The sequence below is a fragment of the Emys orbicularis genome, chromosome 4, assembly GCF_028017835.1.
Source record: "Emys orbicularis isolate rEmyOrb1 chromosome 4, rEmyOrb1.hap1, whole genome shotgun sequence".
NCBI lineage: Eukaryota > Metazoa > Chordata > Testudines > Emydidae > Emys > Emys orbicularis.
This window is the reverse complement of record NC_088686.1, coordinates 7,908,350-8,196,707: the sequence shown is the minus strand read 5'-3', so window position 1 is coordinate 8,196,707 and position 288,358 is coordinate 7,908,350. Positions and strand designations below refer to the sequence as shown.

Below are 288,358 nucleotides of genomic sequence, written 5' to 3'. Positions count from 1 at the left end.
GTGACAGGTCATTTCTTCTTTCTTGTTAAGAGTTGCACGAACCTGCCATTTGTGTTCGACCAATGGAACTAACCAACCCCACCTTCCACCCAGGAAAGGAGCAGGCCAAGCTGGAATACCCTCATACTTTGCACAAAGTTTTAAAACGGGGAAGGTAACTGAAAACCAGTTTGCCAACAGGGGAAAGTCAGGACAGCAGCTTACATCCAGTCCAGCCTGACCTATTTCACCAAATAAGGCAGGACTTATGGCACATGCCCTTGGGACATGCAACAGGTGCCAGTGAAAAGTGTTTGACTCCCAGCCCATATTTCCAACTTTCTCTCTAGAGCTAGTATCTCCGCCACACCCACCCATTGGGGTGCACATGACCCTGCCTGAAAGTATTCTAAAAGAATCCCATCTCTAAGGCAGTTCGCTGCACTAGGGCCTATTACAAACATTTAGTTGTTAGTAGCTGGCCTGTAGCCAATCACTAAGACGATTCCTAAAAATTCCTTTGGTTGTGGAAGTTTCACAGTCTAATAGTTTAGGCCCCAGTAGAAAAGTCAGAGTCAAACCAGGAGGCCAAACTTCAAGCTTTCCAGCTGTTGAGTCCACCCTGTCTTTCTATACTGAGATCTATACTCATTCCTATACACTCATTATGTAAGCCCTTTCCCATGCACCCTGGGAGGTATCTAGCTACTGCTAAATAATCAGGCCATGTTATATGAAGTAGGGCTCCATATCAGTCATAGAGGATTCCGTGACCTTCTGCAACCTCTGACACTTCTGCAGTGGCCAGTGGGGCTGACCTTAGGGCTGTCCAAGCAGCTGGCCCCGGAGCCAGCCAAAGCGGCGCTGCTGGAGCAGCCCTGGAGCCAGCCACACGGGCCGCTGCTCAGGTAGCCCTGGGGAATCACCTGAGCAGCGGTGAAAGGAGCAGCCTCAGCTGGTGCTGCTGGCCGCTAGAGCCCCCCTCAGATCAGCAACCCTCTCCCCCAGTTAAGATTTAGTCAAGGGTAGTTTTAGTATAAGTCATGGATAGGTTACGGGCCGTTAGTTTTTGTTTATTGCCCGTGACCTGTACTAAAAATATCCCTGACCAGATGGTAGCCTTAACAATAAGATATGGCCTTGTGGATTTTAAAAAGCCACAAGATGTTCACTGCCACTTTAGTTTAAAATGTCATTCAACATTTTTCCTTTAAAAAAAGGAAGACACAGTCAGAACTATTTTATTAATTGTATTGTTACAATGTAAGTGTTATTTTGCATTGACAATGGCTGCTTAGCCTTGCTTTGACACTGGAAAATGGAGCTAACCCAAAATGTGTGTTCAAAATTCACTAAGAAAACAGGAATCAATCCCAAATAGAATGAAAAGGGTAGCCTGGCTTTTATAAAATTGATATTCAAACATTATGAACACAAACAGATATAAAGGACAGGTTCTTGTTCACATACCTTTGTTACATTGCAAACTGAGGCTAGTAAGCCACGATAAACAATCTTGGGAATGCAGTAATTCGGTACAGATGAAAGGAAGAAATGTTCACAGAACAAACCATTGCATTGTGAAGGTATGACAGTAAGATTTACAAAGGTGAGCAAAAGCACATGAGGCTGGCCTCTGATCACTAAACACAGCATTTGCACAAACAACAATAAGCACAAATGCAAGCGCTGCGACACTAAATCAGGATTCACACAACTCAGAATAAATTACCCTTATGTCTGAGAGGCAATTTTTGAACTAGTTCAATCATTTGCCTGTAGAGCAGGAATGTGTTCGGAAAGGTGGGAAAAATCAAAGACAAGTTATGCAAGTGTTACCCTGGCAAGAGAAACACTAGAGCGTGGTCACTTTAACAAGAGAACACACTGATTTTCTTCACTTAAAAGCTGTAACTTGGCAAAAAAAAAAAAGATCAAGAATATGTTTTATATATCATACAAATTTAGTTGTTTAAAACTAACATCTGCATCTGTAAGCAGCAGCTACATTTAGACATACAGAAGGCTATGTTAAACTGTATTTCAAATCTAGAATAAGCACTTTTCCATATTGAGAACATGCAGCTCTATCCACCTCCTTTGCCTTCTCTCAAATCCTCTCCAAAATTAAGTGCAAGTTTCACTGCTGAATGAAGTGTACCACTTATCAAATAAAGTGCTGCTTCTTTCTAGTACATCATACATTATTGCTTTATTTTACTGATAACAGACAGTGATCTAGACTCTATAGCATTTAAGGCAATTCCCACAAAAACATCCTAAGTGTATTATATGGGATATATACTTCATTTCACACACTACACTAATTTTGATATTTTAAAATGTAGGAACAGATTCAACTAAAAAGTTGACCAAAACAGATTGATTTACATTGTTGTAGTTACACTTTTACTAAGGTAACAGCACAAGTGCCAACACAGAATGGAAAATATTTTTGCTTAGGATAAATCAAACCAACAGCACCAAAGATAAACAAAAAAGACTAATAGGAAGTACTAGGACACATTTTATAGCTGATCATTTTCTTGTACATCTGAGAATTTCCCTGGAGGATTTGTTTGACAGCAGAATATATCTGGTGAGTTGACTCATGTTTTCCAATCACAGTATGCAGGTTGATTAAAGATCTGACTAACTGACACACAAATGCATATTTTGTGTTATTTATTGCCAAGAAATCTTCTCAAGACATGACAGACACTTAAGCTGTCCCTCCCTTATGACTTTCAATGTATTAAATCAACAGCAATATTTGCAAATGCTGAGCAAGTTTGTTTTGATGCAACTACTCCACATCCCTTGGACATTCATTAATAGCTACTTGTTCTCTGTTGGTCTCTGCTAGAAGTAATTAGTAATATTGTTAAAACATTTCTGGCTTCAAAGTGCCAATCTGCAGTGAAAAATTAAAAATGGCATCAGTATTTCCATTAGTGGAGCCTCTCCAGACCAAATTCACTGTTTGCAAATGACAAAGATGTTTAATCTATCTGCTAGCACCGCAAATTCACTAAGATGAGGACCAGCAAGAACTGAGTCACATTTGTTTGAAAATGCTGCACCTACTATATACAGCAATCTTTCACTTGTAAACACCACTTCAGAAGTTAGCAACAGAAATCTTCATTTTCTTTGGCTCGCTAATACACAATTCCAGTATTAACATATATATATATATTATATATAAAAACAGAAAAACCCTTAGAAGGATAAGGAGATATATATATTAATTTCAGGGCATAGCATTTAAAATGGCACTCTAAGAAACTGGACTTTTTGTAAATTAGTCAATTTTAAAAAAATTTCAGGGTGACATGGTCCTTGAAGTATACACTAGGCACACAACCATGCTCATAATAAGATGCGGTTGAATCATGACAGCTTTAGTTCCATACAGCAGGATGAACTGATGGAACTGGCACTTAGGCAGAAAACGCTATTTGTAAACTAAGCCAGTTTGAGCTGGAGTCATTGAGACAGACAGGGAATTGCCAGATGCCATTTGAAATCAGTTTTCAGAGTAGAAGAATTACACGTTTAATTGAGAAGCTCAGAACTTGGGTATCTCCTTTGGGGCATTTAAGAGCCTTCTACTCCTGTTAAAAAGAGACAATGCAACTGACAAGAGATTTCTGTGTAATGCGAGAGAGGGATTTCGTATTAGCTTCACAATGCACATGAGGGACCTTCATTTTGCAGTTGAATAATTACAGGTACTGGCCTTTGCTTTTCTCAGCTTTGACTACAGTAGGGTGACTATGCAGTCAGAAGACACTGTAGTCAAGATTACTCGTTTCAACAGATTGATATGGAGCATCACTGTCTTAACTGAAAGCCACAAAAGCTTTAAATAGTCACAGAAAATGCTTAGGACTATTTCTAAGAGTTTTTTTTATAGCATATTATCTTTTAGGTTTTATTAAAAGTTCTGTTTCCATGAGATATCACTAAAGAAACAAACAGTTCCTTAAACTAATATGAAGCAGGCAAACCCTTTACTGGATCAGAGCACAGGGAATGGAGTGTGCATACTACCATGGAAAAGAGATCATTGTTGACCATTCCTATGGAAATCATTTCTTTAACTCCTGAGAACCAGCTTTCCATTTGTTTTAATAAGAAGGTTAGACTTATCCGTGCTGTAATGCAGCAGAAATGAAAATAAATACAGTAGCTTCATTATAGTGGCCCTGGAAGGCAAGCAACCACAAGGCCTGTGGTATTTGAAAAGAAAACTTGTGCCTCTAGGCCGGGATACAGTGCTGAATGTCCTCTGCACAATAAAAACAGCAGAAAATGAGATGCTCTGAACACAAAACTCTGGAAATGTCTCAACTTAGGACTTGGCAAGAGTAACTATTTTACTCGAGGTTTTTCACACTAAATGTTTAACAGGAGAGAGTGTGCTATTTCTGTTTGAGCGTGGAAGATCAGGCAGCCTGCTTTCTTCACCTATAACACATGCTCGTATACTTTAGTTATCTAGGATACATTCAAATAAAAAAAATGAAGCATTTTTTTATTTGACTGTAAGAGTAGAAAAATACCTTTCCACTCAAGAGTTCAGAAGGAGAAAAGCCACCAAGAAATTAAATTTCTTCAAATCATATTTTTAAGTCATATTTGTAGTTTTTCCTCCAGCCTGGGATATATAAGATTTACCTACTGCACAGAGGATGAAAATTGGTTAAAAAGAGAGGGGAAAGAGTAATATGGTCCACATTAGAAGGGAAGACTCAAGTTTCATAACAGGGCAATGCTGAATATCAGGCCAATGCATGACTGGCATTAACAAGCCACTCTTCAGTTTTTAAGACGCCAATGTCCCATATTAGTCTCATCGCCTTACTTTTTATTAGAGGATACCCTTAGTTTGCATTATTGGTGTAAATAATTTTTTTTGCAGCACTCAATGTCATACCCAACAGAACAGTGAACATTTTTACCACAAAAATTGGGCTAAGGTCCCATAACTTGAGGAATTTTTTCCAGCATTTCTTCAGAGTGAAACTGGAAAGATTTACAATGAGAAATCTTTTCAGATGCTCTAGCAGACAAACAGGTTAGTGCATTTTCCTTGCTAATATTCTCTAATACTGCAAATACACCAGTTTTGCATTTTGTACAACTCAACCACAGAATGAGTCATTCAGAAAGCCATACAAACTATTTCTTAGCACCAATCCACACACATATGGTATTGGGTTTCGCCATTTGCAATATCAAGTTTCAGCTTTGAATACCTGATGCCACAGAGACTTTTTTAAAGGTAGCTTTCTCTGAAAGTGATGAGCGAACACTACAGCGATACGAGTTCCACCTCTCTTCAAGCAGAAGGTTCTGGTACATTCCACCCTTTTTGTTTCTCAACCCTCAAGTACATGGAACTATGATTTATCTGTGGCAGCAGCAAGGTTCACAGGACGCTGTCTTACAGCATTTGTTGAAGAGTTTCTGTCTGCTAACTCTTTATCCTCTGCTTCATCATCTGAAAGATCCTCCTCATCTGCTTCTTGTTCTTCATCCAGTTTTTTCAAGAGCCGGGCTGATTCTGGTGCTAATTTTTCTTAAAGAGAAAACAAAGTACTTTCATCTCAAGACCTATTTGTTTGCGCAACACCAAACAGGTCTGTCTAGGAATTCCCATACACATGAACATTAACTGCAGTGGTTTAGACATAGCAATTATATTAACCACAAACCAGCAGAAGTCGGGAATTCCAATATTAAATGTAAAATGCCTAAAGAGATTCATTGCCACCAAAGGAATTATGTCACTTGTGTTCCTGGATTACTGAGTAAATATAACCTGGCATAAGACTCCCTCAGGTTTGGGACGGGGAACCTAAAAGCACCAGTTAGAGGTACACGGGGCTGAGCCTTCTCCTCACATGTCTTTATAACACTGATTAACCAATCCCCATTAGTACCACACCTCATTTTAATAGCTCCCAGTGAAGCATCTTAAACTGAACTGTTGGATTATGTTAACAGATGTAAACCCCTCCTCCTTTTAAGATGAGGCATGTCTTCTTTTGTCCTCAATCTGACTACCAGTTCCAAACTGGAATTGAACTGAAGCGTGTTGAAGCCCAAACTTTTAATTAATTTAATTATTAAATAATTGAGAGGGTGAGGGAGGAAATATCCTCCAAATATCTAAATGTTGCAAAAGCTACTTTCACCATCTGAAGTCTATGGTAAACAATATCCTCTCCTAACCCCAGTCATGATCCTATTATGAAGCCTAGACACTAGATAATCACAGTTAAAGTGCAACATCACTGACCAGCAAAAAGTCAACATTTTAGTGAACGTTTCATGGCCAGCAATCATAAGCCTCATATTATATACCTGTTTTATCAAACGAGGATTTACTCACTGGCTTCCTCGAACAAAATGAAACCCTTAGAAACATATAACATGCTTACTTTGATAGTGATGCTGCTGCGGTCTGTGCCTTTTGGATGGACAGAGACAGTCTGCTAAAAATACCATGATCTGAAAAGAAAAAGTTTTCATTCAATAATTCTGAACTTCTACATTGCATTTATCCACCATGCCGTATAAAAAACAGCTTTTGTTTCTCATAACTGAATTTTTTTCACTTACAAGTCCAAGTATCAGTCCTGAAAACAGAGTTGCCAATGCAAAAATAGCATATGATCCCCAAACTGGCATACCAACTTTTTCTGTAAAATAATTGTGGCAATTCTAAAAAGAAAGACAGACATTAGTCATTTCAAGAATGGCAAAATACCAAGTTTTTCTTTATTCAAGTTAAACAAAAATCAGACTTGCAACACATACCCTGATCCACATGGACAACTGAAACAAAGCAGACATACTGCTCATCCTGAAATAAATCAGAAGAGAGTGAAACTGGAGACTGCAATTTGTTTTTTTTTAAAAGGCAAATCAGAAGCACACAGATCTATGAATCTCCCATTCTGATTGCTATTCATCAGACCTACACTGAGCAACGTTGGTTTTGCAACCATCCCAAAATATCAGGCTGCTTTCCAACCACTTCTCCTTTGCCCTTTACCCTGAAATAGTTAGAGCTCTGCGCGGATACAAAATACGTATCCGCATCTGATCCGTGATCCACAAATATGCCCAGCGGATATCCGCATCCGTGGATACGATGCCGATATCCGCAGATTTGCAGGGCTTTAGATATAAAATTTGGATCCACTTCCATCCTCAAGCTGCAAAAATCCACATCTGCGAATGCAGATATCAACCGGATAGCTGCAGATTTGCAGGGTTCTAGAAATAGTCTCCCTCTCAGGAGATGGGCATTATTTGGTACCTGAATATATTTCTTCTGCAAGCTTCTGAAGGACATCTACAGATTCCACACACCACGTAGAACTTGCACCTGCTGGCCTATGCATTTTAACTCTTTATTTGTTAATGCACTAGACTTTGTTCCTCAGGGCAAACATAGCCTATACAGTACCAATTATGTTTGTATTCAAGTAACTAATACGATCCAAAAAGCATCGTAATGTGACATTGAGACTGCAGAGTTACAATAAAAGTCAGGGTATATAAAAGCTATGGTTCCTATAGCAACGCTAGCTTGGCCACAATGCACGCACAGAAATATAAAATATTGCATATAAGTATCAGAGTTATTGGTGTAGGAATTCTAGGTTTTTGCATTTCCTGATCTTTCATTGTTACCATGCTATCTTTGCACTGCTGTAAGTAGTATTCAATTCAGCCCCAGCGCGTGGTTTTCATTTGTGTTGTTTTGTTTTTTAGGAAAAGCAAAGCTAAAAGGTGACATGTTGAAAAGTTAAGCCACTTTCAGTACTTAAGTGTGCATTTATGAAGAGAGACATGCACAGTGACTAAGGCACAAACATTAAAGATATCGATTGTACACTTGCAGTAGTCATTTTTCTGTTGACCTTAATTTAATTAGGTAGCCTATGTGTGTCATACTTGGTTGTGGACCAATTCTTTCACTAAGATTAGTTGCACACCAAGTTTCCAAAGCTCAGGTATCTTGACTTCTGAACAAAGTGATAGCTTTTAAATGGGAGAAGTATTCTTACACCTTCGTAAAACAGATGTCACAATTTTCCTTGACCTTTCAAAAACAAACACACACACACCACCAGAGGCCAAAGATTTCAGGCCTAAAGGGGACTGCCCAGAAACACTGAGCAGGACTGCAACTGAACCTGACATTATTCTAACTGCAGAAAGGCTATAATATGAACACAGTATTTGTATTTTTGTACAGAAGAGCTCAAATATCATTGTTTAGACTGTGTCACGACTGTCGAACTAGTACAGCGTATAAGAATATGGGATCATCCAAGTCAGATTACAGAACCTTGATTCTGGAATGCCATTTTGCTATGCAATTCCCCATCTACTACCCCATCCCTCCCCCAAAATAACAATATACCTCCAGCATTTACAACATAGGAGCATTGCAGTAGTTAAAAGCAAGCAATCTTCTGAGTTGCTCCTCAAAACCACTGGAAGGCTAGATAGCATTTCAAACAGCATAATTCTTGAGAGATTGGGTGACATCACTCTCCCACTGTTCCCTGCCTGCACTCATCACAGGTTGCATCTGATTTGCCTCCACGTGTTCTTTACACTGCCAGCGCTCTAGCACAATGATATACTTTCCAAATTTTTAGCTGCTCCACTCAAGCGTGCAGAACAAGTACATTAGCCTATGAAAAAAATCTACAAAGTGCAACAAAAATACAGTGTCAGATTCTCAACTCTGCAAAGATTATCCTCACCAACATAACGGACCCTGAGACAGCCTCATTCGAACAGGGGACAGAAAGTTACATTTACTCCTCTAAGGCAGTGGTTCCCAAACTTGGTTCGCGGCTTGTTCAGGGTAAGCCCCTGGCGGGCCACGAGACACTGTTTACCTGAGCGTCCGCAGGTACGGCCGCTCACAGCTCCCAGTGGCCGTGGTTCACTGGGAGCTGCGAGCGGCCGTACCTGCGGATGCTCAGGTAAACAAAGCGTCTCGTGGCCCACCAGGGGCCTACCCTGAACAAGTCGCGAACCAAGTTTGGGAACCACTGCTCTAAGGTGAACCAAGCAGTGCTATGGTGCACCAGATAATTTGTTCCACAGAATCCTCAAATGTGCATGTGTCTGGTAGTGAAAATAATATAGATACTGATAAAATCAGACTGATACTTACAGGACAGAGCAAGGACCAAACCAAGAAGAAACTGGTTCAACAGACTTCCATTCTTGGTCACTGATGAAATTTATGAAGTCGTTTTTAGTTCTTTGGCCCTGGTACCTCCTAAACTCTCCATCTTTACAACTGTTCAAAGAGTAAAAAGTTAGGCGAGTACCTTAGGATGCCCGATATAGTACAACTATCATGTAGCTGTGTAGTACAATCTATTCATGTACCATTCATTTCTGTTCAATGGCATTTTTCTTCTGTATTCTGTAGAATCATTCCTTTTATCCTACTTTAAAGTCAAGAGTCTTAGAAAAAAATTGAAAGCAATTAACATCATTTATCTGGCAGAGTATAGGATCTTTGCTAGACTCATATTGTGTTACTACAGAAAGATGACAATCTTGCCAGTGCTTCACCCAATGGCAGCATTAAACCCAGCTAATAGACACAAGTTTAAAAAATGGAAGCACCCATTACAGAGATAGGTCAAGGTATGGCCTAACTGCAAAAGAATCATTGGATGACATTCCATGGCCCATGCTATGCAGGAGGTCAGGCTAGGTGATTATAAATTTATGATTAATGCTACAAAGAGCTTTGAGACTTCCCCCTCTCTGTCCTAAAAAGCCTATCTCAATAAAGCAAACAAATAATCTACAATCATTTTTCCAAGAAATCCAACATTTAATAAGACGATCACCACATTTCCTCTATTACTGTGGATTTTGAGTACTTACTGATAGATAGTGGGAAGTGCTGTTATGACAAATCGCCCACTCAGACCTGCAGAAGGACACAGTTGTTTTTAAAATGTTAAGAGCATTTTGAACTGGGGGGGAGGTGGGGAGAGAGGAAATAAACAGTGTCGGACAATAAATGTGTTTATCATAGGTATCTTGACAAAAATGTATCTCGGTTGCTCCCCTGTAATTCTGATCAAGCACAAACTGACACAAATACACTGGAAAGAGAGCATAGTCTAATGGATATGACACTCAACAAGGAGACAGAAGTCCTGGGTTCTATTCCCAGCTCTGCACTGATCGGCTATGTGACTTTGGGCAAGTTATTTCACCTGTCTGTGCCTGTTTCATCTTTTATCTATTTAGACTGTAAGGTCTTCAGAGCAAAGACTGTCTCTTTCTGTGTGTTGTACAGCAGCTTGTGCAAAGGGAACCCAATTTTGGTTGGGGTTTCCAGGCACAACAATAATGCAAACAGGGTGGAATTTTCAAGGGCACCTAAATGATTTAGGAGCACAAGTACCATTGACTTTCAGTAGTACTTGTGCTTCTAAGCCACTTAGGCATTTTTGAAAATCTCAACCATAAATATAGTTAAGGAGCTCTCACTACAATTAAGGATATTGTATTGTTCTGATTGTCTCTATTCATTTTATTTAAAACAAGCACGCTCAACATTTCACTTTAGTACAACAACAAAAACCAAAACAAAAAACAGAAGCAACACAGCCTCTGGGTACTGCATAAAGTGTAAACATCTGTATAAAATATTGTTTCTTTTTTCAGATATGTAACAGGGATTACCTGGCTGTTCTGTGACATCCACTTTTGCAATGTTAATTTCAAGATCTTCCCCCCATTCAGCAAACTTTTCCCATTCAGGCTGCAGGTTCTGACAGGCAGGACACCAGGGAGCATAACTGAAAAATAAAGTCGGTCTCAAAAAACACAGTGGGAGGAAACACAATGCTATTTTATTCAACCATGCAGTAATAAGCCAGAATATAAACACTGCACTGCAAGTAATGTGCCTAGTGACTTAATACACACTAAGGCTCCAGTGCTAAAGAGATATTAACAAATGGGCAGCCACACCCCATTTTAACAGATTAAGCGAATTAAAGATCTGATTTACCACAGAGTCAGCTCTCACCATTTCATATTTAAGCCATGCCTTCAGGCCTCATAAACTTGCCACCTTTATTACCTCTTAAGCAACAGCTTCCTAAGAGAACAATTGTTAGCAAAACTCAGTATGGCAGACTGTGAATGTTACAGTTATTGAAAGAAGTCTGCACAAAGGAGAAACTAGCCTCGGTTTTAAAAGCTGCCCAATCCTGCCTGAGACACTGGTGCAGAATCATAGATGAAAAAAATAATCCCAATTAACAGACCTTGCACCAAGGGAGATTTAGGCTAGACATTCACTAAAAAAGGCTTCTAAGGGTAGTTAAGCACTGGAATTGCTTATCTAGGGAGGCTGGGGACTCGCCATCATTGGAGGTTTTTAAGAACAGGTTGGGTAAACACTTGTATCAAGTCTAGATAATGTGTGGCCCTGCCTCAATGCGGGGGCTGGAGGGTCCATGAGGCTGTGGTTCACCTTGGAAATCTCAGCACAGCTGGAGGGGCCAGGATCCCAGCGGCAGGCTGCACACCGGGCCGGGGGGGGGGGGGGGCTGGGCCCCCGGAGCCCCACCCCCACCGCAGCAGCAGGGCGGCCTGAGGGAGGAGGGGCGCCCCCAACACACACCAGGGCCTACTGGGAGCATGGGGTGACGCCCTAGTAGTCCCGAGAACACTCGCCCCCCGGGAGGGACTCGCGGATGGGGGGGGGGGGGGGAGGGAGCGCGGGCCGAGGCCCGGACACCACGTCCCCCCTCCCCCCAGCATGTCCCTGCGGGGCTGGTGGGGGAGGGGAGACACCCTGGGGCGCAGCGGGCCGGGGGGAGGGGCGGTCCCGTCCCTCGCGCGCACTCACAATTCAATCATCCACTCGCCCTGCAGCAGCTGCCGCCACGTCCCGTCCGTCAGCACCGTCACTTCACTCCGCTTCCCCAGCGCCCCCGGGCCGGCCAGCAGCGCCAGCAGCCCCGCGGCGGGGACCAGCCAGGCCACGGCGCAGCGCCTCACGGAGGCCGCCATCTTAGTTACGCGGCCGGCGCTTACTCACTTGAGACTTCCGTGTTCTCTCCAGCCCAGCGCGCTTACTGCGCATGTCAAGGAGAGCTGAACCCGGCCTGCGTCGCCGGTGGACGGGCTAGTTCTGGCGCATGCGCATTCCCGGATAGCGCCGACTAGCCCAGACTGCGCATGCCCGAACCGAGCCCCGCACACAGCGCTGGTGGCAGAGCCGACAGCAACCACTCAGAGCGCATGCGCATTCCGGAGTCGCCCCGATCAGCCCATATTGCGCGTGTTCGGGCTCTGAGCGGCGAGGCGCGCATGTCAGAGATTGGAGCGGTGAGGTCATCCATTGCGCATGATAGAAGTGAGACCTAGATGGGCGGGTCCGGGCTGAGAGAAAAGCAGCTTAAGGCGGGCTTAGAACGTTAGGGAGCCAATAGGGCACTGTGTTCCGGGAGGGTGCGTGTGGGAGCAGCAAGCTCAGGAGGCCTAACTCAAAGGGAGCTCTTGAGGGCAGCAAGTGGCACTCGGGCCCTGCGGGTGCCTGCCATGGGGAGAGAGGCCACTGCTCAGCACTGCCCCTTCCATGGACTAGTGACCCCCGCAGCCACTGCCCCACGCTGTACTAGGGCCCTGGGGTGCTAGAACCGGCAGGTCTCAGACTGTGCTAGAACCCTGGCCCCAGACTGTGCTAGAACCGGCGGGTCTCAGACTGTGCTAGAACCCTGCCCCCAGACTGTGCTAGAACCGGCGGGTCTCAGACTGTGCTAGAACCCTGCCCCCAGACTGTGCTAGAACCGGCGGGTCTCAGACTGTGCTAGAACCCTGCCCCCAGACTGTGCTAGAACCGGCGGGTCTCAGACTGTGCTAGAACCCTGGCCCCAAACTGTACTAGAACCGCGCCCCAGACTGTGCTAGAAGAACCCAGGACCCAAACTGTGCTAGAACTGGCGTGTCTCAGCCTGTGCTAGAACCCCAGGCGGTGCTAGAACTGCAGCCCCAGTGGGTGCTGGAACCGGTGGGTCTCAGACTGTCCTAGAACCGCAGCCCCAGGGGATGCTAGAACCGGCGGGCCCCAGGCGGTGCTAGAACCGCGGCCCCCGATGGTGCTAGAACCAGTGGGTCTCAGACTGTGCTGGAACCGCAGCCCCAGGGGATGCTAGAACCGGCAGGTCTCAGATGATGCTAGTACTGGCACATCTCAGACTGTGCTAAAACGGCGGCCCCAGGCGGTGCTAGAACTGGCGGGTCTTAGACTGTGCTAGAACCACTAAGCTAGACTGGTACTAGAACCAGGGTCCCAGGCTATCCTAGAACCGGGGTCCTAGGCTGAAGTAGAACCAGACATAGGCTGGTATTAGAACTGGGAACCTAGGCTGAACTGGTTCTCTTGCCTGTTCCTAGGCTTAGCAGAATTCAATTTCCATTTTTTAAATAATGTTGACTGATAGTATCAATGTTTATGTTTAAGCTTTTTAAAAATTGTTATCCTTCTAAATTTTCACAGTGTGCAGGATTATGGGATTTAAATATTATTTTTAGATGTTTATCAATTTACATTTTCCCAGTTGTGGGAAACTATGGGAGGGTCAGACAATAATTATTTAATGACAGTAGATGAGATTCAAAAAGTTAAAGGCTTATAAACCCTTGAAAACACAAATTGTCAACATCACATCAAAATATACGGAGTAAATATCTTTTAAGTCAAACTCTAATAAGTTCTCAAGCAGCATTTCTCACTTTGTCTATCTGTAAATTTTGATTATTACCAATAGAAATATTTTTTCATCAGTTTGTGTTGGTATGGTGAAATTAACATTTGTTGACATTTGCCAATAAAGAGGTAATCCTTCCAAGCCTACCCATTGCCGACCCACTGAGTCACTCAGACCCCACTGCACGAGCGCCTGCTTATGCCATTTATCCTTACGCCTCTTATGAGTCCAAGTTCATCAGACCTGGAGAAGTAAAAATCCAAAAGACATATTGCACAACTGGGATATGGGAGCAGACTAGATCTTCCCCCACCTCCAACAGCTGCTGGCAAAAAATAAGAGTTTTCTCAGGGCAAGTCTGAGGCTGGAACGAACTCCCACAGGAACCAAGGATCATCACAAACTTCCCCACTTTCCACTCCCAATGCAAGGAGGACATCTTCGCTCTGTCTTCTCTAACATAACACAGAGCAGCGTGGACATTCAAAACAAAAACAAACTGCTACTAAAACAAAAACACTACACACCAAGTTCTCTCCCTGGGGAGAGGATGAGAGTGAATGACCCACACATGATGGATGTGTGTCAGAAGTGGAAGGCTCACAGTAATGAGGACAGTATAAGAACCTGAATAGAATAGAATGAGGGGATGTCATTTCAGCCCTATGGTTTCCTGTGTTCTACACAGATTTGGAAGCCCCTCACACCTATGGTTGAAAATTAATCAGAAATAGAGAAAGAATCATGAAGCTGAAGTTAGAGAAAGGGTTGTTGCCACTACAGGGATGAATCCCGAAGTATTTTGCTACACTCTGTTTATATTGTAAGTTCTTTGGGGGCAGGGAGGGACCATATCTTCCTTACATGTATGTACAGACTCTAGCACAAGGGAGCCCAGGTTCCTGGTAGTAGGTGCTACCGCAATACAAATAACATTTTTCATTTTCTGCGTGAGTCATTTTCTTTATATCCCTCTGTAAGGGTGTGGACCCACCCCTGCGGCACCTCCTGTTGGTCGTCCTTGGGAATTAGCTCATTTTCCAGCCAGAAGCGCCCTCTGCAGGCCGGTGATTCACCTTATCGCTGGCCCCCCATGTCCCCTCCCCAGGACCCCTTTCCCTGGGACGCTGCCCCCTTGGCAGTAACCCCTCAGTCTCAGGGTCTCCCCACCCAGGGGAACCCCCACCCACTATTCCCACTTCACCTCAGTCTTGGATACTGCCAGTCCTCATCTAGCCCCCATTCACTGGGGCAGACTGCAGTTTATAAGCCACTTATCACAGGCAAAGGGGTTTGGACCTGCCCCCTGCAACTCAGTACCTAATAGGCTTTCCTAGGCTGGAGCTCCCCGGCTCCCTTGGCCTTTCCCCAGCCCTGCTCCACTCCAGATACCTGGTTAAGCTCCCTGCACCCAGGCCCTTCTCTCTCTGAACACAGAGAGAGACTGTCTGCTTGAACTCCTGGCTCAAGCCTTTATAGGGCCAGCTGGGCCCTGATTGGGGCATGGCCCCAGCTGAGCCTGCTTCCTTCCAATCAGCCCAGGCATCTTGCCCTTCCACCGCCCTCCTCCAGGGCTGTTTTAAGCCCTTCCAGGCAGGAGCGGGTGACCACCCTGCTACATCCTCATTTTGGGGTCTTTGTCTTTGCTTTATTTCCCACATGAGGGGCCTTGGCAGGTGGAGTGGTCTGGTCTGGGTGCAGAATGAATTACTAGAGCTGTCCAGGAAAAATAATAGATCAGGTTTTGTGGCTATATTGGCACTTACTGTATCATACAGTGTGTGTGTTTTTAAAATAAGTACAAGTTACTAAGAACTTGCTGACTCGGCTTATTTATTACTTCAATGGTCAATGCTTTCAGCACTGCACACATTGTTGCTTTTTATTTTGGTTTTAACTGGAGTTTTGCAAACTAATTATTGATAATCCAAGAACATATCCCTGTTCCACATCAGTAATGATATGTTAAGACTTTTCTTCTGTTCTTCAGAGCAGCAGTGCTCCTCTTCATAATCTGAAATGCAGTCAAGAATAAGTGGATAAGTAGTAAGCATGTCTCTTATCCTAGTAATGAATCTTATACAATCATGTAAATCTTTTACTTTTTATTAATGATTATTGAACAAGTAGAAACTACTGCACATTAGTGTTAATCTCCATTATCACATAGAGTTTACTTCTAAATATACAAGAAAACAGATAAAGTTTTTTGGAACCTGAGGACAAGGGGACCTTGAACAAGTCTTACACACTCCAGAATATTCAAGAGACACTGCCAGGGACAAGAAGTTTGCTTGGCCTTAAAAATTACAGTAATCTTTCCCAGGGGTTTTAGTTCTTGGTTGATTTTGCTGTAAAATCTCCTGTAGACTTAAGAGAATTAAATTGCAGTGGTTGTGAGTGGCCCACATGGTAAACAAACACCTTCTCTGATTGCAGCCTCGTTCTCCATTGCATTGGTCTGCTCTGTTCTTGTGAAACTAAAGTCTGAAGAACTTTGTCTGAAGCAGGATTGATTCTTGGAAATGTTGCTCTACAGCCTGCATGCAGAAATGTTTTGGGGAAATGTTACGGACCAGCCAACCTGTGTGTAACCCATAACAACTTAACAGGAGGCATTACAATTGTAATCAAGACAATCTACTTGTATGTGAATTTCATAGAGATGTACTAGCAATCATCAACTCATTCATTTGTAGTAATAGAAATCACCGGTAGATGCTAAGTGTATTTGTCTGTGTTTACCTATATCCTGTTAGAAGTTTAACACTGTAGCCAGATTAGTTTATAGATGCTAATTCCCTTTCATGTCTTGATTTCCTTAATTATGTATGCAACTGTGTCCAGTTAACCTTAAAATCAAAGATGTAAAATATTGCAAGAAACTAATAATATTATCTACATTGTCTTCAGTTTAACTATGTTATAATGGAGGACGGTCTAATTGCTTTATGTGAATGAGTGTAACTAGTTTACCTGTGTATGCATAGGAAACAGAGCCGTAACAAGGAATTTTTGCGCCCGAGGCAAGGGCCAGCTCCAGGCTCTTCGGCGGCAGGTCCCTGAGTCCCTCTCGGAGGGAAGTGCCTGCCGCCGCCGCTTCATTCATTCTTCGGCGGCAAGTCCCTCAGTCCCTATCGGAGAGAAGGACCCACCGCTGAATTGCCGCCGAAGAATGAATGAAGCGGCAGCAGGTACTTCCCTCCGAGAGGGACTCGGGGGCCCGCCGCTGAATTGCTGTCGAAGAAGCGGCGGCGGTAGAGCTGCCACCGAAGCGCCGCCGATCGCAGCTTTCCCCCCCCTCCGCCCCGCTTGGGCGGTAGAGCTGCGCCCCTCCGCTTTGCGCGCCCAAGGCAAGTGCCTCACTCGCCTCGCCCTTGTTACGGCACCGATAGGAAATAGAAGATTCGCTTCAAAGCAACGGTCCACAGGCGATCTGCATTGCCTATACTTCCTCAGGATAAGGCCCTGATGTGACAGAATCCGAGGAGGCATGTCAGCCTGCTAGAACAGCTATAAAAAAGAAGCCTTGGGCCTAATCCTGCCACCTCTAGTCTGTGTAAACTTTGAACAGGGAAAGTGTAAGCTATAGAATGGAGATCTTCCAATAAATTATTTGGAATAACCTGGGAAAGGCCTGGAAAGACTCTAACAGACTTTACATATAAGATGCCTTTGGATGCTGACCTGTTGGGATGATTCCAAGGAGACTTTTACAAGCCAGCAGTTTATTTCATCACTGCTGTGATCTTGAACTATGAACACTGGAAGTCACATGTATGTATATTGATATTTTAACCATTTGTAACTCTCTTCTTTTTCCTTTTATTATTAAATCTTTAATTTTTAGTTACTAAAGGATCAGTATCAGCACATAGGTGCTGACTTTGAGTTTTCCCCGGAAGTGCTCCACCCTCAAGGCCCTACCCTCGCTCCGCCTCTTCCCGCCCCCGCTACTTCCCCTCCCCAAAGCCCCCACCTGCCCACCATTCTCTGTCCTCCCCAATACCTTCCCTGAGCTGCTGATCCGGGGTGCTGCCAATCAGCTGTGGCTGGTGGGTGCTGAGCACTCACTTTTTTTTTTTCTGTGGGTGCCCAGGCTCAGAGCACCCACAGAGTTGGTGGTGGATGAAATAAGGCAGCCTTTCCCAGAAACCTTCTGCAAAGGATTGCAAAGTACCTCCATGAAAGCTTCCTAGAGATCTCCATGGAGGATTCCCAGGCCATCCCCAGGCACATAAACAGTCTTTTTTGGAGAGCACCTCCTGCGTAGCTGGAGTGGCCACCGATACCCACTACACCTACTTTTTTGTTCAGATTAAACATAAAAAAAATAATAGCATATAACCCCTACAGTTTGACTGGAAATGTGGACTCACCAGAGGTGCCTTCCCCGGCATCAAGCTCCGCTGCCAACTGGTCCTGTGAAGGGATGGGCTCCGGTGTTAAAAACAGTTCTTGGCTGTTGGGAAGAATGTATCCTCCACTTGCCTGCCTCACATCCTCCTCCTCCTCTTCTTCCTCGTCAACAGTATCCTCCTTGTTGTTGCTCGAGGTCACCCGGGGCTCCTGGGAGGTCTCCACAGAGCGTTTTGGGGGTAGTGGTGGGGTCACCACCGTGAATCGCATACAGCTCCTCATAAAAGCGGCACATCTGTGGGACAGAACCAGAATGACTGTTCGCCTCCCTTGTCTTCTGGTACGCTTGTCGAAGCTCCTTTATTTTCACGCGGTACTGCTGTGTGTTCCTGGTGTAGCCCTTCTCCCTCATACCCCACACAATCTTGGCATAGGTGTCAGCATTTCTTCTGCTGGATCGGAGCTCTGCCTGCACAGAGTCTTCTCCCCACACAGCAATAAAATCCAGCACCTCCTGTGTACTCCATGCTGGAGCGCATTTGCTGCCTTGAGTCTCCATGATCAGCTGTGCTGGCAAGCTCTCCACGCTGATCAAACAGGAAATGAACATTCAAAAGTTCCCAGGGCTTTAACAGGGGAGCAGCTATTTCCTCTGTACCTGGCTGATGAGCAGTGGAGTTGTAAGTGCTCTCCCGAGCGGTCATAGTCAAGCACTGTGGGACACCTCCTGGAGGCCAATTCATTCAAATTACACAACGCAGTGTCTACACTATCCCCATGTCGACCTGTGGATGTTGAATTAAGCGCTACGCCTCTCGAGGAGCTGGAGTACAGAAGTCGACTTTACAGACCACTTAGGTTGGCAGAAGGGACTCGGTAGAGTAGACACACATATTAGGTCAATTTAACGCAGTTTCTGTCGACCTAAGTTTGTAGTGTAGACCAGGCCTGAGACTCAGGCTACATCTACACTACAGGGGGGGGTCGATTTAAGATACGCAAATTCAGCTACGCGAATAGCGTAGCTGAATTCGACGTATCGCAGCCGACTTACCCCGCTGTGAGGACGGCGGCAAAATCGACCTCCGCGGCTTCCCGTCGACGGCTCTTACTCCCACCTTCGCTGGTGGAGTAAGAGCGTCGATTCGGGGATCGATTGTCGCGTCCTGACGGGACGCGATAAATCGATCCCCGAGAGGTCGATTTCTACCCGCCGATTCAGGCGGGTAGTGTAGACCAGGCCTCAGTGGTGGTTGTTTGCTTTCACCAAGGGAAGTATGGGCTTTTAGCAGCACATTCTGCCCCTAAATGGCACTCCATCCCACCACCAGTCTACAATAGGAAATTGGATCCTGACTGAAAACATTTATGCAGTAACTGGTCTCCTGGGACCATTACCAGAATGGTTGAAGGGACAGTCCAGACTACACAAAACCTTTTGCCATACCATTACAGAAAGCACAAAACAGTGCTACAAACTATCAAATACACCCCATGGGGTTGGGTTATGGCTGTGGTGGGAATCGTAAGTGTGAATTTCCTGACATCTGTGCATTTAAAATCTCAAACCACAATGTTGGGTAGTTGTTTTCCGTATGCGATAGTTAGCTGTACTGTGTTGCTGGAGAACGGCTTTTCGTGTTCCTTTTCAATCTGGGCACAAGGTGGCAGAGTTGAAGCTTCTTCTGAGCAGAATGAGAAATGAGTGTTGGGGAGAATTTGTATTTACCTGCTAATGGCATTATATCATAGTTATCAACATATTAAAGACGAGGCAGTGTAACTTTTCCTAGATCACTTTAATCTATATTTCCATTAACAACTCCAGTCCTGTTTCTTTTAATATATGGACGGTTGTACTGTTGTAATGGCTGATTGTATCAGTTCTGGAATTGATTACATGTTCTTAAAGGGAGATGACAAAAGCCCAGTATTTTATCTACGTAATAAAGGAACTGTCCTTTTCTTTATGTCATGCGTAGCCTAGAAAAATGATTCCTGGGGTTTTTGATTTGGTTGGACGGGTTGACCAAAAAAAGGAACAAATTTTGAAAAAATAAACCCTAGCACTTATCTTTTTTCCTCCCATATTCAAAAATGTAGAAATTGGAAATCCAACCACCCGTGTAGCTGGTAAAAAAAAAAATTGAATTGTTCCTAAAATTTCAATTTTTTAATTTCTTTTTGTAAAAATTTCACAATGTGAAATTGTCCGCATTTGGAAATTTGAAAATTTTCAAACAGCTCTATTTGCATGTTCATTTTTTTAAAAACACTTGCATGCTCTGGTGACACAGAGCTAAACAAAATAGTGTCCAGTGAGTAAATCTGAATATACAATGCGAGAACAAAACATGCTCATATCACCTGGCTGTTGAGAGCTGACTTTATTGAACAGAGTTTTGCCATGGTGACTCGCCTGGCCATACAGCCAGCTCAGAAGCCCCACTGCTGTACGTACAAGTCAGGCAACCGCTGGATGAGTCACATTGTCAGCAACCTGACCTTGACCAGCTGGTCCAGGGCAGACATTTGGCAGAATCCCCTGCAGATTACGAGATGCTGTGCGGCTGTCATCTGCACCTAATCATATGAAGTAGTGGACATTAAACAATACAATTCTAGGATCCCAAGTAAAACTGACCCCAAAATCCTAAGCAGGGATTTGGAGCAATCAAATTTTTGAATTGCTCGGCTCCGGCTCCGCTCCAGCTCCGGGCAAAAACCTACTGGTCCGGGCTCCAGCTCCAGGCTCCGCTCCAAAGCCCTGATCCTAAGGCTGAAAAATTGCTCAGAGATTACATTCCCTAGTATCTAGTATTATGCAGGCAGATGAAACGTTACATATAAGCATCCAGCGCATCTAATTTGATAGAACTGTTTTCTAGCACAGGCCTTTTGGAGAAGCTGGCTTTCAGAAACCTACTCAGTGACCGTGTGGGTTTGGCCTTTAGTGGAGCTAGTGCAGGAGGTGATGTTTTTCTGCAACCCAGGTGCTCGTTTCCATAATTGGAAGGAGGGAGGACAAGGCAAACATCACCTGCCCTTCCACAGGGAAGAATCTCGCTGTGATGCAGCTGTCCATGGCTAGTGGGAGTGAATTAATCCCTGCTTGCTTAACTGTGAGCACACCAATAGACCCATTGGCTTCATTGGAAGTTAGATCAGGCCCTGTAATTGCACATGCAGTTTTCGCCTTGCAATGCAATTTGAGAGGATTAGGGACTTTTCATTCTGCTTTATGGAGTGTCGCTGTATTGGCATGTACCCTCTATGCAGGTTCTTGTTCAGTCTTGTATCACATTCCTTAATGCATTTTGAGACCGTTGGGGTGTAAAATGCGACACATACTAAAGTCGCACTATTGTGTGCTATTTAACAATTTTGTCATCTTCTTGGGATGTATAAGCATCACAACATCCTTCTCATAACCACTGTCCGTCGGCATTTTCCTTTGCATGCCAGAGAGATTGCGCCGAATGCTAATTCAATAATTCGATTACTGTCTCACTTAGTAACAGTAAATCTTTCTTATCCCAGAGACTGTTTGCTCTTCAGTTATCTCACTTGTTTTCTTAGTGCAAAAGCTAATTCTGTGGTTTACATTTGAAAGAACTACAAAATCACTTTCAACTGTGTAGAGAGGATTAGGAGAAGGCTGTCTTCCCCTCACGTGCTCCGCAGTAGTTACCATGGGAACCACAGTAGAAAGATTTTTGAAAACCAAAAAGTCAAACAGATTGTGTTTCCGACAACGGGTATTGTCTTATTTATTGATTCATTTGGTTTAACTCTTTCATAGCCGGCAGATATTGTTCTGAAAATAGACTTTAAAAGTAGAGGTGTTTTTCAAAATTTGCACCTTAGTCACCTGATCTGTCTCTTTCCCCCATCACAAGGTCCTCCCTGCCAACCCCCAGCCCTGGCTCACTCCTGACATCCACTTCCCCCACCCCATGCTCTCATGAGGCGGAGTATCTCAAGTGGAAATCCCATGACCAGCCAACTTCTTCCACTACAAATTTGTTCTCTCCTCCTTCAAAAAGCGACAAAGAGTCCTGTGGCACCTTATAGACTAACAGACGTATTGGAGCATAAGCTTTTGTGGGTGAATACCCACTTCGTCAGACGCATGTAGTGGAAATTTCCAGAGGCAGGTATAAATATGCAGGCAAGAATCAGTCTAGAGATAACGAGGTTAGTTCAATCAGGGAGGGTGAGGCCCTCTTCTAGCAGTTGAGGTGTGAACACCAAGGGAGGAGAAACTGATTGAACTAACCTCATTATCTCTAGACTGATTCTTGCCTGCATATTTATACCTGCCTCTGGAAATTTCCACCACATGCGTCTGATGAAGTGGGTATTCACCCATGAAAGCTTATGCTCCAATATGTCTGTTAGTCTATCAGGTGCCACAGGACTCTTTGTCGCTTTTTACAGAGACAGACTAACACGGCTACCCCTCTGATACTCTCCTCCTTTAGTTCTGCCATCTTCCTAGCTGAACATCTCTACTGCTCCAATTTAACTGAATCCCAAGCTCACAATCCCAGTCAGCTTGTTACCGCCTTTGAGTCACTCCTCAAACCCTTCCCCACCCCCTGCCAACTCCCACCTACACTAGTCTCTCTACACAGGATCTCACGGATTTCTTCAAAGAGAAATTTGACAAAAGATGACATGGTCTTCCCCTTTGCTTGCCCTCCCTTCCCCTCCTACAACTCTCTTCTCCTTCTCTGCAGTTACAGATTTCTCATCTGCTCTCCTCCTCTAACCCCTCAACTTGCCCCGTACTCCATCCCATCCCATCTCCCTCACACCCTCTTCCTAGTCTTTCCCCGAGCCTTCTCCTTAACCTCTCACTCACCTCTGGCTCTTTCCCCTCACAATCATCGGTTATGCGCAATGTGCCCAGCCATTTAATGGCGTTCTCAGCCAGGTGGAGAGCTGGTAGCCTGCCGTCACAATAAGTCAGTGGGCACTTGACAATGATATGCGACATAGTCTGACGTTGACCACAGCTGCATCGCGGGTCATTAGAAAAAACCCATTTAAAGAGATGGACCGCACAGTTGTCCTGTCCTGTTCAAAACCGGTTCAGAGATGGCCACAGGTGCTTTCAACCCCTCGCAATACAAGCATAATTTAGTCTCTCACATCTTAGAAAACCCCCACCCTTGATCCCACTTGCTTCTCCAGTTACAGATGAAAGGGGAAGGGATATGGGGAGGTAAACTCATTGAATGCACTGCCTAGGATAGCAATCTGGAGTTTCTTTCCTCCAATTCCACCCTAGACTCTCTCCAGTCCAACTTCCATCCCTCAGGCTCCATTGAAATGGCTGTTGCCAAAGTCTCTAATGATCTGTTTTTGGCCAAAATTCAGAACCAGTCCTCCATCCTCAGTCACCTCTGACATTCTTGACCATGTTCTCCTTGATCTCTTGTTCTCTGCTAGCTTCCATGGCCTGTCCCTTCCTGGTTCTTTTCCTACCTCTCTCATTGTTCCTTTAGTATGTCCTTTAGAGGATCCCTGTCATCCCCCTCCATCTTTCCATGGAGTCTCCACAGGGCTCTATCATTGGCCCCCTTCTCTTCTCTTCTCCCTCTACACCTTATATCTGGGTAATCTCATCCACATACACAAATTCGGCTGCCATCTCTATGCTGATGACTCACAGACCTACCTCTCTACTACACACCTGTCTCCTTCTGTCCAAACTAAAATTTCAGCCTCTCTCCTGATATCTCCTCGTGGATGTCTAAGCCATCAGCTCAAACTCAAATGGCTAAAACTGAACTCCTAATCTCTCCCTCCAAACCCTCCCCCACCTCTCTGTCCCCAGTCAATGGGGACAACACATCATCCTTCCTGTCACTTAAGCCCATAACCGGAACTTCACCCTGGACTCCGACCTCTCTCTAGGTCCTCACATCCAGGCTATGTCTAAACTTTGCAGATTCTCTCTGTATAAGATCCAGCCTTTCTTATCCAAGCTCATAAGATGTCTCAGTTACTGCAACATCCTTTTTTCTAGCCTTGACAAATGCAATCTTGCCCCACTTCTATCCATTCAGAAGGCTGCTGCCCTGTTGCTTTGATCATGTCTCCCCTCTCTTTGCATCCCTCCTCTATCGCATCAAACACAAGCTACTTGTCTTCACTTTCAAGTTCCTTCACAGCCCACCCGCATCAACCTATCATTTCTATCCTGGTGACTCGCCTTCAATTAGCCCAGGGTGCCAGCCTCCATCACCCACTTGTTCCATTTTCAAACAAGCCCTTTCGTGCTTCCTCCTGTGCTGCCCCTCATGGGTAGAAGCTCCCTGTGAACATCTGCAAAGCTACCTCACGATCCTGCTTCAAATCCCTCCTCAGACCTCTCCCTTGCTGTGATGCCCGCAAAATGCTTGACAACAGCCAGGCTGCTGGCATGCTGAGACCACTGCCAATCATGCCAACCAACACTGGCTCATTTGCTTTACATACAACAAGGGATAGCGCAGTGGTTTGAGCATTGGCCTGCTAAACCCAGGGTTGTGAGTTCAATCCTTGAGGGGACCATTTAGGGATCTGGGGCAAAAATCTGTCTGGGGATTAGTCCTGCTTTGAGCGGGGGTTGGACCAGATGACCTCCTGAGGTCCCTTCCAACCCTGATATTCTATGATCTGTCTTTTGTCTTATACATAGAGTGGAAGGTCTCTGGAGCAGGGGCTCTTTTTGTTCTGTACAGCATCTAGCCCTGTGTGGTCTGGTCCATGACTGTGGCTCATAGGTGTTACTGCAAAACAAGTACATGATCACGTACTATTTTTTCCACAGAACTGTGGCTTCACAGAGCACACTGGATGGATGGTGCTTACTGAATGCATAGGTATTCGATATTTCTTTTTATTCTCATTGTTCAACATGTGCCTCCATGCATTTTTGACTGCACACCATCCACACCCTGCACTGAACACACAATTATTCATTTCCTACTGAGCTTTTCTATGGTGCGCTTTTCGTGGTTTCTGAGTTCTTCACAAACATTAATGAATTTATCTTCACAACACCCCTCCAAGGTAGGAGTCCTACACAAACAGTTTCATTTGCTATACAACTCAATTCATTCTCAGAGTACCATCCATCCTCGGTAACTGAAGACTATCATAATGCGGACTTCTATTCTCTCCCATCCCTGGCTCCTGCCTCTCTTCTCCCATCCTTGTTCCTATTTTCAGAGCTTTATAACTTGGGCAAATTTGGGCAGATTTTCACAGAGATGGCAAAAGGCACATCCCTGACTCCAGGGTGACCCAATGGCAAATTTTAAGTCCCTGTTGAAAAGTGTGGAGTTGCTGGAGCTATTCAAGGATGTAGCTATAAGATTTTTTTTTTTTAACCTGGATAAAACATTTTTTCCTAACCTCAATCTCAGAAAAAGAAGAACCATTTTTAGCTGAAACTTTCCACAAAAATTCAGCCTTAGTAGACACCTGGCATGGGACATTTCAGCCTGAGTGGCTTAAGTTTGGCAAAATTAAAAGCAACTGAAAACAGGGTCTTATAAAGGTAAAATGTCAAGCAAGCCTAACTCTAGGTGTCCTTACCTGCGCAGCCGATAAGAGTTTGCCACAAAACTGGTCACATGTATCTACTATGAATTAAGGAGAAAAAAAGCAAAGGAAAGAAATGGGGAGAGGGCATGTACAATCAGTAGCACTGCATTGCCCAGACAATGGGAGATTAAGGGCCAGAATCTCCACTGTCCTACCCCTTGTGTAATCATGTACATCAGCGTAACATGGGCATAAATTCTTACCATTCTCGCTGAGTGGGGTTTTACACCCACTTTGCACTGGTGTAAATGGTGTACGAGCCAATGGAGAACCTGGGCCTCCTGTCCTTAACTAACAATAGAACTAGCACCCCAGGGCAAACTCAGCAACTTGGATCTGTTCTGTATTGGTTCATCACCGCACGCTCTGAGCACCTTCCAATAGTGCATTAAACAATGAGACAAAGATCCGTCACTTGTTTGTTCCCTCATCCTCGCTCAGGTGTGTGCAGTGGTGTGTCTTGTTCGGGGAGGGTTTGGGCTGGGGCGGGTTAAATGTAATGTACATGTTGCTCTGTATTTGTGTTAGAAAAGGCCAAAGAAACGTGCCTTGCACTTGGAGGTGAAAGTGGGGAGCTTTGTGATAGTCCTTAGTTCCTGGGTCGAAGGAGAGAGGAAAACGCTAGTCAAATATTTTTGTTTGAAAAAGCAATTGTTTTTAATTTGAGAGTCTGCACCAATGTTCCGTTACTGATTTGGGATCTTTCCCCACCGGAACAAATTACCAAGGATCATGGTGGATGCTCCATCACTAGCAATTTTTAAATCAAGATTGGTTTTTCTAACAGATCTGCTCCAGGAATTATTTTGTGGAAGTTCTATGGTCTGTGTTATACAGGGGGTCACTACAGCGTTTCTAAAACTCCATTGCATCGCAACCCCCTTCTGACAACAAAAAATTACTACACGACCCCTGGAAGGGGGATTAACAGCTGAGCCCCTCCGCTTTTGGGGCGGGAGGGGCAAAGCCGAAGGTTGAGGGCTTCAGCCCTGGGCAGGGGGGCTGAAGCCTGAGCCCTGCCACCCAGGGTTGAAGCCCTCAGGTATGGCTTGGACTTTGGCTTCAGCCCTCGGTCCCAGCAACTCTAACACCAGCCCTGGCAACTCCATTAAAACAGGGTCATGACCCACTTTGGGGTCCCAACCCACAGTTTGAGAACCACCGGATGATCACAATGGTCCTTTCTGGCCTTGGAATGTATGAACAGATTCCTTTTGCACAAAGCTTTGTATTTCATCGTCCAGAAATAATTGAAAATAATAGGCCGGGTTTAAATACAAGAAACCAAATTTTCCTCCCACTTATACTTATTGAAATCAACAGTGTGGCACTGTTTTTGGCCCTGTCTCTCCCTTAAAGAGGTCGCAAGGTTGGGGAGAAGGGTTGGGGTAGGCATCCGCACTGCAGAACAGGTGTAAAAGCTGTGTGTGTACTGTAAGCCCTCTGCTAGTTTCTGCAGCCCGCTGGCTGACTGACATTCAGGATTTGGGCAGATTAATGTGTCTCATTAAATACGTTATCACTTTAATCATAGGAAGTGGCACCGATGTGACATTTGAAGCTGAAACCAGGCAGACAGAACAGTAATTTATTTATTATGCCCATTGTAGCATGTGGTCATATTCCCATTCGCTAGCCCCTGCATGAGGGCATACGGCCTGTTGTATTGTCATGTAGGCTGTGATGATCAAACAATGTCCACCCTGCACAGTTTCTGAAGTTCAATGGGTTCTCCTGTGCTGTAGCTAAGGTAACAATCCTATCTTCTGAGTCAAGAGATCAGACCAGCCTTCCAGTAAGAGAATCTCACTGATATTGTCATAACGGGAGCAACGCTCTACCACACAGCCCCGACATTTTACTGGTGTCATGCAGTACTGCTTGAAAACAGTTTGCTAAGTGCAGAAAGATCAATGGGATCATATCATCCCACTTATCATTCTCTAGGCCAGTGACGGTTCCCCTTTCCTGAGGGAGTTTATTCCGGTTTGGACTGAACCATGTCGGTCTTTGACTCCGAACTCTCTCTAATCACTTCTCTGCCATCCAGATCAAATCCCGTGCTTTGCCATGCCTTGCCACTACAACATTACAGCAGCTTGCAGACAGGAGGAAACCGTTTTGCTTCCGGTTCTTGGTTCAGTGCCTGAAGTTAGCCAGAACTGGCTGGATATTGGCAGAAACTCCACAGCCAGTTAATCGGAGAATTATTTTTAATCAAACTGGAGATTTTTCTTCAAACTAACCACCTAGAGGGGAACATGCAAACTTGAACTATCAAGCAGAACAGCGAAGAAAGCCTGCCATGGGAGCAGCTGGTTGAGAGCAGGGCTATGTCTGCTGATCCTTCTTCAGCAAGCCAGAAAATTGCCTCTTCCGAAGCACTCTTGTTTGAATACAGGGCAACATTTTTGTTCGTTACGCATATGCCTTCCACCTTGTACTCTTCTGCCATCTAAGGTGGAAGATACAAAATGGTCGTAAATATCAACAGAACAATGTCATTCCATAGGGCCTGATCCATGGTCTATCAAAGTTGATGGGAGTCTCTTCCATTGCCTTCAGTGAGCTCTGGATCAGGCCTATAGTGTGGTACGAATGTCACATTAACATGTTATATTAAAATATCCAAGCTAAAAAAAAATTGCTATCTTCATGAATGACCTGCCTGCTGTCTGGAGCTGGTTCTTGGTTTGATTTCCGGAGTCATGATTATGAGTCTGTATTAGAGGAGCCCAAAGCAAAACTTTCGATCCAAACCCTCTGAATGTTGGGGAAGTTTGAATCCAGTTCTGGATCTTCGCTTCCTAATTTGGGCTCATCTCTAATCAATATAGATCTAAATTGCTGCGTGCCTGGCCTCAAAGCCAAGAGGAGCAATATTTACCTTGACAATATACTCTGTGGCAATGACAACAGTATCGACTCCAGGGACATTAGAACAGGAAAAGCAGAGAAAAGGATTCAGTTGAAAGGTGGGATAGTTCACTTTAGAAAATCATCTGGCTTCAACTGAAAATTAAGATCTAGCAAAAGCTGATGTCTTTTAAGATCATAGTCTTCTGAAAATGTAACCATAAACGTTTGCAACATGGGTCCAAATCGGTGGGCCCTCTGCCACTGACCACAGTGCAGAATTTGGTTCTGTAGCTTTTGCAGCAACTGAGCTCAACCACTTTGAAGTATGTATAGTGGGGGAAAAACACCATGGGATGCAAGATAATTACAGTAAGTAGATTGAATCCACTACAATCAGCAAAACTCAGATCCAGCTCATCTTACAAACACCCAACGTGTTTGGGTACAGCTGTGATCCAAGCTTAGATTTCAACCAACACAGTCCTCAAAGTTAGAATGTGTTTATTAGATCCAGGTCTTTGAGCTGGACCCAGAGGTGAAAGTAAGCCGGTACGCCCCGGTACGGCATACCAGGGCGGATCGGCTTCCCCTGGCAGCAATTTAAAGGGCCTGTGGCTCCCAGCAGCGGCTGGAGCCCTGGGCCCTTTAAATTTCTGCCAGAGCCCTGCTGCCGGAGCCCTGGGGAAGCGGTGGCGGGGCTCCGGCGGCTATCTAAATGCTGCAGTCGCCGCTACGGCCCCGGCCTTTAAAATAGCCGCCGGAGCCCCGCCGCCGCCTCCCCAGGGCTCCGGCAGCAAGGCTCCGGGGATGATTTAAAGGCTCCGGGGCTCCAGTAGCCGCTACTGCCCCAGGCCCTTTAAATCGCCACCCGAGCCCCGCTGCTGGAGCCCTGGGGTAGCGGCGGTGGGGCTTTGGCGGTGATTTAAAGGGCCGGGGCTCCCGGCTGCCGCTACTGCAGCGGAGCCCCGGGCCCTTTAAAGCTCCGCCAGAGGCTTGGAGCCCCCTCTGATGGGGATTTAAAGTGCTCGGGGCTCCACTGCGGTAGCAGCAGCTGGAGCCCCGGGCCCTTTAAATCACCCCTGGGGCTCCCAGCCGCCTCTGCACCTGGTAGCTCCGGGGGTGATTTAAAGGGCCCGGGGCCCCCAGCTGCTGCTACCACAGCCCCAGCCCTGGGCCCTTAAATCCTGATTTAAAGTGCCCGGGGATCTAAAGGCCCAGCCTCTTCCGGTAGAGGCCCCGCCCCCTCCTAAGGACTCCAGAGTACCGGTAAGTCCTTTATGTTACTTTCACCCCTGGCTGGACTCGTGTGGAACTACGAGAGAGCCGGGATCATGGTAAACACCATAGAAAAGGTGCTCTTGAGGAAGAGAGATCCATTCTAGGAAACAGTTGATAAACACTGAAACCCAGAAAAGACAAAACAAATGCACAATCAAACCAGGCTCTGTGTATGTTACACATGCCCCTCTGTGCCTGATCCACAGAGAATGGGAGTCTGTTACATCCCTCATCCATAGTTCCCAGTCTTTTAGTTTAAGATGTAGCCACTCATGATTTTAGCTCTGGAGAGGCCCACTTCAACACCCAGCATCAGCCAAGATGGCACCTGTCACATGTTTCTAGATAACAAAGTCTTGTGAGGTTTTCATTCTATCTTCATCACAGCTGAAGGCTAAGGAAAAATGTAATAACTGTCTGGTCTCAAGAGTAGAAATGGTAAGAAAACACATGGCAATTTGTCTGAAAAAGGCTGATAGAGCTGTGTGGAAAATACACGTTGCCGTTAAAACCAAGGAAAAAGTATTTCCACTATTTGCAAATAGTTGACCATATCATTATTGAACAATGGCAGTATTACAATGGCAGGTACAAACCTCAACCAGTGCTAGGCACTGTACAAACATATAGTGACAGTACCTGGCCCAGAGAATTTATAGTTCGAAAGGCAAGATTCTAACAGGTGGATGAGAAAATAAGTGAGATAGGGAAAGGAGGGTGGGATAGCACAGGTTGTGTTAGCCTAGACCAGGATGTGTACAGTTCTTAGCCAATCCATGTTTTCCACCTTTTTTCTGTGGAAATGAAAGAACATTTTAAGCTGAGAAACTGTCTTTCTACACTGCCCTGGACACTTTATACCAGTGGAACTCCACTGCATGGTAATGCTACACTGCCCAATGACATCAGCGTAATTCCAGAGTATCTCTACTTAAACATGAGTTACTGAGTCCAGAATCTTTCCAACTGAGTATCAGATGGGTTCACTTCTATAACAAGACCACCTCCATTAGACCATTTATGCTAAAAAGAAAACACAGCTTCTATTGGCAAAAAGGGTGAAATTTCACCTTAAGGCATAATGGAAAATTCCTATTAACTTTGACAAAAAGCCCAGGTTTAGCATACAGAGTGGAGACTCGACCATCACCTGTCCCATCTTGTAGCTGCGTTCAGAGCACAACATATGACTCTATCGACATTCCAGAAACAACACCCCCGTTCACCATTCCACTACAAAACAAAGGCCTAGTCTAACTCTTCCACCTTGCCTCTAGAACTGGAAATCCCACTAGACCTTTCAGATCCATCCTAGTGATGTAGGCCAGAGATCTCGGCCTCTAGATCCATATTGACACCACAGACCTCTGAGTACCCCATTCACCACATCAAACAACGTACTACAGAAGAGAGAAGGGAGCAGACATGGCAGTACATTTTGTTCAAAAAAAGTCTGTATCCCCAATCCTGTAATGAATTCTGCACTTGCTCAGGGATCCATCTCCATAGAGCTCATTGCAGGATTGGGGCCAAAAGCTATAATCGTCCAGTAATAATAATAATGAATGACTCTTTTAAGTATTGTAGATGGTGGGTAAAGATATGGGAGCAGATTTAAGGTTCTTTGTGGAACCTTACTTCTAGATTTCCCTACTTTCAGACATTTAGTTCTTGTAATTAGTCTATAGCATTCTAATCATGTTTTGAACAAATGGATATTTATGTATAACCTTAGTTCTGTTGTAACTCCGTTTTTGGTTTGGGAATTTTAAATTGTGAATAAAGGACACACAACAAATCAAAACTCCAAAGAGTTGTGATGTTTGTTTCACAATGGCAATCTATAAACGGTTTCATTGAAGGACCTTATTTTGCCTCCTCTACTTACCTCGAACAGACCCTTTCGCCACAAACAGCCCTGTTGATTTCAGTGGGACGACTCACAAAGTACGCTATTACTCCAGGCGAGCGTTGCATCATGTACTAGTAAATTATAATGAAACTACTTTAAATTGAAGTAAATGGATTTGTTCAACTCCTTTTCTCAAGAAGCATATTAAAATTTTAGTTTTTAAGGGAATAATTGAGTCAGATCTTGTAAGAATAGGTTTGCTCTCGGTTATTCAGAGGGTTTTCTCTCTGGCATACATATCTGAAATTTTGCTGTGAAAAGCTTCGCCCACGCTCCACTTAACCATAGGTGCTGTCGCTGCTGTGGGGGCTGATGCAAAATGTTCTTTCACCCACTTTTGCTTTCCTGCCTCTGCCTTTAAAAATGTCACTGAGAAACCTGTTCAAGAAACCACCCTTATTAGGCAGACTCCTGTCGTAAGAGACCACCCCCAAATGTAATGGGCCAGATTCTGCTTTTCTTTATGCCAGTGTGTATCCAGAGAAACTCCCCTAAAGTCAGAGTTACTCCAGTAGAGAAAGGTGCAAGTTAGAGCAAAATCTGACCCACTGAGTATAACTCTGCTCTACCTTTATTAGCAGACCACTTCAATTATTTTGGGGTGGTCTTTAAGTTGTCATGAGGAAGCTTTCATTGTAATCATCATCATTGCTTTCTCTAGCCAATAACACAGGTTATCATAGCAGATGCAAGCAGAAGTAATCTCTTTGCAATATTCTCTAGTGCACTTTAACGAAGTACTGTTTCAAACACCACTGTTAAAGTGCAATAGGGAACCTTTAGTGCTCACCAGCTGGGTCTACACAGACCAATTAATACGCAACACAAGTGTGCTTTAGAACCTCCATTGTCTGCATTACTCCATGTAGACAAGCTCTTGCATATAAGTAACCATTTCTGGTGTTTATTGGTGTTTATTTTATTTTGGGATGTTTTATCAGTGTTTTAGTTAAAGTCAAAAATTAGAAGGCCTAATCATAGGCCACAAAGAGCAGATGGATCTCAAGATGAGATATAAAGAGTCAGATACAGACATAATTGTTCTGACCACTTCAGTAATCACCTAGCACTGAAGCCAATGATCAGTTTTGCAGCTAAGTTTCATTTACACATGTTTTTTTCCATTAGGAATATTTCCTCACATCTAACAACGGCACGATTGAAAATAAGGATTTTCGGGGTAGGAGCCGTCAATGTCTTTCCAGAATGCTTAGCACAATGGCGTTCTGACCCTGAATGGGACATCTGGGTGCTACTAGAATATAGTTCTTCTGCCCAGAGTCAATCCCGTCAAATGGGGTCTGTTCTACAAGTCCTCTCCTACTAGAATATAGCTATTTAGTCTTAAAACACAAATAATAGATGATACAGGCTTCTCCCATTTTAAAAAAAAGTCTTATTTTCTCAGATACAACTCGGATGCCACAGACATAATATGTCATTGACATTAAGCCCGATTCCCATCTTGGGCAAAGCTTTCCTTCCTGGATCATTGCTCTGTTCAGGAGGCCAACGTGTTGGTCCTTCTATAATACACAGCATCTGAGTTACAGTAACATGGTCTCTCCTAGAGTCTCACTACTAGAGGGAGCTCTTGCACAAACCTACCAGATATCGCTATGTACTACTCATTAATCTCCTTGTGGACAGAGATCTTTCTGCAATTTCTCACTCCTGCACTTTTTGCCGTTCATCTTCCTTTCCAGAGTAGTCCCATTGTCTTAAACTACTGGGATGAGTAAGGGCTGCCTGCGCACGAAAGGGCTTGTGGGGCTGGCCCCAGAGATTGCAATCTCTTTGTGGCAGTCCCCCTGCCTTTATTCATTTCGAGGCTGGGTACATTTACGGTACTAAATAATGAAGCAAAATCTGCCCTCGAACATAGCATGGGTACACCTAAGTCATTGGGGATGATGCCTGTGTATTTAAGAGGCGAACTGAGTCTTTAGGGCCAGATTTTGAAGAGCGCTCAGCCCCTAGGTTGCAGCTGGGAGCTAAGCTCTTTAGAAAACCTGGCCACAGTTGTGGGGGTAGAAATCTTGAACGTCTGGCTCTTAATGTCCTTGCACGGTTGCAATTTATTTTCATGACAGCATGGAGCCAAATTTTCTAATATGATATTTTTCTGTGCCAATTTTCCTCAATCTGTAGGAAAAAGTGTTTTCGTTGCTTGTTTGTTTTTTAAACCACTGGAGGTTGTTGCAATTGTCTTTCCGTAACAATCTATCACTCTGGATTCTGAATTGCAGAATCACAGAAATGAAAGACAGAGGAAATCTATGTGTTCCTCTTGTCCATGGGCCTGCCAGTGCAGGACTGTGTCTTACACTATATTAAATGCTATGGATGCTAAGGGAGTCCGATTCTCATTAGCACTTCATAACTACTCACCAGAGTCCAATAAAGGAAATTAATTTCACAGACGGGCAAACAAAAGCTGGGAATTTCCATGCCGCCGATGGGACCCAGCTTCCCTTCTCCCTTTGCAAGGGAGACATTTCTGAGCTCAGAACCTCTTGCCCTTAGCGTCGCAGCTGATGAAGATGAGACTGAAAATTGTTCTGGGAGAAATGCCAAACAAAAACAAATGGGGAAATACATCTACACAGAAAGCAGAGAGTACATTAGGACCTGATCCAAAGCCTGTGGATGTCAAAGTAGTTCCATTGGCTTCAGTGGGTTTTGGAAGCTCTTAATGAGTCAATGTAGTTCTCTCTGGATGGAATTCACACCTAGCCAGCAGGTAAGCATGAGGCCAGTGCACCACACACATCTTCAAATCGAGCTTAAGTGATGTCTAGTCCTTGGGCTTCCTGCACAGGAGTAAGTTTCATTTGGTCCACTGAGCTCATGGGATTTTCTGTCCGATGGAAACAGCAGGAAGTATATGACTGCTGGGGACAATTCTTCCCCACTCCCAGCTTAGCTCTTGCTACCCATTGACTCCAGGAATCAGATTTGTGCACATAGACTCATAGGACTGGAAGGGACCTCAAGATTTCATCTAGTCCAGTCCTCTGCACTCATGGCAGGACAAGGTATTATCTAGACCAGGGGTTGGCAACATTTGGCACGTGGCTCGCCAGGGTAAGCACCCTGGCGGGCCGGGCCAGTTTATTTACCTGCTGACGCGGCAGGTTCGGCCGATCGTGGCCCCCACTGGCCGCGGTTCGCCGTCCCGGGCCAATGGGGGCGGTGGGAAGCTGCAGCCAGCACATCCCTCGCTCATGCCGCTTCTCGCCGCCCCCATTGGCCCGGGACGGCGAACCGCGGCGAGCGGGGGCCGCGATCGGCCGAACCTGCTGCGTCAGCAGGTAAATAAATTGGCCTGGCCCACCAGGGTGCTTTCCCTGGCGAGCCGCGTGCCAAATGTTGCCGACCCCTGATCTAGACCATCCCTGACAGGTGTTTGTCTAACCTGCTCTTAAAAACCTCCAATGATGGAGATTCCACAACCTCCCTAGGCAATTTATTCCAGTGCTTAACCACCCTGACAGTTAGGAAGTTTTTCCTAACATCCAACCTAAACCTCCCTTGCTGTAGTTTAAGCCCATTGCTTCTTGTCCTACCTCAGACGTTCAGAGAACAATTTTTGTCCTTCTTCGTACCTATGATGTAGCCTATTAACAGCCATATACTGGGCCCCGCAGTCATTATGGTACCACGAGTTTACATGACAATGAATTGGAAAGGTAAAATAGTCCGTTATAGCGAGACATTAAGAACCTGACAAGCTAAAAGGTGAAAGTAGCTTATTTTTCAGAGAGCGGCAACATTTTCTCTCATGGTTGTTCAGAACATGGAAGGAGCAGCTGGCTGTTTCTTCCCCATAGAGGTTGAGACAAACAGGTGGCTCAGTCCTGCTGAGACAGAGATGGTGCAGACGTAGTTTGAAGGTCAAACCTTCCTCGGGCAGGGAATTTCCCATCTCCTCGCTCCCACAGCATGGTGTGGGGAGGCGGGGAGAGGAGAAGGTTTGCATTGAAAGGCAGCGCAGAAGAAACAGCATATTTTCAGGATGGTTTGAATGTGGATGAGAAATTGCTTGTTGGACAAGAAGGGTCTTCCCGCTCCAGAGGGCAGCATCGAAGATGAGATGACAAGAGGAGGAGAAGGGGTAATTGGCAGAGAGGTTTGAGAGGTGCAGAGACCACCAGAGGAGGAATTAAGAGAATGATTAAAGGATTAGAAAACGTGCATTATCAAGGATCAAGGAGTCCAATCGACTGATCTTAACAAAGAGAAGGTTAAGGGGTGACTTGATCACAGTCCAAGTACCTATATGGGGAACAAATATTTAATAATGGGCTCTTCAGTCTAGCAGACAAAGGTCTAACGTGACGCTAGGTAAATTCAGACTGAAAATAAGGCGTAAATTGCTAATGGTGAGAGTAATTAACCACTGGAACAATTTGCCAAGGGTCCTGGTGGAATCTCCATCACTGATCATTTTAAAATCAAGATGGGATGTTTTTCTAAAAGCTCTGCTCTAGGAGTTATTTTGGCGAAGTTCTCTGGCCTGCGTGAACAGGAAATCACACCAGATGATCAAAGTGGTCTCGTCTGGCCTTAGACTCTATCCGAGAAGAGATCCACAGTAATATTTACATGGAGCTGCACGGTGTTGTGTAGAATGGTTGCCTGAAATTCTCTTTAGAGTCAGGAGACATGAACTGAAGCATCTGGATTCGTGCGCCCAGCTCCTGCCGTTACGCGTGCACGTTGGGATATGCACATGCAGATGGAGCTAGTTAGGCACCTTGTGTGCACACGCCGTTATTGTCACGGCGTGTATCAATGCAGGTGGGTGTGCATGGGCACCTGGGCCTCCAACTTCAGAGTCTGTGGTTTTCAATGCACTCATCACTATGCCACACGTCCCTGAAAAAGTGGCAGCCACACAAGGGAAGATCACCCTAAGGAAGCTGCTGATGCTGCAGTCATTGGATTTTCACGGTAAATGAAGTCGTTACGCTGATTGTCTCCCGTGCTTTTGGAGATTAGACAATGGAGCCTAAAATGCCGCTTTGGCTGATGGGCCAATTTATGTGATCTCTCTGCAGGGGCTGGACAAGCAGAGCATTTCCCAGATCTCAAGAGACCAGGGGCCTAAGCCTGAGATGAAAGGCCTGGTAGCCATGTGTCCGTGAATACTCACTGGTGCTGCTCCTGCAACAGGGGTGGGGGATTCTGTGGTTAAGGCAGTTAAATCTTCACTGCATCTCCCAACATCACCCCTAACAACTGCCCGATGGCACACATTTTGGCTACTACAGTATTTTCGGGTGCTCCAGCTGGCCTCCCACTCCTCAGCCAGAACCTCGCCAAGCTGTGAGCCACAGTCATTCTTCCCAGCCTACGGGCTGTGCGTCATGCCTGTGGAGGATGTTCAGCGTATGGTGTCAGTGAAATACAAAGCTCTCCAAATCAGGAACATACCAACTTTCAGACTTGTCTGCTGCAGCATCTCATTAACTTGGCATTTTAGTTTTGCCTTCATTTTTTTTTATTCTGGTTCTTATTTTAATCATCACCCATTTGTGCAATTTATGCAGGCAGCAGCAGCAGCAACGTAGGAATATCATTAACCGGTGTATTAGAAGCCCCAGCATGCCAAGCACTGTACCAACAGTAAGAGACAGCCCCTTCCCCAAAGTGTGTACAGTCCAAATAGACAAAGGATGGAGAGGAAACAGGCCAAGTGACATACTCAAGGTCACACAGCAGCAAAACAGGGACAGAAACCAGCTCTCCTGCCTCCTTGTCCCTAGCCCCACTGACTGTACATTGCCTCAACGGAGCCTGCTGTGTCACACGATGAACCGACTGATTTTGTGCACGGGCCTTTTCCTCAAATGTGCCTCTTATTGTTTTGCAAACACCCCTGGCTTAAATCTTGAACTCGAGCCAGGCTGTGTGACCATTGCCCATCGAAGGATTTAACCACACACCATAACGCTTTCCTCCCCGTTTTGTTTTTCAGCAGTCTTTAAACCTCTTTACTTGTGCATAAAAGTCTCTGACTAAAAATAATCCAGTGCAGTTTTAATTCTTGGCGTTGCAATTAAAGAGATATCGCTCCGACTCGCCGTGAGCTGAAATCCCTTTGTGCATGTATCACGGGAGTCAGAGCTCATGTGGGTATATATGAAAGGGGAGAGTTAAAACTGGAATCTGAGGCTAACAAGCAACTTGGCTTTGTGACGTTTGATTGTACGGTGATCAAGCTTGATTTAAATCAGTGATTTAAATCGTGGGTTCTTGCTTGCTGATTGAAAGTATTGATTTTAATTCTGTTTTGCATTCATATTTTTTATTTTCCTTTTAAAAAAGTTCATTCTCTCCAGTTGGTAACCATTAAAACATGTTGATTTGCAACCAAATATAGCTTTTAAGTATGTTTGGGTGCTTCTTTTTGCTAGCCAGGAGGATACATAATTGTTAAATAAATGCGTATAGATATAGTGTTTCTTAATTTGCATATTTTTTATTTAGAACATGGTGAACGACATTTCTGATTTACCCAATAAGTTTTTACTTGGGATTTGTGTCAAGCTGCATTGGATGGAAACTGGAATTAAATTAAAAGTGTACAGAACGAGCATTTTAAAATTTTAAACTGCCTTGAATGTGCTGGATGCACAAGGGAAAAAGTAAGTTTCTCAAATGTTTTGTATTAAAGCCTAACTGATTTATTAAACAGAGGAAGGGATTTACTAAACTACCATTCACTCTGCTTAGTGAATTGAGAGATTGTTCCTGGTTACCATGGGGGAGATTTTCAAAGGTACGTAGGAGCCTAAAGATGCAGGTAGCTGCCTAGTGGAATTTTGAAAAGTGCATAACTCCCATTGAAATCCACCGGAGCTAGGGAGATCCACGAAACGACTTAGGCACCTAAACATCAGACCCAGGCACCTAAGTCCATGTTTTTGATTCCTCTATGATCCATACAACTCCCGCCGAGCCCTGCAGGTGACTAAATTCACTTGGCTCCTGAGTTTTTCAGGGTAAAAGTTCCCTCTGCACCCATATTACTGCCTCTGAGATGTGCACCACTGCCTCCCTCTAAGCATCTGAACACTGATCTCCCCCTGAACCATTAAGCGTGCTCAGACGGCACCACCTACTGGATCAGTCCCATTCAAAATCCAGTGGGAGAGGGAGGAGGAGGAGCCCACCTTATAACTTTTAGCCCAGTGGTTAGAGCACTCACCGGGGATGTGGGAGAGCCCCGTTCAAATCTTTTCGCCCCCTCTGGCAGAGACGGGGCACTTGAACCTCGGTCTCCCCCATCCCGGATGAGCGAGCTAACCACTGGGCTAGAAGTTCTAAGATGGGCACCTTCACCACAATGTTCTCTGCCGGCTGGATTGTGTGGAGCGAGGCAGCTACCTAACTCATTCCCACAAGATGCAACAAAGAGTCCTGTGGCACCTGATAGACTAACAGATGTATTGGAGCATAAGCTTTCGTGGGTGAATATTCAATACATTTGTTAGTCTATCAGGTGCCACAGGACTCTTTGTTGCTTTTTACAGATCCAGACTAACACGGCTACCCCTCTGATACTTAATTCCCACAAGAAACGCCTCAGGCACCTAAGTCGTCTGACTCCCGGTGGCAGGTGCCTGTTTGCGGATCGCTAAGCAGAGCTAGGCGCCTATCTCAGAGATGGGCGGGACTTAGTGCACCCCCATCTGATTGGCATCTCCTACTGGCTAGCTTAGGCAGTCCACACCCAGCGTGCCCGCTTTTGTGGATCACATTCTTAGGGGGGGGGGTGTCTCTCTCTCTCCCCGCCCCCGGCCCTTCATTGTATAGGGAGCCCAGGTGCCTAACAAGGCTTTGTGGATCACAGTGTTCCTGGGAATTTCTAGGCGCTGTGTTGTAGCACGCAAGTCCCTTCATGAATCCCACCCCATGTTCCCAACCTGCTGAGGTGCTATTGAAAATCCCCCTCGGTGCCCATCTGCATCTTTAGGTGCTTGAAAATCTGGTCCCATGTCTTCAACTAGTAGATCTCATCCTCTCCCCTGTTTTTTATTCATAGATGGGAAGAGGAAAACAAGCTTTCCTGCTTTTTCCATCTCCCAGTCAGCTTCTCAACTCAATTAATTAAACCAAATGAAGAAAGTATTCTCTCTGTGCCTGCTCGGACACCAAAAGTCATGAAGGCAAAAGCTTTGCTGCACCCTAGAACCTGGAAGTACTTCCATGTGGAAAAACAATATCAGCCATGACCCGAGGACCCCACAATGACAACTGACAAGAGGGTTTCCAGTAATATCCTGATATGTCCATTTTGGTTCATCAAAGGTCATGTGAGGTCTTTAATAAAAGCCAGGGTCAGACTGGTCTTTAATATCCTTGTGAAATGTATGTGCAGATACCATGTAAGGAGTTGTGTATATGTTCTAAAATCTGTATCAAGGCAGAGTTGAGAAACAGGTTTTCTGTCAGACAGATGATGTTTCTTCACAGGTCTCATGGTCAACATGTAAATAAGCACTGTAAGCCAACACAATGGAAGCTGTAAGCGTGCGCAGACTCACCCGGTGGCACCTCCTGCTGGTTGTCTCAGGAATTAGCTCACCAGTCATCAGAGCGCCCTCTGCAGGCCAGGTGTCCTGCCTGTCATTGGCCCCCGTGTCTTTCCCGGACCCCAGTGCCCTTGTCTTGGGTGCTGCCCCCCTGGCAGTACCCCACTCTCTCTGGGTCTCCCCACCCAGGGGAACCCCCACCCCTTATCCCAATGTTGCCTCAGTCATGGTTACTGCCAGTCACCATCTAGCCCTCGCGCCCTGGGGCAGACTGCAGTCTATCAGCCAATCATCACAGGCAACAAGGGGTTTGGACTGGCTGCCTTTACCCCCCCCCCCCCCTCAGGCTGCCCCTCTGCAACCCCAATACCTATGTGGGCCTAGGACCAGGCCCTGCAGCCTGGGGAGTTGCTGGCCTTGGGCTTCCCAGCCCCCAAGGCCTTTCCCCAGCCCTGCCTTACTCTAGGTCCCTGGGTGAGTTCCCCAGCAGCCAGGCCTGTCTCTCTCTCCAGTCAGAATGAGACTTCTCAGCTTCTGGCTGCCCTGGCCTTCTTATAAGGCCTAGTTGCTCAGTTTGGGGCATGGCCCCAGCTGCAGCCACTTCCGCCAACCAGCCGGGATTTTGCTCCCTTCCACAGCCCCAGCCCTCTGCAGGGCTTTTCCAACCCCTTCCGGGCTGGAGCCGGTGTTCACCCCGCTACAGAAGCCCTATTTAGATATTAATGTCAACATGGGAAGTAGGAGGTGAAATCAATAGGGAGGCAACACACCGGAGAATAAACCATGAAGGTTATCTTGATGCAGGTACAGACAATGAATTTTGGAGGATATAAGGAGAAGGCAAGAAAATCACTCCTTTAACCTGCCCCTAGGAAGTAATCAGGCAGTGTGATTACATTGATGAAAACAGGATCACAGCCAACCATGGTTGAAATGCTGCAGAGGATATTTGGGGTGAGATAAATTTCTTTAGACTGAATGTTTGCCTGTTAAGTTCAGTCTCTAGCAATCATGTGTTATTTGTGACCCTTTTGTTTCCATTATCCTTACACCCTGTCTCTGGAATCTTAAATCTTTGGTAATAAACTTATATTTATGGTAAAAACAACTCTATCAGTGCTGGGGTATTCTACAAGGAGCTCTCTCAAGCTGATGTGTACACTGTTCCCTTGGGGACAGCAGCGCTGGTATTTCTGTGAGTGTTGGTTGTATAAGGGGACTGGACACAACAAGGGGAACGCTCCAGAAAGAGGCAGCAGAAATAGCTGCACATGGGCGAACCATGGAGCTAGAGGAGTGGGCACATGAGGTGAGGGAGCACACATGCTAGATGCTGGACACTACAGGGGAATGCTTCAAAAGGGGCTCAGGGCCTGTTGTTAACCTGCAAGGCAAAGTAAGGGCTGGCATAGTCAAGAGGAGATTGTTTAGGGGGCTAACAGGCTGGTGGTGTGTGATGGGCCACACCTCTTGTGAGCACCTCTTGTCAGCTGTTGTCCTCGTCAGGCAGGTCTTCAGCGGCTCAGTCCTCCATCCAAGTCACACACGGTCAAATGCATGAAGGAACCCCTTCTGAGGTAACATTGCCAAACAAATGGTTGGCCCTCGTCAAGGTCTTCAGTCCCATCTCTAGGCATGTTAAAATTCTAGCCCCTTTCTCAGGCTTCTAGTACTGAGTCTTATCCCCTCCTTGGGGCTTAAGCCACTTCCCCAGTGGCCAGTGTGGGGATCCAGGTCAGCCCACTGCTATGAGATGGGTCCCAACCCAAGGGCCCTATAGACAGCAGCCATGTACTGCTTCCCTTTTGTGGTCACTGCTGCTTTCCCTGGGCTGCTTCCTACTTAGTCCCTTCCTCTTCACCTTTCCCTCAGAGGTGAAGTTCAACACCTCTTCTTCATCACTGAATGCCAATGCCACCAGATCTCCTCTGCTGGTTCTGCCTTGAACTCCAGTGACCAGCAAGGAACACCCTTTGTAATGATGCTGCCTTTGGTGAAATACTACTGAGAGTATCAATTCAGGACAAATTGCTTAGAGCAGGGCAGTCACAGCCCAAACCAGCCAAATAGAGAGGACTTTGGTTTTACCCCACTGGCTAACCAGAAGTCATACAGGGCACGTCTTCACTACCCGCCGGATCGGCAGGTAGCGATCGATCTACCGGGGATCGATTTATTGCGTCTAGTGTAGACGCGATAAAATCGATCCCCGATGGCTCTGCCGTCGACTCCAGAAATCCACCGCGGCGAGATGCGGAAGCAGAGTTGACGGGGGAGCGGCAGCGGTCGACTCACCGCCGTCCTCACAGCCAGGTAAGTCGACCTAAAATACGCAACTTCAGCTACGCTATGCATGTAGCTGAAGTTGCGTATCTTAGGTCGACACCCCCCCTTCCCCCGTAGTGTAGACCTAGCCACAAGCAATTCCCTCAGACACTCCAGTTCCCTTATATCACCACCAGCACTGCTCCTTATGGGGATGAATGGTTATGAAAACCAATACCCCAGTAAAAGAAAAAAGGTTCTCCTGATCCCAAAGGACCAAACCCCAGACACAAGTCAATATACAAATCAGATCTTACCCACAAATCACGCTATTGCCAGTCCTTTAGAATCTAAAATCTAAAGGTTTATTCATAAAAAGAAAAATGTAGATGAGAGCTAAAACTGGTCAAAGTAATCAATTACCTACAGCAATGGCAAAGTTCTTGGTTCAGGCTTGTAGCAGAGATGGAATAAGCTTCAGGCTCAAATCAAGTCTCTGGAGTACATCCACAGCTTGGATGGGTCATTCAGTCCTTTGTTCAGAGCTTCAGTTTGTAGCAAAGTTCCTCCAGAGGTAAGAAGCAGGATTGAAGACAAAATGGAGGGGTTTCCAGGGCCTTTTATATTCTCTGCCATGTGGAAGGACCCCTTTGTTCTTACTGTGGAAAATCACAGCAGCAAGGTGGAGTTTGGAGTCACATGGGCAAGTCACATGTCCATGCATAACTCAGTTCTTTACAGGTAGAGCAGCCATTGCTCACATACTGCCTTGAACATTCCCAGGGAGGCTCCTCAGATGTGGATTGGAGTCTCCCAAGGTTCATTGTCAGTTAAGTGTTTCTTAATAGGGCACTTAATCTGAAAATTCCTTTCTCAAGAAGCTGACCAAATGCTTCACTAATGTTACCTAGAATCAAACACACTGAGGGTATGTCTACACCCAGCCGCTAGTTCGGCGGCTGGGAATCGAAGTTCTGGGTTCGACTTATCGCGTCTTGTCTGGACGCGATAAGTCGAACCAGGAAGTGATCGCCGTCGACTGCGGTACTCCAGCTAGACGAGAGGAGTACCGCGGCGTCGACGGGGGAACCGCGGCGTCGACGGGGGAGCCTGCCTGCCGCGTGTGGCCGGGGTAAGTTCGAACTAAGGTACTTCGAACTTCAGCTACGTTATTCACGTAGCTGAAGTTGCGTACCTTAGTTCGAATTGGGGGGTAAGTGTAGATCAAGCCTCAGACACAAGTACATAACCAATATTCATAACTTCAAATACAAAAATGATACACACATACAGACAGCATAATCATAACCAGCAAATTACTTGACCTCCTTTGTACAAGATTTGGTGCAACTATAGGACCTTGGGTGCAACAATGATTTATACGGGCACAGTTCATGTCAATAACGTCACACCCTTCCTTGCTCCTCTGGTTCCCACCAGGAACTGACCTGCTCAGTCCCCTCCAGTGCCTTTTAACTGAACCTGCTGGGCTCTGATTGGCTGCTTCCCTGCAGCCTTTCTAGACAGGCCTGGCGGAGCCACCTTCACTGCTCCCTTCCTGGGGTAGGGTGTGATAGGACCACAAGGCCTCCAACAGGGGGCCTCAAAGGGCCTGGTACACCCCATTGCATGGTGTCACAGAGCTGACACCCAGTTGAGCACAAGCAAGAAACCCTCACCCTGGAGGCAGGGGTAACAAGGTGACTCACAGTGAGGGAACCCCCAGAACGGTCACACCAGCAAATCAAAATGGAGATACTTCGTGTAGTGATTTTGTGACATATTTATAAAGTTTGAGTTCAACTCAAAAGTTTAAAATGCTCCCCTCCCCCCAGTTCTACGTGTAATTAAAAAGGGAATATTTAACTCATTCAAATCTGAGAAGGGCTCATTGATGCAGCATTTTAGTATTTTTTTAAATGATTAATAGATTATAATAAGTTTAGGCCTTTCCATAAGGTGTCATAATTTCAAATTTAATTTTGAACAGGTTTATTTTTTAAAAGAAAATTACATTTAATGTAAATTGTAAAAAAAAGAGAGAGAGAGAGAGAGAGAGAGAGAGAAATACCTAGATAAGCACAAAAAGAAACTCGGGGTTTTTTTAAATCAATTTTTTTTTATCTCCTCTGCTTGTGATGATTTGCTCAGGTGGAGCGGTTACCCCGTAACAGAAGGCAGCAGGTAGGGATCTAAAACGCAAAGGAATTACCATCTTTATCTTGTACTGCTTCACCCCTGCAAATCCAGGGCCCAGGGCCGGCTCTAGGCACCAGCAAAACAAGCTGGTGCTTGGGGCGGCACATTTTTAGGGGCGGCATGGCCGGCGCCAGAATGCCGCCCCTAAAAATGTGCCCCGGACGCCCTAGCTCACCTCCGCTGCCACTCGCGCGCCGCTACTCGCCCTCGGAGGGAGGGGGAGAAGCCTGGGAGGGAGGGGGAGAAGCGGCGCCTGCACCGTGGCCACTCGGAGTCTCCCCCTCCGTCCCAGGCTCTCAAACCTGGGAGGGAGGGGGAGATCCTGAGCGGCCGCGGCGCACGAAACAGTTGTTTCGCGCGCTGCTGCTCTCCCTCCCAGGCTTGAGAGCCTGGGGGGAGGAGGCAGGGCTGGGGATTTGGGGAAGGGGCGGAGTTGAGGCGGGGCCGGGGGTGGGGGTAATTAAAAAACGGGGGGGGGGGGGCGGCCAAAATTGTTTTTGCTTTGGGCGGCAAAAATCCTAGAGCCGGCCCTGGCAGGGCCCTGCTAGGAGCATTGTGGCAGGGCATTGGTGCTCGGGGTTCATTGGCTCTCTTTTTTAGGCTAGCTGCTTTGGGTACTTAGATTGAATTGTTATGCTGGGGTTTAATGATTTCACATTCTATAATTAAATAAATGGGGTTGTCTTGGTTGCTTAGTTACTCTGGCTAAGTGATTTGTTTCCTGTTGTCAAGTTATTTTAGTATTAGCTTAGTGGGGTTTTCCCCCCTTCTCCTCTTGAAAAATTGACACCTCTCCCAACTGGAGCATGTAGGCTAGGCTCGGCTGAGGAGGGGACACTGCCAGAGGAGGGACAGAGGCAAGGCCATGTGACTATGCAGGTCCAGCTGCTGAGCCCTTGGGGGTCAGTGCAAATCAGCCACGCAGCACTGACGCTCCAGGAGCTATGGGACAGCTCTGCTAGAGTGGAGGGTTCCTTTCTCCCCTGATCCGAGCAGACAAGCTGGGTTTGGCATGGGGCTGGGAACCTCTCTCTCTATTGGTGGGTGGCTTTGCCTTCCTCCCTCATCCAGCCACACAAAATGGGGAGGGAATCTCGGGGGCGATTTACTCCCTTTCAAACAAAGGGTTAGTCCAAATGTGCTTCCTGGAGTTTGGCTTTATTAGTAACGTCAGTAATGAAAACATAAACCCGAGCCGTCTCCAGAAGCTAAGCTGATTGTAGGGTTCCCTGACAGAGACCACTCTGTCCCAGCCCCTACTTCCTTTTGCCCCCAAAGCCACTCCCACTTCCCAGGGCAGTTTTAACGAGCCACAGTGAGTCAGCAGCAGCTATGAAGAGAGTGCCAATGCCTGCTAATGGGGGCAATATCAGCCAAAGAGCCTTGCCTCCCCCTTTCAGCCATCTACTGCCCAGTGTCCAAGGGAGAGTCATTTGCAGAGACACAAGAACAGCAGGCAGTAGCAAAAATTCAGGCACATGGCCCAGCTGGTAGCTCCCATAAACTTCTTAATCTTAGAGATGCCCTTGGAGGCAGTCAGTGTGTTTCATCTCAGCTCTGAATGACTTCACTTAGCGCTCACTGTAGCGCAAACCCTTCCACACGATGGTTAATACAGGCCCAAATCTTGCTCCCATAGGTGTCCGGGGCAAAACCCCAGTTCACTCCAGTGGCGGCAAGATCAGGCCCATAAAGGAGAAGAAGTTGCTTCAATCGTTATGAGTGTGCAGAGGCAATGGTTGAAAGACACAGCTTGGAACTGCCAACAGCCAATCTACAGCCTGGAGTTTACAGTAGAGTTCACACCCAGCCGAGCGGACAGCCAAATACAGTACCCATATACTGCATGCTTAGGACCTATTCTGTAGCGCTCACTCAGGCCAAACTTGAGGAGTGCAGCAGAATCAGGCCCCCAGAACAGAACTGTAGACATTTCAGGGACCAGTAAACTAAATATACACAGGAGTATCTCATTGCCTGAAGTTACCTACCCAGGGAGGAGAGCTCTGATGCTAAAGGACTCTTTAATCTAGTGGATCAAGTAGAACAAGACCCAATGGCTGAAAGCTGAAGTCAGAAAAATTCAAGCTGGAAATAAGATGCACATTGTTAACGGGGAGGGTGATTAATCATTGGAATGGATTGCCAAGGGATGTGGTAAATTCTCCATCACTTGGGGTCTTTAAATCTAAACGGGATGTCTTTTTAAATGATGTGCTCTTCTTGATCAACCTCAACCGATGGGGCTTCTTGCAGGAATCACTCGGTGAAATTCTACAGCCCATGCTATGAAGGAGGTCACACTAGATGATCATTATGGTCCCTTCTGGATTTAAACTAACATCTGAGTAGTTACATGTCCACAGTATTTATTATATTTGTGGATTTTGATAACTCTGAATCTGTTGTATAATGTACACCCAGGAGAGTAAGTCTCTGTACATGATCCCATATACTATGACTTTTGATAGCAATGGAATTGAAAAAGAAATCAGAATATAAGCCCTGTTTGTGGATCACATGTTCTGGTGTTCTTTCACTTAGCTAGTCAGAGAGATTTCTTTTTGTTTAGTGACCCAGAATGCAAAAGAGTTATCTTTCTAATAATCTAACAGGACTAGGGAATAAACCTCTGAAAACACTGCTGTTTAGTTTATTCGCAACAGACATAAGAATAAATGAACGCATGTCGAGCCCCATCAGCCATTGGACTCTGTGAATATTTTCCGTCTCTGCGTCTGGATGTCTGACAGACAGTTTGTTTGCAGGCTTATTGGGAGGAACAGCCTAAGTTTTTTGGCTTGGCCTCAGGAGCAGCCTCTGTTTTTGCAGCCTGCAGTGCCAGCTTCCAATGAATTTTAATAAGGTTTTAACAATGCCTGGATTTATTGTTGTTGTTAGTGGAAGTGTGTGAAAGGATGGGGAGACAGACACTTATTACGGGATATAAAGGGATTAATAATCTGGTTCCCATACATCCGTGCCAGATGAGCTGTAATGAAGAGGTTCATTCTCATTGGCACTGGACAGAATGCAGCCCCGCCCTCCTCTAGAACGGGCTTCGTCCTCAATCCAGCTGGAGGACACAGTGCCAACTTTCGCTGTGGTTTATGTTCTGCTGCCCTCTCCAGGGTTGCCTTCTGTTACCACTGGGTGATAAATGAAACTACCCATCTGTTAGGAAGATTACGGGAGGGAACTATTGCTCTCTCTCTAATGAAGGTACTTGCCCCTCGTTGGCTCATGCCTTGCCCAGCCCAGGAGTGCTGTTTTCTTACTTTGTAGTTCAGGTGCTCAAGGCACTAGTCATCCATTGCTGATAGTTGAGTAGAGACTCAGGCACCGGAGTCTGATTTTCAATAGTACTGAGTGCCCACAATGCCTAGCAGGAGAGTAGCTCCCTAAACTGAGAGCCTCTTTTGCTGGAACTCCACAGCATCTGGAGGGTTTGCAGTTATCCAGCCTTGCTGGGCAGTGCTTCTGACCATGTGTCACTATGTGCAATGCTGAATAGTCACTGTGGGTTTTCACAAGCTGGAGGAAACCAAGCTAGATTTTCCAAAGGATGCACCCAAGTTGGGCATCATGAAAGGGCATTTGCACAGACACTCCTTGCACAAACAACTACATCTCCCACCAGGAGCACTTAGAGTGCAAGATCTATTGCAAGAGCTAAATGACAATTCAAGGCTGCAGAGGGGTGTCTAGCCATCTCCTGACTGGTATTCTAGCTATCATATTGGAGCTACTGAAATCTACTCTGGGCTGGATTGTGCCCAGGTGCAGGGAGAGGAATGGAGAAAGGACAAGGAACTTTCAGCCATTGGGCACTAAGTCCCTGACCCCCTTTGCACAGGCCAGACTTCCTCCTCCTATGGTCAGTGTGGGGAGCACATGCCGGAGTTGATCAAAGGAGGTTAGGGGGAATGCGCTCCATGGCCCTGCTAAGAGGCCCTGAGCCTGCCTATTTATAAAGGCCCTTCTCTAGCTCTTATCAAATTACTGTGGGCCAGATTCTGCCATCTTTGCTCATCTTGAGTAGTCACACTGGAATCACTTGCAGAGTAAGGTACCACTCAAGGTGGGTGAGAGCATCAGAATGCGTATTTAGATCTGTTTATATCAGCGGTTCTCAAACTGTGGGTAGGGACCCCAAAGTGGGCAGGCTTAGACTTGCTGGGACCCGGGGCGAAAGCCAAAGCCCGAGCCCCAATGCCCAGGGCTTCAGCCCCAGGTGGTGGGGCTCATGTCACAGGACACCTGCCTGGGGCAGAAGCCCTTGTCCTTTGGCATGGGCCACCTGCCCGGAGCAGAGGGGCTCAGGCTTTGGCTTCAGCCTCTATCTAAGGTGGCAGGCTCAGGCGTCAGTCCCTCATCCTGTGGTTGTGTAGTAATTTTTGTTGTCAGAAGGAGGTCGCAGTGCAATAAAGTTTGAGAACCCCTGGTGTGTGTGTGTGTGTGTGTGTGTGTGACTGAGCATTAAAATGATACAAAGTAACAAACAAGCATGACAAAGATACGTGACACAAAACAGAACAATGTAATAAGGGCAAAAGAGCGTAGTCCAATGTAAACAACCCTAAACAAACAGTTATACTGGAAACACTTCATCCTTCTCTGATCCACTGCAAGTATTCATTCAGGCACAAAACAACAACTTAGTCTGAGTGTGTGTGTCAGACTCAAATAAAACCTTACAGTCCAGGTATGTGCGACAAGCTGCCAGAGTCTGTCTATGCAGTACCAACCCCAGCAATCTGACAGTTTTCCTCCTTTGTAAGGAGAAAGAAATGTCAGTTTCACCCTGCCACCAGGGCTCACAAGGAAAGCGTTAGCTTCCAAAAATTATTTGCAGAGCAGCATAGATGGTAAGATCATTTGGGCAGGGGCTGATTTTTGGTCTGTGTTTGTTCGAGACGTTCTGCTGATGTAGTTTATTCCATTTGAAGAACTGGTTTAAACTATGCCAGCAAAAGAACTCTCTTGCCGGTAGAAGCTGTATCTCCAGGAGGGCGCTTAGCTGGTAGAGCTATACCTTTCGAGTGCAGACAAGGCATCAGAGGGAACGCCCACACAGCCTGCAGCAAGGAGCCTCCCAGCCCGACAATCTGTACAGACAGCTCTGTATAGCTCAGGTCTCTGGGGCTGTATAGACCGGGATGGGCAAACTTTTTGGCCCGAGGGCCACATCTGGGTGGGGAAATTGTATTCAGGGCCATGAATGTAGGGCTGGGGCAAGGGGTTGGGGTGCGGGACGGGGTGTGGAGTGCAGGAGGGGGCTCCGGCCCGGCACCGCTTACCTCAAGCTGCTCCGGGGTAGCAGTGGTGCTAAGGCAGGCTCCCTGCCTGCCCTGACCCCGTGCCGCTCCTGGAAGTGGCCGGCACATCCCACAGTGGCTCCTGGGTGTGGGGTGCAGCAGGCAACTCTGCCGCGCGCTGCCCTCGCCTGCCGGTACCATCCCATAGCTCCCATTGGCCGCGGTTCCCCGTTCCCAGCCAATGGGAGCTGTGGGGGGCAATGCCTGCAGGCGAGGGCAGCTCACGGAGCCCTCTGCCCCAGGGGCTGCAGGGACATGGTGCCAGTCGCGGCCAGGGCAGGCAGGGAGCCTGCCTTAGCCCTGCTGTGCCCTGAAGCTGGCAATCCCACGGGCTGGATTGAAAGCCCCGATGGGCCAGATCTGGCCCGTGGGCTGTAGTTTGCCCTCCCCTGGTATAGACAGTGCTTTGAAGTTGGGTCTCCAGTTCTGAAAATCCCCCCAGCCCAAGCCACATCCTCTACACCACTATTTTTAGCATGAGCCCCCTGAGCCCAAGTCGATGGACCCAGGCTGAGAGGCTCACTGGCGGCTGAGGGCTGTGTAGAGATAACCTAGTCACAAGGCCTCCCAGGGCTTATTCTTACCCATGCTCAAGGCTGTGCCTAATGTCACAACCTAGCCCTCACAACACATCTGGGAGGTAGGGGGCTAAATATTATCCTTACTTTACTTATGGGTAAACTGAGGCAGTGGGTCTTGCCTGCGAGTATGCAGCAAGTCAGTAGCAGACCTGGGATTAGAACTCCCAACTTGAAGTTGGTCGAAAAAATTTTCCCCAAGAAATTTTCAAAGAAAATGAAACCAAATTTGTTTTTGTGATTTTTTTTTTTTAACATCCAAAACTTGAAAACCAAAATATTTTGGCCAAAAAAACGGGAGCTGCAATGCTTCTTGGGAGTTATAGTTTGCTTCTCCTGTCCCATTTTTCTCTGTAGGCTGGGATCCCCAGCTGGATCAGATTTCCCCTAACACCTGCCAGTCCCCACTCTTGCTGAGGGGAAATTGTGCAGCCTGGAGTCCCTGGCCAGGGTCATGTTACACCAAAAAAACTCATTTTCTCAAAACCCCAATTTTCTGTTTAATGGTGTTGATGGAATTTTTTGACCCATCCTATTTAGCTAATCAGATTTCCTTAAAAAACTCCAAAGGGCTGGCAGAGTGATCAGGAGGAATGAGTAGAAGGCTGGGAATCAGGAAGTTGGGAGTTCTAATCCCAGGTCTGCTACTGACTTGCTGCATACTCGCAGGCAAGACCCACTGGGATTTTCAGAACTGGAGACCCAACTTCAAAGCACTGTCTATACCAGGGGAGGGCAAACTACAGCCCACGGGCCAGATCTGGCCCATCGGGGCTTTCAATCCAGCCCGTGGGATTGCCAGCTTCAGGGCACAGCAGGGCTAAGGCAGGCTCCCTGCCTGCCCTGGCCCCGCGCCCTCCCAGAAGCGGCTGGCACCATGTCCCTGCAGCCCCTGGGGCAGAGGGCTCCGTGAGCTGTCCTCGCCTACAGGCATTGCCCCCCACAGCTCCCATTGGCTGGGAACGGGGAACCGCGCCCAATGGGAGCTTTGGGATGGTACCGGCAGGCGAGGGCAGCGCGTGGCAGAGTCGCCTGCTGCACCCCACACCCAGGAGCCACTGTGGGATGTGCCGGCCACTTCCAGGAGCGGCACGGGGTCAGGGCAGGCAGGGAGCCTGCCTTAGCCCCGCTGAGCACCACTGCTACCCCGGAGCAGCTTGAGGTAAGCGGTGCCGGGCCGGAGCCCCCTCCTGCACCCCACACGCACCCCGCCCTCCTGCACCACAACCCCCTGCCCCAGCCCTACATTCATGGCCCTGAATACAATTTCCCCACCCAGATGTGGCCCTCGGGCCAAAAAGTTTGCCCACCCCGGTTTATACAGCCCCAGAGACCTGAGCTATACAGAGCTGTCTGTACAGATTGTCGGGCTGGGAGGCTCCTTGCTGCAGGCTGTGTGAGCGTTCCCTCTGATGCCTTGTCTGCACTCGAAAGGTATAGCTCTACCAGCTAAGCGCCCTCCTGGAGATACAGCTTCTACCGGCAAGAGAGTTCTTTTGCTGGCATAGGTTAAACCAATTCTTCAAATGGAATAAACTACATCAGCAGAACGTCTCGAACAAACACAGACCAAAAATCAGCCCCTGCCCAAATGATCTTACCATCTATGCTGCTCTGCAAATAATTTTTGGAAGCTAACGCTTTCCTTGTGAGCCCTGGTGGCAGGGTGAAACTGACATTTCTTTCTCCTTACAAAGGAGGAAAACTGTCAGATTGCTGGGGTTGGTACTGCATAGACAGACTCTGGCAGCTTGTCGCACATACCTGGACTGTAAGGTTTTATTTGAGTCTGACACACACACTCAGACTAAGTTGTTGTTTTGTGCCTGAATGAATACTTGCAGTGGATCAGAGAAGGACGAAGTGTTTCCAGTATAACTGTTTGTTTAGGGTTGTTTACATTGGACTACGCTCTTTTGCCCTTATTACATTGTTCTGTTTTGTGTCACGTATCTTTGTCATGCTTGTTTGTTACTTTGTATCATTTTAATGCTCAGTCACACACACACACACACACACACACACACACACCAGGGGTTCTCAAACTTTATTGCACTGCGACCTCCTTCTGACAACAAAAATTACGACACAACCCCAGGATGGGGGACTGAAGCCTGAGCCCGCCCAAGCCCTGCCACCCTAGATAGAGGGGCTGAAGCCAAAGCCTGAGCCCCTCTGCTCCGTGCAGGTGGCCCACGCCAAAGGACAAGGGCTTCTGCCCCAGGCAGGTGTCCTGTGACATGAGCCCCACCACCTGGGGCTGAAGCCCTGGGCATTGGGGCTCGGGCTTTGGCTTTCGCCCCGGGTCCCAGCAAGTCTAAGCCTGCCCACTTTGGGGTCCCTACCCACAGTTTGAGAACCGCTGATATAAACAGATCTAAATACGCATTCTGATGCTCTCATCCACCTTGAGTGGTACCTTACTCTGCAAGTGATTCCAGTGTGACTACTCAAGATGAGCAAAGATGGCAGAATCTGGCCCACAGTAATTTGATTTTTTTTGTCAAAACCCCAATTTTCTGTTTAATGGTGTTGATGGAATTTTTTGACCCATCCTATTTAGCTAATCAGATTTCCTTAAAAAACTCCAAAGGGCTGGCAGAGTGATCAGGAGGAATGATCAGCAAGAGTGGGGACTGGCAGGTGTTAGGGGAAATCTGATCCAGCTGGGGATCCCAGCCTACAGAGAAAAATGGGACAGGAGAAGCAAACTATAACTCCCAAGAAGCATTGCAGCTCCCGTTTTTTTGGCCAAAATATTTTGGTTTTCAAGTTTTGGATGTTAAAAAAAAAAAATCACAAAAACAAATTTGGTTTCATTTTCTTTGAAAATTTCTTGGGGAAAATTTTTTCGACCAACTCCAGATCCTTAAGAACAATACCAGATTTATTTGCATTGCTGACCTTTAAAAAAGAAATGCTGGCGCCTGTATTGAGCCATAACCAAGAACTGTGCAGTGGATGAGGCATTGCAGAACTAACCTTCCAGTGGGAGACATTTCATTTTACATGCTAACAAAGTTCTGTTACCCAGACTCGTTAGCAAAACAAAAGACAGGTGAATGGAAACTGACACAGCACATTTTTTGTATATTACAAAGATCGGTTAATAGGAGAAGTTTGGATGTTTATCCAGCTGATTCAGAAGGATGATGGGACCTCCTGTGCATTATCACTAAAGCGGAAATTATAACCATCTATATTGGATTTCAAAGAAGTAGGAATCTTAATCACACTCGGGGACAGCTTTATATGGTAAATGCCAGCCTCGTCACACCAGAGATCTGGTAGAATGTAACTGGGCTGAGCTTTAAGCATACACGCAGATTCCTAGATTCCAAGACCAGAAGAGACCATTGATATCCTCCCATCTGACCTCCTGAACAGCACAAGTCAGAAAATGTCCCCAGTATTGTTCCTAGCGCAGATCTTTTAGAAAAACATCCATTCTCTGAGGAGATGTCCCCACCATTACATGTTCAGAAGAGAGCTCCCATTGACGTCAGTTGCATCTGGAAGTGCTCAACACATCTGCAAATCAGACTCCAGTTGGGTACTCAGAAAATGGGGAATGCCCAGTGGCCACCTGTGAAGAGTTTGGTTTGTGTGGCATCACTGGGGGGGGAAAAAGTCTGTGATCATGTAACTAAAGACAGTATCATAACACATATGCGCAAGGGGGACAAATTAAGGTTGCATGGACGATGTTCGTTCTGGCATTGCTTAACATTTGGGTGCTTGACTTTGCAACCTTCATAATGTTCTTTTAACAGGGTTTTTTTGGATGTAATCTCCTAAATTTAAAAATTAAAAAAATTGAAAAACCAAAATCCTGCGGACCTATACATATGCCCCAGATGGGATAATCAGCAGGGCTGGGACCTTTAAATCCACAGCCCAGCCCTCGACCACTTGAGCTGGAGTAAGTGGTAGCTGTAGAAGCTGCCACAATAGGGGAAGGGGAGACACACTTTGCCATTATTTGCTAGAAAAAGGAAGGTTGGGACCCATGTGTCCTATTGCAGGTTCTGCAAGGGAGTGTGCTCTAGTGGTTACAGACCTTGCTGCCATGATCCCCCAACCCTCTCCCTGTCCCCGCTGCTGCTGCTGTCTCCCTCTTGCCCCTGATTCCTGCCAATCCCCCCAACTCATCTGGGTTTCAGTGCAGGCCCAGGAGGGTCAAATACCTGCACCAAACTGCACCACTGGGTAAAAGTCACCCCAGGGGGCAAGTGCACTCTAAGCAGCTGGTTTCTGTGGCAATATGAACCCAGCCACACTGCCAGGTGAGTGCAGGTCAGCAGACAGGAGCTCAGAGCTGGAGTGGTGTGGGGAGGTGGAGCTCAGCTGCTTCCCGGCAGTCAGGGAAACCACGCCTACTCTCCCCAAGCCCACTTCCATAGCGCAGGCAGGAGATGGCTGGGCTTGCCGTCTGCCAGATCACCAGCAAGGGTAGGCAGCTGCAGAGCCCAGCCCGCAACTGCTGGGAATGTCCCATCCTCGTTTTAACACCCCCCTCAGAAGTGCGGGAACCCTTCTGCTACCAGCACAGCGCAGGATCCCTGGTGGGATTGCATCTGCGTTCTGGGCTCCAGTCAGCAAATCTGCCTCCACATCCAAAGGACCCACTCAAGGGCTAGGCACCATTTAAGTCAGACTTCAGAAGGGTCTAAGCCATGCAAAAGGCCAGGTGCAGGGGGTGAATTTCACTCAGGCTGATCTTCTTCACTTGGGGTCTGATCCAAAGCCTGTTAAAGTCAACAGGAATCTTTGCACTTTCTTCAACAGGGTTTGGCTCAGACTGTACGACAGGGCCACCTGGGGCTCCCAGAGAGGTGTGCAACTTTTCTACTGAACAGGACCCCAAAATAGCAGACCATTGCACAAAGGCAGACTGAAGAGGAATTTGGGAAAGGGTAATGTTTCAGGTGACATTAGCCAAGGGGCTGCTTTTGGCTCCCTTCCCTGCTAAGAGAAGCACAGAAGAAAATGAAGTAGAATAGGAAGCAGTAGCTAATAAGGGATTCGCATCATCGTCTATTTTAGCAATGCCTTAGTCACGGAGCCTTGTGTTTCTCAGATATTTTTATCTGCACAGCTTGGAGAGAGCATGCTTTGGGGACCCAGTTATATAATAGCCTAACTCGAGGAGAGCAAATCGTTTATCCTTTTGCAGAGTTCTGCTGACCACACTTGTAAGAACAAACTCTCCTTCCTTATTCTAGGCAGCTTCCCTTTGGCACCACATTTTGCCAACAGTAAGCAAATGTTATCGAGAAAAGCTAGCTTCAGGTTTGCCCTCTTTATTAGGGGAAAGGGAACTGAGCCACATACCTAGGAAACCACAGTAACAGAATAAAGAAGAGGAGTACTTGTGGCACCTTAGGGTATGTCTACACCCAGCCGCTAGTTCGGCGGCTGGGAATCGAAGTTCTGGGTTCGACTTATCGCGTCTTGTCTGGACGCGATAAGTCGAACCAGGAAGTGCTCGCCGTCGACTGCGGTACTCCAGCTAGACGAGAGGAGTACCGCGGAGTCGACGGGGGAGCCTGCCTGCCGCGTGTGGACCGAGGTAAGTTCGAACTAAGGTACTTCGAACTTCAGCTACGTTATTCACGTAGCTGAAGTTGCATACCTTAGTTCGAATTGGGGGGTAAGTGTAGACCAAGCCTTAGAGACTAACAAATTTATTTGAGCATAAGTAACAGAATAGATATGTAAAATCACCACTAGTACACGGGCCATCTAATTCTTTCCCTCTCACCTACAAGAATGTCCTGTAGCTAACCATCTCCCCACTGCACCCATTCCCCCAAACGCCACTCACAGTTTAACTATGAGTATCAGGTGGCTCTACAAGTCAATCTCCAGTCACAAGAGAGCTTTTCCAATGTTATTTAGAAGCCCACTACCCCCACAAAATCCAACTACATGTATAGTAATGGTGACTCCGCAAGTGTCACTAGAGGAATTGTGGGTAGGCAGACTATGCAAATGAAGCTGTCTATGGTCATACTCCTCCCTTTTCACCAAAAGAGGGAGTCGAGAGCACTTTCTCCTCTGTAGCTTCTGGCCATAGGGCTTACACAAAAATGGCAAAATGGGTCACATAGCTAGACCTGAGCTAGGCAGTCAGCACAGTGGTGGAAGAGGGGGCTATGTCTACACTACAATGTCTACACTACAAAGTTGACTTAAGGTACATCAACCTACAGCCACTGCTGTAATTAAACTGCTGTTGCATGTCGACACGATGGCCGCAGGGTGTTTTGGGAAGGGTTTGCAATGCCTCCTGGGGGCAAGTTCAGCATCACATGATGCAGGTTTCTCAATCCAATCATTCCATGGGCATCCTACTAGGTTTCCAGCTGCTTTTCAACTGCTCTGGTAGCCTGTGAGCCAGCCCTCTCTGTGAGAAAGCCTGGATCCTGCCCTGCTCTTCGGTCTAGTGCTGTGCATTACAAACACATGGCTATAAGAGGAGCTGAATGGGGGCAGAGGGCTATTCACCATCACCCTGACCCCAGCCCCTCCTTGTAGAAACGGCATGTCTGCGGCTCTGCCCCAGAGTGACTATTTGCCTCCCTTGCCTTCTGCTATGCTTGCTGCGGCCCGCAGCTCTTTGATTTTTACATGACACAGCCACGTGTCCCTCTCGTAGCCCTTCTTCTCCATGCCCCGAGCAAGTTCTGCAGCAGGAGCCTCCCCACACAGACCCTGGAGATCCACCACCTCCTGCGTACACCAGGCCGGAGTGCGTTTGCTGCCTGGAGCCAGCAGGAGCCGTTGCTATGTGAGCTCTTCACGCTGAGCAAATGGGAAGAGCAAGTTCAAAACTTCCCAGAGCTTCAACAGGGGAGGGGCGTTCACCTGTGTACCTGGCTGCAGGGCAGCGGAGTTCAAAACGGTGATCAGAGCGGTCACGATGAGCACTGAGGGATACCTCCTGGTGGCCACTTAGGGCAACCCAGTGTCTTCACTGACACGGCGTTGCTCTAAATATGTCGCCCTAAGCTCTCTGCCTCTCGTCAAGGTGGTTTTGTTATGTCTGCAGGAGGAGCATTGCAGTATGGACATGTCTATCAGTAGGTCGGCATAAGCTGCCTTATGTCAACTTAACTTTGTCATGTAGACAAGGCCCTAGAGAAACAGAGAGAAAGTCCAAGGAAATTATTGAGCCTGTAAAGGGACTGAGGTGGGAAACGGAGAGAGCAAGAGACTCAGGGCAGGTCTACACTACCCACCAGATCGGCGGGTAATGATCGATCTATCAGGGGTTGATTTATCGCGTCTAGACTAGACACGATAAATCGATCCCCGAGCGCTCTCCCATCGACTCCGGTACTCCACTGCCACGAGAGGCACAAGTGGAGTCGATGGGGGAGTGGCGGCAGTCAACCCCATACCGTGAGGACGCGAGATAAGTCGACCTAAGATACGTCGACTTCAGCTAAGCTATTCTCGTAGCTGAAGTTGCGTAACTTAGGTCAATCCCCACCCCCCCAGGGCTAAGAGGATGTAGTTCTGGAGGACACTTAAATCTGGAAGATCCCTGTCCAGGAAGAGTATTGGCCAGGTAAGGTATGGTTCTGTTGTGCCGTCTGGCTTCAAAGCCTTTGGAAACCTACTTGTTTTCCTCTGCTGTGTGGTTCCAGCGCTACTGCAGCCACTTCTGAGATGAGTTGGCGCCGCTGAGTTGAGATGACGGTGACTAAGCATTGGCAAGCTAAGTATTTTTGCCATTTTCCTTATGCCAATAAAGCGGGGGCCTGGCCGCTGGCTTTTGGCTTTCCTGTCTCTCTGCTCACTTATGCAGGGTGCCATTCATGCAGATTAGGGGTCCACAGGACTGATCACCCTTTTGCACAGAAGGCATTTGGCTCTCCAGGCAGCAGAGGCTGGGTAAATCTTACACACCCTCTTCCAGGAGCTGCTCCTTCGCCACCTTCTGTGATTATGGATGAAAAGGGGGATGTGTTTTCCACTGGAAGGGGACCTCTGCCCACAGGCCTCCTGGAGCATGGTACCAATATACGGAAGGTGGTAATAAAGTTCTCATAGCACGGCACACCTATTAACCAACTAGCCCTCGCAAAGTGCATGCAGATGGCGAGAATTCTGCTCCTTCCTCCTCGGGACTTCTCATGGTGAAACCAGTGTGGTTCCACTGTACAAGGGGCGAGGAGAGAGAGGGGACAGAATTGTGGGGGACTTCACAGGAGGGTCCATGTCCTGGTGCGGGGGTGGGGAGGCAGGATGCATGCAGGAGGATGTGAGGGCAGGGGAAGATCAAGACAGAGGAAAGGCAAAGGTTTCACAATGGGGGACTTAGTGTAACCCACTGGTGAGTGTGTGTTACAAGTCCCCTCTGTGCCAGTCTACAAAGGCTACTAGTCTGTTAGAGCCCCCAGTTACAGAGCTTTGACTCTTTAGCTCAAGAAGTTTATGCTTTTAGCTCTGGCGTCCCTGGTTCAATCCCCAGTGCATTGGCCAAGCCCACGGCTGTCTCATTAGTAAGGCGTAAGTTTTAGGAGTCTCCAGCAGGGGGCCTCCTTCGTGGCCAGATCCAGTCTGTCATTTTCCTACACTACTTGTTTGGCCCCCCATTACCACAGTATCTGAGTCTCACCATCTTTAATGTATTTATCCACAGAGGACGTCGGGAAGTGCCAATAGCCCCATTTTACGGATGAGAAAGAGAGAGGCTAAGTGATTTGCCCAAGGTCGCACAGAAAGTCTGTAGCAGACCAGAGCCCCGTACCCAGGTCTTCTGGGTCACAAGCTAGTGCTATAACCATTGGACCATCCTTCCCCATGCAAACATTTTTGGCTAGTGGGAAGCAGACTGCTGACCCCCAGCCGAGGCTTTTTCTCCAGTCACATCTGCCTCCTCGTTACATCACCTTCCAAGAGCGAATCTCTGACATATCTGTGGAGGAACCACACCTATGACATCACTTTCCATAAACCCAGTCAGAGGAAGTGACATTTCCATGGTATGTAGAACTTCTCCCTCCTCACTTGAGCTTGACACTCATCTCTCTGCCCCCCTCTCCCCCCACTGTCCAAGGAGCCGCTTTTAGCAATGAGACCTGTCTCAGTCACCCAGAGACAGCTGCTCTCTCCCCAGTTCAGGGTGTGTATAAGCATGGCTCTGCTTTTCCTTTGAAATGGCAGGAGTTTGTGTTTCTATAATCCCACTTTGGGTCTGTTTTAACAGACGTTTGTGGCTCCAGGGCCATCTGTCTGCCAGGTTGTTTAGAAGAGGTGACATGCTCAGCTTTTGTTCACCGGTTAATTGCCTGTTTACTTGTATTTCAATTTCAAAAAGGTTTTCAGGCTCCTTATTCCACACGAGGTTCATCTAATCTGTACACCAGAGCTGCTCGAAAGTGGGTGTGGGCGGTGTAGAATGAAGGATTTCATGAAAAAGTCAGTAAATTTTTCCCATTTTCCTCCCCCCCACAACATTTGAAATTTTCAATGAACATTTTCATAATTTCTAAATTCAAAACATTCCACCCAGCTGCGTGGCACAATTTGAACACCTCATATGTTACTAAGAAACCGTTCGTTATTTCTGAATTTAACGGTATTAAGTTGCTCTAGCCCAACGCTTAGATAATTAATTAACTCAACTCTCCTCAAAAATAACTGGAGCTTGATATACTTTGTTTAAGACACATTATCGTTCATCCCTTATGTTAACAGTTTTAACACTCCTACTTTGGGGCCTGTCTCATACATGCCCTGATGCTGGAAAGATAATCTCTATCTGTGCGGTTGAGAAATCAAAGGCTAAAAGGGTGACTTGAGGGCACTTATCACAGAGCCAGCAAGGCTGTGATTAATTCTGCATCCTGTACTAAAGTGGAATTCTAATATTGATTATAGGGTTGTTAATGAGTTGCAGGAGACTTGAGCTAATCCTATTAGATTTGGTTAATTGGTTTGTGGCTTCCTGGAGCAACACCGGCAGATATCCAACTCTTGTGCAGAAACTCATAAGCACATATCAATGCATTACAACATTAGGAATGGGCAAACAAGATCGGGTAAGGTAAGACTAGATCCAAAACTGCCCAGAACTCAAAGCAAACTAAACTTTCTTTGGACTTCAGTTAACTTTGATATATACTGTTACTATATACATTTCACTGTATTGTTTAGGAGATACATTTGTTAGCGCTCATCAAGTATAGGACAATTCTTCCTCTCCCGCCCCCCCCCCCAAATAAATACAAAGTGATATTATATTTCTGTGGGGATGACCGCTTTTCGCCATGACCAGCCTGCAGTTGTTCTGTAATCACCAGTGACAGAAACACAGCGCCGGGGTAGATAATTCAGTGGAATCCCAGTGGATGGTGGTGGGGAGCAGCTAGCGTGACTAATCACTTCACGGTGGGTCTTTTAAAATCAATAATTGTCCCTCGGTGAGGAAAGGGAATGAGAAAGGGCCTCCCTGGGCATTGTTACACCAGTGGCGGGCCTAACAGAGTGGAGCATCATTGGCTGTGGCAGTTTTCTCCTGGAAAATTCCTCTTTGACATCTCAGCTACCCTCCACGCTTCTCTTTCCAGCTGCTCCAGCAACCTGTGCCATGCAATGACATGAGCTGGTCAGCCCCAATCCTCAAGGTATTTCAGCCCCTAACTCCTACTGATTTCAATCGGCGTTAGATACCCAGATACCTGGAAGTGTACGTCTGCGCTGCAAGAAAAGACCCTCATGGCCGCGGCTGGACCAGCTCAGCTGACTCAGGCTTACAGGGCTAAAACCGACAGTGTCGAGGTTCGGGCTGCTGGAGCCCAGGCTCTGAAACCCCCGCGAAGGGGCAGGATCTCAGAGCCTGAGCCCGAACAGCTACATGGTATTTTTAACCCTGCAGCTTGAGCCCCGTGAGCCCAAGTCATTTGACTCAGGTTCTCGGACGCAGTGCTGCAGGTTTTCAGGGCAATGCAGCCATACACTTGAGGGTCTGGCCCACTCTGCTTAGCAATAGTGACATTTCTAGGCCTGGGTTTTAGCACTACTTAGGAGGGTCAGGTAGCAAGCTGTACTACTGTTTTGCTAGCCATACACAGTCTGTTGTTACGGAAATGCACTGAACCTGGGAAGAGCTTGCCCAGTGCCCACAAACTCTCAACCAACCTGCTTGGCCTGCAGTGATCCCCTCTCCATTTGGCTCCAACGCCTGGCTCAGAAGCTGCTGGTGGTTCTGGATAAGTCAGACAGACAGAGGCAGGTTCCTCCTTCCCCAGCTCATGCAGTTTGAAACATTAAATTCAAAATCTGTCACTGTGAAATTCCTCCCACACTTGAGGAACAGATGCTTGGTCCCAGTCACCACCGAATAGGATATTGAATAACTCCCCTCTTTTTATAATACCATTGGGTGTTTGCCTTTCCTCAGAGGCTTCTGCACCATATGTCCTGTAAGTGATGTGGCAAATCAAGAAAACACCCTCATTTAAAATATCAGAAAAACAAATCTGGCATAGTTAGATGAAAATGCTAGCCACCTCAGTCTGCAAAGCACAGCACACAATAGCCTATGCATGAGGGCTGACATTTTCAGCGAGGTTTATGGGATTTAGACACACACCTGCCATCAGGGGCGGCTCCAGGCACCAGCTCAGCCAGCGCGTGCCTGGGGCGGCAAGCCGCGGGGGGCGGCCTGCTGGTCGCCGTGAGGGCGGCAGTCAGGCTGACTTCGACGGCATGGCTGCGGGAGGTCCACCGGTCCCGTGGCTTTGGCGGCAATTCGACGGCGGGGACGCCAATGGCGCAGCACCGGCAGACCTCCCGCACGCATGCCGCTGAATCCACGTGACCAGCGGACTGAGCACAGGCGCACTGCCAAAAGCTGCCTGACTGCCGTGCTTGGGGTGGCAAAAAACATAGAGCCGCCCCTGCCTGCCATTAATAGGAATCAAAGATGCGTCTAAATCCCATAGGCTGTTTTGAAAAGTTCAGCCAAAACCCAGGAATTTGCCCATCACCCATAGCTGGCAGGAATTTTTCGACCATAGGTTGGAAACATTTGAAAAATCGAAAGGCTTTGGATGCATATTTTAAAAGCTTTTAAATTTCAGGCCCAAAAGAAGGTGCTTTTACCCTTTTTAAACTGTGCTAAACTGGATATTGCCAAATGGAAGGGGATAAGTAGATGAAGTCTTCAGAAGCTCTAATCCTATTCTCTCTCCCATCCGTGCTGCTGACACCTTTCCAACCACCCACCTCCAATTTATACTCCAGCTAATCACCACCCACGGGCAGAGATGTAGCTGAAGCCTCAGCCAAGCTGTAAAATGTTAGAAAAAGAAAACCATGAAAACACTTCCCATGGGTTTGGATCTGAGAGAGGCACAGAGCTCTCCGAGGCCCTGATCCTGCCTCGAGGGCCCCTCCACCCACACAGCCACTCACTAACGTCACTGGGGCGCCGCATGAGTGCGGAGCTCCTTGCAGGATCAGGACCTAGAACAGTTGAGTTTCACAGTTCTCCGAGGACCCCTGTGTGGTGTTGCACTCCATATGATTTTATGAAAATATGCTAATGAGTATGAATATTGTCGGAGAAAAACAGAGTTCTCACTCTCTTTTTTGGGTGCAGCAAGTCAGATACTTTATTCTCAAGCAATTGCATAGAGGGAGAGAGTGCGCTAGGACACAGGGTTTCCCCCTCCTAGGCAGGTCTCTCAAAAGATAAACAATTACAGCAAGCATTTATACCTTTTGTTACATACAATAATGGGCAACAGCTGCATTTTGTTTATACATAGATCATCCTGATATCTTATTTTTCACATCTATTTAGACTCTAGTCTACATTCTATACTTATCTACACAAGGTCGCAACAACTTCTCACACAGTTCTTTCCCATTCGCCTCACACAATCCTCGCTTCTACAAATCTCGCGTTATTAGGCTAACAGCTCACAGAAGAGACTGTTTGCATTAATCCCCTTCAAATCCCTGTCAGTTCTTGCTCTACTTCCACAATATAATGTAACTGGAATATGCTTCATGCAAAAGGTCTCTTGTAAGGTATCATTACAAAGTTTATAATCTACTGAGTGTGGTCATCCAATTTGTATCATTCTTGTATCTGAAACGGGGAATATGAAATATAACTCTGAGGTCCTATTGTAGTTATGCAAAGTGTGGTTTAGAATCTTGATGGCTCCCATCAACTAGGACAATTGTCTGTGGATGGCTCTGTTTACTTGCAAGCCTTCCTGTGAGTCAGGCTGGGAAGAATGAAGGCTTGGGGTCTCACAGGACATGTGACCATGTCACCTGGTACTGGAATCCATCTTTAACCTGGTGCTTTTCCTTTTAGAAGGAGGGGTGGGGACCCGGAGAGACAAAAGATTCCCGCTTTGTGCCAAAGCCATATAAGGGGGTGGAACAGAACAAAGGGGGCTGCAGTCATGACAAATCCCCTAGCTACCACCTGAGCTGGAACAAGGACTGTGCTGGGGAAAGGATTGCGCCCAGACTAGGAAGGAGTCCAGTCTGTGAAAGAAGCTGATTGGAACATCTCTGAGGGTGAGATTTATCTGTAATCAGTTTCTTAATGTATTAGGCTTAGACTTGCACGTTTTTGTTTTATTTTGCTTGGTAACTTACTTTGTTTTAAGAACAGGAGTACTTGTGGCACCTTAGAGACTAACAAATTTATTTGGGCATAAACTTTCGTGGGCTAAAACCCACTTCATCGGATTCATGCAGTGGAAAATACAGTTGGAAGATATATATACACAGAGAACATGAAAAAATGGGTGTTGCCATACCAACTATAATGAGACTAATCAATTAAGGTGGGCTATTGTCAGCAGGAGAAAAAAACTTTTGTAGTGCTAATCAGGATGGCCCATTTCCAACAGTTGACAAGAAGGTGTGAATAACAGTAGGGGGGAAAATTAGCATGGGGAAATAGTTTTACTTTGTGTAATGACCCATCCATTGTTCTGTCTGTTATTACTTGGAACCACTTAAATCCTACTTTTTATATTTAATAAAATCACTTTTGTTTATTAATTAACCCAGAGTAAGTGATTAATACCTGGGGAAGCAAACAGCTGTGCATATCTCTCTATCAGTGTTATAGAGGGCGGACAATTTATGAGTTTACCCTGTATAAGCTTTATACAGAGTAAAACAGATTTATTTGGGGTTTGGAAACCATTGGGAACTGGGAAGCTGGGTGCTAGAGACAGGAACACTTTCTAAGCCGTTTTCAGTAAAGTCTGCAGCTTTTTGAGGACGTGGTTCAGACCTGGGTCTGTGTTTGCAGCAGGCTAGCGTGTCTGGCTCAAGAAGACAGGGTACTGAAGTCCCAAGCTGGCAGGGAAAACGGGCTCAGAGGTAGTCTCAGCATACCAGGTGGCAGTCCCAAGGGGGTCTCTGTGACCCAACCCATCACACCCTGGTCTTTCGCATGAATTGCTGTATGGAAAAACTAATTAACAGGGCCGCTGGGTGAACCTGCAAGTCATAACAATGATGATGCTAAGCACTGGAGCAATAGTCTTTAATGTAGCAGTTAGCTGCTCTTAGCAAGTCTTGCAGATGAAATATCCAGTGTGAGACCAAATAGACATTTGCCCATTTCTGTTGTGTAGCTCTGTAAATCTGTTAGTTATCAAAGCAACAAGAGGGGACAGACCTATTTTACAAAAGTTACCAGCATGCAAGGACACCAGCACAATAGAAAGGGCTAGACAGCCGGCCAGGAGAGAGCACCTGCGCCCAGAGTTCATTGGGCAAATAACTTCATTGCTTTCCACTGAGCCCGCTAGCTGTTGTGACAGATGCCAGTCTCACCCCCCTGAGCATTTCCACTCGGAGTCAGGGAGTTATGCCAGTCTTCCGCTGAGGTAGGTGAGATCGGAATTAGGCTTGTTATGGGACACAGTTAGCAAGCTTTGAACCTGGGAGCACCAAGAATAATTGCCTGGCAACAATACTAATTTTGTGATGCCTCCTGGACGGTCGCCATAGTAGGGGACAACCGGCCAGGAGATGGGTGGATGCTGTGCTTGAAGTCAGTGATGGATCGATGATGTCCCTAATATTCAGACATGAATAAATGGATTTACTTCCTTACCTGTCTTCCTTATTCAGAGAGAGTCAGCTTATGACACCTTTACTTGGGTTTCTTATTTGGAGTAGTGCCGCTGACGTCAATGGGACTGCTTGCTGAGTCAGTGCCTATTCACACTGAGTGAGGGGCGCAGAACTAGGCCCGCATAAGGAGTTCTACTGCCGTTAGTCGAGTGACTAGGGCTGCAGGATCGGGCCCCTTTTCATGTCACTGATCCTCTTGTAACACTATCATGCATTAACCCAGCTGGGTCTTGCCTAGGTAGTTGGGTCCACATCCTGTCACTCCCACGCTACGGAGCCATATCTCAGGGCAGGGCACAGTCTCCTGCCACACAATAGGCTCTAAGCACAAACCAATTAGAGTCATGACCATTGAACGGGGGTGGCCCTTCTGGATCACATTTGGGGTTGCCGTTGGGACAGACTGTGGAAACGTAACCAGCAAGTGCTGTCCGATCCGAGGCTGCCAGTCCATTTCAGCACTGCTGGCAGCTGCCTGGGAAGCACAAATGAACACCCAATTACATTAGAGAGACAAGATGAGTAAGGTAATATCTGCTGTTGGGTCAACGTCTGTTGGTGAGAGATAAGCTTCTGAGCTTATAGAGAGCTCTTCTTCAGGTTGTAAGCATTTTAGAAGGGAAGCCTAAGCATTAGAAGAGGCTACGCTGTTCTCACATGCCAGGATCAGTTCAGTTTATCTCATCCTAGACTATAATGAGCAGCCTTATACGAGTAACAAGCTGGAAGATGGATCCTTGGGAATGAAAACAAGGGGGAAATATATACATAATCATTCCATCAATAGCACATAAAGACAAACGCCAGCATAGATGGAAACGAACCAGGGTGACACACATCCCTGACCTTTGACCTCTATATAATGAACCAGTCACAGCGAGCCAGGAACAGTTTGGCTGTAGCCCACACACAGACTGCATTCCTTTTTTAAAACCTAACTTAAAAAAAAGCAGGTGGTATTCGGGGAACATTCATCCTTTATTTACTGCTAGCTGCATGGAAGCCTACAGGAAAGATACAGCACTGAACCGACATTTTGAAGGTTTGAACAAGGACCTTTAACCTGTACTGCTTACTTCATTTCCAAATTACAGTAGGCAACTTTCCCAGGTTTACTGGGTTTCTTCAACTTCTACAAATAATTCACACGATGAAAATACTGTGCTCTGTGCATTTCTGTGTAGTTGAATTAATTACTTGAGCTAGCCAGTTCTAAAGGGATCTTGTTCCATTTCAGATTTGTTCGGGAGTTCAGTAGTCTACTTTCAATAGAATTATTGATTTATGATAGTGGACTGACTCCCACACCCTGGAACGTCAATGAAAGCCTTTCCATTGACACTGGTGGGAGTTGGCTCTGGCCCAGAAAGCGTACTTGTTCTCTTGCTGCCTGGACGAGAAATGCAGCAGTGGGTGATGTTGCATTAATTCAGATGAAATAAATGGGCCCAAGCTGTTAACATAACCCAGTCACAGTCCAACATTAAAAAGTGTTCAACCAGCTTTGGTATACCACCTGAGCTGGAACAAAAGCTGTACCAGGGGAAATAATTGTGCCCAGGCCTGGAAGGTGTCCAGTCTGAGAAAAAACTTACTGAAACATCTCTGAGGGTGAGATTATCTGTATTCAGTTTGATTAGACATAGATTTGCGCATTTTATTTTATTTTGCTTAGTGACTTACTTTGTTCTGTCTGTTACAACTTGAAACCACTTAAATCCTACTGTCTGTATTTAATAAAATCACTTTTTACTTATTAATTAACTCAGAGTATGTATTAATACCTGGGGGAGCAAACAACTGTGCATATCTCTCTATCAGTGTTATAGAGGGCGAACAATTTATGAGTTTACCCTGCATAAACTTTATACAGGGTAAAACGGATTTGTTTGAGTTTAGACCCCATTGGGAGTTGGGCATCTGAGTGCTAAAGACAAGCACACTTCTGTGAGCTGTTTTCAGGTAAACCTGCACCTTTGGGGCAAGTAATTCAGACCCTGGGTCTGTGTTGGAGCAGACGGGAGTGTCTGGCTCAGCAAGACAGGGTGCTGGAGGCCTGAGCTGGCAGGGAAAACAGGAGCAGGGGTAGTCTTGGTACATCAGTTGGCAGCTCCCAGGGGGGTTTCTGTGATTCAACCCGTCACACATTAAAAAACCCGTTAACTTTTGATTAAAGCTACAGAAAAACGAGGGAAGACTTAAAGTCTTTGGAATGTAGAGTACTACGTAACACTTTCATTTTAACAACACTTTTTGTTCCTGTTCACTGGAGAGAGTTTTAGAAGGAAAAGCCCCCTTGTTTGACAGTCTCTTAGGTGGTAGCAATGGTCCTTTTGGGGAAAAGAGAAGAAGTTAGCAGAGATGGGCTGGAGCTGCTGTTAGAATCTGATCCTGTTTCATCTTAGGTGGTGTTTGGGCTTCAGCTGGAGGGATATCATCTGGGTCCTCTCTCTGGCCCAGACATTTCTCAAAATCAGGATGACGAGGGCCCAAGGGCCCAGGAAACAGGGGCAGGGGATGGCAGCCATGATGGTGAAGCTCGCTCCAGTAGCCTCCATCTGTTCTTCCATATTCCCCCAAATTCGCAGGCCCAGTTATCCAAACATGGACCAGGTCATGCACAACCGAGATCTTTTGATAATCTGGGATTCTGAAAGAAACCGAAGGGAGTTAGAATATTCAGTGGGATTTGGATGGTGAACGCTCTCAGACTCCTTCAGAAGTACCAGCCTCTCTCTCATTGCAGCCTAGTCAGTGTAATGCAAAGTGCATTGCCTTATGGGACTAACTAGTAGCGACCATCAGTCACAAATCAGACTGAAGCAGACATGTGACGCGATTCAGATTGTGACAATGGCAAAAGCAAATCATACATTTTAGGTGCTTACGGGGCCCCCATTACATAGTATAAGCACCCTGCAACTTTTTCATGCATTTATCTTACCAGCCCCCTGCTGAGGTAGTGAAGTGCTGTTATGCCCATTTTACAGAAGGGTAATTGAGGCACCGAGGATGTCTGGGGCACAGCAGGAAAATGAACCTTGTTTTCCCAAGTGCTAGGCTAGTACCTGGCCACTCCTGCCTCTCTTTATCAGCCCAGACAACCTTTAAAAGGTGACCTACAATGGAAGAAAAATTGGCTTGTGCTCTTTCCTGGACAAACAAGCCCTGAAAGCGTGGATTCTTTTTGAAAGGGGGTGTTTGTGCATGTGTTTTACACATTACAAATTTGGGTCCTCTCTCCTGCATTTCCTGAAAGACTAGAGAACTAATAAGCAAGGGACAATATTGCAGGATGCATACTGACCTTCCACTCTAAAGCATCCTTTTGGGAAAGTCATTTCCTTGTGTTGTCTTAGCTTACGTATGCAGTGTAGCTGTAGTTGTGTCAGTCCAAGGATGTTAGAGAGACAAGGTGAGGGAGGTAATAGCTTTTATTGGATCAACTTCTGTTGGTGAGAAAAAAATCTTTGGAGCCACACAGAGCTCTTCTTCGGCTCTGGGAAAGGTACTCCGAGCATCACAGCAAAATGCCAGGTGGAACAGATTGTTTAGCATAAGTAGTGAGCACATATTGTAAGGGACAATTCAAGGTAGAGTGGCCTGTTAAAACCTCTGCAGGCATAGGACAAAAACAGGGGGTTAGTGGGTTACAGCTAGTTGTGATAAGCCATAAATCCAGTGTCTCTGTTCAGTCCATGATTTTTAGTGTCTAGCAGAGTAATGAACTTAAGCTCCCAGGCTCATCTTTTGCAAGTGTTGTGCAGGTTTCCTGTGAGGATGAGGACTGAGGTCAGACACAGAGTGACTGCTTTGTGAAAAGTGTTCACCCACAGGAAAATGAGAAAAGCCCAAAAACAAAAACTAAAAAACAACCCCCACACCCTGTGTAAGCTCATTTGAGAGTGTAGTGATTGCCTGGTTTCACCCACAGAGCTGTTACTGGGGCTTTTAATGCACTGGATGAGGTACACCACATGTGGTGATCAGGAGCGCCGGAACCAAGCCAGGGGAGCCATGGCTCCCCCCGCTTTTAAAAGTGGGAGGGCTATGCCCACCCATTTTTTCACCTGGGCTTCGTTTGGGTATCAGGGGGCCATGTTGCCCCCCCAAAGTGCACGCCTCCAGCAGGCGCAGAGTGGCACAGGCAAGGAGCTGATCCGCCGCAAAGCACAGCACCTGGCCGCAGTGCCAGCCTCTTCACAGTGAGGAGGCTGAGGGGGGACTTAGCCCCCCCTTGCCATGAGGCCCGGCCCCTCTCAGGGGCCCCACCCCTGCTCCTCCTCTTCCCCCTGATGCCCCACCCCCTGACCAGGCCGGAAGCCAGAGCTGGGCTGTGGTAAGAGCGGCCCAGGGAGCCCAGCCACTGTGGGGAGCCCTAGACCCTCCACCTGCCCTGGGCAGGGGCCAGGGTGCCCAAAAGCAGCCCCTGGTCCGTATTCCCGCCCCCTGGGGAGCACCACACAATTAAGCTCTTGTATGAAACCAGGTAGCTGAAACAATAGGCACCACCACACAAAACACAGGCACATGCAAATCACATGTGGGCAGTGGGGTTTTGCCTGGTATTGTTTTAACAGAGGTGAAGGGGTGTGTGAGAGAGAGGGAGGGAGACACACATGCAGTGAAAAACCCCACAGAAACAGACCCAGAGAAGGGGCAGAAAGCCCAGGGCAGAGCCTGGAGATGTTCTGGGAACACAGCCCACCCAAAAAAGTAAAGAGAGAGCATTTGGCTCTGAGCACTGGGTTGAAGGGGCTTGGAACTGTGAGCAAAGAAATCATCTCCCATTTGATTCTTACCGTGTTCAGGAAACGACTGTGTACATTCTCTGTAAATAAACAAGCCTGTATCAAAGAAACACCTGATTCCATCATCAATTTCTCCTCCTAATGGAGGCAACCCACACGACCCCAAATTTTGGCTAGCTGCTTGGGTCACAAAGGGGTAACACGTAAGACGTCAAGAATTATAACATTCAAAAACCGGTTGGAGAACACTTCAATCTCCCTGGTCACTCGATTACAGACCTAAAAGTCGCAATATTACAACAAAAAAACTTCAAAAACAGACTCCAATGAGAGACTGCTGAATTGGAATTAATTTGCAAATTGGACACCATCAAATTAGGCTTGAATAAAGACTGGGAGTGGATGGGCCATTACACAAAGTAAAACTATTTCCCCATGCTTATTCCCCCCACCCTACAGTTCCTCACATCTCCTTGTCAATTGCTGGAAATGGGCCATTTTCATTACCACTACAAACAGTTCTTTTTCTCTCCTGCTGATAATAGCTCACCTTAACTGATCACTCTCCTTATAGTGTGTATGGTAATACCCATTGTGTCATGTTCTCTGTGTGTGTATATATACACATATATACACACACACAGAGAACACGAAACAATGGGTGTTACCATACACACTATAAGGAGATATATATATCTATATATCTTCCTAATGTATTTTCCACTACATGCATCCCCTGAAGTGGGCTGTAGCCCACGAAAGCTTATGCTCAAATACATTTGTTAGTCTCTAAGGTGCCACAAGTACTCCTGTTCTTTTTGCGGATACAGACTAACACGGCTGCTACTCTGAAAGGGGTAACAGTATCTACTCATCAGTCTGCTTTGTAGTGACACTTCCATTCAATGCCGTATTGCATTCATGGACCGAATCAGCAACAGAAAAGCATCACCTAGCTCATCAGTCTCTTGCTCATAGAACAAAGCGGAAGTCAAATCATTTCCATCCGTTCAATCATTTCAATTCCTCATTCAATTCTCAACTTTTTTTTTTTTTTAATTTCTCAAAATGGTGAAATGAAATACTGGAGCTGGGCTTCTTCTGAGCCATCCCCACATTAAGGGCCCTCAGCAAAGCCTATTGACGTTAGTGGAAAGATTCCCAGGCCCAAAGTGCAATGCTCAGAATGACATTTGGCAATTAGAACCCCAGACTCAGACATGGCCTAGGTCTCATAACCCATCCATGAGGAACTAGTTCATCCTGGCAGCAAACTCATGCTGAGGAGATACCACCTGGGCTAACTGGGGCCAGCTCAGTGCCACTCAGGGCTTGGCTACACTTGTGAGTTAGTGCGCGTTAAAGCAGCCCCGGGCGCTCTAACTCATGACCCGTCTACACTGGCGAGGCACGTAGAGCGCTCTGACTCCGCGGCTAGAACGCTCCTGGTAATCCACCTCAGCGAGAAGCATAACGCTTGGTGCGCCTCGGCTGGAACGCTTGGGCATCAGTGTGAACGAGGTGTTGCATTACTGCGCTCTGATCGGCCTCCGGAAACGTCCCATAATCCCCTTAAGTCAAGTGACCACTCTTGTCATTGTTTTGGACTCGCTGCAGGAATGTGGATATCAAAGCAAACCATTACTGTGTAATGCTGTGTGTGAGAGAGAGGCGGGGGGGGGAGAGGGAGATCTGCTACTGTCTGAACTTACAAGACAGCATGCTGACATGCTCTCAGCCCCCCCAAAATCCACTCTGTCTCCCCCCACATACACACAACACACTCCCTGTCACACTCCACCCCACCCCCATTTGAAAAGCACGTTGCAGCCACTTGCATGCTGGGATAGCTACCACAATGCACTGCTCTCTGTGGCTGCTGCAAGTGCCACAAATGTGGCCACGCCAGTGCGCTTGCAGCTGTCAGTGTGGATAGACTGCAGCGCTTTCCCTACTGCACTCTACGAAGGCTGGTGTGACGGGTTGGATCACAGAAACCCCCTTGGGAGCTGCCACCTGACGTACCAAGACTACCCCTGCTTCTGTTTTCCCTGCCAGCTCAGGACTCCAGCACCCTGTCTTGCTGAGCCAGACACTCCCATCTGCTCCAACACAGACCCAGGGTCTGAATCACTTGTCCCAGAGCTGCAAGTTTACCTGAAAACAGCTCACAGAAGTGTGCTTGTCTTTAGCACTCAGATGCCCAACTCCCAATGGGGTCTAAACCCAGACAAATCCATTTTACCCCGCATAAGGCTTATGCAGGGCAAACTCATAAATTGTTCGCCCTCTATAACACTGATAGAGAGATATGCACAGATGTTTGCTCCCCCAGGTATTAATACATACTCTGAGTAAATTACTAAATAAAAAGTGATTTTATTAAATACAGACAATAGGATTTAAGTGGTTCCAAGTAGTAACAGACAGAACAAAGTAAGTCACCAAGTAAAATAAAATAAAATGCGCAAATCTATGTCTAATCAAACTAAATACAGATAAGTTCCTCACCAGTTCCAGAATGCTCCCTTTTACAGGCTAATCTCCTTTTAGCCTGGGTCCAGCAATCACTCACACCCCCTGTAGTTACTCTCCTTTGTTCCAGTTCCCTTCAAGTATCCTGGGGGGGTGGAGAGGCTCCTTCCTTAGCCAGCTGAAGACAAAATGGAGGGGTCTCCCATGGGTTTAAATAGACTTTCTCTTGTGGGTGGAGACCCCCCTCCTCACTCCTATGCAAAGTCCAGCTCCAAGATGGCGTTCTGGAGTCACCTGGGCAAGTCACATGTCCCTGCATGACTCAGTCTTTACAGGCCGAAGCCATTGTCCACATGGTATCTTGTATGTCTCCAGGAAGACTTCTTATGTGGATTGGAGCATTCCAAGATGCATTGTTCCCCAAGTGCTTCCTGATCAGGTACTTAACCTTGCAAATTCCTTCCTAAAGAAACTGATCAAATGCCTCCCAAAGCTTACTTAGAAACCAAGCAAGTATACAGCCCATATTCTTAGCCTCAAGTAGAAAATGATATATGTGTACAGATAGGATGAATAGATATAGTAGACCATAACCTTCACGGAGATATATTACATGGCACAGGCAGCACAAAACATATTCCAGTTATGTCATACATACATTTATAAGCACGCCCCCCCCTAAAGCCTTATGGGGTACACTGTCACAGCTGGTTTAACTCAAAGCGCTCTACATTTGCAAGTGTAGCCATGCCCTCAGTGTCTCTGAAGTATTGCAAAGGCTCCATAGGGTGGAGCCTTGACCTCAGAGATCTAGGGAAGGAAGGAAGGACTGCACTTATTCTTGGGGACCACAAACAGGAGGAACCCACTGGTGGGTGTAGCAAATGGAGCGGCAGTCCAGGGAGCATCTCAGCTGGAGCCACATAAGACTCAGACTGATGGAATATTTTTGCCCTGCTGGCTTAAACCAGAAATGTTCAGTGCAAAGTAGCAACTCAAGGCTTTGGCCTCCAGATGAGCCCGGTGTGATGCCACGCCCCCATATTCTTCATAGAGATATTGTTCTGATACGAGTATGGCATAACGATGATGTATTTGATACAAGATAGGTCGTGTGACATTGAAAAGATTATGATTTACTGAATATGACTATCCTATTTGTTGGCATGTACCATTTGGGTATCTGAAGTTAGGAATATTGTCTATGCATCTATTACAAGTGTGTTTACACTTGGAACACCTACAAGACACAATGCAATCAGTCTAGATGGCTAGCTGGGAAGGGCCATTAGGAGAATAATAGAATATCATGGTTGTAAGGGGCCTTAGGAAGTCATCTAGTCCAACCCCCTGCTTAAAGGGGGATGAGTCTCCAATGAAATCATCCAACAGATTTTTGCCCCATATCCCCAAATGGCCCCCTGCAAGGATTGAACTCACAACTCTGGGTTTAGGAGGTCAGGGCTCACACCACTGAGCTATCCCTCCCCCCAACCTTAGAAGATACTAATCACTTATGAGGGAAGCCTTCCTGGGGATGCTGCACACAGCCTCTGAGTCATGGCCGCGGTGGCCCTACAGAGTCATGTGACCAAGTCACCTGGTACTGGACTTCATCATAACACTAGTGTTTTTCCACTGACCGAGCGTGGGAATCAAACTGGGAGACAAAGCTTTCCCACCGTGTGCTAAAACTATTTAAGGCAGGAGAGTGACATCACGATTTGTTCTTCACTGACTCCCCGCCCAAAAAAGAAGACTGCTGGAAACACCTGAGAAAGAAAAAGCCTGAGCTGGGAAGAAGGGTTGAACCCAGGCTAGAGGGTTGTCTGGCCTGTGAAAGGAATATCTGGAGTTTTAAGCGGCAAGCAAGTGCTGCTTGCCTTCAAGACTCTCTGCAATCTGCCTAAAACAACATTTAGGGTGAGAATTTGCCAGACATCTCCAATTTCTTAATATACTAAAGCTTAGATTGTGTGTTTGTTTTATTTGCTAGAAAATCTGCTTTGATCTGTTTGCTGTCCTTTATAATCATCACTTAAAATCTACCTTTTGTAGTAAATAAACTTGTTTTGTTTTGTCTAAAACCAGTGTGTGGCAGAAAGCTGTGTCTATTCCTCTCCACATTGAGGGAGGGGGCGAAGTTCATGAGGTTACGCTGTACAGATCTCTGTGCAGTGCAAGATGGTATAATTTTGGGTTTGCCCTCCGGAAGGAGGTGTGCACTTGAGTACTGGGCACTTCCTTAGCTGTGCCTTCCCATGCAGAGCTGATTTCAGTGTCTTTGTGTTTCTGCAGCTGGGTGTGTCCCTCCCTGTGTGCTGGTGTGAAAGTGTGAGACCGGGAGCATGTCTGCAGCTTGTCACACCCTTACAGGGTGAAAGGGAGCCCAGGCTGGTGGGTCAGGTGGGGTCAATGGTACCCCAGTTCCAGGCGGCACCCCGAAGGGTGGGGAACCCATCACACTGATATGTCACTATAAGGCTGTCTAAGGGTCCATTAGCAGATAATACTTCACCGCTACCACCTTGAAACTTAGAGTCTGGGTTTAGGACTACATTTCCTGGGAGGGAGAGGCACAGAACTGGTCTCTTGGGACACAGTTGCAGGTACATCTATCCCCGTCAGGATCACGCACATCTACTATGCTCAGCTCTGTTTATTAGCTGTGAACTTTAAACCTGAGAAACATGGTCACTGGAAACTGGGATGAGATGGTGACTGCTACCACCAGCTTTCCCTTAGACGATGTGTTCTGCCACAACAGCGCTGTGCAGGCTAGAGAGAGGTGGCCTGCCACCCCCGAATCCTGCCTAGGAGGAAATGTGTCTCATGAGGCGGCCCCAGGGAGCAGTATTTCAAAACAAATGTGTCTAAAGCCTTCATGTTATTTTATCCCAGCGGTACAGGACTGTGTAATTATCTCTGGGCATGTAGGCTTCACACAATGAAGCTCACAGCAGGCTCTGCGTCAGCTAAGACTTATGTAAGTATTCTCTCCAGCAATGAGTATGCTGCACCCACACACAGTTTTGCTTTAGATCCAAAAGTAAAAAAAAAATTCAGGCCAAGCCATAGTGGGAGAATTCTGTCCTTCATTAGCAATTCAGAGCGATCCCTGTTCACAGAGCATGTTCTTGGCTTTATAAATCCCGTGGGATCTCCCTGAGACCCCGTCTGACCTCTGGCCGTGTATCTCCCATTGCTTTGTTGATTGACATTGCTTTAGGTAACGTTTCTATGGTCAGCTGCAGCAGGGGAGGCCAAAGCCGTGACCAGAATCTATAGAGGTTGCCATGACAGCAGAAAAATGCAATTGGTATCCGAGAACAGCTCTCAGACGCCTATAAAGCATCCAAGCTACCAATGCAAAACATGCAGAATGGCAGTCATTGGCATTCAGACCTGTTTTATGTCCCTGTTTGCTCTGTTATGGGTTGTACAGAGCAATAAAACGGGCACTTATGGACAGAGACAGAAAGCTAGAACCGCTCTTCACTCCAAGGTTGCTGAACATGGCTGGATTTTTCCTTCTTTGAGAGTACTGGGCAACTGCCTCTCTATACTCCCGAGCCTGGAGCAGGTTTCAGCAGCAATGGAGAGGACAGGATATACATGAGAGATCATAGAAAGGAATCAGGGATAGGAGTTCACCCCTCCCGTCCCCACCAGATGCTCATTGACAGAGAAAGGCTTGAGGTGAGCTACCAAGTATGATTAGCTTTGAGAGACATGGGTGAATTAACTGTCAATTTTTAATCTTAAGTATATGAATACATTTTTGTGTCATTCAGCCACAACTCTCATCTTCTCACGTCTTGATTATCGAGACTTCCTTCTCTCTGGCCTGGACAAATGCAGTCTTGCCCCCCTGGTATCCCTTTGGAAGGCTGCTGCAAAGATCATTCACCTAGTCCATTGCTTTGACCATGTCACACACCCCCTTTGCATCCCTCCTCTGACTCCCCGTTCTCGGCCATGTCAAACATAAGCTACTTGTCTTCACTTTCAAGGACCTTCACGGCCGAACCCCACTCTACCACCCATCTCTCATTCACCATCGATATGTCAGCTCCCGCCCCCACTCAGCCCATTATCCCAGCCTCCATTGCCCACTTGTTACATTTTCAAATCAGCCCCTTCATGCTTTCTCCCGGGCTGCTTCTCACACTTGGGAAGAGCTTCCTGTAAACATCCACCAAACTCACTCCTTGTCCTCATTCAAATCCCTCCTCAAACCTCTCCTTCGCTGTGATGCCTGCATAAACCTTGATAACAGGCTGCTGTGTGCAGAGCCCACGGCCTGTCAAGGCTGACCAATATTGTCTCATTGTTTCCTTGTATCCCTGGCTGTCTGCATCCAGCTGTTGTCTCTTAGCTTACACTGGGATTGTTCTGTGCACACTGGGGTCATGGTGTATGACTAGGGGGCCTAGGCATTACAATCATCGAAATAATATTTTATAATGCAGAGAATGGCTCCCAAGAAAGCCATTAAGCTCCGGAATAATATTTTCAAAAGCACCCAAGTCCCATTTTCACAAGTGATTTTGGCACCTAAATATCCTGTAAAGCCAATGGGATTTAGGAACCTATGGCCCCAGATCCTCAAAGGTATTTAGGCTCCTAATTGCCATTGAAATGGATCTGGCCTCAAGTGCCCAAGTCCCTTTTGAAAATGTTAGCCCTACACCGCTACACGGCAAATAAAAATCACATTATACAGCTGTTGCTTTAGCAGTCAGTAAGGGTTTAAACACACATTGACACAACAGAAATCAATAACTGTGCCCTTTGCACATATATACGAATAGTTCTTCTTATTGCTATTATCGTATTGCAGGTAGTTAGAGACCAGGACCCCATTGTGTTAGGTGCTGTACAAAAATGGAATGAAAAAAAAAAAAAGACAGTCTGTAAGCTCTTTAGGGCTAAGTATGACAAGAGAAAACAGGTGCATATAGACAGATGGTGGGGGTCACAAAGTGATTATGAGACGGGCCTGGTCAGCATGATCTGGGTTTAAAACGTTACACTGAACTGACCCATTAACTCAAACTTTGAATGCTTCATTTGCAGTCACAATTTTGCACACATCATCACAGGCACCTTCAAAAGACAGCCCACAGAGCAACACCGCACTGCGGCCTTGACTCCGTTCCCGTTGAACTAACTGCCTGGGAGAAAGGCCGTCGTTTTGTCAGGTGGATGCATGATGTTACAGTGGAACCCCTCTGTCCCCCATCTTGCCATTGGGCAGACCCCTGGGCCTCACTGACTTCAGCGTGTGACCATCCACCTGAGCCGCTGCAACGGCAGGGTCAATAATGGCATTAACCATTCTGATTGGCTAAAGGAAGGAAGTGAGCTATTCTGTGGCAGCCAATCACCATTCAGTTGATTTATAAAGCTCACTTTTTAAAGGCTTTGTTGTAGTTCTATGAATACGTGGCTTCAGAACAGTGTTTTAAAAGCACAACAGTAAATCGGAGGCACCCATCTTGCAATGCAATGGTACAGGATTGCTTGATACGGGAAAGTTACCCATTATCTCCCCCTCCCCCCCCCAGGAATAGCAAAAGAGCGCCTCGTTAACAGTGCAGCAAACAGAGGAACTAGTGATAAATTGCCATTTATTGCAAAGTGCTACTTATAGACAAATCCAGTTACAAATTAATTGTCTTTTTAGACAAGGAGCCTCTATTGCAAGTGTCAGATGAGTGAAGCAGGGAGTGGAATTGTGCGTATATTATTTTCTCTGGTAAAACAGGCTTTTAAAACCTTACAGGATTTAAGTGATTGGGGGATACAGCAGCATCTGTGTCTGTCACTTTTTTCTCTCTGTAAGGATGGGCCTGGGAAGCAGTGTTTGGCTCCAGATTGGATTTATACTACGGTTTGGGGTTCAGGCTTGAGGCTAACCCAGGATTAGGATTTAGATTCTGGTTAAGGGCTAGACAGCACTGAGGCCTCACAAGAAGTTTCTGCCATCTTGGGCCCCAACCAAACTGGATTCAGAAAATGGGACCCTTCTAGTTTGGGATCTGACCTGGAGTTAAACTGCAGAAGCAGATTTAGGGCTTTGACCCAATCATCCTCCCCACACATCTCAGAATATTCAGGGGTCTGGATTTGTTTTTCCCAGTTTGGCCCGAATGTTGGTAGTTCAGTAGGTTTCTAGCAATGGTAACGTCGATGCACTGCAGAATTGCTGTCTTCAGTTAACGGGAGAGCTGCATCTTTCAGTGGGAGTCTAAGGGCACATCTATATCGTAATCACTTACAGCTCAAGCAGCTGTAATCTAGCGAGCTCCGGGACCAGTGCAGGGATGCTGCGGCAGCCCGCACTTCTGTACAGGCCAGCCCCGGGAGTAATTACCCACGTTTCTAGGCAGACTTGTACAGCCCACACTGAAATGCATGCTGCCACGGCTTCATTGCTCCAGTACCTGTGCTTGCGAAATTAAAGCTAGATCAGGTATGTCCACACGAGGGGCAATCATAGTATAGACACCCTCAGGGCAGAGACTCTGCTCCAACCCACTCCCTCAGCAGGCTGGGGTAGCTGGGTCCTATGCCCCCATCCCCACCGCCCCCGGCACACAGTGAGCACCAGGGATGGGGAGGAGAAGTGGGCACAGCACGGTGGTTGATGGTGCCAAGGGTGCTCTAACATGGGATGTGCAGAGACTCAAACTCTAGCCAGAGGTCAGCTCATCAGCTTTTTGTCCTCAAGATAAGGCTAAGAATAGTTCTTCTCCCAGCAATGGGAAACCAGCTCAAGTATTACAGGCCTTCGATTCACTGATTATATTCTAAACACAAAAGAAAAATTAATATATGGAGATATACCTATCTCATAGAACTGGAAGGGACCCTGAAAGGTCATGGAGTCCAGCCCCCTGCCTTCACTAGCAGGACCAAGTACTGATTTTGCCCCAGATTCCTAAGTGGCCCCCTCAAGGATTGAATTCATAACCCTGGGTTTAAGCAGGCCAATGCTCAAACCACTGAGCTATCCCCCCTCCCAAAGAGGCATTGCTAGCACGACTGGAGTGCGAAGCTGCAGAAGTGTCCCACGTCAGTGGTTAGGGGACTAGCCAAAGCATTCAGGGTTTGTCTACGGCAAAAAGAGACCCGTGGAAGTGAGTCTCAGAGCCCAGGTCTGCAGCCGGTAGCCTGATTTTATTAATCATATTGATTACTTAAGGATCCCCAGTTATCACTTTGAGGGTTGACAGGTTTTTGCCCCAAGATCAGGCCCAGTTTTATTTAAATTATTATGTAGTTGGGAGTCCTGATGTGCACAGCTGCATCACTTACACGACAGGGACATTTTTATATTTACAAATCTAGTTTATTAATACATTTAGCACAGTTACAAACAGAATGTACATCTACACACCCATATATTTACTTACTCCAGTCCTTGTAGAGCAGGGGTCGGCAACCTTTCAGAAGTGCTGTGCCGAGTCTTCATTTATTCACTCTAAGGTTTCGCGTGCCAGTCATACATTTTAACGTTTTTAGAAGGTCTCTTTCTATAAGTCTATAATATAGAACTAAACTATTGTGGTATGTAAAGTAAATAAGGGTTTTTAAATGTTTAAGAAGCTTCATTTGAAATTAAATTAAAATGCAGATCTTATCAGTTTAGAGCAGTGGTTCTTAACCTGGGTTGCACGCACCCCCTGGGGGTGCGAGATGCCCTTTCTGGGGGTGCGACACATGCAAGATTTTTTTAGAAGGTAAATCATCAAAAACACAAATTAAGCACAGGCACGTAAGTACAACTACTTTGTTTCATCAAACCTATGTATTTATTAACATTATACATGTTTTCACGATTACTGTAATAAACAAAGTTTTTAAGTTTTCAAGTTTTTAAGCTAATTGTAGTGTAGTTTTTGATAAGGGCTGCAGAGCGCTGGGACCAGGCCAGGAGCAGAGCCCTAGGCTGGCAGCCGGAACTCCAGACCATCAGCGGGCTGAGCAGGGCCGGTGGACAGAACCCCAGACCGGCGGTGGGCTGAGCGGCTCAGCCCGCTGCTGGTCTGGGGTTCCGTCTGCTGGGTCCTGCCAGCCGGGGTCCTGGCCGCCGGCCCCACTCAGCCTGCTGCCAGCCCAGGGGTTCCATTCACCCCAAGCTGGCAGTGGGCTGAGCGGGGCCGGTGTCTGGGCCCCCGGCTGGCAGCAGCGCGCCAGTAAAGATCGGCTTGCGTGCCGCCGGTTGCCGACCCCTGTTGTAGAACAACCTGAAATGTTAGCCATCATTTTTCTTATCACCATTACCTTTCCATTATTACCAGTGGCCATATTTTGGCACCTCCCAAGGACTACATCTCTTTGTTTCCACTGCCCCTAGGCTGGGATGCCACTTTTATAATATGTTACACTGACGCCGTTATGTTCGATGCATATTCAGTAGGGGATTTTTTCCTTCTTATTATTTGTATTTCCTCACCTCACTAATGTTGAAGTGTCTTTTTTCCATTGGTTAGCATATTAATTATTTTAACTTATTATATACATCAATTCGTCACCATGGCCCTTTTGTGCTTAGAGATCACATTTGTTATTTTTGTCCTAACTGGTTATTTCAGTTTTTTCCAAGTTCTAAGTTGTGGTGTACCTGTTAAATTGAAAAGGGTATGAACTTAGGAAAGCCCTTATGCCAACCTGCTTTAACGCATCCTCTATGTTAAAGGTCACAGTCATACATGGACCTTATGCTTTAGCTCCATTTATCTAGGTGAAAGGTTCTCGACATACGTATGCTAACTTTGCCTTAGCTCACTTTACAGACTGTGGCCTGCAGGTCCCTTGCGTTACAGCCAAAATATACCCTAATACAGGGATCGGCAAACTTTGGCACGCAGCTTGCCAGGGTAAGGATCCTGGTGGGCCAGGCCGGTTTGTTTACCTGCTGCATCCGCAGGTTCGGCCGATCGTGGCTCCCACTGGCCACAGTTCGCCACTCCAGGCCAATGGGGGCTGCGGGAAGTGGCGTGGGCCGAGGGTTGCTGATCCCTGCCCTAATATAAACCTCTTTTAATAAAACAAATAATTAAACCTAAAAGAAAATAAGACGCTTATAAGAAAAGATATCTATAGATATATATATATACACATTTAAGCAGGCTAGCCTTAAATGTATCTCGTGTACCTGTTATATACATTAGTTCATTGCCAGGACACTTCTGTGGTTGAATTATTTACCTGTGGTCAGAATGTCCCCTTAAACTCTATTTTCAGCTCCCCAAATACTTGCGTTTTTTCCATTGGGCCATTTATCTGTTCAAAGATCGTAGGTCTTAAACCTTATCCTAACTTGCTGAAGCTAGTGTCTTCCAGGATAGAGGCCGGTAGGTTTCTTGAATTACTGCTGAATATATGCAAAGCAGTAAATATAATAAAAGTGAACTAGCCCACGAGGCTACAAGCCAGGCTGGCTCTATGGTGCTGAAGAATAGCCATGGAGACGCTTGGGCTCTGAAACCTGGGGAGAGGTTTCAGAGCCTTGATGTTTTTAGCACCGTAGCCTGAGTCTGGATAGACAGGCTCTGAGACTTGCTGACATGGGGTGTTTTGTTTTTGCCATGGAGACATACCCTCAGATACTATGGTAAAGGGGAACCAGAGAAGTACTAAGATAGCTAGTGCTTCACTGAATACACAATGGAAGGGGTTTGTAATTAATGGTGCACTGCAACTGACAATCATAGAATATCAGGGTTGGAAGGGACCTCAAGAGGTTATCTAGCCCAACCCCCTGCTCAAAGCAGGACCAATCCCCAGAGAGATTTTTACCCCAGTTCCCTAAATGGCCCCCTCAAGGATTGAGCTCACAACCCTGGGTTTAGCAGGCCAATGCTCAAACTACTGAGCTATCCCTCCCCCCAATAATAAGCTGCTTGGAAACAAGAGAGCTGGACACAGCTCAGACATCCCCTCTGTAAAGTGGCCAGCCATCAGAACAGTGCTTAGAAAGCTGTTGGAGATTCTCCCTCTGGAAGGAGAGATACCAATCACACACGCTTTTAGGAGGCTGATCACAGCATTTTCCTGCAACTCAACCATCTCAAGGAGTAAAGGAGGTTCAAGTGGAGACCAGTTTTCCAATAGTCTCAGTGGAGGTTTTCCAGACATACCAGAGCTGCTCTGAAAGGAACAGTCAGCATTCATTCGCATTGTTCACAGCACTCATCCCTGGGCATTAAGGCAGAGGGAGATAACGCCACACTTTCAGCATCAGGGAATGAACTAGTAAATTTAGGAGGAAGGTTCTTTTTCTAAACTAGTTGCCACTTGTTGTGCTATCTAAGGATGGTCTGGCTGTATGAGGCCGTGAATTAGAAGTCTAGCCATGTTCATATCAACTCCTGAGAACCTGACAACAGATCTATAATAATTAGCTGAAAAATCTCCCATTTGGACATCTAACTGAGGATAATGTGCCTTCCCACTCATTAGTTTTCTCCACAGAACTCCTTCCAGATGATTAGGTCAGCAACCTCTGCACATGTACGTCATTCACAGCCCAGATCTGTTCTGGAGAAGGCTATCTGTAATCAGTTGGTGGCACAAAAGGTGGTGTGACACCCTGACACCCCAATATTCACCATGGTCATGTAATTAGGATATGCCTTATACAAAGTAGGCCTTGTGAGGTGTCATTCTCAAGGAGCTTACTGAGGAGATATCTGAGCCATTAGCGATTATCTTTGAAAAGTCATGGAAGATGGGAGAGATTCCAGAAGACTGGAAAATGTCAAATATAGTGCCCATCTATAAAAAGGGAAACAAGGACAACCCGGGGAATTACAGACCAGTCAGCTTAACTCCTGTACCCTGAAAGATAATGGAGGAAATAATTAAGCAATCAATTTGCAAACATCTACAAGATAATAAGGTGATAAGGAACAGCCAGCATGGATTTGTCAAGAACAAATCATGTCAAACCAACCTGATAGCTTTCTCTGACAGGGTAACAAGCCTTGTTGATAGGGAGGAAGCAGTAGACGTGGTGTATCTTGACTTTAGTAAAGCTTTTGATACTGTCTCACATGACCTCATAAACAAACTAGGGAAATGCAACCTAGCTGGGGGTCATAGTGGACCACAAGCTAAATATGAGTTAACAGTTTAATGCTGTTGCAAAAAAAAGTGAACATCATTCTGGGATGTATTAGCAGGAGTGTTGTAAGCAAGACACGAGAAGTAATTCTTCCTCTCTATTCTAAAATATATAGAGAGAGATATACACCTATCTCATAGAACTGGAAGGGACCCTGACAGGTCATTGAGTCCAGCCCCCTGCTTTCACTAGCAGCACCAAGTAATGATTTTTGCCCCAGATTCCTAAGTGGCCCTCTCAAAGATTGAGCTCACAACTCTGGGTTTAACAGGCCAATCCTTAAACAACTGAGCTACCCCTTCCCCCTTAATGCTATACTAATTAGGCCTCAACTGGAGTATTGTGTCCAGTTCTGGGTGCCACATTTCAAGAAGGAGGTGGACAAATTGGAGAAAATCCAGAGAAGAGCAACAAAAATGATTAAAAGTCTAAAAAACATGACCTATGAGGGAAGATTGAAAAAATTGTGTTTGTTTACTCTGGAAAAGAGAAGACTGAGAGGGGATATTATTACAGTTTTCAAGTATGTAAAAGGTTGTTACAAGGAGAAGGGAGAAAAATTGTTCTTCTTAACTTCTGAGGATAGGACAAGAAGCAATGGGCTTAAATTGCAGCAAGGGAGGTTTAGGTTGGACATTAGGAAAAACTTCTTAACTGTCAGGGTGGTTAAGCACTGGAATAAATTGCCTAGGGAGGTTATGGAGTCACCATCATTGGAGATTTTTAACAGAAGGTTAGACAAACACCTGTCAGGAATGGTCTAGATAATACTTAGTCCTGCCATGAGGCAAGGGACTGGACTAGATGCAGGTTCCAGGGTGGCTGAAGAGGCAGTATGTGCTTCCCAGGTTCATCAGTAATCGTCCTGGACTCCAGCCTACAATAGTAGGTAGATTGGATATGAATTAGCAAGCTCTCATCCTGGCTGATGATACAAGCAGTTCACCAGGTTTCCATACACCGGCTAGAAATCCTTTTAGCTTTGGACCAGGGCCGGTGCTACCATTTAGGCCAACTAGGCGGTTGCCTAGGCCGCCAAGATTTGGGGGCGCCAAAAAGCGGCGCCCCCAATTTTTAATTTTTTTTTATTATTATTATTTTTTTTACAGCGGCCGCTGCGCTGGGAGGGAGAGGGAGTCTGAGCCGCTAGCAGGCAGCCCAGGGGTTCCCCTGGGTCAGACCTGCCACACGGATCCCCGGGCTGGGGGGTGGGGAGCTGCCACGGAGGGGTGCAATTTAAGCCCATTGCTTCTTGTCCTATCCTCAGAGGTTAAGAAAAACATTTTTTCTCCCTCCTCCTTGTAACAACCTTTTATGTACTTGAAAACTGTTATCATGTCCCCTTTCAGTCTTCTCTTCTCCAGACTAAAAAAAACCAATTTTTTCAATATTCCCTCATAGGTCATGTTTTCTAGACCTTTAATCATTTTTGTCGCTCTTCTCTGGATTTTCTCCAATTTGTCCACATCTTTCCTGAAATGTGGCGCCCAGAACTGGACACAATACTCCAGTGAAGTTCCAATCAACGTGGAGTAGAGTGGAAGAATTACTTCTCATGTCTTGCTTACAACAGTCCTGCTAATACATCCCAGAATGACTTTCGCTTTCTTTGCGACAATGTTACACTGTTGACTCATATTTAGCTTGTGATCCACTATGACCCCCAGATCCCTTTCCGCAGTGCTCCTTCCTAGGCAGTCATTTCCCATTTTGTATGTGTGCAACTGATTGTCCCTTCCTAAGTGGAGTACTTTGCATTTGTCCTTATTGAATTTCATTCTATTTACTTCAGACCATTTCTCCAGTTTGTCCAGAGCATTCTGAATTTTAATCCTATCCTCCAAAGCACTTGCACCCCCCCATTAGATTATTAATCATACAACCATGAAGAATATGGGATGCAGTGTCACAACCTGCCCCCTGCTCCTCCATTCCCCCAGGGCCCTGTCCCCTGGTCTGGCCAGAAGCTGGGCTGTGATAAGAGCTGCCCAGGAAGCCTGGGCCACTGTGAGGAGCCCTGGACCCTGCACCTGCCCTGGGTGGTGTACCCTGGGGGGGCAGGGACATGTTCCAGGGGCTGCTCTTGGGCACCCTGGTTCCCTTCCCCCCCCCAAGGGCAGGTGGAGGGCCATGGGCTCCCCACAGCCGCCCTGGCCCCCTTGGTGGCTTTTACCACAGCCTAGGACAGTGGTCCCCAAACTGTGGAGTGCGCCCCCTACAGGGGCACAGAGGAACTTTGGGGGGGCTGGGTCAGCCCCCATAGAGGGGAGGGGAGGGGATGGGGTGACCCCCAGCCCTGCTCTGCCCCCAGCCCTGCCTCCAGCCCTAGCCATGGTTCTGCTCCTGGCTGCCTCCCAGCCGCACCTCCAGTTCCGCTCCTGGCCATGGCCCCACTCCAGACCCCACCGCAGCCCCGGTTCCCATGCCTAGCTCCGGCCCCAGCTCCCGGGGGTGGGGAGGTGCTGACCAGGTAAGGGAGGGCACAACCAAAGAAATTTAGGGACGCCCAACCTAGGATAACCATATGTCCCATTTGGGCCTCAGCTGTCCCAACTTTTTTGTCAAAACTGGGCATTTGTCCCATTTGCTTTGGCCAGCTGATCACCAGTTGGCCAGAGCAAGTGCTGCAAATGCCCTGTTTTGCCAGAAAGGGGTTTGGAGGGGGGTGAGTGGCAGGATTTGAGCCAGCCCGGTGTGGGGAAGGAGGGGGCTTGGGCCAGAGGAGGAGGAGGAGGAGGAGAAGGGAAAGGGGGCTCGGGCCAGCTCCAGGCGGGGAGGGAGAGGGGGCTCGGCCAAGCTCTGTGCAGGGGGAAATACAGTCGCCCAGACGCTGCCCAGGCTCCGTCCATCTTCTGGCCTGGCCGGGAGAGGGGCCTCAGGGAGAAGAGAGGAGCAGGGGGGAGGAGCGGGGCCTGAGGAGCGGGGGGCGGGGCAGAAGGAGCAGCAGGGCCAGAGTGCCGGCACTCCTGCAGGGCCCTCAAATTGGCCAGGGCTCCTAGGCACGGGCCCCGTCGGCCCATATGGTAATCCTAGTCCATGTCCCAGTATTAAGATTTTAGGTGCTCGGCTTCTTCTCTGCGATCAGAGAGAAGACAGACCTCAAGAAAGAGGAGATTTTCTCCTAGGCAGCACTTCTGGCTGTGGCTCTTGAAATAGATGCCCCGCGGGCTATAACCATGCAGCCTAAAACGGCAGGAAATGTTTTGAGAAGAAGGAGTGAAAACAGACTGGCCTGAGGGCTCAGAAAAACAAAAAAAATTACCCCCCCCCAAAACTAGAGCAAGATGATTTGTGCTCATTCTGAGCCAAACCCAAAATGCTGCAACCTCAGATACGAACCTGTGCTCTTGACCTAATGGGTCTATCCAGGCAGCTGAAATGCAGATTTTATAACTTGGGGCGAATACATTTTAAAGGGCTGGTTTCTCCCTGCGGTAAATGTGTCTGAGATTTCCATTAGCACACTCATTTTATCCTTTGACATGTAGCTAGCATAACTCACCCCCAAACCCAGCGATATGCTCGGCCTGTGCGATGCACGTCAATAGCACTATTAACAACATTCCTGCGCTAATGAATGCGAGCTAAGCATGCAGCTAGCAGCAACACTGCCTGATAGACGTTCCCCTGGGAACTGGCCAGAGGCCTCAGACACACAGGGGGTTGGACTAGATGACCTCCTGAGGTCCCTTCCAACCCTGATATTCTATGTCTTACTTATAAAGGCTCTTTCCAATATACTTCCTGGGGTTGTCAGGAAATCTGCCTGCTTAGGACGGTCCCTGTAAATAGGCCAGTGGATTCCCCGTGTAGCCAGGGCCTATGTCCTATATTAAAACAGTGGAGTAACAAACAGCTGATGAGCTGCTTGCCAGCACATGCTCCTGCAAAACAGACCTGTACTATAGCAAAGAGGACAGATGGCCCAGGGGTTAGGATTCATGCATGGGATGGTAGTGAGCGGAGTTCAATCTCCTCATCTGCCACAGACTTCCTGTGTGCAGGGCCGGCTCCAGGCACCAGCTTACCAAGCAGGTGCTTGAGGCGGCACGTTCAGCGGCAATTCAGCGGACGGTCCCTCACTCCCACTCGGAGTGAAGGACCTGCCGCCGGCGATTGTGGCTTTTGTTGGTTTGGTTTTTTTTGTTTGGCTGCTTGGGGCGGCCAAAACCCTGGAGCCGGCCCTGCCTGTGTGACCTTAACTAACTCAAAGTGAGTTGCCTATCTCTGTAACTAGCCCTGCCCTACCTCACAGGGGTGGTGTGACAATAAATACAGAGATTGTGAGGTGCTCAGACACTATGGTAATTGGAGCCATGTCAGTACATAGCTAGATGCACAGGGATAGTTTCTACAGCACCTTTATGTTGCCAGGCAGGCATAAAAAGGTCCTTTGTGTAACTGAGAGTCAGGCCCACATTCTATTTCGTAGACCAGCCTATCCCTGCTGCCTTGCCAGCCGCTCCCCTTTCTTCTTCTGTGGCATCTCTGACTAGAGATTTGCAACTCTGGTCATCCATTTTGTACAGTCATATGCTAACCTTTGTGGCGGAATAGTCCTTTTGATCCACCTAGCATCAAACAACATCCATCCAAGATCTTTTTCTGCCTCGTGTTCTTCTGCCACCAAACTTTCCCTTCCAGTGCCCCTAGACATGCATCACTCTCTGAACCCTGTAAAGTGTGTTCTTCAAATCTCTTTTCATAAGATCCTAACTAGCATTTGCTGAGTTCCCATCATGTCCAATACTTTTTGGTTACCCAGTCTGTCCATGAGATTTTCATAGGTCTTCTGTAACACCAAAATTTAAATATTTTGCCAATAAATAGTTTATTGTTTGAAGGTCCCTGTTTCACAGTTGTAAATTCAGAGACCAAATGTATGTTTTTAAGAGTCAGAACTTAGTATTCAGACTTATGTCCCTTCTCAATCAGGTGGTTATACTTCCAAAATGTCTCTTTTGCTCTTGCTATTCTGGTGCTGACTTCAGCATCTGATCTTCCATCTTCTGTAATCAGGCTTCCTAGGGAGCAATAATTTTTCACTTGGTGTACAGCTGTCCGATTTACTGGCAGCTTGCATGGTTTTCCCTTGCACACCATAATTTTTGAATTGACCACATTCAACTCTGGATCAGATTCATACATGATCTCCACCACTAACTTCATCAGACCTTCTTCTGAAGTCAGCCAACAGGACTGATTCATCTGCTGTTCACCCATTTTCCATTCATCTTAATGCCTTCTTCTGTTTCTTTGATTCATCTCATGCACTCAGTGTGAATAAAGTCAGTGACATTATGCAACCTTGTTTTGCTTTAGGGCCAGATGACGAGAATCAGGGTCTTTGTTTTGTTTGTCCCTCTTTCATCTGGGAAAGAAGGACCCTTCCGGACTCTCATTGCAAAGAGCACAGGGTTGGGCCATGTCCATGGCGGTGAGCTGAGGTCTAATGGAAGCAGCATTTTCCCCCCTCACCAGAATCTGGTGGGTGCGCACACAGGCAGGAGGCGTGGCGCGTTATGGGAGGCCCGTCAGTGGTGAGTGAATACGAGCAATACTGAGAAGGATTTGTAACCATCTTTTCCTCCAAATCTTTGCAGTGTCCCCAGCATGGAAGGGACACTCCAGTTCTTTATGTTCCTACATGGAGTGTTACCCAGCCACTGACTGGAGCTGTGTGGCAGAAGCTCCTACTGAGAGCCGTGACATATAGGCAAGTTTGAGTCTCCTTTTCCAAGTAACCTTCTCCTGGGAGAGAGGAGGTGGGTAGGAATAACAGCTGTTTCATCTCCAGCTCGAGCCCCAGAGAGTCCAAGCTATTTCCTGGCAGCTGTCTGCCACTGGGAGCTGCTGAACTCTGGCTAATCGAAGGCATCAGAGGTGTGGCAATGAGCAGCCCCCTGGCACGAAAGCAGGAGTAATGTGCCGAATGCAAGTCAGCCTCGCAGCAGACGATCAAGCAGGGGTTCCAAGGCAACAGCACGCCGGAGCTTAGACACCAGTAGCAAAAAAAATACATCCACACTTGAGCTACAGAAGGCCTAGTTTTAAGAAGTGCTGAGCACTCTCAGCTCTAAAGTCAGTGGGAGCTGGTGCATGCTCGGCACCTCTGATAGGGCCATAGTTTGGATGTGCCCTGTGCCTTATGGAAATTAGGCCCCACCATTAGAGTGTCTCTTTTGGCGGCCGCATCTTGATCATTCATGCATTTTGCTCCAGCTTCGTCTGTACAAGATGTACTCTGCCCACACATGCACCCATGCTGACGAATAGCAGCCCAGAACAAGTTTCCAGTTTCCTTTGACAAAGCAAAGGAATCAAGATTTTTATCTAGCTACATGGAGCCAAAGGTGCTGCCCTCCCTGCTTCAGCAACGTCTGCTTCAGCAAGTGCCTCCACTTAGCATTTTGGGTAATGTATAGCAAAGGACTTCATTCGTCCTGGTGCAGAAGACAAAGCGGCTCCCTGATTTAGAAGCCACAAAGTCAAGCAAAAGAATAAATCACAAATTGCCTAAGGGACAAGATTTGGTTTCTCTCCATGTTATTACTAAGCCAGACATGCTGGAGGCTGCCAAGATTAGTCACTGGACAGTTCTGAGAATGTACAAACCATAGCATCTGAGCCCACGTTGGATGGCTCATCGCTCTGATATTTGTTCCCTTCCCTCTCAGTGTGCTCTGACCGATCATCCGGACTGGTACCCTCTGATGCAGATCTGTGTGTCCCGAGTATGACCAGGAAACATTGCCATAGCTTCCAGAGCCAATGGCAGCAGGAACATTTGCGGGGGGTATGCGTGTGTGATCTCCTATTAGAGACGCGCTCTCATGGTTAAGTCCCGATCCCTTAGTGAGCTACACATGCCCCACTGAAGCCAATGGGGCACCCCACAGGCATTGAGAGACCTAGGGAGGCACTCCTCCTCCTCCTTTCTAGCACAGCTCTGGCCATAACCCTCCAGGGTCCAGAGGAGTTTTGCCTCAGTAGAGACCATAGAACTTGGCCTTGCCAGTAGTAACACTTTCCTATTTCCCATAATTTGAAGGTGATTGCTAGTCTACTCCACTACCTCCTCTTCCTTGCTGGGGAAAGAGAAGCCACCTGTGACTTTTCCACACAGGTCCTCCCTGCAATCAGCTTTCCCTGCTCAGAGGAGAAAGAATAGAGGCTCAATGCATCACTGGTAACACACCCATTGCCATTTACACTAATGGTAGAGCTTAACCCGTTTCTTTTTGCTCTGGCCTCCACCTCCTCTTCCTGCATGGATTGTGCCGGTCTCAGGGCCGGCCAAGTGAACCTTTCTGGGAGAACACGTCCAAGGAGCTGGTAGCTTAATTTCTTCTTGAACCACCAGGAAGATGCTTCGGATGGTCAAACCTGGATTCCCTGAAGGCATTTTCTATCTGCCTCACACTGCTCCGCTGCGTCAGCACCTGCTATCAGAATGTCTGAATTGACCAGGCTTGCGAGGGCCAGGCTGGGCTGGCAACTCGCTGAGTTTAGAGGGAGTGTCTCAATCATTACCACCACTCTGCAAGTGACGCTGCCAGAGAAGTTCTTCCCACTTCCTTTGAAAAGACCTTTTATTGAAATACCAGGAAATAGCTACAGTATTTCAAACACAAATTGCTCAGCTCCCACCCACTCATGCTGATAACATAGGTCACTTCCTGTCTTTGGGCCCATCTTCCCTCCGACACTGCGTAGCCAGAAGTCCAGGCTGGCTTCTATTACCCCAGCTATTAATCTGAAAAGGAGATCGGTTCCTCTCAAATACCCTTTCCCAATTTGGCTGTGGTCTTCTATCAAGCAGGATGAAAAACAGGGCTTTGTCAGCCAAAGGGGAGAGCCTTAATTAGAAGCGGGCTGTCAGCACTGGAAAAATGTGTGCAGAAAGGTAAGCTATGTGAGCCTCACTTTCATTGCCTCCTCTGCGGGTGTCACTGCATAGCAACGGGCTTGCCCAGCCTTGCGCGCTGAATTAGGCTAGGTCTACACTACCCGCCTGAATCGGCGGGTAGAAATCGATCTCTCGGGGATCGACTTATCGCGTCTCGTCGGGACGCGACAATCGATCCCCGAATCGACGCTCTTACTCCACCAGCGGAGGTGGGAGTAAGCGCCGTCGTCGGGGAGCCACGGAGGTCGATTTTGCCGCCGTCCTCACAGCGGGGTAAGTCGGCTCTGATACGTCGAATTCAGCTACGCTATTCGCGTAGCTGAATTTGCGTATCTTAAATCGACCCCCCCCCCCCCCCCCGTAGTGAAGACCTGCCCTTAGCCTCATTTGCGTCAGGGTTTGCTGAATATTGAAGCTAGTGATTCCAATTCTGACTCCGACCCTGTGCTCAACAGGACCGATTCCACCCCAGTACTGGCCTTTCACCAGGGCCGGTGCAAGGAAGTTTCGCACCCTAGCCAAAACTTCCACCTTGCGCCCCCCCCCCCAGCCCTACGGCAGCTCCCCGCCCCGCCCCTCCACCCTGAGGCACTCCCCCCGTGACAGCTCCCCCCCCTGCCCTGAGGCACACCCCCCCCCCCCGCGGCAGCTCCCCACCCCCCGGCCCGGGGATCCGTGCGGCAGCTCTGACCCAGGAGAACCCCTGGGCTGCCGGCGGTGGCTCAGACTCCCTCTCTCTCCCAGCGCAGCAGCCGCTGTAAAAAAAAATTTTTTTAAATTGGGGGCGCCGCTTTTTGGCGCCCCCAAATCTTGGCGCCCTAGGCAACCGCCTAGTTGGCCTAAATGGTAGCACCGGCCCTGCCTTTTGCAGAACTCTTCACTTTTCCTTCAAACAGACAGCTGCCAAGAGAAATCAAGGCCTGTTCAATACTATTGGACCAGGTCCACCATTCCTGTTTCTTCAATTAGGAAGCTGTTGACTCAATAAACAAGCCCCATATGCTTATGGGCTGTTAAATCAACCAGGCCTGCTATCTCCATCAGCAAAACACCGAATTGCACATTGATGGATAGCTTGTTCAGGAAGGCCCATTTTGCCATGTTCCCAGGCACCATTAGGAAGTACTCCAAGATAGCAGGCAGTAACTCAGCGCTCCCGCTAATGTGTCCAAAGACACATGTGCGAAGATTCAAGCACACGGAGAAGCGCACACAGGTAACATGCAGTTGTTTCCACTGGTGCACATACAGCATGGATAGATCTTGTTACAACTGAGTGGATGTTGCATGCTGACCTACTGTGATGAGGCAGGCACTCCCTGCCTCAGTTTCTCTTCTCTCAGGGCCCCTTAAGAACCCCACACAGTCCAAAAGGGTTTAAAACAAAATTCCCCTGCTGGGGTTCCACAGTATTAAATACAAGTAAACTTGAAATAAAGTCTCTTCCATCAGACTTGGGGGTTGCACAGCCCTGTCTTCGGGGCCTGTGGTTGTCTGGTTGCTCTGCTCCCTTAGGAAAGCTTCTGTCTCTTGGAGCACCACCCAGCAACTGAGCCCTGATGGCCCATGTTAATGGTGCAGATGGGCTTGTTCCCTTTAAATTAGCTTGTCACAGCTAGCCTGGGCCCAGACTCCCCGTAAAGGGGCCAGCAACCCTGTCACAGCAGGGTACAGCATGTAAGCCTTTGATCACGTCACAGCCAATATGTGATCGGACACAATTAGCAGCTTCTGCTCAAATTAGACTGAGTGTGCAAAAGCAAGACTGAGGTGCACTGGTAGATCGGGGGCAGGGGGGCAAGGGAGACGTTTGTGGCACCTGCCCAAAACACACTTTTCTTTAGCTCGGTAGATAATACAGATGATCTAGCTCCAAACAGCAAATGGCGGGAGAGTCCCACGTTAAGTGTAGGATGCTCCATCCTCTCCCCACCTCAGGAGAGTGGACTATTGTAGCGGACAGCCCTCTTGTGAAGGCTCAGAACCGTGCTTGAAGCTGGGCACTCATGGGCCTGATTCAAAGGCTGCTGACATCAATAGACTCCCATTGACTTCAGCTTTGCCTCTGGCTCTATCTAAATTGTGATACATAAGCAAAAAAATAGGGCCCAATCCTGAGATGCATTGTGCTTGGTGGGTATTCATCAGGTGCCCAGCAGCTCTGACCCATCAGTCCCAGTTCAGGGCTGTGCTAGCCCTTAGAACAGTTACAATCCTAGTATTTGGGAAAATCAGGCAGACTTTGCCCTTCATGCTAAACCTCCTGGATTCTCTTCAGGCTAAGACAGCCAACACTGCATTAAAATCACTCACCAGGCAGGGTCTATGACTAGCAATGTATTATTCTGAAATAATGGGAAATGAGATTTTACTGGAAAAAAGTCTGCATTAAACAACATAATTAATCGAAGCAGATGTTAAACAGCCACATTAAGTACGTAATTATCATGTTAATGACATTAATATCAAAAGAATAAAGGCAAGCAGATTGACTATTCAAGTTGTTCAGGACCTCTAGCCTAGAGACAATTACTGTAACATTGAACATTGTTAAATAATTATAGATTTTAGGTCAGTTATGTTGTATGGCAGCGAACGCGTGTTGTGGTTTGACATGGATGGAAAGCTTTTTATTTTTAGTTAATTTGGTTACTATGGTAGCAACAAATATCTGCACTAGAATAGAAGAAGAGTCAGATAAATGGCAAGTTTGGGATTTTTTGCTTTTTACTCAGTTTATCTATAAGCTTTGAAACAGATTTCCAAAAATAAGTCTTTAGCTATGAACTGCTCTATATAATTTTCACCTTAGAATAAACTAATTGGTCCATTTTTCTTTATTCATTATCTACTCTTGAAACCGCTAGCTAATGCGGTTTGTTATGCAAGGTTACCTGTAGGAATTCATTTTCATATAAATTTTTATTAATTAATTTCTGAAAAGGAACCTATTATTCTCTTTTTAAAGACCAAGAACTCTGATTGCACAGTTCATGCAGATAGCATGGTTTTAGGAGTCTATCTCAATGCACGATGTAAGTTTTGCTAGCAATGAGCAGTATCTATAGGCTAATGGATAAATACTTTGCCAATAAAGTCCCTGAGCCAGATCCAGAGCTGGGCTCAGTGCATCTGGGGTGGGTGGGTGGGAATAAGTGACATCAGGGGTGCTCTCACTAGCACGGGCTGGAACAGCCCCAACAAGCGGTTCTAGAAGCCCAGGCTTGCAGCACCATCAGCTGTCCACCTCCAATATGCTCCCTACGCTGGAGGAGGCGATACAGAGTCAGCTACACCACCCAGGCATTCCGGTGCAGAAAGGGAATCCCCAGCTGAGTCAGTAAGGGTCAGATTAGACTCCCATTGACTTTAATGGGAGTTGGATCCAGCTCTTCCAAGGGGAGGGAGTGGCAGCCAGGATCAATGGTTTCTTGTTGCAATGGATTGGCTTAGATGCTGCCTCAAGCAGGGTCTCCTCTCATTTTGCCTTTGCCAGCAGGTGCATTATATCAGAAATGCTTCATCTTCAGAGTGACCTGAGAAGCTGAAAGCAGAATCATTTCACCCTCCCCAATAGCACAAAGAAATGACCTGACGGAGGTTGTGAGTGGCACTAAATGCATTGCTGATGGGTAGCTTTCACCTGGGTGTGCCAGAACCCTTGTCTGATGCCATTCTACCCAAGCCTTAGGTTATCTTCCAGCAATATAGTCATTTACTACCCATGGGCAGAGAAAGGGTGGGGATTTCAAAAGTCTCCTTGAGTTCTCAATAGGACCTGCACCTCTACGTAGGAGCTTTGGGAAATTCCACCAAACATGAGCCAAAATTGTGAAGAGTGGTTGAGCAGAATAGGTGGGGAATTGGTCTTAATTCTCCATAATGCTACTCAAGTCAACCCAAGAGCTAACCCCACACACCTTTCAAAGGAGGCGCTAGTGCACCAATGAGCAGGCAAACACAACAGCCATTATGGACCCCATTCTCCACCTTTGTGTTGAGCAGTGGTGTACTTCCTGAGCAGCCCCTCTGAGGTCAGAGAGTCCACCTGCAGTCAGGTGCTACTCAACATGAGATAAGCTGGCAGAATCCAGCCCTGTGTTCTCAGATGTAGCTCCCGCATCACCTAGGAGATGGAGGATCTATTGTACTAACCCAACATCCCTGTCAGCACACTGGTGCAATGTGTACTAAGGGCCACTACAGGTTGGCTAGTTGGAAGGAAAACCCAATATCTTCATTGAACTGCATGAGTGCTCAGGTCCAACCCAATTCCCACTGGGGTCAGATTTTGCCATTCAGTTCAGTGGGAGCAGGACCAGACCGAATTTTCTCAGGCTCACATTGGGCATGCTCAGAAGCTAAACAAGTCATCCCTACTTGTATAAAGGTGGCTATTCCAGACTCTTTTAGAAGACAGACCCCTTCTCCTAGACAGACCCAACTTGCAGATCACAAAGAGAGGACTTCAAAAGTTATGTTTCTTCCAAAGGAGCACTCCTCTAATACTTCTGCATGGCCTGCTGTGGTGTTATCAGAACTGGGTCCCAGCCCAAACCCTGGTGACAAACCATAGCGTTCTGTGCTACCTTCAGAAACTACCTGAAATAAAGAGAATGAAAGAAATAACCACCATCTAATGTAATGGAAGAAATCCTTATGTACTTTCCCTATTGACTTATTTCAAGCCTAAGGAATCTCTAGTCCAGGGGTCGGCAACCTTTCAGAAGTGGGGTGCCGAGTCTTCATTTATTCACTCTAATTTAAGGTTTCGCGTGCCAGTAATACATTTTAACGTTTTTAGAAGGTCTCTTTCTATAAGTCTATAATATAGAACTAAACTATTGTTGTATATAAAGTAAATAAGGTTTTTTAAATGTTTAAGCAGCTTCATTTAAAAGTAAATTAAAATGCAGAGCCCCCCGGACCAGTGGGCAGGACCCGGGCAGTGTGAGTGCAACTGAAAATCAGCTTGCGTGCCGCCTTCGGCATGCGTGCCATAGGTTGCCTACCCCTGGTTTAGTCATTAGACATGCTCTTCTCTAGGGCTAGGTGAATTTATGTACCCAACATTTTAGATCAACCTCTGAGCTTTGAGTTTCCTGTGAGTGCTCCTTGCATGTTCACACTGCAACCATCTCTCACAGCCAGTATCACTGGCCTCCTGACCTGCCCTCACAAGCTACGGCTGCCCATACATGAGTATTAATACCAGACTGGTGAATTTTATCCACAAGCAGGGCCATCTGTTCGATAGGAAGGAAGATCCTGTGGTCGAGACTCAAGAAGATTTGCAGTAAACTCCTGGCTTTGCCACAGACTTCCTCAGTGATCTTGGGCAAGTCCTTTACGGTAAAGTTGTCACATGTGCTACATTATTGGCTTTTAATGGGACTTATGACTTGGGCTCCTAAGTATGTTAGAGAATTTTATCTTTGACCTCTGTCTCATTTCCCCTATCTGTAAAATGGGGATATTAAAATCTGTCCCTCTTGTCTATCTAGATTGGGAGCTCTTTGGAGCAGAGACTATCTTACATGTTTTTAAAACATGGCCTAGCACAATGGGGCCCTGAGGTTGACTGAGCCTTTGGGCATTATCCATAGATGCTCCCCATGTGGATTACACAAAAACTGAGCAGGAACATCCCCAGTCATCCGTAAGTACAAGCTTTCGAGTTGAACACACGTGTTACTATCATAGCATCGCACTAGAGAAGTTCCAATCTAATGAAATGTCCAGCAATAGAACGGACTCTTGTTTCCAGCTGTAATCTTCTCATTGCACTTGGTCTAACATTCCACCGACATTAGACACAGCTAATGCATGCACAACACACCCTGCTTTAGTTCAGAGGATGCAACAGCAATCGTCACTGGAATGAAACAAGTGCTGGGCCCTGCCATCTGCTGCTTCTCAGCGGAAAATGCTACAGCTAGAAGGAGCTTGGATTGTCTCATTTGAATATAAGACAGCAGAGATGTAAACAACAACAACAACTGGTGCAGTACAGGCTCGTTTCCTTGCAGATTCACGTTGTGAAGGATGGAAACGCCTCTTGCAGCCGTATTTTACCTCCAGCCCCAGCCAATTAAAAAATTACTTTGTAGCTCTTGGACTCTAGGGCACGTTACAACGACATTACACAATGCATTATAGATTGCAGACAACTTTTATCAGACACACCAGCCATGCTAAAGGAAACGCAATGTCTCTAGAGGCCTCTCATTCTCTTTTGGTCCTTTCTTCTACAGACCGTTTCATCCAAAGGCGTGACACACGGTTCGTCTCAGCAGCATGTCGGCAGAGGGAATGGTGATGACATGGATTATTTGGCTGCAGTTTTGCTTAGGGATTCCAAGATCATATCAGTGAAATGTCCCATCCACTCCCACAGTGAGGTTGTTTCCCTACTTAAAGGGTGAATGGATAATTACCCTCCCATTACTAGAATAATGAATGAAAGAAAAACCCACTTCCCTACCCAAATGACAAACAAATACTGCAATATTTTCTGCAGCTGTGAGCACAGACTTGGGTTAGAACAGAACCAGGAGTTAAGACGCATATTTGTTCTTCCCCCAATGATGCATTTAGGGTTGAAATGCAAAGATGAAATGAAAATTGCACTATGCCCATTTATGTGCTGAATTTCTCTATTTACTGGACTGTAGTACAGAAAGACATTGTCCTTACCTTTAATAAATATTTCTCCTTTCGGGCATGCACAGTTATTTTCCCGGACACATCACGGGTCACTGAAGATATCCCAGAATTCATCACTCTTTGACATCACAAGGTATCAAGGGTTGCTAAGAGACTCCTGCTATCTGTGATGTCACAGAATGCTATATTATTGATCATGTTTTGGCACTTGAATCCCAAGACGATAGGTGCCTTATACATACCTAGGACAGATAGAGAGATTGAAGACATTCCAGCATCAAACAAGCTGGAATTGCCAGCACGATTTCAGAGAGGGGAATAAGGCTTTTGTATGAAAGGTAGGTCTTTGCTGAATGACCTGTCCCGCCTGGTTTAGCGCATGCCTGACCCTAACTGAGGCACTGAGCCAGATTCTCATCAGGTGGCAATGGCTAAAATTCCATTGTTTCCAGTAGAGCTATGCCAATCTACACCAGCTGAGGATCCAGCCCATTATTTAAGTAGTAAATATTATGGGCAGAATGTAACTGTCTGGGAAGATTCTTACACCTAACTCCCAGATTCCAGCGGCTTTCTCCCTGCCCAGTCAGGGATGCACTATTTCCCAGAAATCTTCCATATCAGAACAGCATATTCGTAATGTGTGGTTTTGGCTTGGGAAAGAATTTGCAAATCTGCCTCAGAAATACATGGCTAGTGCTCAACCAAGCATTAGAGCCATATCTGGAGCTAGACTCCGTACTACAAAAGTCGTCTGTTTGTTCAAGTGTCTTGTCTTGACTTCAAAGCGCACAACAAGGTTTCTAGCAATTCTCTGATCTGAAAAATTCCGTTGTGGTTCCTACAGCAACTGTCACTCAGCTGCACGGCACATACGCTGCATGCTTTGCCAGCCTCAAGGTGTTTCGCAGAATGACAAGCTATTTAGAACAAGTTCACCCACAGCTGCAACGCAGCCAGCTCTGGGGTAGGATGTGGCAGCCAATAGGATGTGGCCAGCAATACTACATAGTAGTTTTAGGCTATGTGAAGGAGAATGCTGTAGTCTGTCTCCTTCCATCGCAGCTAAATTTTCTAACATCTCCTCATCCCATGTCCAGCCACCAACCTAAGCCTAGCAAGGCCAAAACAGATCTCTTGATCTTTCCTCCCATGTCTTGCCTGTCTGCCATCCTTTCTTCATCACTCTGGACAACACCACCACTCTGCCTGTCACTCAGGCCTGTAACCTTCCCTTTGATTCTGCCCTAGTCAACAGGCAATGTCCAAATCTCGCTACTTCTTCCTGCATAACATCTCCAAGATGCATCCGAAGAAGTGAGGTTTTTACCCACGAAAGCTTATGCCCAAATAAATCTGTTAGTCTTTAAGGTGCCACTAGACTCCTTGTTATCTCCAAGATAGGCTGGCTTTTCCTCCCAGCAGCACAGCCAAGCCCTCAACTTCTCCTTTCCTCCTCTGGCCTTGAGAATCCCATCATGTCCCTCTTACATCCATTCAAAACGCTGCTGCAAAGCTCTTCCTGGCTCGTTGCTCCAACCACGTCACCCCCTTTTTTGCATCCCCTCATTGGCTCTTTGTCTTCACTTTTAAGGCCCTTATATATCATGACGTATTCGGGAACAGGCCATTGCTGGCTGCCTCCTCGCCACTAGCGACGCCAGCCTTTATTAACCATCAGTCTAATTCTCCCTCAAACACCCTTCTGTTCTCTTCCATGTCTTGGCTCTCATGACACCTTGTTCTGCTAGATGGAAGAGCCATCTATGGCCAGAAATCTGTCCCATGAAGGTACCTGTCGATTGTGACCAAGTCACCTGTTAACTTCCTCTAATAAAACTAAATAGATTGAGCTTCTTAAGTCTCACTATAAGGCATGAGTGATGTTATTGACATAAACTGTGACTGTATAGATCATTGTTGCAACCAGGGTCCTATGGTTGCACCAGTTCTTATACAGAGGAGGCCAAGAGGGGTGTCTATGGGAAGGTTGTAATTTGCTGGTTATGATGATGCTATCTGTATGGGTATTCAAAAAATTCATTTTTGAATTTGAAGTTATGAATACAGTACTGGCTATGTATTTGTTTGATTCTAAGTAGCCTCAGCAAAGCATTTGGTCAGCTTCTTGAGAATGGGCACTTACTGAGAATAATAGTCCTATCAAGAAACACTTAACTGACAATGGACTTTGAGAGATGCCAATCCACATCTGAGCTTTCCTGGGAACATCCAAACTAACATGTAAACAATGGTGTCAGCCTGCAAAAAGCTGAATCATTCATAGACATGTGACTTTCCCAGGTGACTGCAAACTCCCTCTTGTTAAGGGTATTTTTCACAGGAGAACAAAGGGGTTTCCACCCACAAGAGAGACTATATAAGGCCCTGGAAACCCCTCCATTTTGTCTTCAGCTGGCTCAAAGAGATGCCTGAAAGAAACTGGAGCAAAGGACAGTAACTATGGGGGTGTAAGTGATTGCTGTACCCAGACTAGGAAGGAGTCTAGTCTGTCAAAGAAGCTTATTGGAACATCTCTGAGGGTGAGATTTACTTGCATTTAGTTTCATACTGTATTAGGCTTAGACTTGTGCGTTTTGTTTTATTTTGCTTGGTAATTTACTTTGTTCTATTATTACTTGGAACCACTTAAATCCTACTTTTTATATTTAATAAAATCACTTTTTGCTTATTAACCCAGAGCACGTAATTAATACCTGGGGGAGCAAACAGCTGTGCATCTCTCTCTCTATCAGTGTTATAGAGAGCGAACAATTTATGAGTTTTACCCTGTATAAACTTTATACAGAGTAAAATGGATTTATTTGGGGTTTGGATCCCATTGGGAGCTGGGTATCTGGGTGCTAGAGACAGGAGTACTTTCCAAGCCATTTTCAATTAAGTCTGCAGCTTTTGGGGGCCGTGGTTCAGACCTGGGTCTGTGTTGCAGCAGGCTAGCGTGTCTGGCTCAACAAGACAGGCTACTGAAGTCCCAAGCTGGCAGGGAAAACAAGCTCAGAGGTAGTCTCAGCACATCAGGTGGCAGTCCCAAGGGGGGATCTCTGTGACCCAACCCATCACAGCATGTAATCTTGAATCATTCTTGTAGATCTTTTCTCAGCCTTTTCCAACACCCTTTTTGAAGTGCTGACACCAGAACTGGACACAGTATTCCAGTAATGGTTTCACTAATGGTGGATTCAGAGGTAATACCACCTTCTCCTGCTACTAGATATTCCCCTGCTTGTACGTCTGAGGATTGGGTTTACCCTCCCTCAGTTACAGCACTGGGAGATCATGTTCATTTGGTTATCCATCATTACCCCCAAGTCCCTTTCAGGGTCACTGCATTCCAGGATTCCCCATCTGTTCCAGCACCTACGTTCTGTTCCTAGATTCATGACTTTGTTCAAACAAGCATCCCTCCCCCTGGTTAACCAAGTGATCCCGGTCAGCCTCTATACCTCACCTGTCCCCACCATTATTCATCACTCCACTAGTTTGTCGTCTCATCCGCAAGTTTTACCAGCAGTGATTTTATATTTTCTTCCAGGTCATTGATAAAGATATTGACTAGTGTTGGGCTCAGAACAGATCCCTGCAGGACCACACTAGAGACACTCATATAGGTCGAGGATTGCTCAGTTGCGATGACTTTTTGCCCTCTAGCCAGTTTTTAATCTATTTAATATGGGCTACAATGATTTTGTATTTGGTCAGAATATCATGCAGGACAAACCTTACAGAAGTCCGAGTATCTATGTCAACATGATTACCTTTATCGACCAAATTTGTAATCTCATCAGAAAACAATATGTCTGACAAGACCTGTTTTCCATAAAACCAAGTTGACTGGCATTAATTATGCTACCAGCCTTTAATTCTTTACTGATTGCCTCCCATATCAGCCTTTCCATGATTTAACCCAGAATCAATGCCAAGCTAAGTTGCCTATAGTGAAATCCCACCTGCGACATCCCATTTACCCTTTTTGAAGATAGTCTAATATCAGACCATTCTCCAGACCCTTGGAACCTCCCCAGTGTCCCAGGATTTATCACAAATCAACACTCGTGGTTCAGAGAGCTCTCGGCCAATTCTCTTAATACTCTTTGGCGCAAGTTATCCAATACTGCAGATTTTAAAATATTTAACTTTTATAGTTGCTGTTTAACATCCTCCCTAGTTATAGATGGAATAGAAAATATTATCATTAATGAATACATCATCTGATTTCTTTTCAAATACAGAACAGAATTATGTGTTGAATACTCCTGCCTTTTCTACATCATGATGGACAATTTTAGCATCCTTGTCCAGTAGAAGGCCTATATCATTGCTAGGATTTTGTTTGCTCCTGATAGAATGAAATAATTCTTTCTTGTTGTCTTTAAATCTGCTGGCCATAGATTTTTTACTGATCCCTTTAGCTTCGATTGTCAATTGCCCGCATTTCCTAACTGCGGATTTGTACTCATCGCTATCGGCTTCCTCATTTGCTGTTATTTTAATGGAGCTTTCTGTAACAGTGTCACACCAACCTCTCACAAGCACATCTCTCTTCTGGTTAGGTGTCTGCACCTTTTAGACAGTCCCAGCCCTGCTATCGGGCCATACCCCCAGACCTTTCTCCCTGGAGACAATAGTTTTGCCCTCTTGGTCTGTTCCAGCCTTAGCTCTCCAGCTGTGCTTCTTAGCAGTTTAGGTCCCCTTCTAGGGGTTTATCACTGTGACTGTAGGCCAGTTCCCCAGTGGCCTATGGGGGGGGGGGGGACCAAGGCCCTCCCACTACTCTGGCTCCCAGCCCAGGGACTCTAAGAATAGCAGCCACATGCCACCATGGTCCTTTAACTACACTGCTTTCAGTTCCCTGGGCCACATGCCCACAGTCCCAGCCCTCACCAAAGCTTCACCCTTACCTCAGGGCTCATCTAAGTTCAGGCCCAGCAGCCATCCAGGAGGTCTTCCTCACTGCCTGTCCCTGTCAGCACTGTGCTGTCCATGGTGCTGCAGTTCCCTTTGACCGGCCAGCCAGGAGTATTACCCACACTCTTCTAGCTTCAGCAAGGAACTGACTGTCTCTGGTGCTGCAGCTCCTTTTATACGGCCCTCCTGGGCCCTGATTGGCTGTTCCCTCCAGCCTCTCTGATTGGCTGCTTCCCCTGCAGCCACTTTAGGCTGTTTGGAGGACTCCTCTACTGCTCCTTTCTTGGGACGGGTATGGCAGGACACTGAGGCCTCCAGCAAGAGGCCTCTGGGTCTAGTCCACCCTGTCACACTTTCACCTCCTCCCTGAACCAGGAGGGTTTTTGTTTGTTTTCAGCTTTGAGAAACTGGCTTGCTTAAAGCATCAAGCATATAAATATTACTGGTCTGACTATATCCTTGCACATCACAAATCCTTGCACATCACAAATCAATTTAGATCATGATCACATGATCACTTAAAAATGGTGGCTGTTTGAAGCTGCTCAGGTGGTTGATATGTTAGAAGTAATCACAGTGGAGATCATTACTGGAACAACCTATCAAGGGTTGTAGGTGGGTTCTCCATCACTGGCAAGATTTAAATCAAGACTGGATGTTTTTGTAAAAGATATAACCGAATTCAAAAAGGAATTTGTTCTGGGACATCCTGTGGCCTGTGTTATACAGGAGGTCAGGCTAGATTATCACAGTGGTCCCTTCTGGCCTTTGAATCTATGAGATAAAGTGGGCAGAGTGCAGGTGAAACGGTCAAAGGAGCATGATACTCTTAATTTAACTCCTCAGATTCATTAGCAAACTGGGGGCCAGATTTAATTCTCTCTTGATTAAAATTAGGAGTCATTCAAAAACACTTGAGAGTAAGAAAATAATTTCACAAGCGCCATCAATTTTTTTTAATTAGCAAGAGTAGAGTTGTTGATCATTGAGTAAGCCTAGCTCTGAAGCATAATGTAAGTGTTTGGATTTTCTGCAGGATGCTTCCCAGCAGCATTCAGCCTGGAGGGAAGGACTTCCCTGGGTACTGCTACACCACCCAGGCCAATTTATGAGTCTCATAAGAGTCTCATAAGAACGGCTATACTGGGTCAGACCAATGGTCCATCTAGCCCAGTATCCTGACTTCAGGTAGAAGCCAGGTGCCCCAGAGGGAATGAACAGAACAGGGCAATTATCAAGAGATCCATCCCCTGTCGTCCAGTCCCCGTTCCTGGCAGTCTCCTGAAGAGCAATTTTGCTATCTACTTTTAGAGTGCACTAAATGGCACATATTTTCAAAGGCATTTCAAAGGGATCACCCACAATCCCCCCAGCAAACACATACACATTATTCCTCCATCCTCACTCAGCAAATTACACAGCCTTCTGGGGACCGTACTCAGGGCTAATGGAGCCTTGAATGACTCCAGGATTTTAATACACAACAGGCTGACGCTTGATTAAATCCTATAGACGAAGATTCTCCTTGTTAATATTCCAATGTTTTCTTCCACTTCCAACAGCAAGAAATGGGAGCTATGGAGATTATTTAATACTATAACAAATGCTTCATGACAACTGAGGGGTGAGTTTTTAACAAGAGCATGTTGCCTCCTAAGGCAGCATTACAGTTATTAAGTGTTTGCCTTTTTAACCATTATATTTCACTACAGGCACACAACTGACAATTTTAATACAGAAAGCATGTGTGTGTTGTGTTTTTAATTACAGACTGTTAAAAAAATCACTAAATATTTCAGATCCTTCTAGTAATAATCTATTCATTGGGGTTTGGATGGCAGGGGTGGTTTCCTTATGCTAAGGAACCAGACCCCTACGAAAGAAAAGAATCGTCTCCACCACTTAGCACAAAAGGGCAAATACTGACCTCACTTGCATTCATGTGCCCCTGTCCATTTCAATTGGTGTGATCACACGGGCATTGATTATTAATAATAATTATTATTTTATTGTATGGATCTGGCACCCAAACTGTGCTCCTGTACATGCTTCACAGATGGAAAGAGACATCGGGCCAGATTTTTAAAGGGATTTAGGCACCTACAAATGCAGACTGGCACCTAGGCCCTAACTCCTACTGAAGGTGATTGGAGCTAGGCATGTAGGGTTCTGGAAAATCCTACCAGGCGCCTACCTGCTTCTTTAGGCACCTAAGTACCTTTAAAAATCTGGCCCAAAAGCTACCGCCCCAGAGTTTACAGTCTCAGGCACCGGGCCTGCCAAAATTCATACATGGGTCACGTCACGTGTGAGAATAGTCAGTGGTACCCTCCCAGGCATAAAAATTATGCCTCTGCAAAATGAATAGTAATCCCAAGCTCCTATATAGCACTGTTCATCAGCAGATCTCAAAGCACTTTGACAACGGCGCTCACGATCATCATTTCTGTTTTGCGGATGGGGAAACTGAGGCACAGAGTAGGCCTGTGTCTTGCCCCAGGTTTCTCAGCTGGCCAGTGGCAGAGCCAGGAATAGAATTCACGTCTCCTGAGTCCCAGCCTCACGTCCGTAAGTATTTGCAGAAATCAGGCCGACGGTCCCTGCTGAGGAATAGCCGTGGTAGCGGAGCAGACCAGCTTAGCTCCACCCCTTCATGCCTGGGAGAAGGACCAACTCCTCTCCTCTCCTGCCCCAAAATGCTCCCTGCCCACCCACCCCATTGCGTCCCTGAATTCCCCCTGCACTGGGAGCTCTGGGATGCAAAGCAGGAGAGTCCTTTGCCTTGAGGTTATTCCTGCAGGTGCACCGGGCAAGTGTAGCATATCGTGCCTGCCTGACACACAATGCCCCACAAAGCTCCACACCACCTCCAGCCCCTGCATATGTGATGCCTCTGATGCTCAGAGCACCCTGAGGCTGTTTGCCAGAGGACTTCTGCCCATCAGCAAGGAGTGCAGCCATTGCTAAGCTCCCCCTCACGTCCTGCCCACTGTCGTGCCATCGCACACCTTAGCCAGCGTTCTTCCTCTGCTTGCTTTGTGGCTGTGCTGGTGCCGTTCCTAGTTGGGAACCAGAACCCACGAAGTCTTCACTGACAATCTCAGTGCAACGGTGCTGGACAAACGCTGTGTGAGCCAGCCAGCCGCGCTCCCTGTATATTAAATGCATAAATCTAGCATGATTGCCAGTCAGTCAGAAAGCCACGAGGCTCGTCAGTGGGACTGAGGCTGAGAAGGAAGAGAGAACATCTTGGCACCTATTTATGTCAGAGTTCAAATAGGGCCTGATCAGGGCCGGCTCCAGGCACCAGCCCACCAAGCTTGTGCTTGGGGCGGCACCTGGAGGGGAGCGGCGCGGCGCTCCGGCTCTGGCCGCCGGGGGGAAAGCGGAGCCGTGGCCGGGCTCGCCGCCCTCCCCCCGGCGCTCTGGCCGCCGGGGAGAGCGGAGCCCCGGCCGGGCACTCCGCCCTCCTCCCAGGGCTCCGGCCGCCCTCCCCCCCGGCGCCCTCCCCCCGGCCGCGCTGGGGGACGGGACGGCCGGAGGCTTTTTTGCCTGGGGCGGCAAAAAAGCCAGAGCCGGCCCTGGGCCTGATCCAAAGCCCACTGAAGTCCGTGGCGAGACACCTCCTAACTTGGGTGGGCTTCGGAGCAGGCCCCGTTTTCACCTTTCAAATTTGCAAATCTTATAATCTACTTAAAGGGGGAGCAAGCTAAATGACACCTCCGCCGGTCCTCTCACACGGCTTTGCAGCTGTAGGTACACCACCTGCCATGAACTGGGACCAGGAATCCGGTTACCCGAGCCAAGAGCCCGGCACCACAGCCGGTAGGGCTGGGGAAGGGGCAGGGTTGGGAACAAGGCAGGCACAGGAGCGGTGGCAGCAGCAGAGAAGCCAGAGATCAGTTATTGCCATTGGGCTTAAGAGCAGGCTTGCTGACTGCCTTGGCCAAATCAGGCTGGTCGATCAGGAGCCAAACTGGGGCTCAGCGGTGCCCACAGGCTGCCTGGAGACTGGGCAGGTGCAGCTGCAAGTCCTAATTGCTGACACCATCTCCTGGCGTTGCTGCGGCCTGAAACGTAACACACGGATGCGTCTCCAGTTCTGTATTCAGTACCTTGGTACTGAGCCAGCGGGATGGGTCACCTCTGTGCTGGGTCTAGCGCTGCTAGCAGCAAGGCATTAGCTCAATATCCCATTCATCTGGGACCCTGCTCATGGTAACCTCTTTCTAGATCATCCTTAATACTAGAACAGGAGTGTTTAATTTAATCTGCCCAGCTGTACATCCCACCCCAGCTCCCATATTACACCTCCCACCAGCTTTAATCATCTTTTGCACACGGCGAGGGAATATCTCGTTGCATTTTCGAAGCTGTCGTCATGTCGTCAGCTCGATGCCTCAGAATGAGCCTCCCCACTCCCTGAGAGGCAGGTGGGTTATCCACCCCTCACAGACAGGGGCGCGTCAGGCACAGAGAGATTAAGGCCGAAATTGACCAGGAATGTTGAGACATGAAAGATTTTCAGCAGCTGTAGTAGGAATGTAACTGAATAGCGAGGCAGAGATACTGACTCTAGTTCCCATGCTGGGGTATAGAATGATCAAGTCTTACCTGTCATAATGTGGTGTAAAGCAGGCAAGATTGTCCCTTTCCCCCCGCACTCAATAGAATATGCACACACCGAAATGGGTCCAGCTAGCCCTCACATCTGTATACACTGGGAGTAACTCCGCTGAAGTCACTGGCATTAAATCAGTATAAAAACCCAGCATACGTGAGAAGAGAAACAGGCCCATTCAAAAATCCAAACTTACTCACAAATGGGTATCTCAGATAATAATAGAACACAAACCTCAGCCTATGCTTCCTCTCCAAACTTTGCTGTTCCTTGCATTTCCCTGAAAGACCTCCTTGTCTTGTTCCTCTACCTGCAAATGAAAGTGTACGAGAGAGAGCCACTCCGGGCTCTTTTAGCCTGGCTGGAGTTAGCAAGGAGTACCTGCCACTCTGACCACGTCCACCCTACACAGCTTTGTTGACAAAAGTCAGCTTTCGTCAACACAACAGTGGAGGTGTACACACTGCAATGCTCCTCCTGCTGCTGTAACGCTCCTGCTACGCCGACATACTAAACCCACCTGGATGAGCGGCATAGAGCTTTTTGCAATGAAGTAAGAGCGACGTAGCGTCAGTGTAGACACGGCGTTGCTTATGTTGCCCTAAGAGGCCTCTAGGAGGTGTCTCAAAACACCCATCGTGACCACTGTGGTCACCAGTTTGAACTCCGCTGCCCCGCAGCCAGGTACACAAGCATGCTCCCCTCCCCCTAAAACATACTGGGTCAGACCAAAGGTCCATCTAGCCCAGAGTATCCTGTTTTCCAACAGTGACCAATGCCAGGTGCCCCAGAGGGAATGAACAGAACAGGTAATCATCAAGTGATCCATCCCCTGCCGCCCTTTCCCAGCTTCTGGCAAACAGAGGCTAGGGACACCATCCCTGCCCATCCTGGCCAACAGCCATTGATGGACCTATCCTCTATGAATGTATCTAGTTCTTTTTTTTATCCCTGTTATAGTCTTGGCCTTCACAACATCCTCTGGCAAAGAGTTCCACAGGTCGACTGTGCGTTATGTGAAAAAATACTTCCTTTTGTTTGTTTTAAACCTGCTGCCAATTAATTTCATTTGGTGACCCCTAGTTCCTGTGTTACGAGAAGGAGTAAATAACACTTCCTTATTTACTTTCTCCACACCTGTCATGATTTTATAGACCTTTATCATATCCCTCCTTAGTCGCCTCTTTTCCAAGCTGAAAAGTCCCAGTTTTATTAATCTCTCCTCATATGGTAGCCATTCCTTACCCCTAATAATTTTTGTTGCCCTGTTCTGAACCTTTTCCAATTCCAGTATATCTTTTTTGAGATGGGGCGACCACATCTGCACACAGTAAGATGTGGGAGTACCATGGATTTATATCGAGGCAGCATGATATTTTCTGTCTTATTATCTAGCCCTTTCTTAATGATTCCCAGCATTCTGTTCGCTTTTTTGACTGCCGCTGCACATTGAGTGGATGTTTGCAGAGAACTATTCACCATGACTCCAAGATCTCTTTCTTGAGTGGTAACAGCTCATTTAGACCCCATCATTTTATATGTATAGTTTTCCAATGTGCATTACTTTGCATTTATCAACACTGAATTTCATCTGCCATTTTGTTGCCCAGTCACCCAGTTTTGAGAGATCCTTTTGTAGCTCTTTGCAGTCTGCCTGGGATTTATCTTGAGTAGTTTTGGATCAGCTGCAATTTTTAAAATTGCTCTTCCTGTTTGCTTGCGGTGGCGCGCTCACATAGCATCTTCCCAGCTGACCACGGCAGCTCCCCGCAGCAAACACGCTCCTGCCTGGAGTACAACAAAGTTGTTGGATCTGCCGGGTCTGCAGGGAGAGGAGGCTGTTCAGTCACAGCTCTGCTCCAGCTGTAGGAACTTGGATACCTATGAGCAGATTGCTCATCTCATGCAGGAGAAGGGGCACAGAAGGGACACACGGCAGTGCCGTGCTACGAGCAAGGAGCTGAGGCAGGCGTATCAGAAGGTAATGGAGGCCAATTGTCGGTCTGGTGTGTTGCCAAAGACATGCCACTTCTACAAGGAGCTGAATGCCATCCTCAGTGGCGACCCCACCTCCATCGCCCAGAGCCCCGTGGATACTATGTGGGGACTGGAGGCAGCAGCCAGTGGAGTGAACCCCAAGGACAAAGTGGTGGATGCAGAAGTGGAGCTGGAGAAGAATGGGGGACAGGCGACAGGGACATCTGGTGGCGTGGTGATCCAGGACCTTTCTTTAAGTCCGGAGGGGTCTAGCCAGTCCCAGCACTCCAGCCCTGGCACGCTTGACCCCGGTAAGTACTCGTTGTGCTTTGATATTGCAGAGAGCTATGAGGCAGAGCTCTGTTTTTGTTGTTGTTGTTGTTCCAGGGTAGAAGAGGGATAGAAATAACCAGCACTAGCACTGTTTGCATCAGCTTCTTATTCCCCTATGCAATGAGGCAGAGGGGACCCGGCAGAAACGTTTGTTGATGCACACCAGGGTGTCCTGGAAATCCTCCATAGAAACGTTCCTGGAGGTACTCTGCAATTCTCTGCTGAAGGTTCCTTCTTGTTTCTTCCCCCATGCCAATCGGCAATCACCTCTGCAGGCATCATAGCGGCACACAGGCAAGCAGCACACGGACCAGATCTGTAGCCACACGCATGCAGAAGCTGCACCCTTGCATCCTTGGTTACCCTAAGGAGCATGATATCAGCTGCTATACCCCCCACCTGTGGGAAACAATGTCAGTATTCAGAATAGTGATCCTGAGTGCTATTATTGATATCCCTGTGAAACTCACCACCACCACCCTTTCTCTCCTTTCTCATGCAAAACCATGCTCTGAAGTGTCCTTAGCTTCTGTTTGCCAGAAGCTGGGAATTGGCAACAGGGGATGGATCACTTGGTGATTACTTGTTCTGTTCATTCCCTCTGAAGCCCCCCCCCCCCCCGGCCATTTTAGGAAGCAGGATATTGGGCTAGATGGATGATTGGTCTGACTCAGTATGGCCGTTCTTGTGTTCTTATCTTGCCCCTCCCCCCCCTTCCCCCAGGCCAAACTCACCATGGCACTGTGTGCCTGCCAAGGGAGCGTGAGAAAGTGATCTACCTAACTTGTCTGTATCAAGGCTAGGAGTGCACTCATAATAGTGCCTCTGTCTATTGTTTCTTTAGCTTCTGCAGATGTGCCCTTGAGGGTTTCTTCCTGCACACCAACTGAGCGGCTCTGAATGATAAGGAGACAAACCAGGAGAAGTAAGGAAGACATGTTCAGGGAGGTGTTACATTCATCAGATGCAGCTGATAGCAAGCAGAGAGCATGGAGAGAGACCATAAATGAAAGACTGAGAATGGATAGCCAGGAGAGGAAATAGGGACAGGAGCGGATGATACAGGGGCAGGAGCAGATGGTACAGCTTCTGGAGGATCAAACAGACATGCTGAGGTCCCTGATTGTGCTTCAGGTGGAACACATGCATGCTTACCTCCCTCTGTAGCCCATACAGAACTGCCTTCCATGCCCTCCCCAATGATTAAAAATGTACTTATAGAAAGAAAATGAATCTTTATTTATCTACAAATCACGGTGGTTGCTGCTGAAATTTATACACAGTGTCAATCAGTGTATTTGCAGAAACAGTGAATAACCACACAGAAATCATTACAAGGGTCAGACTATGGTGCAAGAAAGCAATGCCTGGATCAAAGCATTACAGAAAGGCACATTACTGGGGCTCATTGTCAAAATGCTTCTTAGAAGCCTCCCTAATTCGAATAGCCCCCGGTTGAGTCCCTCTAACAGCCCCGGTATTTGGCTGCTCAAAAGCAGCCACCAGCCGATCCACCTCAACGTTCCATCCCTGCGGAAACTTTTCCCCTTTAGCTTCACAAATGTTATGCAGAGCACAGCAGGCTGCTATGACCATGGGGATATTTTCCTCATTAAAGTCTAACCTGCAAAAAGGCAGCGCCAGCGACCCTTTCATCTGCCAAAGGCACATTCAATGGTCATTCTGCATCCGCTGAGCCTGTGGTTAAAGTGCTCCTTGATGCTGTTAAGGTTTCCAGTGTAAGGCTTCATGAGCCACAGGAACAAGAGGTAGGCTGGATCTCCCAGGATCACAACTGGCATTTCCACATCCCCAATTGTAATCTTCCGGTCTGAAAAGTAAGTCCCTGCTTGCAGCTTTCTATACACGCCAATATTCCTTAAGATTTGTGTGTCATGCACCACCCTGCACTGATATCAGTGAAACGATCCCGGTGATCCACCAGCACCTGCAATACCATTGAGGAGTAGCCCTTTCTATTGATGTACTCTGTCACAAGGTGATCTGGGGCCAAAATGGGGATATGCGTTCCATCTATCACCCCGCCGCAGTTAGGGAATCCCATTGCCACAAAGCCATCCATTATTTCCTGCACATTGTCCAGAGTCACAGTCCTTCGTAGCAGAAGGTGATTAATGGCCCTGCACACTTACATGACTGCAACCTCCATGGTGGACTTCCCACCTCCAAACTGATTTGCGATTGATCTGTAGCAGTCTGAAGTTGCCAGCTTCCACACAGCAATCGCCACTCGCTTCTCCACTGGGAAGGCAGCTCTCAATTTGGTGTCCCTGCACCAGAGGGCAGGGGGCGAGCTCTGCACACAGTTCCAGGAAGGTGGCTTTGCACATCTGAAAGTTAGCAGCCACTGCTCATCATCCCTTACCTGCATCACAATGTGATCCCACCACTCAGGGCTTGTTTCCTGAGCCCAGTACTGATGGTCCACCATGTGTGGCTGCTCCATGAATGCCAACAGCAATCTGGAATTGTTCCTTTCCATGGCACACAGCAGGGCAGACACCACAGTGTCATCATCAGACTTGCAGCTCATGAAATACTGTAGGATCAGTCATGTTGTGTTCATAACACTCATCACAAGGCTGGAGAGCAGTGCAGGATCCATGCTTTCAGGTAGAGATGGCAGGCGCACAGTTTACAAGTGCCGTTGAAAAGCAGCACGAAAGGTAGTCAGAAGCCTATAGACTAATGGAACGCAGAAAACTGCATCATGGGACAGTGAGCCCGCCCCATGAGGCACTGCAGTCCCTTTCCAGAACTCCCAGTGGCAGATGGTGGTGAGTTGCTGAAGGGTTAAAATCCATGTGCATTTTATATAACAACCTAGTATATGGATTGTGCCAGCTCTTTTCCAGACCCAAAGTCCAGAGTTTGGTCAAGAGAAATAGTGATTAGCTAAGAGAAAGCTGGGGTAAACACGATAACATTGCCTTTGCTAAGATCTGCTTGGTCAGTAGAAATGCCAGATGTTGAAGCAATAACTAAATAATTGTGTCTTATTCAGAGTTGCAGATTGAACAAAGGATCCCTGTTCCTATTGTGTCAGTCTCTTCTGTAGGGAACGTTCTTCCCACAGATCCAACCTTGAGTTTATGAAAATTGGCACATGTCAGTATAAAATATGGCATCCTTCCACCTCCCTTCCAAGGGACCAATGCCCTGCCTTAAGACATAAAGAAGACAATCTGTATTGTCATGTACTTTCACTGTTTCTTTGCTTTAACCCCTGGGAATGTACCTGTTGGACAATCAAAGGACTTGCTCCATTCCTATGGACCCCAAATCAGACTTCAACATCTATATTTTATACTAATAACATTTTATCAAAGTATTAATTAAATGTTAACTTGCTAACTTGAGACCATGGGCGGAGACATTATGTAACCTTTTAACCATTGGCTAATGTGCTATCTTGTCTTGCTGCAAAACCTATCCCAGGGTGTGGAACTGCCTACCCCGTCACTTTCCCCCGCCCATGGAAAATCTATATATTCTATTGTAATCAATTGACTGACAGTGTCTCTGAGCCTAATAAGCAAGGTGACACTGCGCCAGCGCTGTGTGTAATGAACTCCTATGCTTGACCTCTACACGGTGTGGATTTATGTCTTTCAGCTGCACAGTGGGATAGCCACCCATAGGACACTGCTCTCTCTGTCAATACAAGAGCACCTACTGTGGACATGCTCCACCGACAGAAGGAGCGTTGTGTGGTCACGCAACAGCGGTTTAATTACATCGACTTCAGTTGATGTAGCTTTGGAGTGTAGACATGGCCTCTGACTCCACAGTCACTGCCCAACATCAGTGTTGAAGTATCTACCATCAGAATGACTTGGCTGGAGTCGGTTGAGAAAAGGGGGAGGAGTGGGGCAAAGGGGTGACTTTTCCCCCATATTTTCTTTCTCAACTTTGGACACTCACGTTTTTGAAATTCAAAATGTCCAACTTTGAAGGACAGTGACCAGCTTCCAAGTCCCCAGAGGAGCCTGGTGTCCCTGTACGATGTCTTAGCGCCTGCCTGGCGTTATGCAAGGCCGCATGCTTTTCCCTTCAGTCGTGATAAAAAGGCTGGCTCCCGGAGAAGCAATACAGCCTCTTGATTCTAGCTGAGCGCCTTTAAGCCTTGCAAAACCCCACATTCTATTTTGGATGTGATTCTCCCTTTAAGGAATTCCTCCCTGATCTTTAAATACACACACCAGGAGATTCATTTTTTAAAACAAATATCTGGGCATTTAAGCAAGATTTTCATCTCACTCCTTAAGAAGGGAATGGGTGCTACAGAGCTGGCTGCTAAATCACTTCCATCACTAGGTAAGGCAGGGGTTCTCAAACTGGGGGTCGGGACCAATCAGGGGGTCGTGAGGTTATTACATGAGGGGTCCTGAGCTGTCAACCTCCACCCCAAACCCCGCTTGCCTCCAGCATTTAAAATGGTGTTAAATATATTAAAAAGTGTGTTTGATTTATTAGGGGGGGTCGCACTCAGAGGCTTGCGATGTGAAAGGGGTCACCAGTAAAAAAGTTTGAGACCCACTGAGGTAAGGGAAAGATGCGCCATTCTGATTTCAAACACGACTAGCAACACTGCCGCCAGTTGATCTATCAACTTCATAAAATCCTGGGGGCGGCTCACCCAGGCTCCGAGTTTTACCTGCTGGGAGATTTTTAAAGGGCTGCATGTCTTCGCGGACGGGCAGAGATTGATTGTCTTACTGCAGATGGAGATGGCAGATGAATTGGCGACAGACAGCCTTCAGCTTCACACTGCTTTTTGCTCCAGTATCAGATGTGAATATCTTACTGATTTCCTGAGGGCTACCACTCCCCACCCCGCCATGCCCTGCCTCTTTCACACTCAACTTGGAAAGCAGGATCAGTAGATCAGAAATCATTCAAAAGAGTGTACCTGTGGGCAATAGAGGCAACCACTTTCCTCTCCTTCCCTTTGTCCAGGAAATTTTGCCGGAGGAATCTCTCAGTCCATTGTGTGTAATTCTGCTATACACAGCCCTCAGTGCCTAGTTATTATTTTAACTCATGGAAAATGCACTAAGTCCCCTTTGCTCTGTGCTTGCTGGACAACTTAAAGATGTCTGAAGTGGGCAGCTGGGGATTCCCCCGGGTTGAAGAAATGCCCAGTTAGCATAGCCAGCTAGCTATACCATCACCTCCTGTCTCCAACCTCCAGCATAGGGGGCATGCTGCAGGAAGAGGCAGGGATGGCTGGACTGCACAGTTCTCCAGTGACCCCTGCCAGCATAAAGCTTCTAGGAGCCCATACCAGCTGGGGCCAGTTACAACAGCCAGCCCCGAGGCTGATTGGAGTTGTGCCAGGTTCCAGACCAGCTCCCAAGGAACGAAAAGATGGTGAGACCACCTCTGTCTCCAGCTTTGAACACCTGAAGACGTGGCCCACAGTCTCTGCCCCACAAGCTCACAAACATGACCTAACAAGGAGGACAAAGCACAAGAGGGAGGGTAGGGGACTGCTGTATAATTGTAACAGGGCAGAGAGGCTACAGAGAGACAGATTCTCATTTACACCCAGGCCTCTTTCCACCATGGAGATAGAGAAGTGGAGAAAGACAGTTCGGGGACTCTGAGACAAACCCCCCCTTGCATTCATTTTATTCATGAGGAAACAGTTTAACGGAAGCAGTTCGCTGCAACCTGCCACTTCCGGCTCCCTCGAGGATGCTCCAGCTCTGACAAGGCCCTGCCACAACATCATGAAATTGATTATGACCCAAGGCCAGTTCTAGGGACGGGCAAGCCAGGTGGTCACCCTGGGAGGTGGCTTCCAGGGAGCGCCAGACCAGCTTTTTTATGTATTTTTTGCTCCACTCTGATTGGACAGCCATTTTTGCTCCGCTCATGGGTCGATTGTGGTGGTTTTCTTTCCTTTTCTTCGGCAGTGGTTTGTGCATTGGCCTGCTAAACCCAGTGTTGTGAGTTCAATCCTTGAGGGGGCCACTTAGGGATCTGGGGCAAAATCAGTACTTGGTTCTGCTAGTGAAGGCAGGGGGCTGGACTCGATGACCTTTCAGGGTCCCTTCCAGTTCTAGGAGATGGGATATCTCCATTAATTCAGGTGGGAGGTGCCAAAAACTTTTTCTGCTCTGGCCAGCGAAATGGCTTAGACTGCTCCTGTTTTGACCAGTACAGTCCCTTAAATATTTGCAGGGAAAGATCACCGATGAAGAGGAACAGGTTTCCCCAGAGCAGATGGAGATTAAGAATCACGGTTTAGCCAGCACTGTGAAGAACGGGCACTCCAGGGGGCATGTTACCTCCCACCAGCCAAACTGTACGTCCGGTTTGAATGAGAGTCTGATTACCAGAGCTTTAGTGAATGTTGAGGCTGCACCAGATGTTCTTTCAGACTGAACATAGACTCAGAGACTCATAGGCTTTAAGGTCAGAAGGGACCATTATGATCGTCTAGTCTGACCTCCTGCACAACGCAGGCCACAGAATCTCAGCCACCCACTCCTGTAACAAACCCCTAACCTATGTCTGAGCTATTGAAGTCCTCAAATCTTGGTTTAAAGACCTCAAGGTGCAGAGAATCCTCCAGCAAGTGACCGGTGCCCCACGCTGCAGAGGAAGGCAAAAAACCTCCAGGGCCTCTGCCAATTTCCCTGGCGGAAAATCCCTTCCCGACCCCAAATATGGCGATCAGCTAAACCCTGAGCATGTGAGCAAGACTCACCAGCCAGCACTCAGGAAAGAATTCTCTGTAGTAACTCAGATCCCACCCCATTTAACATCCCATCACAGGCCATTCGGCATATTTACCTGCTAATGATCAAAGATCAATTAATTGCCAAAATTAGGCTATCCCATCATACTATCCCCTCCATAAACGTATTAAGCTTAGTCTTGAAGCCAGATATGTCTTTTGCCCCCACTACTCCCCTTGGAAGGCTGTTCCAGAACTTCACGCCTCTGATGGTTAGAAACCTTTATCTAATTTCAAGTCTAAACTTTCTAGTGTCCACTTTATATCCATTTGTTCTTGTGTCCACATTGGTACTAAGCTTAAATAATTCCTCTCCCTCCCTGATATTTATCCCTCTGATATATTTATAAAGAGCAATCATATCTCCCCTCAGCCTTTTTTTGGTTAGGCTAAACAAGCCAAGCTCTTTGAGTCCCCTTTCATAAGACAGGTTTTCCATTCCTCGGATCATCCTAGTAGCCCTTCTCTGTACCTGTTCCAGTTTGAATTCATCCTTCTTAAACATGGGAGACCAGAACTGCACACAATATTCCAGATGAGGTCTCACAAGTGCCTTGTATAACGGTACTAACACCTCCTTATCTTTACTGGAAATACCTCGCCTGATGCATCCCAAGACCGCATTAGCTTTTTTAATGGCCATATCACATTGGCGGCTCATAGTCATCCTGTGATCAACCAATACTCTGAGGTCCTTCTCCTCCTCTGTTACTTCCAACTGATGTGTCCCCAATTTATAACCAAAATTCTTGTTATTAATCCCTAAATGCATGACCTTGCACTTTTCACTATTAAATTTCATCCTATTACTATTACTCCAGTTTACAAGGTCATCCAGATCTTCCTGTATGATATCCCGGTCCTTCTCTGTGTTAGCAATATCTCCCAGCTTTGTGTCATCCGCAAACTTTATTAGCACATTCCCACTTTTTGTGCCAAGGTCAGTAATAAAAAGATTAAATAAGATTGGTCCCAAAAGCGATCCCTGAGGAACTCCACTAGTAACCTCCTTCCAGCCTGACAGTTCACCTTTCAGAATGACCTGTTGTAGTCTCCGCTTTAACCAGTTCCTTATCCACCTTTCAATTTTCATATTGATCCCCATCTTTTCCAATTTAACTAATAATTCCCCATGTGGAACCGTATCAAATGCCTTACTGAAATCGAGGTAAATTAGATCCACTGCATTTCCTTTGTCTGATCACCTCATGTTCTGTTTCCCAATTATACTCTTCCTAGATTTGTCCAGGGAAATTGTGCAGAGAATACATAAAATGGGAAAATGGAAAAAGAAAACATTCCAGAAAAGAGGTTGGATTTTATTAACAATGATCAGATCAAATGAGCTCATTGGTTATAACAAGTACAAGGAGATGCACCAACACTCCCCCTGGGAAAATACTCCTATGGGATATTAAATCACAAAGAATAGCCACTATGTAAAATAACTTACTCTGCTATTCATATGGGGCTCAATCCTGCAAGGTGCAGAGCACTTTTGCAAGGGGCTGAGTGCCCTCAATTCCCACTGAAGGCCCCAATTCAGCAAGGAACTTAAGCACATGCTTAACTGTAAGCACATGAGTAGTGTCACTGGCTTCAAGTCAGTCCCACACAGAGTCGAACCCATGATATATGGAATATTGCTCACAGCATATAGAATCTCTTATGCCAAGAGGGATGGCAGAGTTGAAGCCTTGAGTGTTTAGGGCAGACCCCTGAGATTATCTGGCAGAGTTTTGTAGGATGACTCTTCTTTGGGCTTTGTTTTTCTGTCTGTTGATTTAAGAAGCCTCATAGAAATACGGGGTATTTAATACAATAGGCCATGAGAGCACCTTTGGAAAAGGACCTGATTCCAAATTCATCCAGGGTATAACAACTGCGTTGACTTTAGGGGAGGACCTTGGCCAAATGGATGATTAGTAACTCGTTAGGAGCTATTATTGCTCATGTCAATATCTACAAGTGTTGTGCGTGATTTTTAATCTGCATTCGCAGCAGACAATGCAAATGCATCTGTGGACTGGGAGGGTGCATAGGTGCATGCTATGAATGGTTGAGAGCAGTAAGTTGGGATCCATAGTTACAATACTTGTGGAAACTTAACGATATGCTGCAACCCTGACTAATAGCACTTATTCGTAAGAACAGTCCTATTGACTTTAGGTCAGCCAAGTGGTGCTTTCCACACACCCCAAAACACAGCTTTGTTGCAACAGAAATAATAACAGGCTCTTCCTTCCAGCAGCACAAGCCGGAGCCATTTTAATGCTGCGATAAGGTTGCCCCTGTTACTTGTTCAGGAGCACCTGGCAAACAGGACATGATGAAAGCAAAAGCCTGCAAAACAAGACCATTTCCCGATCCTTTCACTTTTAATTGCTGATCACCGTGACATTTTTCTAACAAATTCCGAGGCTGGGGAAAGCAGTTGTTGCAGATTTTAAGCTACACCGTGTACGTCTCGCAGGGTGAGAACAAGCAGGACAAGAGTAAGGAGCAGGCAATCAAAGCACGAGAATATTGCGCTCTTGATGAGAAAAAAGTAGAGAGAGAAGCCGGTGTGTCAAAAAGAAAACAGCAACGTGTTTCTGACTGAGGGAGTCTTCTTAGAGAATCCACCAGAATTGGTGGCTGCATTCGTTTCAATCCTCTTTGCTTCTTTATACCTACCCTATTTACATGCTACACATAGAATTAAAGCAGAAATAGCAGCACCTACCTGCCACAGTGAAAAATGACTGCGAGAAACCACACAGACAGACAAAACAAGGAAGGATGGTTTCATTTAGGCAAAAGGGCAGCTAGAGGAATGCAAGCTGCAAAATAAATGTGCTCGCGGAGGTAACAATGGGCAGATACCAGGTGTCAGTAAATGAGGGACATTCAGCAGAAATATCTATTTTCTTCCCCACGGTTCTCAATATATATATGCCAAAATGAAGAGATTCTGCAAGGAACCCAGAAAAGCACAGCCTGTGTGAATAAAAGTTTAGGAGATCTCGATCCTATCACAATTCTCCCTACCACCGTAAGCTGTGAGCTTGCTCTGTAAAAGCAACGGAGAAAGGAAGGAAGAAATAGAAAGAGGGGGCAAAGAGAAATATATTTTTCTCTCTCTTGATTTAGTCTTCCTTCCTTGGACGACTCAAGGACGATCTTGTATTCCTTGTGTGCCTTAAAGGCATCCCCACTCCTCCCAACGTATTGAATGCAATTTGATGTGCGCTCAAATTTTAGATACACCCGACTGTGGATGGCTCTGCATGGATGCACAAGGGTAGGGACGACATACGGAGCCGTCCCTTTGTTCCACCTCCAGCAAATTGTGCATCTGCACAACCTCAGTAAGCCAGCCCCACTAAAATCCCACTTTAACCGTATCGATATCTACCAAAGCTGCTCGGCCAGCAGAGCTCACACTCTCACAAATGCACACCACCAAATGCACTCACGGACACGCACTACTGGAGGTATTCCATATATCCTGCTAGTCATATTGTCTATCACTCTCCACCTACTATCCAAGTCTTGGGGGGTCTTCTGACTGTCACCACCTATGTCCTATTAGCCAAGACTAATAGTCACTGTCAATATCCGGCCTGTTCCCTATGAGCACACTGTGCGCGTACTGAGATGGGTCTAGCTGGTGTGGAGGGAGACACACAATGATATCTGATTGATGTCTGCGGGACTAAATTTTACGATCCTTGTGATGCTATTTTGTCTTCTGTCTTAGGGCCTTGACGGCCATGTGAAAAGACATGGTGTGTAGTTGATTAGCCACAGACACTTCTTTAGGGACACTAATACTTGTTCTTCTCCATGATACTGCTTCATCCTGAATCCAGCCTGATTGATGTGGAGAGACTGGTGCTCCACAGAGGGTTGGGGACTGTGCAGGTGCTCCGGGGGGGAAGATATTCACTGGCTATACCATGTGGAAGCTCGGGGTGATGCTAACGAGGCCTGAGGCAGTAGTGAAGAGCGTGGGGAGATGTCGCCCAGTAACAATACATGTTTACATGGGTTGGATGGTCACGGTGGGATTTCTGCCTTCTGCCCTGCTGGAATCCATTTGAGGGTTCTGCCGTGTGTAAAGTAGTTCAGTGCAGGTGGGACCATGGCGCACAACTTGAATTTCTGCACTAACGTGGTACTAGTGGTGGGTTCAGTTCCCACCGATCTCCCTTTAATCCACCCAAGATGCAGACTATGCCAAGGCGCAGGTGATTAATCAAAGGTATCTAGAGAGAGTTGTTATATGGCTGTAATATTTAATTTCTCACCAATACTCTGATTTCTCTGGACGTTGAGGATGGATGTTTCTGGGGGTTGTGGGAAGCATTAACAGGCCCGTGGCCATCGCTATTTTGGAATGCTAGGAGTGTGCTGGGATGATCTGAGTGGTGGACTCTGCAGAGCTGTGGACAGTCTGCGGAGAGGCGGTCCCGATGAGCTGAAGTCCTACCACCATGTCTTGGCTCGAGTCACGTGTGTTGTAAGCCATACAAAAGCACTTCTGGAGCCTTAGGTTTGGGCCATAGGGCATTACTTCTGTTTCATCTGGATGACAGCAGCATTTTGGCTAAGATTTGCCAGGTGTCCCTTATCTGGCCAGGTCCATGTGACCCAGGTTTGTTTTATGCACAGCCGTTCCAATCGTCTTTTGCCTCTTGCCCACCAAATGATGCTTTCCGTCCATACGGCTTCTTCAAGCACTGTGGCCATCAAGCTCAACCTAGACCCAAACATTCCAAAAGACCTTGGCAAAGTGGAGAATTGGTCTGAAATCAACAAGATGAAAGGCAATAAAGACGAGTGCAAAGTACTTCACGTAGGAAGAAAAAAATCAAACGCACAACTACAAAATGGGGAATAAAAACTGGCTAGGTGGTCATACTGCTGAAAAGGAGCTGGGGGTTAATGTGGGTCACAAATGGAATCTGAGTCAACAATGGGAGGCCATTGCAAAGAAGGCAAATATCATTCTCAGGTACATTAACAGGAGTGTTGTAGGTAAGATATGGGAGGTAATTGTCCCACTCTGTTTGGCACTTGTGAGGCCTCAGCTGGAAGATTGTGTCCAGTTCTGGGTGCCACAATTTATGAAAGATGTGAACAAATTGGAGAGAGTCCAGAGGAGAGCAACAACAAAGATAAAAGGTTTTGAAAACCTTACCTATGAGGAAAGGTTACAAAAACTGGGCATGTTTAGTCTTGAGAAAAGAAGACTGAGGAGGGACCTGATAACAGCCTTTAAATACATTAAGGGCTGTTATAAAGAAGACAGTGATCAATTGTTCTCCATGTCCACAGTAGGTAGGACATGAAGTAATAGACTTAATCTGCTGCAAGGGAGATTTAGGTTAGATATTAGGAACAACTTTCTACCTCTATGGATAGTTAAGCTCTGGAATAGGCTTCCAAGAGCAGGCTGTGGAATATCCATCATTGGAGATTTTTAAGAACATGGTGGACAAACTCCTATCAGGGACAATCTAGGTTTATTTGGTTCTGCCTCAGCACAGGGGGCTGGACTTGGTGACTTCTTGACATCTCTTCCAGACCTATATTGCTATGATTCTGTGATTATCCACTGGACTAGTACACTTTGTATCACTATATAGTTCTTGTGTAGGACCTACAGTAAATACCACACTGGGGGGGGGGGGGGAGTCTAAAAAATATACATATTCATTGCAAGAATGTAGAACTCTATATGTATCTTACTTTTTTCATCAAACACATTGGCAGTGCCCCAATCAGTAACTGCTTCAAATTATAAAAGTCAGAGCATGCAAAGGTTGCAAGACACTTTTAAAATTAAATTCCACTTTTGTTCTCTGCATTTTGAAACAATTAGTTTCCTCCCGACTCCAGACCCTATGGGTTTCTTCACCCAGTAAATCAATGCAGTTCAAGGCTATTTATAGGGAATCTTACTACACAAGCATTTCAAGGTGCGTGTTTTGCAATAATATCTAGAGGAAATTAACACAGCTCAGTGATAAGATAGAAGGAAAACTGTTAACATTACTTTGCAAATGCTCACCAAGCGAGCTTTCCTGAGAAACTCTAGTAAAGTGTTCTGTTGTGTCTAACACCAGACTACATGTACCCAATAAGGAGAGATTCACACATACACACGTACAGGGATAGACCTGCTCTGTGTGTGCTTCCAGCTAAGATTCAGGCTGAGACCTTTGTAGTCCCTATGTCCACTTTTAACAGGGGAGCCCAAGAGACCTCTTTCCCAGAGACTGTAAGACTTGTACTAAGCTTGTCTCAGCTTCAGTGTCTGAAAACAAGGGGGAGTAATGGAGAGAGACACTCCTGCCCTGGTGGAGTACGTCACCTTCTCTGGATGGTGCTGTAGCATCCCTACCAGAGGGGATTGTTAGGCCTTGCTCATAAAGAGACTTCTGAAGAGCAGATTGTGTTGCCTTGGCAATGCACCAGATTATCACTTTTCCCCCTGCCCAATCAGGGGCACCGTTTCACATTTTGGTAGGGGTGGGGGCATTTTAACTGTGATTCCAGGGGCTACTTAGGCACCTGAAAACTGTAGGGTTGGTTGTTGTTTTTTGTTTGTTTGTTTGTTTTGCAGATAATAACTTATAAATTAGTCCGTAGGAGCACTGTATCTAATTCCTATATATATAAAAAAGAGAATTAAATAAATATTAGACCCACTCAGCTCTAATACTAACACGTCCTTCCATCTTGTGTCAAGTCACTTAAGGAACACTGGTTAGGTTTAAAATTTTAATGTATATTCTTACTTTGTTACTAACTCTTGAATACAACAATTGAAACAACTGTAGAAAAATCTAGATGACTTTTTATCACGTTCTTGCAGTTCACCAAGCTTGGAATAGATCATTTAACTTTGGAAACAGCCTACTAGGGCAAGGCCCCATGAGTTTATACTGCACTTGCCTGGAGCTCTAGGGGGTTACCTCACTACAAATAATAGACTGGAAACTGACCTTAAACATGAGATTATGTAAAAATAACAGATTTGGGGTTCTTTTTATTTGCCTTCTGCTTTTTGCGCCTTTAGGGTGCACTGGGGTCACATTTTGAAGCTTTCTTCACAGCCACGAGGACTAGAAAGTTCATTTTTCTTTAAGAAGGAAGGCTGAAATCACATATCCACTTGACTCCAGGAGCTGGGGCTTTAAGGAAAACAATAATTATCATGAGACTCATGACAAAATAATGAGAGTTGGCAACACTGCTTTCACTTCTGTGTAAAGGCTAGTTACTTTCCAGAAGGCTCTTAAACACAACACTACAGTGATTGAGTTGCAGTTTTCACAGGAAAATATTTAAAACCAAACACCAAGAAAATTCCACATTTTAAAGTTGAGAAAAAAATGGAGGCTTCTGAGGTACATCAGGGCCACTACAGGCAGGAAAAGAAAATAAACAGGCACAGGAGCTCTGGGCAGCTTTTCCACTTGAAAGAAAGTTGGAGGGTCAAATCTTCTAGCCGTTACTCCAGTAAAACTTCTATTGCCATCAGCGCCTCCACTCATAGATATTAACATGTGCTTAATAACGTTACACTTCATACTTAAATATCTGAGCCATCTTATCCCGGGCTACACATTTTATACACATTGGCTCAGGGACTACATTTTCTGGCATATTCTGAACAGTGCTTGTTACCTGAAATTGGGCCAGCTAGTAAGCTTAGGGAGGACTAATGACCCACCAGAGTTTGGCAGAAAGCAGCACATTTATTATACTGATAGCTAAGCTCAAAAGAAGGGGGGGGGGTGTCACACTCATACTCACATACTCACGCTCCCAGGACAGGCACGGCACTGGAGATGTCAGGATTCTTCAAGGTAAGTGTCCCACAGTGCAGCGATGGACGGTGTGATGAAGGTCAGTCTTCCCGAGGCACAATGGAATGCAACGCGGCGAACCACTGGCCAGGCGGTCCGGGCGAAGGGCCTTCACGGGAGGTACAATCTTGTGAGTGTACGCCTGAGCACATGACCCCTTCGCCTTTTAAGGACCTGCTCCCCATGGCCTGAGACTAGAGATGACGTGGCCGCATCTGGTTGGTCACACTACACCTTGGACAGTGTCCATGCATTGGGTGTGTGATCTCTGCCTAATCAGAGTGTCATGGCCTGCGACTAGAAATGACTTGGCCATGTCTGGTTTGTCAAACTCCACTTTGGGCAGTGTCCATGCATTGGGCATGTGATCGCTGCCTAATCAGAGTGCCAGACACCTTGTTTACCTGGGAGCTCTTCTGATCTTCCAGCTGCTCAAGCAGCCCATTCATCCCACAAGCATTCCAGAGGGAGGGGAAGGGGGAAAGCCACTTCACAGGTATTCAAAGAGGGAGAGGAGACAAAAGGGGGGAGGAAGGTGTAACAGACCTTTTGAGCATACAGGTTATACATAGCATACAGATCACTGCTGCTCCTACAACACTCCGCCCCTTGATCTATGATCATTACAATAGTTGTTGTCGTTGTAGGGCATAGGTGATCTGTTGCAAACAAAACAAACTATCATAATCAGGTGAATATAACTAAAACCATCACAATTATAATAATTGAGTACATCGACAAACAAAATGAGGCCCAAGTTTGATGCTGCAATAGCCATCAAACAATAAAAGTCACTGAGGTCAGGACCTCCTTAAGTATACACAACAAATAAGATTTGTAGGAGTACCACAGTTGTCATGCAGGGTTAAACTGATTTGGAAGACACATAGTAACAGAGAACTTGGTGAAATTGCTGATACTTAAACTAACATTTAGTTGCTAAAATGTTGCAGAATTCCCTATTAGTAACAGTTGTTCTCAAGAGGTGGGGCGGGGGGGCAAATCCAAGACCTGAAAGACGGGGCCCTACAATCACAGGACAAGGTCAAAAATCCCACTAGGGGGTGATAATGCATTTTACAGGTTATGGGGGCCCATGAACTACCCTTCAGGGATGGGGAAGTAGAATTGGGGTTCATAGAGGAAAGTGTGGAATTAAAAATACAAGAACCTAACAAAAAATAAACCTGATGCATTGGGGACCAAAGTCTTTTGGACAGAGGTGGATGTGATTGATAACAGGGATTCCTGTTTTACAGGCTAAACTTCCATATCCTTAATTTAATCACCAGCCCTTTCTTATCTTAATCACCCTGCTGTACGAAACTCGGGGGGGGGGGGAGGCTTCTGGGACATATTGCAGCTACTCCATCTCTTCCTTTGTAACAGATAACCTCCGTCCCCTCCACAAACACATCGGTTCTAGACACACCACCTCCTTCCTCCTTCTCCACTCGTTATGGGACTGAACCCCTCCAGCTGTCCCGTGTACCTTGCATCTGCTGTATTCGCTGCAAAATCCACCCCTGGCTACAGAACTAGGCTATGCCATCCAAGTCTTTGTTTCAAAACAAATGTAGGCCGCAGGCACATGCCTACCTCTAAATGCATGGGTCATCCCATTAAAGTCACTGGGCTCTGTTCCAATGGGACTGCATGTGTGCTTAAAGTGAAGCATGTGCTTAAAGTGTTTGCAAAACTGGGGCTTACATTTCTAGCCCTTGTGCCAATGGCGAAAACCTTCCAAATGCGAAACACGTACAAAATGATGCAGTGATGTCTGCCTGAATCTTCAGAGTGCCTGAAACAATCTCTCCCAGAGGTATGAACTGCCCCTCCAGCTCAATGGGGTGTTAGCCATGCACCTAACCAAGTCAGTTTCAGTGTCAACAGTGTTCATTATTTTAGGACTTATCATTTAGACACCAGCTTTTTCCAGAACCCCACACTGCATCCTATACCTCCCCAGCTGCCAACAGCTCCAGCACTTCCCTACCCAGCTGCCAAAACTTCCAGCTTCCCTATGACAATCTCTACAACAGAGTTGTGCATTTTCAAGAGAAAATTCTGCCTCACCATGAAAATTAAAAATGGAGGGCGCCACACAACAAATGGGTTTTTCATCTCCGAGCAGTGCGCCCAGAGGGCATTTCAATGGTAGCCCCACTCCTGGCACTAGTTAATTCAGAAACAACTCTCCATTTGCAAAGGGACCTGAAGCTGTAGCTGCAGAATCTCCAGCCTCTGCCCTCAGCTGCTGCAGAGCACAGGGGGCTGGCTGCCAACTTTAGGTCGCAGAAGGTGCAGGGGGCTGGGCACGGGGGCTTCGGAGCCAATGGGAGGGAGGAAGGGGCAGGCTGAATTTGGGGGCCCTTATTAATCACATTAGTAGATGTGCAGGTGAATGAGTCCCTGATGGTGTGGCTGATGTGGTTGGGTCCTCTGATGGTGTCGCTGGAGTAGATATGGGGACAGAGTAGGCAACGAGGTTTGTTACAGGGATTGGTTCCTGGGTTAGTGTTTCAGTGGTGTGGTGTGTTGTTGCTGGTGAGTATTTGCTTCAGGTTGGGGGGCTGTCTGTAAGCGAGGAGGTGCTCATTCACCTGCACATCTACTAATGTGATATATGACATCATGTGCCAGCAATGCCCCTCTGCCATGTACATGGGCCAAACCGGACAGTCTCTACGTAAAAGAATAAATGGCCACAAATCAGACCTCAGGAATGGTAACATACAAAAGCCAGGAGGAGAACACTTCAATCTTCCTGGATACCCAATAACAGATTTAAAAGTAGCCATACTTGAACAAAAAAACTTCAAAAACAGACTTCAAAGAGAAACTGCAGAACTAAAATTCAATTGCAAATTTAACACCATTAATTTGGGCTTGAATAGGGACTGGGAGTGGCTGGCTCACTACAAAACAGCTTCCCCCCTCCTGGAATTGACACCTCCTCATCAATTATTGGGAGTGGACCACATCCGCCCTGATCGAATTGGCCCTGTCAACCCTGGTTCTCTTGTGAGGTAACTCCCTCCTCTTCATGTGTCAGTATAACATGACAAGGGCACCTGGGGGCCCCAGCTGAGCCAGTGGCCGAATTGTGCAGGGCGCTGCACAGCGAGAGCCAGTCCCTGCCCCCCAGAATCGTACAGTCCCCTTCCAGCGCCGGGAAACTGAGGCCCGGAGTGATCCGGCGCGGAGACAGCTGGGAACGGAGCCACACACTCCCCTGACGCCCAGCGCCCGGTCTCCCCCTACGCCTGCAAGAGGCCCCAGGGGAGCCGCCGCCGCCGCCGCCGCCTCCCCTAGTCCCGCAGCGCCCCCGCGGTCTGCCTGGGCGGAGCCCGGCGGGCGGGCCGAGCCAATGGCACGGGGGGGCGGAGCCTGGCGGGCGGGCTGAGCCAATGGGGCGGCGGGGGCGTGGCGCGCGGGGCGGTGTGCTGGCGGGCGGCGCGGCGCGGCGGGCAGTGAAGCGCGGGGCGGGCAGGCAGGCGGGCGCTCGCTGGCCAGGGTGCTGCTGCCGCCGCCGCTGCCCGCGCCGCGCAAAGACCCCGCGTCCCTCCCGCCCGCCCGCCCATGGACGAGATGGAAGAGGAGCTGAAATGCCCCGTGTGCGGCTCCTTCTACCGGGAGCCGCTCATCCTGCCCTGCTCGCACAACCTCTGCCAGGCCTGCGCCCGCAACATCCTGGTGCAGACGCCCGAGGCCGAGTCCCCGCAGAGCCGCCGGGCCTCGGGCGTCTCCGACTACGACTACCTGGACCTGGACAAGATGAGCCTGTACAGCGAGGCGGACAGCGGCTACGGCTCCTACGGCGGCTTCGCCAGCGCGCCCACCACCCCGTGCCAGAAATCCCCCAACGGGGTGCGGGTCTTCCCCCCCGCCGCGCCGCCGCCGCCCCACCTGCCCCCGGCCGGCCTGGCCCCCGTGCCCCGCAACGCCTGCCTCACCTGCCCGCAGTGCCACCGCAGCCTCATCCTGGACGAGCGGGGGCTGCGCGGCTTCCCCAAGAACCGGGTGCTGGAGGGGGTGATCGACCGCTACCAGCAGAGCAAGGCGGCCGCGCTGCGCTGCCAGTTGTGCGAGAAGGCGCCCAAGGAGGCCACGGTGATGTGCGAGCAGTGCGACGTCTTCTACTGCGAGCCCTGCCGCCTGCGCTGCCACCCGCCCCGGGGCCCGCTGGCCAAACACCGCCTGGTGCCGCCGGCCCAGGGCCGGGTGAGCCGCCGGCTCAGCCCGCGCAAGATCTCCACCTGCACGGACCACGAGCTGGAGAACCACAGCATGTACTGCGTGCAGTGCAAGATGCCCGTGTGCTACCAGTGCCTGGAGGAGGGCAAGCACTCCAGCCACGAGGTCAAGGCCCTGGGCGCCATGTGGAAGCTGCACAAGGTGAGTGCTGATGCCGGAGTTGGCAAAGGGCCGCTCAGAGAGGGAGTGGTTGGGGGGGCAGACCTGGGGGGGTCTGTCTGTCTGTCCGCTGTTCAGTAGTGCCTGTCCCCGGGGTGCCTAGGCACTGCCGTGCTCGCTGTCCCCTCTCCCTTGCTAGCCCAAGCGCTGGGAACTGGGGTCTTTTCCTTTCTGAAATGGGCAGAGCATGGGGGGGGGGGTTCACCCCAGTGCAATTCTTGCACGTCCTCCATAAGCCTCCAGGCTGATGCTGCCTGCAGTCATTCGCCCTTCCCCAGGCTCCCATGCACTTCAGAGAGGATTTTGGCTAAGGAAGGGGTAGGCATGGCGGGAGCTGGCCTAGGGTGTGCGGATGCATCTGCTCAGAGCACAGGCTAGGCAGGTAACAGGGCATGACGGTTTGCAAAGGGCGAGTGGTGCCGGCCTCCTGGGGCACAGAGTGCCAGGGCTTGATGCAGCGTTGCTGATGAAGGGCTGTGTGTGGGCTGAGCACCTCCTCTGTGTACCCTGAGTCATCTGGAGGTGGCGGGAGGTGAGGAGGAAGGTTGGGAGTGGGTGGGCAGCTCCCCGGCTACATGCTTTACTGAATACTGATCAGCTGCTTTCTTGCACTCTCCCACTTTATAATGCACCTTCTTTGCCAAAGGGCGGGTTAGGAGACTCCTGTAATGAAGCAGAATAACGAGAGGGGGCTGCGATTCCCACTCCTCTCTCCATGCTGAGAAATTCATTTTTAATCCAGGACTGAGATGCAGAGTTGGCAATTTCCCGGGGAAAAACTAGTTGAGGCCAGGGAGCTGGTAAATACCGGTTTAAACCCAGAACCTGGGGTTTTATTAGAATACATGAATGAAAATGACTGAAAAATAGCTAGCAATCTGATACTAGATTTGCGATAATCTAGTGTGCTTAGTTCTAATGAAAGGGAATAAAATAAAACAAAAAAAGAGTCTCTACTTAAAGCTGGGTGCTGTCTACTTCAAAGAGAACTTTCTGAATCTGGGACTTCCCCTTCTGTGTGTAGCAGTGAAAATTACCTGTTTGTTTAGTAAACAAAGACGGAGGATTCCCAGATTGAGAAGTTTCTCTCTGAGGTAAACTGCCAAACGTACCGTCCAGTCCAGACCTCTGTCTCTCGACCTGGCTGGCTAAACTCTGCGAGTACCATGACTCACGTTGAAATATTTCAAGATGCGCAAAGGTGGAAGACCGCTTGACCCGATTCATGGTTATTTTGAGAGAGTTCATGAACGTGGCACAGAGAGTCTTAGATGCCGAAATTGCAAAGAAAAAGTGAGTGGGAAGGCGGACCGTATGAGGAAACATTTTGCAAAATGCAGCGAAAAGAACAAAGAGACGCTGGAACCACCGGCTTTGGCTAAACGTGTGCGAGTATTAGAATCAGCTGCTAAGGACGAAAGTACTGACAATTCTGCACTGCCACTGCCAAGCACATTGAAAGAAAGCCAGATCCAGGTCGGCCAAAGACAACGAGGAGGAAGTGCCACGGTTTTTCCACCACGAAGGCATATGTTGGTAACAAAACCAACCCCAGAACTGAAACGAAAGATTGTAGAGTTTTTTTATGAGCATCCAACGTTTCAAGCAATGATCTGCTGCCTAAGGCCAGGCTACAAAGCACCCAGTCGAAAGCAGGTGGCAGGTGAACTGGTAGACACCGTTACTGATGGCTTGAGGGTGGAAGCACACAATGAATTACATGGAAAGGCAGTTACATTAAAACAAGATGGCTGGAGTAATGTGCCCAGTGACCCAGTGATAGCGGACTGGGTGCAGATAGGGAAAACTGTGGTTTATGTATCAATAGTGGAAGCAATAAGAAGACTGGAAAGTACTGTGCTACATTGGCAAAAGAAGCCAAGGAGTTAGCCAATGAACTGTATGGTTGTGTTGTTAAGAGCTACCTGACAGACAATGAGAGAATGATGCAAAGTATGAGAAGTGATTTGGAACTAGATGACGACACATTGGTTACGTACGGATGTGCATCACACTGGCTCAATCTACTTGGACAAGACCTTACCCCAAGTGCTTTGATGACACGTGTTATAGATTTACAAAAGTATTTTCATCATCACCATCAGCCTGCAGCCTGGTTAAAAGAATGCCATGGATCTGTACAACCCCAAATCCCTGGCGACGCACAATGGAACAGTCAAATAACATGCCTGGAAACGTACGTTAAAAATCGGCCGCATTATCTCAGGATTGTGAGTGATCATGAGGCAGACCTTGAAGAGAAAGTGGTCAGTATAATTAATAATCAAGGGATTTACCAAGAAGCAAAGAACTTGATCGGTCAGTTGAAACCAGTTGCTGTGGCACTTGACACACTCCAAAGGGACACATCAGCAATTGCTGTTTCATGCGAAATGGGGTTGGATCTGCTGATAAATGAAGATCTTGCAGCACACAAAGCAAAAGTACAAAAGAGATTTCATGAGGCCATTACTCCTGTACACATGTTGGCCAACCTCCTTCATCCAAAATATGCAGGAAAGAAATTGTCAGCTGAACAAGAAGAAATTGCCAGACAGTGGTTGCTCAGCAAAAATCCCGACTTTCTGCCATATTTACTAGCATTTAAAGTGGAAGAAACTCCATATCCAAAATCAATGTTTTCATCCACTATCAAAGAAAAAGTTCCCCCTGTAACATGGTGGAAGAATTTGAAGAATGCTGATATTCCATCTGACTTCATAGAACTGGTGGTGCAATGGCATCAGTGTCCAGCAAATTCAGTGGGCATAGAACGAATCTTTTCAAACGTTGGATACATCCATTCAAAACGGAGGGTTGGTCTATCCGCTACATCAAAGTTGGTCTGCTACAGAATGCTGTGTGGCCAAAAGGACTTGGAGGGGTAATCTGCAACTCTGTATGTTTCTGATTGCTGCTTCAAGCCCACAACTCTACATTATTGTCATTTTCACGTTTTTGATTATTGTTTATATAATATTGAAAACTGACATCTGAGTCATGACACCTATAACTTCCTTAAGAAAATACCAAACTGAAATGTACACAGACGTGCTGATGCTCAGGATTATAATCATATATATTAATTATGTCCACTGCAGTTTAGCTTTTTCTTTGCACAACCCTAAATTAATCTACAGCCATATGTAACCACAATTAGAATAGGTAACTAAAACTAAGTGTAATGTCGTGTACATTAACAAAACAGTCTTTAAAATAGAAAATGCCTTAAATGGGGACTAACTAGGTTTTCCTGGAGTGATAAAAAACCATGATTTGGCCTGGTAAATCCACCGCTGGTAAATACCATACCATGCCTGCTCAGATGCATGTTGGTGACCTCCCGTCTAAGGTAACTAGGGCAGAAGTGACTGGGATGTAGGCAGACAGGGCTCAGTGAAATGTGTATTCTGATGAAACATGAAAGCCCAGCCTCATTACTTGGGCTAACATTGAAATAATTGCCCCTCTGTAATAAACAGGAGCTGGAGGACAGGGCACATTGGAAGGAGTAGGTGGAAAATCTGTGATGTAAGAGACATTGACATGTGGGCCTGTCTCTCCCAACCCCTAATGAAATAATTTTCCAGGAACATCTTCATTTATTCATGTCGTGTTTTGCCACAACATATGGAGGCAAACAGCCCTGTGGAGAATACACCAGGACTGCCGCGCTGTAATTCTGTCCTCTGTGTAAATTGGGCATGGGGGGCGTTCTCCACACTGACAGGCTGTCACTTCGCTTGACAGCTGTGCTATTCCGAACGGAAAAGGAATTAAAGGCCTGTGCTACACTAGGCAATATTGTACGTGTGCTTGAAAGAGGGTTGTTCTTCTGGTATTTAAAGAGCTGCAGTGTTGCTACAGCTGGGTTGCAATAGCTGCATTGTAAGTACAATATTATTAGGCTTGGAAGGATTAGATTTTGACTGGTAAATGTCAGTAAACGTTGATTTCACTATACACACACAAACCGACCAAAAATATTTCCATCGATAATCAAAATTTACAGATAGGCAGAGTAAGAAAACTACTGCCTGAGAACTATTAGAGTTTGGTTGAAGGATATTTACATTGTTTATTTAGACATATGATGTTGTTTTTATATTTCAATGGTTAGAAAGCTTTAACTTGTTGAATTTCAATATCTACTGTCATTAAATCATTATTGTTTGACCCCTTCATTGCCTGATGTTCCCTCCCTCCCCATAATTTCCTTCAACTGTGGGCATTTAAATCTATAAAACTAGGGGGAAATGTTTAAAAGTAAACATTGATATTATCCTTCAAAATTATAGAAAAATAAATATTTAATAAAAATGGAATATTATTGATAGCAACTAGTAGTTTTCACACTGATCTTTTGATGTCTGTATCATCCTGCTGCTGCATCTCACAGCCTGACTAACATATTGACCTACTAATGAAACTCACGTGCATGTTGTGGTCCATCAGTGTGTTAACATGACATGAACCCTCAACTACTGTGAGTGCTGTGCTATGTTTTACCATGGGTGAGAGAAACAGCTGTTTCCCACTGAGGAGAATGTCAAAAAATTTATCAAGAGCATCCTATTTTCACATGGAGGACCCTTCGGGGCCAGATCTTCAGCTGGGGTAAATCAATACATCTCCTTTGAAGTCAATGGACCTATGCTGATACACAGTAGTGGAGGACCTTACCCGCCAAATCATGCATGTAAATGTCTCCAAAACAATGGAGCATCATGGGTAAGAGGTATTTTCATTATGGTTTGTTTGTGAGCACTGGAATGGGTTACCTGGGGAGGTGGTGGAATCTCCTTCCTTAGAGGTTTTTAAGATCAGGCTTGACAAAGCCCTGGCTGGGATGATTTAGTTGGGGATTGGTCCTGCTTTCAGCAGGGGGTTGGACTAGATGAACTCCTGAGGTCTCTTCCAACCCTGATATTTTATGAGTCTATTCTAGTTAACCCCTTATCTTTTGGTGCTCTTTAGCTCTGATGCAGCAAAGCGCTTAATTATGTGCTTAAGTTTAAGCACATGAGCAGTCCTGGTGACTTTAGAGTTAAGCACACACATACATGCTTTGGGGCTTTTGTTCTCTTGATTAGGCTTGGCTTTGCTAGCGTATCTTCATTTTTACTGTCTTTTTAAAATAAAACTCTAGTGGAGAATTCTTGCTCTGTAAAGTCTTGTCTTGAGTGCCACACGGGCACGCACAGTTAGATTTTAATGCCGTTTGAAGTTATCATTTCTCATTCACATTACCTCTTCTCCTGGAGAATTGAATCCGAATGTTAAATCGTGCTTTCTCCTGAGTCGTGCTAAGTTTCGGCAGGTATTTGAAGGGCTTGCTGAGATGCCTACAGTGACTGAGAGGGGTTTAGTGTTATTTTCCGCTGGGGATATGTTAGGGCAGGAGGGGATCGTCTGTTAGCTGGCATTTGAATGGGGTATGGTTGTGTAATTGAATTTATGACAGAGAAGCCAGAGCATGAGTCGGTGCCTTTGAGATTTCATACATCAAAATCAATAACCCCAACTATTTCCGCATAGGGCACACCTGTGCTGCAGCTGGGAGGTGTAATTCCCAGCGTGGATAGACGTACATGCGCTAGCTCTGGCCCAGCTAGCGTGCTAAAAATAACCGTGTGGCCGTGGCAGCTCGGGGTAGCCCCCTGAGTATGTACCTAGGATTTCAGCTGGGCTTGTACTCAAGTGGCTCACCCGAGCTGCTGCCCACGCCTCCGCAGCCACACTGCTATTTTCAGTGCACCAGAGTTCACATGTGTATGCTTTCCCGAGCTGGGAATTACACCTCCCAGCTGCAGTATAGTCATAGCCTTAGGTCTGATCCTGCAGGGAGGCTGTGTGCCTCTGGGAAGGTACCAAGTGGTCTCTAGATGTCCCTTCCAGGGACCCTCAGAGGATCAGGCCCTTAAATGCAACCAAGCCTGGCTAAAAGAGCTACTTTCAAAGACTGAGAAATATTGTTCCTATTTGCCTAGTCATTCTGCAGTGATAGAGAGGGATTATTGGCTCAAATACCGCTCTGGAGCTTGCAAGAAGGAATGACAAAGATTGTGAACCACCTGCATAATTATAAAATGGTTACATGCAAAATATACTTTGCGCTACATTTGTATCATTAATTTTAATAAAAGATGAACATGATCATTGGTTAAATCTATGATGAACGAAGAATGCCTTGAAAGCAATGTTTATATATTGATACGCGACTGCGCATTCAATTGCTGTTAAATACAGTATGCTTTACTTAGGAATGAGACCATTCAACTCCCTCTATACAGCTCTTTAACAAGTGACCCCGTTTTTCACCATCCAGTGAAAGCGGGCTGAGTGTATCGTTCTCTCAGATGGTTATTTCAAAACATTAGCTGCATTGGGGCACATTTAACCATAGATATTTCAGAGAGCAGTGATTTTGAAAGTGCACCCAGATAAAGAGAGAAATCCTTTTCTTAGCTGTCCTGTTTTCTACAGCAGCTGTTGAAAACGCCTTCATGCGAACATAGAAGAAAATGGCTTTATGGTCTGAAACAGCCTCATTTTAAAAATATACAAAAATTGCTCTCTGGACTTTCTCTGCAGACAAATCTGATTACTTGTTCTGTCAAAGGGAAAACCACAACATGGGTCTAAGTCCTATATTCCTTGCACATCCCAAGCTCCTCTTGATCTCAGTGGGAAATCTGAGAGTATAATGTTTGTTATTAATTATTATTATTATTTTATTTATTATTAGTTGTGTTTATTACATCAGTGCCTGAGAGTCAACCAAGCATGGGGGCCCATTGTGCAAAGTAGTGTTCAGACAGAGGAGTAGGTGGTCCCTGCTCTGAAGAGCTTACAGTCTAAATAGACAAGACAGACACACACTATAAAGGCTATACCACAAGAATGGCAACCCAGACTTTTGCTGAGGATTAAATATGGTTACAGGTTTTCTGAGATAGTCACTGAAAAGGCCGTGGCATGGTTAGTTCTGTCTCTCTAAGAGTTTTAGCCTGCTGCCCATCGCTGTAGTATCAACAGCAATAGTAAAATCCCTAGTGGACTCAATGAGGTCACTGGCACTTATTCCTTTTTTGGGATAAAAACTCTGCTTGGGGTTATGTTTTTGTAATTGCGTTTTTAGATGTACTTGTTTTGTGTTGATTTGTTTCAGTGTTGTTTGGGGGCGTTATTCTGGTTGCTTGGGGTTTATTGGGTAGGAATGTCATTGTCGGGAGTGTAATTTGTCTGGCAGAAAGATCTGTTATGTGTTAGCCCTAGTCCCAAATGCCCCGTCACAACCCACATTAGTGCAACACAGAGATTTGTTTTTCATCTTTTGTACAATTAAGGGATTCAGCTACCCTGACATAGCATGCAGGAAACTGCCACAGGAGATCATTGAAATATTTGATGAGTCACTTGCGGCACAAATTCACTGGCATCCGGATCATATTTTATGGCTTTTTCACAAACACAATCATGTGCAACAAATCAGGATACACACACAACTGGCAGAAAGAAAGATACAAGAAGGAAATTGGAAGAAAAAAGGGGGCTTTTGTGGCAGACCCTTGCTGCATGGCTAGCCACAGTTCTGTTCCTGCTGCTGGAATTAGAAATCTCACTGCTGGCTTGCAGCAGTGATCTTTTGGGGTAGGCTGGGCTGAAATTTCACTCGGCACACTTGGACTTAGCACATGCAGAAGTAGGAGGCCCTTTCAGACTCTAGTGTGTTTCTGGGCTATCACAAAGAGCAGAAAGGAACTAAAACTGAGGTACAGCAGAGCTCAAATGAGATGTCAGGTGTCTCGTCACATCCCCTCCTATGGATCCCACGCACGTTTTTTGTTGATTCGTTTGTTTTTAATAGTGCAAGCTAAGCAGCTTAACAAACACAGCCAATGTATGCTATGAGTTGGGTACCTGAATACACCATGCTACTTCCCCAGCCATTCAGGCACATCAACATGGGCTTATCTTCTTCTTCTCCATCATCTCTTTCTTCCTGATGTGACTTGGCATCAGAGGATCATCCCTGTAAGACCATAAGATCGTAGGATGGGAAGGGATCTCCTGGTCATGCAGTCCAGTCCCAGCTATCACAGGCAACCTCGGCATATCATCCCGTTCATACATTTATCAAGCTCCATCTTAAAACCAGTTAGGGTTTCCTGTCCCCGCTCCTCTTATGGGGAGGCCATTCCAGAACCTCACTCCTCTGCCGGTTAGAAACCTGATTTCCAGCCTAATTTACTCATGGTCTATTTATTCCCATTTGTTCTTCTGCCAACATTGTTCTTTAGCTGAAACAGCTCTTCTCCCTCCCTGATGTATTCTGACGACTGCCTCATTCAGGCGTTCGGTGGAACATCGCTCACAAGTGAGATAGACCTGCTGACGGGAGCCCCCCACCACCCGGATGAACCACATGTTTCCACCCTTACTGATGCTGAGCGGCACCGTGCTCTGCGAGCAGTGTGACTGAGTTTAAACCAGTATTGAGAGTTGGCATTTCTAACCCACTCAGAAATTTCTGCAATGGGCTTTTAGAATCGCATTTTCTCTATGTAGCTGTTTGAACAGTTTTCCCTAGAAAACTAAGCAAGAGCTCTGAATTTAGCTGAAGGCTCAATTTTAATGGAACAAGAGGTAACACCCTTCTTCCCCTGAGGGTGAGGGGCAGAGCATCAGGAAGGATGGGCTGTCATTTTTTCCACATCTATCTCTTTAAAGTTGCTTTTGCATTTTTAGCCAATAGATTTTGAACGGGACCAGTGTCACCCATGACTCTGAAAACAGAGCAGATTAGGAGACCGATCCAATTCCCAGTGGACTCCGTGAAAAGACTCCTACTGATTTCAGTGGAAGTTGGATTGGGCCCTAGATTATAGGTTTCAAGTGGGATTTTAAGTGGTGATGGGCCTTGTATTGGTTGATCTGCCCAGGAGAGAATTTCACCTCCCAAAACATGTCCATGGTAGCCCTCTTGTCTGATGGTGGATCTTTGCCATTGCATCATCTGGGGAATCTCAGGTCACGGCAATTTTAATGGCTCACAGCAGGAAAACAAGGGCTCCACAGGTGGCACTCCAATCTTTAATAGGCTGTCAGTAGGGAGAGGCAAATTGACTAATGTGTGCTCTGGATATCTGTTGATCCAGGATGGTGTTGGAACAGATGAGGCAAGTGATGCAAAGAAGAGAGAATCTTTTCTGAGTCATGAAATGAAAGTTGTTGTGATCTTAATTTTGTGCCTGCTGCTCCGCACATCTGCACAAACAGAAAATGAATAATGCCACCTACACACTAGTATCTGCCTTAGGGACAGTAAGAGTCTGAGCAGGCAGCACAGTCAAGGTACTGAATGGAAGACAGCATTATTCATTAACTTACTTGCCTGGCCCAGTTTTATGTCATCTGCTGGAGAAAGTATGAGTCAACAGTGTGCCCTTGTTGCCAAGAAGGCTAATGGCATTTTGGGCTGTATAAGTAGGGGCATTGCCAGCAGATCGAGGAACGTGATCGTTCCCCTTTATTCGACATTGGTGAGGCCTCATCTGGAGTTCTGTGTCCAGTTTTGGGCCCCACACTACAAGAAGGATGTGGAAATATTGGAAAGAGTCCAGCGGAGGGCAACAAAAATGATTAGGGGTCTGGAGCACATGACTTATGAGGAGAGGCTGAGGGAACTGGGATTGTTTAGTCTCCAAAAGAGAAGAATGAGGGGGGATTTGATAGCTGCTTTCAACTACCTGAGGGGGGGTTCCAAAGAGGATGGAGCTCGGCTGTTCTCAGTGGTGGCAGATGACAGAACAAGGAGCAATGGTCTCAAGTTGCAGTGGGGGAGGTCTAGGTTGGATATTAGGAAACACTATTTCACTAGGAGGGTGGTGAAGCACTGGAATGCTTTACCTAGGGAGGTGGTGGAATCTCCTTCCTTGGAGGTTTTTAAGGCCCTGCTTGACAAAGCCCTGGCTGGGATGTTTTAGTTGGGAATTGGTCCTGCTTTGAGCAGGGGGTTGGACTAGATGACCTCCTGAGGTCTCTTCCAACCCTGATATTCTATGATTCTATGATTTTATGAAAGAAGCTTTTGTAGGTAACCACTTTCTTGTGACATATAGTTGCCCGGCTCTAGAGGGATTCCTTTAACACATGATGCTCATGGGAAAGATCTGAGGAGTCGCTTTGCAGACAAAGCTTTATTTGCATTTGCAAAGTAAAGTATTCGCTGTTAAAACAAGAGTGGCTAGAATCTGCACTTCCCCAAGCCTGAGCATTTTACTAGAATCCCAGTGTTCTTTCTCCACAGCCTTTTCATTCTTGCTTCCCAATGGCTAACTTCATTCCCGATCCCTTCATTTTTCTTTCTGATTCCTGGAGGCAGATGCTCAGCTGATGGAAACGAGCGCAGAGCCTTAGAAATCAAAGTGAGGCCAAAGTTTCATTAAGGTCAATAGAGTTACATCAGTTTACATCAGCAGAGGATAGGATCTGGCCCCTGATGGTCTTTAGTCTTGCTTTGCATAAATGTTTATTTATAGTATGGCTTTCTGTCAAGTGTTGTTTTTTTCCAGCTATGCTGCAGTTAACAGAATAATATGTAATCCGGAATAGCTAATTAATCAAAGCTAATTTAATACATCGTTTTACAGCACATTCTGGAGGACTGCATTGGATGCTAGTATAAGTCCTCTGCTGAGTTACACCAGATGAGTATCTAGGACCAGATTTCTAAAGGTCTTCAGGTGCCTAAAGATGCAGAGAGGTGCCTAGTGGCCAATGGGAGTTAGGTGCCTACACGCTCTGGGAAATCCCACTAGATGCCTATCTGCATCTTTAGGCATCTAGATACCTTGTAAAATCTGACCCACGTTCCTTGTTTTTAATGGAAAATTAATTTCAGCCAATTACATAAATGAGGATCCCCTGGGCCTGATTCGCCTCACACTTACATTGGTGTAAATCAGGAATAACTCAGCTGAAGTCAGTGGAGATAGACTGGTTTAAAACCAGTGTCAATGGGAGGTGAATGAGACGTCTTTCTATTGGAAGCTACAGTAGGTAGCAATGTGTCCTTTGATTCTCTGTATTCCAAGGATGAGAAAGCAGACAATTTAACATGCAGTGTAAACATTGCACAGGGTATTAAGTAAAAGATGTTAAGAATGAAAAAAACGTTGTTTATATTTAAGCTTCACAAGGTGCACAGTAAGACCAAACAAAGAGTACGCTCGCAGCAGCGTTCAGCCAGGAATACAGTCCCAAGGAGATTACACTTCTGTTCCTCCGTGCTCTTTCTTCTCACTCCTCAATAAAAACCAATCCCCCACGGTTAGAGGGTCATATTTTAAATAGACCATCTAGTTTATTAATTTATATTCCCCCATTCTGGAAAGCTCCTGCCCTTTCCATCACTCAAGTTGAAATCTCGGCTGTGCATAACAGAGAAATTGTACCGTATTTCCATGACAATAACTACATGTGGTTAATCTTTTAACCAAATAATGGGATTGTTCAAGAAACAAAAGAAAAGAACTAGTCTTTAGAGGTTGTGAACCTTCTTACAGGGCATATGCTTTCTAGGCATCAGAACAAATCATTCTGAAATATTTTCATCTTCTTTCTTAGAATGTGAAGAAACTTTTGACATAACCCGGTAGCATTCCCATTTAAGTTGGGTTTTTTTAAAAAGTCATTTTCAAACTGGGTAACAGCTGCCTTTGAAGCAAGTGCTTTTTCTTAAAAAAAAAATGCCTTTTTTCTCAAAGAGAATCATTTAAAAATGAGCCTCAGCCGCTTGTCATTACACTGTCACAACACTACACATTGTGAGGTTCTTATTATAAACATAAAATGGACAACAGTTTTGTTCCAATTTGATCATGGCTAAGCCTTCCTCTGTACTTAGGATTTTCATGTTTTCTTTGCTCTGTTCGGGTTGGTAGATTGCCTTACAAACAGGCCAGCTCATCCTTACACTCATGCAAGGTGTCCCCACTCATTCCAAGTGGAAGAATTGTTTGAGAATGTGAAGTAGTTAACCAAACCGGACTAATATAATTAATATCTGACAAACACAATGCAGGTAACACTGAGGCTGACATGTCTGAATTCCAGTTATAGTAAGGGATCTAAACAATTCCTATTATGTAGACATCACGAGGGGAAGATTCTAAACTTCCTGGACAATGGAAAATATAGTTAGGCTTGGAAGAATTCAATTTTTATTCGTAAATGTCGGTAAACGTCGATTTCACAAACTGATGGAAAAAATATTTCCACCCATAATAATTGAAATTTACAGATAGGCAAAGTAAGAAAAATGCTGCTTGAGAATTTATTGGAGTTTCATTTAAGGATATTTATGTTGTATATTTTGACATGCTGTTGACAATTTGTGTTTTAATGGTTATAAAGCTGTAACTTTTTGAAATTCAACATCTACTGTCATTAAATAATTTTTGTTTGACCCCCTCCGTTGTCTGACCTCATCCATACTTTTGCACAACTGGGAAACTTTTATAAATAAAAATAAGGAAAAAATGCTTAAAAATAACTATCAATATTATCCATCTGAATTATACAAAAATACAAATCTAATTCTGCCAAGCCTACATAGAGGCACTGGACCTGATTCTCACTGATGCTAGTAAAACTCCATTGGCTTTACCGGAGTTCTTTCTGTTTTAACTCTGTTGTAAATGAGATCAGAACTAAGCCCATTGCTTCAAAGGGGCTCAGTCACCCTACCTAAATCAACATAGGTTGTCTTCTAGATCACCATGGATGGCACCAGTTGAGCAAGCCACATTACGCCCAATCACTTTACAGGGAAAATCTGTTCAGAATAGGTATCAATTTATTTGACTAATCTAGAATGAATTAGATGTTCTGTTTGGGAGAAATACTGGCTGTTTCTGTTCTTGAAGAATGTACTATCTACCTGTGTTTGAACAAGGAATTAATTGTTGAGATGCTGGTTTGACAATGGACCAGAGAAGAAAAAAGACTGCCCCAATGAAAAGAAAAAACAAATTGAACAGCGTTTGTGCAAGACAGCCTTGCTTCTGCAAGATCTATAGAATTCCCAGTTGTTTAGCTCTCAAGCAAAGCACATGGGGGAATTGGTTGCAATTAGAGCTAGGTGAAATTTTTCATGCAAATTATTTTTACCCTGAAAAATTCCAATGCAGGTGGACCAAAACAATTGATAGATCTGGGTCGATTTCAGCTAATTGTTTCGGTCTAATAAAAAAATTTTTAAAAAGAGAGAAGTCAAAACAAAATGTTTTCACTTTTTGTTTTGGAAAGACTTTTCATTTTGGCATGTTACTCAGTTTTATTTTTTAAAAAAAAATATGTTATGAAACCCACAAAGATGAAATGACGCATTTTGTTTTGGTTCAAACAAAAAGTTTCATTTGATCCAAAACGATTTTTCTTTTTGTTACTTTTCCAGTTTACCAGAAAAACTGAAAAAAGAAATCTGTTCTGGGTTGACCCGAACCAATTCTTTCTTTAACTTCAACCACCACACTGAAAAACCTGTAATCCTCATAGCTCAGGTTGCAACAGCTCTTTATTTTGCACATTTGGGGCCAGATCATTCTGTTAGTGTGTAGCTGAGTATGACCCAGGTGCAACCATGGGCAGGAGCCAGCCCTTATATTTTACAATATACAGTATTCTGGGATTGATTGATAATCCTGGCAGGTGGATGGAGAAATGTAGTATTATAATGTCTTAAACAAGGGAGCAAAACTTGTAGCTAGAAAAAGAAAGTGAACTTTTGTTTTGAACATTCTCTTAAGCCAGCAGTTGGCCCTAACAACAAATTAGATTGTCAAGACTTTAGGCTGTAAGATGTCTTGTTGAACTACACAAAAACACAGTAAACACGATAAATACATCTAATTTCAAAGATACATTTTTGCATCTGATTAGCCATCAAATTGACTGTGTTACAAGACTATAGAAATGCTAATAGATCAGTGCTCTGTTTCCTAAATGGGCATTCGGTGGACCAGAGCTCAGGGGAAGAATCTAACAGTTAAAGGTTTTTAAGATCAGTGTTAATTACGTCTTTCCTATGACTAGCCTTTTATTATCTGAAAAAGTGGGGCAGACGTGAACATTAACGTGGTGTGACTATTGCAGGCTCCCCGGGGTGCACGGGGTTAGCCATCGCCCAAAGATGAGGGCTCAGCTCTTCAGCTGATATAAGTGGCGGAGCTCCATTGAAGCAAATAGAGCATCACTGATGTTCTCGGGTGTAGAATCTGGCTCAAGCTTTTGAATGCCTGCTGTGGAGTTCCCGGTCTGAGTCTTAAATGCTGTAGCTGTTCTCATCTGAGGCTGGCACTTGCATTTTAGAAACAGAATAATCGCGTATGGAAGTCTGATTTGAGCAGTCCTCAAAAATCACAGGTGAGATCTGCAGATGGCGTAAATAGCTGGAACTCCCTAGATGTCAGCGGAACCATGCTGTTTGCACAGCTGCCGCTCCGTCCCTATGATGGAAACCTTTGCATTCAGTTCTATGAGTCCCTTTTTGACATGCTGACCTTGGGGCGTTAGCCTGTCATTCCCCCCCCCCCCCCCTTGTCACAGTTCTCCGCGGCATGGTTGTATAGGGTGTGCAAATGAATGAAGGCTTACGGTTGTTTTGACAATTAGAGGCTGAATAATGCATTTGTGGCATCATTTAAACCATAGCTCTCCGGCTGTAGCTACTTCTGTATTCCACCCCACGCTTAGAGCCTGGATTCTTCCGTGATGGAATCCCTCTGTACCCCTGGTATTAAGCTAATATGATCTTTTGTTGTGGTTCAAAGAGAATTAATAGGAATTTAAATAAGACATTAGATGAAGTGAACACTGCGTGTGTTTAGGGGTATCTCTCTTTGAGACTGGATGTAGCTTTTGAAAGCGCTGCGGGGACATTTGTACATCTCCTTTATGATAATATTGTTCATAGTTGGAGCCAAATGAACTAGTCCATAAACCTGAGCAGATGGCCAGTGAATATTCTGCCTGCCATTCTGCTGTCCTAGCAACATATGCTAGGAGATCAGCTCGGCCAAGGCATTCTTCCGACTTCCCCACTTTCCTTCTCTCCCTTACCTCTTGACCTTTGCACACTGCTCACACACATCAGCTGTAGGCTAATGAGAAGATACTGCTTTTCCCCCACCCCCTCTCTCCAAGCAGCCTGTGTTAGGCAGTCATGGCTCAGTCTACCAGTTGCTGTGGGCATCAGTTCCTCTGAGCCAGTAGGCCCTGCACTTTAGGAGCAGTTTTTATGGACCTGCAGAACACAGATTTGAATCGCATGCTGATTGTTGAAAATAAAAGACCGGGTCACCACTGCATGACTCTTGATTTTATACTGCTATCACTCCATTGAAATGAAAAGCTGGTGGTGAATCAGGCCTTGAAATGGCAAATGTTCCGTGCCGGTATATCAGGGTATCCATCTTGAGAGCATTGATCTGGGACCAGATTCACCGGTACACTTTGTGCTGCTGCGTTGTCTCAAAGCAGCCATGAGTTAGATCGAACCAGAGTGGCACAAAGCAGCTAGAGAATACTGGTGAATGTGGCTCTCAACATCTGTACCTGTGTTAATGTGTGAGAAAGATTTATAAGGCTGCAAGAATGGGAACTGTTACCATTTCTTTGACACCCTTCTGAGGATATTTGAAAGATCAAGGCTGGGTTTGGGATTCAGGAACTATAGAGGGGGATTGACAAGATATGGGTTCAATTCCCTACTCTGCCACAGATTCCCTATGTGACCTTTGGCAAGTCACTTAATCTCTGTGCCTCAGCTCCCACCTGTACAATGCGGGTGTAATACTCCCCCTTGTCTGTTTTGCTAGCAAACACTTAAAGGCAGAGGCCGTCTCCTGCTGTGTGTACCTCCAGCACCTACTGCAATGGACCCAGATTTTATCTGGGGCCTCTATGAGTTAGTGTAACATAAATTAGTATAATAAAGATTATGGTAATGGACCTAACATACTTCTACTGTACATTTTCTGAAAAATTAAGGTATGCTGAAAGCTTCCATGGGACTTGGCAAGGACTTTGTTAATCCAATGTGCTATTTGGAATCCTCTCTCAGAACATACCAGGGCTTTAGCCGGAGAATCTAAACCATGCCCATCCAGGAAAGCACATGAGCACATGCTTAACTATAAGGTGAAGTCACTGGCACTTAGGCACATGCTGAAATGCTTTCCTGAATTTAGGGATCAGAAGAGAGAAATTGGACAGGTTTATGGAAGTGGAAACCATCTTGGGCTTGGTGCCATTCTAATAATTACTAATAATAAATAATCAGAATTGCTACATAGCCCAAAATGTCAGGTATTTCACTGTCCCGTCTCTGCACGTAGTCCTCTTTCCTTGGCAAGAATCAGCAGACCAGGGCTGGGAATGTAAAAACAAAATTGAAGTCTTTTCAGTGTGGATGGCTGTTAAGCTCTAATTTTACATTCTGAGAAAGCCGCTGAAATGCCACTCCATTGTCCCAGAGCCGTGTTTTACTGCTTGCCTGTCGTTTATCCGACTCCCTCTTATTCTTTTCTTAATTTACAGGCGTCTCTGTGTAAAGGCGCCAATTTCTTTTTTCCGGCGAGTGGGAAAAGTTCAAGTTTGCTTCATTGTAGGAAATGAACTCAAAATTCTCCAAAGAAGGCCGCGCTCAACCACATGGACTTCAAAATATCCAGGATTCACATTCCTGCCTTCTGTCCTGTGGAAGCTTTTGTTGTCTCCCTCGTGATCTGGGCTATGTGCTGAATTCTCTGGGAATGCAAACACTGATTGGAGCTTGACATAGATTTATATGCCATGCATCAGCCAGAGCTCCAGCACTAACACCCAGGTGACATTTCTCATCGCTGGTTTTGTTAGTTTGTTTTTTTCCCCATAGTGCAATGTTTAGATATTGTAATCAGCTGGGAGATCCTGTAATAAGGGAGGGTTTTATACCCAGCGTTATCTTAAGTTTCAGCCTTTAGCTACATAATAAAGTAGAGGAGAAATAAGCCCCAAATCCTTTTCCCTTCAGTTTGCTAATGGCAGATGATAGTGTAGATTGAGTGTGAACGGCAAAAAGGTTTTTATTGCATTGATTGTGCAGTGGCTGCTGCTTATTATGCCGCGTTTCTGAAGCTACTAACAGATGACTGATTGGTCTATAAATCTGTGACACAGATTGCTGGCTAGAATCTCTGTCAGTTTCTGTGCACCATGTCACATTACACTGCTCTACAGCCAAAATGCTTCTGAAATAAATGTAGTCAAACTTTACTAATTCTGGGTCACTGAGAACGAAAATGATGCTTAAAATTGTTGATTGGCTCTAGTTTTCAAGATATGCTATTGGGTCAGTATATACGACCCTTGACTTGGGAATGGCGGAGGATAAGTGAGTTATAAAGGGAAGGGATCTCAATTTAAACCAGAAATGACTAAAATACATCTTTGACTGGATCTATGAATAAATCTATGACTGGGTTTGGACAGTACTTGCTTTTTAGGCAAAACAATGAATGATGCAATCTGAAGCTGGTATTACGTCATACATGATATGAATTGCATCATGTTATTCCTAGAAGTCATGGATGATGCAATCATAACGAAGCTTACATCACTCTGCTGAACAAATTGCCCTATATCAGCTCTAGAAATCATACAGTGTCGTGCTCTCTTATTTGTCAGTGTTTGATTTTGCAAAGGGACACATTTCTGTTTAGCCAAAGTGAGCGGAGATGCCTCGTACTTGTGTGAACAGTGCAGATAACTTCTGCTATGTTTGTGGTGAAGTGACTTTTGCATCACAAAAGCACAGTATAACCACTATGGTTAAGAAACCCTATCACCTTTATTTTGGCTGCAAAATTGGAGATCAGGACAAGAGGTGGGCCCCACACATATGCTGCAACACTTGTGCAACAAATCTTTGCCAGTGGTTGAACAGGAAAAGGAAATCTATGCCTTTTGCAGTGCCAATGATTTGGAGAGAGCCAACAGATCATACCAGCAATTGTTACTTCTGCATGGTGCCTCCAGTTGGGAAAGGTGTGTCAAAGAAGAAAAAGTGGACTGTGCATTATCCAAACATTCCATCAGCTATACGCCCAGTACCCCACGGAGAAGGACTGCCGGTTCCTGATGCACCAGAATCATTCTCACTTGAGTCAGATGAGGAAGAGGAAGAGGATGAAACTTCTGGTCCTGAACCATCAATGTCACAGGACCCACATTTTCTCCCATCCTCCTCCTCTGAACCACACCTCATAACACAAGGTGATCTGAATGACCTTGTCAGGGATTTGGAACTACCCAAGAGTAAGGCAGAGCTGTTGGGCTCCAGACTACAGCAGTGGAATCCCCTGGCAGGTGATGTTAGGGTTTTCATGTTCCATGACCGTCAAAAGGATCTTGTCCCATTCTTCTTCATGGAAGGTGATCTTGTAGTCTGCAACAACATCGATGGTGTGATGGCAGCCCTCAACATCGTTCACGATCCAGATGAGTGGAGACTGTTCATTGATTCATCGAAGACGAGTCTTAAAGCTGTTTTACTGCATAATGGCAATGTTTTGCCATCAATTCCAGTTGGTCATGCAGTCCGTATGAAGGAAACCTATGACAACATGAAACAACTTTTGAGGTGCATAAACTATGACCAACATCACTGGCAGCTTTGTGGCGATTTGAAGGTTGTTGCTCTCTTGCTTGGTCTGCAGACTGGATACACGAAGTACTGCTGTTTTCTCTGCGAATGGGATAGTCGTGCAAGAGATTCCCACTACATCAAGAAAGATTGGCCACTCCGACAGTCATTGGAGCCTGGGAGGAAAAGTGTTCAGCATCCACCACTTGTTGAATCAAGGAAGATTTTGTTACCACCTTTACACATCAAGCTGGGTCTGATGAAGAACTTTGTCAAGGCCATTGACAAAACACAAGCAGCTTTCAAGTACCTCCGTGGAAAATTTCCAAGGTTAAGTGAAGCTAAGATAAAGGAAGGTGTCTTTGTTGGTCCTCAGATTCGTGAACTTCTTCGAGATGATGCATTTGACCATGCACTGCGTGGCAAGGAAAAGACGGTATGGAAAGCCTTGCAGTTAGTGGCAATAAATTTTCTCGGAAACAACAAGGCAGACAACTACAGGTTGTTGGTGGAAAACCTCCTCAAGGCATACAAAAGCCTTGGTTGCAACATGTCACTAAAGATACGTTTTTTGCACTCTCATCTAGATTTTTTTCTACCGAACTGCGGAGCAGTGAGCAACGAGCACGGCGAGCGATTTCACCAGGACATTGCAACAATGGAGAAACGCTATCAGGGCAAATGGAGCCCATCAATGCTTGCAGACTATTGCTGGACAGTGACAAGATATGCTCCATTTAATGAATACAAGAGACAAGCCAAGAAGCGCCGAGTAGACACTGAATAGGACTAAACTATGTACAGAATAGTTTTTTGCCTTTTGTTTCATAATAAATTTTATTTATATGACCCTTTTGCTGATTTTTAAAGTGTTACATAAACAGGACAGGTGAAATATTATCATGTAAAGCAACCATAAACACATGAAAAGACCTAGGTTTACAATTTATGATTAAAACTCTACTATCTACACAATATACATAGACATAAAATGTAAAAACTTAAATATCTTAGAAACAGTAGCCAATCAGTTGTTTTAATTGTCATATTTGAATTCAGCACATCAAAATACATAATAAATAGCACATTTTATCTCTGAAGCAGACGACTTCTCAAAAATTGTAGACCAGTGTTATCAAATGGTGATGGATTCTGTCTTTGCAAGATGCTAAAAGACACCGCCTCCCTCTCCCTGTGGTAGCTGTGTGGACTGGCTGGTTGATCCAGTTTTTCTCTCCTCTTCTGTAGGCCCAACACAAGTCAGGGGTTGTGAGGAGGGGAGATTATGAAGAGGTTTATTCCCTTCTAGTCCCTTTCTACAGCACTGGCTGCTTCCTTTTCTCTCTTCCTTATGGCCAGCTCATGTCAGACCATCTCAGAGCTGGAGCTAGAGGCAGTGTAGTCCAGTGGACGGAGGCTGAGTTGGGAGGCTTAGGTTTTATTTGTGGCCAGTAGCTCTCTTTGAGTTTAAGGCAAAACAGCTGGCCCCAAGTTTTCAAAAATGGCCTCTGGTTTTGGATGCATTAAAGAAAAGAATAATTTTAGAATAGAAAAAAATATTTCCCCCCCGAAGAGATAAAAGTTTCATTGTATCTTTCCTGAAAATGGACAAGGGAATTATTCTGTTTAGGAATGGACTGAAACTCCCATACGGTGCTTAGCCAAAAGGAGATGCTTTTTCTGCGGTGCTTCTTCATAATGCATTCAGCGACTAGCAAAGTAATATCGAAGCAGTGTGTCCTGTTTTGTGAGGTTCTGAGATTGTTGATAATAGAGGGTTTTTTTCTTGTAACCTACTACACTAAATGATGATAGATATTAAATGTGACTATTCTTTATCGCCTTAGCTACTATTTAGCTTCTGCTTCAGCTGATTACAATCTCCAGTTATTTGGTATCTGCCCAAGTACTACAGTTACTGTAGCTGTTCAGTAAATACATAGTTACAGGATCTGCAATACAGGGGAACAATATTTATTTATAAGGCACGAGGCTCTGAAAAAAGACAAGGTAGTAGATGTATATTTATATGCAGGTGTTACTTGTATAGCGTATGGGCCAGATCCACAGATGGTGTAAATTGGGATAGCTCCATTAATTTTACATCATCATCTGAGGCTCTGAAACTAAAGCAGGTAGAATTTCTGCAAAGACACATCTTCCTTTGGTGTAAATTGGGGTAGCTCCGTTAGCTTCACCGTTTTGTTTTCATGAGTTACAATGAGATCCACTTCCTGTGACTCATGCAGAAATGAAGTCTGCACGCCGCACTTCGAAGACATTCATTTCATGCATCACACCTTAGTCAGGTAATTCTAAGAGAAGTTTCTTTCACCGTGCTGTTTTGGGGTAGGAAGTGTACAACAGATTTATGGGGCTGTTGTTTTAATTGTTAGGTCCGTTTGCAGCTATATGGAGTTCACGTCAGGAGAATGACACCGCACAAGGTAATTTGTGGCGGTCGGCATCAAAGCGTCTTTCCACAGTAGCAAGTGCAGTGCGCATTTGGCATCTTGTAATGTGTCATCAGGAACCTGGGAAAATAGTGTGTGCCCACTGTAACAGTCTACTCCTAGCAGAAGAAAGGAGACTGCTGCTGTATGCCACGTACAGGTTGAATAATTGCTACAACTGTCATCAGACTCATGGTGTTCATGATATTCTTGGTTTTGAAAAAGCATCTGTGACTTTTGCCCCATTAGGACTTTTGCATGCCAGTGGCTGGGCAATTGGGTGGGCCGGTAGGTTGGGAGCTATGAGTGAGCCCATGTGTGAGTGAATGAACAAATGGATCTGAACGAATCCTGAATCTCGGCAGTGGGTTAGACTGGATGACCCTTGCGGTCCTTTCTAACCCTTTGATTCTAAGTGGTGGGTAAATGTGCAGGCAAACAGTTGTGTGCAATACTTCGAGCCACGAGTCTTGATGAGAAGGCATGATTAAAATCTCACGCAGGTTTTACACCATTATAATGCCAGTGACTTCAGTTACTGATCCTAGAGCTATCCAGTACACACCGCTAATGTCGACAGATGCAAAGCCCATGATCTAAATGAACTCCTTAAACATGAATTTATACACAATGGCAAAGGCAATTCTCTGAGCATTCCTGTGTATTATAGATCTCAAAGTAACTCGTTTCATCTGTGTATAGAAATCTGAATTTAAAAAAGACTCTGGGTCGAGATTTTCAAAACTGACTACTGGTTTTGGGTGTCCAAACTGAAACACCTCGAAGTGGCCCGAATTTCAGAGAGGCACATGCCTTCTGTAAATCTAGGGTGACCAGATGTCCCGATTTTATAGGGACAGTCCCGATTTTGGGTCTTTTTCTTATATAGGCTCTTATTACCCCCCACCCCTGTCCTGATTTTTCACATTTGCTGTCTGGTCACCCTAGGTAAATCTAAAGCATCTCCAGGTGGACATCCAAAAATCAGGGTCACTCAAAAGCACTATTCGTATTTGAGAATGTTGTCCTTAATCTATAGCATTGAGACTACAGGCTATAAATAGCTAATCGCTGTCAAACATAAAATCCCAGTGCCTTATACAGCACATATCTGGACATTTTATCAGTCCCACCGAGGTACGTCAGCTTTTCCCTTTAATTGAACGTAGAAATCCTCTGCCTGTACATACACCTCTACCCCGATATAACATGGTCCTCCGGAGCCAAAAAATCTTACCGCGCTATAGGTGAGACTGCGTTATATTGAACTTGCTTTGGCCCCCCTGCTCCTTGTCCCCTGACCGCCCCCTCCAGAGACCCCCGTCCCTAATCACCCCCAGGACCCTACCCCCTACCTAACCCCCCTGCTCCTTGTCCCCTGACTGCCCCGACCCCTATCCACACACCCCGCCCCCTGACAGGCACTCACCAGCACCGGCGGAAAGCGGAGCAACCCGACCCCAGCCCGCTCCACTCCGCCAGCTCCCAGTCACGGCGCTCCGCTTCCCGCCGTCGGTGAGTGCGGGGAGGTTGGGGAAAGGACGCCCCCCGTACTCACCTGCAGTGGGAAGCGGAGCGACGCGGCCCCGGCCCACTCTGCTTTCCTTGCCCCGGCACCAGCCGTGTCGCTGGCGGGGGGGAAGGTCCCGCACTCACTGGCAGCAGGAAGCGGAGCAGCCCGGTCCCAGCCCGCTCCACTCCGTCAGCTCCCAGCTGCGGCGCGCCGCTTCCCGCCGCCGGTGAGTACAGGGGCGTCCTTTCCCCAACCTCCCCGCACTCACCGGCGGCAGGAAGCAGAGCGCCCCGGCTGGGAGCTGACGCACTGATCCGCCAGAGCACTGCTTTACCGCATTGTATGCAAACCTGTGTTATATCGGGGCACGTTATATCGGGGTAGAGGTGTAGTAATTACTCTGTCATATGAAGGGAAGAGGTGCTGAGCATAAAAATAAATAAGGTGGCTTTATATTTAATAGCAGCAGTAAGACACGTATAATCCGAAATGAAGACACATGAGGAGTACGGTGTATATTTACGCAATTACTGCATGCGGAGCTGTTATACCAATGGCATGTTATACTTCACTTTACCATTACCAATGCCTTCACGCTAAAGTTTCTCTTTCAAACTCAGGAAAGTATGGCAACAATTTAAGTTACATTTGTCGAAGTCTAAGGAAATGTATAGGATCAGATCTTCAGCTGGTGCAAATCCGCATACTTCCATTGACGTCAGTGGAGCTGCGATGATTCACATGAGCTGAGAATCTGGCCTGTAGCATGCAGCTTATTCAGACAGTTGATTACCAAGGACTCTGAGCAGAAATAATCAGGTATCTAAAGGCTGTGCAGGGTTTTTAAACCTCTGCTAAATATTTGGAAAATCAATATTGTTTTGTTTTATTGCAGTCACCATTTTAAAAAATGAATACTTGACATTATTTTGGACCCACAATTTAACTTATTGTAACCCCTTTGGCGGGGGTGCTCCTGCAATACCATGCTGAGCCTCTAGAGGACTTACCCCTGGACTACAGTATTAGGGGCGACAGAGGCTCGGGACTCCATTTCCCAGGTGGCCTAGAGTCCAGGGCGGAGATAGAACAGGCTGGAAGCTACTGTAAGAACTAGTCTTAAGCCAGAACTCAGAGACAAAGGGTACGTCTACACTACCCGCCGGATCGGCGGGTAGTGATCGATCTATCGGGGATTGATTTATTGAGTCTAGTGTAGACGCAATAAAATCGATCCCCGATCGCTCTGCCATCGACTCTGGAACTCCACCACGGTGAGAGGCGGAAGCAGAGTCGACGGGGGAGCGGCAGCGGTTGACTCGCCGCCATCCTCACGGCCAGGTAAATCGACCTAAATCAGCTATTCGCGTAGCTGAAGTTGCGTATCTTAGGTCGACCCCTCTCCCTAGTGTAGACCTAACCAAAGGGTTTGTTTTTACTTTCAGTTTCAGCTGTTTGAGTGAAGCAGGGAGAGACACATCAGTGTCAGGGACTGGGGCGTAGGTGTCACATCTGGGCTGAGGTCTGCCCACTAGGGACCGGAGTCACCAGGCAGGAGCTGGAGGAATCGCAAGGCCAGGTCCCATAAACAAGAGTCGGGGTCAGAGTCAGCCTGGGGTTGAAGACCGGAGATCAGAGGCAGTGATTGGGAGGTAGGAGGCAGGGTCAAAGTCAAGCTGGAGTCAGAGGCAAAAGACAAGACAAAGTCTGGCATTGAAGCAGGCTAAGGTTTGTGTGGTTGGCCAGACAACTTCCTGGGCCAGCCCCTGGGGTAAAGTAGAGGCAATCAGAGTGCTGCAGGGTACTGTCACTCTGCGTTTCTTAGGCGGTACTTCCTGTGGCACCTACTCTCCACACTGTTCCCATCTCATTGACTGAAGGGCTTTGCGCAGATGCCGTGTGTTTAAGAGTTTTGCTGAATTCGCAGCCCTGTTTTTATTTCTTGGAGTTAGGATCAGACATGGCAAATATATTTTTTAAACAACCGTTTGGCCTTTGAGCTCAACTGGATGCAAGTGCCTTCTTGGTGATATTCCACAGCAAAACTGCCTGTGATCGCTCAGTGCCTGCAGTGGTGTTTACTCCTGGAATTCCCACATTTGCAGTAGGTACATTTTGCTGCTCTTTATTTAGAGCCTTAACTCCGCCACCCTGATGAGCAAACAATGTGGTTTCAAAGTGAAAGGACAGGCGTGAGTAAGCTCTGTTAATTAGTTATGGTTTTTTCCCTTATGTATTTGATACTGGCAATAAGTTTAATGAAAGCATAATTAAGACACGGTCAAAATCTTTGAGGATCAAAGCTCCTAACTAATTGCATGCTTGGGGATTTCTTTTATGACTTTAGAAGCTTTGGTAGGCATGTTAATGTCAGAAACCCCCTGTCAGCCCTATCTGGTGATTTACAAGGATCTTCATTTTCATAGAATATCAGGGTTGGAAGGGACCTCAGGAGATCATCTAGTCCAACCCCCTGCTCAGAGCAGGACCAATCTCCAGACAGATTTTTGCCCACCCCAGATCCCTAAATGGCCCCCTCAAGGATTGAACTCACAACCCTGGGTTTAGCAGGCCAATGCTCAAACCACTGCACTATCCCTCCCCCTGGATGTGTGAGAGTCCGCAGATGTATGAGAATGGCTGCAACTTTGCCAGCACCTTTTCATCAGCACATTCACATTAGAGATGCATTTCCCAGCTCCCCAGAATTTTAAGGAGGAACCCTTCAGTTTTTCCTCTATGATTTATCTTCTGACTTTGCTCCATGCTCTTTGAGAGCAAACATGTGAATATATTATTATTACTTCCAAAGTCATTGTTATGCTTGGTGGATTTCTGTGTTCGGCTCTGGAATCCTTGCTTTTATTCTTTTTGGTACCTTTTTATTGCCACTAGTAGCCATAACATTGCGAGAGCATCTCGGAGCGCCCAGTCATGGACCCAAGTCCCCCTTTGTGCTAGGCACTGTACACACATGGGGGAAAAAAGACAGTCCCTGTCCCAAGGAGTTTACAAGCTAAGTATAAGACAAGAGACAACAGATGGATGAAGTCGGATGGGAGAATACCAGGAAACAATGAGACAGTGTTGATCAACATGAGAAGCAGTGACCTCAGCACACCAATAGCCTAACCGTTGTCAAGTTTTTGGTAGGCATCGCGGCAAAGGAGAATTTTAAGGAGGGGATTTGAAAGAAGATAACGGGGTAGCTTTGCAGACAGTTACAGGGAGTTCCTCCCAAGTGTGAGGGGCAGCCCAGGAGAAAGCATGAAGGTGCTTGCTTGAACAATTTAACAAGCAGGCAATGGAGGATGGCATCAAAGAGCTGAGGTGGGAGTCCACATTGCAATTGCATAGGAGAGATGATAGGTAGGGTTGGGCTAGGCCATGAAGTGCCTTGAAACCAAAGACAAGTCGTGTGTGTCTGATGCAATGGAAAAGAGGGAGCCAGTGGAAGACACAGAGAGAGGGGAGAGATGGTCAAAGTGACAAGCTGGGAAAGTGAGCTTTACAGCAGTATCATGACTGGATAGAATTGGGGCAACATGGCAGTCGTCAGGAGGTGACATGAGAGCCTGGACAAGAGGTTTAGCTGTGTGGATGGAGAGGAGAGGCCCAGATCTTAAAGATACCTTGTGCCTGGCTTTATGTGTCTGTTTCAGTGGACATTTGTATTGCAAAGGACTCGCTGAAGTCAATGGGACCATTCATGCGTAGAGTTAAGCACATGAATAAGTCTTTGCAGCCTGGGATTCTTTATAGGGATACAAGGCTTCTCTGTTATTTATTATTTCTATTACCGGTCCTGGACCCCACAGTGCTAGGCGCTGTACAAACACAGGACACAAAGACAGTCCCTGCCCCACGGAGCTGACAATCCAAGTGTAAGACAAGAGACAACAGATGGCTCCATACAGCGGAGCACAAGGAAACAAAGAGACAATACTGGTCAGCGTGACAGGCAGTGGTCTGTTCATTCATTGTTACTGTAAGTGCTTAAACCCTGCTTGGAGGTGCAGGGCAGTTACTGCTGAGTCGTAGCAGCAGGTATCAGGACATAAAAGGGATTAGAGTAATTCTTTCAGAGGCAGAGTAACCTATGGGCTGGACAGACAAGGTCCTGTAGGGTAACCTTAGGGAAAGCCAAGAATGGGGAGAAAGCTTTGGCTGAGATTTAAGTTTCTTACTCTTATTTGAATTACCAAAAAGGTCAAGCCGCAATAAGGGGTAAATTTGGATTGTGCATAGATAGATACTCTCCTTTAGCCTTTGATACAATCCAGCAACCAGCACCTCTTTATTCAAGAATGGACCAGCCCAGAATGCTTGGGATGTTGAAAGTCTGTCTGGAAAATGGGTTATATTTTAGCATGGCAGGGCACAATTTTTAATGGCCACCTTTTACCAGACAGACGAAGAGGCCACTGGGAGAATCTGCGTCAGGAATAAGGTCAGATCCCCCAGGTTGTGCTATTAGGGAGACATGTTCACTGTGGCCTTTAGTTATAGCATTCTGTCCTGTGCCCAGTCACATACCTTTAACCTACACTCAATCTTGTCAACAGCTACTCCTCACCCTGAACAGTTACTCTCTCCCCTCCACTAAACTCCCTGCTGCATTTGTCCATGTGCAAGTAACGGGGGGAGTGAAACCACTCTCTGTTAGTTTCAATTCCCCTGCTGCTTGCCCATGAAACATGGCAAGCAGAATATAGAGCATTTTAGCATGCGTCTCCCATCAGTCCCTTCCAGCACTTCACTGGTTTGTTTGCTTTCTGTGCCAGACAGAGTCTATCCCATTCTCTTTCAACTTTGTTTGCTTTGTGGCGTAGTTGCAGATTGGAATTCAGGGTTTTCTGGCACACAGCGCCTCAGTACACTGTGTATTACACTGCAGATTCGCCCGGGGAGTGTTATGTTTGACGTTGAACTTATGAATGTTACAAAACCACCTATCTCAACAAGGTTTGAAAATCCTCAAAGAGCAGATTCCAAGAGACTTCTCGTTTTCCTTAAGTTAAAGCAGTGGTTTAAAAAAAAACATCTACGAAATAAAAAGCTGGGCAGCTGAACTTTTGCTGATGCAAAGATCCCCTGGTCTCCTACTGAATGAGGATCAGGCCAGGCCTCCAACGACTCTGTTTCTCTATTTTCAGGTTTCCTTTAAAAGAGAGATCACAGACATCATTTTGGGATGGTTTTGTGCTCGCTTTGGCTTAAGTGGCCTTTTCTTCATGTATTGTGTGGAAAGCTAAAAGCCTCTAAGACTTTCTTGAGAGTTGAGATACCATAATATATGGAGATATACCTATCTCATAGAGCCGGAAGGGACCCTGAAAGGTCATCAAGTCCAGCCCCCTGCCTTCACTAGCAGGACCAAGTACTGATTTTGCCCCAGATCCCTAAGCAGCTCCCTCAAGGATTGAGCTCACAACCCCAGGTTTAGCAGGCAAATGCTCAAACCACTGAGCTATCCCTCCCCCTACCAGCTGGTACTGCAGTGCAGAGCTCTTTACAAGGAAGTGTAAAATTCAAAGGGAGCTACATTGTGTCATCTTCATGGCAAAACCTATTCTCACCCCCCCACACACACACACACATTTGAACTAGGAGTGACTACTGCGTCCACATGGGAGAAGGTTAAAATAATGTTTCATTGCCTTTTGTTTTATATTACCTTTTAATAGTTGGCAGCATGAGCAACTCAAGGACTGAGGCTACGGGTCTCGTATTACTGTGACCATCAGGATTAGAAACTACCTTGCAATAGCATTGCTTTCCATACCTTAACCTTGGGAACTGAATCCTGTTTTCCAACCCAGGCAACCAAACCAAATCTCCAAAACCACGTTTGGCTGCTCAAATGGGCATTTAGGTCTCTACAGCTCCATCACTGTAAACAACATCAGCATCTCCCCTCTCATTCAGACCCATAACTTGGTTGTCATCTTCGACTCGGCCCACTCGCTCATCTCCAGGTTGTGTCTGAATCTGGCTGATTCTTTCGGCATAACATCTCTAAGATTGGACCTTTTTTCTCCATCCCCACGGCTACATCTCTCATCCAGGATCTCATCTTGTGTCTCAGCTACTGCAGCATCCTACTCTCTGGTCTTGACAAATCCTAGCCCACTGCTTTGACCATGTCACCCCGCTCTTTGCAACCCTCCACCGGCTGCCCCTTCTCTGTCGCATCAAACACAAACTGCTTCTTGTCTCTTCCAAGGCCCTTCCCAACCTACCCACACCCTGCCTGTTATCTCATACTCTACTGCGATGCCAATCTCCTGCCTTTATTCCATAAGTAATGCCAATCTTGATTGTCCGTGTTTAAAAATGTTCAGTAGCTCCCTGGAAATCCCCACCAACCCACCTCATTGTCCTCCTTCAAAACCCTCCTTAAAACTCTCCATTGTGGTGACAGCTACAAAAAACTTGACTGTGGGAGTGCACCCGGTGTGCTGTGGCCACTGCACTTCATGCTGACTGCTGGCATCTCGTTGTTCCTTGTGCTCTCTCTGTCTGTTCGTTGTATCCACCTGTTGTCTCTGGTCTGACTCGAAGATGGTAAGGTGTTCTGGGCAGGGCTTGCCTCTTTCTCATATGTTTGTACATCACCTAGCACAATGGTCCCTGGCCTCCAGGCCTAATAAAAATAAAGCCCCATTATTGTTATTTATTCATAATCTGGCGAGTGTCTAAAAATGTTACAGGTACTTCACCGTTACGGCTTCAGTTGGACTACTCTGTGTTGTAAGTGAAGCACATGCTTAAATGCTTTACTGACTTAGGGCCTAAAGACACGAGGCTGGATCCTCAGGGGCAGCCTTCTTTCTGCCACCTGTTTGCCCACTCTCCCATCCTACCTACTGCAAAGGCAGCTTCTTTGCTCTTCACTTTCCGCCGAGGTTTTTCCTTGTGTTACTATTTCCCAAGTGTCTCGCTCCCATTGAATGTATCTGGGTCAGATTATTACATACTGTATTTTTTCAGGCTGAGTTTCATTTTTATTGTTTCCTGTCCATATTTCTAGTTCCAGACAGTCCCTTTGGGTTATTTCTCTGCCTGTAGTGACATTTGCAGAACCTCACAATTTAGTATCATCCGCAAAGTCTGAGGCATCCCACTAGACCCCCTCCTCCATACAACACAGTGCATTGCTTTGTATATTACCCGTTGTGGCTGGTCCTTCTGCTGGCTTTCCATTTATTTGCAATGCTCAGATCGTAGCCAAGCCAATATGAATGAATGTTTAAAGTCATATGTCATGAGACACTCTATCCAATGCTTTACTAAAGTCTTGCCATGTTGTATCCACTTATGTAGCATACATAGTTATTTATAAAACCATGCTGTTTGCTGTTCCTGCTTCCATCATCTTCTAGATGGTTTCAGATTTATTCACTTACTGTTGGGTCCATTATTTTATTAAGATTTAAGTTGCCCTTACTGGAGGGTAACTGGTAGACTCACATCTTTTTCTTTCTGAAAGGCTATTACTGTATTGCATTTGATTTTTTCCAATCCCTTGGTACTTCCCTGGTTCTCTCTGCCTTTTCATAAGTAATTGCCTGTGGTTCAGTGAGTTCATTAACTACTTCCCTTAAAACCCCTGAATGCATATAATCCAGATCTGCTGACATGGATATATTCAGGTACTATGTTCACTTGCCTGTTTGTTCTTAATAGATGTGTTGACAATATCTTCATTACTTCCTAATTGTCCATATCTCGTCTATTATTTTTCTTATTAAAGAGTGATTTTTAAAAGAGGCGTTCATTTGCGCAGCCATTTGCAATTATTGTTGATGCAGGGGCCTTTCTTATTTCTCAGTGGAACGACCATCTCTTCTTAATCAATTGCTTAGCATTAGCATTAACTGCATTACCATTTCCCTGACTATATTGCTGTGTGGTTTTGCCTCCTCCTCCTCTTTCCCCAGTGCAATTTATGTTCCCATGAAATCTTCATGAAGATTCTCAAGGGGCATAAAGGGCATGGCTTTTTTCAGTGGAGCTGTGGCTCATTGTGCCTTAATTATGGTGGGTGACATTTTCAAAAGTGCCTCAGTCCCATGTTCAAATGGGATTTGGGTTCCTAAGTGCCTAAGTTATTTTGAAAATGATTTCATCTGGTTCTAGGATCTTTTAGTGTGGCCCAACTTTCTTCCACAGACAGGACAATTTACAAAACCAGCAGGACACAATTTGATACTGAAGAAAGTACCAGCAAACTAAGTAACAATAGAACAATATAAAAATAAGCCAGAGGGTGAGAAGTAGTCATCAGCCACTGAAGACACCCAAAATGTCCTACACTGTGGCCAAAGAACTAGCTCCTGTACTGAGTGTAAGGAGTCAGAGTGTCACAAAGATTAAGGCCAGAAGGGACCACTAGATCATCTCCTCTGACCTCCTGTATAGTACAGGCCACCAACCCAGCACCCGCACACTAAGACCAATAACCAGCACTAGACCAAAGTTTTACAGCCCACATGAGCTTGAAACCAAAACCCCATCAGGACTTCAATAACTCCTCTGGTTGCACCACACTGAGTGTGTTTCTTAATGACCTTGAAGTTGCTTTCTTGACATTTAATAGCTTTGCATTGTCACATGCTATGAGCTCATCCCAGAGTATATGGCATTCAGATAGCTCACAGTCACTACTTCCAGCCTTCCCATACCATCTGGTTCTTAATCATGTTGTCCTCTTAGGTGAGAAATATATCCAGGATGGCTTCACCTCTGGTTGAATTCTCTGCTTTAAGTTGTCCTCTGTGTAACTTTAATAACCCAATAGATTCATGGATAGCTAAAGTCTTTGGTAACTCCAATATCCTGTTGTTTCAAGCTCCTCAAATGTAGTCCAGGAGCTAGAACTAGTTCTTCGGGCACAGTGTAGGGAGTTTGGAGGGGTTTTAATGGATGATGACTACATTTTCTTGATTTTTAGTTTTATATTGTTACTTAAAGCAGTTTGTGGCTACTTTCTTTGTTCTCAAATTGTGTCCCCCTGGTTTTGTAAATATTTCTCGCTATATATCCTACACACTTAGACAGTGACCACCATTGTGGTGTCTAAATTCAGTGGTTTTCTAAGGCCATGTCTACACTACCCGCCGGATTGGCGGGTAGTAATCGATCTATCGGGGATCGATTTATTGCGTCTCGTCTAGACGCGATAAATCGATCCCTGAATTGACGCCCAAACTCCACCTCAGCAGGAGGAGTAAGCGGAGTCGACAGGGGAGCTGCGGCAGTCGACTTGCCGCCATGAGGATGGCCATGTAAGTCGAACTAAGATACTTGGACTTCAGCTACGCAAATAGTGTAGCTGAAGTTGCGTATCTTAGATCGATCCCCCCCAGTGTAGACCAGCTCTAAGTCCCTCCCCTTGGCCCTCCAGAATGGAAAGTAACTTTCAGTAAATTAATGGGTTGGTAGCCTGGTCTTTATATGGAGGAGAGCTATACTGCTCGTTCCTCTAATGGCCGTATCATGCACTCTCTTCCCATTTGAGAAACTCACCTGTTTACTCTCTTCTTCTTTGCTCCCCGCTAGGTTGACATGGCCCCACTCCCGTGTCTGGCTCAGCCCTGCTCTCTCATTCGCAATCACTCACAAACTCATAATCACTTTTAAAAGTATATAAAATGAATCAGTGTGTTCCAGTAATAATAACATGTGTAGCCTGTGGGGAATACATGCTATACAAAGTAAAAGCAGCCTTAAGTAATATGGAGCAAGAAAACTTGCCCTCTTTTATTACCAATCGTCCAATCAGAGAACAGGCACAATCCCTCCCATGTGATTTAGCTGACCAATTATATGGTGCAAATAACGAATAGCAAACACAGCAGGCAATCCAGGAACAAACCCTAGGTTGCACTCTTCCTGCCCAAATTATTTGGCAAACAATTGTGAATAACAGACAGAGTCAGAAAAATCAAAAACCATTACTAGAAAACTCACAAACAGAAATGAGCAGAATTAATTAGCTACATAATTAGCAGTTAATAATTAATCTCAACTTTGCTGTTCACTGCCTGTGGCACTTAGGGATATCCAGACTGTCTCATCGTTCAAAGCAAAGCTAAAGAAATATGTGGTCCCTATAGCTTTAACTGTTCACATGTGCTGATAATTTGTTCTGGTTAATTGCACAGAGCCTTGGGACAGAGCTCTGAAAGACAGTCCAGAAACACAGATTGTGGAGAGGCTGACTTTGAAACCTCTGCTTTCCTCTCTTTGCTTGTATACAATAAACTAGAACAAGAAGCACGTTTACAATAGAAAGATACAGTTTTTCAAGTAGGTTCAATCCAAAATCCTTTGGATTGCGCCCTTCTAGAAGTGAAGGATTTCTAGGAAATTAGTCACTCTGACTTGAGGCAAAAGCAGTTAGGGTCCTGTTGTGCTTTTCAAACAAGTTAAGACATTTTCAGCACCATTGACAGCTCCTTGGTGATAGAAATTCTTTCTAGAAACCCCAGCAGGGTGATAAGAATCTACAAGAGACTTGTGGTCAATTGGAAGCAAGTGCTCTTCAGGAGCGTTGAATCCCAGGGGACAAGTCTTCCATTCTGTTCTACAGAGCAAGGACAGAACGAAGCAGGAAGATAAGCAATACAGACCGATGTGTCTTGATTGAGTTTTACCCTTTACCGTTTGACACAGGTGGGTCCTGTTAAACATAGGAACTAGTGATAAAAAAGGTGGTGGTTTGTTGAAAAACAAGACATTCTATTTGGAAACTAGCCCAGCTGCTATAGAGTTCTAGCTTGCCAGCACCAGTCACTTCTCCCAGTGACACTAGTGTTATTATCTGTTTGTATTATGGCAGAATGCAAAGTCCCGCCCCCCCAGCCAAGTTCGGGGCTGTCTCTGACACTGATGTCCCCGCAGAACCATCAAATCCAAGCACTTCACAATCCTTAATGTGCTTGTCCTCACAAGACCCCAGGGAGGTAGGGCAGCGCTACCATCATTGTCCCCATGAGGATCAGAGAGATTACGTGACTTAGCCAAGGTGACCTGTGGCAGAGCATGGAACTGAGCTTGGGTCTCCTGCAGCTAGAGCCCAAACCGCTGGGCCAGCCTTGCACTCCATCGAGCAGCATCCACACCCAGAGGATAAAGAGACAGCCCTTGCCCCAGAGAGCTGATAAACAACACGGGCCAGGCAGACGGGTTGGTGGGAGAAAGCTGGTATCATCACCCTGTTTTACAGATGGGGAACAGAGGCACGGAGACATTTGAGGTGCCCAGGGTGACAGAGGATCTGCCGCATGTGACATGGGCCCTCCCATTTATTATATTTTTAAATCAGTATTTTCACATTGCTTGAAAATTATTGAACAGTCCAGAAAGAAAAAGTATGTAGGGCCCCATACATAGTCCTTGCTCCCCTTGCACACTCACTATGGACCAGCGCCAGGCCAGGAGCTGCAGCTCCGAGGTGAGTCAGTGGTGTGCCAAAGCTGAGTCTGGCTCATTGACTCTGTCATAAATATAAAAGGAAGGGTAACAACCTTCCTGTGTACAGTACTATAAAATCTCTCCTGGCCAGAGGCACCAAATCCTCTTACCTGTAAAGGGTTAAGAAGCTCAGGTAACCAAGCTGGCACCTGACCAAAAGGACCAATAAGGGGACAAGATACTTTCAGATCTGGGGAGGGGGGGAAAGGCTTTGTCTGTCTGTTCTGGGTGCTTGCCGGAGACAGATCAAGAAAGCAAGCAATCCAACGCCATTAGAATTAGTAAGTACCAGCAAGGGAATGCATTAGCTTACTTTTATTTTGGCTTGTGATTTTCTCTGTGCTGAGAGGGAGGTGTATTCCTGGTTTTCTTTTTGTAACTTTAAAGTTTTGCCCAGAGGGAAATCCTCTGTGTTTTGAATCTGATTGCCCTGTGAGATTATCTTCCATTCTAATTTTACAGAGGTGCTTCTTTTACCTTTTTTCTTTCTAATAAAGTTCTGTTTTTTTAAGAATCTGATTATTTTTTTTAGTGTCCGAACCCCCCCCCCCAAGGTTGGTCTGTGCTCATCTTGTTTATTCTCAGGCCTCCCCAGGAAAGGGGGTGTAGGGCTTGGGGGGATATTAGGGGGGAGTAGGAACTCCAAGTGGTCCTTTCCCTGAGTTTTGTCTAATCACTTGGTGGTGGCAGCATTACCTAATCCAAGGTACAAGGGAGAATTTGTGCCTTGGGGAGTTTTTAACCTAAGCTGGTAGAAATAAGCGTAGGGGGTCTTTCATGTGGGCCCCCACATCTGTACCCTAGAGTTCAGAGTGGGGAGGGAACCCTGACAGACTCCAACAAGTGTTTCACCTTGGCTTATGGGCAACAGGTCACCCTTAGAACGGACCTGAATCAGACTGAATCTCACTTTTTTGTACTCGGTGAGCAATTTTAAACACCTTCCTTCCACACTGAATGCCAGATCTCCAGCTGAGGTACATCAACGGAGCTGCATTGTGGACAAGGCAGCTACACTGGTTTAGAGCTATACCAGCTGAGAAGCTGACCCTTAATTTTTTGTAACAGGTGTCACCATTACAAGGCTAGCCGCATCACCTCTCTCCCTTTCCTGGGTTCTTTGAGTGCACTCTTACAGGGGTCTACCTAGCCCGGAGGGGTAATCTTCAATTCTCCCATTTCTAGACGGCCTGGGCTGCCGTCCTTGTGGATCAATCGTGCTTACCCAGTGGGTCCGACAGAGTTCTGGCACATGTCATTCTTCCCTTTGGGAGCCTGTGACCAATGGTGAATATAGTGACCAACCAGCCTTCTTACGTCAAAGTACTGTTTATTTTAAAACAACAAGCAGTCTGCATGCATGTCTACCTTACCTACAGGCTAACCATCCCTTGATGGTAACCGAGGCAGGCCTGATTTCTTCAGATAACCCAGCAGAGTCCCTGTGTCTCAGCCGGGGTCCTCTGAACAACTCCCCCTACCCCTTCAGAGCCCCTTCTAAACTACTTTCCTCCTTTTGATCTCCCGTGTTCGTGGGCCTTTTCCTGTCCTGGCATTGTCTCTTAACAACCCTCAAGTGTTTTCAGAAAAGTGGCTTATCCTGAACCATTTTCCTTCCTGTTTATTTTCTTGCAGCACCTTATCAAACTAGATCAATATATCCAAACAACCAATATCCCAGTCACCAATATACAGGATTCATAAATCATTAAAGAGCAGCTGCAGCTCCATCACAATGGGTTTGATGCTTTTAGTTTGTAACTATTTGCTGTCTTGTAGCTATATTATTATATTTCCATGACAGCAGCTGTGCAGCTCTTCAAACTCCCATGCATGTTTCATTGGTAACTACCAAAAGCAGCCAAGAATGTCTGTAGGGAATTAACATCACAGTTTTCTACTTGTCATACATTGCCCATTAAATGTGAACTTTAAAGAGCTAGCCAACAGCAACATCAAAAAGCCAAGAACAAAGAACTCACGTCCTGTTAAAGGCTTGTCAGTAAAACATATGGATAAGAACTTTGTTGTGTAGACTACTATTTCATAGAATTTAGGAACATAGGAGTTTCCAGACTAGATCAGACGTGTGGTTTGATGTCCTGTCTCCAACACTGGCCAGCACCAGATTCTTCAGAGGAAGATGCAAGAAGCCTTCTGCAGAAAGCAATTGTGGATTAACCTGCCCATGGGGGAAATTTCTCCTCAAACCCAGCCTGTGCCCTGAAGCATGAGGGCTTCCATTTCCTCCAGAATTCCTGTTATCTTTTCAATCCTCACTATTGTAACTCTGGATACTCTTTGTATCCATATAAATGCCCAGCCCTTTTTTAAAATCCCACTGAACTCTTGACCACAATGATATCTAGTGGCAATGAGTTCCACAGACTAGTTGTGCATTGTGGGAACAGATTTTTCTTGACTGGCCACTGGCTTCACTGAAAGTTGTGCTGCAGGATAAAAGAAAGAAGGTAACAGTACTTTAGTGCTGGAGTAGTGACTGTGGAGTTCTTACAGGGTATTGTTGGACACCACATATTTGGTTTGGATAATTTTGAACATATACAGTTACACAGGATAAAAGTAGAGAGATAAACCTTTCTGTTTCTACACATAAGCCAACCACCTACAGTTGGGGGTGGGAAGGAACTGCCTCAATAGGCAGGTTATTCCATAACTGTCATGACTCCACTTTGAAGAGATTGGTTGCAGAACCATAGATCTCCTCTACAGATAGGCATTTGTTACTAAATGAGATGTGTCTTCCTTTCCACCCCAGGCATAATAAGTAAGGCTGTTATTTGTGGCTATTGCAAAGTTTCTGATTAGTAGTGAATGAACCTACGGCCCTTTCTTCTCACCTAACACAGTACAAGGGGCTGAGTGTCATTTTGGGGGCTGAATCTTCAGTAACAAGGTTGCTTCACTCTAGCACCTTGCAGATTACACAGGGTAAGAGCCCACAGGCCGAGACTTGGGGTCTGGGCGGTTCCAGGCAGGTGCTGCTTCTTCGTTGCCACCAGGGGCCCAGCCACAGCTGCCACTAAGAGGTCCTGAGAGGCTGAGTCCTACAGGAAGTCCCGCCCTAAGGGGCATGAGTGACAGCCCGGTGTGATTCCCTGATTGGCTGACACTCCCCACATAAACCATGAAGCCATTTCTGGGAGGTGTGTGAGCATCCCAGACCTTTGGTGTGCTTCTGCCTTAGAGCCTGCCTTGCTGCTCCTTACTGTGACTTGCCTTGATCCCAGACTCCTGGCTCAGCCTAGGGTCAGCTCCTGACCCTGATCCCAGGTTTACTGTCTTCAGCTTAAGACCACTGCTGATCCCAGTGAAAGATCCTGGCCTGGCCTGGCCCTGGTTCTCACCTCACGCTCTCCATTTGATAACAGGCTCTGATCCTGCAGGAAAATCAGGAAATACCAGAAGTCAGATCACAATGTTCATGTGACCCGCTCTTTGTGTAGGTTGCACAGGGAGACTTTCAAAGGCACAGAAGGGAGGGGTGCCGTATTCTCTTTGAAAGTCCCAACCATTGTCTCTCAATGGGACTTAGACACCGAGCTGTCATCTGAATATCTCCCCGAAGTCGTTAATTCCAGGAACGCTTTGCTATTTGCTCTTCAGGAGCCCTTGATTCAGTTGGGGTCCAGAATGGACAGTGCAAGAGGCAGATGATTGCAAGAAGAGAAAGGATGTTCTCTTGTCTTTAAGGCCCCTGTGACCCAAGAGACCTGAGTTCTGTTCCTAGCTCTGCCACTGACTTCCTGGGTAACAGGGACCACAGGTCTTGATCTCTGCTCCACCCAGCTCGTCATCCCTAGTAAGCACCAACCTGCCACCCAGCGACCAGCTAGTGTCAGAATAGGAGCTGGACTCAGACAGAGGACTCCAGTCCTGGAATCCAGTTGGCAGAATGATGGGGGTCCTGACTGGTACACAGCTCTATATAAGCCCAGCCCAAGAACGGGAAGCTGTCCATGCAACTGGATTTTCCCTGCTTCAGATTGCTTCCCCTGCGATGTCTGCACATACAATCTCCTGGTAGCCTGACCCTGCCTGCCTCCTGACACTCTCAGTTTGCCTTCTGACCTCTTGGTATGGGACCTGGCCTGACACCTGCTCTGACCACTAGGTCAGACTGCCTGTGTCCTGGTTGTGACAGTAACACTGGATAAGACAATTAAAATACAGATGCACCAGGGGCTGAATTAAGATGGCATGGGCATTTCCTGGTGTTTCCTAAATGCTGAGTGCCAGACTCTTTGCCATTAATGGTATTGGAATGTAAGTAATTATTTATCCTATGGCAGCCACTAGAGGCCCCAGCTGAAATCAGGGCCTCATTGTGATGGGCACTGTACAGCCACAGGCCCCTGCCGCAGGCCCCTGCCTTGATGATTTTACAATCTAAACAGATAAGATGGGAACTGAGGCACAGAGCAATTAAGAGATTTGCCCAGGGTCACCCAGGGAGTCGGTGGCAGAATCAGGGCCTCCTGAATGCCAGATCAGTACTTTAACCACTAGACAAGAGGTTCTAGCTGCTCGCCTTGTAGGCCCACTTTTCCTCTCCCACTGGCCAAACATCCGTGGAATTCCACTGACTTCAGTGATGTCACTCCTGATTGATATTGGGGTGAGGCACACCAGAATCAGGCCGAGAGAATGTAAACTGAATCCACTGATGGGATGTGAGCCTTTAAATTACATAAATCAAGGGGGATTGTTCAAGGCCGAGGAGCCTATGAGACAACAAGCAGCTTTTGCAGGCGATTCAATGGCGAAGCGGAGACGTTAGTTAACTGTCATGGCTGTTTATGAGTTGACTGGCGCACAACTCCCAGACCTTTATAGCACATGATGAAAGGGGCACCAGTATGCCATGGTATAGAAAGAAAAAATGCCCCATAAGGCTTTGGACCTGCTACACTGCTGCTTTCTTGGATATTTCTGGGCTTGGGCCAGGACTGGTAAATCTTTGTTTAAACAGTTCATTGGGCTTAAACACAATCCAGATCAGTGTAAACTGGTTGAAACAGTGGAAGGGCAGAGCTACAAAGGGAGTAACTGAGTGGAAGAGAAGTGATTAAGCTGAATGTGGACAGGGACAAAATTTAAAGACAGGAAGCTTGAGATCTTCCTATGCAAAAGTGCACTCACATGACACCCAGTTGCACACCTACCATTCTCTGCATGTGATTTGATGTATAAAGGACTATTTGAGAGGCCAAATGGCCATGTGCATGCACAATCTCCTGATTGCCACATGCAGCTGATGGTTCCCAGGAGTGTCGCTGTACAGTTGCACATGCATTTTTGCATGCAGACCTTAAGCCTCGGATTTTGACAATTTGGCCCAAAGAGCCAGAAAGGAGTTCCGGGTTTGGGAGCAGACAGCGGCTTGCTTGTTCGGAATTGTGATCAGCTAAAATCCTTTCTTTGCCAGAACTGAAGGAATGTTAGAAATCAGTGGGAGTTGGGTGCCTAGCTGCTAGTGGGATTTTCAAAAGCATCTAATCTGCAACCAGGGGTGCCAGAATAGCTTTATAACCCTGGCCCTCAGCAACTTGTTTGTGGTGTGAAATTAACGCACCACGCCTGTCAGGTGATAATGGCTGTGTTCAGATATGGCAGAGAGCCAGTATACCAATAAGATCCTTGTAGCTGTTCCTTTATATGGGAGATGCGGTGAGTGTGGGAATGTAGATTTATTAACCCTCCGGGAAAGGTGTTATCTATAGCAGTGGTATAATGAAAGTTCAGTGCTAATGAAAGTTATCTATTAAATGTAATTTTTAATAAATGAAGTTCAGTTTTATCAAATGCTGGCCGCTCCAATTAATACAATTCAGTGAATTTATTACCTTTTAAAACAATCATAATTAAATTTAAGATGCTGTTATAGATTTAGATGATTGTGCTTTCGGAGCCTCCTCATTCTGACCTGCAGAACATTCCCTAAGAAGCCAATTTATGTGCTGTCCAATACAGATTATAATTAGATCTGGAGCTCCTGTTGAGTTTACAACGATGAATCTTATTACTCTTTATTTGTCCCGTGCTGGAATTGACAATACCTGCATTTTGTATGAACTGATACCTTTACCAGCCTTGACTGGACATTAATTTGGTGCTAATTCTGTGTTTCTACGGACCTCTTTAGCGTTGTTTATTTTATCCATCTGATTGCAAACAGACCAGTATGTCCAGAATCTTGCTTACTCAGGAAGTGCCCTACCGGGACACCACCAGGGGAGTAGCGTCCACGTATGTGGATCTGTTTGCATGATCAGGCTCTCAACTAAACAAAACCACAGAAAATTGGCATACACTTGAATAATAAACACCCCACTTTTCAATCCATAGCTGAACCCAACTTTCTGAAGTTCGCACGTTAGTATAAGCAATAGCTGTATCTTTTTGATACTTTTTCTAAGATCAGCTGTGTCTGTAACGTCTGTCCTTTATCAAGAATTGGGGGGGGATAGATCTGTTGGCGGGGCCAGAGTCTTCCCTCCTTTACACCAGTACCTTTGGTAGGGTCACAGGATAGAGTATGTCCCAGACGGTGGGGAATACTCCAAGGAGCTCTTTGAGAACAGTCAGATGAACCAAACTATACCTCAGTAGGTCCCATCAGAACCTTTACAAGAATTGCAGTAGCTCAGCAAGCCAGGATACCACATATGCAGCCTCCCCTATGTACAGCTCCGTACTAAGCAATGAGTCTATCATGACTCTCAGAGCCTGTGTGGAGCATCTGAAAGGGTAAGGAACGATACTTTGTCTTAAGACGGGGTGGCCAACCGGAGCCTGAGAAGGAGCCAGAATTTACCAATGTACATTGCCAAAGAGCCACAGTAATACATCAGCAGCCCCCCATCAGCTTCCCCCCCCAGTGCCTCCCACCCACCGACACCCCTGCCAATCAGCGCCTCCTCCTCCGTCCCCGCATCTCCTGATCAGCTGTTTCGTGGTGTGCAGGAGGCTCTGGGGGGAGGAGCGAGGGCACGGCGGGCTCCGAAGGGGGTGGGAAGGGGTGGAGAGGGGGTAGGGCCTGTGGCAGAGCCAGGGGCTGAGCAGTGAGCACCCCCCGGCACATTGGAAAGTTGTCGCGTGTAGCTCCAGCTTTGGAGTCGGGGCCTGTACAAGGAGCCGCGTATTAACTTCTGAAGAGCCGCATGTGGCTGTTGGCCACCCCTGTCTAAAGAGAGAATAATTTGGCAAATATGGTCTCAGTCCAAAGAGAAAGGGGTTTGGGATTTTTAAGGTCACGGGAATGAACAAAATAAATGCATGAAATTATTTCCATTTGATTCATTTAGAAATTTAAAAGAGCCAGTTTAGAAATCTAATGTGTGCCCACGCCTCACCAATTACAGAAAAAGTCAGAAATATCTTCCAGAGCCAAGTCCAAGGAGGTGATTCATAAGGATGACAGAGTGATTCTTCTTCTTCTCTGTCACCTGTATTGCAGTGGTGCCTTCAGGACCTGCTCTGGGCCCCATTGTGCTAGGTGCTGTGTGCACACAGAACAAAAATTCTGTCCCTGCTCCAAAATTACCTATAACCTAAGTAAGAGTTTGCCATCCGAGCTAACTCCAAATCCTCCAGTCACAAGGGAGCCTGAGCTACTCCATAACCTAGGAAACTGAAAGTAAAAAATTACCATATTAACTCCCCCTCACAAGCACTTACTTCATTGGAAAGGGGATGTTCTGTCCTTTGAGCGTTAGGGCGCATGGGGCCTCCATCAGCCTTGTCTTGTTGGGGTTTTTTTCACAGTCTCTTTAATGGGATTCTATTCTGCTCGTTTGGATTTCCCCGCCCCTGTTCTAATAGCAGCTGACGTAGAAAAGAAATGGGACCCCGGTGTCAGACCAGAGTTAGCACTTGGTGGAAATATCACTGGGCAGAGTGAATGAGAAGCTGCTTGTTAGACAACATGCTGCTACCAGGGCCAGCTCCTGCAGCTGGTGCAGATTGACATAGCTCAGTGGTGACACCGGACACGGACAGGACACCGGCCGAGGGACTAGTCTGTAACTCTGTCTGTGCTCAGACTGTTTCCTGTCCACGTGACCACATCGCGCCTGCTGACACAGGTCACCTTGTGTGCTGAGACTGGCAGCTGGTTGCGTTTCCGGTCGAGGCACGTACTGGGTAAATGTTCTGACAGCACAGTGGATGGAGGTGCCTGTTGGAGAGACTCGTGTCTGGTAAAGTTCCACAGCGCGGTGCCCATCTGTCCCTAGGCTCCAAGCCCTCAGAGAAAACAGACTTGAGAGAACAAAGGGTCCTGTTTTGTCAGAGAAACTTTTCTCCCCATCCGAGCCCGGAAAATAGGGGCCAGCAGGAAAATGAAAAAGTGGAGAGGGACCAGAATTAAAAACTAACTGGGTGCAAGGCAAGATTATTGATCATCATCTCCAATCCTGCCAACGCAGGGTCATGGCCAGGGAAAAGGGGGCCTGGCCAGGACGACCAATTGCCCCAGCAATCTCTGTCAGCCACTATGGCCCCTGGTGACCAATATTTAGAGCAGCCTTGAGGCTGTTATAATCTACACTGGTATAACGTCCCAGTGCTTGGCCATTGGGAGGATTGGACGGCTGCAGAGGGGGTGTGAAGCCACCTTTCCCTTGCACACTCATAATGCCTTGTAGTGAGCACAGCTCAGCTGGACTGGAGAGTCTAGCCCACTATCCTTTCCTTTTCTCTAGCAACACTTGCATACATGGGCGGAGGAGGAGTCCACTGGCTTTGGGAGGGGAATTTTTTTCAGCTTTTCCAGAGAGGAATTTAGACTGTTTTGTTAGGTACTCTTTCTTCCCGTAAGATCGGTCCTTAATAACGGGCCAAGTCCTCAGCGGGGATAAATCGGCAGCGCTCCATTGACTTCAGGGGCGCCTCGCAGATCTCCACCAGCTGAGAGTCTGTCCCATTACTTGCAGACTGAGTCCCAGAGGGAAACCACCTGCAGTCCGCTGAGCTAAATCACTGTTAGTTGCACGCACCGTTCTCTGCCTTTCCCGCAGCTGCGATCCCATTCATCGCAAAGAACGTAAAAGCGATGACATTCAACAAATGAACCCCCCATTTCCCAGACAATTTGGAAATGCCACCAGACGCGCATTCGCAGCCCTATATCTGCGGGCCCTATGCCCGAGAGCAAACGGCCGCAATCAGCAGTCATTATGCCGACATTCCTTGAGACGTGACTCAGCAAGTCATTACAGCAAATGACACTTTTACAGTTGTTACGTGTATGCCTGCCTTTCGCAGTGATTTATCCGCAGCAGTTTGCACTGCATCCGAGTGAGGCACTGATTCCTCAAGTAGCTTATTTCTTTTATTCCTCTCCTAGCTTCCCGGTACCAGCACGTTATCCTCTGGATGCGCTGACGCTTGCTTATTGTTCGAACGCCAATTGCCGAGATATCTACTTTTGTCAGATCTGCAAGTGTCTTCAAAGCAAAGGTTGAGAAATGGCTGGCAATATACTAGGATGCCCATGGAAGGATGGGATTGAGAAACCTGCGTCATGTGACGCTATTCCTGCCTCATGAGGCATTGAAAACCCTTCCCAAAGCACCCTGCAGCCAGTTGCACAGTGGGATAGCTACCCACAGTGCACTGCTCTCTTTGTCGATGCAAGAGCTGCTAGTGTGGATGCGCTCTGCCGACACAAGGAGCATCGTGTGGACATGCATCAGCGGTTTAATTAAAGCGGCATCGCTTTTGTCGACAAAACTCTGTGGTATAGACAAGGCCTTAGTCACTTTGAATTGTTTTCCCAGTTCCTGGCTGACTTTATGCTTACAGCAGATGGTGATAAAGTTGCAGCAGGCGATTTTCAAAACTCCACCTTTAGAAACAACCTAAGGCTTGATTGGCATTTGTGCTACGATCCCTTTACACCCCCCAGATAGTGCAAACGGGCTTAAAGCGAGTGTCAGTTAGTGCGGGATCCTTGTCAGAGCAGTGGCAGGGGGCGTTAGTGCAAATGAGAATCAGGCCCCAGTAAGGACGGGCTGCTAAAAAACATACCCAGTGCTGCTACTGGAGATTAGAATGTTACCAAGACCGTGCGAAATTAAACATGCCAGGGTTTAAACTTAAATTAAAAGTTGCTAACAGCAACAGTGTAAGAGGCCAGAAGAAGGCTGAGCACTGACTGTCTCTTCCAGGGGTCAAGCTGAGCTCCCAGGGGAAGGGAAATCTCTGAGACGCATGAGAGGGAATGAAAGGATTTCTGAAAGAGCTTCCGGGCTGAAAAGGATTGATCCTCATCTTATTTACAGCCCCGGGCATTTGAATGTATTCTGCCTGCGAAAGGAGATGCACTGTTCTTGTCTCTGTGTGCGCAGGGCCAGTGGGGCGGGCATGTTTGTGTGTAAAAAGAATGACAGTACAGACATACCTTTAACGTCTCCTTTCTAGCCTCCTGTGAGCTTGCCCTGTGCTACTACAGCTCTGCCTGCCTATCCCTGCTGCTTACCCAGGGTTTATACACACAATTACCCATCTCTGGCTCACTTGATTACTGAGCATAGCCTTTGCATTGAGCATGAGCATTTTTGATAGCCCCTGGGTTACACAAATCTAACCTGGCCTGAACAGATAGCAGCCGACCTCGGTCACCCCAACGCTCGATAGACCATCCTGGCCCTTGCTAAGGTGCTTAGAAAGGCATCGCAGTAAACAATACGGTCAGTGGCTTTAACGACGCATTGACGAACTCTTGGGCAGCTCCCATGGGAACGGGGAAATGCTCAGCACAGACAGGACTGGTATATTTCCAGGGATGGGGGCAATAAGGGGACATGGTGGTTTTGGCTGAGATGTGCATTTTGTGTCACAGGCTTTGTCTTCACTACCCGCCGATCCGGCGGGTAGCAATCGGTTTATCGGGGATCGGCTTACCGCGTCTAGTGAAGACGCGGTAAAATCGATCCCTGATCGCTCTGCCGTCGACTCCGGAAATCCACCTCGGCAGGAGGCGGCAGCGGAGTCGGCGGCAGCGCGGCAGCGGTCGACTTTCCCGCGTCCTCACCGCTAGGTAAGCCGACCTAAAATACGCAACTTCAGCTACGGTATTCACGTAGCTGAAGTTGCGTATCTTAGGTCGGACCCCCGCTGTAGTGTAGACCTAGCCACAGTTGCACATGGGAGCTGGCCAGCAGCACCAGGCTGTGTGAACGTGAATGCCCCATGCTGCCTACCACTGAGATGACTTGTGTTCCTGTTGTTGCTGACTAGAGCTTTAGGATTGGCCAGTAGCCGCAGCCTTTGTGAGTGCAGCAGCAGGATTCCTGATGGCTTCTTTCTAGACAGCCGTGACAGCCGCCTTTTTCATAGCGGTCATGCTGAATCTGTTGGCTGGAGATAGTGGCGGGTGTGAGATGGGAGCGGGAGAAGGAGGAAGAAGATTAGCTGCCGGGCCACAGGCAGACCTCCGCTGCCAAAAACAAGCACTCGGCATTTAGCGCCGCCTTGACATTGGCTCAAGCCAGCCAAATACCCCGGAGAATGCTTGTTACGCTGCACACTGCCGGAGGCAGGGCTGCAGGCAGATAACCTCCCTCGCCCAAAGTGGTTACAGGGTTTTATTCTGACAGAGGAACCTGACGGCTCCGTTCTGACATGGACTATCACTGTGCCTGTGACTTGGTAACGGCACGGAGCTCCCGCCTGGCACTCTGGGGCAAACAGAAATGACATCAGCTGGGAGACAGAAGCCCAGGCTTTGCTTTTGGATGCTGGAGGAGGAACACAAGCACTTCGTGCAGTATATATGCTTCCTCTTGTGACGAGCAGAGCATTCTCAATGGAAGCTGACCGAGCAGAATGCCTATTAGAAGCCAGCAGCACTGTTCTGCTTGTACTTAGGACGCACACTTTATGGGTCAGATCCTCAGCTGGTGTCGATCCATGTAGCACCACTGAAATCAACGGAGCTGTGCTGATTTACCCTTGTGGAGGGTCCAGCCCTAGATCTTGGAGCATTCAAGGCACGTCCAAAGGGCTGATGAGAGGTTAAGAGATGGTGGTAGTTCTCAGAAAGGCCTGTATCATCGAGGAGGGAAAGTAAAGCTGCTCAGAATTGTACAGATTTCCCCCCACATACTGTGTGTTGTCACTGTGCGAGGTGCCAGGACCGATCAGAGGTGGTATTAGGACCTCACAGATGTACAGTGCAGAGTGGTCTCTGGTTATCAAACGAACCAGGGTGAATCACAGACATGACAGAATTGTGTCTGCAGTGCTTAGGGGTGTGTGGGGCCTGTTGCGTGGGTTTTGTGTGGGGACAGAGCCAGCAGTTTTTCCTCTCTAGATCTCAATAGGCACTTGAGAAAATTCCAGGGGATAAGATTCCACGGCAGCTTGGCTGGCTGACTGCACAGGCTTGGGCAATATGGACTGTGTCTTAACCTTTGCTTCTCTGTGCTAACCTAAGGACTTCCCGAGGCTCTGTTCCAGTTGACTAATAAACCCTTCTCTGTTTTGAAAGCACTGCCTGGTGTCACTGCAAGGACTTGCTCAGGGGCATGGGTCGCTGAGGAGTGTAAAAGTCTCTGACCCAGGAGTCTGTCTTAGTTGGAATCACTGGGCAAAGTAAATAAATGTGTTAGTCTTTAAGGTGCCACTGGACTCCTCGTTTTTTTGGGCAGAGCTCATGGTGTGAAACAGGAGCGCTGGAGCCCAGAGGCCACGTGGCCTACCCTTAAGGCAGAGTGGGACCCTAGGGGGCTGGCACGCTGAAGAGGTTCCTCCCAAAGGCTGTTTAGAAGCTGGGCATAGCGCAGATCCTGTGGATCCATGACCAGGTGTTCATCCCGACAAGTCTGATGAGAAATATCACAAGAACTCTTTGACTAACAGAGAAGCCATCTTCCATATTGGTCTAAACATCATAGCACAGCACAAGAATTTTATGCAAGATTTTATTACAAAAATAAACTCAAGCGAAAATATTTCATACTGTTATGCTGAGAGGTACTGGAGACTGCATAGCTCACAAACCTCACTGAGACAGAGGGGTGTGAATGTGCCCTTCCATTCACATAACGTAGGGATCAGTTAATTACAAGGCCCCCCTTAAGACAAAAGGGGTATGTGAACCCGCCCAGGAGTTTTGGCCTGTGTGGGTGACCAGCTTTGCTGAGTATTTTGTGTGTGTGTTTTGCCTGTCCACTGAAAATGGGGGAGTGCGCCAGGCAGAAGGAGCAGCTGAATGCAGGGTCTGACCTTGGAAGAAGCCAGAGGAGAGACTTTGGGGTCAGAGGTGCAGGCTGAAAAGAGTATTCTTGGGGTTGTGAGCAAAAGAAGCTGTTTCCTGTTCTTTGATTCCTTCTGTTGTTCAGAGACACGGAACTTTGTAAATAAAACTGCGTCAGAGAAATACCCGACTATCACCAGTTTCTCCTTCTAACTGGAACAAACTATTAGGCCCCAATTTTGGCTAGCTGATCTTGTCAATGGGGGTAATACCAATCCAGTGGTGGTTTTGGCAACTACCCCCATCTCCAGGCTGTTTTCTGAAGTCTCTTTCCTGGAAAGTGCCAGGGAATTACTCTTCTTTCCTCCATGGAATAAGGAGACAAGCTGAAAACTTTACAGGATGTGAGGTGTGGGGGGTTGATGCTGATGTGGATGTTAAGTCTTTTCACCCACCCATCTTTCCTGCTGCACGTGCTCTAAGGTGACAACATCACAGGGTTACGACATCCCAGAAAAAAAATCCATGTTAGGGTTTTGCACTGCTGCCCATCACCATAGTAACGGAACACCTTCCTCATAAAGCATATTGGCAACCGAGAGCCCCAGCCACCCCACAGCGTTTGCACAGGAACTCGATCTGTCCGCCTCCTGTGTATCCAGCGCTTTGTATTAACACAGCTTGCTGCAGGGCAAGAGCTTTCTTCAGACTCTAGAGAATCTTCAAACCCACCTGAGTAAAACCTGATGTTCCCCATTTAGCAGCTGCAAAGATCCTATCCTAAATAGCCAAACATATTTTTAGCAAGCACTCAGTGCAGTACAGAGCTGCCTTTGCACGTTTACAGCATCCAAGACTAGAGGCAAGAAGTGCACCAGAACTACTGTGTGTCTGTTTCTGCCACTCTGGTACTGATGCGCACCAAAACAGTGCAACATCAGGAATTCTGCATGATACCTTCTGTGGACAGTGAAGGTAAATAACTATTAGTCCCATTCCTCTTTGCTAATGGAAGTATCTACTGCCACCCTCAAACCCTGCAGCATGTCATAGAATATCAGGGTGGGAAGGGATCTCAGGAGGTCATCTAGTTCAACCCCCTGCTCAAAGCAGGACCAATCCCCAGACAGATTTTTGTCCCAACTCCCTAAATGGCCCCCTTAAGGATTGAACTCACAACACTGGGTTTAGCAGGCCAATGCTCAAACCACTGAGCTATCCCATCCCATCCCCTGTACGTCTAAACCTATCAAATCTGTGCATAGCCACACATCCAATCATCTGTATCACACACACATCTGTATCTGTGCACACAGTATCAATTCACCCAGCAGCCAGTCTATTTGCCCATCAGTGTCTCCATGTCTGCAGCAGCATGTCTGCGCACTCGGGGTCACTTTGTGCACAGCATCACAGGCATGGCCCATAGCTTTTAGTGTTCTGTGCCGCTACGGTTTCTCCTTGGTAACCTGTATTTCTCTGGGACACTCCTCCCTGGTCTCAGCAGTTATGAAAAAGTGCACCGCAAGGATCGTATCCACACTTCAATGCACTGTCATGACGAAACAGCTGGCACGGAACTGAACAAGACCTTGCGGCATTTAGTGCAGGCCACTTGAGAGACACGGAAGCCAAGTTTCTTTCCCCTTGCCTGCCCTGTGCTGGCAGGCAGCCATGTCTGGGGTGTAAAGCGGCAGGAAGAGTGGCCCTTTCAAGTGTACGCAAGGACCTTAACAAAGCAAAGGCACCAGCTGCAGCAGCTCTGTTTCATGAGTGGCCTGATTTCTGTAGCAATGCTGGCCATGGAGCCGGCAGGTCTTGGCACAGCAGGTTAGTACAGTGCTTCTCAACCAGGGGTACAAGTACCCCTGGGGGTACGCAGAGGTCTTCCAGGGGGCACATCGACTCAGCTAGATATTTGCCTGGTTTTACAACAGGCCACATTAAAAGCCCTAGTGAAGTCAGTACAAACTAAAATTTCATACAGACACTGACTTGTTTATACTTCTCTATAGACTATACCCTGAAATGTAAGTACAATCTTTATATTCCAGTTGATTGATTTTCTCATTTTTACCATATAATTATAAAGTCAGCCATTGTTCAGGAATACGGTGCTGTGACCTTTTGTATTTTTATGTCTGATTTTGTAAGCAAGTAGTTTTTAAGTGAGGTGAAACTTGGGGTCCACAAGACAAATCAGACTCCTGAAAGGGGGACAGTCGTCTGGAAAGGTTGAGAGCTAAGTTCCCTGTAAGCTCACGCGACCACGCAGCCCCCTATTTAGCGCCACGCAGGCGCTCAGGGAACCCGCCCGGGGACCTGCCAGGAGAGGGACACTCCTCCCCCAGCTCCCACCTAGCCCGGCCCCCAACCTGCTGGGCACGGCCCCAAGCACAGCCACAGTGGCCTGGTCCCAGCCGCAGCTGGGGCGGCGCGGCTGGAGCAGCCCGGACCCAGGTGCGGCCGGGGCGCCCCTCCCCCGTCCCCAACCTGCTGGGGCCAGGGACCCAGGTGTGGCCGGGGCGCCCCTCCCCCGTCCCCAACCTGCTGGGGCCAGGGGAGGGGCGCCTATCCTGCAGCCCCAGCCCCAGAGCCCCAGCCCACATATCGGCTGACAAATGCACACCCTCCCGGCTGCTACTGGCTCTTCGCTGCTCTTGGGAGCTTTACCTCAGACGGAGAGTGTCCTAACAGCGAGCTGTGTAAAGCGAAGGTGGGCCTGTGCTAAATACCTGTGACCCGAATATCCCCAGATTTGGGGCGAGGTCTGATGTGTGGGCCCATCTGCCGTGCAAAGAGGGAAGGCCGTAGGACTAGCATGGGGACTGTGGGGCTGTATCAGGCACACAGGCAATAGAGAGCATCATTCCCCCAAGTCTGTTCCTCACTTGAGCACATGGGGCCTGATCCACAGCTCAAAGTCACCGGCAGCCTTTCCACTGACTTCATGTGGCTTTTGGTCAGATCCGTGGAGCCGCGCAGCCCCTCAGCCTGAGGCGTTACAGAGATTCCCAGAGAGCTGCGCAGAGGGCGGGGTGGGCCTGACAGCGAGGGCCGCTTTCCAGGGACACAAAGCGGCCCACTGGGTTTCACAGCAGGGCTTTCTGCATCCACCCACCAGGCTTCCAGAGCGTGAAGGAATTCCAATACTCTTCTTCTTCATCAGCGGCAGTGAAAGCCCCTCTCTTCCGTGACCTTCACGAAGCAAGCCTTTGGAATTAATAGCGTGTCGTCTTTAGAGGGTGTGCTGAATGTAATTAGCCGGCTGCCTTGTGACTGGGTTGCAAATGCTGCGTTGGGGGACCAGGATTAGTGGAGCAGAGCAGAGCAGCTGGGGGATTAATTAAAAGTAGCAACAGGGAAGGCTCCCAGCATCCAATCTTAAATGAAAGGGGAATGTGTAATCAGAGGTTCTGCTGGTGTGGCCTTGAAGCCGTCAGCTGCAAGGGGCAGGGAGGTGCAGTCCAGGAAACTATACTAGCTAGCTGGCGTGAGTTACTCCCCACTTTACAATGGGCCGGATCCTGAGCAGGCACAATTTGATGTGGCACTGCGGCAGTCAGGGGAGCGATGCCGGTTTACACCAGCTCCGGATCTAACCCAGTGTATAGAGGCAGAGCAGGAATGTTTTAAAGTCCCTGGTATGTGTGGGGGCTATCTCCAGCCATCTGAATGGATGAGTGGGGGCACCTCTTGCATTTTTCCAGCCTCATGCATGGAGCTTCTCCTGGTCAGTATCTCAGTGCAGAACGTCGCAGAGACTGGACTGCCTGCTCCTGACACCTGCTCAGAAAGCAAGGCAATCGCCACAAGGTACCGCTTCCCAGGCTAGTGTCAGGGAATATATCTCCTTGGGATCTTGCAGGGCAAGAAGAGAGTATTAGTACTGTGTACTGCAGTAGCATTGCAAGGTCCAGTCTGAGATCTGGGCCCATTGTGCTATGTGCTGTACACACACACACACACAGAGTAAGATACAGTTCCTGTCCCCAAAGAATTCACACTCTAAACAAGACAACAGGCATTTTATTCTTCCCATTTTACAGGTGAGGAGCAGAAAGATTAAGTAACTTGCCCAGGGTTACACAGCAAGTCTGTAGCAGAGTTGAATGCAGATTGCTCAAGTCCCCGTACAGTAACCAAACCACCAGGCCATCCTTCCTGTCTGCCATGAAGTGAAGCTGCGCAGTTATGGCACCCTAAGCAGTCCCATCCATGATCCATTGACAGTTGAATTAAACCAGTCCTTTCCCTATCTGCTTTGCTTATTACTTGCCTCCTCACCAGCCATTCATTCCATAACATTCAGAGGGCTGCATGAGACAGCGCTCAGCATAATATGGGAGTGTAAGGACTTCAGGGGATGCCGAACACTGCTTGCCTGGTGGAGATGTGCAAACGTCTTGTTCTCCGCTCACAGGGGAGTTTGTGGTTGTCCTTTTTTGTTGCTGTTCCGTTACTTGAGGTGCGCAGACACAACCTGCATTTCAGATTTGAATTAATCCAAAAATTGCAGGATAAAAACTCAGTGGAAACTGCCAAGTTTTTTACCTGTCCCAGGTAAGGACCCTGGGAAACCTCTGATTTTTCAAATCGTTTTCACCTGAGAACACAATCGCCTGAAAATGAGTCTCAATTGCACCAAAAGGTTGGCTGAGCTATAAGGGATTGTATGCTGGCTGTCTCAGACAAGAAATGACTCTGTAACCCTCACTAAGAGAATGTGGGTCTCTGTCCCACTCTAACGGCTGGACACAAACTCACAGTTACAGAGCCTTTGGTTTTAGCTCAAGTGGCAGAGGCTCATGTCTTTAGCACTTGAAGGTCCTGGGTGCAAATCCCCTGTCAGCCCAAGCAAGCCAAGTTGCAAAAAGAGTGCACTAAGGTGGAGCTTGCTGGGAAGCTTTTAGTCCTAAACTCAAACCCTCCCTCTCAGAACAGAAAGCCAGTTAACAGCAGGTTAGCTTCATCAACTTCTGCTATTTATTTTTTAATGAAACACCCAATTCTAATTAGCCAGGTGTCTCACACACTAACCTTGCAGCAAGAGCGGAAGGATGTAGATCTCCTGCTCTAAAAAGAAAACAGCACATGACATCAGCCCCAACCTCCATTATAGCTCTTCAGACATTCAAGGGTACTAGCAGAGCTGGTCAAAGATTACGTACTTTTTTGCTCATCTTTTTTTATGAGCTCATTTATGCCACACACTCCACTGGTACAGCACCTGTAACCACGCTGTCTACCTACCTAGGGAGATACTATTGTGGGCCATCACTGTAATACCTGAGTGCCTGTCAACTATTTAGAAATACAGTAACTCCTCACTTAAAGTCATCCCGGTTAACATTGTTTTGTTATTAGGTTGCTGATCTATTCGAGAACATACTCATTTAAAGTCACGCAATATTCCGCTGTAAGGTTGTTTGGCTCGCCCCGCCCAGCATTCCAGCTGGGGAGTGGGCAAGTCTCCGACCCCGCTCCCCAGCTGAAATGCCGGGTGGGCAGAGCAGGGCAAGCCCTCGGCCCTGACCCCGCTCCCCAACTGAAATGCTGTGTGGGCGGAGCGGGGCAAGAAACACCAAAAGCCAAAGGGGAGGTGGCTTTGGCTGGTACACAACCTCACTCTCTACCCCTCCCAGGAGGTACAAAAGAAGTGGGACCAAAGCCCCCGGACTCAAGATGCTCCAAAACTGAATATGACCTTAAATTGTAAGGGGTGGTACCAGGGGTGAGCACTACCGGTATAATTAAGCCTGTTGAGAAGGAGGAACGGGGAAGGAAGCTCTGCTGATGTACAGAGTGGTGATTATGCTTGCTTGTTAACCCCAAGAAACATCGCATTGCCTGCACTTTGGACTCTGGCCTTCTGCTTTCTGTCTGCATGACAAGAACCAAGGGAGGGCAGGGGACCCCTGACAATGAGCTCCAGGATCTAGCTTGCACGTCTGTGGTGGCTCCTAGTGGAAGGGAGCTGCCCTGGGTTGTCATGGTTGCAGAGGAAGGGGTAGCTTCCCAACGCTTTGAATATCAGAATAGAGATCTTGGACTGCTTATTCAATGGAGAGCGAGTACAGAGCACCTGGGTGATGTGTGTAGTGTTGACAAACAGATGTGCTGCTGCATTTTGTACCTGTTGATGCTTTTTCAGGATGTATGGCTCTATTCCTAGGTAACACAGATTGCAGGACTCAGCCCTAGTGACCCAGGATGGTTAGGCAGATCTGAATCCACTCGGATGGGGCACAATCTTCTCTACAATCACAGTCATGAGAGTGGATGATTTTGGCTGCTGTATTTATTTGGGCATCAAGAAGCACTGAGGGGTCTAAAAGGACCCGATGAGTCAATTTAACAATCTGAGGACAGATGCCTGCAGAGCTGAGGGATGTGAAAGAGGAGACAGCATCCCTCCTGCTCTTCATCCAGGTGCTGATATTGAAGGAGCTGAGGGATGGTGCAGGAGGGGTGTTTTGTGTACTCCTAGCACGTCGGCTCGTGTTGTCTCGCCAGTTCTCTCAATAGCTTCTTAGAGATATTGAGTAAAGAGGGGGGAGTGGAAGTTAAAATTCTCCAGGGAACCACCAGGTTCAAAACTATCCATCAATGAGGGTGAGAACATTGCAATATGCATTACAATACAGTTTTTCTATTATTGCCTTCATTACAATAGTGATCGATACATTTAATTTTAAAATGTCAATTGCTAAACTCACAATAAAAAGGACAGTATTACCATCACTAACACAGAGGATGAGCTTGCTTGCAGAATATTAGTCTGTGTTTTGGTGTAATACTCCGATTAACTGTCCAGATTTAAAGGGTTTCTGTGGAATCTACATTGCTAAGAAGAGAACATTACAACAATATGTTGATCCAAATATGTCTCATCGCATGTGTCACGAGATACTTTGGATGTCCTCAGTCAAAGGGGCACACTACCTGATTTCACTGTGCATTCTCTTGACGGTTCAGTTAGCATTGTCAACAGTTTACTTGGCAAATCTTCCAGCTGGCTCATTAAGTGGGCTTTTCACCCAGTCGGACCTTTTTCACGTCTGCAGTCCCCAAGACATTGAGATTTTAATCTTCCAATGTGCTACTGAAAGCCGATAAAGCCTAAAGCGAGGTAATTCTCATCAGGCCTGAAAACCAGACTATCATGCCCGAGGTCCTTCTAGTCCAGGGTCCTATTTCCAACAATAGCCAGTACCAGATGCTTCAGAAGAGGGTGCCCTCCATTTTGGATCTCCCATAATCCCTAGTAGTTAGAGACTGGCAAACCCTGGTGCATGAGGTTTAATACCTCTTCCAAAATGTGTGTTAACATTAAGTGTTGTAACTCTGGATAGTCACATAAATGCCTGATCCCTTTTTGAATCGTGCTACATTCTTGACCTCAACAATTACCTGTGGCAGTGAGTTCCGCAGTCTCAGGGTGCGTTGAGTGAAAACGCATTTCCTTTTATCTGTTTTGAATTTGCCACCTTTCATTTCCAAGGTATGTCCCGTTGTTCTTGTGCTGTGAGACTAAGGGACTCCTGTCTTTTTATCTGTGGGTCCAGATGGTTCCTACCAGTTTGCCTCTCTCTACTGAGCACCATGCCAAGTGCCTTTCCCAAATATTTGCTCATTCCACATTCTCCGACAGGGTGCTGCTGCCATTGCCATAGAGGCCTGGTGCCCTGGAAGTAGTAGACACACCCCCATAAGGACCGGGACACAAGTAACTTCCAGGGCATGTGAAAGTTGCACCCGTTTAACTGAAACTATTCTTTAATCTGAATAAAGCTGACCTGATATAAACCAGTTGGAAACCAATTTAAGAGTCTCCACACAGAGGACAATTGTGCCAATTTGTTTAAGTCGGTTTAAAAACTGATTAGTTAAACCAGCACAATTCAGGTGTGTAAACAAGGCCTCAGGAAAGGCTGCTATTGACCAGAGAAGCAGTTATTTTTCTTTTCTAATGTTTGACATGTTGCCCAGGTAATTTCTGTTACAGCAAGCAACAAAGGAAAGTCCAAATGAACAAAACGTATTCCAGGCTTTCTGCCACATGGAGGCAGAGGGGCTATGGCTACATGCAGATTCGCACAGTAGTTTGCGATGGCCTGGACCCATGTTATTATACACCGGGCTCTTGCACATACTACGTTCTTGGAGTTCTTCCTTGAAAGGAATTCTCTTCCTGTCCTCTCTGCTCTGCTGGTCACTCACCCGTAGCTAGCTGATGGGGTAGCTCGAACATCAGCTGAGATCACTGCCAGGTCTGTTTGTGTTGTCCAGCTCAGGAACCTACGAAGGAATTTCTGGTGCAGTGAGTACCCCGAATAGCTCCATCTTGCTCCTGTCGCTGCAGTGCCAGCTATATCAGTTCCCAACCCTTCCCCTGGCCCCAGCTGGAAACATTACCCATCAGGCTACCACAACTCCTAGTAGAAATGAGACCTTCAGTCATGTTATCATTCCAAGTCTAATGAGACTGAACGGATTTAAGAATAATAGACCTAATTCTCCTCTCAGTTATTCCAGCCTAAATCTGGAGTAACGCCATCCATGTTCACTGGGTTCCCCCAGTGTGAAACTGGAAAAGAGGGAGGAGAACCAGACCTAATCTGAATTTCTGATGAATAAGGAGAAAACACACATCTTCCTGTCTGGAAACCCACAGCCCCATCGCTCTCCCGGAGTCACAGCATGCCAGTCAACCCTTGTAACACAAGCTTTTGCTGTCTCAGTATTGGAGTGCATTCATTCCAGCCCCGGGATGACAGAAAATCAGGGACCGACAAAAATCCCATTGTAAGCCCTCCCTGAAAAGGAGGGTTACAAAGCTATTACAAAGGGCACAGAACGGGGCTATATTCCCATCTTGGTGCAGTGGGAATGGGGATTTAAACGCATAACTCGCATTAACGCTAATGCGAGCTACGCACACCTCTTCTCAGCACATTGAGAGGAGTGTGTCAGGACAAGGGGAGGCTGGCTTGCAAAAAGGAGCCACCGCCATTGGTTTGAAGACCAAAACGAGCAGAGCGTTCCTGCATTTTAATTGTGCTCATTCACACGCTCACCTTAGCTCTGGATTGCAACCTCTGCAGCTGTTCACTGCCTGTTCTTGGGCGGGAGTGGCCCATAGTCACAAAGCGTAACTGAGATCCCACTGCTTCCAAAGGACCAATGTCCACGGCTGTGAACACTCCTAGCTGACCCGTGCAGACAGTCCGTACAAGTGACCTATGCACCACTTATGCCCCACGTCAGAGCCTCCGAGGGGCTGAGCGCACTGCAAAGCACTTAAGCACATGCTTAACTTTAAGCGCCTGAGCAGTCCCGCTGACGCCAGTGGAACTACGCCGATCGACGCCAACTGAGGAACTGGGCCGTAGAGCAAAATCAGCTGAAAAAACAACCTCATCACATAGGACATTTGACAGTCACTAGATTCGCGAGGCAGAGTTAAGGTGAAGTTTGGTCTAAACGTCTTTTCTGCCAGCCTGAGAGGTAAGCAGTGCTCCCACTTCTCCGGCTTCTGCCTTGTTCATGCCTCCCCACCTCAGTCCTCCGGCCTCCCTCCAACTCACGCCTCCCTACCCACCCCCACCCTCACTTGGTCCTTTTAAATCTTTGTCACTTGTTCTGTTTCCTCTGGGATCCTTCCCCCACACACGCACAGAACTGAGACTCACCAGTTGGCGCATCCCCTTGTGGCTGGGCATGGCATTGCAAGCTGTCTTCCTCTGGCGCTCTCGGCCGGCAGCCACTCCTGCCCTACAGTGCTCTGCTGCTTCTCGCGATGCTTCCCTGTGGCCAGGTCACTGAGAGTCCCACCTTCCGGGATAAGCGGGAGTCCCAGCAAACATTCCAACAACCTCACCTCAGGTCTTTGGCCCAACTCTAGGGTCGATGGTCCTCAAGCCCTTTGTATCAGGGGCCTTTCCCACCACATTCCTCGGGGGCTGGTTGAGGAGCCCAGGCCCTCCTGTACCCTGGGTTCCAGTCCTGGGACCCTGTAGTGAAAAGCTAAGGCCTGTTCCCTCAGACTCCTTGCTTCCTCCCTGGGCCACCTCCTATCTCGGCCCATCTCTAGGCCCTTTTCCTCAGTCCTGCCTGGGCTCACTTCTCAGCAGATCCTTCGCCCCTTCCCGGGCTCAGCCGAGTTCTGCTTAGCTCTTGTACCGAGCGACACCTCACAGGGCTTTCTCCCTGGAGACCCAGCTGCTGTTTGCCTCCCTTACGGCTCTTTGTGTGTCCTGCCTCTTTCCTCCAGAACCCCAACCTCCGGGGCTGCCTCACCGGGGTCTGGCCTTTGTCATAGGCCACACAGGACCAATGTGATCATCTGGCCTGACCTCCTGTATAGCGCAGGCCAGAGACCTTCCCCCAGATAACTCCTAGAGCAGAGCTGTCAGAGAAACGTTCCACCTTGGTTTTGGCCAGGCTCACCGCAGGAGCTTGCTCCTCCCCTATAGCTTCCCATTGTCTCCCTGGCCCTTTACCAGAGCTCCCTTCTCAGGAGAGGACCTCAAGGCTGACCCTCTCCCATGGCCTCCTGCCTCTCTTCTACTGCCTCCAAGTTCTATCTTTGTTAGTCGCCCTGCTCCTCACAGCTGGGCCTACTCCTAAACTGGGCCTGGCCCGCCCTTCAGGTGCAACCAGGAGTGCTAATTGCTGTCTGGCACCAGGAAACTCATTCTCTGCCAGTCTGGGGTACGAACCCCATCACAACACCCTCCCCCAGTTCATACCCAGGGCCGGTTCCAGCTTTTTTGCCGCCCCAAGCGGCGAAGCGGGGGGTGGGAAGGGGGGGGGGAGATAAAGCCGCGGTCGGCGGCACTTCGGCGGCAGCTCTACCGCACCGCTTCATTCTTCGCCGGCAATTCGGCAGTGGGTCCTTTGCTCCGAGAGGGACTGAGGGACCCACCGCCGAAGACCCGGACATGCCGCCTCTTTCCATTGGCCGCCCCAAGCACCTGCTTCCTTCGCTGGTGCCTGGAGCTGGCCCTGTTCATATCCATGCTGTCCCTGTTCTGTGGACGCTGCAGCGCTGCACTAAATACACACACACGAGTGTGGCTTGCTGGGTTATTTTCTCATGTAAAATCTGTGTGTCTGTTTCATGCTCCTGACTGTTTAAATCCTCAGATGCAAAAGCCTGTAGTAAAGTTAGGGTCTCTTCCAAGGGCAGAGGTTCTTAGGAAATGTCCTAGCAGGCTATGCTTTACAGACCCGACAGACCAATTAACCGCTACTGCTGCACATTACAAAACCAGTAAGCCATTGTTTCTCTGTGCCCTGTCATTGTGAATTCAGATTGTTTTCCGTGTTGTTGCACTAACCTTAATGAGTATATTTCGCATTCATGCAAGTCCCCCACATGCATTTCCACAGGTGCTGCCTTGTCATTTAGCACTAATTAACATTGCTTAATGGACCAAACATGATGACTTGGCGCTTTTAGACAGTCTCACTGTAAGTTTCTTTGCGATAGCAGGTGTACTAGTCAGACATTGTCTTTGTGGGTGCAGTGCAAAGGGCATTCACAGCTGGGTATCCCGGGATAGCATGCAGGTCGGTGGTAGCTAATTGTTGTGGGTTGTACAGAGATCTGCTGGAGGTCTTCGTGCTGAACGTGTCTCCAGCCCTGCTGGAGTACCACTGTTGTACTCTCAGCCATCTTCTCTCAGCTGATCCTTCCACCCTGCTGGGTTGGAGGCGCACACTCAGATTGTGTGGCCACAGCCGGGCGTGTATCGTAAGCCACCCCGCTGCAGAGCGCTGGCATCCACCAGGGCCCTGTGGCGTCTGGCAGAGGGCCCGTTTGCAGTGGGTTTGGAGGCCAGTGCTGTAAGTTGTCCGGGCCCTGGGCTCTGCAGGCCCTGGCACTCGCACATTGACAGGGATCACAGAGAAGGCTTTGCCCGGGCTCTCAAAATAACGGTGCCAATTCCTTAGGCTCCAAGACTTCATGAAAACCCCAGCCCAGCAGCCCCTGGGGAAGTGCAGGAGGGAGCTATAGAGGGAACAGAGTCTCAGTGCAGTGTCCGGGCCCGCCACATTTTTGCCGTCACGCGTAGGGTTGTCCCCACGCCTCCTGCTTGTGGGCTGCTGCTTTGCGTCCTGTGCTGCCATGCCCTGCATCCAGTCCCACCCTTCAGGCTGCCTGCGATCCACGCTTCTCTCTACAGCAAGCTGTATTGCCTCTGCGGCCTCTCCCACCCCGCACACACCCTCTGGGGCTAGGGAGCCCTCTACTGACAGGGCACTGAACTGGGTGCCACAGCGCCCGCCACTGACTGGGTCCTTTCCCACCACCACAGCCTGGGGTGGGGAAGGTGCCCAGTAGTGGGTCAGCAGGTTCTTTAGCATCTGCTTCTGACAGTCAGGGAGGGCTAGCTGTGTAAAGCCACTGGGGTACAGTGGGAAGAATAAGTGACCGAAGACAGGCTATTGCCAGGCGATGCAGAGCCCCCTGGCCTCCGCAGTGCAGATCGCTTCATGAAAGTGGCTTGGCTTTCATTATGGAAATGACTCTCGCCCACCTCTGGAAGCTAAGGGAGTGATGGGGGCTGGCAGAGCAGAGTCCTGCAGGGAAGGGGACCACCTGGCACTGAAATAACGTCCACGTGCTGACGGGAGGCGAAAGCCAAGTCCTGTATTGACACCCTGAAGCCACTGCATGTTTCATTTCAGCGCTGATGTAAGGACTGACTATGGAAGTAAGATCACGGTGTTGAAGACAAGGCTTTGTGACTGGGTGAAAGTCACTGCAGTGGCAAAGGATCTGGACCGTTACAGGTGAACAGCAAAGCAAACAGAACAGTCGGTTTATTTCCTAGGCTGCTTCTATGCGGTGCATAAAGGCATTTTGTACCCGATTTCCTCCCGGGTTGTTTTCAACATTAGAAGGAGAAGGAATAATAGTAGCAACAATAAACATGACACCAGTCCAAAGCTCCTACTGGGCTCAGTGCTGACCACGCAGAACTACACAGAGTTTCCTTTTCTCCTGGAGAAACTTGGCAACCCCTTTGAGGACTGGGGCCAGTTTTGTTCAATATCTTCAGTAATGATCTGGAGGATGGCGTGGACTGCACCCTCAGCAAGTTTGCAGATGACACTAAACTGGGAGGAGTGGTAGATACAGGGCCGGCGCAACACATTAGGCGACATAGGCGGTCGCCTAGGGCGCTAACATTTGGGGGACGGAGACCGCGGTGGCCGGATCTTCGGCCGCCCCGGTTGTCGGCAGTATTTTGGGGGCGGGACCTTCCACTGCCTGTGTCAGGGGCGGCATTTCGGGGGCGGGACCTTCCGCCGCCTCTGTTGGGGGTGGCATTTCGGGGACGGGACCTTCCACCGCCTAGGGCAGCAAAAAAACTGGCAGCGCTCCTGGGTAGATACACTGGAGGGTAGGGATAGGATACAGAGGGACCTAGACAAATTAGAGGATTGGGCCAAAAGAAATCTGATGAGGTTCAACAAGGACACGTGCAGAGTCCTGCACTTAGGACAGAAGAATCCCATGCACCGCTACAGGCTGGGGACCGAGTGGCTAGGCAGCAGCTCTGCAAAAAAGGACCTGGGGTCACAGTGGACGAGAAGCTGGATATGAGTGGACAGTGTGCCCTTGTTGCCAAGAAGGTTAACGGCATTTTGGACTGTATAAGTAGGGGCATTGCCAGCAAATCGAGGGATGTGATCATTCCCCTCTATTTGGCATTGGTGAGGCCTCATCTGGAGTACTGTGTCCAGTTTTGGGCCCCACACTACAAGAAGGATGTGGAAAAATTGGAAAGAGTCCAGCGGAGGGCAACAAAAATGATTAGGGAGATGGGGCACATGACTTACGAGGAGAGGCGGAGAGTACTGGGATTGTTTAGTCTGCAGAAGAGAAGAATGAGGGGGGATTTGATAGCTGCTCTCAACTACCTGAAAGGGGGTTCCAAAGAGGATGGATCTAGACTGTTCTCAGTGGTACCACATGACAGAACAAGGAGTAATGGTCTCAAATTGCAGTGGGGAGGTTTATGTTGGATATTAGGGAAAACTTTTTCACTAGGAGGGTGGTGAAGCACTGGAATGGGTTATTTAGGGAGGTGGTGGAATCTCCTTCCTTAGAGGTTTTTAAGGTCAGGCTTGACAAAGCCCTGGCTGGGATGATTTAGTTGGGGATTGGCCCTTCTTTGAGCAGGGGGTTGGACTAGATACCTCCTGAGGTCCCTTCCAACCCTGATAGTCTATGATTCTATGACTGGGAATGTGACATGGACCGCACAGGATGCTGGCACATGAGCTGTGCCTCTCCTGGCTCGCAAGTGAGGGGGCGAAGATGTACTGCGTTGATCCAATAGCCCGTTTCTCCGTCTCAGGTTTCAGCTGGCTCCCAGTCACCCAAACATGCCAAAATCCTCCAAGGAAAAGAGGGCAGTCAGGCCCTGATATTCTTATGAGAAAAAAACAGGACCATGCGTCTAACATACCACTGGCCTTATGAAGGAGCAGTGAAAAGCACAAGCAATGTGATTTTTGCTTTGCAGTTCACCTTGAAGGCCCAGTCCTTCTGAGCAGTGTTGGGAGGGATGCCACGCCAGAGCAGCCAGAAACTGCCAAGAAATACTTGACTTTAATTATAAAGTTAAATCGTCCATCTAAGTCAGGGGTGGCCAACCTGTGGCTCCGGAGCCACATGCGGCTCTTCAGAAGTTAATAGGCGGCTCCTTGTACAGGCACCAACTCCAGGGCTGGAGCTACAGGCGCCAACTTTCCAATGTGCCGGGGGGTGCTCACTGCTCAACCCCTGGCTCTGCCACAGGTCCTGCCCCCACTCCACCTCTTCCCACCCCCTTCCGAGCCTGCAGTGCCCTCACTCCTCCCCCTCCCCGCCAGAGCCTCCTGCACTCCATGAAACAGCTGATCAGGAGGTGCGAGGAGGGAGTGGGAGGCGCTGATCGGCAGGGGGTGCCGGTGGGAGGCTGTGACGTATTATTGTGGCTCTTTGGCAATGTACATTGGTAAATTCTGGCTCCTTCGCAGGCTCAGGTTGGCCACCCCTGCTCTAGGTCTTCACTAGCCAGGTAACGTTGTAACCCCATGGAAGCATTGGGCCTGCTTCTCTGCTGCTGACCTGCCTGGGCAGCCATTTCCACCTGAGCAAAGGTGTGGGGCAGTGGGGGAAGAGATTGGCTCCACCAGAAGGGTTTTTAAGGCAGGATCTGAAGGAGCACACCAAAGGTTCGGAGTAGGTGAGCAGTCCCATGCACTTGGAACGGGTGAAAGAAGGCAATGAAGCTGTACAGTACGTGGGAGAGCAGACAAAGGGGTCTCATTCTGATCTCTTTGATACCAGTGTAAACCCAGGGTAATGGCATTGACCTGGAGGGGTTAAATCCAGATTTGATCCTGTCTAGCCGACATCAGAATCTGGGCCATAGAGAGTGATTTGGAGAGAGAGGAACAGGAGGAGATGGAAGCTGTGTCAAAGGCCTGCAGCTTGGGTGAGGATGAGGAGCATAGATTTTATATGGATGCAGAGGGAGCCAATGCAGGGACACCCCCTCCCCCGCCTACCCCCATGGTCCTTATCTCGTCTTGCCAGGGTCTGCTCCTCAGAATGGGTCGTTATTGCGTAGCTAAGTAAAGGCTTTTCTCCACAGTAATCGAATGATGGAATTCCTCAGACCCAGATACTAAAAACTAGTGGGTCACATTCTCTCATCAGTGCCTTCCATGGAGCGGCACCAGTTTACACCAGCAAAGAATTTGGCCCACCACGGTGCTAGCCCAATTACACTAATCTAGCCAGGGGTCAACTCTGTAGGGCCTGATTCTGATCCCACCCCTCTTTTACACCAGTGTAAGGGAGATCCAAATCAGGCCCTGCTGCTCTCTGGGAAATGGGTCTCAGAGAGCAGCATCCTTTTCTCCCATGTATTTTGTGTCTGGTGATGCAGTTGGGGGAGGGGTGCAGGGCTGACTGAGCGAGGCTGTTTTTATTAGAGACGCCTTTACCAATTAGCTCCACGTCCTAATGACTCTGCCACAATAAATTATATAGGAAATGCAGAAATCCTGGCGGTTGTATTAAAGCTTCCTGTGAAAGCAGCAGTAAGGTCATTTTCTGGGCCATTAAACTGTTGCCACTCGTCTAATCTCTTTGATACAATTTTTTTTTTTTTAATTTTAGCCTAGCACAATGTTGCCAGGCACTGCACGCTATGTCCTCGTGTCCCTTCCTGCGCTGTCAGTCAATAGCTCTTCATCCTGTTTCCTTGCCTGCCTGTGGTGAGCAGAGATTTGGAGTAAGACGCCAAGGTGGAAAAATAGTGTCTTGAAATCAGGACCAATGGAGAGAAGCCTGCAAGAGCGTAGTGCAAAAGCACAGGGGGCTGAAATTGGCGGCACACAGAACATGCGGCATGCAGAGGACAGCTTGAGCGTGTCACTGACTCAGTAGCTGCAGCATTTGCCTTTGCATCTCAATTGCATCTTGAGGGACTGCCACACACAAAAAAGAACACAAACCTAAAAACTGCCAGCAGTGAAATTACTTGCAGTGAACTGCAAAGTAAACAGCAAAGAAACTTGACTCATTCCTGTCCAAAAATTCAAGAGGCAGCTGTTTGAATTGTACCTCTGCCCTCTTATACATGCCATATGTGGAGAGCACAAGCTAATGCATTGTGGTGGAGAGAAAGGCATTCCATCTCCCTGGCTCCAGCGGCCTGCTCATGGTTTAACCGGGGGGGGGGGCGGACGATGTGGAGCCTGGATGCAGAAAATCTCCATTACGGTTCAAAGGCAAGAATTAAGTGTGTTGTAAAACTAAAACAACAAGCAATAATCTCTGGGCTGCCTTTCTGCGCAAGGGGAGAAGCTGCTAGCTAGGAGCAAATGCAAACAGAACTACTGGGACCGATTTGTACAGCTACTTTTTTGTGACAAAATGTGGTTCCCAGGGTTTTCACTGCCTTCCAGCTCAATCTCCACAAATAAAAGACGGCCCCCTGCCCTCCCTCCCACCTCCAGCCCCGGCTCTGCAGATCTCTGAGGAATCATTGAATTAGACAAACAGAGACAGTTGTTGGAGCCTGAGAAAGGAAAAAAAGCTACAGCCAATGGATTTCCTATGCCTTACGGTTCCCTCTGCTCCGCTGCTGTCTATTTGCCTATAATTCCCTGGTATAATTCCTCATTTGCTGCCATTCCGCAGCATTGCCTATGCAGATGATGCACAGGCATCAGCCTTGCTGTGCATCATCTTGTCAGCACCCTGTTTGCATAATGCAGGAGCGATTGATTGCAAGGATGGAGTCACGGGAGTGAGCAGTTTTGCCGCCGGAGCTCCATTTTGCTGAGAGCCAGCCTTTCCAGTAATCAAGCTGCAGACCTCCAGCCATGCTGACAAATGAAACTTTGCTCTAATGAGGGCTAAAAGGGAGGAAGGAGCAGACTTGTCGCACACCTGCTGCGCAGTCAACCCCTTTAAAACAGCTCCACTTGTCAGAAGGTTGGGACTTCTAGAGCGTGTGGGGGGGTGGTATTAGACTTTCACGTTAATAAGGTGGGACAATAGCTGCAGCTTGGAACTGGGATTCTATAGACCTGGGCTCTGTTCCCCGCTCTGCCACTGGCTTGCTGGGAGACCCTGGGCAAGTCCCTCCACCATGTCTCCCCTGGTCTGTTCAGACTGTAAACTCTTGGCGCTGGAGATTGGGACTGTACACGTATGCACGTACAGCATAGGGTTGCCAGGTGTCCGGGTTTCGACCAGAAAGTCCGGTCGAAAAGGGAACCTGGTAGTGTCCGGTCGGCACTGCTGATTGGACATTTAACAGTCTGGTTATCTGCAGTAACTGGCCTCCACCACTGGAGGGTGGGAAAAGCAGCAGCTGCTGCTGGAGCCTGGAGGAGCACTCGGCAACGGCTCTGGCAGAGAGAGGTGTGGTCGGCTCCCCCGTCCTGCCCTGAGCACGGCTCCCCCTCCCCCATCTTGCCCCACCCACCCACCCCTGGAGCGCAGCTCCCCCGCCCCGCCCATGTCACCCACCCTCACCCCCTGAGCGTGGATCTCCCTGCCCCACCCTGCTCCCGTCACCCCCCCACACTCAGAGCCCAGCTCTCTCTCCGATGTCCTGCTCCAGCACCAGTCACCCCTAGAGCCCTGCTCAGCTGACAGGGGGAGGGTGGTGGAGAAAGCAGCAAGCAATGGGGGGAAGAGGAGCAGGGGGCAGGGCCTCAACGGAAAGAGGTGGAGCAGAGGGCGGGGGAGGTTCTGGCGCTCAGTGTCCAATTTTCACAAATGAGAAAGTTGGCCACCGTAGTACAGCACCCTGCATGGTGGGGCCTGACTTGGGGCTTCTAGGCACTTCCATAACATGACAGAGAAATATGTTTTACCACTGAAATCGTTTTTCTGCCAATTACATTTTGCAAAACTTTTGGAGACAAGCCCACAGCAAAAGCCCCAAAACGGGCCCCCCGGAACTATGGGCGGGGGGAAGGAGTGCTGAAATCTGGGGCTCAACTACCTATCCCAGGCCTGAAATCATTTTCAAAGGGGGCTGCTGATTTTGAGTGCCTGTCTTGAGACACATCCGGCCTGATTTTCAAGGGTGAGGAGCACCCCACAGCTACCAGAGTCAGTGTGGTGTCTTCAGAGGGGCACCCAAAGTGCACTTTGGATAATAGTGCCATGGATGGGGTTGTTTGCATTGAGCATGAGTCCTGGTGTAGCTGTTTGAACCCGGGACTGACTTCTAATTCCAACTCAGACACTGATCCCACTCCGGGCCGCTCTGCCTCGTTATCCCAGGGGTTGGATGGAAGTGATTAGAGATGGGTTGATATGACAATAGAATTTCTGCAAATATAAGTTGAGATATTTGAGTCAGGGCCCTGCACCCCCACTTCCTGCGATTCACCGTGACTCTCAGCCAGCCAGTAAAATAGAAGGTTTATTAGATGACAGGAACACAGTCAAACCAGAGCTTGTAGATACAGAAAACAGGACCTCTCAGTCAGGTCCATCTTGCGGGGTGGGGAGCCCAGACCCCAGTTCTGGTCCTCCCTCCGTTTCCCCAGCCAGCTCCAAACTGACACTCCCTCCAGCCCCTCCTCTGGCCTTTGTCTCTGTCCCGGGCAAGGAGGCCACCGGATCTCTTTGTTCTCCAACACCTTCAGTTGGCACCTCGCAGGGGAGGGACCCAGGCCATCAGTTGCTAGGAGACAAGGTGTCTGCAACAATCACACACCCTTATCCCACCACCTAGATACTTAAGAAATGCATAGGGGAAACTGAGGCACCCAAACAGCATTCAGAGAAAACATTAAGAACATTCCCACTTCGTCACAATGTCTAAATGAATTTTCATTGGCTGTGTTTGGCAGTCACTTTCCACAAGTATTCTAGCAAATACCTTCACCTGCAGGGATGTTCATAGAAAGAGCAGGGTTGTAGCCAACGTGATGGTGTATTCCAGAAAGCGAATGTTGCATTTGTAATCATGGGAATTCGCACTGGAGACCTAATTCAAAGAGCTGTGCCCATCAATCCGTGAACGGAAACATAGCATGTCACCTCTGCGTCCAGTCAGAATCCCTCTAGTTTAAATAAAGTGGAACTTGCAGGAAACTGCTCTCAAGCACTGTTTGCAGGAATTGTTCCACCAGTGTGTTTCAAACAAAAAATTGCAGTGTGTTTGTTGACCATTTGCAACCGACAAAAGAGGCCAAATCCTTTGAGTAGGTCGTTTGCTGTGGATTAGTTGCCCAGATATAGAGATAATAACACTTATCAAAATCATGGGGGAGATGGGAGGATCCCTTAGTTAACGTTTGGAAAGCCCTATGAAAATGAAAACTGCCAGGTATTTAGTAGTAGTAGCAGCATTGTGTTTTGCTACTCAGCTCTATCAGGCCCTGCTGGAGTACACCAGGTGGGAGGTTGCTGCATTGTAAGTGACCTTAGTGTTGAAAGGGACAGGGTGTCAACCTGGGACCCAAGAGAGCTGTGTTCAGTTCCTTGCTGCACCACAGATTTTCTGTATGACCTTGGGCAAGTCACTTAATCTCTCTGTGCTTCAGTGTCCCTCTGTCAAATGGGTGTAATACCACTACCCTGCCTCTCAGGGGTGTTGTGAGGATAAATATATAAAGATTCTGAGTGGAGCTGGTTGCAGAATGGAATTTCCAGCTCGTGGGAAATTCCAACCTTTTGAAATTTGTTTTCCCCCTGAATCAGGGTGAAAAGTTCCAATTTCAAAATTTCTCACAGGACCGAAGTTCCAAAAATAATTGATTCAGAAACATTGAAACAACCTTATTGAAAGGTTTTGTTTCGATAATGTCGAAACATTAATATAATATAATATAATATAATATAATTAATAAGTAATTATAATTAATTAATTAATGGCAGGCAAGAAGAGGATAGTCACAGTGCGTGTAGAAGAAATTAGGGGGAAGATGAACTTGGGACTCTTAATGGTGGATGGGCTGGGGAGTGTACATTTAGTAATCAACATGAAATGAGAAAGTCCATTTCAATTTCAAATAATTTTTAAATGTTTTCATCAAAATCGCCACATTCCTGCAAAAACATTTCAATTTTGGGAAAATAGCATTTTCTTATGGAAAACTGTTCAGTCGAAAGTTTTCTGAATAGCTCTAATTGAAGCTGCTCATCTTGGGGGGGGGCTCTCTAAATAATCTAGGAAAATCAAAATACCAATGCAGGTAGGTGTCATTATCTGCCCTGGGGATGTAGAAACCACTGCGAGGTAGTTTAAAAGAGATTCACTTTGACATTTTGAGCCAGGAGTGCCACTAATTTGTTCCATTTTCTGTACCAGGCTGATAAACTAGCACAAGGATTTAGATAATCTAAAAGGTGCCGAGCACAATGGGACGGATAGTGCTCATCTCATAAAACTCAGGCCGCTTACGCAGGTGCCTGAATGTGGATTTAGTCGCCTGGCTTTAGGCACCTGAGTTTGAAACTTTCAGCCTTTGTGTCTATTTATTATACAAATTATTGTTCAACTAAAGGGGGCTTGCCACACCCACCCATTCATCTTTGATGTGCCCCGCGGTGAAACAGGAGTAGATTAAAGCACACTAACAAGCTGTTAGTGCGCATCAGCAGGGTGCACATGGACACTTAGTGCGCGGCAGGCTAGTGCGGGCTAGATTCACACCCTAGTTTGCTGCAAACTAAATATTTTTGTAGACAGGCCCTAAGTGACTGGGCCAAGGTCACAAAGGAAAGTCTCAAGGGGAGTTGAATCCAAGGCTCCCAAGCGCCATGGTAGTATCCTAACCACTGGACCATCCTTCCTCTCACTGTTTACATTTGGGGAAACTGAAGTGCAGGGCTAATTCCAGTGATTTGTCCAAGGTCACACAGCTGAAGGGGGTCTGGGCTTGGACCCTGAACTCCAGGCCAATCACTAGACAATGCTTCCTCCACTTAAGGTCTGAGGCCAGAATACATGTTCCTTGGTGTGAATGAATGCCATCCCCTAACCACCTGCTCCTGTATGCTCTGTTTATTGCTAACCTGCTTTGTATTTCTTTCTGCATGCAGAGCCAGCTCTCCCAGGCACTGAATGGATTGTCAGACAGAGCCAAGGAAGCCAAAGAGTTCCTGGTGCAGCTACGAAACATGGTTCAGCAAATCCAGGTACCATACCAACCCGCTAGAGAAACAAACCCCCAACAGGTTAATACGCCATTTGTGACTTCATGCATCACCTCCATGTCTTGTCTTTGCTTGGTGCCCTCCCTACCGCACACACAGCTGGCCCCACACCAAGGGACCCCTTTGCATCTCTCCCCCAGACTCCTGCACTGCTGGGCTAGTTCCACTCGCTCCCTTCTCTCTGGGATTGTCACTAATGCTTCCTTGTGTATCTGCAAGGAGCAGCTGCTTCTAGACAATTATCACAGCCAGTCTTCCACCTCCTTGCCCACAGAGCAACACTGACTCTCAGCCTGTCCTGGCTTTGACAAAGGAATATGGATCTCCAGCAGCAGATACAAAGTCTGCTTCCAACTTGCAATCAGCAGGGCTGTCCATGAACCAGTTGTAGGAGAAGCAATGTAAAAGGCTCCTCTTCCTATCCCCATCCACAGAATGTGGGAGCTTAAACATGCTGGTCTGATTTTTAAGGGAATTTGTTTGAAGGTGTTTTGCTTCAACTCTTTAGCTATTCTTTGGGAATACTGGAGTCACGCTGTTGTGTGTGTAAAATCAGGCCATTTGGGGCCAGATTCTGACGCCTCACACTGAGCAGTACCTTACTCCACTGAAATCAACAGGATCTTCCATACAGCAAAGTGCGATTCAGTGGAAGAGAAGTATCAGGATCCAGCCCTTCCTGAGCAGGACGCAGGCTACAGTCTGGCCGTTTCTGATCCCCAGCTGGAGGGAGAGCTGCATATGTTTCTTCGGTGGAGGCTTAGTGCCAGCTGCCCTGTCCCTCGAGATTTGGGGACGGCATGAATGTGGATTCCTAACCGAAGCCTTCCACATGAGTGCAATGAGCGTGGCACCGCAGTAAAACATGCTTTCGAGGTTAATGTTTAACAAACCTTCAGACAGAAGTGGCTTAGAATCTGACAGTGTAAAGTGCTGCTCTCTGTGGCATGGACAGCTTGTTTTGCTGTTCATTCAGGTCTCCGGAACGGTGACCCACTTTCTATCTTTCCCAAGGCACCAGCGACTGATCCATCAATCAGTCTCTGCTGCTGCCAAATTCAAAGACCCACTTCCCTGCCCCCTCCCAGCCAAAGTGCAGCCTTCCCCTGTGCGCAGCTCCTTCCTCCCAGCGTGGTGGGTTTAGTTCAGATGCCATTTCCAGCAGGATTTCCTGCCCCCGTTTGTACATGGCTGATGTGAACCTATCTCCGGGGGAGCAGTGTGGATGGAAGCACTTGATAGTTCCAAAGCCTAGATGTCCAGGAACTTACTTCATGTAGGCAATTACGGAATTAGCCGTGTTCCTCCCCATTATGATCTTGATCCTCCAGCCCTTACTCAATGAGGGCCCGATTCAGCCACACTTAATCACACTGAGTAGTGTACCTCACTACGAGCAGCCACATAGGTCATATTCAGTGTGAGTGGCAGAGTCTAGGAGGCCCCAGCTAAGCGAAGCACTTAAACAACATGTCCTCAACTCTAAGCACATGAGCACTCCCAGTGAAGATTACAGGGCTACTTTCTGGGGCAGGGGCCATCTTTTTGTTCTGTGTTTGTACAGCTCCTAGCACAATGGATTCCTGGTTCAGGACTGGGGCTCCTGGCTGCTACGGCAATATACATAATCAATAACAAAAATGATAACCTAGCCCGTTGAATTGAGTGAGGTGTCTCACCTGAGCAAGACTCAGACCCTACAAAAGGTAAACTGGAACCTCTGACCTGATGACCCGAAACTGTCACCATAGCACTGCACTGATACTTGTGATTGATTAAAACCAATGCGTTATTGACAAGATTTCATGTTATAGGCTGGGCCAATTGCTAACAACTTGGCCCCATTTTACGCAGCCTTTTGAGAGAACTCTGCTGGATGTAGGGACCAGATTGTGCCTTCGCCGGGTACAGAGGTACAGCTCAGTGTCGTGTGCAGTAACTGTTTGGTTTGATAACCCCCGAAATCAACCACATGAAATGACCAAATGAACATAATAGCCCCAAAACATCAGAGGATTTCCCCGTCCCAACTAACACCCCCAAACGAATAAAAATTCCCACAGCTCAGTGAACTCTTTAGAATTAAGGCATTATTAAAGGCCCAAATTAGCATAACATTGATAACGTGCAGATCAAAACTGAAATCTTTTGGGGATGAGGCACATTAGCCCTGAGGCAGTAAAGCACGTTTACAGCACTGCATAGATGTGTATGATTAATTACTTAAAGGAACTTACCTTCCACGTAGCCTCCCTCCAGCTCTTAGTGGGCTCAGAGAAGTTCGCAGGTGGCTATTCATGCCTTCGCAATCCCATATTATCTCCTTGCTCCTGTCACCCTTACTCTCGAAGTGTTTCTTATTCATGCCACTAGTCCCATTACCTTCGCGTGAGTAAAATTACATCCCTGAGTAGGGCCTTGCAGGATTGGAATCTGAATAAACACTGCAAGATATAGAGCGATCAGAGGGGTCTGGAGCTATTACCCATCGTTAGTGCAGTTAAGGTTTAGTGTATAGCACAAAGTAACTCTTTCACTGGATGGAGGCAGGAAGAACTCAAAGTTGTTTAATTCTTAAAACGCTGGGACAAATATATTCGTCCTCAGTAAATTCCACCTGGTTTCTGCTATTCCAGTTCCTTCTATATTTGCCCCCATCATCTAATCTAACCTCCCAAACACATCCCAGCCTCCTGACTGTTATCCCTCCCCAAGACAACCCCTCAGCAGCCCCTTCAGGCTCCCCCACTCCCAGTTCCCTCATCCCACACACCCGACCTGACCAGCCAGTCCGCTGCTGGAAAACCTCCCACCCTTACCCAGATGTGGACTCCACTCCAACCCACCTCCCGAGAGCTAGTTCCTATCCCAATTGACTGGCCAATGAGAGGCTGAAGGGACATATCTGGAAGGGCAAGGGGCCAATGGGAGCTTCCAGCACCATGGAGTCAGAGTAGTTAACATGGGGGGGTCCCCTCCAGACGAGTGCTCCTCCCCGCTGGATGGGCTGCAGCAGGCGCAGGTGAAATCCCCGGGGCTGTGAGCTGTGCTTTGTTAATGCAGGAGAACAGCGTGGAGTTCGAAGCCTGCCTGGTGGCACAGTGCGATGCCCTCATTGACGCGCTCAACAGAAGGAAAGCCCAGCTGCTGTCCCGAGTCAACAAGGAGCACGAACACAAACTGAAGGTCAGTTCAAAGCTTTTTGGTTTCTGAGCCTCTTGTTTCCCGGTTGTAATTTTAACCCAGCGCTTGAGTGAAATCAGCAGAGCCGTTCTGACTGAAGTGGTTCAGTCGTTCTGTCTCCGCCTCACATCTTTTCTTAATCAGTGTTCTGTCACAGATCGGTGTGGCAATACCCACTTTTCAGCAGTTAGGCTTATGGTTAAAGTTGGCCCTGCTAGGCCGCAGTTATGACAACAGCCCTCAGCTCTGTTGACTTCAGTGGGAGGTGAGGTAGGGTGACCGTACGTCCCGTTCTGGCCAGGACAGTCCCGTTTCTAAGCGCTGTCCCAGCCGTCCTGACTTGCGGAGCTCGGGGGGGAGAGTCAGCCCCAACCACAGGCAGCAGGGGGTTTGGGGGTCAGCCCCAGCCATGGGTGTCATGGGGTACGGAGCTCGGGGGGGAGAGGGGGGGAGTCAGCCCCAGCCTTGGGAGGCGGAGGGGGGGCGGCGGCTAGGGCTCAGACGAGCCCCAGCCATCCCGTTTTTACTTTAGGAAATATGGTCACCCTAAGGTGAGGGCCCCCAGCACCTTGCAAGATCAGCCCCTAAATTAGCGTGGTGCAGAGGGGCAGGTACAGGAATGCAACAGGAAGAAGACAGTGATTGTGTTTGCTCTGCATGGCACGCACCGTTATGTTAAGGGATCAAGTCAGACATGACAGTCGGGCACTCGGGTACTCCAGGGGTGCCATAGGAAACCCCCAGACAGATAGCACAGGAGAGGAGGTGCAAGTAGTGAAGCTGAAAGTGGGACCTGAAGGAGAAGGGAAGGCAGCGTTACCCTTCAGTTCGTCACTCGGCAGTTCCTTGCTGAACAGTGCCTGCTCTTTTCAGCTGGCTCGTATCTGCCAAGGAGAGTCCGGGGCTTGGGCTAAACAGAGACTGTCAGGTGGGCGTGAGTTGACGGGTTGGTGCTAGCATGGTATCCATTGGCTGGTGTAACCGAACATCAGCAAGCCAGCCACGCAGGCCCAGGGCAATCCCACTAAAGTGGGTCACCCAGAGCCTGAGGTACTGAGAAGACACAACCATGTCACGCTGAGTTTTCCAGGGCTGTTATCTGAGCGCGTTTCCGTTACTCGGCTGAAACCTGCTTGCAGAGAAGTTTTCACATCACGTCTCTCTCTCTCCTTGTACATTTGGCGCATAGCACGGCGTTGGGCCATCCGAGTGGCTTTGACTCATTTTGTAGCCCTTTCCCAGGATGGATCTAGCCAGGTTTCCCCCCCTCCCCCGAGAGCTGAGGGAGCCTGAAGGGCATTGTCGTCAATCTCACGTTCACCCTCACAATGAAGAAACCTGATGCTCTAGCTTAGGGCTACTCAAACGTTTTCATCGCATGAGTCACATCTTAGCAAGGAAGCTGCCGTGTGGACCAGCACCCCACCACCCCATTTCACAAGTGCACAGATCGTCACCCCTCTCATTCATGAAAGCATAACGTCTTTGTCCCTGACACTTTTCTTTCTTGTCGTTGTTTAGTCACCAATTAAATTCCCACCTCCAAAGTCAGGGCCTCTGCTTTGCCCTGCAGCGCTGACAGAAGTCAGAGTTTATAATCAAAGCTGCTCTGCTTTGTAGCTGGGCATTCCTTGTGGGGTAATGTGAGGAGTCTGATCGAAGCCAGCCAGCTGTCTGAGCTGGGCCCGGCTAAGTCAGCGAGAGTGGGACAGGGCAGTTTGGCAATCAGTTCTGCGGGGTGGGGAAACTGTTTTCCTGTCAGTGTTTTAGAGCCCCGAACATAGTGGTGATGCTCCGTCACAGAGAAAAATACCCAGCCACAAATGGGACTCCTTTAAACTCTAAACACAGCTCGAATTTTCAGACTTGGTGCCCTAAAGCCAGGCACTTACATTCACACTTAGGCACCCAACTGAAAGCGTTCTCCCTTTCAGACATGCTGTGTCCCCACAGCCCCCAGCAACTTCCCACCGGCCACTTTTATTTAGGGGCCTTACTGTGGGTAGCCATGTTTGAAAATGTTGGCCACGGCTGGTCTGTGAATGCAGCTGCAGCAAAGGCTTCTGGGAAGAGGGAAGGTTGCCTGATGCGACCTGGTTCAAAGAGCCAGCAAGAAGTGTCCGTGCCATATTCCGGGTCCCCCAGTAGCAGTGACGATTGAACACTGATTTTAATTTCTTACTGCCGTGCGGTGGACTCTCCAAAGCAATTGGTCTTTCAAATCCAGCAGCCATCCCCCCCGGTTGGTAACAGTTTCAATGTAGGTCACATTTTTAGACTAAACGACTTGACTGTTCCCTTTAATTCACATGCTAGGGAATAAGTAATAAAGGCAGCAGAACTGGTACTTTGAAGATTATCTGGGAGTGAATAGTACATTACATAACATGGTCTTGTCTTAATTGTGCGACAGAATCCTATGCAGCGCATGTGTATACACGTGTCATGGGGCTTTTGCATTGTTAAGGTGGTATGCTCACCCTTTCCATAAAGCCTGGGTAAATAAAGCCTGGGTCTGGTAGCATCCTTCCCCTGGAGGCCAGGGATGGGGCATGCATGGGGCACCTCTTCAGTTGTGCCATGGCTGCTACCACTAGCCCAGGAGCTGCGTATTGGGCAGTGGGGCTGTGCAGTTCACAGACCCACCAGCCACGCCTCTGCCACTCCCCTAGCGCATGCACATAAATGCCCCTGCTCCAATGGGCTGCCACGTTGGGCTGAGGAATTGCCATTGGCCTCTGTATTTGGCACTGGTGCGACCGCTGCTGGAATACTGTGTCCAGTTCTGGTGCCCACAATTCAAGAAGGATGTTAATAAACTGGAGAGGGTTCAGCGAAGAGCCACACGAGAAGGATTAAAGGATTAGAAAGAATCCTTTCATAGACTCAAGAATCTCAATCTATGTACCATAACAAAGAGAAGGTTAAGGGGTGACTTGATCACAGTCTGCAAGTACCTATATGGGGAACAAATATTTAATAACGGGCTCTTCAGTCTAGCAGAGAAGGGTCTAACATGACTAAATGGCTGGAAGTTAAAGCTAGACAAATTCAGACTGGAAATAGGGCATACGTTTTTAGCAATGAGTAATTAACCCTGGAACAATTTACCAAGTGTTGTGGTGGATTCTCCATCACTGACCATTTAAAAAATCAAGATTGGTTGTCTTTCTAAAAGATCTGCCCTGGGAGTTATTTGGGGGAGGTCCTATGGCTTGTGTTACACAGGAGGTCAGACTAGATGATCACAATGGTCCCTTCTGGCTCGGGAATCTGGGAAGCTATGAATTGTCCTGAGTGGCCATTTTGCAGCCTCACCTCCTCCGTCAGTCCTTCCGTGCTTCAGCCCTTCTTTTCCATGCCCTCTCTGCAGCTCCCTGGTTGCCGAGCTGCACGGTTCTTCCCCAACGCAAAGGACCCGAGGCCTGCCCTCTGCTCTAGCTGTGCCGGCACAGGCATCGCTGTTGGGCTGACACTGCTGGCAGGGCCAAACAGGAACTCAGCCGCCATGGAAAGGGGATGCAAAATGTAAGCAGCGTTGCGCATGAAACTACAGAGCAGCTGTCATTCCAAAGGGGACGGGACCTCAGCTGCCACTGAACCTGAGGGAGCATTGTGATTGGCATGGACTGTGAAATGTAACAAAGCCAGGAGCATTTGCACTCAGACCGTGGAGCATTGGAATTGCTGTACAGAGGGTGGAGATGTTACTGGAATCTGTCAAGAGGGAAGCGATCCAGTATTCAGAACTGCAGCGTAGGACCGGATTCCTCATTCCCCTGCAGTCATTTATCCTGGCACTAAGTGGGCATCAGACATTGCTCAGTCAGAACAGTCGCGCTTGCATTCTGCACCTGGCACTCAGTTTGCACTGCCGCACAGCAGCAGCTCTTGAAAGGATCTTTCTGCTTGCTTGCAGTGGTGTCGTGGCCCTGTTTATAAGTGAGGAAGAGGAGAGAGAGCAGAGCTTTGCTCTGTAGGCTGGGTTGATGCCGCAGATTTGTCCAAATTTCTGTTCCCATGCAGCATTCCGGAATGTGTGTTAACAGGGCTTCCGAGCTGACCTACTTTATCTGACACATATTTCACTGACAGAACGGCACATCGCCACGTTTGCCCAAAGAGCCAACTCATGTGTGTCCCCTGGGTGGAAATATTTGTAAGAAAATTACCTAAAATGGGATGATTTTTCACTCTTCTTCCCTCCCTCCCCTCCTTTTTCCTTATATTACCAAATGCATGTGGCGATCAGAACTTCCAGAGCAAACCCCTCCTTATTCGTGCTCCATGTTAAAGACTTAGTTTTTAGAAACAAAAAATGCTGTCCTTGTGAGAAGCAGTGGTGGGCATCATTTTAAATCACCAGCCAAGAATCCCCCTTCAGCCTTAGCTGTAATAACACCCCCCACCCCCAGCTGCATTTTTCTAATGCTCACTTTGGGTTTTATTTCTAAATTCGAGATGCTGCAGAATGCGATGTTGTCCGAAATCAAGAGACCAATATGGTCCAATGCCCAGTAGTTTGGGCGAGTGACATACAGGCTTCTCTGCACAGTTCTCCGAGGGTGAAATTCATGTAGGGGCAACCCAAAGCATAACCCTACCTAGATCTCACTTAAGCTCTCAATAATAAGGCTTAAGTGGACAATTCTGGCCTTTGGCATATGGATGACTTTTGTCCTCAATGCATTTTAATCTGTAACTACACTAACCTAGCTGCTGGAGCCCTCACCCCTGAACCCCAATTGTCAGATTCCCTGGAGAGACTGATTATGTGGACAGATGTGCGTTAAGGGCTATGCTGTGGTCACAAAACTTGTACCACTCCTGACCTTAGCCAGTGTATGACCCTAGATCTCCAGAGGTGAAAGGCTAATCCGTTCACCTCCTGTACTCACATAATGCTTCTGGATCCAGGGGAGCTGGCTTCAGAAATTAGAGCTGAGAGTTTCAAAAAAAGTTTAAGGCAATTAGGTACCTAACTCCCATGAGGCACCTAACTCCTTTAGGTTCTTTGAAAATCCAAGCCGAAATATTAGAGTTTGGGGAGTTGGGTGGGGGGGAAAGGAAATTCATGGAAGTAACACTGGGAGTATTTTTTCTGCTTGAAGTTACCACTAAGAGTCTCACATGATTAAAATGAGCCTCTTAACTCTGGGCTACACTACAGACTTAAGTCGACTTATGTGGGATCGACTTAGTCACCACGGTAATTACTGTGGCGATTCGTGTCCTCGCTGCCCTTTCTGTCGGGGGCGCACGTCCTTCCACCCACTTAAGGGGCAGTGGGGGGGGGGGGGCTGAGAGCCTGGACTCTCCGCTCCACGCAGCTCCCCACCAGGAGCCTGGCTGCCCACCAGGCTCTCTGCTCCCTGCCGGGAGCCTAGGCGGCTGCTGGGCTTTCAGCAGTGAGCTCGGAGCTTAGGTGCAGCCGGGCTCCCAGCGGGGAAAAGGGGGCTCGGAGCCCAGGCGGCACGCAGATTCCCTGCGGGGAGCTGAGCGCCTGGGGGGGCAGGGTGGAACCGGGACCCCAGGGGGCAGCAGGGTTCCCAGCGGGGAGCCAAGAGCCCGGGGGCAGCCAGGATCCCAGCAGGGAGCTCGGAGCCCACCTCCCACTCCAGGGTGACAGCCCCAGCTGTGAGCAGCTTTCTTGTCAATTTCACGGCTGCAGCACGGAGCCATGAAAATGACAAGAATGACAGCCCACAGCCAGTGTAATAACCCGCAGTGTCTACACCGACACTGTGTCGCCCCAACTACGCCGACATGAGCCCCACGCTTCTCGTGGAGGTGGAGTTATTATGTCGGTGTAGCAGGGCTGTAGTGTGGATACCGACATAATTAGGTTGACGTAAGCTGCCTTACGTCTAACTCTGTAGTGTAGACCAGGCCTCAGCGTGTTACCCTTTGAGCATAGAATCATAGAATATCAGGGTTGGAAGGGACCTCAGGAGGTCATCTAGTCCAACCCCCTGCTCAAAGCAGGACCAACCCCAACTAAATCATCCCAGCCAGGGCTTTGTCAAGCCGGGCCTTAAAAACCTCTAAGGATGGACTCTGCACTTGTCCTTGTTGAACCTTACCAGATTTCTTTTGGCCCAATCCTCTAATTTGTCTAGGTCCCTCTGTATCCTATCCCTACCTTCCAGCGTATCTACCTCTCCCCCCAGCTTAGTGTCAGCAGCTAACATGAGACCTTCCTGTGCTTTCTTTTACAAAAACTCTCCAGTCCCCACATTGTCTCTCAGTCTTTTATACCTTGCTCGTGCCCATGGGAGGTATCAGAGCACCTTGCGGAGGTGTCTTTGCACTGGGGAGTGGACAAGGGAGACTCTATGAAGAGGGGTTAAAGGCTGGACAGTTCATTTTTCTGCTACCTGAGGGAGGATTGATTGTAAAAGGTTTCAGGTGTCTTGGACACAGTCTATTGGTATTCTGCCTGCACATGTAGAGAAGGCACTAACGCCAAGTGCAGAGACTGTAGAGTAAGGATTGGGATTAATAGTAAGAGGCAGTTGAATTTGTGGGCTCCTGGGTATCACAAAACAAAGCCATCTGACTCATTCTTCGTAGAACAGAGAGCTGGCTCATTGATCCTGAGAGGCAGCATAGACTGCAGAAGAAAGAGATGACATTGCAAAATGCATGAGCTTGGGGAGCTGTTAAAGAAGTCAAATGTAAATGGACTTTCTATCAAAATGTATTTTTACCCTGAGTTGTCCCTTAGTAATGAGGTTTTACGCCTCCAGCCTTCTAATACCACTTTGCTTTCTGCTGGTTTTACTAAATTGTTTTATTAGCTTTAACTTCTCTGGGGCTTTTTAGTTTGTTCTCCATTTGTGTACGTTGCACTGGAATCTGGGCTCGGAACTGCACCTTACAAACCCTTTGATGGAAATGATAGAATCATAGGACTGGAAGGGACCTCGAGAGGTCATCTCAATCTCATCTCAACTCAAATGAGATCATTCAAGTTTCCTACATATGGTACCTCCAGCATCGTGATGACCATTAATGCCACTGCAATTCCAGTTACAAACCCCCTCTGATCTCCACTGAAACATGTCCGACTGGAAATACTTTGTACAAATTACACATAGGCATTGTAAGTTAGGCCTGAATGTCAGAATCTTTCCAGTTGTTCTTGCCACCTGCGTTTCAACCACTTCTCCTGTTAGTTCTGTACCACAAAAGGAGCATTCCCACCCTCCTCCTCCCCCCGACTGATAACCCTTTTCTCTGTCTGCATTTGGGAAAACAACCCCGCTTTAGTTTAGGTTGTAGATTTTAAGACCAGAAGGGACCATTACGATGATCTGTTGTGACTTCCTTCATAACACAGGCTAGAAACGTCACCCAGCACATCTGGCCCAACTTGTGGTGGACCTAGAGCACATCTTGTAGAAAGAGACATCCCAGGCTGGTTCAAAGTCTCCAGGTGATAGAGAATTTACCACACCTCTTGCTTATTTGTTCTAATGGTTAATGAGGGCACTGGGTATTTGATGTTTATATCAGCCAGAAATGAACGGCAGTTTTAAACAAGAGAAAGAGACAAGGCAAATGTCAATAATTTAATGGCCTTAACCTTTCAGTCTGGCTGGCTATTAAAATGCCTTGTAATGCCCTACGGGCCCATTGCTTTCGATTTATAGGGTTCCTTGTGAAAAGTTCCAGTTGGGCTATTGGATTTTGAAAATAATCTCATTGGTTAAGTGAAACTACTGTCGTCACAGTGCACTCTGGAACGGCCTCTCTTGGGAGCATCATCAGGCCATAATAATAAGTCAGTGATGTCTGAGCTCAGCTTCTCCACTCTAGGACACAGGCCCTGTTACTAGCAAGAGCAGACAGAGGGGGGCGGTGTATTGTCTTTGCTCTTGCGTCAAACCCCTTTTTGATTTGACACAAGATTTTGGTGTCGCTCAGCTCCGGCTAGTAGATAGCGCTGACTGTCAGACCCACGTCCCCCTTTTCTGTAGGACCAACTGGCTTCAAATCAATCTTTGCCCTTTGCCATTGATGCTACGTACTTCCAGCTGGAAGGGTGGGATATGGGAACTTCCTTAACTCAGTATGTTGGACAGTGTTCAATGAAAGGAGAAGGGGATCTTAAGAGCAGAGAGCAATTTAGGCACCCTTCTCTCAGGGCACCAAGAACATCACCTTAGTAACACAGAGTCTAAGGCGGCTCGAAAATGTTCTGTCAAAATTGGTTTTTGACAGAAAATTGGATTTTGTACAGCGAGAATTTTTTCACAAGTAGTGTCCACTTTCTGTGGAAACTGTCCATTTTTCATCAAAAAATGAATGCCTGAAAACCAAAATACTTTAATTTGGAGTGCCGCTGCAGTGCACTATGGGAGATATAGCTTAGGTACCTCATGTTCCCATTCTTTTGATACGGTCTCCCACAGTATTCTTGCCAGCAAGTTAAAGAATTATGGATTGGATGAATGGACTATAAGGTGGATAGAAAGCTGGCTAAATCGTCAGGCTCAACGGGTAGTGATCAATGGCTTGATGTCTAGTTGGCAGCCGGTATCAAGCAGAGTGCCTCAAGGGTCGGTCCTGGGGCCGGTTTTGTTCAACATCTTCATTAATGATCTGGATGATGGGATGGATTGCACCCTCAGCAAGTTTGCGGATGACACTAAACTGGGGGGGAGAAGTAGATACGCTGGAAGGTAGGGATAGGATCCAGAGTGACCTCGACAAATTGGAGACAAAAGAAATCTGATGAGGTTCAACAAGGACAAGTGCGGAGTCCTGCACTTAGGACGGAAGAATCCCATGCACTGCTACAGGCTGGGGACCGACTGGCTAAGCGGCAGTTCTGCAGAAAAGGACCTAGGGGTTACAGTGGTCGAGAAGCTGGATATGAGTCAGCAGTGTGCCCTTGTTGCCAACAAGGCTAATGGCATATTGGGCTGCATTAGTAGGAGCATTCCCAGCAGATCGAGGGAAGTGATTATTCCCCTCTATTTGGCACTGGTGAGGCCACATCTGGAGTATTGCATACAGTTTTGGGCCCCCCACTACAGAAAGGATGTGGACAAATTGGAGAGAGTCCAGCAGAGGGCAATGGAAATGATTATAGGGTGATTCCTTCCTGACCCTTGCGATAGTCAGCTCAGGAGATTGAGAGCTTGTCTACATGGTGCTTTAGTCCACACCAGAGGGGTGTAAATTTAAGTCTGCATAAGCATATCACACACTAACTGGCCTATGTGGACACGGCTGAGATGCACTAAAAGTTTCTTAATGCACATTAATGTAGTTCTGTTTCAAACAGTACTATGATAACCCATACTAGGGAACTTTTAGTGCACACCAGCAGGATCTACACAAGCCAGTTAGCTCATAACACACTAGTGCAGACTAAAATTTACACCCCTCTGGTGCAGACTAAATGCACTATGGAGACAAGCCCTGAGCGTGATCACGGGTGACATGCAGGATTTGGAGACTCACGGGGTGCCCTAAACTGGAGTCCTCCTGCATGGTAGCTCTGGCCTAGCTCACCCTTTGGACCTCTGAGGAGCCAAGGTTCAGTAGTGAAATCCAGGAATCTAGTGTTGAGCACTGAAAAGGAAAGAAGACCCTTGTGCAGAGATGAGTGCAGATGTTATTGTCTTTTAGGGGCTGTATTAAAATGTAAATTACAGCTAATGTCATCTTACCGGGAAGAAAAGCTTTTGGAATAAATTGCCTACTTTAAGGTTGCAGTGAGCTGCAGTGGCTGACAAAAATGCTTCATGACAGGCAGTAATTAGCAACAGAGGGTTCTAGCGGATGCCCCCCTTTAGCATGTAAAGAAAAAAAAATCCCTTTGCGTTATCAAAGAGATCACCACCGAATCATATGCAGCTGCTCTGAACTCTTTCCCAACCTCCAGCCCAGCACTGCCAAACTCCCCAACGTGACTTACCCATTCAGTTAAATCCCATTAGCCTCCTCCCAGCATGTTCCATAATTCAGCAAGGCTTGGTTTGCATCCTAGCATTGTGGGACTTGCAGGAGAGCTTTGTAACCTATCTACTTCCATGCAAAATTAATGCGATCCCAGTTTTCATCTGTAAGCTGATGAATACTGTATGTTCTTAATCACCCAGAGGCTGCCCTCCGGAGACTTCTTATTTATGCAGGAGTCAAATGCTTGAGGTTCTTCTGAAATCGGCTTTCAACGCTCTCGTTCCAAAGTAATGCATGCAGCAGAGTTTCTGGACTCTTGTGGCCTTTTCCAAATCCCCCTGAAGTCAATGAGAATCTTTCCATTGACCATAGTGGGGTTTGGATCAGGCCCTTATATAATCTGGCAGATGTTTGCAACTATTTTTGGAAAAGCTTTTATTTAAGTTTTCATGCATTTAGGCAGCGTGGTTCAAGGAGTCTCTGCTCCGTCATTTCAGCTCCGCTGCCCCACTCTGGTGTTTGTCCAGTGTGAACGGAGGGCCAGCTGATCAGCTCACATCAATCAGCATTAGGGTGATCAGATGTCCCGATTTTATAGGGACAGTCCCGATTTTTGGGTCTTTTTCTTATATAGGCTCCTGTTACCCCCCCCCACCCTTGTCCCGATTTTTCACACTTGCTGTCTGGTCACCCTACTCAGCATAGCTGCCTTAAAGTCCCTGGAGCATTGCCCATTTACACCAACTGAGGATCAGTCCCTTAGCCCTGAAATGGTTTGTAGGAAAAGTGGATTTTCAGTGTCATTGTTGTTTCAGACTCTACTTCTAATGAAAAGATTCACAGTCAAGAATAAGGCCTGGGGTCTACACTACAAAATTAGGTCAGTTTAACTATGTTGGTCAGGGGTGTGAAAAATCCACACCCGTGAGTGGCGTTGCTAAGCCCACCAAAGTCCCCATGTAGGCAGTCCTAGGTCGACAGAAGAATTCTTCCATCAACCTAGCTACCATTTCTTGGGGAGGTGGGTTACCTACACTGACGGGAGGGGTTCTCCCATCGGCGTAGGTAATGTCTACACTCAACAGCTACAGTGGCGCAGCTGTACTGGTTTGGAGTGTAGACAAGCCCTAAGTAACAAAGAGACGTTGGCTTCTGCAGACCTGCTGCCGCTCCTTTTACTGCTACTCAGCTTCATGCTGACTAGATAATCATGCTTGTCGCTAGCAGATCGGTAAGGAAAATGGAAAGCTCCTAAACTCAAGGAATAAAGACCAATCTAGTAAGCCACACCATAGCTCAGTGGTTTGAGCATTGGCCTACTAAACCTAGGGTTGTGAGTTCAATCCTTGAGGGGGCCATTTAGGGAACTGGGATAAAAAATCTGTCTGGTGATTGGACTAAATGATCTCTTGAGGTCCCTTCCAGCCATATGATTCTATGAGCAAGAGAGGTGTGCTTCACTTGAAAAAAGCAAGCAACAAAATCCAATACCTGAGTTGCATAGAAGTAAAAAGACTCCTAGCAAAGTATCCAATTCTCCCATTATAATGCCCTCCATTTTCAGCACCTGACCAGTATCTGTGCAGCACCGCGACACTGATTTGTGTGTGTATGCGGATTAGATGGATCTAGCAGTTGGGGGGTTCATTGCAAACCCACACTTTACAGAGAACCAATCTCAGGTTACTATCTTGCTTCTGTTTCAGTGATTGCCTGGGAGTTACGGTTACAGTTATATAGGGGGATAGATAACTGCCCTGATCATTACACTTCTCACTTCATCATTAGGAAAAGCCAAAGGAAAACTCCGTGTCACCAAGGGCCAGGTTTATCGGTGATGAGTCCAGCCATTTATGGATGGTACAAGCATAACGCAATTCAGGCCCCTGCAGCTAGAGCTCGTGTAACGCCAAAAAACTCGGTCATCGGGATTGAACCTGGGGCCTTTGGAGCTTAGTGCATGAGCCTCTACAGCATGAGTGAAAAGCCAACAGGCTGTTAGCTAAGGCTGTAGAGCAGATTCATGATCTCTCTCTCAGTGGTCTTGGTGCCACTAGCTGGGACAGAACACCACACCCAGGAGGTGTGTGAGTTACACCAGCTCAATATCTTCAGCCAATCCAAGGTTCTGGAGGGATCTTATGGTTCCAGAGATGTCCATTGCATGACCAGCTACAAATGTGGGCCCACCTTTCAAGGGCAGGCCTTCCCTGTGCTGGCTGCGTGGCCTTTGAAGGGTTACCGAGGCTCTCCGTGAAGTGGGTTTGGAGCTAGACATTGAAAAGGGTAATTGCCCCGAGCTAAGGAGGTGTCGAGCGGGGGAAGGGGGCTCGTTTCATTGAGATTCAGTTTGCCTTCTCTTTAAATCTGATACACCTGCCTTCTTTGGGACCAATGGAGTCTGCTCTCCTCCCAGCACCCTTCCCCGGGTGGCCCCTCTGGCCCAGCTGTGGGCACTGAGTGAGGGGCTCACCAGAGCGCTAGGCATGGGGGCCGTGGCAATTACTGCATCCCAAGGGGGCCTTTTCCCTTCCCCTGGCTGTTAAACACAGTGAAGTACCAGAGCCCACTGAACTAGGGCATAAGGGACATAACGGGGCTGAGGTGTGAGGACGCACAGCTACTAGCGAGGCCGGGCCCACTCCATGTGGCGCTCTGTCCCCCTCTGGTGGTGACTGGGTCACATAGAGACGTTGATGGGCCACTTACAGCCCAGACCTACTGAGTCTTTCAGCTCAAGTAGTTGCCGCTTATGCTTCTTAGAGCCAAAGGTCCCGGGTTCTGCCCCTGCTCCTGATAACCCACCCAGGGGTGTGGTGTGACATCAGCACATGGGATGGCCCTGGCGCTTACTATGGATGAAATCCGCTCCGATTCAGGGGGGTAGCGCCTGCCGTGGCACTACTGGGGAGGTCTCTGGGCCAGCGCAGAGGTGGTGGTATTTCAGGAAGAAGTCACAGGAGTCAGCCCAACAGAGATCCAGGGCCTAATTCCCTGTTCAGAGGCACGGAGGGACAGCAGCTGCTCTCCCAGCCCAGAGACTGGAGTAGCAATGCAAGAGGGTGGCTAGGTCTGGGGCTGGATTTTGCCTCTTCTCCTCACACACCTAAGGCCTGATGGCGTGGGACGCTGCACTGGCCCTGGAGTTCACCTTACCGCTGCTCTCTGCAGGAACAGAGCGAACCCTGCCTAGCGCCAGCTGCTGCTTGCAGCATATGCACAGGGGGCCCTGACCTCACCCTCGGGGCCTGGTGGGCACCTTAACTGGCCACCCCTGCTGGTACGCAGGGACGCACAGGAAATAAGTGCTGCATGGTCGTGCTGAGGACTCCAACGTGGCCTGGTCCCTGGCCAGCACTCCCACACAGCACAGAGCCGGAGTTGGCCTTGTGCTACGGTAGCCAAAGAAAGCTGCACCCCAGAGGAGTGTGTGGCCTTCGCACAGTTATTCAGGAGACTGCTGGGGCTCTGAACTGCCCCCTCCCAGCCAAAGAGCTCCCAGTCTTACCTGCTGTTGCTCCCATGCCCTTTAACAACACAGGCGAGCACTGAGGTTGGGGTGGGGGGGCGATTCTGTCCATTAGAAGTATAAGAGGAAATCTGCGTTGGGATGGGGATATGTCAGTACAAGCAGACGGGGATTTGTTGCTCTATTGCTTGGTACAGTCATGAGGGCAGGGTTTGTTTTCCCATCCTTGGGGTTCGGGGATTCTGAGTGAAAGATGGCCACTCCCAACATGTTCCTAGACACGGGGACTGTTCTTAGCAGTAGGTCTTAGAGCCACGTTCCAGGCAGCCGGACGGCAGTCGGTGCTGTACCATCGAACACATGCATGCAAGTAGGGAAGTGGCATCTGGGGACAAACCCTCAAGTCCGTCCCTGGGCTGGATCGCATCTCCAGACCTGCCAGTGGGGAGTCCCCTATGTGTGTGGTTCATCCCTCCTGGGCTTAATAGGGAGGGGGCAGTCTCCCCTACAGAAGCACCCCCCCCCCAGAAGGGCACTCCATGGGCTCCCTGTCAGCACTCAGGTTTCTCCAGCCAGTGGATGGCCCAGGGACACCCCTTCCATGGGGATCCCACCTCTGAGGAGAGGGACCAGGGAAAGGAATACAGAGGGGGGAACAATGGGGATTTGGCTCTTCCCTTCTCCCAGCCCCTCCTACCTCTCCCCACACACACACAGATCTCCAGGCCCATGGAGTGCCCTTCCGGGGGGAGGGGCATGCTTCTGTAGGGGAGACTGCCCCCTCCCTATTAAGCCTGGGAGGGATGGACCACACACATAGGGGGCTCCACATGCATGGTTCCAACGTGTCATTGCTCAGGCACTAAGCAGCACAGCTTTTGTATGCGTCGCCCCAGCGATGCCGGAAGTGGAACTGAGGAACCCATGTAAAATCGAGGCTCCCCCATAGATGCATGTGCCCAGAGGGGAGCTCAGTCCCACGGATCCTGGCTTGGGGGACACGGAAGGCTGGAATGCTCTCTCTGGGTGCGCCCCACTTTCCCCCCATAATCACAGGCGCCCACCCGTCGGAGCTCCCGGGAGCTCTGCTTTGGAAGGGCAGGATTGGGCCAGCTGTTCACTGCCAGATTCAAAACTCCTAACCTACTGGCAAAACCCGAGGAATCTCTGCTTCCCCCTCTGCCCTGGGAAAATCCTCCCTTCCCTCCGGGGGGGGGGGTGTCCAGGGCAGCTGTGGGACAGGGGAGCCCCTAGCAGCACATCTGTGCACAGAAGCAAGGGGGATGGGCGCCAGAGTAGAGGTCAGGGTGACTGTGTAGACGCTTCAGGGCGCTGGTCAATCCAGTGGGATCTGCAGGTTTGAAGTGGTGGAGCCCCCAGCCTCTTCCCTGGGGATGCAAGCTCCTGCGGTCCCTCCTGCTCGAGCGGATGAATTACAGGGAGGCCCTGCAGCTACAGACTGGGTCCGCCTTTGTGGTGTGAGTGCTGGACCCAAAGTGCAGGACAATTGTGCTCACAGCTGAACGCTCAGCTACACAGCGTCTATTGACATACGTGGGAGTTTCATTAATCCTGCTTCATAAACGTGTTGGACCTGGTCCAGGCCCAGCTAATCACCCTGCTGATGACAATCGTCAATGTTTTGACTTTGCATAATATTGTAGGTTTAAAATTCCCATGTTCAGTCTAGTGCTTCATCCGCACACATCCAGTGCCTGAGCTCTGCAGTGCAATCCGTATATACATTTGCATTGTCTATTGCACGTACGCTTCGGTGTGTTCTGCTTCGCAGCGAGTAACACAGACAGTGCATGAAGCGTGCAAGGCCTATGTGAACCAGCATTGGGCATCTGATCTGCAGTAGGCCCCCGGGTTAGACTGACTTGCCATTGACCTTAGTCTCTCCTTGAAACCATTTTCTTAATTTAACGCTTAGCTAAAATAAAACGGTCTGAGATTTACATGCATTGCCAGGTATAGCAGATGGTGATTCCACTGATGATATTATTAAAGCATTGACTTTGTAGGGAGAAGCACATGAATTCATTATCCGGCGAGAACTGAACCGAGATTTAAGCTGCAAAAAAGATTAGAAGATAAAGATTGTTTTGCCAATCCCATATTTGTTGCCTCCCTAGCAGTAGGCGCATTTCCCAGGGGAGCGTTTTCACAGCAGGATGGGATGAAGGGGAGGCTGCTGCTTTTATGTGCATTTGGCATGGCGTTTACACAGCCCCTCCGTGGTCCGACCGACAGAGAAACATGCAGTCTCTCCAGGTGCGTTGGTGTTTGTGGTCGACGTGCACTTTAGGAACCAGAGCAGGTTCCATGACTGGGCAGTGACTGCTTATCCTGCAGCGCAGCCGTATGGCCCGAATCAGGTCACCTGAATGGTTGCCATTGAGGAGAGAATCTGAGAAGGCCACGGGGTCGACATGGCCGCGGCTGGCCCAAGTCAGCTGACTCAGGCTCGTGGGGCGTGGGTTGCACAGCCACAAATCTGCGGTATAGACGTTTGGGCTTGGGCCGGAGCTCAAGCTCTGAGACTCTCTGTCCTTGCAGGATCCCAAAGCCCGGGTTCCAGTCCAAGCCCAAATGTCTACACTGCAATTCGACAGCTCAGCTGCCTGAGGCCCGCGAGCCTGAATCAGCTGCCCCAGGCCGGCCTCGAGTTGTGTACTGCAGTGTAGACGTCCCCTTACTTACCCCAGAGTACCATCACTGAAGACTGGGGGATTAGAGGGGGTTTAGAACCGAAGCACCTGAGACAAGAATCTGGCCCAAGGAGTCTTTTGCACCCACTTTGCCCGACATAAATGACTAGACCAGGTTACAAGGCAGCAGGGAATCAGCCCCAATGAACCAAGAAGCTAAGGGCTAATGAGAACCCATGCGGGGTCTCGGGACTTGTCATGTGCTCGACACAATGGCGAGAGCAGCAGAGATGGCTTTGGAGTGAGGTGCCAAGTCCCAGAGGAGCAGTGTTAAAGGTATAGACGGGATTAGATTTGTATTGGCCAGTGAGCAAGTTGCTCTCAGCTTATTCAGGTGATGAAACTCTCGGGGCCCAGTCCTACTTCTGTTTCCCCTGGACAGTGCAGGAGCTTGGTTCCCCTGGCCATTGTAAACTAGCCCTAACGATGCTCTGAAGTGGTTTAAAAAGCTGGGCGGCAGAGCAGAGGCAGGCCTAGGGACTGGGGAAGTGACTAGGGAAACCATCCTGACGCCTTTGCTAGCAGGGAATCTGTTTACGCGCCGTTCCCCTGAAAGGTAAAGCAAACTTTAGCCCCCTGAGTTTAGGGCCAGACATTGTGCTGCAAACAGCTGCTGTGCATGGGGCTGTGGTTAAAACTGGTTAATTGAAAATGTCAAAGTACATCAAGCGACCGAAATGAGTGGAAGCAGTGACCTTCACTCGCTGCAATGCGCTCTGGAAAGAACAGCAGCCGAGCCAGGAACGACACTCCCCAGGAGGCACCAGCTTTTTGACAAGAGCCAAAGCCCAGTTCATAAGCCTGGGTACAGAGGAGCTTCTTGAGAAATTGCTGGCGGAAGGAATAGAAGCGTTGTGAGGGGCTGGTTGGTGTTAGAAGACAGTGTATTTATATCTTATCATTTGTATTACACTTGTGCTCAGAGGTTCTATGCTAGGCATGGATCAAACCTATAGTGAGAGACAGTCCCTGCCCCAAAGAGCTCACAATCTAAATAGATAAAGGAGGGAAACTGAGGCACGGAGAAGGGATATGATTTGGGCATGGTCACACAGTTTGTCAATGGCAGAGCCAGGAGTAGAACCCAGGGCTCCAGTCTACTGGCCTGGCCACTAGGTCGTGCTCCTCCCTCTCAGGATAATCATTTCAGCTCATTTGGGTATCCAATTAGCATTGAATTACATCTTCCTCATAATTATAGGGAAATCTTCAATATGTTTAGGGCAAAACTCTGATGTGCCCTTCTAATTGCCATGCCTTGGTGAAGGCAGCCTCTCTGCATTATATCCTGGCCTTGAAAGATAGATAACCCATCGCTAGGATGATTTAGTTGGGGATTGGATGATTTAGTTGGGGATTGGTTCTGCTTTGAGCAGGGGGTTGGACTAGATGACCTCCTGAGGTCCCTTGCAATTGTAATATTCTATGATTCTACTGCATGCTGCCACAAAATTAAAAGCAAACTAGCATTCACCACTTTGGTATGGTGGAACATACCAAAAAACAATGTGTGAGCTCCCCCTGCTGGTTTTACCTCAACAGTGCACTAGTTAACACTGTTTCCGGAGCTGTGAATGCTCTTGTGTTGATATGGTTAGGGTTGCTGGTGCATGGACAGCCTAGACCTGATTCTCTTCTCCGTACATTGGTGCAACTCCTGACTTCAGTGAACTTAGACCTGGTTTGCATCAGTATAAGTGAAAGCAAATTCAGACCCAGAGAATTAAACCAAAGGGGATTACCCTGGCTTCAGTTTCACCGCAATCAAATCGAATGTAATGTTTTCCTGGAAAGAGGGATAAAACCAGCAAAAGGGTTTTTTGCACACAGTGGAGAGTCAATACAAATCAGGCGCTATATAGAAAATTATTTGTTGGCAATTCTTTAACTAATGCATTGCTGCATAAGTGGGCATATCAGCCTGAGTGACATGGAGCTCTGGACAGTTTTCAGTGTGGTAGGTAATTATGTATAGGTGGTTAAATTATACCTGAGAAATACAAGATCTCACTGATTGGCCTGAAAGAGTAATCGCACAGTCACATTGAGTGCAGAAGATTAGAGCGTGCTTCATTTCACCTTACGGTATCTGAGCAATGAGGATGGTTGGGTGATACATTTCACTTGTCATCAGATGAAGCTACCTTGCCAATAGTGCTGTCTATCCAAATACCTGGCTGGTGAATCACAGGTACATAGATACTGAGGTGTAACTACTGTAGCGATGAATGCAAAACTGTGACCTCGGGATTTCTCCAGTTCCATTTACTGCAGGCTTTTCAAATGGTTTGTTGCTGCATATGCTGATGGAACATCCCATCAAAGCCCTGGCTGGGATGATTTAGTTGGGATTGGTCCTGCTTTGAGCAGGGGGTTGGACTAGATGATCTCCTGAGGTCTCTTCCTAATCTTCTATGATTCTATACTTTATTGTCTGTATGACACATTAAATAAATAGGATCTACTGAATCGGTTAGCTTGATTGAGGCCTAAAGGAGAACTTTACAGAGCTTTGAGCTCTTTTTTTTAAAAAGTCTTAGACCTGCCATTGGCACATTCAGCCAAAAGGATAAAATTACTCTCACTGATCTGTGCTACAGATCTCTTATCCTTAGTGAAAAATCTCTATTGCGTATTCTGTGCATAAAACTTCCATTGACATCAGTTGAAGTTCTGTATGCTGAATAAGTGCAGAATATTCAGCAAAAATCCATCATGGCAGGTAAGAGATTGGCAGTAAAGGTTAGAGGGGAGAATTTTGCCCTGAAGTGCTAGCAAGCAGTAAGCACTGTACAATGTAATATATTACATTATATCAGTCACTAAAGCCATCTTCCAGAATTCACTATCAGGAGACCCAAGTGCCAGAGCTGAGAAAGATTGACTCATTCCAGTGACTCACAGTGAAAAAGCACCATAGGCTGTGGGGAAGGGTCAAAGATGGGCATGTTAATGTTCCAGTTACTAGGACTCAACACAGTGATGATCTGTGATTCCTGCCGGTATAGACATCTGGTATAAATTGCTGCTCTTTTTCTGGGCAGATCAGGGTCAGTGCACCCATTTGTATTCCACCACCAGGGTCATGCAGCACTTCCATTTCTAGGAATCCCCTACAATTGAACTGATGCATCTTCATTGAGAACATGGTCTGGAGAGCCACAGGGAAAGTCACATAAAGAAGTAGTGATTTTACAGGGGCTGTAAAGAGAGATGTAGTGATTGTATCTGTGGAGTGCTAGGCGTTCTTGCAGATGGATTCTTGCTGGTCATTTGTAGGTAGCACTAAGTAATTCACCTTGACCTGTCCTCCAGATCTATGGATTAATTTGCATGTGTTTCCACGGTTCTCATTACCCAGTGACACCAGTGATTGCATCCTGCAAACGTAGGGCCGGCTCTGATGTGCCCTGTGCCGCGGACTCAGCACTCAGCACCCTGCAGGACTGAACAGTTGATTATTCGTTGATCGAAAAATATAAACTGCAACATTATCAGATACTAGCTGTAGTACCACCTAGTTCTTATCTAGCACTTCCCACCTGTCGCTCTCAAAGCAGAGGGAGAGCTGAGCTGAGCTGTGCAGAGGTGGAAAGAGTTGATGGAGAAAGACGTCGCCCCTGGAATAAAGGAAGGCGGCATCTGAGGACCCTATTTTTACTGACAGCACTGGCATTCGGGAAGAAGTTACTTTCACTACAGCCCACCACTAAGGGAAGGAGGCAGTGTAGCCTTGTAAGTAAATAGGGCACTGGACTGGGATTTAGGAGACCTTGGGTCTAGGCCTAGCTCTGTTCCTGGATGCCCTTGGGCAAGCCACTTCACCAATCTGTGCCTCAGTTTACCGATCTGTAAAATGGGGATTGTGATACTGACCTCTTTTGAAAAGCACTTTGAGATCTGCTGATGAAACATGCTAGATAAGGACTAGGTCTTATTACTGCTAATAATAATCGATAATGTTGACGTTTATATGTGTTTAGTTTAAAAATACAGGGCCGGATCCTCAGCTGATAAACTGGCACGTCTTCCTTGGAGACAGAGTCACTCCACTGATCGGCACCAGTTGAGGATGATAGGAATTAGGTAGCCCCCTTTTAGAATAATTTGGAAACCCTCTAGTGGATGTCCCTGTCTTCTGCTGCAGAAGCCACTAGAACCCAACCAGCTGTGTCTATCTGTAGCTGGGCCACGTGTGTTGTGTATAGCGAGTAAACAGTTATTTGGAACTCAGCTGTTTCTGTGTTGCTTCCTCGTATTAATGGTGTGCAGAGAGCAGAGCTACATCTAACCCACTAGTTTGAATAATGAATCCAATGCCAGTTGTGTGCTCTTCATGGATTCAGGGCTCTGGAGTCCAATTATTTAGCTCCTGTCTTTGATGTTCTCTTTAGTCTTTTGCTCCCATCCTTTGATAGATTTCTTCTGTCTCATCCTCTCATGGTCTGATCCTGTTCCCAATGGCAAAGCCCCTGTTAACTTTTGGGGGGCAGGCGCATTCCCTTCAACCCTCATTGCTTCCACTTGCACTTGGAAACTCTCTTCTCCTTGTCTTGTTGCAGGTGGTACGAGACCAGATCTCTCACTGCACAGTCAAGCTGCGCCAGACCACAGGCCTGATGGAGTACTGTCTGGAGGTCATCAAAGAGAATGACCCAAGTGGGTTTTTACAGGTGGGTGTGTGGCTGTTCACTTCCACGTGCCGTTGGAAGGAAGAGCTGGGCTGGCTGGGAGAGCGAGCGAATGCAGATCCAGAGGCCACATTCATCCCTGGTGGAACTGGGGTGACGTCAGTGGAGCTACACCACGGAGGTGTACGGCCCCAGGTTGATTGGTCCATATTCATTGTCATTAGAAGAATGTGCCGATCCCATCAGGAATATTTAGGCACTAGATAATACTTTGTCCTGCCTTGAGTGCAGGGGACTGGACTAGGTGACCTCTCGAGGTCCCTTCCAGTTCTGTGATTCTATGATATATGTGTGTGCGTGAGTGTATATATATAAGGTCTAAAAATACTTTGTAAAGGATTAGTAAAGCTCTACATCACCCCCATCCCCTTACTGCCACCAGCATAGGAGCCATGTCAGGGGCCTGGCCAAGGAGAGGAGACATGGCCAGCAGCAGTGTGCTTCTGCTTTCTAGTGTAACAGGCCCCACTGTTACCAGCTAGGGTAAGGTTGCTCTCCCTTGCACCACGGGCTGATGCAGCCCCAGTGATTTGTGGGGTGCGGAAGAGGGCTCCAAGGTGTCATACTGGATTGGGCCCAGTATAGTCATCTAGGCTAGGGAGATTTTCTTCCCGCCATTTTCAGTCTAGAATAGTAACAATGTTAAGAAGATTCCTTAGTAATTTGGGGCCCTGTCCTGTTCCACTGGAACTCAGCAGCTAAACTCCCATCACCTGTAGCATGAGGAGGATCAGACCCTGTATTAGCTGTGTATTTCTAGAGATATTACTTGTCAATGAAGACCGAATAAGGGAGACACATCTCTGTGCTCTAAGAGTGTGTACTGCTGGCTGGTCACGAGAAACGCAGCGGCACTAGCTATGAGACAGGTCCTGATACCCTTAACCCACGTGAGTAGCACCTTTCTCTGCATGATTTCAATGGCACTGTGCAAAATTACTACTCATTGTGAGCAAGGACATCAGAAACTGGCCCTCTGTATGGAGAAAAAATCTTACATGGACGTCAGAGACTGAAACAGGCTGGCGAAGGCTGTGTGTAAGGTCGGAAGCAAAACAGGAATGAATTCGCCCTGTGAGAACACTGGCTTACACAGACATTGGGAGAAAAGTTTGGAGGAAGATTCATATTGTTTCTCTAGAATAAATATTACAATACGCAGCCCTCAATGGGAGACAGACTCAATACATGGCTCACAAGAACAATAATAGTTCATAAGAATCAGCCCCAGCTCCCACTGCAGCCAGTGAAAGCCCTTGCATTGACGTCTCTGGGCATTGGGTCACCCTCATAAGATGGCATTGATTCATTTGGCCTAACTAAGATGCTCGGTAGCTCCAGATACATGATTTGGTTCTGATTGAAGTGATTTACAAATCTGAACCTAAAATGAATGGCCCCGGTAGAGCCCTTGGGTGACACCCTGGCCCCATTGAAGTTAACGGCAAAACTCAAGTCACCGTGAAACTTTAGTGATACCCAAACTCAACGTGGGCCAAGCCTTTGATTTCAAGCCCTGTTGACTTTTACCGTCATAAAGAACCAGCTCTTTCTAGGGCACAAAGCACTTGCCGGAGTGGCGTGTAATAGCTGAGGGTGTGGTCTTTGTTGCCATCAGATTTCCGATGCTCTGATCAGGAGAGTGCACTTGACCGAGGACCAGTGGGGAAAAGGGACGCTGACCCCAAGGATGACCACAGACTTTGATTTGAACCTGGACAGTGCGCCTTTGCTGCAATCCATCCATCAGCTCGACTTTGTGCAGATGAAAGGTAAGAACCTATCTTCAGTACATTTAGCAAATAACACTCACCTGTCATTGGCTTGTGCTCAACACAGTCTCTGGGTTTAATGAAAAATCACCAGATGTACAGGGGCAACACATTGGAGCTAATTTTATCTACTACGGACTTTGTTTTTTAAGATATTTGTTCCGTTACAAATAAAAATTAAGAAGGTGGGTTTAAAACCTCAGAGAAGGTCCTGTGGTTAAGCAACTGTACTGAGCTGGAGTTCCAGATTCAATACTCAGCTCTGCCACAGACTCCCTCCAGGGCCTTAGTTAAGTCACTCCATCGTGCTGGGCCTCAGTTTCCGAGCTGTGAAGTAGGGGTAGTAACCCTTCCTTTCTGCCACCCTTTGTGTGTAGAGGATAAGTTTCTGGAGGCAAGGACTGTCTCTTCCTCAGTGCCATGTACAAACAGTTGACAATGGCGGGGCCGCCCGTGTTTCGCAGGAGGGGCTCAGCAGTGGGATCTGATGTAATACCTTCCCTCCAAAAAGGCCAGTGCACTTCACAAGTAGTAATCACTTTCGCCTCACAACACCCATGGATATCAGGGTTACTAAGCCACGGCCCAAAGAGGCTGAATGACTCGTATGAGGCCACTCAGGAAGTCAGAACTAGCCGTGGTTTTCTTGTTTTCTTTGCCTCCTGGCTCAGTTTTGTCTTAACCACGGGAACATCCAGCTGTCCCTGCATCTCTGGCTCCCCAGGGTGTACTCTTCGAAATGAGAGTCAGGGACAGCACGGCTGCACCTAGCCATGCTTTGGAAATAGTCCCGAACCCATGATGCTGAGGCCGCCTGCTCCCCAATTTGTGCAGATCTCGAAGGAGAAGAGGTTTTTCACACTTGAGCCAAATCCTGCTGGACTGATTGATGCACGCTGTCCCTTTGGCTTTGGTGGGAATTCTCACGTGTTTTGAAGCAGTATAAAGAAATGCCTACATCCCTACACACATGCCCACAGCTCACACACACGCTGCTGAACGGTGGTTTGCATTGCCTAGATAACGGGCTGTCTGTCTCCAGTTTGAATGTCTTGACTGAAAGCACAGCTTTCAAACCAGAATGCAAATTTGCCTGAGCCCGAGAGCGTTATCATCTCAGACATGCCAGAAACATTCTGCATGCTACATTATAGCAAAGAACCTCAACATCCAGATCATTTGGCTTTTTCCTTGGGGTTTTTTTTGTTTGGTTTTGGTTTTTTGGGGGAGGGGGTGTTTTGTTTTGTTGTTTGTTTTTTTAAGCACTTCAGCTTAATTTTAATTTCCTCCTGATTCTATTCTCTCCTCGTGGGCAACTGGTTCTGCTGTGGTCTACCCCTGCGAAGTCTCATTAATTCACAGAGCGCAGAGATCCGGCACAACCGGTGAGCAATTTCTGACTTGTGAAGTCCCTGGCAATTGAAAGAAGATGCTAATTGGCTGTGACACGGCAAACTGTGATTGGGTGGAGCCAAGCTTACACCTATTGTCTGCTTTGGCATACGTTCAACAAAGGGCCAGCTCTCATCTGGTGTCCATTGGTGTAGCTGTATGGACTTCAAGGTCACCAGCTCAGGATCTGGCCCTGTGTATTCATTGTTGTCTCTACTGGATGTTCTGATGTGCAATTAGTTGATACATGACAAACACCTTGACAATTAGGCACAAAAAGCTCGTAACCACGTGCTCCCTCTGCAGTGGTAACGATTTGCAACAATGGGCCCCATCGTTATTAATTCACTGAATGTGTTTAACATAATAGCATTAATCGTGATGGACGCATCTGTCAAAAGCACACCCATGACTCACCATGAGTTAACTGGACCATTGTTTTAAAGCCACGGCAATATTTTTAATAGAGTAGTGAAGACTGAAACTCAGGTCAAACTCAATCAGGGCTGAACTTTCTCTGCAGCTTGCACACAAATCGTGTAGGCCGTGAGAAGTCTCCTTCCTCCCTTGTTTTAATAATTTAGCCTAAGGGTATGTTTTTAATTAGTAAAAGCAAGTCTGCTGCTGGCTTAGCTGTCTTTCCCTTTGCATTAAGATCACACGGAATTCACCGGAATCACGTAACTGGGCAACCACACAACGAATACCATTTCCAGACATGGGCCAGGAACGCCATAGGCCTGAGCAATAGGTGCTGCGCAAACTGCACCAACCTATGGGGAGGCCCTGGGTCTCAGAGGTTCCCCTCAGAGCTACAATCCCGCTGCTGCCCCGTCTTGCGCTGGGCAGGAGTAAATTGCTTCAGTCTTTAAAAGCATGCGGCATGCTCCAGCTCGGCTGGCTGGCATGGGGGAGTGAGGGGTACAGCTCTGCCCCTCCCTGAGTGCTAGCTCAGGGGACAAGCAGCGGGTGCGCACCTGCTGCCCTCTCCCCACTACTTACTCAGTTTGGAGGGGCAGGGCCTTATTCTTCTCCCTTTGCAGCTGTGTTAGAGGTAGCCCCGAATGGCCATATTCTGGAGCTCTGATATTGGATGTGAGATGATTGAGCCCCTCCCCTTCCTTTCGGAGCTAAGTAATAATGGAAGGAAATGGCGGCTCATGCTGGGACCATACCTAGCATGCTCGGCGAGGGAGGGACAGGCCGAGAAAGGGCCCGAAAGGAATGAGGCGAGTGAGTGGGAGTGCGCTTCATCCCTGGAGAGTACAGCAGAGTCTCCTGTATAGACAAGCTATTGGGGGGGTGGAATACATTACCTAGTGCTCAGCCTGCCACGTAGAAAGACCCCACCCCCTGTGGGCACATAGGATATGGACGTAAACGGGCTGGTTTCCAACCTGCTGCTGCTGATGCCACCTTAACGGCTGGCGTATATGCTCCTCCACATAGCCTGCCACCAGCGCAGTTGCACCCTCTGCGGCGGTGGGACCAGGGGCGCATTGCCCACCAGGGAGAGGAAGCGCCATTTCAGTTCTTCAGAACACAAAACTACTGAGGCTAACCCCAGGGAGCAGCTCCTGCCCTAAGGCACAGATGTGGGAGAAGGTCCTGAGCTGAGATACTGGGTAAAGGGGGAACAGATCGGAATTGAAGAATGGAAGGGAACATGCCAGGCATTGGAGCCATAGGGAACAAACTGCTGGGAAAGGACGACGTCTCACTGCTGCTGGAGAAAAGCCTGTTCGCAAAGCGCACCGGAGAAGCCATCCGAGACAAATAGTGATAACCCCGGGGAGGCTGCCACAGACATTAGCCACATGGCTTAATGTCTCCCAGGTATGGTACCTGGCTTGTGATCTGGCCTCTTGGTGCTGCTCCTGTGGTGCTAGGGGGCCATTAACAGGGCAGCTGCAGATTCCTCCAGCGTATTTGAATCCCAGCATCTGGCTTCTCTTTTCCCTTTCTTGTTAGTTCTGTTTCCTCCTCCGGCGTTCATACCTTTTCCTTTGCACACCGTCCCTACTACCTGCCGCCTCCCATTCACCTCCCCTTTGTGCCTTTCCTGTTCCGTTCTTTTAGGACTGAGAAGGCGAGACAATCTGGGGAAGCCGTGAAGCAGACAGACCACACCAGAAAGGCCGCCAAGTTGCTGCTTTGCTGGGATGCACCTTTAAACGGTGCCAGCTGCAGCACAGCTGCCAGCCTGTGGCTTTGGGGATCTTGTGAGATGGGGAAACACAGAGCTGCGCATTTGTTGGTGTGTCAGAAGCTGGAGATCTGGTCTGCCACCAGGCTGTTGGAGAATGAGAGTCATTCTGATATTGAGGGACTTCAGCCACCCGGGCCTGTGGGCCCAGTTTAGACAAAATTTGCCAAGAATCAGTAAAACCCCTGGCACCAAGATTGCCCCAAACGCAAAGCCTCCCTTCACCCTCAGCGGAGCAGGCAATCCCCACTCCCAGTGCTGGAATAGCCGCAGTTTACATGTTCAGGTGTCTGACGTACCCACTGACTTATGCCGAATAAGACACTTAGCAGTTGTCCCTCCTTAAAACCTGCCTGTGCTGTGACGCCTACACATCACTCCCATCTGGCACTAATTCAGCAGGTGACCCGCTGTGACTTCTGCCCAAAAAGTTTTGATGCAGCCGAGCTATACGTGTGGAATCATTAAAAGTAATTCCTTCTCCTCTCCCCCTGGCAGACTGGCTTGTAATACATATCATTGCTCTCCTGTCGTGCAAGCTGGCAAGTGCTATATAGATAGGGAACGGGGCTGACTATGTGAAGTTTGGACTAAGGGAATGTGTGGGGTGTTTCCCCTATGGTAGAGAAAAGGTGGTAGTAAATGTTTCAGTAGAGAGGTTAAGTATCACGGTGGGGTCAGCTGTGTGTGAGGAGAAGAGGGTCCCCTTTCCCTGTGGGGTCTCACCCCACATCTTTTGTAGAGCAGGAACAGACCCTCCTTCCTTTTACTTGTTTATTGCAGATGAGCTAATGCTCCTGCTGGAGCAGAACATACCATGAAATGCCTTTTTGTCTTGGGCAGGAGCACACAAGGAGGTTTGGCTATGGGCTATTTAGCCTTTCTCCTCTCCGTCGCTGGTTCTAACCCAACAAAGACTGGAGATGGAAAGTAGTTACCGGCTGATCCCTGTTTGGCGGCCTCCGTGAAATGAATTTGTTGCTGTGGTTTCAGTACACTTCCTAATGGACATGGGCACCGACAAAACCCACCCCTACAACTGACTCTGGCAATTTGCTTGAGTGAGTCAGCAAAGAAGCCCAGCCATGAATGCCCCCGGGGTACGTCTACACTGGAATAACAGACCCGCCGCTCAGCCGCGGCTGGCCTGGGTCAGCTGACTCAGGCTGCGGGGCTGTAAAACTGCAGTGTAGATGTTTGGATTCAGGCTGGAGGCCAGGCTCTGGGACCTTCCCCCTTGCAGGGTCCTAGAGCTCGTGCTACAGCCCAAACCCGAACATCTACACGGCAATTTTACAGCCAAAGCCCTGTGTGCTTGAGTCGGCTGACCTGGGCCACCTGTGGGTGTTTAGCTGCTGTGTAGACGTATCCATGGAGTCCACACTATGCTCCCCTCTGGAATGGTAACTGTGGGTTGGCTGAGGTACAGTGGCAAGACTTTGTGGTGAGGATCGTTGGCCAACGTTGGTCGACAGCAATGTCCACCCAGAACATTTACTTGCACTAAATTAGCACAATTGAAAACATATTTATCTCTTGTTATATGTGGCTCACCGCACCCATCACAGTGACACCCTCCCCCCCTCCGAATTACTGCTCCTTCATGACCCACCGTGAGGAAGATCAGGTGCACTTCCAGCCACAAGTCATCACAAAGGCCGTGAGCCCAACTCACCACTCCGCTAGTCTATCGATACTGCTGTAACTCTTTTGATTGCAATGAACTTGCATGGCGGAAACCTGGGGTAACAGAGAGGTGAATTAGACCCACTCTTTCCACTGACGCTACAACCAGTGGCAGTGTTCTCATCCGGGAATGATAATGCCTGTCCCTCTGCAGCCAGACTCTCAGAGTACATCGGGGAGGTGCTCCTATGACCTTCCTGGTCTTTGGTTATGGCGTTGTGATGAGTGGATTAGGCATGGGAGCCTTACTCTCATAGGTGGGGGCATGGTGCTATAATTTCACGCTCATCCAAAATTTATTAGAAAGAAAATGTAAGAGAAAATGAAGTAGCCCCAGTAAAATTTCACGTTGACAAGCCGATGAAAACCCAAATTCTGCAAAGCTTCTGATGGTAAGTAAGTTGAGAAAACAGTCCCTTCTTGTTCCTCCATGCCGCAGTCCCATGAGATTTTACTTTTAATCCAGCGTGAAATGCAGGCTGGGTAACAAAGTTATAAACATGGCCTCCATATATCGGAGAAAATGTGCATGCGTTTACGTGCCTCACAGCAATTTGAATGCACTTGCTATGCCTGATGTCCACTGTGGTCGTAGAAGCCAGGGTTACACTAATTTTTGTTTAGCTTCCTCTCCAGTGCCGGCACCCCCGATCCTACAGCTAGAAGAATGTTGCACCCACAACAACAGCGCTACGTTGTCCTGGAAACAGCCCCCTTTGTCGACCGTGCAGGTGGAAGGATATATTCTAGAGCTGGATGATGGGAATGGTGGTCAGTTCAGGGTAGGTATTGAGAGCACCTGTTCCATTGATAAAACATGCCTTAGGTGGAAGACAATGCCAGTGATGAATGAGCCACACCAGGAGCATTGCCGATAAACAGGAAGCAGGCTTCCATTCTGCGGAGATACACCGGGCCGGAGAGCCTGCCACTGCCTTATAGAATCATAGAACTCTTCAGCCTCGTGCACTGTTTTCACTCAGGTTACACAGATGTAAACGATTCCACAAGGCGCAAGACAGTGGGCAATCAGGCCGGTTTTGTCTTGTTTTTAGAAGAGTTCATTTGTTGTTTATTTCTATATAGCAGGGGTAGGCAACCTAGGGCACGCATGTCAAAGGTGGCACACGAGCTGATTTTCAGTGGCACTCACACTGCCCGGGTCCTGGCCACCAGTCCGGGGGGGCTCTGCATTTTAATTTAATTTTAAATGAAGCTTCTTAAACATTTTAAAAACCTTATTTACTTTCCATACATATATATTATAGACTTATAGAAAGAGACCTTCTAAAAACGTTAAAATGTATTACTGGCAGGCGAAACTAGATTGGATTAGAGTGAATAAATGAAGACTCGGCACATCACTTCTGAAAGGTTGCCAACCCCTGCTATACAGTATAAGCTTCCCCCGGATTTGAACTGAATCTTTCACTTTTTGTCAACAGCTTCAGTCCAGTTTTTATTCCAATGAATATTCTTATTGTGATGGACTTGATGCGGGAATCGCTGGCTGATAGTCTGTGGCCTGTGTGACCCAGGAGATCAGACCAGATAGCCAGAATGGTCCTTTCTGGCCTTAAAAGTCTGTGAATCTGGGGATTGACAACACAGCTGCTAACCTGGCATGGGGAAATGGTCTCACAACAATCGACTGTAGACACCAGTTCAGAGATTGTTGAAACTATCAGCCAAAGAGTGCTTGCCATGATGGAAGACACCGTACAGTTGCTCTGTAGCAGTGGCTGGGGATAGATTATTACACAGGGCCTACCAATTCTACATGAGAGCCACTCCTGCAGAGATACAGTGGTGATAGCAGGACCCTGAAGGGAAATGGCTTCCCCTGGTAACTTTCATTGTTAGGCGGTTAAGTTGTTGGAGTCTCTAGCCATAACTGCATCCATCAGGTTCCCTCTTGGAGAAACTCTCTCTCTCTCTCTCTCTCTCTCTCCACTTTTCATTTCAGACATTGTATCTAATTCTCTCCTTCCCTTGGAAGGATCCCTCCTGTGGCTGAACAATTTAAGTTACACGGGGGCTAGGTGACCAATAGCCAGTCATGGGATCAGGGGAGCACAGAGGTGGCTGAACCTAAAGATTGGCCTCCAATTTTTTTTAATAAATTTGTATTCCTGCCTTTTTTATCTGTACGAAAAAATTTCCAAACTCCAGGTGGACTTTTCCCTTGTTTTCAAATCCACTTCCAAATGCACTTGCACTGCAAATACTCACAAAATCCCGCCCCTGGTTATGCTGATCAGTCTGACTCCCTTGCATCTGAAGAAGTGGGTTTTTTACCCACGAAAACTTATGCCCAAATAACTCTGTTAGTCTTTAAGGTGCCACGGGACTCCTTGTTTTTTTTGTGTGGATACAGACTAACACGGCTACCCTCTGATAGTCTGACTCCCTTTATTTCCCATTGTTGTCGAGCGCAGAATTTGGCCCCAGGTGCGTGTGCAGTTTGTTTACTGGGGGCAGATAGGAGAGTGGAAGTTCACTTGAGGCTGAAGGTTGCAGCTCCTACTCATGTAATGGCTGCAGAATCAGGTGATGCTTATGCCTAGGCCTTATAATGAGTGATTGAGACCTGCTCCAAACTCTTCATCCTTTCTTCCTGCTAACTTCAAATAATGGTATTTGGGAGGTCAGCTGAGCTGAGGCTGCAGGTTAGAGCATTTTTTTATTGTTAGATAATATTTGCCTTGATGATCAGCACGCTTTGGAAATGAAAAGAACTCATTTTAAAGCACTTTTTTAATAGCTTAAAGTAGGCTGCCAAACATCTCTTGCAAAGGCTGCTAATTCCCATGGAGGATTGCGGTTTGCTATACTCCTGGCAATCAGAGGCGTTTAAGGCTTGGGGACTTTTAAATTGTTGTAATTATACAATTAAAATGTGATTTTTCTCTGATCTGACATGCTCATAATTATTCTCTAGCATATTCATCACCATTCAGAGCAGCTCACCGTGGAGAGAGCAGCCCACCGTGTTCCCTGAACTCCAGCTGCGCATGACGCAGCCAGGCGAGATCCAGAGCAGAAGCCGGGTAGTTGACAGAGGGGATGTATGGAGTTTAATGAGAGAAAGGTGCAGAGGTCTGAGTTTGCAGGAGACAAGTGCATTGTCTCAGCACAGCCCCCTGGCCTGGCCAAGCAGGGAATAAAGCTTTCTAGCTGGGGCCAGGAAGTAAAAGGAAATCACCTTTTGTTTCAGAATCCCACAGGTGTATTACTTCTGGAGGAATTCTGCGCCACTGCGTGTGTGCAGAATTCATGTCCCCCACAGATTTCTTTGCTTCCCCGCAGAAAAATGCCTTTCTGACAGGGAAGCAAAGGGAAGCTGCAAGAGCAGTAACGCACCACTCCCTAGCAGTGCAGGTACATTGTTTCAGGCACCTGGAGCAGCTGGCATAGAGGTAAATCACCGCGGGGCTGGGGACATCCCAGCCAGTGGCTCCTACCCTGAGCTGGGATCAGCTGCTAGTTCTGGCTGGGCTGGAGGCAGGACAGGATGGGACTTCCTCTTCCCCTGCAAGGAGTGGCTGGGGCTGCGTCAGACCCATCCCAAGAAACCTCCCCCAGCTGCAAGAAGCTCAGCATCCTCCCCTGCTTCCTGCCCCCATTGCTCCTCAGCTGTGGGGAGGGAAGGGTCACTGTATGGGGAGATGCTCCCCCATCCACCCAACCCCCATGCATCTGGACCTCCGATACCCAAACACTCCCGCCAAGCCTCACCCGGTACATCCAGAACCCCCCTAGCCCTCCATACCTGAACCCCAACCCACTGAACCTCAACCCCTGCAACTGGAGCCCCATTGCACCCGGACCCCTATCCCTGCACCCAGACCACCCCCCACTGAGTTCCCTGCACTCAAACCTCCACCCTGATGCACCACCCTCTGCACCACCCTGAGCCCCCACATCCAGACCCCCACACCACTGACCTCCAACTAGCTGCACCCAGACCCCCACCCCACCCCGCCAAGTCCCACTTCCCCCGCACCCAGATCCCCCCACTGAGACCCCCATACCCAGACCCCCTCCGCTGAGCCCCAACAACCTTCACCTGGAAGCCTCTGCAGAGTCCCATTGCCCCTGCACCTAGAACCCCACCCCACACGAGCTTCTGTGCATCCAGATCCCCCCACACCTAGACCCCCCTACTGAGCTGCCTGCACCCAGATTGTCCCACACAGAATCCTCTCACCCCACACCTGGACACCCCCACACCGAGCCCCTTCACACTTGGATCCTGCCTGGTTGAGCCTGCCTGCCCCACACCTGGTGCACATGGTGCAGAGGGGCAGGGCCCCAGGGTATTTCTGGGGCAGGCCCAGGCCCTGCTGTGTCAGGGTCGGGTGCAGCCTCACCGCTGAGTCTGTGTCCTGGGGATGGGCAGACTGCAGGGTGATCTCCCACCTCAATGCAGCCAGTGGCCTGTGCTCCCCACTGCCGTGCTGGAGCCTCTGCATTTATTTATTGACAAATAAAACTTGCAGAATTTTCAAATATTGTGTGCAGAATTGTCAGTGTTTTGGCGCAGAATGCCCTCCGGAGTAAATGTATTCACAATGTGACTGGAGGACAATTAAACTCAGCTAGTCAGTGTTCTCTCTAGAGGACTCTCAAAGGCTAGGTCTACACTGCAGCGGGGGTCCGACCTAAGATACGCAACTTCAGCTACGTGAATACCGTAGCTGAAGTTGCGTATTTTAGGTCGGCTTACCTAGCGGTGAGGACGCGGGAAAGTCGACCGCTGCCGCCGACTCCGCTGCCGCCTCCTGCCGAGGTGGATTTCCGGAGTCGACGGCAGAGCGATCAGGGATCGATTTTACCGCGTCTTCACTAGACACAGTAAGTCGATCCCCGAAAAACCGATTGCTACCCGCCGGATCGGCGGGTAGTGAAGACAAAGACAAAGCCTCAAGACCACCGAGTTTTTCACTTTAGCTGCCTCACTGTCGAAGCCTCCTGTTCCTTGGAGTCAAGCAGGACTGGGCATGGCTGCCTCCGAATCCCTACCACTCCAGAATCAGCCACGCCAAGTTCTCTACCTCCTTTCTCCCAGTGCTGAGAGGGCCGCCTGCATAATGCGCCCGTGATCCCAGGAGCCATGCACCATGCCGGGTCCCAGACTCAGAACATGGCCACATAGCGACCTAATGCTTTAAACTCAGCTCATCTCATCCGATAGGGCTGGAGCTTGCAGGGGGCTGCACTGCTCCAGCGTGGGTGAAGCCACCCGCAATGATACTCGCCAGGCACGGGCGATAGTACATCCCTCAGGTGGCCGTGCCTTGCTCGCCATTGCACAAGGCAAGGAAGGATGAAGACTGGATGATCACTAGCCATGATCCCAGTCGTGCTAAGGGGGTGCTTAGCTACATGTCCCCCACTTAGGCCTTTCTCCTCTCGTCAGGCAGGTGTAACTGGGAGCTGTGCTGTAGCGTTCATTACTGGAGGATCTGGTTTCCCTGAGCGACCTGTCCTGCTCATCCCCCTTTACTTTGTGCTTACGTTGTTATGCTCCACCTCTAGCTATGCAGGATGGAGCCCCTAGTGTTACTGTATATGACTCGGCCCGGCTGAGTCCCCTTTGCGCTGCTCAGTAACAGAACAGGTAACGTAAAACTGCTCTAAAGGGGCAGCACACAAGTCCGCTGTTGTAGCGGAATCCTGAGTAGCTTAAAGCCAGCATACTCGGCTCTGGCCACCCACCTCTCCCTCCACGTAGATAGGTGTCCAGGATAGGAGAGGGCACGGCCACAGCAAGATGTAGTCTGGTGATCTAGGGCTGGCAGAAGGGCTGAAACGTAGGGCTGGAAGGGTCCTCGAGAAGTCATCAAGTCCAGCCCCCTGCACTGTGGAAGGACCAAATAGACCTAGATCATCCCTGACAGGGGTTTGTCCAACTTGTTCTTAAAAGTTTTCAGTGATGGGGACTCCATGACCTCCGTTGGAAGCCTGTTCCAGAGCTTAACAGCCCTGACAGTTAGAAAGCTTTTCTTAATATCTAACCTAGATCTCCCTTGCTGCAGATTAAGTCCATGACTTCTTGTCCTACCTTCAGGGGACGTGGAGAACAATTGATCCCCATCCTCTTTATAACGGTCAGCATATTGGAAGACTGTTCTCAGGTTCCCCCTCAGTCTTCTTTTCTCAGGACTAAACAGGCCCCGTTTTTTTAACCTTTCCTCACGGGGCAGGTTTTCTAAACCTTTATCATTTTTGTTGCTCTCCTCTGGACTCTCTCCTGTTTGTCCACATCCTTCCTCAATGGTGGTGCCCAGAATTGGACACAGTACTGCAGCTGGGGCCTCACCAGTGCCCAGCAGAGTGAGACAGTTCCCGCCCGTGTCTTACATACAACCCTCCTGTTAATACACCTCAGAATGATACTAGCCTTTTTTGCAACTGCATCACATTGTTGATTCATATTCAACTTGTGATCCACTATCACCCCCAGATCCTTTCCAGCAGTACTACCCCCAGCCAGTTGTTCCCCGTTTTGTAGTTGTGCATTTGATTTTTCCTTCCTAAGTGAAGTACTTTGCACTTGACTCTATTGAATTCCATCTTGTTGAATTCAGACCAGTTCTCCATTTTGTCAAGGTCATTTTGAATTTTAAACCTGTCCTTCAAAGTGCTTGCAACCCCTCCCAGCTTGGTGTCATCATGAAAGACTGCTCCAGCTGACAGAGATTAGAGCACTCCCGAGGCTGCTCTAACTTGTGCCGGGGGTTCATTTGACCCAGGATAGTGGGAGGCAGAAAGGTTGTTTAGAGTCAGCTTTGCCTCCCCTGTGGCACAGCTGGTGATTAAATTGTAGGATTTTTCAGATAACAGTGGAGATTATCCAGAAGAAAAGCATCAAGGCCAATCAAATCACTAAGTGGATTCCAAACCCTGGGGTCACGTCTTCAGAAGCCATTTACTATACAAAATTTAAATCTTATCACATAGTTTATTTGACAAATGACTTGGCAATCTGGACTGTCTCAAGCGATTATTACTCCTGCTCAGAGCAATTCTGGATTTTCAACCACAGTTGCAACGATAAAGAATAATGGGTTTGCCTGAGTCCCTAAAGCTTTGCTCCTGACATGCCCGACAAGATCTGTTGTGTTATCCACTTGTGCTCGGAGCTACAACTGCTATTTCTCCTCACGCCAGCATCTCAGCCATTGCCATGTATGCAGAAGTGCAGATCAATGTATAGCCAAGCACTCTGTCTGTGAGGCATGTCAGAGTCTGCCAAAAACTGATCTGACCTGTTTATGTGCTGCAGCGAATAATATTTTGCTTTCCTCTCTGGGGATTTCAAAGCACTTGACACTCACTAATGAGTTAACTCTCATGAACATCTCTGTGATGTGGGAGAGTCACTAGGTGGTGTTATTTTGGAGGTGCCCAGGGGAGGGGAGATGGGAATGGTGAGTTTAGAGATTTTGGCTCCAGTAAAATGAATGAGATTGGCCTTATCCAAACTGAAACCAAAAGCTAGGCACCTCCGGAGTTGTTCTGAGTTGGACCTGGGCCAGAAGGGAAGAGTTTGAATCCAGGGATTTGGCCCTCGGCCCTGGAAGTTCTGGGTGTGGCTTTTCTCTAATTTACCAATCATTAGGTTAGATGGTGATTAAATCCAAACAGCCAGATTCTATGAAATCATTAAAAAAGACCAAGAACAAATTGATGTAAAAGTGAGCTGAAGTGTTTATGTTCGGGGCTGACCCACATGCCGGGGCACTCAAGGTGATTAAACTGTCCAGTGGCAATTCGTTTTATAATAATCAAATAAATGAGTGTCCTGTTGGACAGTGATAGGATGATAAAGTGGGAACCCAGTATGTTAAGTGAGGCAGTAATAAACCCCGTGTTTCTGTAAGAGCTCGTAAGGATGAGAACACAGCTGTGAAGCAGTTTCTGTAAGCCAGTGCCAGGTGTATTTCACTTTTTATCGCGTTTGTTCAGTAAATTGAGTTCACAGCTCAAATTGCACAGCCCACTACTGAGTGCTACAGATAACACGGTACCGGAGGAGAGCTGCAATTGACATAACTACCAGCAATGGTGCCTAATTTAGTTAATCTGCTCAAGATTGAGGGAAAAGATATAGAGCAGAATTCTGTGTTCTTTGTCCATGGAACTTTTCCCATAGGAGTCTCATGGGTCAGTTAGTCTTGCCCCTAAAGGCCTGGAGAAATGTGCAGTATCCTGAATACAAGACGTCTGTATTTAAGCAGAGACTGTTTAAACCAGGGGTCGGCAACCTTTCAGAAGTGGGGTGCCGAGTCTTCATTTATTCACTCTCATTTAAGGTTTCGCATGCCAGTAAAATATTTTAACGTTTTTAGAAGGTCTCTTTCTATAAATCTATAATATATAACTAAACTATTGTTGTATGTAAAGTAAATAAGGTTTTTAAAATGTTTAAGAAGCTTCATTTAAAATTAAATTAAAATGCAGAGCCCCCCGGACCGGTGGCCAGGACCCGGGCAGTGTGAGTGCCACTGAAAATCAGCTCACGTGCCGCCTTTGACACGCGTGCCATAGGTTGCCTACCCCTGGTTTAAACAAATGCACACTACTCCAGTCTGTACTCCCAGCGGAGAGACACAAAGGGTTCCTGGAAGAAAGGAGAGAGTGAAGGATATTTCCCAAGGAAACCAAGAGAAAACCCTTCCCCAGCAACACAAATGAAAGCAACCAGGAGCTTAAATCACGTCCCCTCTAATTAAAAGCAAATACTGTAACTGACGTGTTTGAGGATTTAGTAGTCTGTGGGCCTGATTCATTGCTTGTTGCTCCAGCATTAGGCCATTGTAACTCTGTACAACAGACAGCAAAATAACACATTGGTGAATTGGCCATGGATCTGTGGAATAATACTGTCTTTCAGTAGCTTCTGTTTGCCAGAAGCTGGGAATGGGCGACACGGGATGGATCACTTGATGATTACCTGTTCTGTTCATTCCCTCTAGGGCACCTGGCACTGGCTAGATGGACCTTTGTTCTGACCCAGTATAGCCGTTCTTATGTATGTTCAGTAAAGCGTTGGTCCTGCCATGTGAGCTTACAAGGAAGTAGAGACTAGGTGCAAGTTTCTGATTACAGGACTTCTTTCTTCACTCAGGCAAAACTCCCCTGGACTTCTCTGGGAGTTTTGCTTGAGGAAGGATTTCAGGATTTGGTCCAACATGAACAGCAATGGCCTTATTGTATAGCAACTGGTTTTACCTGGTAGGTTTGTCAGAGCTCCAGTGTCAAGTCATAGGATCATTTTATCTCGACCCAAACTTATGAGTTAGTGCTATCCAGTGCTGGTGAATCTCATCCATCTCCTGCCCTGTGGCAGACAGTGTAGAATGACCAAAAGGAGCATTACTTGCATGTCTGTGTTTGAGCAAGCTGTGGAAACGCTGTACAGCAAACCTTCTTAGGAAGTCTGCACTGCAGAGCCTGTGCTTCAGACCCTAACGCAGCTCTTTGTTTGCTAACTAGGAGGTGTACGTTGGGAAAGAGACGATGTGCACTGTGGACGGTCTGCACTTCAACAGCACGTACAGTGCTCGCGTCAAAGCCTTCAACAAAACAGGAGTCAGCCAGTACAGCAAGACCCTGGTCCTACAGACGTCCGAGGGTAAGACGCTTGAGCAATGTCATTGCGAAATGATACACCAGAGCCAGCACTGCCCACACATAGGGGCCGTAAAATCCACGTCGCTTAGCATTGCGATGCAAGGAGTAACTCCATGGCTCCGAATTTAAAAAGCCAAACATTGCAAAAAAGTGACTGTGACAGGAAGAGTAAAGGTTATAAGTCAGCAGGCCAGAGCAATGTCAGCAATTGTCTTCCAGGCCTTTCCTTCGCTGAATATTTTAGTGAATTACAGCGCTCTCTTGGGAGGAGAGCTGGTGATGTGATGACAGGCACCTCAGAGAAAAGCATTTAGGATTTGAATGATAACAGGTTCGCACCTTGGATGGAGTTGTATTATTCTAAAATGAAGCTCAAATGTCTTTAATTCCCTTTAAAAATAAAAACAATTCCAGAGAACCCAAGGACTGTGCTTGGTTGCATTATGATTGTAATGTATGGTGTTTAGTTACACACTCTGTGGTGTACTGTAAGGATGAGAAAGACTGTGGGACCATCTGGGGTTCTTTCTATATAACAGCAAAGCCGCACCAATTCTATGTACAAAGCTAACTACATCCACCTCCTTCAGCTGCCTCGGTTAGAATATTAAATGCTGCTGTTAAGCATAACCAGAGGGAAACCTTTCTCTTCCTGCCTTTAAATACATCTGTCACACCAGGCAATTTATCCATCTTGGAAGACAGGCTTGATTCTGACATTCAGGTCGGGAGTCAGACGGCTAGTTTAGAAAAATGACTTGGGAGTTAGAAACAGCAGGTAATAATCTCATGATAAAGGCTGTCATCTCAGTGCCAGCACATCAGCAGTCCTTTAAAGTATAGTTATTAGCAGAAAAGTGACCCCTTTTTTTGTAGTTCTCCACACCTACTGGTATTCCCTTTCCATAATTTCCAGACCCACATCGCTCCATTTTTCAAGCCAAATCCAGGTGTCTCTAACCACCAGCACCGCAAGCTTAGCCTGGCTCTAGAAAACCAAGCCGTGCGCCTTCCGCTTCGTGCAGTTATTGTCAGCGCTAGAGATACTGGAACCAGAGCATAACTAGTCGTTCTGTTGATGGTGCATAAGGCAGTTTAAACACAGCTTGTCCATACGCAGAAGCTGCGGCTTTTGAGTGTTGCCAAGAAAAAAGGTGTTGTGATCAGAAACCTCAACACAGACGCGTAGGAGCAGATTCGGATGTAGCCATTTTTACGTCTCTGACTTGTCATGCGTCAGGAGATGACGCCTATTGTTCAGACGGAAGCCATAATGCTTCCCTTTGTTTTGAGTATGTCGGCAATACAGACGGATGAAGTGTAGTGACATGTCTCGGAAGACAGAGCAGAGAGAAGCTGGAGCAAGAGCTGCTCTTCCTCCTTATCTGAGCTGCCGGAGAAGCAAGCCTTTTCATTACAAATCATGGGCCATATTTTGGCCTCTGACACTTACATGCGTCCCCCGCTGGCATCCACGTGAGTTCTGCACGTGTTAGCGTGGACCGATGTGGGGCCCATGAAAAGTGCCGTATTCCCCCAAGAGCTCACAGGATGTACAGAACGACAAACCATCTCCAAAAGAGTCGGAACATTTAGGGCCCTCGACAAAGCTCTTCTGCACCACTCCTGCTGCCAAAGGGAAAGCTGGAGAGCGGCGCTAAGCAGAGATTTTCACGCGTGGAGGGACCCCCAGCTGGCTTAGAGCTGCTGTGGCAATTCAACACCAACCAGTCCCAACCCCCACCAGCACAGGGACAGGCAGGGGTGTGGCCAGAGTACCATAACCTCTTGCACCCCCCAGCTGCGTCACAGACACTGTGGGGTCATCACCAGTCAGTGTAAGTGAGAGCAGCACTGGGGCTGCTTTAATTTACATTAGGGGTCAGATTGGCCCTTGACTGCCCTGAGGATTGTATAAATCCACACCCCTTGGCTCCTACACAAGTGGAGCTCGGCCAACCCCCCAGATCTGGCCCATGGAGCATTTCTTCAGCACTTGTACTAGAAGGTCCTTGATTCCTGTTAACCACAGCAGGATGTGAGTATCTAATTGCCTGTATCCTGAAATGGAGATGTACCCTTCCCTACCTGAATGGCACAACTGGGGCAGTATTCCAGGAGATACCTAATGAGCTGAAGTCGCTGAGCCAGATTGTGATCTCATGGTGCTTTTATAGCCGTACGACTCTATGGACTTCACGAGGGCCACCCCTGATTTATAGCAGACGTAGGGAGATCCAAATCAGGCCGTCCTTTCACAGGGAAATCTTAATTCAGAGAGGCACCTCACTTCCCTCCACCTTGCTAAATCCATATTTATACTGCGTTAAAAAATAGTGCATTTGCACCCAAAGCACTCCCTCTGGTCGGGCAAGGACCATCTCTCGTGGAGTCCAGCTTCAGAACTCAAGTCGTCCAAAGCTCACCAAGAAACCCCAAATCCGCCCGCTGCTGGTTTTCAAAGTCCTCTACCTGTGTGTAAAAGAGAAGCCCAGCATCGAGCAGAAAGGGAGAGAAGGAAAGAGAGAACCCAAACCAGACTGTTCATGGAAGAATAGCTCTATGAAAATTACTGTATGTTGTCTGAGCAAGAACAGTGAATGCTGGGGAGGTCTGGAGAACAGGGAATTTAGGTAGGCAGAACACCTCCTGGAATTTAGCCCAGGTACTGCCACCATAATCCATTTCTGACAGAAGCGTCATGGCTCTTTAATGGCAGTATGTGGTGCGGATGTTGGTTGCACGTCCCACTCACGAGATAGCACCTCCAGCAGCACAGTCCCCTCCAACACGGTTCAGGGACATTGGTTCAGTACTGACTCAGAGGGCAGAGAAACATCTCCTGATACCACCATTAATCTGTGGATCCAGGCTTCAGGTCCCACTCTTCCCTCAGCCCCCTGATCCTGCCCTGCCCATGGTAGAAGTTAGAGCAGCTTTAGGGCTGTTCTAATTTGCACCCAGCTGCCAGCATAGATATAGATTTATTATATATGGTATATACCTGGTTACACCTGGCTCTGCGCCCCATCTAGGGAAGCTATTGCTGGCCAGTGCACAAGGGGGTGGGTTTTGTTTGGAAGTCTCCCCTTTATACAAACTAAAAAGCCAATGCAATGAGAAATGATGAGCCCCTATTGTTACACATCGTACCATCCCAGAGCGCCCCCTCGCAGGGAGAGCTAGTGCTATGGCACTTCCACCTCCATCTCCCCATATCGCACCCCCTATGCCAGAGGCTATGGGAGTGGGGTGTGTCGCTGGCTACGTCTGGTGTGATGGCACGTCCGCTTCAGTTTCCCCACAATGATCGGCAGCCTCCTCTGCCAAGCCACTTGAAAACGTTCGCCCTTCCAGGGGACCAGAGTCCTTCAAAAAAAGCCCCACAAAGCCCTGAAAAAGGGAATATTTGGCACAGGCTCAACACTCAGGTTTCCTCTGGGTGGATATTTGCATTGTGGTATCCAAAGTCCACGCCTGTCCACCTGGCGCAGGCCCCACATAACATAGGAGCCCATCAGAAGGCTTCTGTTGATGGTCCCAGCACAATGGCGTTGTGCTTGGAGCTCTCTTTCCAGCATTTGCCAGGAGACAGGCTTTCAGAAACAGAGCTTTTGTTCACTGGAGTCTTTTTACTGAATGGCTCCTTTTTTCTTATTCCAATGAAAAAGAAAAAGAGCTAAATGTGTCCCAAAGCATTTTCTCCTCTCAGAGGCACTCAGCGCTCTTTGGGCCCAAAACAGAGAAATAAATTGTGCTTGTATTCATCTTAAGGGTATCTGAGTGAGTCATTAAACAGATCCCTGCTGCACTGACAACTGGTTTGGGGTATTATTTCTGGCCTATACCGCAGAATTGGGCTTCTGAGTGCAGATTTGCATGACCTGGGTTTAGCAGAGTGCTTTATCCTTCCAGCTCCGTAAAATACTGTGGAGCGTTTTAGTAGGAGGGGAAATGAGAAGAAAAGAAGAGGAAGGAGCAAAGAGAAGAAGATCATTCGGAACATGGCCGTGCTGTTGTTACCGTTGTTAATCTCTTGTTAGTAACTCGTTACTAACTGCTTAGCTGAAGGCATTTGGAGGTCTGGTTCATTTGTTTAATTACTGATTTCCAGCTCTGGCTTATAGGGCCTGATCCAAAATCCACTGAAGTCAAAGGGAGTCTTTCTGTTGACTTCAGTGCACATTGAAATAGACCCAAGGGAACCATGGGGCTTCGTGTGCCATGCCCCCACCACTACCTGTAGTACAGCCACAGGAGCGGTAAAAAATTTTCTCTCTTAACTAGGGAGACAGTATGAGGAGCAAGTGGGGCAGGAGGCTCAGAGGGGACGATCTGGGGAAACCTCACCGCGGGGGGGAGGAGGTAGCAATGTGCTAGTATCTCTTTGGGCACTTTCACCCTGCATGAAGAATAGGATGGTCCATGCTGCAGGAGTTTGGCAGAGAGTGTTTTGTAAAATAAAAACGTTGAGTTTCAAGGCAGGTTCCTCAGTGATTCGAGTATCTACGAATAGGGCATCTGTAGACAGAGACCTCGATCCAGCTCAGTACTTCAGCCCATGCTGAGCTGTAAGCACATGCATGAGAATGCTCCGCGAAGCCAATGGGACCGTTCCCAGGCAATAGATTCCCAAGGTGGTAGGGACCTCATAAATCTGACAGACAGACAATCCTGATAAACATACTCTCGGCTGTCTTAAAGGGCAATTTTGTTGTCCATTTTAAGAGATGACAATTTGCTCTTTTAAGGGTCATGCTAGATGCCTGCCGTGGGGCCGGATGGACTCCTAGCGATGAGGATGTTAATTGCACAGAGCCATTTTAAGCAGACAGTCCCACAAGATGAGCAAAAACATTCTCCAAGTAGCCTTTTTGTTTCCCAGAGATGAAGAGCCACATACCCCGTATTTAACCCTCCGACCTAAAAATGGCAGCAGTTTGTCTGCTGTTGTTAGCAAGGAACTGAACGCAGTTGCGGCTGCATGATAGCTTGAGATCGTTTCGTCTCCCCAAGTTGGTGGCGGGTTATTGTATGGGTAGCCCTAGAGAGGGGTATCCAAGCAGACGTGTCTCCTGTCTGTTCTCGGAGGACAATTTGTGACCCTCCCTTAGCAGGTTTACAGGGCATTGGTACTGTAAATGTGGACCAGCCCGACTTAATTCTGTCCATGGTTGCTGATGAGATCCTTGGATGAGGTTCAGCCCCCTGATTTATTTTTCGGCCTGTCTTTTCTTAACTTTGTGGTGCCCAGAGTAGGTGATTTCATAGCGGTTTTAGAGCTCCAGTGAAACCGGCTTCCAAGAGAGGTCTTACAGAACGGCCTGGTTCTACTGCACTGCTCTGTAAAACCTTCAGACCTGATTAGGACACAAGCAGACCCTCACACGAACAGCAGTTTTTCATGAGGGCAAAGGACAGGCAGAGCAAGCGGTAACTTGGATTCCCTGAGCAGTGCAGAAGGTGAGGATTAGAACACAACAGGAATGACTGGCAGCCTGCCTTCCCCAGTAGGGAGCAGTATTGCTGGGGATGGAGATCTTAGAGCTGGCTTAAGAGAAGTGTGACAGCGTGACTCTGTGTGAGAGCAGAATTTAATCCAGACACTGAGTGCCAGAGGACTCATTACGGGTGCTGATAGGGAATGTCTCTGACAGCACAGCAGCCTTCTCCAAAGCTTCACATCTGTTACCCTATCGTAGGGTTGGCAGACACAAAAGTTCAAATACCCTTTAAGGCACGTGTACATGCTGCAGACCCTTATGCTTAGATCTCATCTCCTCCTTCCCTCCTGCTATCGCCCAGCGTCCCTCTGCCTTTTCTATCCGCTCGTTATTCTCATTCGACCAAGCGCTTTTGGATTCCAAAGAATTTAGACTAAGCAGGGGCTACATCCAGGGCCCATCGTAAGAACCAATTACCATGTAAGGCTTTGTGCTAGGAGAGGCTGCTGTATGCTGGCTCTGAATGATGGAGCCCATTTGGTGGAGCAGGTTACCGTGAAGTCCCCTGACAGGTAAGCAAACTAGAAGAAGGGTTGGAGCTTAGGTTTCCCATGGGTATCACAAGCCTTCAGAATCACCAGACAAGGGATGCTTACAGCTTCATCAAGAGCTTCTGCTCACAGCTGCCTGCCTATGACGGGTGGAAAGGCTGTCGGGGCAGGCATCAGGATAATGACAGTGCACTTTGGGAGTAGGGTGGTCACAAAGGACCTGGATTGCCATGGTGGGACAATGAAATCTCACCTATACAGCGTGGTAGCCTGCAGTCACTCTGAGACAGATCCGCTGCCCATTGAAGTGAATGGGAGGACTCCCAGCAACTCCAGTGGCCATTGGATCAGGCCCTCAGATCACAGGGATAACTCCTAACAAAACTCCTATTGGGAGGATCAGGTGTGTTTTGATAGATGCAAAGAGTTATCCAGAAACTCTTAACCTGTGGAACTCATTGCCAGGGATTGTTATGAAAACCAAATCTATAGTGGGGTTCAAAAAAGAACTAGATAAGTTCATGGAGGGTAGGTCCAACAATGGCTGTTAGCCAAGATGGGAAGCTGGGAGTGGACAACGGGGGATGGTTCACTCGATGATTGCCTGTTCCATTCATTCCCTCTGAAACACCTGGCATTGGCCCCTGTCGGAAGATGGACCTTTGGGCTAGATGGACCTTTGGGCTAGATGGACCTGGGCTAGATGGACCTTTGGTCTGACCCAGTATGGCCCTTCTGATGTTGTTAAACACACCATCCTGTACCCCCTTTGGGTGAGGTGGGTTTTTGAGGGCACTTTTAGTAACACAGTTTAGATCAGCCTCGCAAAACTGCATTGACAGGTTACCAGCCCAACACAAAACCTCCACAGCCTGCCCTTTCCTCTGATGAGTATAATGGACAAGAGAGTATATGATAGCATGTAAAATACATCTGCTGGGACTTGGGTATGGTAAGATGTGCATCTCCCTCGGTGGGATACGTTACTGTGATGCCTTCCAGAATTTGCTAAAAATAGGATTTAGCCTAAGAAAAGCTGATCAGATTTGTCTTCAGCTCCACAGGGATGTTTTTGAAGACTCAAATATGTTTACTGGTTACAGCGTCAATGATACGGTATTATTGAGTGGTATCTGTGCTCCAGAACTTCCTGTGTCCTCCTGCTCAGCACACGTGCTGCAGCACAGCCTATGCATGTTAAAGTGTCTGCGTTCTGCACCGGGGGCTCGGCTCCGGTAACGGTTTGAAGTCAGCCCGCAGATTTCTGATGTGGGGTTTGCATTGATCTTACGTTTAGACACGGAGTCAGAAGAACAGACCCTCCCTTTTCCAGTGCCTTTGGAAAGATTTCAGCTCCGTAGAATGAGTCCTTTCTCCTCCACACTTAATCTACAACCCAGCTTCTCGGGGAGATCCTACTTTGAGCTAAGATCCTCGTCCCACCCGCTGAGCTTGCATTCTTCTTTACAGTCTCTGAATTCAGCCGGTGAGCTGAGCACGTCTGGCATTTCCTCTTGATCTGTGCTTTTGGGCAGCTCCGAAGTATTTGTTTGTTTTGTTTTGTTTTTTTCCCATGACATTCATATGCCAGGGGGATAAGTTGTTCTGTTTGTCAGTGGCCTGCTCCCGAAGTGAAGGGAATTTGGATGATGTAGCTTTGTGGTGTATATTTCTATGTAACAACAATACCATTGTCGCTGTCATTTAACGGCATTGATTAGCAAGCCCCGGGTCAGTGCACAATTCCTTATACGACAGCTATTATGAGCAAGGGAGGAGCCGTGCTGGAATTACGGGAACAGCACTGGCACACGCCGCTGAGGGAATGCTGGGGAGATACGGGAAGGTTCCAGGAAAGTCAGCTGCTGCCGTAAGATTTGTTCATTGCAACTCTTTCGAAGGCTGTTCGATTAACCCTCGACCCAACAGACCTTTTTAAAAAGAGATGTTAAAAAACACAGAAGCAAGCAGGGCGTTGAGTGGGCCACAACTCTTCTCATCTGAGGACTGTCGAGTCTGATTTTTAAAGGTGCTGAGTATCTGCTTCTCCCACTGACTTAACTTTGAGTGGTGGGTGCTCAACACCTGTCAAAATCAGGCCCTCTGATATGTAAAGCCTCTTTTTCTGCAAAGGGGAGGAAAGAACATGAATAAAATTCTGAGTAGCGTGCAAGGCAGTTGGTTATAAGCACAGCCCCCCAGGTACCCTGCCTGCCTCCATAGTCCTTGCCTTAGTGGTTTGTGACAAGGGTTTAGGCCAGGGGTCTCAAACATGCGGCCCGTGGGCCGCATGCGGCCCGTGGGGTTCTTTCGTGCGGCCCGCCAAGCTCCCCATGCCCCCCCCCCCCCGCCTACCCCGTGCCGCCGCGAGCCCCGTGCCGCTCCCTGAAGTGGCTGAACTACTGTATGTTCCTGCAGCCCCGGGCAGGGGGGTGGGAGGCGAGTAGAGGGCTCCGTGCTCTTGCAGCTCCCATTGGCCGGGAACTGGGAACCGCGGCCAATGGGAGCGTTGGGGGAAGTACCTGGAGGAGTAGCAAGAGCAGCACATGGTGCCGTTTCCCCTTTCCCCCTCCCCCCCAGGGACTCCAGCCGCTTCCCGGAGCAGAGCGGAGTGGGGCCGGGGACAGGGCAGGCAGGGAGCCTGCCCTGGCCGCGGTGCGCGGTGCTGCCACCCCGGATCCGCTCTAGGTAAGCGGCGCCAGGCCGGAACCCGTACCCCGCACCCCTTCTGCACCCCAACCCCCTGCCCAGAGCCCCCTGCCGCATTCCACACCCCTCCTGCACCCCAACTCCACACCCTGCACCCCTCACCCCTCCTGCACCCCAACCCCCTGCCCTGAGCCCCTTGCCACACCCTGCACCCCTCACCCCTCCTCCACCCCAACCCCCTGCCTGGAGCCCCTTGCCACACACTGCACCCCAACCCCCTGCTGCACCCCTCACCCCTCCTGCACCCCAACTCTCTGCCCAGAGCCCCCGCCGTACCCTGCACACCTCCTGCACCTCAACTCCCTGCCCTGAACCCCCGCCACACCCCTCCTGCCCCCCCTGGGGGCAGGGAGGGGGCAGAGTTGGGGTGAGGACTTCAGGGAAGGGGTTGGAATGGGGGCAGGGAAGGGGCGAGATGAGGTGAGGCGGGGCAGGGGCGGGGCCTCATGGAAGGGGTGGAGTGGGGGCGGGGCCAGGGCAGCAAGTGGGGCGTGTCAGTGATGCGGCCCTCGGGCCAATGCACTAGTCCTCATGCGGCCCTCGAGGTCATCTGAGTTTGAGACCCCTGGTTTAGGCTGATTCACGGTGCAAAGTGCAGCCAGAGTCTCCTTTCCCTTGCGGTGAACAGCGACTAGCAAAGGAGCGGCAGGCATAGCCGATCTCTTTGCTGCTTTTTCATAATCATGGAGACCAATTTTTGCACATTTCTTATTTCTAAAGCTCCCAGGGCCTCATTCTCCCGCCGTGCCGGGTTTAAACCAGTGTCACTCCAGTGGCATAACCCCCAACTTACTCTGGCTCAGCAAGGGGAGAGTGGGGTCCCTTTTCTTTTGTTTCCATCTCACAACTCGGAATGAGGAATGCTGCAGCATGACAGTTGCCAGAACATACAGGGGCCCCTACCTCCTGTCAGCAACCCTTTTTTTCTTTGTGCTTTGATGTTGTTCATTGTACTGCTGTGCACTGCTGGCTTGAACTGTTTTGTTATTGGACGTTTTGACTTTGTGTCCAATGTACCGAGATCCAATGTAACGGCTTTGATCAATACCTGTATGTGGAGTGTGTATCTTTGGGATCACAGGCTGAGGTCTGGGAAGCGGGTGGGAGTGGGGGACAGGGGCTGGAATTTTACAAACCCATCTAACCACTTTCTTCTTATTTGTCCTGCTGATGGTTAATTTGTATTACAGTAGAGCCCAGAAACCTTGAAAAAAAAACCTTTGAAAGGGGGCACAGGGCACGATTCATTAAAACTGCCGCAGCCGCCATTGCAGCGTTTTACCCAGCAGGAGTTAAGTGCAGCGGGAGGTTCAATGAGAAATATACAAGATGTACCCTGCCTGGAGGGACCGGGGTGAATGTGCTAGAGGAAAACATTGGCACAGAGAAAACACCTCCATTTTTTGCATGCAAATCGATTGAAACCAGTCACAGACCCATCCGGAGCAGTCCAGCCCTAAAATAGTCGGACAAAATGGGATCGCTTCACTCCCATGCTGGTTCTTCTTTCCCCCAGATGCAAAAATATCCCCTTTTCTCGATAAATCGCTAAGGAGTAATAAGGGAAGAACAGTTTGTATGAAGCTACAATCGCTTCTTTATCAAATTAGATACATTTGGGCCCGATTCTCTGGTGCGGTGCAGCCACTTTGCCCTGCGATGGTGGCAGAACGTGGCTATAGAGTTGGCGTAAATGACCCTAGTCAGATTACCCCAGTGCAAGGAGAATTCTCCGTTCGCACACAGCCAATATGGAGGGTTTTACACCATGTCCTTCCCAGCCATCAGTGAAGCTGGGGAAAAGGGGACATGGGTGGTGAACTCCTACACTATGCAATCCCCTGTGTCAGCCCTTTGGAGCTGTCGACAGCCAGTAGTTAGAGCAGTCTCCTGGCTGCACACAGGAGCTCCAGGATATGTCACGGGAACCATGGAAGGAGGTTGCATAGCACCTGCACACACTCACTCTGGCTCTGCTCAGTGGTCAGCCTCTAATTTTCATGAGTACCAAATGCCATCAGTAAATGCTCAGTGTAATGTCGTATAATGACACTTAGCTCTCACTGCAGCATGATTACTCTTAAAATACGGCAATAGCTAAACTAGAGTTATGTAGCTACCTAAAAGCCACCTACGTTAACATGAAAAGTGATCAAGGACTCGGTCAACCTTAATCCACTTGCTCTTTTTTTGGGGGGTGGATTTCAAACGATTTTTTCAGAATAACTAGATATTCTCCGTCTTACTGGAGAGAGTTCTCTCTAAGTCAGATGCTGTCTACCCATCTTGTTCCGATTTCTTTCCCCAGAGGAAGTCGCGGACAGTATTTTTGAACATGCAGCGTGTAAGGAGATTTACTGAATGGGGAAAACATTTACTTTTTGCTGCTAGAGGCTCTTTTTCAGAGGCCAGTACAATCCCTTGGACTCTAATGAAAATAGAGGCCAGGATCTTCAAAAGTGTCGACTAATTTTGGATACTTTGGGTTTTTAGGTTCCCACCCTGAGACACTTTAAAGGGCCCTGATTGTCAGAGGGTAAGTGTGCAGCTCTTTCTGAAAATCAGACCCCTTCCAGAAGTCTCTTAAGTTGGGTACCTAAAATCACTAGTCACTTTTGAAAATCTTGAACATGGTCTTTGGCTTTTAATGAATCAGGCCTCAAGTGATTGGATCAAATGGATAATTTTGTAAGTGTTTACAAGTATTTTTTGTGAGACTGGTTGTTACATCTTAGCTTTGATGTGTGAAATATAGTATCTCTTTATAGGATGCAATTTTGAGACACAGTCAGCGCCTTACTCTCAATTAGGCAAGTATATTTATTACAATTAAGTGGTTCTTACTTTGTGTTGGTCATTTTTTTATATTTGATTTGTATGTTAAGCCTTTTTTTGACAAAGTAAATAAACAGCTCACTATAATCAAAGTCTGTTTCCTACTTTACATCCTGTTTCTCAAATTCCATCCCAGTGATTTGAATGAGGAATGGTCATTTCGGTTTGGTGTTAAAGGAATTTTAAGTTCTTCCGCTTGTTGGTTTTAAAGAGAAACCTGAAGCTGGGCTGTGGAAATGGACTCCCCATCAAACTCTTATCCTTAAAATAAAATACATTTGGACCCCACCTGACCAAGGTACTTAAGCATGTGTCAGACTTTAAGTACATGATTAGTCCCATTGAAGCTAATTGGACTATTCATGCACTCAAAGTTAGACATTGACCTGGCTGAATCAGGCATTTGGGTCTGATTTTTACAGGTGCTGAAAACTTGCATTTCCTGGTGATTTCTGTTGGAGTAGCAAGTGCTCTGCAGCTTGCAAAATCAGGCCCCTTAATTCTTTTTGGAAAAAGCAAACCCTTTTAAGATGACCCGACTCAGCTAAATTCACCAAATGATTCATGCACCGTGTACTTTAACGCGCCCTTCATTTACAATGCAGGCTCATGGTGAGTCCATGTATACACACATTGCAGGACATGGGGGGGAAAAAGATTCATGCAGTACATGGAAAAGTATGTGAGCAAAAAAAATATTTCTGAATTCTTTATTTTAATAAATGCCAATTTTACTTCCTGTTTCTTTCCTGCATGCCTTTCATTTGGAATGACAACAGTTGACATTAAAAAACTGGTGGCAGGTATGGAACCCTTTATATTGAGTTATAAAACCAGTAAGTGAGCTAGCTTGTGAAAAGACACAGTAAATCAATGAATAAATCTGTTTTATTTTCAAGCAGTGTTTACTTGGGTGAGAATATGTGTCCAGGTGTGAGACTATGTTGTGGATATGTCAGTTTGAACTACATTAAATGCACAAAAGATCACAGGAGAGGAAAAAATCACCTATGAGGCTTGGATAGTGGTTTATGACATTCTGTTACTCTGTGTATTGTCAAAAAGGTGATGTTCTACCTGTCCGGTTTACTGTATCCAAGTCGCAATGTATTTAAATCGGCAATCATGCTGATTCCTAGAGGTTCTCAACATTTTCCAGAGCTCATATGAACTAGATTTTATAAAAATAAGATTGAAGGTTCTCTAGGGAGGTTACTCGCTGTTGTTTAATCTGTCGGTCAATGTAGATTTTTGTGTGTGCTGTTGATTACTAGACCTGCAAGCACTCCCCCCTCACACACACTCACACAGAGTGTCTGCTAAACTTTAATCCCCCTTCCCACACTGAGCCTGAACCTGCAAGGCATTACTCACATGAGTAATCTTTAGTCGTAAGAGTAACTATTATTAATATTTGTATTACACGACTACCTAGAGGCCCAACCAAAGTCAGGTCCCCAGTCTGCTAGGTGCAGTAGAAACATGTAGCGAGAGGCAGTCCCTGCCCCGAAGAGCTTACAGGCTAAATAGATAGGACCAACGACAGATGGGAGGGAATCAATGTGACAGGGAATCAATGTGTCTCACCCAAGGTCACACAGCAAGTCAGTGGCAGAGTCGGGAATAGAAGCAGGCTCTACAGCATCCCAGTCCTGTGCCCTACCCACTAGACCATAACAACCCCCAACCTTTGTGTAAAAGTTTGCAGGATCAGGCTCCATGACTCTGGTGTTGCTGGTCTGCCAGTTACCAGGCCTAGGTATCAATAGCCTCCATCAGTGATTCCATGCCCACAGGGATAATTTTTGAGCAAGGAGACCTTCTCCCATGGGTAAATTCTACTGAGTCAGTCCAGTCTCTCTCTACCTTCCTCTGAGTTTATAGTGAGCCGGTTCCCTGCTGTACTTGGTGATAAGCGCAGCCTAAGTCCACTGCTGAACCTCATGGTTGAGCTTTCTTCCTGCAAGGTGGCGCGTGGTGCTTCTCATCCCATCTGTGTGGCTTTGTTGCTGGAATGGATTGTTTCAGCCGTACTAAACAGCTATCCTTTGTGTATTTCCAGTGGCCTGGTTTTCGTTCGATCCCGGCTCTGCACACTCTGACATCCTCTTTTCCAATGACAACCTGACTGTCACCTGTAACAGCTATGATGACAGGGTTGTGCTGGGGAAAACTGGCTTTTCCAAAGGGCTCCATTATTGGGAGCTGTCGATCGATCGTTACGATAACCACCCAGACCCGGCCTTTGGCGTGGCTCGTGTTGATGTCCTCAAGGATGTCATGCTAGGAAAGGACGACAAAGCCTGGGCAATGTATGTGGACAATAACCGGAGCTGGTTCATGCACAACAATTCACACACCAACAGGTATGCCACAAACCCTGGAATCAGGTCTTCTCTAGACTCTCTTTCTCTCAGAGATCAAGGCCCAAACTCAACCCTGATGTAAGCTACTCCTTCAATGGCAGCTGCACACATGTACACTGGGAATGGATTTGCTCTCTAGAGCCTAAGGTGAAGTCCTTATGCTTAGTATAAACTAAGGGCAGTTCAGACATCCTTGCTGCTGTACCAGCTACAAGAACACTTCACCTACTGTGCTAAGAATGAAATGATCCCGGTCTATCTCTGCTTCCTAGTCCTCTGAACATTCATCCGTCTATCCGTGCAGAACATTTCACCACTCGTGAGTAAGGCACTCATCCCACACTCGTGCTAATAAACCTTTATCGCTTTTATACCATCTGGAGTGCTATACTGAGGTGTAGAAATTCTGTCTCCATTTTTCCGTGCAAGCCAGTTTGTCAGGATAGTACACTTATTTTGTAAGCAATGCGTTCTTCCCACACGCTCTTCCGCCCTTTCACTGGTAGTGTATGGCTAATGACTGAGTGCAGTTGGCCACCACTAGACCAGATGAATAGATGGAAGCACGCTGCTCAGCCAGTCATATGATGTAGGTGGTTGTAGATGGGTGAGACCCACCTGGATGCCAATTAGCATTGAGCTCGGAGGATTATTCTAATTGTGGTTGTGTTTGAGATGAGACTGGCATGTGCAACCATCTTAGAATACACGCTGTGGAGGGGTCTCGTAGCACCTGTGGCTCTGCCGTACTTTTAAAGTGACAGCATGTTACCCTTTTGTGTCTCCTACGTGCTCCCCCCACATAATTCCCTATGACGCTTCCTTACCTGGAGGGAAAGGAACAAGGGAAAATGTCTGCAGGCACCATACAGTGGAGGAACGTGTAATGGTATTAAGTTGTGTCCATTAGGCTGTCCATTGTTACTGTCAATCTTAACACGGAAACAAGAGTTCCCCATACAGGGCAAAGCTATTTTATGGCCCTTGGGACCCACCCATAGGGTTGGGGAGTCTTTGCATTGACTGCAATGGGAGCTGGATCAGGGCCTCAGTTGCTAAGTGAAAAGTGAGACTCAATAGTAATACCGACTAGAATTTTAAAAGGGGTGACAGACTGTGATGTTTGTTATGTGTTGTGGAGCACCAGACTTCGGCGTGTGGCACAGTCTTACAGCACTAGTGTATATGATTCCGGGAGATGCTCTGATTGTGTAATGGTTGCCTTACTTCTTTTGTCATAGGTTCTATAATCCACAAACAGTTTGGGCCAAATTTGGGGATCCATACTCAGTCCTCAGCCTGGCAAACACCCACTGACTTCCCAGGTGGCTCCTTAGGGATGGCTGAGCCGCAGTTTTAAAAGTTCAGAGAAGCCAGTCTTTTCCCAAGTCTCTGCAAACTATGTGATTGTCCTCTGGGGCACAATTCCGCCCTGAGACACACCTCCCTGCAAACGCTTCCATTGAAGATAATGGGAGCCCCGTGTGTGTATCCAAGGGGCAGAATCTGGCCCATCATCACTAGGCTACAATATTGTGCAGTTAGTGTGTACACGTGTATTTGTCCCTTGAAGTGTTTTTAGGCTGCACTGTTTCACTGGAGACTGCCAGGAATCAGGGACAGGGCTGGATTTCCAATTAGGTACAGTAGGCACGTGCCTAGGGGCATTCTAGGGGTGCCGTACCTCTCTAAAACTCTGTGAAACATGAAGGTCAGCTGTAGGTGTGGGGGCGCTGAAGATGCTGTGCCTAGGGGCGTGTAAGGTGTAAATCTGGCTCTGATCAGGGGTGTTGTTTTGTGCGTTTCAGGGAAGCCATTCCGTACAGACGCTGTAGCACGGCATTAAGTGATGCACATCATCTGACTTCCTCTTTCCCCAACAGGACCGAAGGGGGAATAACAAAAGGTGCCACCGTTGGAGTGCTCCTTGACTTAACCAGGAGGACCCTAACCTTTTCCATCAACGAAGATCAGCAAGGTCCTGTGGCTTTTGAGAACATGGAGGGCCTGTTCTTCCCTGCCGTCAGTCTGAACAGGAATGTACAGGTATGTGCTTTGTCAGAGAAAGAGGTTTCACAGCAGCAGCATATAAAAGGTCCGAACCTGATGGTGAGCTCCTGCCTTTGGAGCACTGTCTTTCTGTACATTTAGCACCATTCTTATCCACTAGAGTGTTCTCAACAGTGTAAGAAAAACCTCAGCAGCTGCTAGAAGGGGTGAGAACCTTTGTGGAACAGGGCAGTTTGGAAGAGTAAATATAATGACCCAGATCACTGGTGAGCCACTGACATCAAGATGTGCCTCTGGACAGCACATAGCTTGTTCCTTGCGCTTCTTCTCTCCCATGGATGGCAGGAGAACAGGAGTGCCACTGCCTTTGGCTCAGTAGAACTTGGCCAGGAACATCCTTCTCATCAACATCCTTATCAACCTCCTCCAGGAATCGCACTAGTTATTAAAAGTCTCCCTGTAAAGGCACGGGACTCACCCCTGTGGCACCTCCTGCTGGTCATCTCAGGGAATTCGCTCTTTTCCAGCCTGGGCGCCCTCTGCAGGCTGGTGTCCCGCTTGTAGCTGGCCCCGTGTCCCTCCCGGACCCCGGTGCCCCTTTACCCTGGGGCTGCCCCCAGCAATACCCCCACCAGTCTCTATGGGTCTCCCCTCTCTGGGAACCCCCCCAACCCTCTAATCCCCACCTTGCCTCAGTCTGGGCTACTGCCAGTCATCACCAAGCCCCCGCTCCCTGGGGCACACTGCAGTGTAAAAGCCACTCATCATGGGCAAGGGGGTTCGGACCTGCTGCCTTCCTCTGTCTCCCAGTATCTCTATGGGCCTTGGACCAGACCCTGCAGCCTGGGGAGTTGCCAGCCTGGAGCTCCCCTGCTCCTCTGGCTCTCCCCAGCCCTGCTTCACTCCCAGTCCCCTTTCTGCAGGCAGCCAGGCCCTGCTCTCTCCCAGCCTGGAGAGAGACTCCTCTTGGGCCTCTGGCTCACAGCCTTCTTATAAGGGCCAGCTGGGACCTCATTAAGCCAGCCACAGCTGTGGCTGCTTTCCAATCAGCCCAGCCTTTCCCCTGCCACAGCCCTCTCCCAGGGCTGTTTTCAGCCCTTCAGGGCAGGAGCAGGATAACCACCCCGCTACACTCCCATGTCCCACTGGTGTAATACCAAGGATGTTCTGCAAACTGTTCCACACACAGCAATTTCAGACACAGGCTCTCTTTTGAGCTCTTGACCATTCATGAACTCTATCTCCGCAATGACGACTGGAAGACCGTTTAATGTTTATCTTGCTCTGAACTAATCTGGTATTTTTAGTCTCAATTATTATTTTCTCCTATCCCCCTTATTGTCCTCTTCAAGGCGTTATTGGTTTCATTCACTCAGCAGACACTTTCACTGAGCCTGGTTTTGGTCTGCCCATTTTATCACCCTTTGCTTCTCTAAGCACCGCAGCATTGCCAAAAGCTTGTTAAAATCTTCCTAGAAGATGCCAGGAAGAAATAAGCTTGAATCGGTTAAGTCAGGACGTTTCAGGCAGTTTGGTGAGGTGCCCATGTAGTAGGTTCAGTTATTTATTTTGGGCAATATGGACATCAAAGGTAATCTTCCCTAGGCAGGAGAGAGAGACACAATGCAGCCATGAGCTCTATCCAGCACCCATGAATCCATGGAAAGAGTCCCATTGACTTCAGTGGGATTTGGATCAGGCCCTCGAGCACAAGGGGGAATTGGCTAGAAGTGCAAACATTGTGCCCGAATAAAGGGCATCCCCCATCTCCGTGCCCTCTAAGAACCATAGTCTGGCCCTTTCTTCACAGCTGATCCAGCGTTAACCTGATTTTATGGAAATCTGAGACTCCGGTGATCGATTCGGAGTACCATTATTAAATTGCTAAGCAACGCAGTCCTCAGTAAGATTATGATTTTATAGTGAGCAGTGACAGTGTGTTCAACACTCTGTGGTACTTGTCTGTGTATCTTTGTATGTGTACATGGGTGTGATACACATATACAAGCACCATTGCTCGATGAGTTTAATTCCCATCTCTACATCCATTACTTTGTCCTACGAGAGGAGAATATTTATCAAACCCCATTGCTTCCTGACAGATCAATAGAAGAGATAAAGTTTAAAATACCCAAATAATAGAGAAGCCCAAGGACATGCTGATAAAAATACTGCTAATAAACTCAAGGCATTCATTATCCTTTTCCCCCAAAGCTGTGTGAGTAACTCAAATGGCTTTATTAGGATTCAGAAGACTTTATTTTGGATAAAATCATTTGTAAATTTGACTCTAAAACCCCTACGTTATTCTGTAAGTAAAAGAACGAGTTACGCTTCCTTCCCACTCTGAATATGAGAATTAAACTATGCAGAAAGGAGAATTAATCTGAGAAGGGACAACTCTACACAGTTGTATGCATATCAGTGATGTAGACAACAAAGCAAGCTACAGACTCTGTGACACTGTTCACAAAAACTGGCAATCCTCATAGGTTTTGAGACTGTAGGTCAGCCAGTTACAAGAACAACCTGACGGGATATTTTCCCTAAACAGAATCCAGCAGTGGTTTGGCCGTCTCTCTGGTTGGTTGATGAAGTCTTCTCTTTGTGAATCATTTTCCTGAAAAAGCAAATATCAGTTTCTCTAATATGCGTGTCATAACAGATGAAAGAGAAGTGCTCTTCCATATTCCCTGGTATCTGTAGTGAAATCTGTGCACAGAAAGTTCTCTCCAGTATATTTGCAGAGATTGTCACAGACACAAAGGGGAGTGAGGGAGTTGGGCGCCTGATTCCCTTTTGTACCTTTGAAATCCTCTCCATTGCATACTCCTTGTTCTGCCACAATTGCTGCATCTGTAGCTGCTCAGTTATCAATGAGGGGAAAGTCCCTTCCCATGTCTATATTCCTGCCCAGAGAAAATGCTGCCAGGGGAATCTGCTGCTGCCGCAGACCAGCTGTGACCAGCAATGCCTTGGAACACAACAGAGGCGCTAAGGGCAGGGAGGCAGGCAGAATTCCTGGAGCCCACAGTTGTTCTAGGGACCCAGCATCCCCAGAGAGCCTTTCTCCTGGAGCTCGGTGCACCCAGTCGTGTGATCCCTGCTCCTCTTATTACCGATCACATGTGGGTGATCCTCTTCTGGTGCCACCCGGCCTATCCTGCTCTGTGGCCTTTGCCTTGCGTCCTGCTCTTGGTTCTGCACAGGGATGGACAGATGAGTGTGAATTAAAGGTACCGTGTCAGGACAGGCCTGCCAAAGACGTCAGGAGAGCATCACTGGCGTTCTCGGCGCCACGGGTACAAGGGGGAGGAGGCAGCGAACCCGCTACTGGGCATGAGGCAGCAGCAGGGAATACCACAAGAGGGGACAAGGAGGAGAGGCGTGGAGACGATGAATATTACAAGGGAAGGATGCATGGCTGGGGGGCCAGGGCTCCCAGTAATACATTTGGCTGCCCTCTATCACAGCGGGGCCTTTCCTCGGCACAGATTCTTCTGGGCATTTTGGAAGACTGGTGGTTTTTAAAGATGGGAAACAAAGCTTGAATCATCGTGGGATGAGAACGGTGCAAGTTATACACTATCAGCCAGATCCAGTCAGGGAGCCCCTGTGCCTCCCCAATCACACCAGAGGCGTGTCCTGCCGAGCGCTCTGTGCCCCTCCTCTCGCACTGCTCCTGCTGCTGCTCTGTGTGCTGCTGATGGCAATCCGCCTGCGCCAGGGACTGCGGGTCCACCACAGCCCTGATGCGCCGTGGCCTGCAGCCCGTTTCGCTAGTCAAGCCGAGCAGCCAGGGCACTCTCGTAAGCCAGAGCAGAATGCCAGCTGCCCACTGTGCTTCTTGCACATGGTGTTTAGACCCCTTACTCTCTTAAGCAAAGTCAGGGGTGGAAGAATGCAGATTGCTCTCTGGTAACAGGCCTGTCGTTGCAGGTGACGCTCCACACTGGTTTGCCGGTCCCCGAATTCTATACTTCCAGGGCATCCATGCAGTGATGAGACTACTGAAGCCAGCTGCCTTTTCTCAGGATGAGTCAAGCGAGCTGCTTTACTTTGTCAAGAAGAGACCTCATAGGAGCCGGGGAATCTTTGGTCAGCTGGTAACTGGAGACCAGGGAAAACCAAAAACAAAAGCGAGAAGAGAAGAAACCGGCCTTCTCCAGTCTTCGTACTCCACGACCGCACGGCAAACCCGCTTGGCGTCTCCGGCACCGTACTGTGCGCGTTTGCTTTGCTGTTTAGCTCTTTTGGCTGATAAAGTACCTAGATAGCCTGAGATGTTATTCTGTGTCAGCTTTTCGGTTTGGGTCATTGCTTTGATTTGCTGTTATTTTTAAATGTGGGCTTTTAATTTCCTCATACGAGTGTGGTTGCTGTTGACCAGTTTAGCTGCTGCCATTGCAAGTGAAACCCTTCCAGTAACTTTCGACTGAGTTATACATCAGACAAAAGATGCTGTCTAAAGAAACCAGGGAGAGTCTCGGGGCAGGGGGGGAGCCCTTTGTGGGCAAGCATTTGCTGATGCCAGTCAAATTACCTCCAGTGATGTTTCTTTCCCTGTGGCCTTTCTTGTGGAGTACCCTCAAGCATATTTGTAGACATTGGTCTTGGATTACCAGTTAGTCTATACAGAGCCAGGTGGAATGCATCAAGTATTTGGAGACAGTCATATCCTTTATAGCAGATAGGGCCAAATTCTTCCCTCACGCGTGGGTGTGGCTCACACTGAAGTCAGTGCATCCCTGGGCAGGATTTGGCCCAAAGATTTTACTTTTAAATACCAAGAGGTTTGCCAGGGCTTCATCAGACCACTGTAATTAAGACGGGTAGGTAGCCGGAGAAGATAATTACATTTCTGATGGGATGATCACTTGGTTTCAGCAGAATAATTAGATGTTAATTGAACAGTTCTGGTTCTATAATTTATCATTTTCAAAGGGTTTTCTGTTGAGCTCAGTAGATGGACCGGGTTGTTTACCATCCTCCTGTTCCCAGGCACTGCAAGGCAGTGCGGATTTGCCAGAGGACTTGGGACGAGCACTTGCACCCACTCAGTGGCTTTATAAACTGCGCGCTACATAACGGTGCCAGCTGACACGGTGCTGCCATATCTAACAGGGCCTGCAGTTGGCCCTTTTGATATTAGCATTTATTTTTTTATAGCTACAGCGAAAACCTAGCCTTAAAAAACCACCCGACAGTGTCCTTTTTTTTCGTAGAGAGGATTCATTCTGTTCCGAGGTTAGCATCACTTGGGGAGCAGGAGAGAACAGAGAGAGAAGAGGAAAGAGAGAGTCAGAATCACAGTTCATGGCATTCACATTCTCAGGAATAAACATGCTTGTTGCCATGCCTACCTGTGCCTAACATTCTGCTTCCATTCACAAACTTAACTTTCTGGTAATTCAGACAAATGTCACATGTAAAAACGACAGATTATTACCACTGTGTTTAAATGCCAGAACGTTAACTTTTCCTGTTTCTGTAGTGAAGAGACTGCATGCCGCATGTTATTACACTTTCCTTTGGTTGATGACACTCTCTAGATTAGTTTCAGGGGCTGGAGAAAGACTCCATTTTGTTGCCCACCATTTGCCAAGCAATTGAGTTTGTTGAAAAAACATAGTTAATTGAACTGGGGATAGGGTGGGAGGGGAAGCTAATGGAATAATGTTCCAGCAAAAAGACATATGTAAATAGATAATCATTTCCTTTAGTGCTTACCATTCTATTTAGAATGTTCTTATTTGTTATATTGTTATTCTAGTATTAAGTTTACCTAATTTATTGAATGGGTGCTATCTTGTTCATTTAAACCTATTAGTTTATCTCAGCTACAGAAGAGCTGTGTTGCAGGACAACGCTGATCTGTTATTTGTTTAATTTCTTATGAGACTCAGTTGCCGGGCCACTGTGGACTCGTTTTTCATAGTCATTATATTCCCAGTTCTTGATGATGTTCATGATGCTTATTAGATTTCTAGTGACTTGTAACCCGTAGTTTACGCTGTACTGCAATCATAGCTGCGTACAGCTGCTGTACTAAAGAAAAGTGTTTGCTGTTCTAATAAATGACTTTTATGAGAGAACCGCATGGGTCCCCCGAGTGTCTTTCAGTTTTCCTCGTGCAGTCACTGGGGGTATTTACCGTAGTGACAGAATGTCCTGTGTTTGGAGCAGGAGATACTTAGAAGCCAGCTGGCCACCTCCTGCATTCTCTGTGACCCCGGGAAGGAGGCCTGTGCATCAGTGCCATTGACACAGAGACTAGTGTGTCGGTAAGCAAGTGCGAGGGGCCTGGGAGGATCCTCCCATACACAGAGCACAGGGAGCGAACAAGGCTGGACCTGGTGTGTGGGCTCCACATGGGAGAGGGAAGTGAGCAGGAGCCAGTAGGACTCACTCCTCCACTTCCTTTCCAGAAACTGCCACTGGGAAGCCCACAGGGGCAGCTGTGCAGACATGCCCAGGCAGGTATATTACCCCGTGGCCGACCATCTTTTCAGTGTTGCATTGAAGGATGTCGTGTGGGGTCCCTGCCGAAAGCTAAGAACTAGCTGATCTTCATGGTTATTGCAAGATGTTCGTACGGGAAACAATTTTAGAGTGATGTAACGTAGGCTATTGCGCTCCAAAACTGCTGGAAGTGAAACTTGTCACCTGAGGCGGGGGAGGTCTCAGAACTGACTCAATCAACACTGAGAACACTCAATATCCATGGGGCCAGCGCAAGCCCTGTGTTTACTGTCTGGCCCAGATGCAGGCTGGAGCATTTACAAAGCCAAAATAACCCCAAGAAAAGTCTCTGAACAGAGGACCCCCCTGGGCTACAAGACAATAGTCTGTAACTGTATCAGAGAAGAAGACAGGGCACAAGATATTATCCATTAGGGAGGAGACAACTACTAGCGGGAGGGTCTCCTGAGAGGGGGATCCCAGCTTTCTTTGATAAGCATAGGCTAAAGATTGCCTTTTATGTTCTTCTTTTATCTGTAACCTTATGTTTCCAAACTCCTGTACTTGCTTTTATTTGAATCTACCTCCAACGCTGTTAAATAAACTTCAGTTTGTTTTTACTATAGACACATCTACGTGCCTTGTGCTAAGGGGAGTGTTAAACTGAGGTGACACCGGTGAATTGGGGTTGATAGGGGTTGGGAAACTGCCGTTGCGGGTTTCCAGAAGATAAGGGGCTGGGCATTTGAGTGTAACAAAGTGGGTGTGTAAGTTACTAGCCTGAACTAGGAAAGAGCAGAGCTCATGGAGCCCGGAGCAGAGCGCCTGTGTTGTCAACCGATGGTGGCTGAGGTGTTTTTCCCCTGGTAGACACAGACAGGGCTCCCTCCTGCTGTGAGCAGGTGGTAGTGATACACCACAGACAGCTGGGTTCACCCTGCAACGTGTCACGGTAGCGCTGACAGGATCCCGGCTGTGATACTAGAGGCCGTCAGAACAGTGAGGTAGTGAGGTTGTTATGAACAGCATGCTCATAATCACATACGCAAATAAGGTTATTGCTGCCCAGACAGGCTGAACCCCCCTGCGCCGGGAGTCAAATCCAGCTGTGTTCTCTGGAGCAACCCCAGGGCCTGCAATGCCATTCTCAGGGCTAGACTGGGTGCTCATGCAAGGCCGTAAGAGGGAGACAAAGAACTCTGAACCCCCACCTCTAGTTATAGTTCCCTGATTATCTAATCCAAGGCCACAACATCCTCCCTCCCTTTCCTTTGCCTCCTCCACAGGGGAGCATGGGGGCTTTGCCTGCTCTCGCTCTCCCCCCAGAAGAAAGGAATGGAAAGAAATGGAGCTGCGTGTCCTGTTATAGACCAAGGGGAATGCGTCAGGCAGAGCTTTCCCCTGAGCACAGCCCCAAAAAGGGGTATCCACCAAGGCCAGCGAGTCACTTGGAGATCCTGAATTCCACCTCTCAGTGGGATGCCAGCATGTCTGGTCCTCCCCAAACCTCTGAACAGAGCGGGCGGCCCCAGCGGGGGGATATGAACATAGTGTGCCCACCTCAGAGGTGCCCATGTGTCTGGTTTTCCCCAAACCTAGGGTTACCATACGTCCGGATTTTCCCGGACATGTCCGGCTTTTTGGGCCTCAAATCCCCGTCCGGGGGGAAATCCCAAAAAGCCGAACATGTCCGGGAAAATAGGGAGGGGCCGGCGCCGCTGGGTGCTGGGCCGGGGGCCGGGCCAGGGGTGCTCGGCCGGGGGCTGGCCCGGGGCCCGGAGGTGCGGGGCCAGGGCCGGGGGTGCTGGCCCGGGGGTGCTGGCCCGGGGCCGGGGGCCGGGGGTGCTCGGCCGGGGGCTGGGGCCGGCCCAGGGGCCGGCAGTGCTGGGCCGGGAGCCGGCGGTCCTGGCCTGGGGGTGCTCGGCCGGGGGCTGGCCCGGGGCCGGCACCCCAGGGCCCGAGCCGAGCCAGGCTGGAGACGCTGGGGCCGGGGCCGGCCGCCGGAGGGAGCCGCTCGGTTGGGGGGGCCAGACTGGGCCGCGCCTCCTCCCCCCACCCCCACCCCAGCTTACCTGCTGCCTGCTTCAGGGGGAAGCAGGGGAGGGGGCGGAGTTGGGGCGGGGACTTTGGGGAAGGGGTGGAGTTGGGGCGGGGGGCGTGGGCGGGGCTGGGGGCGGGAGCGGGGCCCTGTGGAGTGTCCTCTTTTTGGACACTCAAAATATGGTAACCCTACCCAAACCTCTGGAAAAAAGGAGTGACTGTCCGCAGTAGGGACACGCAGGGCCCTAGCACCCTGCTTCAGCTTGCAGCTGTATTCCACAGCAACTTCTCGACCTCCACAACGTCCGGGCCCTGGGTCTCCCAGCCAGCCCTCACTCTGGTAAGTTCTGCTTCAGTGGGTAATTCTCCTGCCCCTCCTCATACCTTTCCGGGCCCCGCTACCCCCTCCTCAGACTCTGCTTTCCCCCGCTAGCCCTCCCTCAGTCCCAGCCCCCAGCCCCATACAAACAATGCCTCTCAGTAGCAGCCTCCCCACCCACTCCAGGACCCAAGGGTGCGTAGGCCTGAGTCATAGAATATCAGGGTTGGAAGGGACCTCAGGAGGTCATCTAGTCCAACCCCCTGCTCAAAACAGGACCAATCCCCAGATGGATTTTTACCCCAGTTCCCTAAATGGCCCCCTCAAGGATTGAACTCACAACCCTGGCTTTAGCAGGCCAATGCTCAAACCACTGAGCTATCTTCTCTGCCTTCCTTGGGCCTGGTAAGCCTGCTTTTCTGGGTGGTTCCCTTTCCTATAATGCCACTCCAAAGCCCTGTGCTGGCTGCCAGGCTCCCCCAGGCCCACTCACTACAGCTAGCGCACCTCAAACCTCCATCTTAACCCCTGAAATCGCTGCACCTGGATGTTCAAACCTCAGCCCAGGAAACAAACCGAGCATCGTGCTTTTGCCTGGGGAAGGGGGAAGAATCTTTCAGATGCGATGTAAACTGGGGCCCTGTTTTTATATACATGCTAGTTAAGCCCCTGTTACAAGACTCAGCACCTGAGAGCGCCCCCTCCTGGCAAAACTTGGTATTGCAGCACTTCTGCCTCATTTTCCCCACAACAATCTTCAGCCTACGTCACTGTAGAGGTGTCATGGCCCCCCCAGCCAAGCCACTTTAAAGTATTCAAGCCCTTCCAGGAGCCAGCGAGCTCAAGTCTGAAAACAAGTGTCTTCAGCCCTGCTGGGCTCAGCCTTCCACCCTCCACACACACCCCTGCCAGCAGCAACAGCTCATCTTGCAACCTAACCGCTGGCTCCTGGGCACCAATCACCCCAACTATCCACGCCCGGCCGAGCCGCCTACCAAGAGCCTCTGGCAGCTCAAAGCCCTCAGCCAGTTCTGAGTGCGAGACCAGCTTCTTGCTTCGTATTAGAGCAGCCCGTTTGTCAGGCCTTCCAGCCTCTTTCAGGTTAGCTGAAGCCCAGCTGCTTCTCCCACATCAGCCCCTTCACTCCCTTCCAGCAAGCCCTCATCTGCTGGGCTTGTCTCCTTTTTAAGTTCCACACCCTACACAGGCCTAACTGGCCGAAGGCCTTCTGGCCCGCTGGGGTACGTCTTCCCTGCAGCTGGGACCGAGCCCCCCAGCCTGAGTAGACAGACCTTGGCTAGCTCTACTCCAGCTCTACTCCGCAAAATAGCTGTGTGGACGCTGTTGCACCGCTGGAGGCTGGGGCTAGCCACCTGAGCTCACACCCACACGGGGTCAGGTCGGTCCGAGCTCAGGTGACTAGCCCAAGCCTCCACTGGTGCAGCAATGTCCACACTACTATTTTCAACACACTAGCGCGTGCCCCGCTAGCACGAGTCTGTCTACTAAGGCTGAGGGACTCGCTGCCAGCTGCAGTGTAGACGTACCATAAAGGGGCAAGCTGCCCTGTTACACATCCCTTCTCCTGGGGGCCCCTCCCAAGCCATGCCTTAGATTGAGGGCTCCAAGGTTGGCATGCAGGAACCAGCGCTTCTATGTATCTCTGTCAGGGTTCCCTCCCCTCTCTGAACTCTGGGGTACAGATGTGAGGACCCGAATGAAAGACCCCCTAAGCTTATATTCCACCAGCTTAGGTTAAAACTTCCCCAAGGCACAAATTCCTTTCCTTGTCCTTGGATGGTATTGCTGCCACCACCAAGTGATTAAAACAAACATTCAGGGAGGGGCCACTTGGAGCCCTATCCCCCCCCAAAAAATATCCCCCCAAGCCCCTTCACCCCCTTTCCTGGGGAGGCTTGAGAATAGTATACCAACTGTTAGGTTAACAAAGTGAGCACAGCCCAAATCCCTGATTTTTAGGACACTGAAAATCAAATAGGTTCTTAAAAGAAGAATTTTATTTAAAAAAAAAGATAAAAGAATCACACCTGCAAAACCAGGATGGAAGATAACTTTACAGGGTAAATAAAAAGATTTAAAACCCAGAGGATTCCCCTCTGATTCTGCTTCCCAGTTACAAAACAGAAAGAAAATTACCTCTTAGCCTAGGGGAAATTCACAAGCTAAAACAAAAGATAATCTAATGCATTTCCTAGCTTTACTTAAAATTTTTGTAATCTTAGATGCTTATTTCAGGTAGGGTTTTAGGAGATGGTTTTTCCTGCCCTGGTCCCTCTCCGTCCGAGAGAGAACAACAAAGAGCACAAACAAAAACCTCCCCCCAAAGATTTGAAAGGATCTTCCCTTATTGGTCTTTTTGGTCAGGTGCCAACCAGGTTATTTGAGCTTCTTAACCCCTTACAGGTAAAGGAGGGATTTTATGCTACCCTTAGCTGTATGTTTATGACAATCACAGGGAAAGGTTCCTCTCTGCTGCCCCAGTTTTCAGGGGCAGGTTTTCCCTCCATTTTCTGCTTTGCCCCAGGGGCCCCAAATGTCTCTGGGTAAAACAGAAACACGGTTGTTTTCTCAGGCCTCTGAGCAAGAGTTCATGTCTCTCCTCCCTGCTTTTCTCTGGCAGTTTCTCCCTGTCCCAGGAGAGGGATCTCTGCTGGGCTCCTGCTGGCCGGCCAGCCACCACATGCCTCTCAGCTTTCTATTGCTTTCCTTATTGCGTCACATCTCGGAGCCATTAACTAGTGTCCTTCACTGCTGGCTAATTGCACAAGCCTTCAAGAGAACAGACTGTTCAGACACAGCTGTAGGCTGCACGGAGAGCGCCTCCTACTGTGAGATTGACTGCCTGCTGCACCAGCCTTCAAGACAACAGGTTGTCCAGGTACACTTATGTGTTAGCTTCCCGTGGCTCAGTTCTGTCCAGTTTAGAAGCACCCTGGTCCCTCAGACCCCCCCAAAAGGTGCAGCTTTCCAGGAGGAACACAACCCTCAGGGTCTGAAGGGGGATATGGCCTAGAAGGGCTGAGGATAATTTCTTAGGTCCTATCTGAGCCAGCTCGTATTCAGAACTCGTGAAATCTTCCATCTTCAGGCTGCCGGTCACCTTCAGTATCTGGGGTATACATTTTGGGAGAGCACCTGAACGTGTGTCCCAATAATGCGGTCCACTTGTCAGACATCTGGGTTTCCCTAAGCCTCCCACCTAGTGCTTTTCATGGCAAGTAAAGAGCATTGGGCAGCTGGCTGCGTTTCTCTGTGGCGAACCGTCTGGTAGCTGAGCCAGTGCAGTCATAATGCGGGAGTCATTTACTGCTGCTATAGGCCAGCAGTGACTTTCTAGCACCTCAGGCGCAAGGATGGGGCGGGTGGCGGGAGGGTGAGAGGGCTGTCTCTGAGTCACAATGCCCGCTGGGGCTGCTGCTACCGGGGTGGGGGGGACAACTCGCACACGACCCTTTGCTAAAGCTAGTGTCACCAGCTAGCTCTCATCCATTAGAAACCTGCAAGGTAAAAATAGGCATAAGATGATAAAGGACATGCAGTAGCAATTTTGTGTAATCAAAAAGTAAGTTTAAGTTTAAATCCGTGGGATTTTTGGCTCAATAAAAGCTTCTGGCTAAGTTCCTTGATGTGACATACACAGGCTTAAAGGCCACATTGGAGTCATCTATTATTCAACACCCCTGTGGGCCACCAGCCCAGGGGCAAGGTTTCAGTAAGAAACCCCAGAAGGTCCTTTTGCCTTCTTGCCTCCTTTCCCGGGGACTGGCTGAACGCCTCGGAGATGTTGCCATTTCCACTGCGACTGCCGTGCGCCTTCATTAATAAAACATCAGCTAATATTACATTTGAATTACAAATGAGTGCCGTGAAAAGAGGCATTCTGCAAGCTATGGGATCAAGGAGGAATTTTTTTTATTAAAAAACCCCCCAAGTTTGGTATCTGCAATAGTGAAGTGAAGCAAATGGTCTGGGGGGACGCTGAATGGAGCTATTCCTACTGGAACCTGGCGGGAAGGTGGGGTTATGTTGAAGAAGCCATCAGTAACTGCCTAATTTCAGTAGATGTAATACAGCTGTTTCTGTTAGCATCTCTCACATAGCATAAAAAGATCAGAAGGCAGGCCCAGGTCATTAGAATACAAACAACCAACGCAGATGTTTGCAATGCAAGGCGGGTTATCTATGCTACTGCTTATGGGCCTGTCTAGCTCATAAGAATGTCTGATCCCTAGATTCTGGAGTAGACAAAGACATAACATTGGTTGATTATAATGTTATTTTACTCACATATTAACTGGAGACCATTTAATTACATTATAACAATATATATCAGTGGGCCAAATTCAGCTTATGCAGGTATTAATTCTACAGAAGTGACGAGCTTTCTCTTACAGTATCATGTAATTACTCAGTAATTGTTATTTCCACTTTCTAAATCACAGCCTACATTACATAGTAATTGCTCTTTGGACTCAGTAAGCCTAATTAATTACCAAGCCAAATACAGAAACATGTAATTACTTACAACGTAATTACATTGTGCGGACTGGTTTTTAAGCAGAGCTCTTCAACAAAATTAATAGGGAGTTCTGCTAAACAATTGCTGGTACATTGGTAAGCCAGGCTATTGGTATTTGCTAAGGAATCCATTGTCTGGTAACACAGCATCATCAGCAAAAGTTATTCACATTCAAGGTCCCACAGGACAATGACCCAGGTACGTACTGATTTAATGTCTGCAGGGGAAATTCTGAAGAGACCCAAGGACTTGGATCCTTTCAAACGGGGGCAGATTAAGCACATTGGTTTGTGGATTCAAATCCTGACTACCAGGGTGCTCAGGGCCCCAGAGACCTGAGATCCACAGATCCAACTGTGGGGCGGTGACAGGGTGTACTGGCCCTGCACTGGAGCAGTCATGGTAGGAAGCAGCCCAAGGAGGGACTAGCCAGTGTGCCGGAGGCAGTCGACGTGTTGCAGGTGGATTCCCCACTGACTTAGTGGTGAACCCATTTGCCACTACCAGAGCCCTGGTTTGGGACCTGGTGGAGCAGGAAGGGCCTGGGTCCCCCCTACCCGGCCACCCCTTTTGGGGGGCGGCCTACTGAACTCCCTCCTACTGACTCTGGCCCCGAGGCCACGTTTCCCTGCATCCAAGGGGACTTTCATTAGTGCCAGCCATTGGTCCCCACAGCCCAGAGGTTGAGGACAGCCATTTGGACTTGACCATGGAGCTACCATGCCCTGGCCTCAGCCCAGGGGGACAGGGTGAACTATCCCCACAAAAGGGGCCCATCTTCTGGCAGAGAGTGACCCAGGTGGCACATAAGGTGAGGACTAGTTTGACGATGGGGGTTGGCTCTGCCAGTCCTCTGTTGCCTTCTGTGTTTACATGTACAATGTTATGGGTTAAAAGCAATAGAGAGTCCTGTGGCACCTTTAAGACTAACAGATGTATTGGAGCATAAGCTTTCGTGGGTGAATGCCCACTTCGTCGGATGCAATGTTATGGGTTGTATATCATCTCCAACACACACAAATGCCATGCTAAGTTCAAACATGAGGCAGTAAAAGGCAGGAGGCAGGTGCATGTGTCAAAGCAAGCCCTTAGGCAGCTGGGCGCACCTGTGACCAGGGGCTTGGGATGGGCCACACTGGGAATGCCACACTCAGGGCCGACTCAAGGAATAGGGCAGACAATCCCCAAGGCTGGTGGTTTACGCTCTAGTTAGATTTACCAAGCCAGTAACAAAAGAGCTTCTGCACTACCACACTGGTTAATCAGGAAACAAACACGGTCCCCTTTAGGCATTCTAGTCATTGGCTCCCATCCAGACAACCAAGTCTAATATAGTGAGAGGTTATTGAAAACTCATTTTCACCATATGTGAGGTTCTACTAATCCCAAAGGATCAGACACTTCTCTCCAGGTCAATATGAATCTCAGATCTTACCCAAATATCATGCTGTTAGCCAATCCTTAGTAAACTAACTAAAGATTTATTAAGAAAAGAAAAGAAGAGTTGTAAACGGTTAATAGACCATATACATGCCAATGATTGCAAAGTTCTTATATTGGGTTTGTAGCAGTGAAGGAACAGACTGCTGGCTTGTAAAGTCTCTCTGGAAGGTCCTCAGCCCATAGTTCAAGATGCTTCTGTTAGTTGTAAATCCACAGTTCAGAGAATTAGAGCAGGAAAGAGCAAAAGGGAGATGGCTCAGGGATCTTTTATATCCTTTGCCATGTGCATGGAAATTTACTGTCCCAAGCAAAGCCCACGGACCTGTTGCATGCAGAGTTACTGGACCAAGATGGAGTCCAGGGTCACATGTCTGTATCATATGTCCTTACATGCTTTGCCAGCTCACGGAGGCAGCCATTGCTCATATTCTTTCTGAGGTGTCCACAGGAAAGGCTTACTGGGTGGGATGAATTTCTTCAATGGCCCATTATGAGCTGAGTGTCCTTAATAGGACATCAGTACATAGCTGTCTAGTCCTGCTATAAATCTATCTGGAGGGTGTCACCCAGGAACGAAACTTGTTTAAGATACAAGTACATAGCCAATATTCATAGCTTCAGATTTAAAGATGATACATGGATTTAATCAGGATAATCATACTCCATAGATTGTAAGTTTTCTATTGACACCTTACATGATACACTATGTGCAAGATGTGTTGCAATTATATAAATGGTCATCTTTAATCATACAGCCTCACACCTCCAAAGAACCACAACGTGAAGCAGTGATTCCAAAACCCTTCTCTGAGAGGAGAAGAGATGTTCCTATGGTTATGGTGAATCACTACTGCCATCTTTCCTTATAGATCCTTGCCTCCCCAGTCCAGCACTGGAGTAACCTTATTACTTTAATTGGTTTGCAAAGATTTAGCTGGGGGAAGAATTAGCCCAGTATATTTAGAAGTAGTCCAACAAAATTCCAGGTACTTAGCATCCCAGAAGGTAGAGACTGAGTTCTTGGGCTTCGTGTTATCCCCAGAAGGGATCCAGCTGGACCCATGCAAGGTCCAAGCCATCCAAGATTGGTGACACACCACTCAGTACTTGACTTCCCAGTGTTTGTCAATTTTTATTGATGATTCCGCCCAAATTTTTCAAGACAAATCAAGCACCTCTCTGCTCTCCTCCAGGGAAAACTGCCCAGTTCTAGTGGTCTCCCAAGGCCCAGCATGCATTCAATCAGCTGAAATTTGCCTTCATTATCGCACCCATATTGGCTCATCCAGATATCATGCAAGCCTTCATTGTAGAAGTTGATGCCTCCAGTACAGCAATCAGGGCTCTCCTCTCCCAACAACTTGGTCCCGAACAAGTATTATACCCATGTTCTTATTAATTGAGGAATCTCACCTCTGCAGAGCTAAACTACAATAAAAACCACCTAGTGCATGTCGGCATTACCTGAAAGGAGCTCCCCATCCACTCCAGGTATTCACTGATCATACAAATCCAGAATTCTAGATTCTGTGACAAGTAAATCCAGTCCCTTTTGAACTCCAATTATCCCATTCTTTGAAGATTCACTTGGTGTTTCATGTATTGCTTTCAAAACCCTACACAGAAAATTCTTTCCCTCACAGCCATCTCCTCCACTGGTACAGATATAGGGCCATGAGGAGCACATGGTTCACAAGATCCTGGACTCTAAACGGAAACGTGGCAGGCTCTGGTAATTTATTGACTGTGAGGGTGTTGGAATTATTAATAATATTTGAAATTATTAATATTAAAATGGGAAACTACCAAACACTTATTTAACTATAAATTCGTTTTATTAAATCCAAAGGGCAAATGGTACAAATACAATTGTTCTGAACATGACTAACAAGCCTAAATAATAAGTAGGGCTGTCAATTAATTGCAGTTAATACAAGCGATTAACACAAAACAAATGAACACGTGTTTTTTTAACGAGAATTAATCACACACTTCTGTTTTGACCCTCTTCACTTACTGTACTTCATTGCTTGGCGTACATTGGCCCAGTTCTACTGTGTTCTCGTAATCTGGAGTGATTAAATATCAGAGAAAGTTAATGGAGCAAAGCAGCAAAAGTTCAGGTCCTTTGAATTGGAAGTTTATTTTTAAAAAACTTCTGGATGGTTCTCTGGATAAAAAGATGATTATCTGTAGCTATTGCAAGGCTGAGTTCCAATATCATCGAAGTACTTCACCTCTGCAGTACCACCTATACGCTAACCATGTTTTTGCCTCCAGTTCTTATGCTACTGATAGCCCACTGCCAGCAAGTGAATCCCGCCAGCCAGGAAAAAGTACACTTAGAGTTTCAGGATCGCTACAAGCCCATGGATCAAACAAAGTACAACAGCTTAACCAATGCTATTGCAAAGTGGATAGCTACAGACTGCAGACCACTCAACATTGTAAGCGATAGAGGGCTAAGAGATAGTATTCAAATTACATCTTCCAATCAGTTATACACATTTCCTTCCCGAGGAACCATTGCATCACGAATACATGACCTACTAAAAAATCATAGAATATCAGAGTTGGAAGGGACCTCAGGAGGTCATCTAGTCCAACCCCCTTGCTCAAAGCAGGACCAATCCCCAACTAAATCATCCCAGCCAGGGCTTTGTCAAGCCTGACCTTAAAAACCTCTAAGGAAGGAGATTCCACCACCTCCCTAGGTAACCCATTCCAGTGCTTCACCACCCTCCTAGTGGAAAAGATTTTCCTAATATCCAACCTAAACCTCCCCCACTGCAACTTGAGACCGTTACTCCTTGTTCTGTCATCTGGTACCACTGAGAACAGTCTAGATCCATCCTCTTTGGAACCCCCTTTCAGGTAGTTGAAAGCAGCTATCAAATCCCCCCTCATTCTTCTCTTTTGCCGACTAAATAATCCCTGTTCCCTCAGCCTCTCCTCATAAGTCATGTGCTCCATCTCCCTACTCATTTTTGTTGCCCTCCGCTGGACTCTTTCCAATTTTTCCACATCCTTCTTGTAGTGTGGGGCCCAAAACTGGACACAGTACTCCAGATGAGGCCTCTCCAATGCCGAATAGAGGGGAATGATCACGTCCCTCAGTCTGCTGGCAATGCCCCTACTTATACAGCCCAACAGCCACACTATTGACTCATATCCAGCTTCTTATCCACTCTAGCCCCTAGGTCCTTTTCTGCAGAACTGCTGCCTAGCCACTCGGTCCCTAGTCTGTAGCAGTGCATGGGATTCTTCCGTCCTACGTACAGGACTCTGCACCTGTCCTTGTTGAACCTCATCAGATTTCTTTTGGCCCAATCCTCTAATTTGTCTAGGTCCCTCTGTATCCTAATCCTACCCTCCATATTACAACGAGAAGACTACAAAGTTGGAGCTTCTGAAAAATGCACTAGCTGTTGTTTTGACTTGTGATCACTGGACATCCTCGAGCAGTCACAGCTATCTTGGAGTCACGGCACACCTATTGATGCCGCATGGACACTGCAGTCATTTGCTTTAATGGGAATGCATACTGAACAGAAACATTATGCTGAAACATGTGCAGAGCATTTCTTGGATTTTGCCAAAGAATGGCACATTCAAGAAAAGGTAACAACAGTTAGTACTGACAGTGCACGTAATATGATGGCCGCAGCCAGTCATTTGCTTTTTGAATAAATGACGTGCATCGTGCACAGTCTGCAGCGATCCATTACAGTAGCGCTCAGCGATAGCGGCTTTGAAAACACGCTGGCAAAATGTAGAAAACTTGTGGGCCATTTCAAACACAGTCCAGCTAACAGTACAGAGCTAGAAATACAACTAGCTGCAAACAGAGAGAAACAAGAACCTCTTGTACAAGATATTTCAACCAGATGGAATTCCACATTGGGTATGGTTCAGCGTCTGCTTAGACATAAAGCCACTATCACAGCCACATTAGTTCTTCAAAAGCATAATCTATCAGTGCCTGCAGGTTTGTGACTGAACTCCTTGGGGGACAATGGTATGTCTCCTGCTCTGTGATTATACCCCCATTCTGCCATAGATTTCATTTATGGTGGTCTCAGATGATGACCCAGCTCATGTTGTTCAATTAAAAACACTTTCACTGTAGATTTGACAAAACACAAAGAAGGTACCAATGTGAGATTTCTAAAGATAGCTACAGCGCTCGACCCAAGGTTTAAGAATCTGAAGTGCCGTCCAAAATCTGAGAGGGACGAGGTGTGGAACATGCTTTCAGAAGTCTTGAAAGAGCAACACTCGGATGCAGAAACTACAAAACTTGAACCACCAAAAAAGAAAATCAACCTTCTGCTGGTGGCATCTGATTCAGATGATGGAAACGAAGGTGCATCGGTTCACACTGCTTTAGATCGTTATCAAGCAGAACCCGTCATCAGCATGGAAGCATGTCTTCTGGAATGGTGGTTGAAGCATGAAGGGGCATATGAATATTTAGTATATCTGGCAGGTAAATACCTTGCAACAGCGGCTACAACAGTGCCATGTGAACGCCTGTTCTCACTTTCAGCTGACATTGTAAATAAGAAGCGGGCAGCATTATCTTACATATATGTAAAAAAACTAGCTGAACAAGACATAGTACTGAGTGGACTTGTAGGCTCTAAAGTTTTACATTGTTTTGTTTTTGAGTGCAGTTATGTAAAAAAAAATTCTACATTTGTAAGTGGCACTTGCACAACAAAGAGATTGCACTATGGTACTTGTATGAGGTGAATTGAAAAATACTTTTTCTTTTTTACAGGGCAAATATTTGTATTAAAAAATTATAATATAAAGTGAGCACTGTACACTTTGTATTCTGTGTTGTAACTGAAATCAATGTATTTGAAAATGTAGACAAATATCCAAAAATATTTATAATCAATTTAAATTGGTATTTTATTATTGTTTCGCAGTGCAATTAAAACTGATTAATCACGACTATTTTTTTAATCTTGCAATTAATTGCAATTATTTTTTGTAATCGTTTGATAGCCCTAAAAATAAGCAATTGACTACATCCCAACAATAAAACGTGTATAAGCATTTGATCAAGATACTTACAAATGGGCTAAACCCAGGGGTGCTTATACCCATATTGTTTTGCTCCTATAGGTCAGGAAGGTATTAGCAAAGAACCCATTAAGAGTTTACTTTTCACACTCTTTAACAAACAAGGGTTGTCATTGCCAATTACTGACTTCAGCTAAAACCAGTTGGCGACAGTTCACCCTTATTTCTAGTCTTAACCAGATAAGATTTCAAACCTTTCTCCCCAAGGCCTTTCCTCTCCTCCTCCTTGCTGTCCAGCAGTTTTCCCATTGCACCTGGGTTCACACAGGCTTTTACACTGGTGTGTGGGTTAGGGAAGGGCTATATTGGCTCATTTTAAATCCGATTCTTTGTTTTATTTAAAACCATCTGCAGTCATCCCTGTTGACCAGAGGCCTTTTTAGAGACTTCCCCCTATCTCATTAGCTATTATTTGAACCAGACATATTCCTTCTGGCCTCTTAACTCATTATTTTCAAGACCTTCATTCGACTTGCAAGTCAAGACCTCTCTTTACAACACATATATTTCCTTAAGCTAACTCCAATTCTTTAACTTCCTACTTATCCTACAGAGGGGCGTGGTCCTGGGGAGTGCACCTGGGAGCTGGCGGGAAATGTACATGCCCCCGCACAACCATTCCCTAGGAATCCCCTTGAGAAGCCCAGTCCAGCGTTACCCTGGGGGCACCCCTTGGGGATGGGGTGATGTCAAAGACAACAGGTCTCAAGATCTTATCCTCCGGGCTCTTTGGAGGCACTACGTTCCAACAGTTTGAACAGCCACCAGAACGAGATGCTGAGCTCTGAGAGAGGACTCCAGTCCTGGGATCTGATTGGTGGAACTCTGGGGATCCTGATTGGTTCCCTGCTTGTATTTAAATCAAGCACAGGAGCGGGAAGTTGTCCATGCAGCTGGGTTTCCCTTGCTTAGGACTGCTTCCCTTGTGCTGCCTGTTCCTACTGCCTGACTGACAACGAACACTCCGTTTGCCCTCTGGCCTGTCTTGGACTCTGATCTCCTGGTAGCTGATCTGGCTTGGCTCCCAGCTAGGGTTGCCAACTTTCTAATTGCACAAAACCAAACACATTTGCTCCGCCCCCTTCCCCACCCCTTCCCTGAGGCCCTGCTCCTGCCCCGAGGCCCTACCCCCCCACTCACTCCAGCTCCCCTCCGCCAGAAAATAAATGGACACAAATCTGACATCAAGAATCATAACATTCAAAAACCAGTAGGAGAACACTTCAACCTCTCTGGTCACTCAGTAACAGACTTAAAGGTGGCGATCTTGCAACAGAAAAGCTTCAAAAACAGACTCCAATGAGAAACTGCTGAACTTGAATTAACATGCAAACTAGAGACCATCAATTTAGGCTTGAATAGAGACTGGGAGTGTCTGGGCCATTACACACATTGAATTTGTTTCCCCATGTTAAGTATCCTCACACCGTCTTGTCAAACTGTCTGAAATGGGTCATCTTGATTATCACTACAAAAGATTTTTTTCTCCTGCTGATAATTGCTCATCTTAATTAATTAGCCTCTTAGAGTTGGTATGGCTACTTCCACCTTTTCATGTTCTCTGTATGTGTATATATATCTCCTTACTATATGTTCCAGTCTATGCATCCGATGAAGTGGGCTGTATCCCACAAAAGCTTATGCTCAAATAAATTTCTTAGTCTCTAAGGTGCCACAAGTACTCCTGTTCCCCTCCCTTAGTCGTTCGCTCTCCCGAACCCTCACTAACTTTCACTGGGCTGGGGCAGGTGGTTGGAGTGCAGGAGGGGGTGAGGGCTCCAGCTGGGGGTGTGGGCGCCAGGGTGGGGCCAGAAATGAGGGGTTCAGGGTGCAGGAGGGGGCTCTGGGCTGGGGCAGGGGGTTGGGGTATGGGAGGGGGTGAGGGCTCCAGCTGGTGGTGCAAGTTCTGTGGTGAGGCTGGAGATGAGGGGTTTGGGGTGCAGGAGGGGGCTCAGGACTGGGGCAGGGGGTTGGGATGTGGGACAGGGGGTTCAGGCTCCGGGAGGGAGTTTGGGTGTGGGAGGGGGCTCAGGGCTGGGGCAGAGGATTGGGGTGTCAGAGCAGGTTCAGGGTGTGGGCTTCGGGAAGGGGTTCCAACCTGGGGCAGGTGATTGGACTGCAGGAGGGGGTTAGGGGTGTGGGCTCCGGCTGGGTGACACTTACCTCAGGTGGCTCCCAGTCGGCGGTGCAGCAGGGCTAGGGCAGGCTCCCTGCCTGCCCTGGCTCCACGCAGCTCCCAGAAGCAGCCGGCATTTCTCTGTGGCCCCTAGGTGCAGGGGCAATCAGGGAAGCTCCGTGTGCTGCCCCTGCCCCCAGCCCCGGCTCCGCAGCTCCCATTGGCTGGGAGCCGCGGCCAATGGGAGCTGCGGGGACAGCACCTACGGACGTGGCCAGTGCGCACCATGGAGTGCCAACTGGCCACGCCTCCACCTTGGGGCCAGATGTGCTGGCCGCTTCCAGGAGCGGCACAGAGCCAGGGCAGGCAGGAAGCCTGCCTTAGCCCCACTGCACCGCCGACCGGGAGCTGCCTGAGGTAATTGCCACCCGGCCGGAGCCTGCACCCCCTCCTGCACCCCAACCCCCTGCCCCAACCCTGAGCCCTCTTCCGCACACAAATTCCGTCCTGGAGCCTGCACCCAGAACCTCCTCCTGCACCCCAAACCCCTCATCCCCATCCCAGAACCCACACCCCCAGCCAGAGCCTCACCCACTCCCACACCCCAACCCCCTGCCACAGCCCAGAGCCCCCTCCCACACCCTGAATCCCTCATTTCTGGCCCCACTCCGGACCCTGCACCCCCAGCTGGAGCCCTCACCCCCCCTTCCCCCGCACTCCAACCCCCTGCCCCAGCCCAGTGAAAGTCAGTGAAGGTGGAGGAGGGTGAGCGACTGAGGGAGGGGGGCTAGAGTGATTGGGGGTGGGGCCTCGGGGAAGGGGCGGGGCCTCGGGGAAGGGGCGGGGCAAGGGTGTTCCGTTTTGTGCAATTAGAACGTTGGCAACCCTACTGTAGTGTGCCCTCTGCTTCTCCAAAGTCCCAAAAAACGGAGCCAGCTCCTGAGCTTGTGTAAATCAGTGAGTTCCATTCAAGTCAGTGGAACTCAGACAAGTTACACTGGCTGGGATCTGGCCCTTAGGCTAGGTCCACACGACCCGCCCGATTCGGCGGGTAGAGATCGATCTTCTGGGATCGATTTATCGCGTCTCATCTGGGCGAGCAGGAGTTCCGCAGTCGACGGGGGAGCGCTTCTGGGATCGATCTATCGCGTCCAGATGAGACGCGATAAATCGATCCCAGAAGATCGATCTCTACCCGCCGAATTGGGCGGGTAGTGTGGACCAGCCCTTAGTTCGATCTAGGAAACGTCGACTTCAGCTACGCTATTCTCGTAGCTGAAGTTGCGTTTCCTAGATCGATCCCCCGCCCCAATGTGGACCAGCCCTTAGAGTTCTTGAGTGAAATTCTCCGAGTGCGACGCCGGAAGGAAGGAATGACAGCCTTAGACCCAAATGCTATTTAAAAGGAGCTTTTTGAATGGAAAAGCTGCTGCTAGTGTCTGATCTATTTCCGTGGTTGTAGCACCCTGTCAAACATACAGTTAACGAGCCCATAATGAAGGAGTCATCGTTTGGAAATGAGATTCCTAATTATTTTTGCAGGATGCTGATTGCCAAGTGTGGTGTTTGCATTTTATCTAAATGATACAATACAGTCTCTTAATTGGCTGGTGGATCATGTGGCTGAAGCACAAGGAGATAAATAGCCATCATTAAACACCAGGCAGGCTGGGAAACAGTGGCATTGATAAGAATAGAGCATTAATTTAGCTGTTCAGAAAGTTTGTCTATTAGCACATTTGCCAGTGAAACTTTTGGCTCTTTGCATGGCATGACCCGTGTGTGCGGACAGCAATCACCAACTACTGCCTGCAACACTGGGGAAAAGAGAGGGAAACCGAGAGAGACCATGAGAAGGCCCTTACTTCACAAGTAGTCTTGGTGGAACCAGTGGGACTTTACACAGAGTAAAGGCCTACTCAGCATGAGGCTGTCCTAGGGGACAGAAATATTAGGGAACCCAGGGGAGAAAGAAACAAGAGATACCACCACGAAGGAGAGAGAGAGGGTGGGTGAGAAACTCTAATCCACCCTCAAAACATGAAATGAGGGAAGATGCACACTGAATACAGTATAGTTTGTCTTGTTTGCCGTGGGGCTGATCTTGGCATGGAGCACATAATAGCAATTGCAATGGCCTCTCTTTCCATGTGACAAAGCCTGTAGTGTGATCTTTGTAGCCAGCACCAGCAGAGCTGGGATAGCTTAAAGGGGCTTTTGGGGGTGGTTAGGTTAACAATTTGTGGCGACTATTTTCTATGGGAAGTTGTGTGAAGCATTTTGCCCCCTCTGATTGTCATTCCATAATCACACAGGCCAAAAGAACAACAAACAAACCAAAAACCTTAGTTCTGTGCTAAGGATTTACTCTTGAGACGCTGAAAAATGAAAATGGTGGATTTGTAAATGTGTATTTCATAGATTCATAGACTCTAGGACTGGAAGGGACCTCGAGAGGTCATCGAGTCCAGTCCCCTGCCCTCATGGCAGGACCAAATATATATATGAGTATATATGAGTTTTCTTATCAAGGTCCTGTACAAGCTACAAAAGGACAGACCGGGTCAGACATGAGACAAATTAAACTAATATACAGATAGAAAACTTGATGAAATGTAAATGCACTGTTTTATTACTCATACATTGTAGCTTTATTAATATGTAAACAGTAATGGTTAATCATTATGTTACAATTTTCTCTAGTAGCTTTGGGAAGAGCCTTGGAATCATTCACCTTTAAAGAGCGGAGATAAAAGTCCCATCGGCTGTGCTGGAGCCAGGATTTCATTCCTCTGGCTTTGTTCTATCGGTGTAGCCCCGATCCTGGCCCCCTCTTGGCTGGCGCAGCAGGGATTGAAGCTGGGCCCTCCAAGCATGAATGGCTGCAGCTCGAGTCCAAGAGCCAAACCTCTGTAGCTATAACAACTCCTGGCCTCTGGGGAGCAGCACAGAGAGGGGGACTTAACACACTCAACAGTGGGTTAGGTGAAGACCGACGCGCTTAATTGTAAACACGTGAGGAATCCCACTGGCGGATGTTGGATTACTTGTATGCTTAAAGTCAAGCATGTGAGTAAGCATTTGCAGGACTGGGGCCTAAATCTTGAGCATACTATGTTTGATCCAGAGGTCCCCAAACTGTGGGGCACTAACCCCCTAAGGGGTATGGCCCCACCCTGCCCCCAGCACTGCTCCGGCTCCCAGCCCTGCGCCTGGCCCCGTCCCCAGCCTTGGCGCGGCTCCACACGCGGCTGGGGGCCCAGCTGCTGGCTCCCACCATGGCCCAGCTGCCGGCCCCCACCATGGCCCAGCTGCCAGCCCCCACCATGGCCCAGCTGTGCCTCCGCTCCCAGTGTCAGCCCCTGGCTGCGGCTCTGTTCCCAATCCAGAAAGAGGGTGAGGCTGGGGGCGGAGGCAGAGCCGCAAATGGAGACACACGGCCTCAAGCCTGGCTGCTGGCCCCCTTCATGGCCAGGCTGCAGCTCTGCTCCTGCCCCCAGCCTCAGCCCCTTGCAGGGGTGAAAGTAACTTAAAGGACTTACCGGTACGCTGGAGTCCTGAGCGGAGGCGTGGCCTCAACTGGAAGAGGCGGGACCTTTCAAGATTTAAAGGCCCTGGGGCTCCGGCTGGGAGCCCCAGGGCCTTTAAATCACCCCGGAGCTACCAGCTGCAGAGACGGCTGGGAGCCCCCGGGCTAAGGGGCGAATTAAAGGGCCCGGGGCTCCGGCCGCCGCGGAGCTCCGGGCCCTTTAAATCACCGCGGGAGCCTGGCTGCCGGAGCTCTGGGGGGATTTAAAGGGCCCGGGGATCCCCGCAGCAGCTGGAGCCCTGGGCCCTTTAAATCACCGCCGCGGAAGCCAGTGCAGTCCGGCAAGGCGTACTGGCTCTACGCCATACCGGACCTTACCGGCTTACTTTCACCTCTGGCCCCTGGCTGCAGCTCCATCTCCCCTCCTGGCCCCAGACCCACGCCTCAGCCATAGGCCAGCTCCAGGGGAGGGTGGGGAGGTGTGGACAGGGTTAAAGGGGGGCACAACTGGTTTAATCTATGTTAATAGGGAAATGGAAGCTTGTAATAAGACCGATCCCAAAAGTAGGTCATTAATTGTTTTTTACAAACATACATTATCTGATTCAACAGGTTCTTCATACGCCTTTGTCATATTTAATATTAAAGTCAGTCTTGTTCTATTATATTTTAACCATTCTGAGATGTGGGTTTCTGGTGTCAGCATAAGTAGGGTTATGGGGAAAGGTGCATGGAGGTTTACAGTCACTGCTGTTAACTCATGGGGTATTCACACAATGCCAGTGATGATCTACAGCTGTGAGAAAGATTCATTATAAAACACACCTTGGCTAAATAATTTTAATTAATCAGCTACCTCTGCTAAGTTTCTCACTGGTCTTTGGATCTTTATTCCTTAGCTAAAGTAGAGACTAGAGAATTGTAAAAGTATGAGCTTTATTAGCCAAAATAAGATTTAAAGCAAATAAGAAATTACAGAAAGCAAAATAAATGTGGTTAGCAGATAGCTTTTACAATATTTCAAACAAATTCAGCATGGGATGTTACAATTCCTCAAGTGATAATAAAGCAGTCCAAGGCTCTATCACAGTCTTGTTGTGAAGGCAGACTCTTTTTCTCATTCTGTACAATTCTGGGTGTGTGATTGTGGGACCAACATCAAACTATGGATCCTTATTGTCACAGGCTGGCAGGCCCTTTTAAATGAAGCAGGTTCAGCTCCCCTGTGCACTCCAGGTGCTCCCAATTTGACCAATCAAGAGGACAGGGCTGCACCTGAGCCTATAAAGGGAGAGGTGTAATAGGTGCCTATATAAGAAAAAATCCTGAAGCTCAGAATTGTCCTTAAAAAAAAACAGGACACCTGGTAACTCTATTGGGAGGGCTTCCTGACTTTGAAAGCAAAGATCAACTTTGAGACTATCAGCAGACCAAGAGCCATTTTGGCATCCTTCACTTGAGGAGACGAACCCAGCGCTTCGAGCTCTGTGTTGGATCCTGGCCAGCCAGGAAGAACGACTGTGGTGAGAAAAGCTAGAGCATTTTGTTCAGAGGCTAAGTGAGGTTTTAGTCTGATAAATGTATGTTTACTAGTGTTTGGTGGCAACCATCTCAATCCCAATTCCTTCTGTGTGGTGTCACTTACATATCCGGTCTTTGTTAATAAACGTAATGGTGTTTTATTACCCAACCATCTCCCTGCTGTGTTTCAAACTGAAGAGTAAAATCCTCAGCCAAGCTAGCAGGCTGGTGCTGGGTGCTGTCTCTTTAAAGGAGCAGGCAACTTGGTGGGGTTTTGTGAGTGCTACAGTGAGAGGGGCTGAGCACGACAGAGGAGATGGTTTGGGGGAGACTCGGGATTGGAAGGGCTGTCGGTGTCACCCCGCATGGAGTGCCCAGGCTGGTGGAAGCCAGGGTGAGGCCATTGTGATGTGAGCAGGCTGCTGGTGTCAGGGCCAAAGCTGTGCCCCCCACACGCACCCAGCGTTACAGCAAAGGAAGTGACATACCCCCTTACTGGTCTGAGTGAACCCCCAAAGTGTCACACCATGATGTGGGCACTCATGGTGTGTTTGGGAGGGAGCAGGAGATGTACAATACAATTGGAGGAGTCTGTTTAAAAAAAGGTGTGGGAGGACATGCAAAACACACAAATAGAAATGTTTTTTACTGCTACACATTAAAATGTGTATCATATAGAGCGAATTCGCTATTAGAAGAAGCTCCCCAGCTTTACTAGACAATATTTCTAAAAGGTTTTGATAAAATCAATGTGTTTTATTTATGGCCATGAGAAGCAGCAATTTAATTTAAAAATAACCCCAATTCATCGCATTGCTTTTTAGCATAGTTTTACTCCCTGATTTTGTGAACATGTCTAAGAATGAGTCAAAAAACCAGCAACACAGTCTGAACAGGCAGCCTTAATTTCCTAACTTCTGAGTGGTTGACTTTGCAACCTTAATAATGTTCTTTTAATGTAAGTTTTTTGCATATAATTTCCCCGGATTTAAAAAAAAGCAAAGGGGGGGAGGGAAAAGAAATTGGATCATATTGATACACACATGGATCATAGCAGGGCTGGAACTTTTAGATCCACCACACGGACCTCTGCCACCACAACAGAGTAAACGAGAGCCAGCAAGCAAGTTGACATACCGTTTGGGGTCCTGCACTAGAGAGGAATAAGACACTTTGTCGGTGGGTTTCACGGTTACTTGCTAACGGAGGACTGATAAGACTCAGGAATCTTGGGTTCCATTCCAGGCTCAGGAGGGCAGTGTGCTCTAGTGGGCACAGATCCTTCTGCCTGTTGTCGTCCTCCCCCCCCGCCTTCATTCCCAGCTTGATCCCTTCATCCCATCTCATCCTCTCCAACCTGTTCCTGTCCTGTCTCTACCCCACCATTGGCTCCTCATCCCAGTCCCATTCTCTGCAGCTAGCTGGTCCCAGTCTCCACTCCTCAGGTCTCTCATCGCAGTCCCAGTCTCCTTGCACCAGAAATCCAAGTCTACTTTTCTGGACTCCTTGTCCCAGGCTCCCCACAGCTGCCCGATTTCCCACCTCCCCGCCTTGCTCAGATCAAGTCTCTTTACTCAGCCAGTCCCAGTTGTCCCCCTCCTAGTTCCTTGTCTGGTCTGTCTGTCTCCTTCCCACCTCCACCCCCGCAACCTCCAGTAGTGCCCCTGCCTGCATTACCCAATCCCATTGGCTTCCAGTCTCTCTCCCCAGGCTCATCCTCAGTCAGTCCCCTCCTTCCCTGGGCTCCTTGTCCCAGTCTCTTTGCCCAGCCAGCCCCAGTTTTCCCCTTGCACCCTGGTTACTCATCAGATCTGTCCTCCTTTCCCCCTAGCTCCCCCACATTGGTTCTCAGTCCCAGTCTCCTTGCCCAGCCAGTCCCTATCTCTCCCCCATCCCAAATCTGAGTCTCAGCTGCACAGTTGGATTGCTTTTCAAGAGGATGGCAAAAGGCCCTTCCCTGACATGAAAGCCAATTTCCCCTGCCAAATTTCAAGTTCCTGATCCAAAGCATAGGGGCACTAGAGCTTTTCAGTGAAAAGGTCCCGAGGTTTTTTTGTGTGTTTGTTTGTTTTTTTTAAATGAGCAAAACATATTTTTCATTAGCCTCAAGCTCAGAAATGGCTGCACTGGAACTTTTAGATCCACCACACGGACCTCTGATGAGTAACCAGGGTGGGATGAAGGGATCAAGCTGGGAAGGGGGGGGGGGGGGGGAAGGACGACAACCGGCAGAAGGATCTGTGCCCACTAGAGCACACTGCCCTCCTGAGCCTGGAATGGAACCCAAGATTCCTGAGTCTTATCAGTCCTCCGTTAGCAAGTAACCGTGAAACCCACCGACAAAGTGTCTTATTCCTCTCTAGTGCAGGACCCCATACGGGATGTCAACTTGCTTGCTGGCTCTCGTTTACTCTGTTGTGGTGCACTGTTTTGGCTGATTTGGCTGATTTCCCCCCCCCCCCCCCCGAAAATTTCAGCCCAAAGGGTTAAGGTTTGACGAAGTTAGAAACAACTGAAAAGTGTCTTTTATAATGGGAAGTGTTGGCCAGCCCTAATCATAGGTGGTGCTATCAGCCCCATCTATTGTTGGTGTAGCGATGTTTCTCCCTCTTTACAGAAGTCTAAGCCATGGGCTACCCTGTTGAATGGTTTTAGGCTTCTCCCATCTCTTTGGGTAGCACTTCCCCACAACTGTGAGTGTGCAATGGAAACCTGTGCCCCAGGGTCCATCAGAATCGTACATGGGTATCCACTGATCTCATTGGCAGCTATCATTTCTAGCTTTGGGCCTACTGATCTGTGGATGGAGGCCTGGCATTTGATCCCTGATCTTGGTAGTTTCCCTTGCCCAAGCAGCTATCTTGCTGCAAGCATTCTTGTTAGAAGTGACCTGAGCCACTTCAGAAGCATAAGATTTTATGTTATAGTAGTTTTGGACATATATAAAACCAGGCACCTCTTGTGCTGCTTTCCGGCCTGCTCCACCTGGAGGGCTCTCTTCTCTGCCCTGAGCGCTCCAGTGCCAGGCACGGCCTCCTCCGCCCGCTGGGCGCTCTGCTCTGCCCTCTCCAGTGCCAGGCACGGCCTCCTCCGCCCGCTGGGCGCTCTGCTCTGCCCTCTCCAGTGCCAGGCACGGCCTCCTCTGCCCGCTGGGCGCTCTGCTCCTGTCTCTCAGTGGTTGTGTCCCTGGCTCAGGGCCCTTGCTGTTTTGGCTACACACTCTGATGTCTTGCTCTCCCTGTCAGGTGCTCTGAATGCCCTGTGGAGAGTAGGAATTGATACTTTTCTCTGGGTGAACTTCCTGGGGGCAAAAAGGGGGCTCTCCTTGGGGTGACTGCTATTGGCATGTGCCTACAAGGGAATGCCATGGCGGTTAATTTCATGGGGCCCCTATGGAATCCTGGCTGTGCCCTTGCTGGTGTTAACTGGCCTTTACCCTGAGACAGCCTCAGGGTGGGGTGCTTATGGGGTGTTGTGTACATTCAGCAGCGGGTGGATCAACCCCTGGTTTGTTTGGACCTGGACTGGGCAAGGCAGTGCTCACTGCACCATCAGGTATTCATCAGCTGCTCTCCTGGGTGGGCATGCTGTGAACGGTCATGGCATTGTGTGAGGGGGCAGGTGACAATGAAGGCTAGACATGGCCCCAGAGTCTGGTGCACTGAGGCCTTTCTGGGTATGATGGGAAATAGTTTGGGAGGGAGACTAGGGGGCGTGAGACCAGGCTCTGTGCTCAGTCAGGGGAGGTGGGAGTGGTCCATACAGCTCAGCCCACTGCTACCCTGTCTATGGCTGCAGCAGATTCTTGGTGAACTGGGAAACAGCCCATGAACCTCACTGCTGCTGCCACGGGTTGGGGCTCGCATGGCGAAGAAGTGGCCTGTGGTGTGGGCAGTGTGCACCTGGTCTCAGATGTCACAGACTCTTACTTCATCCACGGTCGGACCCTGCTGCTGCCTCAACTACCTTCCTTCCCCCGCCACCCACACTACCACGCCTGATGCTTTTCAATCACTCTCCCTTAACTTACAGCCAGTATCTCCCAGCCTTCTTCTCCAGCTTCAGCAGTCCACTGTGCCCCCTAGACCTCTAAGGAGCCCCACTAGGAGTCCCCTCTAGGAGCCCCACTCTCTCAGCTTCCCAGATGTCTCTGAGCAGGGGAGCGCTGCCAGGCCCACTCCAGACTCTGGGCCTCTCCAAGAGCTCTCCCCATGGTCTTTCCTAGCCCCTGGTCTCCCTCTCACCCTAGAGCAGCTCCCTCCTGTAGGAAGTTCTAGCCCTGGGCTCCCATCACACTATGCCAGGTCACCTGACCCAGCCCCTGGTCCCAGCCCAAACCCATCGCCTGGAAGGTGGATAACTAGACAGGGGTAGGAAGGTGAGCAGGGTTGGGCATGAGAAGGAGGGACAGGGTCCCTATGGATGCCAGCATGGTACAGGGGGGATCAGGTCTGATCTAGACAAGAAAGAGCAGGATTAAGCAGCGTATTTTGTGCCCCTCCTTCTTCCTGGACTTTGATGTACTCACCTGCCATTTGATGTGTCTCTGGGAAGGACATTCCTCAGGTCAGTACAACCAAGCCTTTGCAACTCAGCTCATAAAGGATGGGTGCACGCAGCTCCAAGCCCTGCTCATAACAGAGGCCTTGCAAGCCAAACCCACTGGCCCAGCCTTGGATCAGGGTCCTATTAACCATTCATGCCACCAGCGCCCCCTGAAGTGGGGAAGAAGGCTTTGGTACCAGGACTGGCCCCTTCATCTTGCTCTAAGTGAGTAGAACACTTTGGGTTCAGTTTCAAGGGGGTTGGATGCCCAAGGAAGCCAGCTCAGCTGTGTGTCTGTCCGAGCTACAGGTACGCCCACTATTAACAAGCCCAGCTTTATGGCTGTACCCATTGTTCTCAAGCTAAACTCTTTGTTTTAAGAAATGTTTGCCTAATCTTTTGGAAGAGAAAGGCACATGGTTTTTATTCCTTTCTAAAGCTTTAGTGGCACGGTCAGTCACCATGAGGTACTGGAGCATATCGATGAATTTACAGATCCACCAGCCTGCAATTCCTACCCGCTATTTCAGTGAGAAACGCCTATAGGCAATATCCTGCTGTGGAGCCGGACGCGGCATTCCCCACTGAAATCAACCGAGTCTTGAGTAAAAACCAGGGACCTCCATGCACAGAAATAAAATAAATCGCTGGCCCCCTGGATCCTGTGAAGCATATCTGAGCAACCCAGTAGGATGCACAGTGCCTGCACTTGTGGGTCTTACTCAGCCAAAACTCCCATAGGTGAAAACTGAATCAATGTGTCTCTAAAAGTAAAAGTGGGGGACAGAAAATTTAGTCTGCAGCCTGATATACACACTGGAGTGAGATTACAGATCTTTCAGCAACACACCAAGAGACAAAATTAGAGCTAAGTCAGTTTACTATGAAGTTCCGAACATATTGGATACCGGCTTGACTGCAAAGCTATGGACTGAGACTCGACATATTCTAGAGCGGGAGTTCTCAATCGGGGGAGCATGCAGGGCCGGCACCAGCCGAGCAAGCTGGTGCTTGGGGTGGCAGCTTGTAGGAGGCGGCATTCTGCCCAATCCTAGGGCGGCACGGCCGCTGTTGTTGTTGTTGTTCCGCTCCGGCCGCCCTGTAGGGGACAGCGGCGCGGAGGACGGGAGTGCCCTGCAGCAAGCCCGGCAGGGCAGCCCGCGTCCTTCCTTCCCAGCCGACTGGAGCGGTGCGGAGCCCTCCCGGCAGGGGGCACGGCGGGAGGGGCCGCATGGCAGCGCCCCACTGAAGCCCTGGTTGCCCCCCTTCTTTCTCTCCCCCGCTCCCTCCTCCCCCCCCCACTAGCCGGGGCACATCTGCAGCGCAAGGAGTCCCCCTGCACCCTGGCTCTGGCCGCGCCACAGGGTTTTTTTTGTTTGTTTTGTTTGTGGGGTTTTTTTGCGCTTTGCTGTTCTGGCCACCGC

The 288,358-nt window shown here is 47.7% G+C and overlaps 2 protein-coding genes across 2 annotated transcripts; one reads left to right on the top strand and one right to left on the bottom strand.

Annotated features, from left to right (window-relative positions):
- Positions 1–5,385: 5,385 nt before the first annotated feature.
- TMX1 (thioredoxin related transmembrane protein 1) lies at positions 5,386–12,078 on the bottom strand. The gene is made up of 8 exons (XM_065403782.1): positions 11,915–12,078; positions 10,738–10,853; positions 9,928–9,973; positions 9,197–9,325; positions 6,811–6,856; positions 6,613–6,714; positions 6,432–6,501; positions 5,386–5,566 (listed from the first exon to the last, which is right to left on the bottom strand). The coding sequence occupies exons 1-8, from the start codon at positions 12,076–12,078 to the stop codon at positions 5,388–5,390; spliced, it is 852 nt and encodes a 283-aa protein (XP_065259854.1). The 3' UTR covers positions 5,386–5,387.
- A 116,768-nt stretch (positions 12,079–128,846) lies between these two features.
- Positions 128,847–259,327, top strand: TRIM9 (tripartite motif containing 9). Its single transcript, XM_065403238.1, has 14 exons — positions 128,847–129,653; positions 198,627–198,722; positions 201,804–201,926; positions 222,584–222,694; positions 224,331–224,484; positions 225,831–225,869; positions 230,393–230,550; positions 239,273–239,411; positions 246,703–246,891; positions 250,883–250,924; positions 251,729–251,752; positions 253,012–253,315; positions 255,199–255,361; positions 259,265–259,327. Exons 1-14 carry the CDS (start codon positions 128,847–128,849, stop codon positions 259,325–259,327), a joined length of 2,412 nt encoding a protein of 803 aa, XP_065259310.1.
- Positions 259,328–288,358: the final 29,031 nt, after the last annotated feature.

Bases quoted from the DNA above. Each gene is read 5' to 3' on its own strand.
- TRIM9 (XM_065403238.1), top strand. From the start codon at position 128,847: ATGGAAGAGGAGCTGAAATGCCCCGTGTGCGGCTCCTTCTACCGGGAG. The intron at 198,723-201,803 runs GTACCATACCAA...TTGTTAATGCAG, and splicing joins ACATGGTTCAGCAAATCCAG to GAGAACAGCGTGGAGTTCGA. The intron at 230,551-239,272 runs GTAGGTATTGAG...TTTGCTAACTAG, and splicing joins GGAATGGTGGTCAGTTCAGG to GAGGTGTACGTTGGGAAAGA.
- TMX1 (XM_065403782.1), bottom strand. From the start codon at position 12,078: ATGGCGGCCTCCGTGAGGCGCTGCGCCGTGGCCTGGCTGGTCCCCGCC. The intron at 6,857-9,196 runs GTAAGTATCAGT...GATTTATTTCAG, and splicing joins TTTGGTCCTTGCTCTGTCCT to GATGAGCAGTATGTCTGCTT. The intron at 6,715-6,810 runs GTATGTGTTGCA...CTTTCTTTTTAG, and splicing joins AGTTGTCCATGTGGATCAGG to AATTGCCACAATTATTTTAC.